The 233,402-nt window shown below is 39.1% G+C and overlaps 1 protein-coding gene across 1 annotated transcript; it reads left to right on the forward strand.

The window, feature by feature from the left end:
* The first annotated feature begins 108,300 nt into the window (after positions 1-108,300).
* On the forward strand, positions 108,301-229,247 carry LGR5 (leucine rich repeat containing G protein-coupled receptor 5). Its single transcript, XM_067697348.1, has 18 exons — positions 108,301-108,798; positions 166,282-166,353; positions 181,217-181,288; positions 188,886-188,957; positions 203,127-203,342; positions 205,124-205,195; positions 207,966-208,034; positions 209,415-209,486; positions 213,046-213,117; positions 213,266-213,334; positions 213,476-213,547; positions 216,931-216,996; positions 218,161-218,232; positions 221,397-221,468; positions 222,294-222,419; positions 223,457-223,602; positions 225,301-225,384; positions 226,601-229,247. Exons 1-18 carry the CDS (start codon positions 108,587-108,589, stop codon positions 227,686-227,688), a joined length of 2,724 nt encoding a protein of 907 aa, XP_067553449.1. The 5' UTR covers positions 108,301-108,586; the 3' UTR covers positions 227,689-229,247.
* Positions 229,248-233,402: the final 4,155 nt, after the last annotated feature.

The raw sequence follows: 233,402 nt of genomic DNA on the forward strand, positions 1-233,402 counted from the left end.
AAATTAGGAAGACAAAGTCACAATCAACTAATACTTATTTATATTATCATATTATTATATATTATATTATCCTTAAATTCTGTATCACAGTATATGCAAAATGATATGAAACTATAGAGAAGGGAGCACTAAATTTGAACCTTTTATTAAAGTCTTCTTGAGAAGTGCTCCTTAAAATAAGTCAATACACTGCTTCCTTCATCAGGAAAGCCTTATTACAGTAATAATAACTAGTGAATTAATTCTGTATGCTTAATGATGTACTTGATTTGCCTTCTGATGTAAGTGTCTTATCTTCTAATGGACACATAATAGTTTGTAGCCCAGGAATGGACCACTTATTTCATAAAATACAATAAAATCAAAAGTGAGACAAATGTCTGCCTTGAAAGTTTATCAATAACTTCTTACATACACACATTTACAAACTGGTTGACAATCTTTTTATACAATAATTCTAATGAGCTCCTATAATAAGACATGTGGCCACAAATGGTAGAAATTAATATGGCTCTTAATAGTCATTTTTCTCCCAACATTATTGCCCTTCAGGTAAGGGGAAAAAAGAACTCCATATTTGTGCAGTATAAAAGATTTTACCAATTGCTGGAAGTTCAATCCAAGAATGTAGTGACAGGAGAGGGGCACTGGCACACACACAGGAACAGCTCGAGAAGACTGTGATTCTTTTCACTTTAGCTTTATAGTCACTTGCTCTGGCATGCGTGTAGTTGTACCATAAATATCTCCATTGCCATAAAAATTTGACACCATCCTGTCTGGGTACCATCACCTTAAGGGAAATAAGCTCTAGTTTCTGGACTAGAGAAAAACTTTCATAAACTGTATCAGTCAGTGTCCAGTCAGGATAAGAGAAACCACTCTGTGCATTTCAAACAGAGAGAATTTAATACAGGAAACCAGTCACAAAAATGCTGGAAGAGCTCCATGAGCCAGAAGAGAGAAGTTCACTCCAAAATCAGTAACTGCAGGGAGCCACTAGGACCAGAGGAGTGAAAGAGGAAATGGTATTACCAGAACCCAGAGTGTGGGCATCTCAGGCTGCCGAGAACCCCTACTAGTGATGCTCCACTGGGGCTCCTGGTGCCAGTGCCTCTTCAAACCCCCACCGTAGCTGCCATTGAAGCAAGAATTCAGAGCCCACGCTGTCTAGTGACGTCTATCTACTGCCAGACGCAGCTGCCAGATGCCAGGAGGAAGAACATGGCTCCTGCCCTCTTCCCAACTCCTAATCACTTGCCAGTGTCTCCCATTAGCAGAACTTAATAGGAAGGCAACTGGCCAGGGAATCCAGGGAAAGTGGTGTGCAGGCTTTCGGCCCCCAAAATGGAGAGGAGGATAGAGAAGGGCAGGGGTGGAACTGAGAGGTCAGATACTCTCAGCAGCTAACTAAAGCATATCTTACATTTTCAAGAGGAGTTCAATTGCCTTCTCAGAAATGAAGAAAAGGAGCAATTAGTTCAAGACTATTGTCAATTTTTTAGGTTTTTTCTCCCAGAAATGTATTTTCCGACTTTACTGAGACATAATGGACACAAAGCATTGTGTAAGTTTAAGGTGTACAACATGTTCCTTTGATACATTTATAAATTGCAACATAAATTACACTTATAAATTTACAAGTTACCACCATAGTATTAACTATCACCTCCATTCTATCACATATCTCTCTCTCTTTTTTTTTGGTGAGAACATCTAAGATCTACTATCTTAGCAACATTCGTACAGTATTATTAGCTATAATCACTATCCTGTATATTAGATCCCCAAGCTTGTTAAGCTTATAGCTGGAAGTCTGTATCCTTTAACCAAATATCTCCCCATTTTCCCCACCCCATAACCCCTGATAACCAGCACTCTACTCTCTGTTTCCAGGACTTTGTTTTTTTTGAATTCCACACATAAATGAGATCATACGGTATTTGTCTTTCTCTTTCTGACTTATTCTACTTCGCATAATGCCCTCAAAGTCCATCCATGTTGTCACAAGTGGCAGGATTTCCTTCTTATGGTTGAATAATTCCATTGTGCATGCGTGTGCATGTGTCTGTGTGCATCGCATTATCTTGATTTGTTCCATCTGCTGACAGACACTTAGGTTGTTTCTATATCTTGGCTATCATGAGTAACACTGCAATGAACATGGGAGTGCAGATATCTCTACGAGATCCTGATTTCAATTTCGTTGGAGATATACACAGAAGTGGGATTGCTGGAACATACGGTAGGTCTGTTTTTAATCTTTCGAGGAACATCCATACTATTTTTCCTAGTGGCTGTATCAATTTAGATCCCCAAGAACAGTACAAAAGTGTTCCCTTTTCGCTACACCCTCACCAACACTTATTATCTCTTATCTTTTTGATGACAGAAATTCTAACTGGTGTGAGGTGATATCTCATTGCAGTTTTGATTTGCATTTCTCTGATGATTAGTGATGTTGAGCAATTTTTAATTACCAGTTAACATATGGTTTAGTTGAGAACTAGATTTTCTACTTTCCTCTACCTTCCACCTAATAATGGAACTAAAAAATATCAATATATGTGTATTTATCCACATATTCTCTTTTATCCAAGACTAAATCAGGGCCAGAGATAGTGTAATTTATTATCCTACTTACTACCCTGAATTCTCAAGGCCAGGCCAGAAAGTTGATGTATAGTGTCAAAATGTTTACTCTTACAAATAAATATTGCTTAAGTAATTATATGAACAACAAAGTATAAATATTTAAGAATGCTAAAGAAAATTTCCTGCAACTACGTAAATCATTAAAATAAGGTATTTCCAAATTTTAAAATCTTAGCTTTAGTAGAGACTTTTACAAATTTCTAACATTATTATTAAATGGCAGAAACTTTTTGAGACCTCTTGTTGACACTTTAATTTTTTTTTATTTTTATTTTTTGCAGTACGCGGGCCTCTCACTGTTGTGGCCTCTCCCGTTGCGGAGCACAGGCTCCGGACACACAGGCTCAGCAGCCATGGCTCACGGGCCCAGCCGCTCCGCGGCACGTGGGATCTTCCCGGTCCGGGGCACGAACCCGTGTCCCCTGCATTGGCAGGCGGACTCTCAACCACTGCGCCACCAGGGAAACCCCTGACACTTTAATTTTTTATTCAAGGGTGTTTTCATCAAGTCTGAACTGACATATGGCATTTTCTTCCTAAATAATTTTGGAAATTACATGTTTTATTTTCTCTTTTACTTGTAGTGAAGGCCTAAACTAGCCATAATGAGGGGTAATTAAGGAGTAACTCTTCAAAGACTTAGTCCCTTGCATTGAATACAGCCACGAAGTTGAAAAAGATAAAGATAAGGACTGAGAATTGTTAGATTTGGAAACAAATAGCCATTGGTGACCTGCCCAGTTTCAGTGGAATAGCAGATTGTGACAGTGAGAATGTAAATTCTGAGGTCAGGCTACCAGAGTTTGAAATGTCTTCAATTTTGTACAAGTTACTTGTTTCTCTGTGTCTCATTTTCCTTATGTAAAGAGATAATACTACCTAACTCAGGGTACATTAAATACAATAATACATTTAAAGTTCTCAGCACAAAATACGGCAAATAGTAAACAGTCATTTAATGTTTACTGTCATCAGTATTAATGCAGTGGGTTACGGAATAGTCATACACTGCTGTTGGAAGTCCCAAAATAGTAACACTCAGTGGAGGTCAATTTGGCATTCACTTGTTAATTTAGTAATCCTGAGTCTGGGAATCTGTCCAACAGATAAACCTGCTCACACACAGCATGGTGTGTACAATATTGGTAATTGCCTCATTGTTTGAAAAAGATAAAGATTAAAAAAAACACAGGGGATTAATTATATGCACCAGCCTATATCACCAAAGGAATACTAAGTTACTTACAAAAAACCTGAGGAGGTCTTCAGTGTTCTGAGATAGACAATCTCCAAGATATATGATGAAGTGTAAAAAGCAAGAGGCAAACAGCCATGTATCATATGCTTCCTTTTTGTTTAATAAAAGAGAAAAGGAAAACAAAAAAAGAATCATTCTTCAAGGGGTTTGTTATCCCATCATGGAAGTCATTCAATGATAGAATAAATTCTCCCATACCAGTGTTTAGAGGGATTAAACTATAGACCATGACATAGGCATCTGCCTGAGACAACAGTTAATTATTCCCACCATGAACTCAGCTTTCTTCTACCGGTCTCCTGTTACTCCATCAATCTCACTTCCTTCCAGGTCTCCCTTCCCTTTCCATCCTTTCCTTTTCTGCTCTGTTCTCTTATTTTCCTGCTTTTTCCTTTGCCCCCACTTGTTCCTCGTACCCACAGGCATTCCCAAGCCACACAGGCAGCACGCAGGACCAGATACCTAATTATCTGTACCTGAGCATCTCATCCTGTAAATATCACAACAACAAAACCCTGGTTTTAACTTTCCACATTTAATACTTTCACATCAAATCTCTAAACAACGCTTCAGCATTTTCATCTTAAAAGCCAAAACCTGGAAGATCATCTGGCCAACAGCAACACCATCTAGTTCAACATCATTTGAAGTTCAAGAACTGTGTTATAATTTTAGCTCCATTTCTTATCACCTCCAATTAGCTGAAAACTCACTAGGGAGATTAAGGGCCACAGGAAAAGGTGTTATTTGCACGTTATGCTCATTTCTATGCTGAACAGACTTCTCTGTTTCCAAAGTTGGTAGAGGAACTAGTTTCAAAGAACAGGTTTTACAGACGAAACGTAACAAATCTTGAAAGAAAAGCCACATTGCCCCTTAGCATTTGCCAAAACCTGTTAGTACACCCAGGGAATAATACAAGGCACAGACAATACCAGTACCCAACAGGATTTTTCTTAGCCCAGGTCCAGATAGACATTTACCAGAAACAATGTTTGCTCATCTCTATCTTATCAATTCAATTTTTCATGCTCTTTTTCTAGGGGATTATAGAAAGAATTATATTCAAATTAATGGGGAGACAGTCAAAGGTAGTGTCTGATAATATAGGTTTTGAAATCAGACTTACTGGCTGCATGATTATATGAAAGCTACATAACTTCCTTGAGATTCAGTTTCATCTCAAAATGGCGATGAAAATGATTTTCATATCCATAGGGTTGTTGTGAAGATTATATGAAAAATGGGTCAAGTACTTGGCACAGAACCTGAGACATAGTGGACACATAAAATTAGCTATTAATACTCTTACTACTTTTTACAACCCAGATTGGTGACTATGTCCTTATCACTGGTGATCTGCAATATGTACAATATTTACATGGTCCACCAAAACTCATCTCTAGGGTAGAACTGTATGCCCTGATGACTCAAAAGTGCTCATTTCACCACGGCTTACATCAGAATAGGTATCTTATTCTGTGTGCTCATCGGATGGCAAACGACTGCTAGAACCATCCAGGAAACAGAGCAGCCCTCCTCTCAAAATAAGTTTTTTAAAAAATATCAAACTTATAATATACAATTCTCATTTTAAAAAATACAATCGGGCTTCCCTGATGGCGCAGTGGTTGAGAGTCTGCCTGCCGATGCAGGGGACACGGGTTCGTGCCCCGGTCCGGGAGGATCCCGCATGCCGCGGAGCGGCTGGGCCCGTGAGCCACGGCCGCTGACCCTGCGCGTCCGGAGCCTGTGCTCCACAACGGGAGAGGCCACAGCTGTGAGAGGCCCGCTTACCGCAAAAAATACAATCATCCCTGATGTCATCATTAAGTCTTGTTTCTCACTGTCAGACTAGCTCTTCTGTTAATATTTAAATGATAACGTAACAATTTTTTAAAAGAGCAAAACAAAATAGTGGGGGGGGAGGGGAAGCAAAGCCAAAGAGGACTAAAGAGCAAGAGAATGAGAACAAGAGCGTAAATCAATTTAAAATGTCAAAACTGGGAAATAAAAGGAAAAGCAGCTCTGCTGAATATAGTCCAGACCTGTAAGAGCATTATAGGAAGGAGGAAAAAGATAAACCCCTCAATCAAGCCCCAATCATGCTCTAGCCCTGGCCAGATGCTATGGTCCAGGATGTGTTTACAAGAAATGTACAAGTCTGCGTTAGTTCCTAATTAGGTTAGGAGGGCTGCCAAAGAAAGTAGTAGTGTTTTTAAATGTAAGGTTATGGTTACAAATGGATATCAAAAGCCTTGACACTTAAGTGGCCATGACAATAGCCACCAACTGAATCTACATAATTGGTCCTCCAAGGTTGAGCCAGCGACTTGTGTTTCATTCTCATGGGGGCCCGTCCCTCAAAGAATCACAGCATCTAGAAAGTGGTACAATGTTGACTCATTAAATTAACTGACATTATTAACTTGGGTTAGGATAAAAGGCAAAAAGTAATTGATTTAAAATAATTGTAGGTTTTATTATGCTATTTACCTCTACCACTCACCTGGTAAGAGGGTCCTTTGACAGTAGTTTCTTTAAAAATCTCTGAGGTGGATTCAGGAACAACAACAAAAAAATTAACTATTTCTATACAAAATGTGGACCATTTTTCGTTCCACACAAACCACTCTAAGACGTAAAATAATTGACTGAATTCTCCAAATCAAGTTAAACTATTCTTTCAGTTTAATCTGCTTTTATTAGCCAGGGAAATAAATAATAAAAGTAGACCATTTGGAATCATCATCAGTGGCACTGTCTCCAGTGAATGGTACAGATGGAATTCTTGCAGATCACAAATCTAAATGCAATATGTCTTAGCATCTAAAAAAATGTCATCGAGAGGCTCACAGAATCCAATTTTATACTGCACTGCCAAGGAAAAAATGGGCAAAGTTCAAAGTGTCTGGAGAGCAGAGAAGTCCTGTTGAACCACTCTTGCCAATTAGCACATTTATTTTACGTGAATAATACTTTTCTGCCATCTCCTTTTCTTAGTTCAGTGTTTTACCTTTAATGAGTCCTAAAAATATTTATTGAAAACGGCATTTATTGTTAATAAAAATTTCTTCTTTCCTCCTGCAGAATTCAGTGCTGGATCAAAAGCAGCAAGTGAAATAACCTGAAAATGCAATGCGCTGTTATTCTCCACTCCAGAATTATACCAGGAAGCCCACTGGAGTGGTACATGTGTGTCAGACAGGTACATTGTCAGCAATATGAAAACATGAATATTATTTCTAAAGAACACACCTAATGAAATGTTACAGAGATCCACTCCGCCAAAGCCAAACTTAATTTCACAGCTCTCAGGAAAGACAATGGGAACTATGGGATCCTACAGCTGAAGAAAGTGACTTTTGATCATTCTTTACCTAGAACAGTGGTTCTCAGCCAGGGACTATTTGTCTCTCAAAGGACATTTTGGCAATGTCAGAAAACATTTTTGGTTGTCACACTGGGGGTGGGGTGCAACTGGCACCTAGTGGGTAGAGACCAGGAATTCTGGTAAACATTCTACAAGGCACACCATAGCACCAACACCCCCAAAGGAAAAAAAAGAGAAAATCATCTGGTCCGACATATCAATACTAGTTCAGAGAACGAAATCCCTGAGACAATGTTAGAAATATCCTAGAACTATCGTACTCTACTTATGGGAATCCAATAATTTCACTTTAATTTTTTCAGTTGCATCATCCAGATCTTCAAAGCATCATCTTAAGATCAACAACAAAATAGCTCACATTTACTGAGCAGTCTCTTTATACCATGTGCCTTCCTAAGCATTTTCACATCTTGTTTAATCTTCCCGACAGCCCAATGAGCGATAAACTCTTGTCACCATTTCACGGTCAAGAAAATTGAGGCACAGGGAGGATGTGACCCACCCAGGACACACAGCTACAAAGGAATGAGATGCAAACTGAGGTCCATCTGACTCCAGAAGCAAATCCTTAATCCACAACACCCCACAAAATAGCCACAGAAATAGAAACCAGAGGAGAGAATTTAAAGACAATTCCCTGAAAGAGAAAAAAACAAGATTTTTTTAATGAGCTGCTGGATGAAATTAAATTGTACTTAATCAGCTCTATCTCCCCCACCCACCATTACCAGCACTCAATCCAAAGGAGCCCAGCACCTCCCCGCCCTTTTTTTACACATGGGAATGACTAGAAATGGCCCAAGTTACAAATACTGAATTAGTCCAGTTTCCATCTGGGTGGTTCTCCAAATCTCTCTAGCTTCATTTTATGCTTAAAAGAAAACAAACAAAAAAAACGATTTCTAAACTAATTCAGAGCTGACTTGTATATATAAAAATAACTAATATTTTCCATGGACTCTTGAGGCAAGGTTTTTGGCTTGAATGATGTTGAGTGGGTGGGGAGCAGGGAGCTAACTGTTCCTCTTAACTATTTTGCTTTGTGTGGGAGACCCGATTAGAAGCACTCTAAAGCTGCGTTGGCATTCTACCCCAACTTAGGTTAAACAAGACTAGAGCAACTATCATTTAAATACAAACACAAGTGTAACTGGAAATGGAAAACAGCTAATTGTTGCCATCTGTGACTAAGTGAAGTCACCTTAGTCATGGGTATGGGGCAGAATCGGGGGTGGGGGGAGCATAGATAAGTTATGTAAAAGGAAAAGGGTCAAAAATAGTCTTCACGAGAGAGCAGTAAGTGGTTGTTCTCATCTATCTGGTAAAGAGCATCCAGCCAAGATGAAGAGTTCAGTACCACACCATCGCTGGGCCTTCAGCCTAATGGCCAATAAACCCACAATGGTGGTCATTTTTTAAATGTTGCATAACAGTGACGAAAAGGGTTCATAAGATTGGAACTACCTGAGACAAGTGTTTCTAAACTATGTAGGTCTACTTGACCCCAAATGGATTTTCATCATTCCATGCTTATTCTACTCAAGTCCTGATTCTACCTGTGTATTTCGTGTATCCTTCTAGTGTTGATTTGTCTGTTAATGTGTTAGTCTTCTTCCTTAGGCTGTGAGCCTCTTGATAGCAGGGATAAGCAGTTCATAATTTATCCTTAGGACATAATGTGTCATTTGGTATATCATAGGTACCTAAGAGAATATTGCCAAGTGCAGCAATGTCATCTAGAAGGGAGATCCTAGGGAAATGCACAAGTCTATTACTGTCAAATATTTTCTATTAGTGACTTGGATGAGGGTATAGAAAGCTTGGTAATATTTTTAAATGGCACAAGGATGGCAGGGTTAGCTAAATATATTGTATAACAGAAATAAAATTTAAAAATACCTCTAGAGGCATGACTATTGGGCCAAAACTAACAAGAAGCAATTTAGCAGAGATAAATGTAAAATCCTGCACTTGGGTTCAAGCACTCAATTGCACAACTACAAGCCAAATTTGTCTTAGTTTAGTAGTACTTTATGTGACAAAAAACTTCAGGGATTTCACTGACAGAATTTTTCATATGAGCCAAGTGCATGCTTTGGCGGCTAGAAAAGCTAGTACAAGTGTAGGCTGCCTTAGCAGAAGTGAGTTATTTATGATATAAGCCCATTTAATTAGGAAATAGTTTGGTGTGGCCATTAGTGAGGGTGTAACACATCAAATAAGGGAATTAGAGGGCCTGTTGCACTTAGTATGGTCATGCCACATCAGTGCCCTGTGTTCAGCTCTGAGTACCACATTTTAAGAGGGATATTGACAAACCCAAGTGTCTGAAGATGCTGCCAGTTGGAAAGGGCTCCAGAAAACAGATCCTATGCTCCAATGCTGGACAGCAGAAAAAACTCAGAATTTTTTAAGCTGGAGAAGGAAAGGCTTCCCTTGAATATTTTGATGATCGAAATGTGCCCTGTTCTCTGTCTTGCGATCTCCACAAGATCTCCACCTGGCACCATTTTTATTCACTCATTAAATACCTCTAATGTGCACTATGTGGAAACATGAATCCTGTCTCTACTAAGGGAAAACTTAAAGAAGCCTGATTTAGCAACTCACTTGTTTCAGAGTCAAGTAAAATTATTGGTGACTCCACAATGAGTTTATGCACTCTTATCCTGTGACCAAGCTATAACCCCATTCTCCATTTCAGCATCTGAGTCCTTGGTGTTCTGTATGCTTTGATCATCTTCCCGATGATGCTATCACCTGTCTGCCTCCCCACCTGGATTTCTGCACACGTTCCCTGTCACTGTGCTGGGATAGACATCACCTTGAGGACATCCTCCTTATGGAACTGTTGACTCTGGAGACTGTTCCACCTGTCAGACTTGTAAACATATCTAATCCCCATGTCCCATATGCTCCCACAATGGCTTTCCCATTGCCTTCCTCGCCGATAATCTTCGTGACTCAGAAGACTGAATAGGTCAGATGTAGAGAGAGTAAGGTGAAGATGTTTTTCATTCAATTACAAAGATGATGTTTCTAATAATCCAAGCCTTTTTCAAAACAAGTTGGGCTTCCTTTTGTGAGAGGAAGCTCGCCATCCTCAGGAACTCCCAAGAAGCCTGGAAATGATTGGAGTAATGCCATGAAAGGATTTCTGCATCGTTAGCAAACTGGGCTGGATTCATTCTAAGGTAGAGTCTCCCAAGCTTTGGTGTATTAAAAATCAGCCAAGAAGCATGTTTTTAAAAGGTAGAATTCCCAGAATCCAGCAGGTCCAGATTGGAGTCCAAGAATCAGCATTTCTGACAAACCTACCCCCCACCCCAGGTGATTTCAATACATGTGAACGTGGGTCACATTTTTAAAAACACTCTTCAAAGGAGAGTAGTCAACATTTATTGAAAATCCACTCTGTGTTAATGGCTTTGTGTGTTTTTTCTTAATTAAACCTCAACATAGTTCTCTGGGAGCTATGGCATAATTATTAAGGACTTGGTTTCAAGAACAAAGCTATTAAGGTTCAAATTCTAACTTCTCCACTTCCTAAAATTTTCCCCATCTCAATTTCCTTTTCTGCAAAATGGGGTTCATATTAGTAATGACCTCATAGAGTTATAAAGATTAAATCATTCAGTTCATACAAAGTGCTTAGAACAGTGCTGGGCACATAGTAAGCACTTAACATTACGATTCCTTTGAGGTAGTATGATACTTCCCCCATTTACATATAAGGAAATTGAGACTCAAGGAAATGAAGTCAGTTGCCTCAGATCCTTCAGCTAGTAGTGACTTCAGTCTATCTGTTTTCAAAGATTATCTATTATATTGCTCCTCCCAACTCTAAGAGTCTATGATCCTACCAGCCAAAGCCAAAGACATAGGACTGGGTGGGAAACATTCTAAAGACGGCCCTATTCCTATAGAGAATAGACAGACACCTATCTTAAACTCCACCACGAATGATTTTACAAATGAAGAAACTGAGGCTAAGACAGTGAAGTGATGTTGACAAGGGCTCACTCAAGAAAGTGGCAGAGTCTAAATCTGAACCCATGTTTCTTCTGCCACCTACCCTGTGATTCTAACCTACAGTGAGTCACTGCCTGGAAAATTCTCATCCTAGTAAACACAAATGCTTTAAAAACAAAGGTAGGAAACAAAAGTGGAATTTAGGGTGAAGCTAGTTCTTGTGTAAAGACACTGCCACCCACAAACATGGAAACAGCATACTTCCAGAAAAATATTTATTTTCTATCCCATAGCCACAGCCTAGAAAACTTAGCTAAGAACTGACATCTCAAAAGTAGCCTCAAAAGACAGCACTGCAGGGAGAGAATCTGTCTTAAAAACAAGGCAAACTTAGTAAACTGGCACAGAAAGAACTGGTTCTTGGAAACACGCAACCTTGTTTGAAGCCTTGCCTCTGCCACTTACTAGCGGTTTACTTGACTTTACTGAAATTCTGTTTCCTCGTTTACAAGGAGGTGATCATGCCTACCTTACAGCATGTGAGATTTCAAAAGGCATCATTTAAGCAAAGCCCCTGGCCACAAATCTGGACCTCTAAAACTGTCATGATAGGGAAGCACAGTGCTCATCTCCAGAGAGCAGGGAACTTGGGTAACCATGTGGGAAGAGAAAAGGAGGTTCAGGATGCTGGCATGGAGGGTGGAGAGAAAAGTTCACAGTCTGCACGCATTGCATCAAACCTTGGGATAGAGCTCTTCTTAGGAAAGAATTCGGAGGACCTAAAGTTACTATAGTTCTCTGCCCAATTCGGTGTTGTTTTGTAAAAATTTTTAGTATGACTGTCTAAATAACATGCAATCGTTTCATATCATCTTCTCTAGGACAAAGAACTTGTCCTACACATCTCTCTACTCCTACTCCTGGTTCAGCATCAGTACTCAATAAAGGTTTAATTGAATGAAAGAATAAAAGAATAAATGAATGAATTAATGTCATTCAGGCTTCTACAAAAGAAACAAAACATAAACAAGTCCTCACAGCAAATACACTAAGGAATTTTCTAATCCAGAGGACAGCAAACTTTCTCTGTAAAGGACCATACCATAACTATTGTAAACTTTGATGAACATACAGTCTCTGTCATATATACTCAACTTTCCCATTGTAGCATAAAAGCAACCATAGACAATGCAAAAACAAATGGGTCTGTGTGATTTATGGATACTGAAATTTAAATTTCCTATCATTTTCATGTGTCATAACATATTCTTTTTAAAAATATTTTTCAATCAATCATTTTAAATGTAAGGACCATTCTCAGCTCGTGGTCAGTACAAAAACAGGCAGGCTGTCCTAGACTCTAGTCATTTCCACAAGCATCGGTAAATGTTTCCACGCAAAGCTGTTTCCAATTAGGAAAAAGGGGCTGAATTTAAAGCCATTTCTCCAACGTGCCTAAGTATTTTTTTATATAGGACCAAACTCAAAATACGTACAAACGGTAACTTTATTTCAGTTTTCAACCTCGAATGGTTGACCTGATATGCCTGCATCATGCTATAGACACATGAGGGTCTTTACTATAAATATACGTAGAAAAAATATACTCTGTTAAGAGATATATTCCCTTAAATGTAAACATTTCTTCTTCTAAATGATCATTTATAGGGAAAATCAAAGGTTGTTCCATGAATATAAGGGTACCCATTAGGACCTTCTTGAGGGCCTAAGCTTCATTATATATTTTTTGTTCACTATAAACTCATGCACAGAATCTAAATGAATTAACCATATATGTTTACAGAGTTCAGATAAGCATCCACATCGTTACTTATACTGCATTTCTGTTATCTCTGGCTCTATCTCCTCTAAAATGTCACCGCAGGAAAAACACAGGAACAGGATATCTGTGAGATTTAAATCTCTACTAATCTAGTCAGTTTATATATTGCCTATAGAAAGCAAACTGAAAACCAAAACTATGAATAATGAGACAACCTTTAGGTATTTCAAAAATCAAGCAAGTACAGTCTTATCACATGTGTTCATTTTTATGTTAAAGCAGCATTATTTATGGCTTGCTGGGGGGAAAGGCATAATCTTACAAGGGCTTATCTTAGTACCTAAAATTCAGAAGGAGAGGGAGAATTTTATTTAAAATGATTGGGGCCCATCTCAACTTCTCCACTGACTCACCTGAACATTGGCAAGTTAGAACCTCCTGAATCACAATTTCCTCATTGTTAACTTCTCGTGATAATTATTTTGGTTAACTTATTGTGATTCAGAGAATACTTTATTTATTTTTAATAAATTAATTTATTTACTTTTGGCTGAGTTGGATCTTCACTGCTGCACGCGGGCTTTCTCTAGTTGCGGCGAGCAGGGGCTACTCTTCGTTGTGGGGCACAGGCTTCTCATTGCGGTGGCTTCTCTTTGCTGCAGAGCACGGGCTCTAGGCATGCAGGCTTCAGTAGTTGTGGCACGTGGGCTCAGAAGTTGTGGTGCACGGGCTGAGTTGCTCCGCGGCATGTGGTATCTTCCCAGACCAGGGCTCGAACCCGTGGCCCCTGCATTGGCAGGGAGATTCTTAACCACTGCACCACGAGGGGAGTCCTCAGAGAATACTTTAAATACCATATCTGTATATGGACGGCAAAGCTGGATGAGAACCAAGAGAACCAGTGGTTGTGTTTTTGACGCAAGACTCAGGACTGATAATTCCAGATCCCCACCACGAGATAAACCTCCAGCAGTCAGTCTTCAAGGTTCTTGCTTGCCTGTTGCTTGCTTTTTTATATACACTAGTTCAAGTGGGTCATGAATACACAGATGTAGGATATGATAACTAATACCTAACAACTAGTTATCTAGTGTTATAACAATGTTAGAGCTATGGTTTATAGGAAGTCCAAAAATACATAGGATTTTTATCACCTCTCTTCATTCCCTTGGTTCCTGAAACGCCTTTAGTGTACCTGTTTCGTTTGTATGATTTATTCTTTGACTTAGGTTTCCTAACTTTCTAAGAGGTCTAACATCTTAAAATGCTTTCATGATCTATTTGTCTATGAATAAATATTCATTTTGATTGTCTTTTACTATTCTAACTATTTGAAGTAGTATGTGCTCATTTTAAAAAGTAAACAATAGAGAGGTAGTAAAAAGAAAAATTAATAATCTCCATTAACCGCAATCAATCCCATCTCAAGAGATTACCAGTGTCATCTGTGTGGTAGCTAATCTTGTCTCTATACTCATTAAGGTATATACCAACATATATATACATATATTGAATTTTGCTTACTTCATATTTTTAAAAATTCAGATTGTTCTTTATATATTACTCTGCAACTTGTTTTATTTCACTTAAAAATGTATCTTGGACATGCCTGTAGATGAATATACATATTATATACACATATATATAATTGAGTTGACTTGCATCATATTCTACAAAGTGGATTTATTAAATTAAATATTTTCAGTAATTCTCTAAACTGATAGACGTTCAGGGTTTGTTTCCAGGTGTTTCTACTACAAACATCCATATACAGTTGACCCTTAAACAACACAGGGTTTGGGGCGCTGACCCACCTCGCAGAAGAAAATCTACATATAACTTATAGTTGGTCCTCTATATACGTGTTTCCTCCCTATTCTCAGCCACTGGTGGATAGTGCAGTACTGTAGTATTTACTTTTTTTTTTTACTATATAATATTCTAAATTTTTTTTAAGTTTTATTTTATATTGGAGTATAGTTGATTAACAATGTTGTGTTAGTTTCAGGTGTACAGCAGAGTGATTCAACTATACATATACATGTATCTATTCTTTTTCAAATTCTTTTCCCATTGAGGTTATTACAAAGCACTGAGCTGAGTTCCCCCATGTTAAAGTGGACCCACGCAGTTCAAACCTGTAGTGTTCAAGGGTCAACTGTACATGTTTCCTTATGCAGTTGGGCAAGTATTTCTCTTGGACATAGTCCCAAAAGAGGAATTTGCTGACAAATCACTTTCCTGAAGATTAAATGAGCTCACTCCAGGTAAATATGAATATTAATGTTATCAAGCTGTTTAATGTTTTCCAATATAATGGGTGAAAATTATGTTTCATTATTGCTTTATGATGTATTTTCTTGACTACTAGTAAGTTTGATCACATTTTCAAATATTTATTGGACATCTGACTTTATTTTTTTTCTACTAGGCTTTTTGTCTTTTTGCTAATCAACGTGTAACAATACTTTAAATGTTTGCAACAGTAACCCTTTATTTGTTATTAGTGTTGAAAACATTTTCTCCGAATTTGTCATTTGACTTTTTTAACGATGTAGTTCCACATATAGAGAAATTTGTTTTCTATAGTCATCCATCTATTTATTTCTTTGTGTTCCTTCTGTCTTAGTTTTTCTTTTCCTTTTTTTTCACTTTTATTTTCTTCCAGTTTTATTGAGATATAACTGACATACAGTACTGTGTAAGTTGAAGGTGTACAGCATAATGATTTCACTTACATTCATCATGAAATGATGATTACAATAAGTTTAGTGAACATCCATCATCACATATAGATATAAAATTTTTTAAAATAGAAAAAAATTGTTTTCTTGTGATGAAAACTCTTAGGATTTATTCTCAACAACTTTCATATATAACATACAGCAGTGTTAACTATACTTATATTTTGTACATTACTAGTACTTATTTATCTTATAACTGGAATTTTGTACCTTTTGACTGCCTTCATTGACTGACTTATTTTAATATATGACAACAGATAAGAATCTAACTTTGTGTTTCCCAACTAAATTGTCTTTCTGCCAGCACCATTTACTAAACATATCATTTTTCCCACTGAACTGAAATGTCATCTTCATAATATATTAGGCTCTACTATACACATGTACTCTCTATTTGGCTCTACTCATCTACTCATCTACTTCTGTGCCAAACTGTACAGGTTTGATTATAGATAACAGCTTTATGATAAGCTTTGATATCTGGTAATGAAAGAATCCCACCACTAATATTGTCCCAAGAACTGTTGGCAATTCTGTAACATATATTCTTCCAGGTGAATTTAAAATTATTTTTCCTATTTTAAAAATTACATGTGAAAACTCTGATTGAACATATATAACTCGATTTTATATATTCATTTTTGAGTAACTGATAGTTTCATAATATTAACTCATTCAGTTCAGGAACAGGGCGTGTCTCTTCATTTATTTAGAACCTTCAATAATGTCTTATAGTTTTGTCCACACAAATTCTTAAATGTTCTTTTAAATGCATTCCTTCCATTCTAGCTGTTTACTAATATGAAGAAGAACAATCAACTTGTTTTTACAGTAATCTCATATCCAGCCACTCTACCAAACTCTAATACCTTTAGTAGAATCACTTGAATTACATGCAATTAAGGATATATGTCTCTTTTGGGACTTCCCTGGTGGCGCAGTGGTTAAGAATCCAGCTGCCATTGCAGGGGACACAGGTTCGATCCCTGGTCCAGGAAGATCTCACATGCCATGGAGCAACTAGCCCACGTGCCACAACTACTGAACCTGCACTCTAGAGCCCGCGAGCCACAACTACTGAGCCCATGCACCACAACTACTGAAGCCCACACACCACAACTACTGAAGCCTGTGTGCCCTAGAGCCTGGGCATCACAACTACTGAGCCCACACGCCACAATTACTGAAGCCCGTGCGCTCTAGGGCCCATGTGCTGCAACTACTGAGCTCACATGCTGCAACTACTGAAGCCCACATGCCTAAAGCCTGTGCTCTGCAACAAGAGAAGCCACCGTGATGAGAAAGCTGCACACCGCAATGGAGAGTAGCCCCTGCTCACAGCAACTAGAGAAAGCCTGAGTGTAGCAATGAGGACCCAACACAGCCAGTAAATAAATAAATAAGGATATTTGTCCCTTTTAATATTTTTACCACTCCTTTGTTCTCTTGTCTCATTGCTTTATCTAGAACCTCCAAAACAGCACTTAATAGTGAAGAAAACAGAGAGTATCCTAGCATTAGTCTTACTTTAAATGAGAATAACGCTAATATTTTATTGTTTACTTTGAGGCTTGCTGTCAAACTTTTTGATAAGTGGTTTTATTGTGTTGTGATAATTTCCTCTGTCACTATTTTTCTTAGCATTATTTATTATAAATGCAGTTAATTTTAAATTTAATTTAATCCGCTTTTTAAAGACTATTGGTAGAATGATATTGGTTATTTTTTCTTCTTTCATATGATAATGAAATGAGTTATGTTGCTCGCCTTTTTTAATTGAACCATCTTTGCATTCCTGGAACAAAATTTACTAGATGTATTATTCTTTTAATACACTGCTAAATGTTATTTGCCTATACATTTCTAGATCTATAATTTTTATACTGTCAGTATTGAGTTTGATATTAAGGTTATGCTAGCTTTGTAAATGGTATTTGTAGTTTTTCTGTGATCCTGAATTATTGTATTATGCATGAATTATTTCTTTTCGAATGTTACTTAGAACACAGTTGTAAAACCACCCGGGCCTCATATGTTTAAAAATACTGAGTGTTCTGTAACATTTTATAACAACATTTCTAATTTCTTTTACAGCAACTAGTCTACTTAGGTTTTTTATCTTTTTTAGGGAAAAATCTGGTATTTATATTTTGCTTGTTAAATTACCTAATAAACTATGTGATAAAATTTCCAATTTATACCAGACAGTTCCATATAACGTTCATAAAATTTTATTAATCTTATTAATATTTAGAGTTATATTTCCTTTACCATACTTAATATTATATAATTTTTCTTGTTTTGTTCTTAACTCAGACCTTCCATGAAATTGTCTATTTTATTTTTTAATAAACACAGCAGAAAATGACTGGGGAAATAAGTAATAACTCTCCTAAAGATGAGCTAGATAGCTTGGTGTAGTCATCAAAAATATTTGTTTCCTCACTAACAAATCAGCTCAGGCAATGAGGGCACAATAAGCCAATTTAATTCCTTAATCCAATACAATAGCCTTGGATTTTCTTTATTTGTGTGTGTATTTGTTTGTTTGTTTACTTATTATTTATTTACTTTGGTCAACTAGGAGGATTCTACACCATTGTTTCCACTTCATATTATACCTGGATTAACGCTACAGGTGAGATGGAATGATATATATTTAAGCTAAAAGAAAAAGTATTCTTTCTAAATTAGACTCCAGGAATTCTTATTTTCCTGACCAGGCCTGAGAAATCTTGAGTCATGGTTCCAGAGTGTCTTCTAGGCCCTTTTTGTAACACTTCTAGTTATACTTGTTTGTGCCACAGTTATTCAACATTTGTTATTCGTTGTCTTAAATGATTCTGCACAGCCACCGTCCAAACAGATGATTTAACAAATAATTAAAAAATGAAAACATGTTGGTCAAAGATGAAATCTCATCTTCCTGAGAATAAACAACAGTAGTATATATCTTGGCAATCTTCCTGCAGCTTCATCTGGATAAGGACCAAAATGGGAGAGTGCAAACAAAGATACTCTCACAATCTTAGGACAGAGAATGATTGTTCTATAGCTGCGGTAGCAAGTAGCCATCAGAACCACTTTTACATTTATTCAATTGATCAATGACAATTTTGCTTCAATTAACATGCTTTTGCAAGCCAATCAATCAATAACAGGTCTTCGCTTCAAAAAGTCAGCCAATGAGAAACAAACTCACTCTAAGAAAAATGCCTCTGAACGCCAACCAATCAGCAACAATCTCACTTGAGTAATCATGCTTAAACAGATGATGTCAACCTACTTATGCCTTTCAAAGTAGGCCAATCCCTGAACCCCATGCGGTTCAAAAACCCTATGTAACATCAGCAGTCTACTCTTCTCAGGGAGACTTCTCAGGCATAGTTCTCCCTTATAAACAAATTCAGTGCTGTCTTTTTATTTCAAATATTAAGTAGTGATCTCACCACCCTCTGACATCAGTAAAGATTTATTTAATGCTAACTATGGGATTAAAGGAAAAGACAGTAAGGCAAGTTGGCTGCTCCTCTGTGAATTCAGAATGAAATGTACACTATTTCCAAATGTGTTAATGTCTCTAAACATCCTGAAAAGCAGTGAGGAAAGGCATAAGAAAGATACAGAAAATTCTCTGAATTGATGCATAGCTGAAATAATTCTAGTTTACCATCCATACAAATTACTTATCTCTCATAATACCTATGATTCTAATAATGCTGACTTCTAGTACACCTTTAAATCCATTTGGGAACTAGGCATATGAGGAAGAAACGGAAGGGAGAAAGAGGACATAAAAGTGAAAAATTAGTAAAGGAGAAAGAATAAAAGGAAGAGAAAATAAGTTCTGAAAAATTATTTATAAGAAAGACAAACCTCAGTGAATCTGTGAACTGAACAAAGGGTTTCCTTTGTGCTTTCTTTCATATCCCATATCCTCACTCCTGGCTTCTGAGATACTCTCTATTTGCTCCCAGTCTTAACTGAGGACCTAACTTACTCTCACTTAGCTGTCAACTAATCCCCATAAGAAGGTAATAAAAATTCCATTTAAAAACATTTATTGGGCATTCACTGTGTGTCAGACCCAATACTGGGTGTTATTTCTCCCAGAAAGATTCTCAATGACCCAAAGGCACTTGAAACCCAAAATAATAAATCCACTGGTGAAATTTTAAGCACTAGGATATCTCGTAGTGCTTGTATTTGGGAGCAGGGAACCACACAAAGAGCCATGATAGTATTTGTGAACTTTGGTAAATTCTGGAAGCCTTATTTTTTTTAATTTTTATTTTATATTGGAGTATAGTTGATTAACAATGTTGTGTTAGTTTCAGGTGTACAGCAAAGTGATTCACTTATATACATATACATGTATCCATTCTTTTTCAAATTCTTTTCCCATTTAGGGTATTACAGAATATTGAGTAGAGTTCCCTGTGCTATACAGGAGGCCCTTGTTGAGGATCTATTTTAAATATACCAGTGTATACATGTCAATCCCAAACTCCCAATCTACCCCTCCCCCCCTTCCCTGCTGGTAACCATAAATTCATTCTCTAAGCCTTATTAAATTTCAACTTATTTCCACCTTTCCCATCTTCAGGATGAGGCAAGTTATGCCTTTCATATTTCTGTGTCTGTATATGGAGGGAGAGGTTAGGGAGAAGGGGGGCTTTCATTTAAAAGTTTACCATAGCCATTGCAGAAAGCAATGGATTTGGTTAATCTATCTCTTGGTCACTATCAGAAACAGAAGCATAGGCAGAATGGATCTCTGTGGTCTCATATTATTTTGTGTTTTATGACTGTCATAATTCTCAGTGTAGCAGAAGAGGTATGGCAGTTATATCCATTTTGACTTCAACTTTCTTTGCATAAAGATTTAAAAATTCATGATTATGTTAATACTGGCACAGTTTTCTAATTCTATTTGCTAAGCTACTGCTGAATTTATTATCTATATGATGGTAAAGCTTTCTTCACCATGAAAATGTCAGTTGCCATTGAATTTAGTACTAAACCAGCCCTAAAATTTGTTTATCTCTTAAACTAGAAATCATTCAAAACTGTATGGGATAGAATTAAATTTGTTTAAATATATTTAACATCTTCTGAGTAGTTAAAATTGATCTCCTTGTTAAAAAACGTTTGTTTTCTTAGACTATATTTACTAAGTAAATGAATTTTTTATGTTTTCCCCTAATCATTCAGCAAAATAGGATGTATAATTTCTTAAAAGAGAAAGTGATCTCCTGAATTCCAAATCTTCCAGCAGTTTTGCCCCTACTTCTTAAGTTTTCATAGGCCAGAAATTAAGTTCCAAAAAGAATCTCAGGCATTGCCTGGCATCCTTTTTTTTCCCTTTAATTCTCTCCTTTTCTTTATTTTTGAAGCACTGAAAGAACGGGTATAATTTCTCCTCTTAAAAAACTGAACCACAGAAAACACTTGTGTGTGTTGTTTATTTACATATTTTTATTACTATTTTTTAATGGAGATAATTTCACTGTAATGTTTATCTAAAACTAGAAGTTGCCATCTCACCAAGTAAATAAGCTGTTTACATGATGAGGTTGTTTCAAGAGGAACCAAGTTGGAGTATTTTTTGACAATTCATTATCCTGTGCTCTCATTAGTGATATGGCTCTAGGCAATCACTGAGGTTCCACTTGTCTCAAGTTTCTTCATCTGTAAAAAGGAGATAATAATTCCTCTATGCAAAGTGTAATTCTTAGGAACAAATGGGATCCAACACAACAATGTAGCAAAAGCACTTTGTAGATGTTAAAAAAAATTAAACACAAATATTCTTTTCCAGCACACATATGGCAAGCTTTGGCACAGAGAAGGGGGATTAAAAAAAAAAATTTAAGACTAAATAAATGCACAGTAGCTTCTCTCCTAGGCAGCCTGGAAAATTAGCTATACAGCTACTACTTTGTGAATGGTATTAGTGAGGAAGAATTCAGACAAGAATCCTATCAACAACAATTTTCATCAGGTCAATTTGTTACTCCAGACAGTTACGCACTGAGAATTTCAGGAAATACACATCCTGTATTCTTGGATTTCTGATTAAGAGACATTATAACTCATTTTACACATCCTTCTCACCAGTAAGTATTTTCTTATTTTTACTTCATTTTACTTCTGTTTCAAATTTATCCTCATACCAAATGCACCTTTATCAAACTCTTCCTGCAAAATTCCATGATGTCTGTCTCAGCTTCCACCGCATGTTTTTACAGTTAAGTCGATGTCGACATCAGCTCTTCTACTGTGCATTTGTTTTTTAGGAGTTTAAACTCATCCATAAAAATTAACTAAGGCTGAAACTTGGCAGAGAGTTTAGAAGCACATTTTGTTTCTACCAACGTTCAAGAAAATCCATATGGCTGTTTCTAAATTCCTGTATATCAGGCTCAAATAAAATATATCCTGGCCAACACAAAACACTTATTTAAACTAATTCACATCAAAAACAGGTTTGTTTTTTTTTAATGCAACTATTCCATGCCTAGCTCTCATCTCTTCTCCAAGCCCTTCATCCAACACCCTGGATGGATGCCTGGTCACCCTGGTGGCTGGCGTGGCTGACACCTGCAGCCCAACCTTCTAATCATGAGATGCATAGTTAATGTTTCATGTTGTCATAGGACTGTTGGAAGCTGCCAACTGAACTGACACATCAGAGGTTTCCTTGGCTCAGCCCTGTTCCTCCTCTGTCCCACCCAAAGACATGCCCTTTTTAGTACTGTGGTCACATCCAAAAGTCCCAGGAGGCAGCATCTGAAAAAACTGCTTTTCACCCCTATAAGCAGAGCTGTCTCTAATCTGATGAATCAGCCCATGGCTTTGAACTGTTGGAAAAGAATTCTCCACAGGTCTCTCTTGTTTCTGCACGTCTTGCAAATGAGGCACTGAGAGCTTTTTGTTCCAGACCACCTTTTTCAGGATGTTTATATAGTGAACAGCTTTGGAAGGCAGAGACAGGGTCTCCCTCTAGGGAAAAGGGCAGGCATGCTTACTTTCCAGCATAATAAAAGATAATGTCTCTCTCCAAAATAAAGGCCAGGCGTGCTTACTGCCCATTATTGTGGATTCAGGCTCCTAAACTGCTAAACAGGAGCGGTCCTCTCCTGCCCTTGCAGGTATCATCTGGCCCTCTTCACATGCACCCTGCGGGAAGTGGGCTTTGAGGAACTTGCACATAAATGCTGACTCTCCAGCAACTGCTATTACTCTGAGTAATAAAATGACCTTTATCTCTGATCCAGGTGCCTCATCTCTTCTAACAGCATTCGTGAAACCCCAGCGGCTAACTTGTTAGCTTGCAAATAGGATGAAACTCAGACTCTTGCAAGGAGGATAAAACTGAGAACATATAGGTTGTCTCTGTCACTAGAATGTAAGCTCCTTCTAAGATGAGACGATGTCTACTTTACTTATCACTGTATCCCCAGCACTTAGTCCAGTACCTAGCAAATAGACGGTGCTGGATAAATATTTGTGGAACAAGTGTTTGGTGGAGATCTAAATTCAAAAGTGAGGGGGAGCGATCCCTGGGGACTCCTTGGTGACAAAGGTTTAATGAAGGAAGTGACATTTAAGGTGTGAACTCTGATTACTCCTCTAGTCTCCTCTCTACTCTGCTGTGAGAATTTGAAAATATCATTCAGAGACAAAGCCCCCCCCCAGAAACACTTTTGTCTTTTAGATTGCCAGTAGAAACACATCTTATATCTTTACTTCTTTGCCTCTAGTGGGTCAAGGAATGTAGCCTCAGAGATTCTGTGTCCTCTGTGGGTTCTTTCCTCTTGAATCTCAGCTTCTTAAAAGTTTCTGCCCTCCCTCCCCAAATGGCAGAATTGGAGCAGCAAAGTGAATGACAGATCATTTACAGCTTATCTTACAAACAGATCTGTCAAGGGACAATCAGGGTGTATCCCCTTAAAATACTGAAATTAATTTTTCCTGAATCTCTTTTGTCCCAAAATTTTAAAAAGATTCCTCCCTGTTGGTTCTTTGATCTGACTTCATGACAATGTGTAATTTTATTTTCAGAGAAAGTTTTTAAAATCCTAGTAAGAACTTAGGAGGTTTGAGGCTAATTCGGAGACAATTTTAAAACTGAACGGGCCAGCATGCTTATGTTCAGGTGCAGCGGCCAAGCTGGGCAGAGACAAGAGAGGGTGGAGGGGTGGATGCCGTCCACGAAAGAAAAGAACAGAAAGTGAGGATCTGCCTGGGCTGGAGCAGGGGCCCTGGTGTGGTGCAGCAGAAAAGCAGATGAGGAAACTTTGTATCTCAAATATAAAACCTTGGAGATTCCTATTGTCATTGGATCAAGATAGTCCTTAGGATTCATGGTGCAGAAAGAGCAGAATTTGTCAGTATCTTCCCACCCTATAGCACTGATAATCCTTTGTTTCCCTTAAAGCTGTTTCAAAAGGCATAGCACAGGGAGATCGGCTCCGTGCTTTGTGACCACCTAGAGGGGTGGGATAGGGAGGGTGGGAGGGAGGGAGACGCAAGAGGGAGGATGGGGATATATGTGTATGTATAGCTGATTCACTTTGTTATAAAGCAGAAACTAACACACCATTGTAAAGCAATTATACTCCAATAAAGATGTTAAAAAAAAAAAAAGGCTTCCACTCTTCCCATTATTTTTACAGTCTCAGATGGAAAACCTTAAACACACCTTACTTCCAATCCACAAAAAAAAAAAAAAGCGAAAAAAAACCAACTGTAACACACGAATGGCTAGGGAGTACCCTGGTGAGATAAAAACAAAATGTTTTCAAAAATAGGACCCCATGGCAGTTAACAGTTTTACTTACAATCGGTCTCAGGTTTTAACCCTTTGCCAATTCCAACTTCAGAAGAGCAAATACCTAATGAAGTGGTTTTAAGATAAAAAACAGTTTGACATGGATTTCATGTTCATGACAGAGAAGGATTAATAGCGCTTGGCCTGAAGCAAGCACACGTCCAGGCAGGTGGCAGGCAGAGCCAGCACACCTCAGCCGGGTCCTGTTTACCCAACCCCTGGCCTCCCCTTCAACAGACACTGCCAGTTGGAGCAAACCAAGCCAGATGATGTGGTGGTTTTCTAATAAGGCTAAGCAGGGAGAGAATGAACCAAGTACGTTATTTCTTGTGGCCAAAGCAAGGCTGAGTTATAAACTCAGACCTCCAGAGGTGAGAGGCTTGTGTACTCACCAGCTGCCACTTCTGCCTTTCAGACGAAGCCTCGCAGTGTGGCCATGCACGCCGTTCTCTTAAAACGGATGCCAGGAGTTCCCTTGAAAATGGCTTTTCATTCCCGGCAGTGAAGCAACCCCTGGGTGTGAAGTCACATCTGAGATTTACAAGCTATTACTGACATCGATAAAATGCAACACTTGTTATTCTCCTTTCAGTGTCCTGTAAGCTATTGGCACTCATTAAATGCTTCCTAAAAATATCATTTGGCAAACATTCTTGTTTTGTTCATAAAGGCTTATGTACATCACTGAGAGCGTCATCTTAGAAAGCTGCTGTAAAAATGCACGTGCATTCATTAAATCAAGCTTGTTTCATCTTAATTAACATGCAGAATTCTTTCTCTCTGCCCAAAAACGCACCTTGTGTTCCAAAGAACTGCTTTTGGAGCCTCCCTGTACTTCTAGGGGACTCCGTACCTCTTTCAAATGGAGCCAAGTTTGCAGGTCTTGGTGTCAGGTTTCCTCAAATAATGTTTGAAATCATAAAGGGCAAACCATTTAAGAATTCTTCAGCAGGATGCTTCACCAATTAATGTGTCAGTTAGATGTGCTTGCCTACACATGCCCATCTGGTCTCAGGAGGCTCCAAAACTGTCTTCTCCGGGTATAAGTAGAAAATGAGAATTGACCAGACATGCTATTTCAACCAGGCTGAAAGCAAAGCTAGTGACCACCTTGTTTAACTGGGGCCAAAAATACACTAAGGAACATTGCATTACAAGCCTAGGGACCCTCAAGAGAAAACATCAGTGGAATAGAAGAATTCCTCATCGCGGAGCTCTATTTTCAGCCCTGTCCTAACCCAGACAGCCGATAGAGAGCAGAAGTAGGAATAAACAGAGAGTGAGAGTAAGAAGAAAGAAGGAGAGAAAACAGGGCAATGGGTTGAAGAACTGTTTGCAGTACGCCTGCATTGAGTGGCTGTCCCACTCCTTCCTGTGCAGCAGGGTCATATGCACCCAAGCTGCAGCAGAAAATTATGCTGTGAAGAAACGGAGCTATCTGCCTTAAAAGAATTAAGGCTTCCAAGTCAGGGACTGGAGACACATAGCAGAGCCCTCAGTATTTTGGCAAGTCTTAGGGGGTTAGGGTGGAGAATTTTGCTTTCCTGTTCCAAGCCTATACAGCCTGGAGTGAGATCAACAGTCAACAAGCTGTTCACGTTACCCAAAGCTCAGTCACCTCTCTCATTCAGGAGACAGGTTAGTAAAGTCAGGTGGACAGCAAAGCACTTATCTGTATGAGTCAAACCTCACTCTTCATTCACAAATATAAACAGAAAACCGAGGTCATCAGACACATGGGGAAGACCAGCAAAGCCAAGGAAAAGGATCAAGCTGAATAAATAGAACTGACCCAAGAGGAAACAAAAATAATTCAGATTCAATCAAGAGAATTTTTAATTAATGTTGTCAATGACATCAAGGAAGGTTTTAACAACACATAAAGAAAAGGCTCAAAAAGGAGTAATAAGAAAGAAAAAGCTATTGGAAAATAATAATCTGATAGCCAAGATAAATTTTCACTAGAAATCTGGAAGAAAAAGTTAAGGTAATGCACAAGTAAAGAAAAAAGATGTAATTATTTAAAATATGAGAGGGCTTCCCTGGTGGCGCAGTGGTTGAGAGTCCGCTTGCTGATGCAGGGGACGCAGGTTCGTGCCCTGGTTCGGGAAGATCCCACATGCCGCGGAGCGGCTGGGCCCGTGAGCCATGGCCACTGAGCCTGTGCGTCCAGAGCCTGTGCTCCGCAACGGGAGAGGCCACAGCAGTGAGAGGCCCGCGTACCGCAAAATAAATAAATAAATAAATAAAAATAAAATATGAGAGAAAAATGACAAAAAGATAATCAATCAAGGATATCTAATTTCCACTTAATAAGAGTTCCAGAGACAAACACAAAATCAAGAGAAAGAAATAATAAAAGAAATAATAGAATAAAACTTGTCAGAACCAAAAACAGAAGTCTTCAAATTAAACTGTCTCACTGGAGGCAGAGCAGGATAAACGAAATCACACCCATACCTAAGGGCACACTTAAAAAACTTCAGCATAGCAAGACAAACAAAATGACCAAAAAGTATCCACAGGAAGAAAGAAGTTACCTACAAGGAAGAAAAAACAGATTAGTATCACATTTCTCATCAGACACACTGACTCTTGGAAACTAAGGAAACAATGCCTTCACAGATAAAACAGGAAATTATTTTCAACTTAGAATTCTGTACCTAGCCAAAGTTTCAATCAAACTGTAAAGAGGTTATAAAAACATTTTTGTACCTACAGATAATCAGTAGGTGTATTTCCCTTTCTGTGAAAAAAACATTACTTGAAGATACACTACAGTTAAATTAAGAAGGAAACCAAAAAAAAAGGAAGAAATAAGATCCAAGAGAACCCATAATAATGCCTCTACAGCAGGCCTAGGACACATATTGGTGTATATTAACAAATAGCGTAATTAAGAAACTGAATTATCTTAGGAATATAGTTTTTTAAGGCACAAGTTTTTTTTCTGAAAAAAACAAAAACCACAAAAGGCATTTAGAAACTAAAAAGAATTTAAAACTGTAGAAGAAATTTACGATCCAAGTAGGAAGCATATTAAAATGTCACTTTGGGAATTTCCTGGCAGTCCAGTGGTTAGGACTCTGCATTTTCACTGCCGGGAACCTAGGTTTGATCCCTGGTTGGGGAATTAGGATCCCACAAGCCACGTGGCCAAAAAAAAAAAAAGTCATTGTTTGGGGCAATAGACATCTGAGAAAGACAACATGCTTGACTTTTATGCTTAGAGCATCTTCTTCCAAACTGTACAGATTTAGGGATGTAAGATTCTGTTTCTTTTTCTTTTTTTTTTTTAACCATTTATAAAATGTATTTGTATTTTTAAATTACTCAAGTAATACATGAATATAAACATTACAAGCATTCATAAACATTGCAAATACAGGGCTTCCCTGGTGGCGCAGTGGTTGAGAGTCCCCCTACCGATGCAGGGGACACAGGTTCGTGCCCCGGTCCGGGAAGATCCCACATGCCGCGGAGTGGCTGGGCCTGTGAGCCATGGCCGCTGAGCCTGCGTGTCTGAAGCCTGTGCTCCGCAACAGGAGAGGCCACAACAGTGAGAGGCTCGCGTACCGCAAAAAAAAGAAAAAAAAAAAAAAAAACATTGCAAATACAGAAATAAATATTTTTTTTAAAAAGCGATAGTGCTTCTCACCCACCACATAAATGCCACCTCTTCTGATTCTGTTTCTTTTTCCATGGATTTTTACACATGGATTTTTACAAATATTTACATAATCATCATATTTTAAATGCTTATTAGTTTCCATTTCAAATTCAATTTACAGAAATGACATGAAAGCTCTGTTTATAACAATGGCAAAGAATTCAAGCTATAAAACTTGACCATGTAAAGTACTGGTACATGTAAAGTCCTAACAGTTGGCAGATTTTGAAAAGAGAAAGGAAAAGAAGAAACGGAGGAGGGGGACCAAAAGGTTCATCTTATATAATTGGAAGGAAAGAGAAGTGTCTAACAATTATCAGGAGACAATTTAAGGAGGGGGAGCGATCAGATACAAATTTAACTAAAAAGTAAACAACTAGAGGTGTAAGCATAATATGTAACATTAATACTTAATAATCAGAAAAGACAAATCCAGAAATGGTCCAAAATAGTTTTGTTGGAGAAAGTGATTCTCCAAATATAGCCCAGGACCAAGTGAGTCCACAGACCCTTTTCAGGGGATCCACGGGTCAAAACTGTTTTCCTGATAATACCAAAATGTTATTTTCCTTTTTCAATCTTACTTTGACATCATTGTACAGTGGAGTTCTCTAGAGGCTACATGATGAATAATATTACAACAGATTGAACACAGAAGCAGAGATGAGAATCGTCTTGCCTTGTATTAATCCAGACATTAAAGAGATGTACAAAAACAAACAATACTATTCTTCTCACTATCATAGAAAATCTTTTTCATTATTTTTTCCTTAAATGGCATTTTTTAATGTTAATATGCAATGGGTTTATCATTATCATTTTTAAATGGATTAATAAATAAATATTTTATAATTTTCTCAGTTTCTAATGTGATAAATATTGATAGATTAGCAAACGCTCTTTGGGGTCTTTAATAATTTCTAAGAGTCTAAAAGGGTCCTGAGATCAAAAAGTTTTCTCTGAGGAGTAAGACAAGGGTGAGGAAAGGGAAAATTTCCTGTTCCCATGTGCACACCTCTATCCTGTTTTAACTATTTGCATGCACATACATTACTATTTTTTATCGAGATATAATTGCCATATAACATTATATGAGTTTCAGGTGTACAACATAATGATTCAAAATATGTATATATTGTGAAATGATCACTACAGTAAGTCTAGTCACTCTTTAATAGCAATTTTTAAGTGCACATGCAAATAAGACAGTTGTGTTCAGATAAGAGAGGCACAAAAATAGTAGCCTCACACCAATGATGACTAGATTTTCAGGAAATGGAAGCATTTTTCCCAGGAAAGATTATTACACATTGAGATCAACCAACAGGTTTTACCTGTGGAAAGCCTTTAGATGAACCCAGAGAAGCCATTTCCTTGTAGACCTTAAGTATATTTCTGGGCAGAGGAGAGGACTTGGCTAGACAACTCTGGGGATTCCTTAGAGATTCCAGGATACAGTGCTCCTTGGAGTGCTAACCTGATAACCTTCATGTTCAATAACGTCAATTTAATATCTCTTTCTAAATTCTTTTACAGCATATAGATAGATGCCACATAAACACATATGCAGATCATAACTCTGTGTTTGTAATGCCAGTTTTCTTTCACGAAGCTTAAACTGCCTTACAAACACCACCTCAGCCCAATTTCTTGTCCAAAAAGTATACTTGTCCAGAGCCAGAATATATACTTCTCTCATGATTACTTCTCTCTCTCTCTCTCCCTCTTTCTCTCCTTCTCTTTCTTCCTAGGTTTAAATATAGTCTTTTAGAGACTGTTAAAAAAAAACCATGATTCTTTTGGAAATGTCAAAATTTCCTAAGTAAAATCTATTATACTATTTATTGCCAAAGTCAGGGAAGCCAATTAAACTGCAATTTTACTTTTGGCTTTAAGATGCCAGAAACTGTAGCCAAGATTATATTTCAGCAATCTAAATTAATTTAGCTTTCAATGGCTGTTCAAAAGGAAAGTAAAAAGGACAATCTTGGTGACTCCAGTGTGCTATCCTTGTAATCCATATCAGGTTACAATTGTTTTGTTTTCATATCATTGATGAGCATTGTTTATGCCATGAATAATGTTTATACTTATTTGTCTTGCTTTCTCAAAAGACCATAGACAAAAGACAAGAATGACAAGAAGCATATCAAGAAATTATACCATCAAAGACGTTGTATCATGAGACACATCTATTATTTCCGAAGACATAAAGGAGTTACATGGGAAGTGTGCTCTCCAGCTAACATACGATATGAAGATATCTTTGGACTGGACATAACTATTTAGAAGCTTGAAATAATAAGTCGTTTTTATTGAAAACCTACTATGTGCTAGACAGTGTGCTAAGTACTTTATATTAGTATTTCATCAGTCCTAACAACCACCCTACATTAGATATTCTTATCTAATATTACTATGCCCCATTTGTATGTAAATAAATTGAAGTTTACAAGAGGTTAGTAATTTGCCCAAGGCTTCAGAACTAGTATATGGCAAAGCCAGGACTCAACCCCAGATCTGCTTCATTCTATAGTCCACGTCTTAACCACTTTGCCAAACGTGAAGAGCTTATGAATGGCATCCTACAAGTATGAGACAATGAATCTTCAATAGTTTATCAGCCATCACTTAGAATGGGCACTTTACTATGAGCCCAAGACATACAACAGAGGTCATCTTAAGGAACATTTATTGAATGTCTACTATAGTCAAGACACTATACTAGAAGATGCTAAGAAGGGAATCAGAGAGACAGGTCAGGCAGCTGATCTGAATGGGGACTGCAGTCTAGTGAGGGAGAAAGCCATCCTAACACAAGGTAGAATTAAATAAATGGAGAGACATGAACTCTCAAAGTGCAAAGGGAGGCTTCATAGTAGACGTTTAAACAGCATCTCAAAGAGTGAATGGGATTTTTTTATATGTAAAGAATCAAGGAAAGGAACATAAACTGAGACCAGGGTGCGCTTAAAGGCACAGAGGAGATAGACCTGGGGACACCCAAGGGGCACAAACGATCTAGTGTGGCTGGGTGTGTTGAGACTGAGCATGTGAAGCTAGAAAGATATTTGGGACCAGATTTCAGGAGAATTTCTACGCCTTCATAAAGAAATTGGAAATCTCTTCTGGGGGTAAAAAAAAAAAAAAGCAAGGAGTTTCCAGGAAAGGTAAATGATGATATCAGAAGCCATGTTGGTTACTATATTAGTCAACATAGGAAATGATGAAAGTCTAAGCTTCAGAGTGACTGAGAAAAAGATGAGGAGAAAAACAAAAGACAGCAAGTGAGATGTGGGATAAGAAGTAGATAGCTCCTTAGTTGACTAGAAAATATCCATAACATGGTATAGAAAAACCGAAGGAACTTTTTGGCCAATCCAATAAAATGAGAAAAGTAGAAGAAACGATATAACATACTTGGTTTGACACATCATAATCTTGAGGTACCGAAAGGAAAATCTATGCAAAGATATCAAGTAACAGTTGGAAATTCGAGCCTGGGAACCAAAAGAAATGTTGATGCTAGAGGCATATGTTAAGGAATTATCATCAGCATGAAGATGACAGGGGAGGCTATTAGGCAGGATTTGAATGAGGGCAGAGGGCAGAATTCTAGTGAACTCCAATTTTTAAGGGGTAGACGAAGGAAGAGGAGCTGGTTAAGATAACAGGGCAGTAGACAGACATCAGGAAACTATCTTCATAGAAGGCAAGAGGGAGGAATATTTTCAAGAAGTAGTGAGTGATCAGTGCCATATGCTCCTGGGTGATTAACTAAAATGAGGCTGGGAAGAGACTTAGAGCCAATATGGCCCCATAATCTTTACGCCCCTTCTCATGCTCGTTCTCATTTGCAGTCACCACCTGCTTCTTCCTTGCTGCCTATAGGTATCGTCAGAAGAGAGGCAGGTAACAGTTTCACTGGTCAAAATGCATGTGTTCCTGGCGGATGATGATGATGCTGATTGCCTGCAGAGGAAGCATATCCAGGATCTTCTTCTGATTTCGATCTTAAGAGTCATTTTTTTTCCCAGTCGGACCTTTGTTCCAATACAACTCACCATCTAGTGTCTATTATAATTTACAATTTCTCACCTGATCTTGGCATATGTTAAAGCCAGAAACAGATTCTTTGTGCTTCTTACTTGAAAAATTAGTATTTCCTCCTTACGGTAAAAGAGTTAATATATGACATTTTCTATTTTACCCTAAATCCAATCACTCATTCACCAACAAGCATTTATCAAGCACCTGAAGTATATATGGCTGGGGGTGCAGTCATAAGCTAGACAAACCTCCAGCCCATGTGGAACTTACATTCTAGTGGCTGAGACAGATACTAAATGAGTGAGTGAATACAGCTGTGCAGTCTCAGACTCCCTGTCATAAGTGTTCTAGTGGAAACAGTAAAGCAGATAGTGTGGTCTACAAGGCAAGGCCTCCCTGAGAAGACACTCGAGCTGAGACTGGAATGAGGAGGGTGAAAGATCCACTCTGAGATTTGGAGAAGGAGCATTCCTGGCAGAGAGAACAGCAAATGCAAAGTCTCTGAGGCTTAGCATGGGATCTTGGCAAGTTCAAAGAATAGTATTTCCTGGGCTTCCCTGGTGGCGCAGTGTTTGAGAATCCGCCTGCCGATGCAGGGAACACGGGTTCGTGCCCCGGTCCGGGAGGATCCCACATGTCGCGGAGCGGCTGGGCCCGTGAGCCATGGCCACTGAGCCTGCATGTCCAGAGCCTGTGCTCTGCAACGGGAGAGGCCACAACAGTGAGAAGCCCAGGTACCACAAAAAAAAAAAGAATAGTATTTCCTTTGGATATGTACCCAGCAGTGGAATGGCTGGATCATATGGTAGTTCTATTTTTATTTTTTGGAGGACCCTCCATAATGTTTTCCATAGTGACTGCGCTAATCTTCATTCCCATCAATAGTGCACAAGGGTTCCCTTTTCTCCACATCCTCGCCAGTGTGTGTTATCTCTAGTCTTCTTGATGACAGCCATTCTAACAGGTGTGCGGTGATATCTCATTGTGTTTTGATTTGCATTTTCCTCATAATTAGTGATGTTGAACCAGTTGGCCATTTGTATGTCATCTTTGAAAAATACCTATACAGGTCCTTTGGCCATTTTTCAATCAAATTATTTGGGGTTTTTTGTTTGTTTGTTTTGTTTTTGCTATTTGAGTTGTATGAGTTCCTTATATATTTTGGATATTAACCCCTTATCAGATATATGTTTTGCAAATATTTTCTCCCATTCTGTAGATGAGTGTAGTTAATAATACTGTATTGTGTATTTGGAATTTGCTAAGACAGTAGATCCTAAGAAATTTGAAATTGTGTATTTGAAATTTGTTAAGACTCTACACACATACACACACACATGCACACAAATGGTAACTGTGTGAGTTAATGGATGTGTTAATTACCTTCACTGTGGCAATTATTTTACAGTGTATACATATATTAAATCATCACATTGTTCACCTCAAAAAATCATGTTGTACAACCTAAATACATACAATTTTTATTTGCCAGAGAACAGCAGGTTCTTCTGCAACCTCAGTAAAAAGTTGAGAAGACATGAAAGACTCAGAACTTATCAGGTCCCACTTCCTCCAGCATTGCTCTCGTGGACTTCACTAGCTCTCCTTTCACCAAGATGTCAAATTCCTCAGATTTTCTTCCCCAATAGAAATTCTGAAAGACAGAGATTCCTAGAGATCTCTCATGTCTAATTCATTTATCTAAACAAAGTAAGGGAGAAAGACTCAGAAGACTTTTCTTTGGGTCCCACGAGTATAGGATGGTTAATTTGCTTCAGTATTAAAGTCTGGTGAAGAACTATTACCCTTTCCTTGGAAACAGTATGCCTGACAAAAGATGCCATCAGAAGGAAATGCCATGTTTATTTACTTCCTTTTTAACCCCTCAGCTTACTTTTGCACAGCCCTGATGCCTAATTACTTCTGGCACTCTGCCCTCGTTCATGGGTACTTAGCTACACATACTTATATTTATGACTGTCCAGAGAACAGCTAACCATTGACCACTTCAGGCTTCCTCCATGGCTCCATTTGAGAAACTGCTGACAGGGAATGAATAATTTAGTACATGTGGTTAAAGAACAATTTGCTGGAGAGGAAAACCCAGAAGATGTTCTAATTCTGAATAAAGATAATGTATGATTTACATTTCTTAGGATGTAGATAGCTTGCTATACATTGCTTAGGACTATAAGGAAGACTATTAACCATTAAAAAAAAGAATGACCTGGAAACAAAATCTTAAGGGTGGTCATTAGGGGTTAAAATTCACATTTCCTGGTTTTCCCATTACTACCCAAAGAGAGAAACACAAATTTACTCTTCAAAAGTCAAAAACAAGGGACTTCCCTGGTGGCGCAGTGGTTAAGCATCCACCTGTCAATGCAGGGGACCCGGGTTCAATCCCTGGCCCAGGAAGATCCCACATGCCACGGAGCAACTAAGCCTGTGTGCCACAGCTACTGAAGCCCACGCTCTAGAGCCCTCGAGCCACAACTACTGAAGCCCACGTGCCTAGAGCCTGTGCTCTGCAACAAGAGAAGCCACCGTGACGAGAACCCCATGCACCACAACAAAGAGTCGCGTCCGCTCACCACAACTAAAGAAACCCCGCGTGCAGCAACGAAGACCCAATTCAGCCAAAAATAAATAAATTAATTAATTTTTTAAAATAAATAATAAAAAAAAGTCAAAAACAAGTAACGTTTCTTGTGCAACTGTCAGGTAGAAATCCTGAATAGGCGACTGAATTACTGCAGTAGGAAAAGGCATCGTGAAATACTGCTGAGTTAGTATGCAGCTTTATTCCCTTACAGAAGATTACCTATCTATCTGTTTATCTATCCATCTATCTTTCTACCTATCTGTCTATATCTATTTTAGACTCAAGGAATATATCTACAGCCAGATCTGTAGGTATAAATCAGTGTCGTGAAAAGCTACTTGTGAGGTGATACCTCATTGTAGTTTTGATCTGCATTTCTCTAAGAATTAGTGATGTTGAGCATCTTTTCATGTGCCTCTTGGCCATCTGTATGTCTTCTTTGGAGAAATGTCTATTTAGGTCTTCCACCCATTTTTTGATTGGGTTGTTTGTTTTTTTGATATTGAGCTGCATGAGCTGTTTATATATTTTGGAGATTAATCCCTTGTCAGTTGCTTCGTTGGCAAATATTTTCTCCCATTCTGAGGGTTGTCTTTTGTCTTGTTTATGGTTTTCCTTGCTGTGCAAAAGCTTTTAAGTTTAATTAGGTCTCATTTGTTTATTTTTGGTTTTATTTTCATTACTCTAGGACGTGGGTCAAAAAAGATCTTGCTGTGATTTATGTCAAACAGTGTTCTGCCTATGTTTTCCTCTAAGAGTTTTAGAGTGTCTAGAGTCTGTCATACAGAGTGAAATGTCAGAAAAAGAAAAACAAATGTCATATATTAATGCATATATGTGGAATCTAGAACAAATGGTACAGATGAACCTATTTGTAGGGCAAGAATAGAGACACAGACATAGAAAAGAGATGTGTGGACACAGAGGGGGAAGAGGGGGTGGGATAAACTGGGAGATTGGGATTGACATAAATACACTACCATGTGTAAAACAGATATCTAGTGGGAGCCTGCTGTATAGCACAGGGAGCTCAGCTCAGTTCTCTGTGGTGACCTAGATGGGTGGGATGGGGGGAGCTGAGAGGGAGGTCCAAGAGGGAGGGGATATGTGTACACATAGAGCTGATTCACTTCGCTGTAAAGCAGAAACTAACATAACATTGTAAAGCAATTATACACCAATTTTTTTAAAAAAGCTATTTGTGATATAATTAAAATCTGTCTTTTATCATTGGAAAAATATATAATATGAATATTAAAAATATTAAATATACTAAAAACTAAAATATTTAAAATATAATTAAGTAACATTAAAATATTTAAAGTATAATTTTATATAATTATATCATTAAAATATAATTATAAAATATATATATACTGAGAGATTGATCCTACGTAGGACCTACAAAGGAAATGATACTAGTTCTTCCTGAAAGCGGGATTTCACCTGACACTAGGTATGGCATGCAGTTCAAATCTTTGCCCCTATTTTTTTTTTTTTTAGTAATTATATCTCTTCCATTTTTATTGCCTTTGCCCTTTTTTGTATTAGGGTCTGCTCACTGTTACAGAATGAAGAGAAGAAGACCACAGAGGGCAGTTGAGGCCTTGATCATGTGCAGTATGGCAAAACAGCCCATGAACTACAAAAGAAAGGAAAACGTGGTTACAACTAATTCTATCATGTAATACAGCCATCTCCTGACATATAATATTAGAACATCTATTTCCATAAGTTCCTAAAGAAGGGGACCTTCTATTTCCTCTCACTTTCTTTGTTGACCAAAACAAACAAAAGAAACCCACAAAAAACAAAAATAAAACAAAACAAAAACACACAGAAGCCTGCAAATAAGAAAAGAGTCTTATTTGGAGTCTTAAGAATTGCAATTTGGGAAACACGGATATGGGTAAAACTGAAAGAATGTTCTGGGGAAAAGAAAGAGTCAGGTGCTTATAAAGGGAAAGCCATGAGGCTGTACTCTGACACAAGAAAAGAAATACTTGTCCTTAAGGAATAGGCTGTCATGAGTTATTTAGGGTAAGCGTTTGATAAGTATCTTGCATTTCTGGAACTTTGGACAGATGTTCTGGAGGCCTATGTTAAGACAGTAAGTGGTCAAAGGTCAGATTTCATCTGGGCTGAGATGTGCATAAGTCACACTTCCTCAGAGGCCCCCTGGCTCCATTTTAGAGAGCTCTTTTAGTACCAACTCCATTTTTATTTTCCTTTCACACCTTCAGGAATGAAATGGGCATTCAACGCATTTGTCATTCCATGTCCAATCAGCAGGAGTAGACGGACCAGATAGGTGTGCCCATACAATGCAACTATTAGTTATAACCAGAGTGAATTAATGAGCTTTTGTAACCTTTTATGTTCAATATTATGACCCACTTTACTCCTGCAGGTTAAAATTGATTCTTTGCAACTCTGAAAGAAGGAAAGCCCTTCAGATTAACGTTTAAGAAAGGAGAGTCTTTTTTTCTAAGATGGTTCCTCCAAGCTCAAAGTCTCCAGGAATCTGCTAGGTATTCTTTGTCTCATATTCTATGTCTCACTGAAATAAATCTTAAAATATTCAATATTTGGGATAATTCAAGCTCTTTGGAGTTTTGGATTACAGCATTTCACGAGAGGGAGCAGAGTTATCTATAAGAGAAAGCCAACACACATCAAGCCTGTTTCGCAAACCAGAGCTCTGGGAAAAGAAAAAGGAGTAAGGAGTGTTGACAAGAGATTTATTTTTCAGACATGTAAAACCTGAGTGTCTGATTCTCAGCAAAAACAGTACATGGGGAACTTCATAATTACTCTGCTCAGACTACAAAGAAGTAGAAATATGTTTAGTGACCTCTAAAAGTAAATATCTCAACACAGAAAATAAGCAACTGGAAAAGAAATTAATAAAAAATATTTCTTAATGAGGTTCTTGGTCAGTAATCTCTTATGTCTTATTGAATGAAAACTAAGAAATAATGTAAAAGGTTTACAGCAAATTCTGTATTTTTAACATAGTAAAATCTGGGCTAAATATAGGTATCTATAAATAACTAAATTTTATTTTTTTAAAAGTCAGAAATATCCAATTATCTCCTTGTTAAGATGATCAGTAATTAAATAAGTAATATTTCAAAGAATTAGTTAAATCCTAACGTCAATCCCCCCAAAAGTGAAGACCTGCTTGGCATATACATTTCACAATTAATGTTATGCTATCGAGTTAGGTATTTTTCATATAATTTTTAATGTATATTATTAATACACTAGGATGACTGTTCAAGTTTTCAGAGAACTGTCCCATGTCCCAGGAAACTCCTCAGTCCTGGGCAAACAGGGATGGCTGTTTACCTATCACTAAAATCTGTATTATAGCATCTCTATATGATCTCAACAATAACTTTTATAAGGCTCCATCAGAAAACTAGGTTAAGCAAATATTTGGGGCCTGCATCCCTCTCATGGTAAATATGTAGGCTATAGCTATGATTGGATAACAGAACTAATTTAGGTTGACAGGAGTTTAAGGTAAACTAGGAGAAGAAGAAGATAGATAATGTAGACTAAGGAAAACAAATGAATTTCCACAGTAACATTCTTTCCATCAGTATTCATAAACTATACTTTAAACTGAGAAAATGTCAGTCCCAGATTCTTTAGCATGGGAATCACTAATCTTAATAATATGGAAAGAGCAATGAAAGCATGGAAATTTCCATAGGAATATCAAATTTTCCTCAATCATATTGATTTATTGAAATGCTTAACAATGGACTTCTAGAATATATTCTTACCACAGGAGATTCCCTAAAGGGAATTACTTAGAGATCAAGGTTATTCATTTTAAGTGAATTTGACAATAATAAACTGTTTAGTAGTTTTATGGTTAACATAGACAATAATTTCCAGAGAATTTTTGGACCCCCAGCTAAGAAGCATAGCCAATTTTTTGAGAAGTCTAAATAATGTGCAATTTCTTCAGTACCTGATGCCAGGGAATCTATTATTTCTCAGTTTAAAGCCTTTGTTGTATCTGCTTTTCATTTAAGCTCAGGAGAAAACATTTTGTTTCTGGAATTGTTTCTTGGAAAAGGGAGTAAGCCATTCAGTGCATTACCAAAACCTAAAGCTTTATTGCCTTCTCTTGCTTCAGCACCATATATTGCTGCCTGAAAATACCCCTCACATGTGGTCCTGTCATTTGGCAATAAAAACATCGGATCCAGCAGTGACGAAAGATTCATGTTTGAAGGAAAGCAATCCAAGATAATTTCACTGCTAGCACTTAGAGAGGGTCCAAATAAACTCGACAACACATCCAATATACAAGGTACATTAACAAGGAGAATACTCAGTACCACAGGGCACATTCCAACCAAGCACATTTCAAAATGAGAAGCTTATGCCAATGAAAGTAATGAGCCCTTTCTTACACAGAACCGAAGGGAAATCAGACATTGATGGGAAGGACACTTACTCAGACACTAATCTGCTTTTGATTATTAATGTGTTGCTCCTTCTAAGGCAGATACAGCAACATTCAGAAAGGAAGAAAAAAGACTTCCAAACTTGAATTCTGTTTTTCTCAAATAAATTATCTAAAAGATTATTCATTATGTGGTTTTTAACTTTTTCTGGTCCTTCTGTTGTTCTTTATATCCTTCTTTTAAGTACTTGCTGAATGCATTTCCATGTGACTCTGTGACATGCTCAGAAAACAGGATAACTCTGGGACCTAAGCAAGGATGAGCACACAAGTTTTACTGAGGTTCAACTTCCCTCATGTTCCGAGGGGAAAAGACATATGATACAGTTTTATCACCCATATGTAATATGAAGTCTGTACTAAAGCCAAACAGTTGTGGGAAAATATATGTTTTAAATACAGTCTCCTGAACTCTACACATTTAATTCCAGTAGTGGTACTAGTATCTTACGTTACAGTTTCACAAAGCACTCATGTATATATTATTTCATTCGATCATCATAGAATCTTCTTAAGTAAATGGAATAATAGTATTCTTATTTTATAAAGGAGGAAAATTGAGACTCACAGATTCCATACTAGGGACACATTTTAACACTTAATTCAACATCCCTTCCACTACCCCATGCTACCCCTTTAACCAGAGTAGCATATATTTTCTGAGTGTCTACCATGCACTAGATACTGTGCCAGGAAGCTGTGAGTACAGTGGTAAATAAGAAAACCTCAGACCCTGTCCTCAAAAGAATTTTAATAAAAATTATTATTTGATAATTTACACAAAATCAGTTTTATAGTAACTAAGGTCACTGAATGGATAGAAAATTTACTGACTAGGCTGGAAAATGTAACACCAGAAAATCATTAAGATTAGAGAAGTTTCTATATAAGTATAATTTGAAACGTATTTACAAGGCTCCATTAATCCCCAAATTTCAGTTTTTTAACACACTGTTTTTCTCTCATGCATGTAAAGCCAGTCTGTAGACTAAAGAACATGGGGGAGGGAAGGCAGCTCTGTTCCATGCAGTCATTCATGAGCTGTATTGGCAGAAGTTTAGCTGTCTTCAACAGGGGGCTCCCACGGTTGCCTTGGACATTGGTATCCAACTGGCTGACTAGGAAAGAGTGGAGAAAATCAAGTGGTTTCTGTGGGTCCAGTTATCCATCTATGTTCCATTGTCCAGAATTGTGTCTCATGCCTAACTTAACTGCAAGAGAGGTTGTAAAATGTAGATCAACTGTGCCCAGGATGAAAAAGAAACTGATTTTCTCAACAGCTATCCATTACCTGTCACAACCAATCTCCAGTTGGGTAACCTAAAAGAAATTATTTAATCTCTACAGTTGCCTCTGAAAAATGGAGATACTGTATCTCATTGCATCCAAAACACCATCTTTTTTTAAGCTGTGCTATTATTTTATGTGCCACTGAGTAAAAGAAAAAACAGTACCACCAACTAAACTAGATTCGTACATACCATCAATTCCAAAAGACATTCTGACTTACCAATATTAAAATATGAGGGGAAGGGAGGATGCAATGAATTGAGGAAATATAGTAATAATATCTGCTTCCTTGGATTATTGGAAAATTAAATAAAGCAGTGTGCCAAAAAAATAGGTCATGTTGCAGAATCACCACAGAGTTCTAAGTTATTAGCTAAAACAACAGTCACATACAACCAAATCAAACAAAACCTACACAAAAACAAATCTTGGCTTGGAAATACACAGCAGGTATTGAGGCATTCTTGCAACTGTCAAGCAGAGTCACTACAGGGCAAACCCTGAGTGCCGTCCACCCCCTTTCCAATCTTTCCTATGACCATTACTCCCTGTTGAACCTCCTAGGCTCAGAGAGAGGAAAGAAAAGCAACAGCCAGAAGCAGACAGCAGTTTCCCTTCTTGGAATGTTCCCTGGTATTGATACAGATGTTTCAAAGTCCTTCTTTGAGGCAGAACAACGTAATGACTGAGACATGCTTCTCACGTCAAATGATTCAGATTTGAACTGCAGATCCTCCAAATTAACTAACTTCCCTAAACCTCTGCTCTCCTCATGCATGGTATGGGGATAATGACAGTATACATCTCTGGCTGTTAAATGAGATCATCCGTGTGAAGTCCTTAGCACTGCACACGGCTTATAGTAAGTACTTAATAAGCATAGCCGTTATTTGAACCTATGATTTTTACCCTACCCTCTTGTGCCTTTTGTGAGTCATTACCCATCAGAAACTACACGAGGAGCTTGCAAGGAGCCATAAAAAAACAAAACCCTATCCTCATTTTTCTCCACTCCTTCTTCCTGAACCCAGCAACTAGAATAACAGTACTGCTTTCTCTGTAGTACTGGGTCCACCATAACTTTATACCCCTATAGCCTTTTCTCAGAACTGCTGGGAAGGAGATCCTATGTTCCTGTATTTCGTTTCATCAGCATCCTAAATCATGACAATATTGCCTCATTCCTCAGACCAAAGTAAAGACCTTGAAAATAACCACTAAGTAAAAAAACACCCTAGAAATTATAGATCAGTCACTATAATTTTTGCTTTTGTTTGTTTGTTTTCCACTTTAAAACCATTACTGACACCATTTACAAACGGAGGATACAAAGAGATCTAGATCTGGATCTAGACATAGATATGATGTCATGCAAGGTCACCACAAAGTTCTAAGCAGTCACTCAACCTAAAAAGATAAAGTCATCCAACAACTAAAATCATGCATATACATGCACATTCTATATGTATAGAGTAATAATATACAACCTAATGATGTAGAATGAAGAAGGAACACAAGGGAATGTAGTTCTGTTGACCAATATCATCCATGTTGATCAGCAGAAACATCATTTCACAGAATATAGTGTAGCAAGATTAGATCATTTCCCTGAGCAAATAAATTCCATCTCATAATTGTTGATGACATAAGTCATCATAAGTAGTTTACTAACTAGTTTATTAGTGCTTTTATTAGTAACTAACCTCACAAAGAAACTAATCCACCTCTTAATTAATCTAAGGTGTGAATCCTGCTTCAGGTAAGGAAAAATATTACGTGAAAATCAGGTGATCATTGCTAATTCATATCCATTTTAATGGATCAGTGTTTGATCTTATCTGACACAACCAACATAATGCTATAAGTAGACAGTCACATCCCCTGGTGAACTATCTGGATATCTTTTCTGCACAGGGCTAATTCACAAACTATTGCTGCCAGTACTTCATTACTAGTGAACCTACCACAGAAGAAGTATTTCTTTAAAACACAGTACTGTTCTATTACAAATATTCTACCTTAACTTTTCTTACTTCATTACTAGTGAGCCTACCACAAAAGAAGTATTTCTTTAAAACACAGTACTGTTCTATTACAAGCATTCTATCTCAATTTTTCTGATGATTAAAGGGGATTTTAATTATACAATCAATGAGAAAATAGAAACCATCTGGACATTGTTCTGTTTGCTGCCAAATAATTTTCTTTTGTTTTACATCTCAATGACTTAAGCTAACAAAGGAATTTCAGTGCCAGTCATTTGTCCTTGGCAGGGCTAGATCTTTTTTATGTTATGAAAGATCTTTTAAATTTACTGATTGAGAGTCAAATTATCCCACACGGTCAGTGAATTAACCTCAACATTTTCCTACACATAAAACTAAGAACAAAGGGTATTTTTTAATTACTTGATCTTTAAAGCATACAAACTTTAAATCATTTTGTGCTTCAATGTTTTTACTAATCAGGGTGGTCAAAACTCAAAACACTTTCTCTTTTTTGAGATGCTGATGGAAAATGCTTAACCAGTAGGGTACTTAAAAAAAAAAAAGTACTATTGGTTTTAAATGAAATAAAAGAATGGAGAAGGACATGGCATGAAAGAAACAGAGAGACTTCCAAAAGTTATATTGCTATAATACTGGGCGGCCAGTCTGCACCAAGTAAACCTTTAGGAAACTCTAGCCGAGAAGGCTCCTGGGGACAGACTGCCCAGGAGTCTAGCTGCAAGTATGAGGACCTAGAGGGGTGGGATAGGGAGGGTGGGAGGGAGACACAAGAGGGAGGAGATATGGGGATATAGGTATATGTATAGCTGATTCACTTTGTTATACAGCAGAAACTAACACACCATTGTAAAGCAATTATACTCCAATAAAGATGTTTAAAAAAAAAAAGAACAAAGGGGAAGGGAGTAGGGATAAATTAGGAGGTTGGGATTAACATATACATACTACTATATATAAAATAGATAATCAACAAGGACCTACTGTATAGCACAGGGAATTCTATTTAATACTCTGTAATAACCTATATGGGAAAACAACCTGAAAAAGAATAGATATATGTATGTGTATAACTGAATCACTTTGCTGTACACCTGAAACTGACACAACTTTGCAAATCAACTATACTCCAATATAAAATAAAAAATTAAAAAAAAAAAGTGAACTACCTGAAAAAGCAAATCAACTATTAGGTCAGAAACTAAAATTCACTTCTGCCATTGCTCCTAGAATGGAAGAAAAAGTGGCATGTTGGCCATGGACTTTGCCACATTTCTCTGGTAAGCACCATGATTTTGACTTTGAAAGGTGAGTTTTGTTTCTTAAATCTACTCTTTGTAGGGAATTGCACAAAACAGAAGGTAGCTCCTTCCACGGAGCAAAGAAGCAATAAGATTTTTTTCAGCATTCTCTAGAGGCATCTCTGTAATAAGCAGGATTTGTTGATTTGATAGGTGGGTATAAAAAACCAGTAGCGTCTGGGACTTGGAAATTTAGTGTCCAAAGACTACTAAAGAATTACATTACCATTTACAGTAGGGAAAAGAAGGTACTGATTTGAAAGTCTGATTCACAGCTATATATTTTAGAGATAATCTGTGGGACTAACACACAAAAGTTTTTCAAAGATATCTTAAAGATTTCTTTGGAGGAAAGGAAAGAACCGGAAATTGTTATAAGATTTATTAAACTGTCAACAGTTCTGAAAGGAAAGAATTTGACCAAGAAACATTTTTCTCCCTTGGACACCTCTTTAAAACAACAACGATGATCTGTTTGGGGTTAGGAAGTACTATGAAAATTCACAGAGAAAAAAAATCAAGGAGAGAAAATTACCTTTTATCTGTTACTAAGCTGACATTAGTTTACTATCCTCATTTTTTGAAAAAATTCACAATTTATTATAGTCAGATGAACTTCTTTGATTGTTATTACTTTCAAGAGGTGATTCTCCAAGGTGATTCTCTTAACTCCATTACTGAAAGTTAGGGGAAGACAGAATTTAATGACTCAGTACGTGAGGTCCAAAAACTGATCCCAACCTAAAGATAAATCTTTATCACACTGTAAGGATTTTTGATGAAAAAATTTTAAATTAAATTAGTGAGCTTCCAACAAACATAATGAAATTATTTTGTCTTCACCTTAATATTTATAGATCCTTGATGATTACCAGACTTTAACTTGTATAACTCCCTGTAAATTAAATACAGTATATTAAAAGGGATGATGTAGGTATTTTTAAATAAAATAAACACATTTTCAAAAAGCTACGTGGTAAGGTGTATTTTAGAGATATCTGCAGAGGGAACCTGAGAAATAGTCATATTGGAAACTGTAAATGGAATGGAGATGATGGGGGCAAAGAGGAGATATAGCAGTGTTGGGGGAGGGCCATGGCCTTTGGCCATAAACTGCTTGGCATTTGAAACATGGCCCTGGCTCTGGCTACCTTTAGCAAGTTACTCTATAAACTTCAGTTTCTTCCTACTTCTTAGAACTGTTTTGAGGATTGTGGGGGAGGAGGAAATTTTCCTCTACCCTTCTAGGCTCTGCTGGCTGGTCTAAGAATTAAATTGACATGAGACAGATTAACAGGAGAAAATTAAACGAAAGTTTAATAACACATATACGTGGAAGAGACCCAGGAAAACTGAATAACTCACCAAAATGGCTGAAATCTTCACTTTAAATATCACCTTCAGCTAAAGACAACAGAGGATGTTGGGAGTAGTGATTTGGAACTTCGAAGGGGAGTAAAGCAATTGACATGAAGATAGAAAAGCAAATGTTTGGTAAATAAATGTTTGCTGGGCCCTGCAGAGACAGTGGGACACAGAGAGGAATTTTAACAAGCAGACTTTGCTATACTCCTCCTTGTCTACTATACCTAGCTCATACTATAGTGAACTACGGTGATACCTCCCTTTCTGGAATGGTCCTCCATTTAAATTCCTTAGGCAACTAAGGGGGAAGTAAAAAGAAAGACTTCCTCACTCTTCTGTTCCTTAAAAATAATCAACTTAGGGCTTCCCTGGTGGCGCAGTGGTTGGGAGTCCGCCTGCCGATGCAGGGGACACGGGTTCGTGCCCCGGTCCGGGAAGATCCCACATGCCGCGGAACGGCTGGGCCCGTGAACCATGGCCACTGAGCCTGCGCGTCTGGAGCCTGTGCTCCGCAACGGTAGAGGCCACAACAGTGAGAGGCCCGTGTACTGCTAAAAAAAAAAAAAAAAAAAAAAAAAAAAGTCAACTTAATTGAAACCTCAGGCCAAAGAGACACATTTTGGGGTGACAAATTTTGCTCCCTCACAGGGTTAAATAAGATTGCATATGTTATATGCCTTACATAACATATATAACTATATATGTGCTACATACCACCACAGTACCAGGTACACAAAAGATAGTAAACATGAATGCTCTGTCCCCTAGACTGAAGGAGTGAGGTAGGAGAAGGAAGCAGTGAAGGGACAGTGAAGGATGCAAGTGGGTGATGAGCTAACCTGGGACAACAGAGATGCTGTGGTGTGCTGCCGGAGCCCCACTTCCTACGGCCACCAACAGGGTTGCCTGCTGACAGGTCACAGCAGAGTCCCTTTCAGGGAATGGCCTGAATAGAGGTGTCTCTCCCAAAGCCATACCCCGTCCCGCAGGCAGCTGCATTCAATGGCTGGAGGAAAAGGCATCCAAAGGCTCAACTCAGGACATCCATAAAGTGCCGTCCCAGCTTCAGAGTGCCGGATGGGATCCACTGGGACTTCTGCTGCAAATGCAGCACAGATCAACTTCTCCCACTGCCCAGTACAGCTTCCCTCCTCCCTTTACAGGTGCTATTCCTGCGAACACTCCCAAATAAATCTCCCGCCTGCAAATTTCCATCTCAGAGTCTATCTCCCTAGGATAAAAGGTAATATAAGTGGAGGAGAGGGTGGATTAGTTCAACGTGAAGAAGCAGGGATTTTCTGGGATTATGAATGATTAATATTATAACTATGCTAGATCATTCACATAGTTTTTCTCTTCAACTACATGTGTGATTATCCCCATTCGACAGATTAAGAGAGGTTAAGTGATTTGCCTAATATCACAGAGCCACCAATTAATTGAAAAACTTTCAGCCCAAGTTTATCCATCACTGAAGTCTGGACTCTTTCTACTGCATCATGCTGTCCCCCAACCACATCACTTTATTTATTTATTTTTTTAATATCTTTGTTGGAGTATAATTGCTTTACAATGTTGTGTTAGTTTCTGCTGTACAACAAAGTGCATCAGCTATAAGTATACATATATCCCCATATCTCTTCCCTCTTGCGTCTCCCTCCCACCCTCCCTATCCCACCCCTCTAGGTGGTCACAAAGCACTGAGCTGATCTCCCTGTGCTATGCGGCTGCTTCCACTAGCTATCTATTTTACATTTGGTAGTGTATGTATGTCCATGCCACTCTCTCACTTCGTCCCAGCTTCCCCTTTCCCCCACCATGTCCTCAAGTCCAGTCTCTACATCTGCATCTTTATTCCTGCCCTACCACTAGTTTCATCAGTACCGTTTTTTAAGATTCCATATATGTGCGTTAGCATACGGTATTTGGTTTTCTCTTTCTGACTTACTTCACTCTGTATGACAGACTCTAGGTCCATACACCTCATTACAAATAACTCAATTTTGTTCCTTTTTGTGGCTGAATAATATGCCACTATATATATGTGCCACATCTTCTTTATCCATTCGTCTGTCGATGGACACTTAGGTTGCTTCCATGTCCTGGCTATTGTAAATAGGGCTGCAATGAACATTGGGGTGCATGTATCTTTTTGAACTATGGTTTTCTCAGGGTATATGCCCAGTAGTGGGATTGCTGGGTCATATGGTAGTTCTATTTTTAGTTTTTTAAGGACCTCCATGCTGTTCTCCATAGTGGCTGTATCCGTTTACATTCCCACCAACAGTGCAGGAGGGTTCCCTTTTCTCCAGCCACATCACTCTAAATGAGAGGTGTGTGAGATGCAGTAAGAAGGGTTGAAGGCACAGTGGTTCAGATCAATTTCCCATTCACAAATCCCAACTTTTGTTAACACGGCTCAGCCTCTGTTTTCAATTTCTTGTGCCCTGAGCTTTTGGGTTTTCCTTTAAGGCTGTTTCTCAACCCCAAAACGCCAGATATTTAGTATATGAATTTTCTGTGTGTGTTTCTGTCTTTTTGTCCAAACATCCTATTTTAAAGGAACATCCTATTTTAACATCCTTTAACCTATAATTAAAAGTTAAAATAAAAGAACATGCACTTTAGAGTCTGAGAACTGAATTTTAATCCCAGCTCTGTTATTTACTCGCTATGCATCTCAGAAGAATGGATTCACCTCTTGTAGCCTCGTTTTTTATCATCTGTGTACGGGAGTAATAATAGCCATCTCATATGGTTGTTGTGCGGTTCCCATGAGATAACCCACATTAAGCACATAGCACAGTGGGCATTCTATATATCCTCAACCCAACAATCTCACTCTTTTCTAAAAAACTCCCTGATGCTTCTGCACAGTCAGGAAGTGAATAATTTGCCTTCCCAGACTGTGTCACATCTCCTTTACAATATACCTATTCTGACTCACAATACACATACACATTCCAGAAGCGATATCTAGCCTCTCTAGGTCTTTATCATCATGCCTCTTACCCGGGTCCTAGACATAATGTAAAACCCATCTTGAATGGTTAGAACATCTAAGTCACACTCTCTTTTCCTGGGAAGATGAGGGCTCCTCACTTCCCCTTTGTTCAGCCCTGATGCTCAGGACAAAGCATCCCATCACACCCAAAGGATCTGGGTCTTCCGAGGAACAGAAATTATTCCTGCTCAGAAAAATAGGCTGGATTCTCCTGAATTAAATATTTAGAATCCCATATTGAGACTTAAACCCACAAACTCTGATTTCCAGCAAGGGACACACCCCCTCAATCACAATCACTGTTTGGGTAGGGAAATGTTTGCCACATTTTATTTTGGACTTTGAAATACAATAATTAATATCTATTTAACACTTACTATGTGCCAGACACTCTGCTAAGTGTTTTTCTGCATTGTGTTATTAAGCCTCATGAGAAACCTAGTTAGTTATTATAATCATCCCAATTTTATAAAAGAAGGAAAACAGTGTCAAAGAAAGTATCCTTGCCCCTGATTCTAGGAGGAATGGAAAGCTGGGGCCACCCTAGTTATCAGCTCAACCAGACTGAACAGGGAGCTGAAGGACATAAGAACTAGAGAGAACCACCAATAAGAATAAGCTTATAAGAAGAGGAAGGAGAAAAAAAAAACCTTTTCATATTGTGAAAGGAAAATCCAAATGGAGCTGGTATTACTAAGAGAGCTCTCTAAAAAGGAACCCGGAGGCCATAGAGGAAGTGTGACGTATGCACATCTCAGCCTGGATGGAATCTGAATTTTTGAGCACTTATCGTCCTAACGAAGACATCCAGAACATCAGCCAGAAACCCAAGATACTTATCAGACCCTCACCCTAAAATAACTTGTGATAGCCTATCTATTATCAGACCCTTTACCTAAAACAACTCATAACAGCCTATCCCTTAAGGAGAAGTATTTCCTTTCTTGTGTCAGGATACAGCCTTGTGGCCTTTGCCTTTATAAGCTCCTGACTCTTTCTCTTCCCCGGAACACTCTTTCAGTTTTATCCAAATCTGTGTCTCCCAAATCGCAATTCTTAAGACCCCAAATAAAGCTGTTTGTTCTTTGCAGCCTCTATATTGATTATGGTTCAACAGTGCTTATATTCATCAGCTTATATTTGCACTTTCCAACTACCTATTAAGCAGCATTGATTTTACTATGGAGATACTTTCTAGGAAAGTAACTGAGTTTCCCCAAATTCCAGTTCCGTTTTTAAGCAGAAGAAGAAAATGGAGAGAGCAGGAGCATTTAGTCAATCGGGATGTTTGATCTTGTTAAAAACAAAAACAAAACAAAAAACCTCTGAAGACAAAGCAGAGGCAGGAAACTAACTTAAAGGGACACAGCAAGGAATTCACTAGGCCAAGATTAAAGGCAAAAGTGCTGAAACCAGATAGTCTGCCTAATTCACCAAGCTTGATCTTTTTAAATAAATTTACTCTGCTGGGATGTTATTCCTTTCTCTCTCTAGGGCTTCTACTGAGTATTGACTAGATTTTTCCTGGATCAAGTGAAGTCATTTGCTTGAATTTGTCACCCCTATTTACTAAAAATCAGACAATTTATATGTTTCACCAAGTTTGATATCTTAAGTCAAATTATGAACAAGTAAAGCTACTTTAATTGAAGAAAATGAGATCTTGCATTCTTTGATTGCAAGATTGCATGATTGCAAGATTTGCATGATTCAGTGAAGTTGAGTTGTTCATTATCTCACTTTCTCTCCCAACCCAAAGCATCGCATTGAGGTCATTTATCCAAGCCACTTTAAAATCAATTGTTAGGCTTTTTTTTAACATCTTTATTGGAGTATAATTGCTTTACAATGGTGTGTTAGTTTCTGCTTTATAACAAAGTGAATCAGCTATACATACACATATATCCCCATATCTCTTCCCTCTTGCGTCTCCCTCCCTCCCACCCTCCCTATCCCACCCCAGGCATTCTGCATATACAGTAAGCTTAGCCTCTATCTGTGACATAAGGAAGTCAGGAATATCTTTAGCCCGAATTTCCCAGAGCTGGGAGAAGCCCAGTGTTCCTCCTCTAGTAGAGCAATGCAGCGAAAAGCTAGTCGCTTCCTCTGTACCCTTGCAGGGTTGTCAGGCTTCAATAGATGCAGTCATGGCAGCATGGAGTTGGTGGTGGATTCACCTTCATAGGCAGACAAGAAATTCAGTAATGTCCACATTCTCCCTGGTGACCCTTCTACTTTACAGCCCAAAATTAGAAGCAGGCTTTCTCCATGTGGTTCAAGGTTACAGGGGCAATACTGGAGATTCTTAAACTAGCAGTTTAGTGATACACAGGCAGCACTATGCCCCTGTCCCTTAATTTTGTCTTACAAAATGGGAATCTTGATTTTTCCCAACTAAAATATCTTCCAAGGGGATAGTGATCTGACTGTGACATCAGCCACTCCCATTGAGCAGAAAGGCTATCTTAGAAGTGCTAAGACTGGTTGCGGTCTCTTTTCTATCTGCCATTACTCTTCCTCAACACTTCCTTCTCAGTTTAACCTGCAAAGACACTATAAGCCCTTCACTGGAAAGGGATATGCTTTAAGTTATTTGTTCTGCCATGTTGGAAATTTTGCATTGATTAAGTCACACGCTTTCAACCTCTCACCCTTATAAACAGCACCGTTAACGTGCAGCACAGTTCACTGGCATTGATAGTTAAGTCTGTGTTCATAGTCTAGATGGTAATACCTAGAGGGAAGATAACTGTCCCTTATTAGGATCAATAATATGGTCTTGGACTTGTTAACATGCTGTTATAACTATTTGAGCTAGCCAGGAAAAGATATTTCTTATCCAATTAAAGACTTTTTTAGTACCTATGTACTATATGTATGGCACAGTGATTTTTAAAAAATATATAGCCCTGGTGTTTTTGTGTCTTGTCTTTACTTTCCCCATCCTAGATTTACTGCTTTAGAAAGAACCTAGTCCTGGGTCAGCAAACATTTTCTGAGAAAGTCAGATAGTAAGTATTTTAGGAAAGGACCATACAGTCCCTCTGTCACCACTACTCACTCTGCCATTGTAACGTGAAAGCAGTCCTGATCAATATGTAAACAAATGAATGTGTCTGTGTCTCAATAAAACTTTATTTACCAAAACAGGTGACAGGCCAGATGTAGCCATAGTTTGATGATCATGATCTAAACCAAAAGGTTGATGAGGGCAAGAAATGATCTTTTCTTGTGTCCCTAGCACCTAGCACACTGTGGATATTCAAATCTGTTAACTAAATGAATAAAAACAAATTTTAAAGGACCAAGAAACTATCCTAGATCAATATTAATAGCAAATGTATAGTGTTTCACACCTGTCAGTGTGGAACAAAGTAACCTGTCAGTAAAGAAACATTTGCTGAATAACTGAAACTCCATTTTATTTCGCACCCATGATTAATCTCTTTTATTCTTTTTTTTTTTTTTTTTTTTGCGGTACGCGGGCCTCTCACTGTTGTGGCCTCTCCTGTTGCGGAGCACAGGCTCCGGACGCACAGGCTCAGCGGCCATGGATCACGGGCCCAGCCACTCCACGGCATGTGGGATCTTCCTGGACCGGAGCACGAACCTGTGTCCCCTGCATCAGTAGGTGGACTCTCAACCATTGCGCCACCAGGGAAGCCCTGTCTTTTATTCTTGACTTATGCACTGGATTATCTTTTGGGAATTTATTCTTGGTTCAAAACATCATTAAAAGATGCATTAGGGCTTCCCTGGTGGCAAAGTGGTTAAGAGTCTGCCTGCCAGTGCAGCGGACACGGGTTCGAGCCCTGTTCTGGGAAGATCCCACGTGCCACAGAGCAACTAAGCCTGTGCGCCACAACTACTGAGCCCATGCGCCTAGAGCCCGAGCTCCACAACAAGAGAAGCCAACGCAATGAGAAGCCCACGCACCACAACGAAGAGTAGCACCTGCTTGCCAGAACTAGAGAAAGCCTGTGCACAGCAACTAAGACCCAATGCAGCCAAAAATAAATAAAAATAATAAATTAATTTTTTAAAAAAAGATGCATTAAACGTGGTCTGTGGCCTTGTATATATTTGCTCCTTTAAAAAGTGCTCCAGGTAGGCTTCCCTGGTGGCACAGTTGTTGAGAGTCTGCCTGCCGATGCAGAGGATGCGGGTTGGTGCCCCGGTCTGGGAAGATCCCACATGCTGCGGAGCGGCTGGGCCCATGAGCCATGGCCGCTGAGCCCACGCGTCCGGATGCTCCGCAACAGGAGAGGCCACAACAGTGAGAGGCCCGCCTACCGCAAAAAAAAAAAAAAAAAAAAAAAGTGCTCCAAGTAGAAACAGACAAATTGAAGAGCTGCTTCTTTTTCGTGTGTTCCCATTCACATGTTGTTTTAATTTTTCAGCTTCATCAGGCAGGTAGGCTGCCATCGGGTTGATTCTTGACAGTTCTCAGTGGTTTTAGCTAAAACTTTGGCAGTTGATTTTTTTTTTTTTTTTTTGTAATGAAGGCAGCCAATGTTTTGATAAAATTCAACCCTCTGTCCCTAGAGAAATTATTCAGTTTTTAAAACTTGTTTTCAGACCAACTTTTCCCAGAAAGGCTTCGTATCTTCCTTCTCTTTCAGGAATTCTCTCTTTTTGCAGTCAACTGTCACAGTTGATAGCTTACTGGCTATAAAAAGAGTTTTTAACTTTCAGTACAAAATAAACAAGGTGACATTGCAAATACGCCTTATGAATCAATAAGCATACTATTTTTTAAGGCATTTGCACAATATCCCCTATCATAAGATGCTCAGGTGGCAAAATAAAGGAAATTAGAATTATAATCACCCAAAATAAATGATTTGTCCTCTGGTTAAATAGAGAAATGTCAGTATTAAGGTTTGTAACAAAAATTCATCATAAGAAGAGACCTGTATAGTTTCTTTTTTTTCTGCTTAGCTTTTTTTTTTAATGTTTTTCTTCAAGCTCTATTGAGTTAGGGTTGACAAATAAAAATTGCATATATTTAAGGTCTACAACATGATAATTTGATATACGTATACACTGTGAAATGACTACCACTATCAAGCTAATTAACATATCCATCAACTCACATAGTTGCCCTATTTTTGTGTGTGGTGAGGACCCTTAAGGCTTACTCTCAGCAAAATTCATGTATATAATACATTATTATTTACTATAGCCACCATGCTGTACATTAGAGCTCCAGAACTTATTCTTTTTTTTTTTCACGGAAAGGCATTTTATTTTAAATATATTGTAGTAGTGTGTACGTGTCAATCCCAAACTCCCAATCTATCCCTCCCCCGCCCCACTCTTCCCCACTGGTAACCGTAAGTTCCTTCTCTAAGTCTGTGAGTCTATTTCTGGAGAACTTATTCATCTTATAACTGGAAGTTTGAACACTTGACCAACATCTCCCCATTTCCTCTACCCCCAGCTCCTGGTAACCACTATTCTGCTGTGTCTATGAGTTCAACATTTTTAGGTTCCACTGGCAGAGGCCTATATAGTTTCTCAACCAAAAAAAAAATCTCAATATTCAGGATAGAAAAAAAATCTACCTGACTTCCATTCCTTTTTCTGATCTATTTTTTCAAAAAAGTCTTACTATAATGTCTTTCTTTTCTCCAAAAAATTGTATCTAGAGGCTTCAGAAAATTAGCACTGGGAAAACTAGCACTGCCCTAAAAAAAAATAAAAAGTTTGTAGCTACCTTATCCTATACTGGAGCCCATATATGCCGGGTTACTGAAATTATCTGGTCAGTCTATAAAGCATACAGAGGACTGGGCCCCACTAAAGGGTCTGGCTGAGGACTCTGTTAGTTTTGATTGGGGTACTCTTCAGATGGTCCTCATGGCATTTCAGATTCGGGAACCCCTGCACCAGAAGACTCTCCCAGCAAGACTGCTGCATCTAGTCCACACTTTAATGATGATTCAAGAGGCCCCAGATTCCTTTTCTCAGCAGTGAGTACATTTTATTTTCACCCTTTTGATCTTCACCAAAAATTAGGTGCCAGCCACAAAATCCTATTTACTCTTACTGTAAGCCCAGCATCTGTCTTAACAACCACAGACCCTCTTTCATTTTGTAGCTATTCCAATCTTTGAAAACAGAGGCTGATGTTCACACACAGAAGTGTACTTTTCATAAAGCCACAAAATAAAGTGACTGTTTCTAGTTCTGACTGAAGAAAAACCATGTGTCAGTTTAAATATCTTCTGCCCTGATTACACACGTCAGTGTGTGAAAATATTTACAGAACCTAAGTATGGAATTCAATGCAACAATGTGAAATTCCACCCATCACACTTGTGAAATTCAGACACACAGCACCAATGATTAAAATAAAGAAAAACAACAACAACAAATATTTGCCGAGTGTCTATATGTGTCAGGCAATGGACAGATAAACAAAAACTTTCATTAAAAAAAATAGCGTTTTAGTGATTTCAGTGCCATGATTGATGAATTCCTTCATTAATATTTCCCAGCAAGTATTTAAGTTTCCCCAAAGAAATGATGTTTCAGCAAAGAAAATTACTTAGATGTGGTAACAATTGGTTTTTCTTTCCTGTATTGCTGAGATTTTAAAGATTTTTTTTTTTGGCAGATTCAACAAAACTGTTGACTTGGGTTCAGAGTGTATATAGCTGATCTTATATTCTTTTGATAGTTTGATCAAGTGTCCAAAAATGATACATTTCTTTTCTCTATGGAAAGTTTAGCATGGGCTCTTGTCTTTCAGAGCCTCCAGGCTTAGCTTATGGGAGAATTTATATATTAAGAGAGCTCAGTTAGAAACTTAATGCAACTTTTCTGAAGCAAAGTTAAGGCTGAAACTAAGACAGCAGCAGTAAAAGGAGCAGCGAGGCAGGGGAGAAAAGAAAGAGTATTAAGTGTGTCTCCAGGACTGTTTCTAGTTGGCAACCTGGAAGAATTGTGATACTATATCTACTAAGATGGGAGATACATAAGGAGCAGCTCTGGTGTGATGCAGAGGGGGAGAAATGATGACATCAATCATAAATACATTGCATGTGCAATGCCCACAGGACCAAGTACTTTCAGGTAAGCTATTGGATTGGTAGAAGAAAATAACACCCCTAGCTGAATTCTCAAGAGTAAGGGCCAAACAAGGTATGCACAATGCTCTAAAGGATTATGTAGCAGCTATCTATTGGCCACAAGGATGCTGCACAACATAACAAACAACTACATAATTCAATGGCTTTAAATAATAAGCAATGATTTAGTTCTAGATTCTGCTGGTGATTGAATGGTTCTTCTGGTCCCAGCTAGACTCAGTCATGCTTTTGTAGTCAGGTACCAGCTGTCTTGGCTGGGTTTAAAGTTTTGGCTGTGACAACTGGGCTGACTCAGCACTGCCCAGCATAATCTCTCATCCTCCAACAGGCTCATTCTCAAGACAGTGGCAAGGTTCAGCCAGGGAGCATGAAAGCTTTCACAAGGCCTATTGAGGCCTGGCTCGGAACTGGCCACAGCTTCACCTCTGCACATTCTACCAGCCAGAGCAAGTCAAAGGCCAACTCAGATTCGAGGAGTAGAGAAATAGACTCTACCTTCAAACAGGAAGAAATTCAAAGTCACATGGCAATGGGTACAAATCAGGGAGGGGTGGAAAATTGGGGCCATTTCTGCAATCAATGTATCATAGATCAGAATCAGATTTTTCTGATACAATCTGTTTCCTCACCTTAGGAAAGGAGAATCAGAGGTGTATAGAATTTTAGAGCTGAAAGGGAATTGAGTGATTACGCTCTCAAATCCTTTCATTTACTCTATGTGGAAGCACAAGGAGGTTTGCTCACTTATAATCAAATAGCTAAAGAGTTACAAAGCCAAGATAAAAAGATAGACTTGCTGGATCTGTGCCCTTCCATCGCACCATGCCCTTAGTTCCCTGGAGTGTTCAGACTCTTTAAATAATGTCGTAGTAGAAATTTTTCATCAGGATGCACTTTTTTTTTCAGAACAATATTTGGAAATGTGTAGTGTTTTAATACAAACAGTGAAAATCTTCATTTGCAGAAAATATTATGAACACAAAGCAACTTTGTACAAATGACTCCATTATCCATCATTAAGAAATATAATAGTGATTAAATACAATGCCTAAATACTATTGAAAGAAAATTATATAAATGGGTTTATTGTGATTTATAAGTTTGACTCTGTGCCACTTGAATTAATAATTTCTTAAAAGAGTAGAACATAAACCATGCTAATCACTTATTTAAGGTTTCTCGAAACACTTCCTGATCCATAAAAGGTATTCTCATGCTATTTGGTTTTTCCAGGTTTTTTTCCTTTACTAGTAATTAAGGAATTCTTAGTTAAGAGTAAAATGTAAGTTGATAGATGGCTGACTTCTCGTGCATAGAAAACTAACTTAAGAATATAGAATTTTAGTCTTTTCTATTTGAAGTACACTTTACTATATTTCAAAATCAGCTTTGATAAACAGGGCTTGATGTGAATGAAATACGTTTAGAGTAGCTTATTTTAAACTAAAAATGTGAAAATGACTAAATAATTAAACAGTAAATTCAGGGAAATGGTTAAATAAATTCTGGATCTTCCATACCAAAAAAAAAATCAAATCAGTGACAAGTGAAAATGCTTTAAAGATAATGTTACAATCAAAAAGAAAGAAAGAGAGAGAGAAAATGTTTTACATAGAACACAATTCCAATTTTTAAAATATGTACAATAAAAATACTGAAAAGACCTATAACAAAATATGAAGTGCTTTCTTCCTTTTGGTGAAAACACTCTAAGTGATTTATACTTTTTTCTTTATACTTTTATGTATTTTTAAATCAAATCAAAATAATTAAAAAATTACATTATTTAAAAGGTTAGTAATTGATAAACAAGAAAAGAAACTAAGCCACAAGATTAAAGTGATTGCAAATATTTAAAATGCAACCTTTTGAAGATAATATATATGAGAATAAATACTAGACAAAACATTTTAAATGAATATCATATTTTTTAATCATCCTGCATTCATAATGAGTCTTGAAACCATAAAATTAGAATGCACAGTCTAACAATCCCATCTCACAGATAAGAACTTGATTCATGCCCAGAAAGGTTAAGTGACTGATTTATCCAATAATATATAGCCAGTCCACTTTAGAATCAAGACTCACAATATAGCCATCCTCTATTTTATCATTTTACCTCTCTAAAAATACTAAAAAACTTAATAAATTAAAATGCTGAGATTTAACACATAGTGTAGTACCATGTTTTTCAAATATGTGATTTGTCTTGTTCATCTTCTCTCATTTATGAGTTCATCTCTAGAAAGAGTAGTAACTGTTTTATCTTAAAACATTCTCACATTTTCAGGTTTGCATATGGGTAAGACTTTTGATATATTTTAAATTTTTATTATTATCTTGATCTCATTTCAGATATTTCTGCTCTTGATAACAAATTACAATTTTCTTCAGTGATCTTAGTTTAAGAAGAGAAAGCAATACAGAAAGTAAAAATTGAAACATCTATTCCTTACTTACTAGTAAGTAAAAGCCAGTGAGCACCACAGGCCAAGTCTTGTCATTAGTGAATTTCTAGCCTATTGAGATAAAAAGATGCATATGACATGGTGCCTGATTTCAAAGAGCTTATAGTAGAGTAGAGACGGACAGATACACAAGCAACTAAGCAATACAGGGTTGTAGTTACCATAGAAATGTCTTTACAAGTTTAAAAGAGGGATAATTATTTCTACCTTGGGGCATATGAGGTAAGGTTGTCAGGAAATGCTCTGTAAAGTCAAACTTGAGCTGAAAATTCTTCAATAAATTTCAAGTTATTAAAAAAAAAAAACTAGCAACCAAGTTTAATGACTTTACCATTCAAATAACTGCCCTATGTATTAAGAAGACAGCAAGAGATATTTCGTAGAAGATGGTTTCCCTCAAAACAACGTTCAATCATCTTATCTGATATACACAATTTTATGAACATATATGCTTATGAATTGAAAAGAATGTGATCAGCCCTAGATTAAGTGTTATGGTAGGTACAGAAATTTATGAGACACATTGCCAGCCTGTGAAGGACATGCAATATTATTATAGAGTCAGTATATGAATACATGGGAATCAGACAGTGTATTAGTTAGAGGAATACTAGCATATATAATACACACAAATACCAGCAATACTATAATGAATATACCCCAAAATTCTGCTGGCCTAACCCAATAAAAGTCTATTTCGTATTCATGTAAGAGTCTATTGTGCATGTTCCTTGTTTGAAAGTGGCTTCCCTCCATTTGATGATTATATAATATCGCTGTATTGGCATATGTTTTGTGTGGCTAAGTAGCCTGTGGGGGGCCTTAAACTGCCACTTGCCCCACCCTCAAGCACATGCATTAGATAACAGCCCATAGAGTTGCAAGTAGATGTAAGTTCCTGATATGTTCCCCCAGCCAACTTGTGATAAGCGTTCTCACCCACTCTTGGTTTGAACCGACCAATCTGGTCTTAGCCAAGGAATGCCAAACTACTCTACTCAGAGACCCTAATAAAGGCATGAGTCCCAAGTTCTGCTGTCTCTCTTCCTGTACTCTTTCTTGGCCTCCCCACAAGGTCCTTGAGGCATACCATGTACCTCCTCCAGGACCTCTGAGTCACAAGCTTCTCTATTTCAATTCCCTTGTGGCCTTTTGTTGAATCAGAGCTCATCATCCAACACCCCAGACTCTATGTAACAAAGGTTAATTCTTAAAAATCACAACAACAACGATGCAGTGATACAGGCTCTTTCCACCTTGTTTCTCTGTCACTTGCTGGAAGTCTTGTAGTCCTCTGATGCTAGCTGGCAGATGGGGAAAGATAGAATAAAGAAGGTACGCCACTTCTTAACCTCCTTAGTCCAGAAGTGAAATAACTCACCTTCCCTATTACCCACTGGTGGGAACAATGACATAGCCCCACCGACACCTGGAGGGCTGGCTAGGCAGCTGCTTCCCAGCAACAACTCAACACTAGAGAGGGTGGAGCATAAATCTCTGGTGGACACCTGGCCATTCCTGCCATAGATTTCATTTATGGGAGGGGAACTGGCTTTTTTTTTCCTACCACATTTAAAAAATATCTGATTGCGGATCTCATCTATGATTCTGAGTGTTAAATAAACTTGGTCTTCACAAATACTTCTCTTCAAATCTTAGATTTCCTACCAAAATGTGTATGCTTTTGAAACTAGAATCTCTTCAAGCCATCAATTCAAATAATTTATGTTTACATTTTGTTTCTTAGAACTACTTCATAGTTGACACCTCCTTGTGTGAAACCATTTTGGCACATGAATAAATTGACACTCTTTGGGGGGCTTATTCATTCATTCAACAAACATTCATGGAACATCTACCATGTTCTAGGACACACAATACTCAGGAAACAAAGACAGGAGAAGATCTCCAGGATGGCTAGAGAGAGAAGCTGAATACTGTAATTAAACTGAGATTCTAGGGAGTAACTAAAACAATATATTTTTAAAAACCTGTTGCAAATTTTTAGATTTGAGGCCCCAAACCAGGAAATTACTTAGACTATCCAACATGGACAAGCAAAAGCTGTGGGACAAAGAGGGACAGAGGGTGAGGCTGGCCCTGGGAAAGAAAAAGGCAGACTTCACAGTCATTCCAGATGTAGATTTAACAAGATTCTATGATCAAAATGATGACTCAAAGGTATCAAGATGGAAAACTGGGTGGGTGACGGTGCTCTTAATGGAACTAGAGGAGCCCCACAAATGACAGAGTTTTAAAAGAGAATATAAGTTTCATTAGAGTGTGTTGAGTTTGAAATAACTGTAGATATCTATGTAAAAATTCATCTGGATGTGAGGGAAGTTATCCATGCACAAGCAAGTAAATGCAGTCTAAATTCAGGTCTTACTCTATTTTTTGAGTTTTCTTAAATTAGTGTGCAGGGGAAAAAAAGAAAAGAAAGAAAAGGGAAAAAGAAAAGACAAACAAAGGTAGATAATATCATTGTGTCTTTATGATATTAGATTTGGCACGATTTAGGTCTCCTTTTCAGAGGTCTTAACTGCATTTTGCAAATCAACACAATTTTTTTAATGACAAAATCACCTGGCCTGGTCTTAGTTCAAACTTTGAAGCTTCATCAGACATTTTGAAACACTTACCAAAAGCCATACTGTCTTTTAGGAACAACCTACTCTTTAAAACCAAACCAAACAAAACAAAGGTGCCAGCTTAAAGCAAACCTGGATTCATTTTAGCTTTGGTATGAAAACTGTAATGCAGGGGTTCTGCTATATTTCATCTCCTGGAATTTTCACTCTGACTTCAACTGTGCATTGTTTTCAGTTATTCAAACCCATATACCAGGATCAAAATTCAAGGTGGGGAAGGAAGTAGCCTATATTAATGACATTTTTTTAAAGAGCATAATTTAAACTTTTCTTAACGTAGGCAGTCACGTTTGCATTGGTTTATTTTGTAATCATTCATAACAGCAATAATCACCCATGTGGAGCTTACAATGTTGGGCACTGTTCTAACGCTTCACACATATTAACTCATGGAAACTTCACAACAGCCCCTGAGGTGAGGACTCTAATAATCACCAGGTTAAAGATGAAGAAACTGAGGCACAGAAAGGTTAAGTAATTTGCAAAGCGTTCCACAGCAGGCAAGTGGCAGAGGTGGAATTTAAAGCCCGGCGGTCTGGCTTTGCAACCCCTTCTCACAACTCCTCTGCTGTATTGTCTGTCCACTTTACAAATAGTATTTCTCTTTTACCATCTCTTGTATTTGAAGATTTGCTCTGAGACCCCTGGGGCGTAGGTACAAAACCCTTTATTCACGTTGTTTGTTCATCCAAACTGCCCTTGCCAACTAATCCAGATGCCAGCCAGTAGTCTCCATGATCCCTTTCCTTTTCCAATCATCTAATTAAAAGAGAGTGACTGCTGAGAGTTAATAGAACTCTGCTGGGGAGGAAGTGTGGAAGATAATGGAGAGCAGGGAAGACTCCACCTCACAGCTGTTTCCTTCCTTCTTTCCTGTAGCGCTAAGGAGTTAATGACTGCCTGTCAGAGCAAGGTAAAGAGGAGAGGAAGGCTGGGCAGTCACCATGCTGGCAGCTTCATGCTAAGAATATATAATTATCACCTTTCACAGAGAGAAATCTGGCTCAGAGTGGATAAATAACTTGCCCACGATAAAGGAGTCAGAATTTAAACCCAGCTCTAACTCCAAAGCCCAGGCATGTTCCTTCCACACTGTGAAGAAGCAAGCTCAGACGGGAGAGGACAATTCCCCTGATGATATCTGTACATTTCACTGGGTCTTAACATTTCTTCTATAAAAATGACAGATTGAGTAATTTTCAACATTGGTTCCTGGGTTGGTATTGTAACCGAAAGTGGGGTCCGGCGGCTCGCCGCTCAAAAGCCAATATAGAGGCAAGGTTAGTGGAAAGGAAAGTTCGCTTCATTTTGTATGCCAGCAACCGGTGCGGGGCGGAGGGGGACGTCTGTCCAGAGGCCGACTCCCCCCCACTGACAGTCAGTGGGTAAGAGCTGTTATAGGTGGAGGGAGGGGCTACGTGCAGAAACGATAGTCTCTGACAGTCATCTTGATATTGGTCATCGGTGGTCTGACCAGCGTCATCTTGATTATTTTAAGGACAGTTAATCTTCAGCTCCAGGTCGGTTTTTTCCCATTTCCTTGAGGCCAGTTCTCAGAATTGTGGCATCTTATGACAGTCTGGTCATCACGTAATTAACTTCTTCCCCCTGGTGGGGATTTCAGTGTCTATAAGACAGCTCATAGGATATGGCTCAGAATATTACCTATAGCCCTTGAGAAGGAACTAAAGGTCCTCGATTATGCTTACTGACCAAACTATTATTGTTTTGTCCTGTTTGACTGCTTTTGTTTGCTTCTGCATTTTCTCACTTCTCTGATTAAACTTATTCTTTGGCTAAAGTTTTTCCACAGAAAAAAGGCAGACTGAGGACATGGGGGGCAAGGACCATAGGGTCCTGCTCCGTTTCAGTATTACTACTAAGTACTTAGTATGCATTATTGCAATTCATAGCTTGCAAAATATTGAGAAGTGGCTTTATGAAGTAATCTCTAGGGAACATAAAGTAAGCAAAAATTAGGATAGTGATATAGCAATAATAGTCATGTTTTATTAACTGCCTATATTGACCTGGCATTCTTTTTTTTAATTGTCTCTCAATTAAATGAATCTATGTACTTGTTTGACCGATATTTTCATTTCAAATAGTTACTTAAAATTTGAAATACCTATGCTTATTTTCTCCAGATTAATATAAATGGGTCTTTCCAACTCTTTGTTGGAAACACTTCCTAAGAAAAAACAAGCAAATAAAAAGCATCAATTTTTAAATTTAGCAAAAGGTCTGCATAGGGTTGTTGTGAAAGTAAATGGAATAATATGTTTAAAGAGCATTTAGGTGATGCCTCATGGGTTGTAAATGACCAATAAGTGGTAGAGATTTTTATTAGAAAACACCACAAAATTAAAATATTAAAAAATTCAGAGCTCTACTGACCACCAGATTTATTGCTTCTTAAAATGTTTTCATAATATTTTAACCAATTTAAATTATGTTTTAACTACTTTATGTAAATAGCACACCAACAGTACTTTTCCATTTATACACAAGTACATATTTTTCAAATATTTTTATTGAATATATAAAATAAATGTTTTCTATTTGTTATTGGTACACAAAAGTGATAGCAAAAAATTCCAACTGGTCTTCTTCAGAATAATATATCCTCACTTTCTGCATTTTGAAAAAACATTTGCAGAGATTCCAAAGACATCTTTCTATTGCTTTCTCCTGTTCTCCAAGGCTATTAATATTTAGAAAATGCTGGTTTTAAAAGTAAGGTTCTGAACATATTTGTAAGCAAACTTATCCTTGTAATGCAATCATTAGAATCACAAGAATTACAGTGACCACACACATGCATCAAAACCATTGTGGTTTGTGGGCTGTCAAAATCACTCTTGAAGAGAAGAGAAGGAAACAAGATTCTGTTGCATTTGTGACCTCTAGAGGCCAACATGAATGTGATATATTTTATTCATTCAACAGTGCCTCAAAGTACAATCTGCAAGACTTTAAGATTTATAGGCTTTAGAAAATAGAGCAAATTCAAGAGAAGAGAGGTTCCATTTTAGGTGGATATATTGCCTTGAACTAACAACCACAAACCACAAATTGAAGTTTTAAATAATAATTTGAAAAAGCCTCAGACTTTTGGAGACCCTTCATGGAAAATGAAAACCTTGCCTACTTCATGGTGGAGCTGTCCAGACTAATTACTTACTGTGAGTAATCATCATACTGAGGATGAACATGGTAAAATGCACCCATTGGACTTTGGAGGCAAAACTGGATTCTAGTATTTGCTAGTTATATGATCTGGAAAAATCATTAACCTCTGAGTCTCAATGTCCTTATTTGTAAATTAAGTAGTCATAATAAAACCTGCCTTACAGTGATGCTTCTAGATTAAACGAGGGAACATATATTTGGAATATATCTTGAAAACTGCCAGGTACTAAATCTGTAACACAAATTTCATCATGATTTTATCACTATTTGTTCAGATGCTTCCTTTTGTCTCTAAATGATAATACTTTTTTCACCACAGTGATAAAACCGAAACAAAATAGTAGTCTGATAAAGACTTCTTTACAGGGCTTCCCTGGTGGCACAGTGGTTAAGAATCTGCCTGCCATTGCAGGGAACACGGGTTCAAGCCCTGGTCCGGGAAGATCCCATATGCCGCGGAGCAACTAAGCCCGTGTGCCACAACTACCGAGCCTGTGCTCTACCTCCTGCGAGTCACAACTACTGAGCCCATGTGCCACAACTACTGAAGCCCGCGTGCCTAGAGCCCGTGCTCCACAGCAAGAGAAGCCACCACAATGAAAAGCCCGTGCAGCACAACAAAAAGTAGCCCCCACTCGCCTCAACTAGAGAAAGCCCGTGCACAGCAATGAAGACCCAGCGCAGACAAAAATAAATAAATTTTTTGAAAAGACTTCTTTACATTAAAAAAAAGTTTGAAGTAGGGCTTGCTGCATTCTCCATACGTTGTGTTACTTGTACAAAAGTCCTAATAACTCTGAATAGAATTAAGCATGGAGCAGCAGTGAGTTACCTGCCCTGGTAGATTTATTTGCCTTTGTCTTAAAGATGGTAATAATGGTATAAACTATGAAACGTTAGGGCATTTCTTCACTTCTCAACATGTTCAGAAGTGGTACCCACCCATTTCCCCACACACTCTGCCGTTGTGTCCAAGAGCTTTCTTCAAGGGCCAAATCTTCCAAGCTGGTTCCTTTCACAGTTGGAGAAAAGTCTGAATTGTTGCATTTTGGCATGTTTGTGTAGTCCACCTACCATATAGAAAATGTCGAATTGACAGTAGCTAAGTCCCCTGGTCCCTTATTTATTCCCATAAAGCATAAGTCTAGTCGTTGATCCTTTACTGCGAACCTTCTTCCATCCCACAGAACACTACAAGAGGAATTCACTTGACCATTATAATTATGTAGTCTCTAATCTCAATGCCACTCCCAAACCCTTACTTATTATCTCTCTCTCATGCCTCACAACTTTTTGTTAAATCTTCACTATCTACCTTAAACCTCAAACCTGCTCTACTAAAATCTCTCTTCTGCTGTTCTCAACAACTAATTTCTACATTTAACTTACAGAGAAAATCAGTGCCTTGAGATAGGAACTCCTAAACTTCCTACCATCTACTTAGCAGTGCATCTATATTCACATCCATTATTCCATCCTTCCCTCCCATTTCAGTGAATTAGGTTATCTTCTGCTTGAACTGAACCTAATCTTCACACCATGCTCTAGATCTATCTATGTTCAATCACAATTAAGTTCAACTACAAGGGAAGGAAATACACAAAATGTATTTCCCTTTTGTAAAAATTAAGACCTTACATAAGCAAATCAGGGCTAATATAATATCTCCACAATCATCAGAGATAGGGTTCCTTTGACATGTGTCTCCATTATTCTCAACACACGGCTTCCCCCTCATGGTCCAAGATAACTACTGAGCTCCAGCCAATGTGTATGCATTCCAGTCAACAAACAATGCATCGGCTTCCCTCTTGTTGGCCAGAACTTAATCATAAGGCCCACATAGTGGCAAAAGAAGCTAGGACATTTATTCTTAATATGAACAATTAAGTGAACATAGCTAAAACTCAAGGGAAGCAGAGACAGGAAGAATGGATACTGAGGGAGAAGTAACAGTGCCAACCACAGTCCTCTCCTGCCTTCTCGTGTTCTTCAGTATATTTATGTTTTCTCTCTCCTGGATCTTTTCATTTTCCCTCTACTGCATCTTCCTCTTAGCCCTTCACACATCTCTCTAAACCCTGTCTCTCTCTCTAACTACCGCTCTACTTCTCTCCTTCTCTTCACTACCAAGATTTTTGAAGATTTTATTGTCTTTACTTACTTGCAGCATTCACTCCTCAGCCCCCTGCAACCTGACTTTGGCCCCCATTGTGGGTTAATTGTGTCCCCCAAAAAAGATATGTCGAAATCCTAACCCCCCAGTACCTGTAAATATGACCTCATTTGGACATAGGGTTTTTGCAGATGAGATTAATTTAAGATGTGGTCATACTGGATTAGAGTGGGCCCTAAATCCAATAACTGGTGTCCTTATAAGAAGGCCATATGGAAGCATAGCAACACTGAGGCACACCTAAAGAACACCATGTGAGAATGGAAGCAGGGATTGGAGTGATATATCAACAAGCCAAGGAACACCAAGGATTGCTGGCAACCACCAACAGCTAGGAAGAGGCAAGGAAGGATCCTCTGCTCCAGTCTGCATGGCCCTGCTGACACTCTGATTTCAGACCTCTAGCTTCCAGACTTCTGATTTATTCTTTACAGTGAGAGAATGAAGTTCCCTTTATTTAAGTCACTTTATTTAAGTCACTGAGTTTGTGGTACTTTGTGATGGCAGCCCTAGCAAATTAATACAGCTCCCAGCCACTGCACTGAAACAATGTCATAATGGGCTCTTTGTAATCCAGGGGGCAATTTTTAAGACTTTTTAAGTTTGATGTCTCGCTATAGCATTTGGCAAAATTTTTTACTCCCTGCCATTGAAATCCTGCTCTTGACTTTTGGGCACCACTGTCTATGGGTTTCTTCATAGCTCTTAGCCTCCTCTATCTGAACCTTCCCTTCTAAATTTTCTTTGTTTCATACCCTAAATATTCCTGTTACCTACTTCCAATTTAATATGTTAACTGAGCCAAGATACATTTAATTCCCCCCATCCTGCTCCCAAATTCCCAGTGAAATGAGTAGATCAATATAACATTTTAAAAATCTATTTCCTTTATGTATTCAGCAAATATCACGTTTCAAACACTGTGCAAGGATGGGAGATACAGAGATAGATGAAGAGGCAGACTAAGTATCTGACCTCACGGAGGTTTCATCCTTGTGGGGATGGATAATAAATAACCGAAGAAATACATAAGACAATTACAAGTGTGATACACAGCATAAAGGAGACAAACAGGATGATGAGATAGAGCAGGTGTAAGAGAATTTTTTCTGTTGAAGGGCCACACAGTAAATGTTTTAGGCTTTGCAGACCAAATGGCCTCTGTTGCAACGACTCAACTCTACTGTCGCAGCACAAAAGGAGCTACAGGCGAAACATACATGAATGGGTGTGACTCTGTTCCAATAAAATGTCATTTACAAAACCAGGCAGTGTGCCAGAGTTAGCCTGTGGACTGTAGTCTGCCAACCCTTGAGAGGGAGAAAAATTGCGATAGATCATTTTTGATAAAAGGGTCAATGATGGTCTCTCTGAAGAGGTGGCATTACAATTGAAACCTGAAAGGGAAAAGGCGCCAAACCTCCTTTCCTCCACTCACCAGCCTCTGAACTAGTAACGACAACAAACAAGTGTTTTATTCTTTTGTTAGCATCTAAAGGATTTGAATGGCAATCCACATAATCTACAAAATTCATAACTCCAAATGGTGGGGAAACATCAACCCCTGCATCCCCAGTGTGGGAATTTTCAAAAAAGAGAAAGACCACTCAACTTAAGACATTATTTAGTAGTTTGAAAGAGGGTTAGGGATCTGAAGCACTAGGTAAACAATTCCCTCTAAACAGCCTTTTCTGAAAGAAATGGGAGACAGCATTACAAATGTTTTACCTGTATTCCAAGCAAGAGTTGAAAATACACTGTATCTATGAAAAAGGAATAACCTAAAGTATATAAATATTGTTTTATTCAAAATCATTATTACCACAAGATATCAATTTTTATGAGGTTACTATAGAAAATTGAATCTGTAAATTTGTTTTCTTTAACGATGCAAAAATAAGAGATATGGAGAACAAATCCACAAAGCAGAATTTGCTTATAATAGGAACTCTGTGTAGAAGTAGAACATATAAAGTAAATCATTACTTTATCATAGAAATTAGAAATTATGGAACAACTTTTCCTTATGAGAAGGTTTGTTTCTTCAGCCCAAATGGATTAATGAATGACAGGTCAAATTTACGTAGAAAGAAATAAACCTAGATATTTACTGATAAAATTAATGAATTTGAGGTCTTTAGGAAAAGAAAACTACATATACCCAGACCAGACAGGGAATGGGAGGTGAGAAGAGAAACTGCATGAAGAGAAAAACGTTTAGAAACAGACATCTCCTCTACAACACTACATGCTTTGGATGCTTTTAAAGACAAAAACTGTGATCCAAGGATTCTGAATTCATTCACATCTAAGGACTAAAAGTTTTATAAAGATTCAGGAAGTATATCAGTTCTGTGAAATAATTACACTAAGAAGTATTCTAACCGAGACTTGAATCAAAAGTATTTTAAGGATGGAAAAAGCATAACAAAAAAATAAATGAACAACTGTGATAAGTTTTGAAAGACAGCTGCAACATTATCTCCCTTCCCACAAACTCTTCAGTGTTGTGGCTTGCTGCTCCCCGGCGATGAGGTAGAATCTATTTCTCCACGATCATGGCTCTGGGTTAGACCTGTGACTGTTGTGGCTAGTAGAAAGCTATAAACACGACACTATGCTCGGTCCAGACAAAGCCCTTAACTGACCTGGCAGCTTCTGCTTCCTTCTTCTCGGAGCTCTGAGCTCCCTGTAAGAAGGACCAGCAGTTCTGCTAGAGAGAGAGGCCGCATAGAGGGCCATGAAGCGCCCCAGACATCTAGCCCAGTTGAGCCTTCAAATGACTCCAATCTCAGCCTCTATCTAACTGTAAACACATGAGAGACTTCAAGCGAGAACCACCCAAATAAGCCCCATCAGCCCAGAAAACTCTGAGAGGTAATAACAAATTGCCGTTTTTTAAGACACTAACTTTTGGAGTGGTTTGTTACATAGCAATAGATCCTGAAATGGAACATAATGTATTACCTAATTGTTGTTAATATTGCCATAAAACTGTTCAAAAGTAAAAAGTATATATCTTAAAAGATACGATACAGGATGCTAAAAAACATTAGTAATAATATTCTGGATCTAAAAATCCCAGATTCTTTTGATGGAACTCAAAAGTGGGATGAGATAGGAGAAGGAATTGAAAGTGTAATACATTCCTCAACTTATATGGAGGATGAAAATAGTTACTATTTCATTCTTTACATTGTTAGAGAAATTAATACGCAATTTATTTTCAAAAGGAAAAAGGTTTATTGTGTTTCTGATTAAAAATCAGTAAATACTAGTTATAAAAGATTTACTTGATACAGAAAGGTATAAAGAAAAAAATAAACATTAGCAATCTCATTTTCCAGAGATACAAGCCGTATCCATTTGGTCCATAATCTTAATTTGTATACATATATTAGCTAAGATCCTGTTTAACATGTTAGATGGTATATTTAAAAATGGCTCCACAAATACTCCATTTCTATTTAAAGAAATTCTCAACTTGGTAGTATCTTTCTAAAGCATAATCATCCCCATAATTGCTACAGCTCTCAGAACTAAATGGTCTCTTCACTCTCCACCTTAGATAATCGGAGAGAGAGATGGCAAACTCTGTTACTATGTTTGAGAGTTTAGCAAACTCTCAAACTATGATAAATTACATTTGGTATGGTTTAAATGCGGCACAAGTCTAGAGCACTTTTACTGAGTACAATTCTATTTTGTACTAAATAGATCATTTTATGCCAGACAAGCTGATCTTGTTTGATAGTGATGTAGAAATGTACTTACCCTCACTGACATTCTAATTGGGCACGACCTTAAATTTAAGAACTACTCACTAGAACCATATGGAGATTCCTTAAAAAACTAAAAATAGAACTATCATATGACCCAGCAATCCCACTACTGGGCATATATCCAGAGAAAACCATAATTCAAAAAGACACATGCACCCCAATGTTCATTGCAGCACTATTTACAACAGCCAGGACATGGAAGCAACCTAAATGTCCATCAACAGAGGAATGGATAAAAGAGATGTGTTACATATATACAATGGTCTATTACTCAGCCATAAAAAGGAACAAAATTGGGTCATTTGTAGAGACATGGATGGACCTAGAGACTGTCATACAGAGTGAAGTCAGAAAGAGAAAAACAAATTAATGCATATATGTGGAATCTGAAAAAATTGGTATAGACGATCTTATTTACAAAGCAGAAATAGAGACACAGACACAGAGAACAAATGTATGGAATACCAAGGAGGAAAGGGGGGGTGGGATGAATTGGGAGATTGGGATTGACATATATACACTATTGGTACTATAAAATAGATAACTAATGAGAACCTACTGTATAGCACAGGGAGCTCTACTCAGTGCTCTGTGGTGACCTAAATGAGAAGGAAATCCAAAAAAGAGGGGATATATGTATACATATAGCTGATTCACTTTGCTGTACAGTATAAACTAACATAATATTGTAAAGCAGCTATACTCCAATAAAAAGTTTTTAAAAATTTAAAAAAAAAAAGAACTATTCACTAAAATCACTGTTTCCCTACTGTTTGCTACAGAATTCCAGTCCAATTAGATGTTCTAAGAGTAAAAGAAGTAGGTATTCAATAAGTTTAGAAAATTCTATCACAAACAATACTGATAAGATTATTCTCATCCATGTCTCCTTGTTCCCCTGTGCAAGATTTCCTCTGGGGGGTATATCCAGTCACAGAAGTGTTATGGCAGTGGGTTTGTGCACATGCCATGTCCCTAAATCCTCCTTCTGTCCCTAAATCTTCAGAATGGCTGCACAAACGTATACCCATCCAGCAGTGATGAAGGGTTCTTGATTCCCACAGCCTTGGCAGTACTTGATATTATCCAACTCTCTTTATCATTGCCATTCTCGTGTGCAAAGTTTTAATTTGCAGTTATCCAATCGAGCTTCTTTTCATTTGCTTTTTAGGTATTTTAGTTTTCCCCTTCTGTGAATTGTCACTTTATATTATGCTTTAATCCTTTATTGGTTGTTCACATCCCAAACATCTTCTACCATTGTGTTGATAGTTTCTTACACAAAACATGAAATCGTTAATTTTCATGTCATCAATTACACCATTTTTTTTATGGTCTGTGCTTTTTTTTTTCACCTCATTTAAGAAATCCTTTCCCACTGTTTTTACAAAGACTTTCTCCAACATTACCTTATAATAGCTTTATAGTTTTGTCTTTTACCATTCGATCTTTATTCCAATGGGAGATTATTTTTGTATGATGTTGTGGTGTGAGTTTTGGGGCTGTTTTTTCTCCAAATATTTTGTCAGTTTTCAAAATCCTGTTTCTCCCATTTCCTCAATGATCTACCAACAACTTATCAAGTTCCCATACACACATGGATTTGTCTTAGATCATATCCTATTCTTTGTCTATTTGGCATTTCTAGAACCAGTATCACACTGAATTACCATAGCTTGATAACATGTATGAATATCTGGTAAGATATTCTCCACATTGTTCTTCTTTCTAAGAATTAGTTTGGCTATGTGTGGATTTGTATGTGCCCAATTCACTGCTGATGGGGTTTTTTATTTTTATGCGTTTTTTTGTTTTTGTTTTTGTTTCATTGAGATACAATTGACATACAACATTAGTTTTTCCTACTCCAGTCTACTTTTGTGTCCTTTAAAAAAGTTTTTAAATATTATCCATAACAACTTTTGCATCTTTAAGTCAGTTCCTATATATTTTATTTATTTCATTTTGACAATTGTAAATATCATACTATGGTCTACCACTTTTGCTAATCGGCTATTGGTGTAAAAGGATTCTATTGGTTTTTGCTTATTGATTTGTGCTCAAGCAACCATGCTGAACTCTCTTTTTAGCGTTAATAGCTTGTCTGTTGATTCTCTTGAGTTTTCTATATAAATAATTAAATCATCTACACATATTGACAGTTTTGTCTCTTCCTTTCTAGTCTTAACCCTTATTTCTCTTACTTCTCATCTTTCATTGGCCAGGACATGCAGTCCTTTGTTGAACAGAAAGGGTCATAGCAGGCGTCCTTGTTTGTTACTGACCTTAAAGGGAAGGCTTCTAAGGTTTCTCTGTTAAGTGTGATGTTTGAACATTTCTACCAGATCTGCTACTTAGGCAACACAATGTCTAATGGTGCTTTTATTAATAAAGAAATCGAAAACTTTATTTTGGGAGATAGAATTTCTTGCCAATATAACACTAAGCTCCAAACTAAACTAAAAATTTGAACACATTTTCCAACTTAAAATGGTTTTAATTGTGCTTTTACCTCCTGGGTTTTCTCATTTCCCTTGGCCAAATTTTGACCATGGGGATAGAGAAACAGTATTATAGTCATCTGAAAAAGGGCTAAAATAATTTATGCTTTGAACTATAGATACACAAGTTCTATACCACTGTATACGAGGTGTGTAACTAGTGGAACTGGTTTTTACTATCATATATTAAGTTTTCACATTCATATTTTCAAGGAAGATCCACAACGACTGATCCCACGAGCCACAACTACTGAAGCCCGTGTGCCTAGAGCCTGTGCTCCGCAACGAGAAGCCACTGCAATGAGAAGCCCGTGCACCACAACAAAGAGTAGCCCCCGCTCACCGCAACTAGAGAAAGCCCACGCGCAGCAACGAAGACCCAACACAGCCAAAAATAAATAAATTAAATAAATAAATTAAAATAAATAAATAAAAATTCTGTATACATCATTTTTAAAGAGTTTTTAACAGGTAAATAAAGATAAATAAATGTTCACAGGTGGCCCTGAGCTTACCATTTGGGGTTCAAAAATCTGTGAGCTTGGAACTTATAAACCTGGAACTCAGAATATCTCTTCCAGTTGTAATAATTTTCTGCTTTATTTTTCTGGTTCCTTGCATATATATCATCTCCCACTTGAAATTATAAACCCTTAGAAATCAAGGTCAATGTCAAATTCCTTATATTTCCTCACAAGACCTAGCACACTCAACTATACTATAAAATACAGTATATTTTATAGTTGATGTCAGGTATCAACTATAAAAATAAGTGCATAGGTGAATTAATTAATAAACTAGCAAAAGAAACTGATTAATGATGATGAGATTTCTAGCCCAGCCCAACTTAATTCCCCAGTTAAATTCAATGAGTATTTACTGATCAACTGCTCTGAGCCAGGCAGTTAAACCTTATAAAAATACAAGACCTACAGTGTAAAACCAAATAATCTAATCAGCATTGACTATGGGTTTTTTTTTTTTAATACATTTTGAGTCCCCACATCTTTGGAGTGGAAAAACATGCTTGTCAATTCCATATTTGATATTCAATATTTGCATAAAAGAAAGCAACTTTCCACATCTTCAGAACACACATCCCTCTCTCTCTCTGTCTCTCTCTGTCTCTCTGTCTCTCTGTCTCTCTCTCTCTCACACACACATACACACATACACACACACACACACACACAGAAAACTAAGCAAAAAGATAACAATACAAAAAGGCATCTATTGGTCAATCATACCTAAATTTGATGCTGATTAGTTCACTGCTCAGATCTTTGTTTATCTGGCCATGACTTCACTCTCAATAAAAAAAAAATAGTTTCCAATCGTATTTAAAACAGGAGGGAAAGCTCTTCCAGGGAATTTAATGCCCTTTTCACCTACCTCCAAAAGCCAGTTTAAAAAAGCAGGCATTTGCCAACCAAGCCAACCAGGAACTGTAACAGAGACCACAGCACCATGTGGTCAGACATCTGACATGCTGCTGACAGCTCTTCCATTAGGACAGGTTACACTGCCATCATTAGCAAGTCATCAGTCAATCTGCTGAGAGTCATTTTCTATATCATTTCCTCTCTGAAGGCATGAAGGTCACATAGCACCATTGTGTTAAACAGCTCTGGGAGATCTGAAAAATGTTTAGGATGGAGAATATGACTTGGTGTATAATTTCCCACTTACAGTTTTATGCTATCAGACTAGCACACATGGTATTCTCATCACTAGCATCAAAAGTTTCATAAACGTATCGTAAGTAATATAAGGCTCTATGGTTGTGATTTGCTTACAATCACATCAAAAACAAAATTTAATGGTAGCTACCTAGTTCCAGGAGTCATTTATTCTCATTAGAAAACCAAAGCCAGCAATGATATAAGCAGAGCTGACAATCACTGCTTGGGAGAAACTCAGAACAATTGGGATGTCATTTGGCTGACTGTTAGTGGATATTGGGGTGGAAATTAGCCCAGACTTAGCTTATCCAGGTGCATCGTTTAAGTTTATTCCAGCTAAATCCTAACTTTTAGGGTGAGATTTAAAGAGAAACTCCCTACTCTCTCTAAAAGTTGAGGGATGTCTAAACACACGGCCTGTTCATTCGTGTGGAATTACAAGACTTTTTTAAAACCTCTATTTGATGCTGTATGGATTTCAGATATTTTTCTTGGGTCTCTAGTTCTATAATCTGTTTCCTGAGAAGCTTACCACGGCCAATTTTCTCATGAGAGAAGCTCAGTTTCAGGGACTAACAAAGCCCAAGTATCAAATTGAGGTCCAAAGTAAGCAGTCACCATAAAAGAATATTGATTAATAGATCCTTAGTCATTTCAAAATTATTAGTGATAGAATTTGTTGACCACTTTTGTAATAGCCACCAGTTCCCTAGTTGTAGTCCTGGAAAAACAGTATTAATGCAGTTGTTTATAAACTTTTTAAGAAACTTAAAAGTGATTTTATGTTAAAATAAATTAAACACAAAATAAATATTTAGCATTGTTATAATGCCTCATCGGACTCTAACATGGCTTTCAGGGTAGCAATGCTACTGCTTTTCCTCTTACTTCATAGATTCCTCCTTCGCCATTACCTTTGCAGGTTCCTCCTCAACTTCCTGATCTCTTAACACTTAACTGGAATATTGAAGCACTTGTTCTTCAGTCGTCTCTCTATACATAGATCACTTCAACTTTCAGGGCTTCAAAGACCATCAAAAAGCCAGGGATGCCGAAATTTATAACACTAGTTCTAAACTCCAGACTCATACACCCAACTGCTTACTCAACATCTCCATTAGACTGAGTGCCTGACAGTTTAAACTCCCTGCCCTCCCACCCACTCCCCTCACAGTTTTCCTCATCTCTGTGAATAGCAACTTCTAGTTTCTCAGGCCAGGAACCTTGGGATCATCTTGATTCTCCTCTTTTCCTCACATCCTACATCCAATCCAACAGAAATTTTTCTTGGCTTCCCTCTCCCAAGTTAGCCAATAGAAAACTACTTGGCAATGAAAAAGGGCACACAAACGCATGCACACACACACACACTGCAAGCACACAGGGATGAGTTTCAAAAATATTACTTGAGCCAAAGAAGTGAGACACGAAAGAGTATATACAGTGGAGTTCATTTACGTGAAATTCAAGAACTAGCCAACCTAATCTATGGTGATAGAGATCAGAATAATCATTGCCTCTGGGAAGTTGCTGAAGGAATTGCTGAAACAACACCAAAGAATGTTAGGAAAATTAAAATGTTCTATAGTGTGATCTGGGCATTACAAGGATGCATACACATGCTAAAATCCATCAAACTGTTTACTTAGAATTTATAAGTTTTATTGAATATTAATCATACCTCAAATAAGTATTCATATGTGTGTAATATGTATTGCTATTTCCTTAGAAGGGTCAAAATGTTGGAGTATTTTGAAAAATTTAAATATGTAGTTCATAGATCCTCCCCAGCCAGCTCAACAAAAGCCAAAAGTAAGGATGGGATTATCTAGGAAAGACCTGTGGAAGAACCTCTTGTTTCATGGAATAATTTCCAACACATACACGAGAGACCCACAAGATTCTTGAGAATTTTACACAAACAGAACCAATCTGGACAAGCAGAATCAGTTTGGACAGAGAGAGGATGAATGAAAGGTTTTCCACAAGCAGAAAACAGACTGACAAAACTGTTCAGTTCCAAGTACATGCTACCCTTCATGAAAAAAATGACAACTCCAGAGGTGGAGGCCCAAGTCCAGAGGGTGGAACCAGAAACCACACTGGATTGTTCCAAGGCCTTAGAACATAATGTCACCTGCCCTCCTGGATTCAAAATTGCTTGGGACTGGTGACCCCTTCTCTTCTTCCATTTTTCTCCCTTTTTGAGTGAGAAGATCTATAACTTTTATCCCATGCCTGTCTCACAACTTTATTTTAGCACCAGCTAATTGTTTCTTGAGTTTCACAGGGTCATAAATAGAGAGAAATTGTGCCTCAGGATGGATTAGAGATGAGCATCTCACATATCTGGTTAGATTATGAGATCTGGGACTCTGAGCTAATGAGAGTTAGATGAGATTAGATTATTTGGACTTCAAGTTGCTGCTATAATACATTGAGACTTTGGGGAATGTTGGGATTGGGTGAATGAATCTCTGTGCCCATTAAACACTAACTCCCCTTCCTCACCCCTGCAGCCCCTGGGAACCACCATTCTACTTTCTGTCTCTACGAATTTGACTACTCTAGGTACCTCATATAAGTGAAGTCGAACAATGTTTATCCTTTTGTAACTGGCTTATTTCACTTAGCATAATGTCCTCAAGGTTCATCCATGTTGTCACATGTGTCAGAATTTCCCTCTCTTTTTTTTGTGTGTGTGTGTGTGTGTGTGTGTGTGTGTTGCACGGGCCTCTCACTGTTGTGGCCTCTCCCGTTGCAGAGCACAGGCTCCAGACGCGCAGGCTCAGCGGCCATGGCTCACGGGCCCAGCCGCTCCGCGGCATGTGGGATCCTCCCGGACCGGGGCACGAACACGTGTCCCCTGCATCGGCAGGCAGACTCTCAACCACTGCGCCACCAGGGAAGTCCTTCCCTCTCTTTTAATGCTGAATAATATTCCATCTTATGTATGTGTCCTATTCTGCTTCTCCATTCAACCATCAGTGGCCACTCGGGTTGCTTCCACCTTTTGGCTATTGTGAATAATGCTGCTATAAAAATGGGTGTACAAATATCTGTTCCACTCTCTGCTTTCATTTCTTTTGTGTGTATACACAGAAGTGGAATTCTAGATCATATAGTAATTCTATGTTTAATTTTTTGAGGAATTTCCGTACTGTTTTCTACAGCAGCTATACCATTTTATATTCTCACCCATAACACACAAAGGTTCTAATTTCTCCATACCCTTGTCAACACTTATTATTTCTGTTTGGTTGGTTCTTTCAATAATAGTCATCTTAATGTGTGTAAAGTGGCATTTCACTGTGGTTTTGATTTGCATTTCCCTAGTGATTAGTGATGTTGAACATCTTTTCATGTGCTATTGGCCATTTGTATATCTTCCTTGGAGAGATGTCTATTCAAGTCCTTTGACCTTTTTTTTTAATTATTCAAACAGAAAGTCACAAAAATTATAATCATCCTCACTTTGACCATTTTTTAATTGGGTTATTTTGCTGTTGTTGAACTGTAGAAGATCTTCACATATTCAGGATATTAATCCCTCATCAGATATATGATTTGCAAAAATTTCTCCCATTCCAAGCATTGCCTTTTCACTCTGTTGATAATTTCCTTGGATGCACAAAACTTTTTCATTTTGATGAAGTCCAACTTATTACTTTTTCTTTCATCTCCTATGGCTTTGATGTCATATCCAAGAAATTATTGCCAAATCCAATGTCATGAGGTTTTGCCCTATGTTTTCTTCTAAGAATTTTAGAGTTTTAGCTCTCACATTTAGGTCCATTGATCACATTTAGGTCCACTTGATCCATTTCAAGTTATTTTTATATACGGTGTAAGGTAAGGGTTCAATTTTATTATTTCACATGTGAATATACAGTTTTCCCAACATCATTTGATGAAAAGACTGTCCTTTTCCCATTGGATGGCCTTAGCATGCTATTTATGTCATTTTAATTAACTCACCTCGTAATAAATTCTATTATAATTATTGAATAATAAAACTGCAGTCTATTACCTGGAATAATAAATTCACTTCTTCTTTTGAGTGGATACAGGCCATACCCACTTCTATCAACAGAGCAGAAAATCATTATACTATGCTGCTTCATGGATTTACTTTTCTAATTATTCGACTCTAAAAGGCACAATGCACTTTGTTATAGATCACCTATACTCAATTAATATAGAAAAATTTTGAATATTATAATAAAATAGAACAAATGTTTAAAGAAATGTCCTTAAGTTTCATAAGGAGAAATAAAATCTACCTAAAATAGGGAGAATAAAAAGTATTACAAATCAGTTGTCTGGATTCCTAGAGGAGTTAGACTCATTTCCTCAAGGTCAGCCGAAGAGTTATCCTGATTTTGTGTTTTCCTTCTTAAATTTTCCTTGCTCTACCATCCACCCCCATACTTTACCCTTACTATCCTCAGAGATCTCACTAACCTTATCAATCATAATTCAATATGTTTTAGTCACTAAGTTATCTAAAGGGAAGTAGAGGGCCTTATTGTGCTCATAAAAATAAAGCTATAGTGATGAAAGTAGATCCCTATTATTTGTAATTTTTAAAATCTGTATATGATTTGACCAAAAATACAGATAAAAGTAATGGTGGTAACAGAAATAGTAGTAGAAGTAGAGGAAGCTGACACCCTTTGACTTACAATGTGCTAAGAACTTAATATTAAATGTCATTTAATCCTCAAAATAACCCTATGATATAGGTACTGTTATCAACCCATTCTAGAGTTGAGGAAACCAGGCCTCAGAGAGAATTTCATGCCCACATACCCCACGGATGAAATGGAAGAGACAGTATTCAAGTCTAAAGGCTGTGCCCTTACACAATTACATCAATGTTTCACAAGCTTTTATCAGTCAGATATGAGTTTCACGTGGTTGAAATATTTGTAGACAATCTGTATTTCTGTATTATTATTTACTTATATTTTTCTTTAAAATCAACTCTTAAAAAAAAAACCTTTATTTTTAAAGGTTTAAAAAAGAACAAAAAGAAGTCTTTAGTGCTACATAAATACCTGCAAAGACTGAGTGTGAGACCTAGTCCCCCTCTTCAAATAAGAGATTCAAAGTGTCAGATGTTGTAAGTGTGATTAATGCCAAACTAAGCCTTTCTTTTGAACTAATTAGAAGAATCGAAAGAAAACTCAAAAGGGATGATTTACTAACTATCTGTTTTTAAGTTCATTATAGCTGATGATCATATAAAACAGACTGAGGAGTCCTGTACGTGTACTTCTTCATGGTACCTGCCCCTCACCTTGGGAGACGATCCATTACCCTCTGTTGTGCTTGGATGTGCCATTATACCAGCAGCAAGTTAACTCTCCTACCAAACAACTAGTGAGGTGTTTGTAACAGGAAGCTTCTCCAAACCCTCTTGTCTACTAAAGACAACAACAGTTAAGGAAAGAGTCTGGTGGAGGAAAGAGACAAGTTGACTTGCAAAGCCATGTAATAAGTGGTGGTAAATAGGTGTAACAGAAGACCTAGGCCTTTAAAAACAAATGGAATTAAGAATTAAGGTATAATAATGTCCCACTTCATGCCTGAATTTAAAAGAAAAATATATAAGATCTATTGTAATAGGTTCCTATATATTTCATAAATTATAAATATATTAAAAATTTATACTTTTATCTCCACAAAGTATCCCAATTAATAATTTCATAGACACCATATCTTCAAGCACTCTAAGTATAAATCTATGCTACAATTTTTAACAAAGGGAAGGTAGTTCATTTTAAAAACCTAGCTCAGTACTGACATCAATAGCTGAGAATTTCCTTCCTCCAGGCTGACCCAGCTGCAAGGCTAGAAGAGCACGGCTGCTCTCCAACCTGCCCCCGGGTCTCCTCACATCTTCACCCAACTGAAGTGACACAGCAGGACTTCTATTGTCACGCTGTCCTCTCTACCCTATGACTGTGTGGCAAGCATATTTAAGAACCTGTAAATTAAATTGTCTATTATCCAGAAGAACTTTGTATTTCTGGTTTAAATTTGTCCTGTTGAATTTTAACTATGAATAATTCATCAACTTCATCATTTAATGGCATTTTAAGCACCCATATGTGTTGAAGACTTTGTTTTAAAAAAAAAAGGATTTTTTACAAATTATACTAATATCGATATGAACAAACCTAAACTCACTTATTAAAAAAAAGGAACAATAAAACAAACACTAGCCGATGCTAGAATTTTTTTTCTAATAGTTGTTATTATGATTACTCAAGAGCAGAGGAATGAGTGAAAACCATAATTCATTTTAACTAAATGTAGAACACAGGCAGTGGTTACCTGAAGCAGATGTGCCAATGGGAAGACGGGGACATTTAGCCTAACTAGAAAGTACAATATTGGAGCATTACCTGCAGAATAGGTACCTTGGGTGAAAAGGGGAAGGCCATAAAGGGCTGAGGGAGCCCATACTGAGATTTGGAAGACAACTCCGACATGCGGGCTGCCCTGAAACAAAGATAAGACCCCAACATGGCCTCTAGGAGTTTACGGCACAGAACTGGAGCGGTAGCCAGATGTAAAAGTAGCGTCTTTTCTGAGGCCATAAAACATGGTGCTGCCTGAAGACTTAAGCTCATAGTCTGCAAAGTGTCCTCTAGTGTCCAAAAGCGCTCACTGCATGTAAAAATAGAAACCTTTCTCCAGTCACAAGATCAAGGATCGCTCTCCCTGCCCACAGCCTGCTACTTGGTAGTCAATCTGGTGACTATTTTTCAAGGTTCCACATGGTTTTCCACTTAATCTTGATAATCAGTCAACAAAGCAAACAATGTAATTTAAAGCATCCTGATTTAACGGCCAAAAGGAGGCGACAGAGCATCTAAGAATATGGTCTGGAGTCTGACGGCCTGGGAGGGTAAAACCTTGCACTGCCACTTGCTGGCTTTGTGACCATGGATGAATGAATTAATTTTCTTGCTTTCAGCTGACACATCTGTAAAGTAGGGATAATAACATTATCACCTCATAGAATAACCATAATAATCCTAGGAGGTAATAAATATTATTAACCAAACCTGGAGCCAACCTACCTCAGAATCTTTTTCTTATGTTATAGTAAATTTCCCCTATTCTTAAAGCTACTTTCAGTGTGTGCTTTCCACTATTATTTGCAGCTATTGCCAACCCACTGATAACACTGACTATTGTAAATGAGTATTTCAAATTACATTCTATAGTCTTCCCGTGGGCTGGATTTTAGCGCACTACAGACTGTTCAATTATATAGATCATCTAACTCACTAGTTATACACATGAGAAAACCAAGGCCCAAAGATATTAAGTGTCTTATCCCAGGTCACACAGCTGCCAGAGCTGGGACTGTCTAAAACTCAATATGCCTGGCTCCCAGTCCAGTGCCCTTTTATCACATAATTCATTTCATTCCTCTTCTCCATCCATAAAAGTCAACACAAATCACACTCCAAATCAGAGGCAGCAGAGGAAGCAACTATTTCTGCAACACAAGATGTGACAACAACTAACCACTTTTTAAAGGCAGATAATGGATTAACATGATATTATAATGAAAAGATATCGGAAGAACTACTGTGAAAGCAAAAGATCAGTCAGCTCAATAATGTTTGAAATATCACTGATCAGACCTTGATATACAGAAAAATATAAACAAATGGAGGAACCATTTTAATGTGCTTACTTACAACCAACCCATGATACTGCCTCTACCGGCTTCCCTGCCCTTGGTCCAGCCCTGTGGTTAAACTCACTAGCCCTATTACTAGTTCTTTAATTAGAACCTGGCTATCATTCTGCCTTCCCTCCAGTTTACATCCTGCTATCTCTTCTTCTTGAGTCTGGGGGAGTGAGGAATAGAAAGATGATATTTACATTTGCTACTGCTCTGGAACTATCTTTACACAGACCTTCACATGGAAAGTTCACTGTCATTCAGGTCTCAGCTGAAATGTCACCTCCTCCTCAGATGGGTCCTTTCTCATGATAGCCTAAAGCAGCCCACTCTTATCTCCTTATCACATTACCCAGTTTTATTTTATCACAGTACTAGTTACTACCTGCTGTTTTCTTTTTTTCCATTAATTTTTGTATTTATTTCTTCTCATTTCCTCCAGCTAAAATGCGTACTATTAGATACCCTGACTGTCAGCAGCATTGTAACTCCAGGAGGTAAAGCAGTGACTGAGAATAAGTCCTCAATAAATGTTAGCTGAGCATTGCCTAAGTTTACACTGTTAGTTCCAGAGCCAAGATTAAAATTCAGATGTCTAGCCACCAATTCTTTTCACTGCATTCTGACTTCTACATGACTTTATCTTGGAACATAATAAATTTTTTTAAACATCTTTATTGGAGTATAATTGCTTTACAATGCTGTATTAGTTTCTGCTTTACAACAAAGTCAATCAGCTATACATATACATATATCCCCATATCCCCTCCCTCTTGCGTCTCCCTCCCACCCTCCCTATCCCACCCCTCTAGGTGGTCACAAAGCACTGAGCTGATCTCCCTGTGCTATGCGGCTGCTTCCCACTAGCTATCTATTTTACATTTGGTAGTGTATATATGTCCATGCCACTCTCTCACTTCGTCCCAGCTTACCCTTCCCCCCGCCGTGTCCTCAAGTCCATTCTCTACATCTGCATCATTATTCCTGTCCTGCCCCTAGGTTCTTCATAACCTTTTTTTTTTTAGCTTCCATATATATGTGTTAGCATACGGTATTTGTTTTTCTCTTTCTGACTTACTTCACTCTGTATGACAGACTCTAGGTCCATCCACCTCATTACAAATAACTCAATTTCATTTCTTTTAATGGCTGAGTAATATTCCATTGTATATATGTGCCACATCTTCTTTATCCATTCATCTGTTGATGGACACTTAGGCTGTTTCCCTGTCCTGGCTATTGTAAATAGAGCTGCAATGAACATTGTGGTACATGACTCTTTTTGAATTATGGTTTTCTCAGGGTATATGCCCAGGAGTGGGACTGCTGGGTCGTATGGTAGTTCTATTTGTAGTATTTTAAGGAACCTCCATACTGTTCTCCATAGTGGCTGTATAAATTTACATTCCCACCGAATATAATAAATTTTAACATGTGCTACTTACTTTACCTATATTGACCTCTACCTACCACCTCCTTTAAATTAAAAGTATACTTACCTTTTAAGGCCTATTTTATTTTCACCATGGTGCTTTTTTTTTAAATCACACAATCAAATTTAATCAATCCTTTCTCAGTGTTAGTATAACATCTTTATTATATTTCATTTTGGAAACTTAACTTACCTTGTTTTTCATCTGGCTCTCCTGACTCTTAGCTTATCTTCTTTTTTATCTAGACTATAAACTGTCTGAAGATAGTGATGGTGTCTAATTCTTTTTCATTTCTCCCTATGCCTATCAGACTGTCTTAAATATAGAAGTTATTCAATAAATTCTTGCTGAATTAAATTATTTTCTCTACACAAAGATCTTGTTGATTTCCAGAGATGTTGGGTGGTCAAGATACAATAAAAAGCACTCAAGGAGGCAGAACAACCTGTTTGTTGACAATAATGATATTTCCAGGGAATATATCGGAACAACTAAGGTTCAAGGCAATATTCCACACATTCTAGAATGAATTCCATGGAGGAATAAATTGCATCTCACTGACTCAGAACCTATAAATATTTTTCAAGTAATATCTACACAGGATATTGAATTCCAAACAACTTTTGAAAACCACTAATCATTCACATTCTTCCCCAAATGTCACACAGTGTAAAACTGATGGATCTTTTGTGACCTGATGACATTTGTCTCCATTTCTGAAGGCATTATAATGGAAATGTGGTCTTCTATCATCCTGCTACAGTTGGTATAAATCCACTAGATACTTTTTAAAAATATTTTGGGAACACACAGTCATGCAAACCAATGTCTGCCTGTCCCAGCAGGGGATAGTAAAAGACTTTACAAACACCAGATGGGATTTAACAGCATTAGTAAAACATAAAATGCTCCAAGAGTGCTAAGTCACTTCACGAACAACTCAAAGCAAATATATTTAATTTCCATTATACATACTTTTCTTTCTTAAGAAATTCTAAAATTTTCCAATAAAAGTTTTATCATAGTCCTCTGACACTTAATTTCTCTTAAAATTAAATTATAATTATTTACCCTTTGGACACTATGCACAGATTATTTGTGGATATATTAACAACTTTCTAATTTTACCACAAGTATAGAACATATGGAGTTCTAAATAAGCAGTCACCTGATTTCAATATTTAAATGCTTGCTTCACCAGAAATCCAACAGTCTAACGTGCCTTTTTATTCTTGTCATATCTAACTTTAACCTTGTAACTATGCAGGAGTTGATATTTTGACAAATATTTTACAAAATAGTAATTGCAAATCATTTAACAAAATATGACCTAGAAAGACGTTACTACCTAATTTTTTTTAAATATGATTTTCTTGGACTCTTCAGGGAATATAATATTGTCATAAAATGGAGTCAATTTTCTATTCAAGGCGAGCAGAAGCACAGATAACCCTCCCCACTCCAAAAGAAATTACTCAGGCAATTGGATTTTATTGTGTGTTTTACTCAAATAACAAGCAGCCAGGTTGAGGGTAAGAAGAGACAGGATGTCTACAAATGTTCTTTACTATTGTTTTACTTAGATTAACATTAGAAAATGATTCTCTTTGCCTAACCACCTCTCAGAAATGGTTGCAATCCAGAAGAAAGCAGTTGAAAGTCAATCTGAGATTAAATTTTAGCTGCATATAATATAGTAAGTATATAATCCACAAACAAGGCAACTCAAGAAAAAAAGGGGAATTCCCTGGCAGTCCAGTGGTCAGGACTCTGCGCTCTCACTGCCAGGGGCCCGGGGTTCAATCCCTGGTCGGGGAACTAAGATCCCACATGCGGCACAGTCAAAAAAAGAAAAAAAAAGAAAAAAAATGTATTCGGGCGGTCCACCCCATGGACCACAGCCATGCCTACGAGCAGAGATGCAGCCTTCCATCTTCTGAACCACCACACTTATCTCAGATAAGAAACAAGTCAAAGCAATAAAATGCTATAACAGCAGCCAGAGCAGCGCGAGTCAAACACCTGCTAGCTCACTTGATGACAGTCCCCAAACCAGAGGTCAAGGTTATGAATTTGCTCAAACATGAGGTCAAGAAAGGGTCTCTGTTCACAGACAGTATCTTTTTTTTTTTTTTTTTTTTTGACCGCACTGCACCACACGTAGGATCTTAGTTCCCCAACCAGGGATCAAACCCATGCCTCCTGCATTGGAAGCGTGGAGTCCTAACCACTGGACCTCCAGGGAAGTCCTGACAGACAGTATCTTTAATCTCAAAGAGAATGAACTTCACAGAAAAGCAAATCTAATTATGTCAATCTCCTATTTCAAACTCTTCAACGGCTACCCTCTGACCTCAGGAGAAAGTTCGAACTCCCTAGCACGCCATCCAAAGCCTTCAGGACCTGGGTCAGCTTATTTCTCTGGCTTGTCTCTCAGCCTTTCCCCTCCCTGCATCAAGGCTGCTCAGCAACAGACAATTCCCCACAAACATGCTAATCCTTCAACCTAGCACACCCTTCCCTCAGCTTCTCCTGACTTATTTCCATCCATAGCCCAGGGGTCCACTTAGAGGGCAGCTTCTCCAGGAGTCCTGCATCCCCAAAGTCTTGGGAGAGCAGAAAATCCTCCCGCAAGCTGCTCCCAGTGCTTTAATCCATATCCCATGGATCTCACTGTATTCAAATTGTAAGGCAGTTTGTTTGTCTCCACGGCTGGCCTGTGTTATTTAATCCTTCTGAAAACCAATGAGGTAGGCCTTACTGTGCCATTGTACAGATTAAGAAACAAAGACTCAGAGATAACTTACTTGAGGTCACTTATTTCATGGTGGGAGAAGAACTAAAACCCTGTACCTTCCCTTACTATGAGGCCACCCAGGGTAGAGCCTTAATCCAAGCATTATGAATTGTTATTATATTAAACAAGATTGTAGAGAGAGAAAATGCTTAGCATAGGACCTGTGACATATACTATGTGCTCAATAAATATGAGCCATCATCATCGCCATCATAATCATTATTAGCATTAGCTTTATCACTGTTTGGTCAAAGTTCATCTCTTTCAACGCAAAACTCCAGGAATCCTGCCAAACCCAGGATCTTTCCAAACAATGAGATCAATCATTAAGTGATGGTTTTCTCAAACTACTTCCCCTGCTTTTCTTCCTTAGGAGTCTTTAAAACCAACCTGTATTATGCTTCTAAAAAAGACAAAAAGAGGTTGCTCTCAAATGAAATCCCTTTTCACTTCCTTCCACCAGCACTCATTCCTTGGTTATTGAGGGTTACATTAAAGAGTCTAAAAAAGTATGTGTTTCACATCTTTGGTGTCGTTATTCTATCACTGTTTTAGCGTGATATCCATCTTGATCCTTTTGGCTTGACCTAAGCCCATTATATGTGAGGCCAAGCTAGAGTGAATTTTTACAAAACTCTTTATTTCTTTAGGGATGTGAAACTGAACCTTGTCCCAATGGCAGCAGCATCTATTTAAAGACAATCTGATTTTGTAGGAACTTAGATGGAAAACAATGAAAACAGGAACTGTCTGCTATTAAATATGTTTCCTGTAACCCAAGCTCAGTAAATTGAGTCTCTTGGTTTTGCTGTTGTTCCACCTCTGGGAGTCCTGTTTAAATCAACAGGGTTTTGTGAGTACAGATCAATGGCAGGATTTTCAGTTTCACAGAGAAACAAAGCTTTCCAGGAGAAAGAATCGGCCAGTGCACAGCAAGTACAGTGTCTTAATTGAAAATGCTCTTTCAAGCTCTGAAAACTTGTGTTAGTTCATTGAATCTGGGATTTGTTCCTCCACACTGAAAGCTAAGTGCACAATTTAACATACTTGGCATTTTCTTTTTTAAGGGCGATCCAAACTTTGAAATGCCTCTTGCATTACAGGTCCAAAGAGCCCTCATGAAAAAATAAAATAAAACCTTTGGTTATCAACTTATTCACAGTAGCAGATTGGAGCTGCAGTTTATAACTTTCAATTTCCTGAGAGCAAATGTAAGATATTTAGCCAAAAATATTCCCATTTATAAGTGATCATACAACTTTTTCTATCAGCTCCCATACTGGAGATTCAGCTTCTTGATTTAGAATTCAGAGTTTTATTTTAAATTTATGGGTAAAAGAGTGAAGAGTGAAAACTTGGCCACATCTCCGGACACTAGACAGTGGATCCAACGAGAGCTCCTGGGTATAGGAAGGGTAAGTCCTGCATTGTGCACACAGGGCTGGGAACTGGGCAGGACAAAAGCAAGCAGAGAAGAATTGAGGAGGTAATAGAATGGCAGTCGAAGAGGAGGGTAGAACAGAGGAGAAATCTTGAGGTACCATCTTCATCTACCAGCATCTATGTAAAGATGAAAAAAGTGTTTCGTTCCATATCTAATCTCAACCCTATATTGCAAGTTCTAGAGATAAAGTGGGAACTTCTCAGCCATCAAGGGACGAATCCCAAAGCACTAGGCACTGTCCACCCCCTCTGTCTCTGAGAAGCTGACAGAGCTCCAAGATCTGGGAGATGATTTTGGACTATTCCCAGATCTCCAGGCCTCTGGAAACCTCAGAAGGGACCACAGAGTCCCACTCAGTGCTGCCTTCCCGTCCATCCCAATGTGGAGAAAAGACATCACATTCTCCATTCTACTCTCTTGCCTTCATGTGCAAAATGCTCAAGGCTCTCATAACACAGCCTTAGTATCCCAGAGTTGAGCTCAAAAATCTTTACATACATGGAAGCCATGCATTTTTCTCTGAGTATCATTTTTGTCTCTATTGTACCAAGAACTTAAGATTCATAGTATCTTTCCCTAAATCCCATGAGTATAATTTTTCAAAGTATGGGTGGGAAACGGATTGACCATTTTAATGGTGTAAGCACGGGATTTACATGCATTTTTCCAGGTTTTCTGAGAAGAATGGGAATAAAATTTTTTCAAAGAAAAAAGAATTTCAGGAAGCTACATAAATAAATAATCTTTTATGTCTAATGCAGTGCTTATTAACATGGACTCCTATGGCCTTCAATGCTTCAATACACAACTACCCGGAAAGTTTATGCAAATTTAGGGTGCATACACATTTTAGTATTTTATGTAGACGGGGCTCATTGCTTTTATAAAATTTTAAATATGGTAGATGGCCCCCCAAAACAAGTTTTAGAGGAGTTAAATTAACAAGAAGTGCAAATTTTCTATTTCATACTATCTTTCAGTCCTTCAATGCCACAAAATTTTTGCCATGGTTGAGCACTTTGCATCTGAAGACAGAGCTATAGATTGAAGATTCCGCTGATTGAAGACATTGATAAAATAGCAGCCGTCTTGATTGTTTATCCTGTTCTCTTCCTGCTTTCTACAGGAGCCCCAAGTTAATGAAATACCCATTCCAGGAGCAATCTCTACACCTACAGACCTATTTGTAGTTCCAGTGCCAGGTTCAGAGAGCTGAGAGTAAGATAGACTCAATAATAGCCAGTATTTACTGAGAGCTCCTGATCTACGTACCAGGCACTCTGTGAAGCATTTTTTCTCACTCGGTCTCCATAACAATCCCATTAGATTACTACTGTTAGTATTCCCATTTCACGCATGAGAGTTAGAAAATTAAGTCTTTGCCCAAGGTTATGCAATGAGAAAGTGGTAAGACCAAAAATCTAAACCCAGATGGTCTGACTCCAGAATCAACAATCTAAGCCATCGTGATATGCTTCTCCAGAAGTTTTCCAGGAATATCATTGAGGAAGCAGGCAATCGAGACAGCACTTCCGTTTTTCATCCTGACCTAATATTTCTGAGCTGAGCAAGAATTTGGACATCATCTCATCACCCATCTTTACAGGGGAGAAAACCAGAGAGATTTCACAGTATAATGAAGAAGAGATAAATGGAGCAGCAATAAAAAAGCAAATGGGGACAATGCAAAAATACACACGTATAATAGAAGAAAGTGTAATTGATAAAGCACATTTATTAAATGGAAGTTATCTTTATCTGAAGTACTACTTTTTTAAAATGGAAGTTATCTTTATCTGAAGTACTACTTTTTTTTAGCGGTACGCGGGCCTCTCACTGTCGCGGCTTCTCTCGTTGCGGAGCACAGGCTTCGGACGCGCAGCCTCAGCGGCCACGGCCCCACGGGCCCACGGGCCCACGGGCCCAGCCGCTTCGCGGCATGTGGGATCTTTCTTGGCCGGGGTACGAACCCGTGTCCCCTGCATCGGCAGGCAGACTCTCAATCACTGCGCCACCAGGGAAGCCCTGAAGTACTACTTTTAAAATCTATCCAAGAGAGCATTGTGTAAGAAGGTAAAAAGGTACACCCATTTTGGAAAACAATTTGACAGTCCCTCAAAATGTTAAACAGATATGACCCAACAATTCTATTGAAGTATACACCCAAGAGAATTGAAAACACATGTCCACATAAAAACGTGTACACTAATGTCTAATGTTCATAGCAGCATTGTTCATATGCCAAAAAAATAGAAACAATAATCCAAATGTCCAGCAATTAATAAAGAGATAAATGAAGTGTGGTGTATCTATACGGTGGGAGACTAACTGCCAACAAAAAGCAATGAAACTTTGGTATGTGCTACAATATGGGTGAACCTCAAAAACATTATGCTCAGTGAAGTAAGGCAATCACAAAAGACCACATATTGTATGATCCCATTTACACAAAATGTCCAAAATAGGTAAGTGACAAGAGACAGAAAGATTAGTTAGTGGTTGCCAGGCGCTAAGGGCAGGGGAGAATGGAGTGAGAAATAAGGAATTATAGCTAATGGATAGAAGTTTTATTTGTAGGGTGATGAAAATGTTCTATAATTAGATTATGGTGATGGTTGCACAGCTCTGTAAATATACTAAAAACTATTGAACTGTAGGGCTTCCCTGGTGGCGCAGGGGTTGAGAGTCCGCCCCCCTATGCAGGAGATGCGGGTTCGTGCCCCAGTCCAGGAAAGTCCCACATGCCGCGGAGCGGTTAGGCCCGTGAGCCATGGAGCGGTTAGGCCCGTGAGCCACGGCCGCTGAGCCTGCGCGTCCGGAGCCTGTGCTCCACAAGGGGAGACGCCGCAACAGTGAGAGGCCCGCGTACCGCAAAAGCAAACAAACAAAAAAACTATTGAACTGTAAATTTTAAGAGGGTGAACTTTATGGCATGTAAATTATATCTCAACATGGCTGTTAAAAATTGTTTTAAAATTAGCATGTGTGCTTCCTACCTTTACCATGGGGAGTGTAACAGCAACGGTAAAGTTGTTTCATCCCCACCTTTCAGCCATACTGCTTGCACTCTCTTCATCTGTCTTCCGGTAAAAGCATCACTCACGACCAGCAGGGGGAGCTCAAACGATAGCTTTATCCGTTCTCTGCTCCCAATCACAAACAGCTGTGAGGGCAGAAAGACTATTTTCAAATTTAGAGAAAATGAAAGATAGTTGAGTTTTATCCTTACTTATCCCCACCAAAAGGATTGAAAAGTTGATATGAGCATTCATCTCTTTAAAACAAACCCACATCGATCCTCTTACACATCTCAGCTTTTCAATTACATTGTATTCTCCATAACACAAGAATATCTAGATTATAATAGGATAGACTATGATGTTTGACCGAATACTTCTGTGCTCTTTCCCTATAAATTGCTTTTAAAACAGTCAGTGAAATCCAGCAGAAGAACAAAAAGTTAGCATCCTATGTATAGAATGTCTTTATCATTACACGCTACCTAGTTGCACCTCCCACCTTTGCTCCAGCTCTGGGATCAACTGATTTGTAATATTATCACAGTGCTTAGGATTTTAGTGCAAAATAAATGTTAGCTATTTTTGTTGCATTCCAGGCTGAGAAACAGCTTTTGAAAGGGCATTTATTTATTCAAGAAAGTTTATTGAATATCTACTATAAGCTAGTCAGTGGTGGGGAAAAAACAGGTATAGAAACTGTCCTCATGGCTTGTACTCAGGTGGGGGAAAGATGATATTAAACAAACATATAAATAAGATGTAATCCTAAGTTATAATAAGTACATTGAAGGAAAAGCACAAGGTAATTAGAGAAATGATAACAGGAGTATCTAATTTAGATTGGGCAGTCAGGGAAAGTCTCTGAGGAGTTAGCAATTACACTGACAATGGAAGGCAGAACGTTCTAGGTGGAGGAAATACTACTGTGTGCATCTTGAGTCAGGAAAAGACTTCAAGAAGGCTTGGGCTGGAGCCTAATGAGGAGAGGGAACACGGTGCTAGAAGAGGTTAGAGGGTAGGGTAAGTGCCAGGTCATGTAAGGCCCTGTGGGCTCTAGGAAGGGGGTTGTATTTTACTTTAAATGTAACGGGGAGCCACTGAAGAATTGTAAGCATGCAAGTGGGTTGTCAGAGTTGCATTTTTATTAGACCAATCTGGTCATAAAGTGGAAACTTGATTAAAGAGTCTCAAAGCAAAAAAAAAAAAAAGAGTCTCAAAGCAGAAGTGGGAAGGGCATGCCAGTTGAAAGAAACCATCCATTTTGTTGTGAATGAAATGTGAGGTTCAGGGGCGGTGGGAAGTTATAAGAGTCATTCTAGAAAGACAATGACATACTCCCAGGCCCATTTCATGGCAGGCTCCAGAATCCATGGCATAATCTGTGTTTACCCTAGTTCTCTACCAACACCAATCCTAGCCACATCTTCAAAAAGAATCAGCAACTATGAAAAGCATACCCAAGCAAACAGTAACGCTGCTTTTCCCTCTCTGAAGTTATGTAGAGCCATTCTTAATACAGGGGAAAAAAATCAATGTACACACGTTTCCCAGAGAAAACATGTTTAATTTTAAAAAGTATACATGCTTCCTAAAATTGTGACCCCTCGTTGCACCAGCTGTTAGAATTACAATGGTGCATCAAATGAGGGTAATCAATTTTACACAGATGAGGAAAGATATAATATTTCAAGCCAAGCTTTGGAATTAACTAAATTTACATGCATGTTGTAGTGGAAAGAGCATGGACTATAATTTCAGAGGACGTGGGGTCAATCCTTACTCCACCACTTACAAGTCGTATCTTTGGGCAATTTACTTGACTTCCCCAAACATCTGGTTCCATGAGTGTAAAATGTAGATAATAATAATGTCCACCTCACAGAGAGGTCGTGAACATGAAATGAGCATGTTCAATGCTCAGTGGCTTTCCATATCATTACTTTAAGAATGTATAAACTATTCGGTGTAAAATAAGCTACAAGGATATATTGTACAACACAGGTAATATAGGAAATATTTTATAATAACTGTAAATGGAATATAACCTTTAAAATTGTGAATCTTTATATTGTACACCTGTAGCTTATATAATATTGTATATCAACTATCCTTCAATCAAAAAAAAAGAATGTACTTCCAAAAATTTAATCAAGTTCCTCAAAATAAAACTTCTGTACGAAAAATAGAAAATTACATTCTCTTCAATAACATTTTTTTGGCTTGTTTTACTTATTTTTTTTAAGTTTTTTATTGGAGTATAGTTATTTACCATGTTGTGTTAATTTCAGGTGTACAGCAAAGTGAATCATTTATACTTATACACATATCCACTCTTTTTTTAGATTCTTTTCCCATATAGGTCTTTGATAACATTTTAACATGATTGGCCACCTCAATCAAATTCTATAAATTGAAACATTTTGACGTTCAATTCTCTGCATCAAAAAAAAATCAAACTATCAAAGAAACTGGTTATAAATTTTCAATATTGCAGAAGTGCTAGATATTGGGAAAATAAAGATACATGAAATAAATGGAATGAACAAAATGAAAGAATAATAGTTTCTAAAGAATGAGGTTGTTAGTTTCCAAAATCAATAGATATAACTTAGAAACAAAATCATTGGTCAGTTTAAGGGTATTATGAAAATATTTCCAACACCTCAGCTCTATCACTTACTCGTTACATGACTTTAGCAAAGCCCCTTAAACTTGGCAAACTTGAATTTCCTCAATTATAAAATGAAGATAATAGCACCTAATTCATAGATTTATTGTGAAAGATAAAATCGTGCCTCTACAGCACTTTTGCATAGTACCTGGCACAAGTAGGTGCTGAATAAATGTCCGTTGTTATTTTTTGTTTCAATATCTGAAAGCCTGTTTCAGGTCTTTTGAACATAGAATATTTTCGACTGTTTTATTTATCTCAGACATTCTCAAATAGATTAGGTAACTTCTATTTCTGTTTCAAACAGGTTAAATGAATGTACTCCAAGTAGACTGACTGTTCCCATCACTCCATCAGAATTGCTCTTGCTAAGATTTATTAATGACCTGCACTACGCTAAACCCAATAGACAATTCTCCCTTTTCATCTTAAATCTGTTAGGAGCATATTTCACTGTTGATCACTCATTCCCACTTGAAGTATTTCCTTCCCATGGCCTCCAGAACACCGTTTTCTCCTGATTTTCCTCCTCCCACACTGGCCATTCTCCTTCCTAACCTTTGCTGGTAATGCTTCAGTGCCTCAACCTCTACTGTAGACTTTTTATAGGGTAGTTTCAGAGTATTTCAGGCTTGGTCTTCAGATCTCTTCTCTTTTCTATCTGCACTCACTCCCTTAATGATCTCAGAAAGTCTTGTTGCTTTTATTCTATTTTATTTATTTATTTATTCTTTTTTTGGAAAAGGTGGTCTTTTTAATAACTGCTTTTGTCACCAGGTTAAGTCATGCAGTTACAAAGTAGTTAGAAATTTCTGAAAGGATCTTATTGTTAAAAAAAGAAAAGCTCATTTTTAATGCCTCCTGTGTTCCGACAATTATCAACTTTAAATTGCCAGCCTGGTGTTCTCCTCTGAATGCCAGACATACATATTCAACTACAAACTCAGTGTTTCCATTCAGACATACAATATGCTCTCAAAATGAACATGTCCAATTCCAACCTTCTTTTCTTTCCCCCAGACCTTTCCTTCCTGCAGTCTTCCCCATCTCAATTAATGGCAACTTCAATTCTTCCAGTTGCTCAGGTCAAAAACTTTGAATTCTTCCTTGATTCCTCCCTCCCTCTCACAAACCCCACATCCAATCCATCAGTAAATTCTGTCAGCTCTATTTTCAGAACATCTCCAGACTCTAACCCCTAAACCAGCCACTTGTCATCACTTCCACTGCTACTACCCTGGCCCAAACCATTACCCGGATTACAGTAGCCTTGCCTTCTGTCTTCAGGGCACTCAAGCTGCACTGGTCTCCTCTCTGTCCTTCAAACATGGCAGTCCTGCCCCAGCCACTCAGAGGCCTTGCATTTGCTATTTCTTCTTCACAGAAAGGTCCTCTCCACCGACACCTGCACGACCCACTCTCTTACTTCCTTCAGGTCTTATCCAGATGTCACCTCTCTTTGAACCCTACTCTGGTCATTCTACTTAAAACTGCAATTCACCCTCCCTACCTCCCCATTCCTGCTTTACTTTTGCTAATTACCACCTGACGTTCTATGTATTTTAATTATCAGTTGGTTCATTGTGTGCCTGTCTAGAATGTACACTCGCTCTGGAATGTAAAGGGCAAGAATTTGTGTCTATTTTGTTTGGTGGCTGTTTCTCCAGAACCAAGAACGCCATCTTGCCATAGCAAGTACTCAATAAATACTTGTTGAACAAGTGAAAATGATGACGGGCTAGTTTTCCTAGGCCAAGAATAGAATGTTAATTAACCTCCTAAATATAATTAAAGCCTTAAGGCTTTTGGCATTTAAGTTAATCAATTTTAAATTTTAACTTGCTTATGAAACAAATTCTATTATATAGCATGTAAAATAGTTGGTCCCTTAACATCCTCTGTTTGTGTATATACTCTGTGTATATATATATATATATATGTATGTATGTATATTTACTCATAGATAAATATAAACTACAGGCAAACACATTCCTTTTATAGCACCACACTAAGTGTAGTTTATACATCAAACCAGAACTTAAACCTCAGTCATATGCTGCTCTTTTCCCTCTAAGGATTTCCATTCTTGTTTCTCTTTGGGGGTAACTACCTAATATGTGTTTTGCAAAACAGCACTTTGGGGGAATTATAGTTAATATACGTAAGAATTTAAATTAGAAGTCAGGAAGCAGTTCCCCTTTTTCCTAAGAGATTTCAATAACATGAAAAGAATCCATTTCTTCATCCTAGAACCTGGAACCTTAAGTGAAACATCCAACAGGGGAAGAAATCACAGGACATGTGAAATTCCATCACAAATTTTTGTTAACCACATTTTTGGGGTTTTAGTGTTTGGTTTTTGTTTTTACTATCCTCTAGTATGTCAAGAAATCCTGATTCTTATAAAAAGCCATCCTAGAGCTATGGCCAGTAAATTGACATAAGAACTGAAGTTCTACCAGCCAGAGATAGTAACTAAATATTATTATTAGAACAAATGTTTTCCTTTACTATTCTAACTTTACCATCTAAGGAATTACTCTTTTTAATACTCTTCCATCATAGACTTTTTATAACTTTTTAAAATTCCCTTTGTCTTACCCACATTATGTAAAATAAACAAAAACTCTACTTTTAAAGGACTTTTAGTGAAAAAGAGTTGCCTATCTTGACAATTTCTAAAGAAAGACAAGTTAATTTTAGAAATCATATTATATTTTCCATTTATACCTCAGAATAAGCTGTATTTTATTTTCAAGATGGCCTCTTCTTTTAGCTTTTCTCCATTTCCAAAGTCTGTGATATTCACTTTTTCTTTCTTTGTAACTAATACATCTCTTCCTCTGAAAAAGGTCTGCCAGATTTTTGCCACATGTTCTGTCCTGGGCTATGAGTACAAGCTCAGTGTGAAGGTTGAAAAGCATTTGGAAATGAAATGAAAAGCACATTCTCAAAGGTTTTGAATTTCCTGGAAAAACAACACCTCTTCTGACATTTCATATACAGACAAACCAACGGCTCAAGCCAACATTGGAAGTCAACATTAATGTCGATCAACAATTGACTGTCCACAGTGACTTGGCACTGAAGTGGTCACGCAAGAAATTTTTTAACACCGTAGAAAACATTGATCTCTCTTTTTAAGAGATTTCAACCAAGTATGTATCTGAGGAAGTTCAGCTACTTAGTATAGCCACCTGTCCCCTTGCTGGAGACAACACACACACCTTTACAACACTCAAAACAGCCTCAAAATTGAAGTGTTAAAACTCTCATTAATATGATTCCTCCTCCATCGTCCTCGTTTGCCTGCCACTAGCATGAACCTACAGACCAATGAGCTGCCACCACAATTATACAGTTTTACAAGCAAAGGAAAAAGAGAGAGAGAGAAACAATGCCTACAGGAAAAGGGTGAATGAAAGTAAAATTGTAAAACTCAACTGAGTAAAACTCAATTACTCATACTAATTGAGAAGGATAATAATTTTATGAGTGTTCGGAATAGTGTTTACTTCATCTATCTATTAAAAGAGAGATTACTAAACAAATTAATGGTATAAACATCATTCTAGGCAATGCCACTCATTTTTGCATGTCATTTTATTTTATTCTCTCATTGGTAAATCTTGTTTCCCAAAAAGGTCATTCATGGCACTCAGATCAGTTTGTAAACGAGTACTTATTTGTGGTGTGTCTGGTTTTAATCAATGTCTATCACTCCCACTAGACCAGAAGCTCCAGGAGATCAGGGACCATTTCCATTTTACTCACCATTCTAGCCTCAGTACCAAACACAATGCCAAACCAAGTAAGTTCTCAGTAAATATTTATTCCATAAGTAAGTAAATATCCCTTTTAGGGCACTCTTTGTGCCTGGCACAGCTTAACTCTGTAAGAGTGGGCAATAAATTCTTATTGAATTAAATTAAGAGGATAGCCTTAAGGAAGGTGGTTCTGGAACTACACATGTACTCATAAAACCACTGAAATAATAATTGTAAGTCACTTGTAACTTTCCTTCAGGCATGTGTTTAATTTGACACAATTTTGTTAAACCCAATTCCAGGAGTAGTTTTCTCTTTTGTTCGTACTTTAAATTAGTAAACATATTTCTTTTCAGCAAAAAGCATATGAGTCAGACTTTTCTCTCCCTCAAATGAGTTATTCCCCCAGCTATTCAAAATTATTAGTGGGTGAGGTTATGTCAGATTTCCATTAATAAGTGATTAGTCCTGGTATTGAAAACTAAGAATATGTAAATGTAGATAGAGACCATGATCAACCAACCAGGTACCAGTTGCTTAATAACCATACTTCTTCTGAATATTCTTCCTGGCTAAGTAACTGAACAAAAACCTTGTTTCAAACCACAAAGATGCAGCCTTAGTGTTTCACTGACACCTGCTTCATACCCACAATGATGTGCCTTTCAACAGATGCGCCTATAGTGTTTGACACCGTGCCTACCCATCCTCCTGGTGACAGCCTCTCTGGGCTTCCTTCTAATGCCCTTTTGTAACTGTTCCTTTCTGGTCTCTGCTGACTCCTCTTCCTGATTTCTCCTCGAAGTGTTGAGATTTCTCAGATTTGTCTTCTCTCTCTCTTCTCCTTGGGAAGCAGAAAGGAGAGCCTGACAACATAGGTTTAGAGTCAGCCCGCTTGAGGTCAAATCCCAGATCTAACATTCTCCAGCTGTGTGATCCTGGGCCTCAGTCTCCTCGTCTATACAGTCATATCTTGTATTGCACTTTGCAGATACTGCATTTTTTACAACTGAAGGTTTGTGGCAACCCTGTGTCAAGCAAGTGTATCAGCGCCATTTTTCCAACGGCATTTGCTCACTTTGTGTCTCTGTGTCACATTTTGGTAATTCTTGCAACATTTCAAACTTTCTCATTATTATTATATTTGTTACGGCGACCTTTAACTAGAGACCTTTGATGTTACTACTCTAATTGTTTTGGGTGCATGAACTGTACCCATATGAGAAGGTGAATTTAATCGATTGTTAACAAAGGATTTAGAATATTACATAAATCTAGGTGTCGAAGCAGCAGCAGGATTTGAGAAGACTGACTCCAATTTTGAAAGAAGTTCTGCTTGTAGGTAAATGCTCTCAAACAGCATTAAATGCTACAGAGAAATTGTTCATGACAGGAAGAGTCAACCAATGCAGCAAACTTCATTGTTGTCTTAATTTAAAAAACGTCCACAGCCACTCCAACCTTTAGCAACCACCACCCTGAAAAGTCAGCAGCCATCAGCATCAGGGCAAGACCCTCCACTTGCAAAAAGATTATGAATCACTTAAGTTTCAAATGATGGGTACCATTTTTAGCAACAAAGTATTTTTTAAGATATGTACATCGGCTTCTTAGACGTACAGCTATTGCACACTTAACAGACTACAGCATAGTATAAACATAATTTTTACATAGTGGGAAACCAAAAAATTTGTGTGGCTTGCTATATTGCAATCGTCTGGAAGCAAACCCATATCGCTAGGTAAAATGGGGGTATCTACAAAGTGGGGAAGTAAATAGTAACTACCTCATAGGGTTGTTTTGAGGATTAAATGAGATAATACCTGCAAAATGCTTAGAACAGTGCCTGATGAATAGTCAGTAAATGTAAGATATTTATCTACAATCCCTTCCTCCACAACTCCACCAGTTCCCACACTTACATCCATCACCTCTCAATATCAGTATCAACCATGACCACCTCATCAGCTAGAATTCCCAAACATATGGACGTCTATCCCTCCCCTCTCTCTGAAGAACCAGCCTGAATATCCAGTTGAGTCCTGGGCCACCCAAACTCAACGTACCCAAATCTGGACTTTTCTTTCCCTCATCTGCTCATTTTTTAATAGCACCACCTTTCTCTCAACCAGCCAGCTTGGAAACTTTGTCTGTTGTATTGTTCTAGCTGGTATACCCAGAATATAATAGTGCCCAATAAGTATACACTGAATCAGTAGTCTTTCTGCCACCTTCTCCCTTCAATCAGCCCCAGGCCCCAATGCCAAAGTTAGGCTCCTAAGACATAATTCCTTTCCTACCCATCCATCTATCTGAAATTAATTCAATCTTCTCCTAACTTTCAATTTTATAGCTTTGCACGCAAAAACTTTTTAAAAGCCCAAAAGTCAACCAAGTTTGAATTAAACACAATTTCCCAAATAGGTTCCAAGCTTTCCTGCCATCATCCCTTTGTTCATACTGTTCCCTGCTCTTAAATATCTTTCTCCAATGTCAAATCACTGCCTTTGCCTTAAGACGCATCTCAGACGCAGGCTGCTCCATAAAGCCTTCCCTAATTCTACCAGCAGGACATACTCCCTTCTGCCTCCAAACTCCTGTAACCTCTGAATTTCTCCTAACGAACTTCCCATACCCTCCATTCTAGTCTGGTCATTTCTCTCAATCGTGAATCCTCCTTGCTAAATTGAGAGGTCACATAGTATATAGAACGGGGTCAAATCTGCTTCATACTTAGGGAAGTTTTTCAAGTTCTTTGAGCACCAATTCCCTCATCTGTGGGATAGGGAGAATAAACCATCATGAAGACATTAAAAAAAACTGGTATTTACAAATATTATTAATGAGGGATAATATTTTCCCATTATAAGTGGAAAACTACCACAATTGGGTAAAATATATATATATATGTACTAAGAACACTGAAATGAAATAGGTAAAATGTTAACAGCTCTTATGTTCAAGTGGAGGGGTTGCACATGATTTGAATTGTGTTCTATAATTGTTTATGTTCAATATTTCTACAACTAGCTTGTATTCGTTCCTCTTGTAACTGACTTATCAAAGAAACATTTATAAAATGCCTTCAGAAACTACATTATGGCCTGATGAAACAGAAAGATGAAGAAAAATGACAGTTTATAAGGGGAAAAAAGTTTTAATTACTTGGGTAATATCATTCATAAAAGGGGGAAAAGTCTTTTATGTCTTCAAAATGCATTAAATTTCAGCCATTATGTGACTGGAAAAAGCTCAAGTAGAATAAAGAACCTTAGAAATCACCTGCCAAAAATATTTGCCACCGTAATTGGTTAGGACATTGTCACAGCTCCTGAATTTTGGGTTTTCTGAGCCCTGCATGTGATCGACCATTGGGAGAGAGCAACACAAACACAGAGGCCATTGCATCAAGCCTGAGATCAAGAATTTATGTCTGGCTTAAATCAAAGAGTCCACAAGAAAGATTTGAAGCTGTAAAATTCCATGTTATAGTCAGCACCCTAAGTGATTTTTGAAAACTTTTTTCAACTGCAAACTTGACGTATCCAAAGTTAAATTTACTATCTTTTTTTCAAAGCCTGATCCTCTTCCGGGGCTTAAAAGTGTGGTTTTGGAGTCCTATTGGACCACAGATTCAATGTCAACTTCGCCACTTAACGGAAAAGAAACTTTGGAAAGTTATTTAATTTCTCTGAGCCTCACTTTCCTTATTTGTTTAAAAGAGGATAATTATATTTCCCCTACAAGTTGTTGACAGGGATAAATTTTTTAAAAGATGCATTTAAGTCACCTAGCACAGCACCTGGCACAAATAAGGACTCAAAAATGGTAACAACATGTTTCAGGAAATAATCATCATCTACCCAGCCTCCCAGGCTAAAGGCAACAAAGACATTACAACCATTCTGTCCCTTGTAGGTATCATAGGCAGGAAGTTGTGCCAATTCCACCCCTGAAATATCTCAGAAATCTAACACCTACTACCTCGCCATGTCCAGTGCTACATACTGATTGTGGTATTTCTCACCTCTTGCCCAAATATGCATATACTGAAATCAGTGATAACTCCTGACTCCTGCTCTCACAGTGCCCCATGCTGACACTAAAGTTCTCTTTTCCCAAAGATAAAATGTGACATCATTCCCCTGCTTAAAGATGCCCTGACCCCCTATTGCACCCAGGATCAAGCCCAAGCTTAATAAGATGGCATATAACACCCTTTTCACAATCCCTCTGCCTTAGTGTATCTCTCCAGCTTCTCCTTATGCCAGTTTCCCAAGATTCACACATGTTCACCCTGAGCTAGCACCATGCTAATCATCGTCTAAAAAATTACCTTTGTCCTCATCACACTCGCAGGGATGACCTTCCACTTCTCTTCATTTAACAAACTCATGCTGAGCCTTGAAGAACTTGCTCCACATATCACCTTTTCTGTGAAGCCTTTCTCTGAGGCAGAGTTAGTTCCTCCCTCCTTTTTACCCTAGCAGCATTTTTTTTATCCCTGTTATTATCCTGCATTTTAATTTTCTGCTTTTCATGTCTGTCTTCTCAACTCAGTGGTGAATTACTTGAAAGCAGGCGCCATATGTATTTATCCCCACGTTTCCAGTGCTTGGTATCTATTGAATGTGCAATATATGTCTTTGGATAGATACATTTTAATTAAAACTGGGAATTGAGGCTTTACTAAAACTGGAAACCGAGGCCTGATAAATGTAACTCAGACTGTTTCACTGGCAAATGTTCCCGACCAAGGTGATCTCAAAATTTTGTGAAACACTCTACTTTCATGGGAAACCACAGTAAATGTTCAAAGTGCCATGTCATTAGCAAAAGAAAAAAGTGAAAGGCTCTATAGAGTTCAATAGACTTTCTCAAGGAAAAAGTTCAAGAAAAGAATGGAAGGTCCTTTATTACTACCATATATTAAGCGCTAACTGCATGGAAGTCCCTGTAACACATTAAGTCTTGTTCTGCTAATGGCTCTACAAAGTTGGTACAATTGTCCTCATCGTGCACATGAGGAAATTGGGCCTCACAGATGAAGTTCCTCCAAGTCCCACAACTTGTAAATGACGGAGCAGAGATTTGAACCCTGGTCTGTGAGAACCCAAAACCTGTACTGTGCTGCTATGTTATGCTGCCCTTCTCCTGGGTGACCAAGCCAATGACCCTCACACCATTCCACCCTCTCCCAGCCATCCCCATGGGAAGTTAGGGGGAAAATGGGAGGGGGAAAAACAGAGAGAATGTGAACAAAGGAGACTGAAGGATGAGAAGAAAAGGAGAGGGATCGCCTCTTAGAAAATGTATTTAGAATATCTATATATTTTTAAAGCTGCAATGAGATTTCTTCCTACAAAATACAATCTAAAATCTATGCAAAAGAAGAAAAATCTATGAAACTTAAAATCAAAATGTTAGTCCTTGTTAAAGAAGCATTAAAACAAACAGGCTCACTTTATTAATCCACAAACCTAACAACACTCAACAAAAAGCTTCTGTAAATTTTAATTGCAGCAATCTGGACAATGTTTTATTATGACTCACTGACTTGAGCCACAATGTTTGCGCAATATATTTTGCCCTGCATTATGAGACTGTACTTGCAGTGAAATGCTACTATGCATACTCAATTAAAATATACCAGACTTATCAAAATAAAGCATTTGGGGAAATAGCGTGCTCTGTATTTGTTTACTTTCCTTTATAAATCCTGCATGTCCATGGAATAAAATCCATAAATTTGTTCTTCTAAGTGAGCTGTACAATTCCTTCCCCTTACTTTTACTATTACTATCTGCTCAACACCTCTTGTTTTTCTTTCATGAAATATGCTTATCAATGGTTATTTATTCTCTAGTGTTTGAGATAGAGCTCGTTCCTAACATATAGAATGGTTTCTACTAGCTACTCTACAGATATGTCCCCAGAAGAAGAGACAGGAAGTTCTGCCCTGTACTCTGCAAAGGAGAATGTGTCCAGTGATGGCCGCTCACTCACCTGAGCTAACCACTTCCTTTCTCCTCTCTCTGGGTTGTGCTTTCGAAGGTACTTCCCTCTCTTTCCTCATCCAACAAGTTCTAATGCTCCTTTTTTCTGTCTTTCTTCTGAAAATTGTTTATGAGATGAATATTCCGAAGTTTGCTAATGTTTATAGGTTCATAATCCCTTTGTCAAAAATGTCAAGGTCACAGATGCTGCAAAGGCAGAATTTTGGAGGATTTGAAAGATAGACTACATTGGAAATGATATCCCATATATTACATAAAACCCCCAGTGGAATCTGAGGAAGCACCCTGCAATCAAACACATCAACATTTCTCTGGCAAACTGAGCGAATATTAACACGAAACGAGAAAAAGACTATAAGCAGATTCATGTCCGTTCAGTTCACATCATGCCACCAAGTTTGTTTCAGAAACCTTTCCTTTTTCAGACCTCTTACGATTTCAGAATTGCAGTTGAGAGATTGTAGATCTGAATATACTCTAGCAATGGGCCTTGGGAGAAGCATCTCTGCCAATGGGAACCTGTTAGCCTCTCATCATTTTGGAGCAAGGTGTGTGGTCTGTCTGAACCCTGACATTTAAATATGAGCATGTGGACACGAGAGATGGTTAAAAATCCTAAAAGCGTAGTTCTAAAGAAACCATAAGAAGATCCACCACAATGGGCACATGGAACAGTTTGTCTGGATACTAAGGCGATATTTGGCAGAATTTAAAAAACATGGGAATGAGCAGGAAGATCATTTAATTTTAAGTGTTTTATTATTTTTCTTCTCATTAATCGTATTCTTAGTTTGAAAAGAAAACCTCTCCCTGCTTTACATGTGAATTTGACTGGACACATGTTCCCAGGAAGCAGGCTGCCTACCAGTAGAATCATGTTCATTATCATACATGAAATAAAACAAGGAGATCAAAATGAGCTAAAGAATTAATAATATCATGTACCACTGTTCTTTCTTTTAGCGTGTTGTGAACATGTGGATATATTTAAAGGTTTCCTTTGTGTTGGATAATATCAAAGACAGATCCGATTGATATTACATAATAAGCTATTTCAAAGTAATGAATTAGCTGAACTAATGCTTTCTTGCTAAAAAAATAATTCTGAAAGAAAATAGATCTTTATTCTTAAATCCTCCTCCTTTCTCAATTAATTAGACTTTGTTGGTAAAAGGAAGTTAAGAAATTCAGCATAAGCCTGATTATATCATGAATGTAAAATGAGCAGGGCAAATAATGGGCTCTATACTCTTTCAAACAAGTTAAATAAGTCCGTAATAGCCCACCAGTTGTGTAAACACTATTTCACTATACCTGTAAAAGAACTATTGACTTACCTGTTAACTTAAATTATCCTGGCATGCTTCAACTAAGCTTATTAGTAATTCATGCGGTGTACACAAATGTTTTTAGTTGTGGACTTTTAGCAAAGATTAAAGAATTAGGAAAGCATCCGTTTAGCAAGCCCAGAAACACAAACTACACAAACTGTTCTTTACCAGAACTGATTTTAGGAACTTGCAAAGAGTCTAAGAAGTAAAAAGGGATTTCAGTCCTGGCGTGAGATATTCCCATTAACAGTCAGCTCATTAACAGGCAGATACCTTCCAAAACCATAAATAATATGAACATCTCACCCAGACATAATACCAAATGAATCTACTTTAGCCTACTAACCTTACTATCACATGTAAGGGGTGGAGTCGTTTTTCTCTGGCATCTCACTGCTATGTATTCCTGTGGGTAACTGGTTGTCGAAAGAAACTAGAAATATATATATTTAAGGGGGAAAATGTTGAATATATACTTGTCCTTTCTGTCACAGGAAAAAACCACCATTCTCTGCTCCAAATGGTTCCACTGCAGTCCAAAAAGACTACACTTTTATTTTTCTTTACCAAAATATGTGAATTTCTTTCTCAATAAAACAATAGCAAACCCAAGACACTATTCAGTTTAACCCTCTGTATGTCTAGAATTCCCAAGGGATTTGGGAAAGGGTAAAGAACTTAAAGTCAAAAGACTCAGGTTAGAATTTGGTTGCATCACTGACTTGTTAGTCACCATTAGGAAAATGACTTCCATTTCTTATCCTTAAATTTGGGGTAAGAATAATGCTGACTTCATAAGGTTGGTATGAGGTGAGGACTGAGTGGGAACATGTAAATGTATAGAGCTGAGTCAATGCTTATGGTCCTTATCATGCAATTTGATAACTTGATCTTATAAATTAAATGTTATTTGCCATAAAACAGAGAGACCACTACTCAGAGCCCTTACTAGAGCTTGCTTTCTTTTCTTTTTTTTTTTCTTTGTAGTACACAAGGAATCTGGTTTGCTGTATTTTCTTCTTTATTAGCTAAGATAAAGTAATTAACATATATGCATTCAGACAATAAAATCACTATTAGAAGAACCATTCTTATTTTCAACCCATATGATTTTCTATGTTTTAAGGTCTACACGACCTTGAATTTCATCAGGTCTCACTCACGTATTCATGCTTCCTGGACTTGCAGGTTTTTCCTGAGCATCTTTGATTGCAAGTGATCACAGATAAATCCTTCCTCATTACCTGAAGCAACAAGACAAAACAAAATTGATTGGTTCACCCAGTTGGGAAGTGATGGAGTAGAAACAGCTTTAGATCCAGATGTTTAAAAGAGGACCTTAGGATTTTGCTTTTCTCCTCACTAATGCTTATGTTCAGTTCCTGGTGAGCTCTCTCCACAAGGGAGAATGACAGCTCCCTTGAGTTCCAGGCTTCCTTGTCCTTAGAACTCATGAAGCCAGAAAACAGCCTCTCACCCCAGAGTAAATGACAATCCCCCAGATGGATTCCGATCGCTCTGCTTCGGTTATATACTTACCCCAGGGGCAGGAAAGTGGGGCTACATGATTGACAGCTCTACCAGAATCATCTAAGGTTTGGGAGGTAGTTTCCCAAAGGAAAAGTGTGGAGTGCTCTTACCAAAAAGAAAGAGGAGAAATGTTGGGCATGTGAAAAATAAACAAATAAATAAGTAACAGATGTTCATTACACCTGGCTTCATCCAGCATAGCTGTCTTTCTTCCTTGTAATTGAATCAGAAATCCCTCTGCTTTACATGAATTTGTGAACAAGCTTCAATTCCTGAACAGAAGAGGAAAGGCACTAACACAGGTTGAAAATTTACTCTGCTCTAAGGCAAGTTCCAGAGATTTTCACATTTAGAACTATCTAGGTAAATAATAATCCTCCTTTACAGAGACTTAGACAGGCTCATTCTGGGCTTCTGATCAAATGCCTAAAACTGTCAGAACCTAGATTCAAATCCAGTTCTGCCTGATTCATTCCACAACCAAAGTGCTATGCTCTTTCTGGAACCCTGAAATCATAGAAACTGTTGACAAAAGCCCTCAGTAAGATGATGGACACAACCATATCTGGATGCCTGTGTTGATAAATCAGTCAGTCAATAAATATTTGTTAAGTGTCCACTACCATGAGTCCATTGTATGAGTCCTACAGGTAAAGACAAGTGGCCTACTCCCTGTCTCCAAAGCTATCACAATAAAGTTGGGAAAACAAAACAGATCAGCATTCAAGAAAACTTTAGGGCTCAATTATGTGGTATTTATAACATACACTTTCATTGAGATTCCTGGGATTCCTGTGCAGAGTCTGCTCCTCTTAGATTGCAAGCTCCATGAAGAGAGGTAACTTGCCTCCCTAGGTCATTGCTGTATCATGATTGTAGCTATTCTGCAAAGATTTGTTGCTTGATGATTAATTAGACTATAGTTACAGGAGGTTTTACAGAAAGAGTAAGTCTTGAACTGCTTACTTACAAAATAAGTAATCTGGGGATAGGTTTTTTAAAAAAAGGGTAGGAAAATAGGTAATCAGTAGGCATTCTATAAATGTGGAAGGAATGGCTGGGAGAAGCAAGAATAACGTGAGAATAAGCAAAGGGATGGTAGCGGACGCGATGTGCAAAGGGGCAAGTGAAGGACCAGGACAGAATTAGGCACTGCACTGATATCCAGAAATCAAGGTTAACTCACAGTTTTCAGCAGCCACTGTCAAATTTTCCAAAATCTCTGGGCTGCAGGATCTTTATTTGCAAAATGAAGAGAATGGAGTATATAAAGCTTAGCCACTTTCTCCTTCCATCCAGTCCAAAGAATCACAAGCTTGCTAATGATGGGATTCACCATAGAAAGGAGCATGTTCAGAATACTGATTTAGGTCCAGGAATCTATATATTTTTTCAAGTTCCACAGGTGGTTAGCCAGCTTTGGGGATCACTTCTTAAATGAAGGAAAGTAAATACACGCGAAGAAAAAAATCTTCCCAACTGTAAACTTCAGAAATTTATATGGGAAACTCAGCAGGATGGAAGAAGATTAAGAGAGGCCTTAAAAGCCATAAGGGTTCTCCACCTTCATGAAGCAAGGAGACATTGTGCCTGGAGTGAAAACTGTACATTTTTGTGAGTTGAAGTGGCAGGCTTGGGCCTTAACTTCTTTCAGCCACTCACTCAGGTCTGCAGACGTCGACTGGCTCCTCACCGAGGCCTTTTCTCCAAGAAAGCCCTGAGTCCTTTTCCTCCTTTCCCCTGCGGGTTCCCTGCAGGACACTTTTGAAGAGTGTGAGAACACGCATTTTGCACTGGCAATGGTTCTCACACCTGGGTGGGACTGCACTTACTTAGAAAACCCTGGGACACTTAGGATGAAAAGGCCGCCGAACAAAAGCAAACACCCATCTATCTGTCTGTCCCGCATTGCTTTACTAAAGGTGACTGACTTCCAGAGGATCCTAAATCACTTAAAAAAAACAGTCCCTTCGACTTCTTACCCCGTGGATTAGACAGAATTGGAGTGCTTGCTCACAAGCTGTATTTACTTAGCGATTAGCCCAGCGTTTCGATTTTAGGGCAAAAGCGAGCCAGACAGGGCGGCTTGAGGTAAGGATCAAAAAGGCCACCCATCCTTCGCCTGGGGACGCCTGCCTCCTTACCCTGTTAGTGTAACTGTTTTTCTGGATTGAATTGTAGTCTTTTTTTTTTTTTTTAAGCACTCCATGTAGTCCCTCCATTATTTGAAGTGTTCTTAGAGGAAGCGTGCCGCATCCCTCGGCCCCTGCGCGTCTGTCTGCGTCCGTCTGAAGCAGGTCCCTTTCGGCTCTCTGATCTGGGTCGCCAGGACGCGGGAGGGAGTGGGGGTGGGGATGGGGGTCCCCTGCCCCTCCTGAGGTGCTGAGCGCCGGAATCCGCGCCCCGGAGGCAAAGCTCGAGCGCTGAGAACTCGCCTGCACCTCGCGCCGCCAGCCGCCTCCAAGCCGCGGAGTCGGGAAAAGAGGGAGGGGGTCGGAGGAGGGAAAGTGGGGCCAGGCGGGGGGTGCCTGGGAAGCCGGGCTGCGCTGACGTCACTGGGCGCGCGATTCGGGCTGGAGCGCTTTAAAAAACGAGCGTGCGAGCGGAGATGCTGCTCCACACCGAGCAGGCCGCCTGCAGCAGCAGCGCGCACGGCCCCCGCAGCGGCTGCAGCCAGGGCGCTCCCGAGGCCCGCGTGGCGGCAGGGGCACGGCCGGGCCCCGCAGCGCTTCTCCTCGGCGCCCCCGCCGGGGGCCAGGAGCGCTGCGCCCCGCGCTGTAGGCGCCCGCGGAGCCGCAGAAGCCCGCCGAGCTGCGCCTGGCGCGCCACCGTCCGCCGCAAGCCCGACGCTGCCCTCCCGCCGCGCCCCGCTCGCGGCCCCCTGCCCGGGCACCATGGACACCTCCTCGGTCGGCTTGCTCCTGGCCTTGCCCGTCCTGCTCCAGCTGGCGGCCGGGGGCGGCTCGCCGAGGCCGGGCGCGCTGCTGCGGGGGTGCCCCGCGCACTGTCAGTGCGAGCCGGACGGCAGGATGCTACTCAGGGTGGACTGCTCCGACCTGGGGCTTTCGGAGCTGCCCTCCAACCTCAGTGTCTTCACCTCCTACCTGTAAGTGCGCCTCCACTCCGCTCCGGAAAGGGGACAGAGGGAGGAAAGGAGGCGGGCCCTAGGCCAGGCTGGGGGCTCCTCGGCTCCCGCCTGCTCTGGAGGGGGCGGGCGAGTTTGCAAAGGGCGTCTTGGCCAGGCGTGTTTGGGCCCCTGGGAAATGCACGTGTCTCGGGGTAGCACGCCCGCACTTTCTGGGCCCGCAGAGAAGCGTCTTCAAGTGCAACCCGGGAAAGCGCTAGTGCGCTGCAGCTTTGCGGTCCAGCTCTAGGCAGGTCGCCGCGCGAATTCCTCCGACTGGAGGCATTTGCCTGCAGTGTGGGCATTTGTGCCCCTGAGCCTGGAACCCAAGGGCAGGCTTCCCAGTTGGTCCCTGCCCCAACCTCCCCTCCTTGTCCTGTCGCGTTCCACGAAGAGATGGGCTGTAAAAATTTCCCCAAAGGAGAACTCCAACTCGTCCAGCTCCAAAGGAATTTACTCTGCATCTCTTGCACAGTCGCGTGATGTAACCTTTTTCTTTTCTTTTTCTTTCTCTCCCACCGCCCCCCCCCACTTTTTTTTAAATGAAGTGATTATAATGTGGCAACCACAAACCCGATAAGAGCTGCCAGAACGTTATCTTTACCTTTGGCTGCCCGAGCCGCCCTTTGAAGTGCCCGCGGCCACGGTGTAATCTTTAACCATCTCCTCCTCCGGGGGAGGAAAGGGAAGTGGGCTGAAGGCGGCGGGGCGGGTAAACAGCGGCGCAGACACCCAAGTGGAGACCTGAAGCTCTCTGTCATCCCTCGGGGATCCTCCCAGCCCGTCGTCCCCCCACCACAGACTCCAAACCCCAACTACGGAGACGAGGCAGCGGCTCATTTCATAATCTGGTCTCTGGAAAATCCAGGCCCGGAGGGTAACAGGTGGTCGGGTGGATGTGGTGACACAGGAGGAACCCGATTCTTGGGAACCAAGGCGACAACTCTCCATCGCCCTGTGGAGAGTTTGGGGCTCGCTTCCTTCGCGCAGAGAGACCAGGGGTCGGGACCACTCGGGAAAAGGGGCACTCGTGGCCACAAGGTTACATGTTTAGGTTTGAACTCGAGGCACTGCGGTGAGCCCACCCCAAACCCTGGCAATCCCAGTTTCGGCTTCTCTGATGTACCTTGGCAGGAGTGAGTTGGGATGTTTGTGAACTCGGTCTTTCCTCTGTTTAGTTGTTTTCTGGAGGGAAGAAACATGAAGAGGCTTGCACAACGCTTTACACTAGATAGTGATTCTTTTTCTAGAGACAGAGTGAGGAAGGAAAAAAAAACATTCTTTTTTACTTGCTTTGATTTTGCGTTGAAAGGGAGGGATTATCCTGCTAGATTTTAGTGTTAGTAGACGGCAGTCCCTTCCTCACCTACCATAAAACTATTTTGGCTGCTTTCCCTATCTGAAAAGTTTATAAACTTACTCTATTTCCCCACCAGGTTTCCCTTCAGTGGCACTTAATTGCATGGTGTAGTGATATTTTTACAGTGATGGAAATCTGCTCGCCTAAGTGATCATTCTCTAAGAATTCACATTTCCTCCTCCTAAACAACTATCTGTACTATGAAATGTCTGTACTATTCATCTCCAGTCTCTGGGTTTAACTGCTAAACTCAGTGTTTCAAGAATCACATATTCTCCTGTATCGTGAATTTCTGAGAGCAGATGGCAGTTGCACTGAAGAGCCTAGAACTATTCTTCCCTATCACCCTGAAGAAACTGGCCATACATGAGGGAGTTGTGCATTCCCCCCAATCATTTACCTATTTAAATAATACACTTGTTAGAAAACTTGTTTAAGGATACAGAAAATAAATGTCATGACTTTTTTTCTCTCACTCATTTGTTAGGCTTCTGTTACTAAAAGTTGGTGTAAGTAAAATACTGCTTCAAATCATTTCCCACATACCTCAAATGCAGTTAACTGCATCCTCCATGTGCTGGGGAGATCTGACTGCCACTGTTCCCTATCTATCATTATGGATAACCCCTTGGAGTTAAGATACCATTAGGAAGTTAATTGTCAGCTTTTTCTCGTGCTATTTGATGACAGCCTGTATCCTGGCCTAAGGGGAAATGTTCTCATTGTCATATAAAATATTAAACTCAGAGTGTCTGTGGAAAGTGTCACAGTGAAATGTCAAATACTTGCATCTAATGGTTAACATTTCAGGGAATATGAGTGCTAAGTGTAGAAATCAGTCCTGAAGTAAATAACCAAACTGATGTTCTTCGTGATGGGCAATTTCAGAATTGGTCTCCTTATAGAGTACAAAATGCCAGAGGCCATCGGATGCCCTGCCTTGGTGGGTTGAAGGGTTTGAGGTTGGGGGGTTTGTTTTGACAACCTCAGGAACTCTGTGCCGACATTAAGGGTAGATGGTGCCCTCTTTTGGTTACACCTAGAATTAAGTGACCATTTCTCCTTCACTTGTGCACTCACGACCTGAAAGAGAAATCTTTATTTACTCATATTCAAATAAATAAGCATGTGCTTTACTGGTTGTATTATTTTAAGAGATAACTTCATTTTGCTCTTAAATGGGAACACGAAGTTATAGACCCGCTCCGCTGGGGCCCAGTGGTAATTAAGCTTTGATGAGAAAGTTGCAGTGTGCAAAGACTGATGTGGGTGAAAGACCAGACTACTACCTTTTATTGTTTGTAATAAGTTACCACCATTTCTTTGAGTGAAAATGTTATCTCTTAATCTTCCTCCTCTCCCCAGAAAAGAACAAGCATTTCATTTTCTTCAGACTGATGGTAGCAACTTCCAGCTGTACACGTTTGGCAAATACATCTGCCACAATCTGATAATGGGCTAGTCCAACTCGTAGGTAAAGAAAGTTTCTTCAGTCTCTTCATAGAAGGTTAGAGCTGTTTATGTACAGCTTTAGAATCTTTCTTCCCCAGAAAAGCTAAGTCTTAAGCCAGTCCAAACATTAACTCTCTTTTCTTACTGAACTGCATTCTCCAGTGGATCTGTAATTGGACCACTGAACATGCGTGGTATAAACACTGGAAATTTTCAATCTTAATCTCTCTCTCTCTCTCTCTCTCTCTCTCTCTGTTTCTCTCTTCCAGTGATTATGGGCTCTGATTTTACAACAGGGGCTAATAAAGCTCACTCAGCAGAAAACAAGGAACACACCAAGGTTAAGACATAAAAGCAGACAATAATTATTTCCAACGTTTAGTGCATCTCAACCTAGCAGTAGTGATCTGTCAGAAAGAAAGTAGTGCTAGCATCTAATCTTACTATAGGTAAGTTATTTTAATGCATCAAATGTGGACATTTTTGCTAATAAGGTCTTAAAAGTAAGCTCCCTATACTACTTTGATGTATCTTTCATCCAGTTACTGTGGCATCCAAATAGAAAACTAAATCCTAATGAATATCTTACTATAGTAAATATACTTTTCTTTATTGATCTAGAACAGCCATTTTATTTTTAAACGAAAACTGAGTTTTTCCCTGCTATTGCTTAAAGACATGAACGTTTCATCCACAGGCAAATTTATGTCACATAAACTAAAGGAACCAAGAGAAAGATTTTTTTTTATTTAGTTTGGTTACTTTTCCATATGTAACTTTGTAACAAAATTTAATTTTACACGTAATTGGTAAAACTAGTTTTAATTTAAAAAACCAATCAAAAATCTCAATTATAACTAATTAAGGATGCCCTGGTGTCATACATGTGTTCTAAGCACTTAAGATACGGTTTCAAAATTAAAGAAACTTTTCAGACTCTTCCTTGAAAATTATTTAATATATTTCTACTTCTCTTCAAGCAAAGAAAATTATTTTAAATGAAGGAAAATTTTGTACTTTAGAGATGGTTACAAAAGCCTTAATTGTTACAACAGTTTAGGTCAGTTGCAAAATTCATAGTTTGCTCTACAACCTACGTGCAAAATTCGTTAAAAACATAATAATATCAGTGACTTTTCTGCGTTTTAATGAAGTTCTTTCTTTTTCTTCAGGATGCCCGGGTTTTCTTAGTAGTGTTTTTGTTATGGGGGCAATTATTGAAACTAAGTGACTGAGTTAGTCTGAGTGATTTCTTTTTTAAGTAGTGGCTCTGATTCAAACAATTTTGTGGTGTAGATTTAGAATAAATATTTTACTGAATATGTTCAACATGTGCATGGCAGAGTTTTTGTGACAATAATGAATTTTTACATACAGTAAGCATGATCCTCAATCAGATCTTCGATCTTTTTTCCCGTTACACATTTGCTTCGAAGTAAAGGCAGAGTTCTGATCTGCAACGAAAGGTGGCAGTCACAAATGAGTTAGAAGATTGGAATAAAAAAATAACCTTTGTAATTAAATAAAATTATACTTTAATAATGAAACCATTCCCACTTGGATGTGCTTTAAAAGGTTCAGAAACACAAAACTAGTCTATAATTTCTCAAAGTTTTTAACTGAACTGTTTGTTTTTAATTTCCAAAACATGTAACTGTCAAAAGCATAGACATAATAACCAAGTAAACAATTAACTATCATAAAATTAGAGACATTGCGGAATATTTATAGTTTTACAACTGATACCTAATATCTACTTACCTTAATAAAGCATTTTATATATTTCTTCTATTGAATGTATACATTTAAGTCATTTTAGCTATAAATTTAAGTATGTTTCCAATTAAACCAAATCATATGCCATAACATAGAAATGAAAAACAGTAGTGAGTGCTGCACTGAGCAATTTTGTGAAGTAATTCTTTTGGTTTTGTTCAGTTATTTATATAAATTTAGAATAATGCTAAATGGCACATTTCCTTGTAAACACCCACAAGTGGATATTTCTGGTAAATTGAATTCTTCATGAGAAGGCAAATTCCTTCCTATGAGATTCAACCTCCTCACTCCTGGGGCAGTGTTTTCCTTTATACAGTCTCATTTTGTAGTAGAAAAATGAATCAGACTGGCGTTAGAGCCACCACTGATATATTACTTACCAAGCTGATAATTTAGTCCTATTGCCATTTTTGATGTACTGTAGGATTTCATTTGTTAAACTACCCATGAGTTCCAACCTACTACAACTCTTTTATTCCCAGATCTGTCAGCTTTGATATACAGTTTTATTCAGTCATTATAGACGCCAACTACATGCTCAGTTTCACCCATGGAACTCCTTAGCTCTGGGAAAAGGAGACATTGCATAGGCTGTGTGGTGGAATTTTTTATAAAAATTTTCATAATTCAAAATTAATTTGGTTCTCCATAGGTGACATGGTAGGAAACAGGCTCATTCTTGAAATCTCTGGCATTTTCTCCCACCTCTTCAAGTTAATTTTTTTTTTTTTTACACTGATTGAGCCCAGTGGAAATGCCTTATTTGAAAGTGGTAGGTAGAAGAACGTTGATCATTTGATTTCACGATATGGAATAATGTTATCTAGTAGTAATGCTAAAAGACTGTTAACAGGGTGTTCAAATTAGTAGGTTAACTTTTTTTTCCTTTTTTTAATTAAAAAATCTTTACTTTTAATTGAGATATAATTGATGTATAACATTAGTGTCAGGTGTACACATAAAGATACAATATTTGTATTGAAAATGATAGCCACGATAAGTCTAGTTAACATCCATTAACCACACATTGGGTTAACTATTTTTAAAATGCTTCGTAAGCAGGAGTACTTCCTCATACCCTCATTCTCAGTGTTTAAATCTGGGATTGGAAAAGCTGGAATTTACTTTAAAAGTATGCAAAAGAACCAACCATTGTCCATGAAACCATATTCCTTAAAATTAGATGGAATAATTCTCTGGGAGGTAATGATGGGCTGTCTTTCCTTCAGGGTTTATCTTCCTCACTAGACTGTGAGCTCCGCCAGGCTAGGAAATCTTCTACTTTATTTCCCAAGTGCCCACACCAGTGCCTGGCACAGAAGAGATGTTCAGTAAATACTTGTAATGTTGAATTGAATAGAATTGGCTGAACCAGCTGCTGAAATCCCAGTGGCTAAAAGAGCCCAGAGAAAGACAGATGAGAACTACTCGTCTGCAAGTAAGAGAACAACACAAGGCTACTGGTATCCCACAATTATGGCTCAGCCCCATTGGAAATACAATTAAATTGTATTTTGCTTAAATGATGCCGTGACTTGTTTAACAAACACACCAGAATTTACATGTCTAAATTACTTTATGATTGTAATGACACTAATTATAACAGCTGACGTTTATACTGTTCTTCCTGAGTGCCAGGCCTTATGCTGCTACTTTACTCAATCCCACATCCCACAACAACCTTTTGACACAGGTACTATTATCATCCCTATCTTGGGGGGCCCGTTAGCTTATTGCAAGGCTATTTCCATTGCTCAAAATGTTTGGGGGGCCTCTTTGAAATTATCTTCAGGGCCAGTTTACCAGAAACACAAGAAAACCAGCCTTCTAATGTTTAGCTATGCCTCATAGTAATTGTAATTGGTGCTGAAATACTTCTTCTTAGGAACACAGTTTATGAAGCTCTAATACCACAAATATTTCTTCAAGGAATCCTGGGAAATGCAGTTTTTAGTTTTCAGTAAAATGAGAATAATATTATATAGCTTAGGGCCAATCTTTTAAGTTTAGTATAGTTAAGTTTAAGTTTACCTTTTCACATATCCATTTTCTTACTACCACAAAAACGATTTCTCTTGTCTCCAAGTCGAAGATAAATTGTGGTAGTGCCCAAGTATTATAAAGAGTGATCAGCTGACTAATAACTTCCAAGTTAAAAATGAAACTTCTTTTTTCTTCTATGACCAGATCTATGTGTCAAATAAAGTAGCTGAATTCTTTGGGACTATTTGTCAATTCAGAGAGACATGAACCTTCTTAATAGGCCAATTTTATTTAAGTTTGTATTTACCTTTAAAACTGATGAGATAAGATGAAGTGACACATCATTTATTTGATTGAGAATGGAGAATTATTTCAAAGTTTTATCTACTTATCGATCACTCTGTAAGCTCTGCACAGTTTAACAATTAAGCCAGTGATACAGACGTCTGTGTAAATAAGAAATCTGGATAAGTCAGAGAAAAGTCCCTTCCTTCAAACAAAGAAGAACTTTTCCTGAACTATCCATTTAGTTTCTTCAGTCCTTCAGTTCATTTGCTGCTGTAAACCTATGTGTTAATCATTTATTGTATTACAAAGTCAACATGAAAAATCAATAGCCGACCAATTAATTATAAAGCATATTCAATGTAAAGAACACCTCCTCAAGGAAGAACTGATGTTTAGAAAATTTAGGTTACATTGGGATATAATCTCTAAAAGCTCTTGCAACAGTACACTCAACTGTAGTTTTCTGTGAACATTAATCACTTAAAATTATAGCAGATACAAACTATTCAGTACTATATATAAAATAGATAAACAACAAGGTCCTACTGTATAGCACAGGGAATTATATTCAGTATCTTGTAATAAACCATAATGGAAAAGAATATGAAAAGGAATATATATGTAAAAAAATTATTCAGCAATCCCTAACTTTCAGGGTCTCATTTTTAACATATGCACATTTTTTCCATGTTCATTTTGCCCTTCTTGGCTTCAGAAGGAGTTTGATTTCATCTCCTAACGAAGACTGTGATGGTCAAGGGGAAAGAAAGCCATCTCTCATGCACACATTAACACACACACAGCAACACACCAATAAGAAACAGTTTCCTTTGTGCCACTTGCTCGGTGGAAATGATACATAACATTGACATGGCATGGCAGTGGAGAGCCAACCCTTTTAAGGGGAGACACCGAGGAACTGGCTGTGAAGGCACCTTCAGTTAGCTTCAGAAGCTGCAATGCAGAAGACAATTGCTCTGGCAATGGGAGCCCAACTCCAGCTGGGAACGCGTGCACCGAGCTGACCTTCCTCGTCAGCCTGCCAGCTGAGATTAAGCTTTCCTCAAGTGGTCCCTTGTTAGCCCAAACTTTTCCCCATTGTTGCTCATCTTTCACAACTGGAAGCCAAGTGTTTCAAACTGTTACTCAATTTGGCAGCCAAATTCCTTTATTTCCTCCTTCCACCTCCTTTTCTGCCTCTCTCTCTCTGTCTCTCTGTCTGTCTGTCTGTCTGTCTGTCTCTCTCTCTCTCTCTCTCTCTCTCTCTCACACACACACACACACACACAGTGATGACGAACCTTACATGCACGCCTTCCTTTCCAAAGTCCACACTAAGAAGAGAATCTAAGAATTTTTATGTTTTGCTAAAAAAACTAGTAAACACTCTTGTGCTCCTTTTTTTCTTGAAACCTTGATTAAGTAGAACAGGGACCTCTACAAAAGATGTCTCTTTGCAAAAATAACCTTCCTTTGATCAAAAAAGCCACAAAAGTGTACTTCTCGGGAAAATAGAAAACCACACATGATCTCAAGTGGAAAAAATATAAAGAATTTGCTGATTTTTTAACCTTAGCACGTAACAAAGATATTATTTTAAAGTTGGTTGGTTAATGTGGGCTGTGTTAGAACTTTCATTGTGTTGTGTTTGGGTTTACCCAATGTTATTTTAATGAGTTTATTGGTTCGACACACAAAATACCACATGGCGCTTGAAGTTTTTAGGTTATAAATTTTCTTGTGAGGCACTTATTTGAAGGAACTCTGTTACATAATCAATTGGTCTTTAAATCTATCAGCACAAAAATAACCTTTCACTTTTTGTATACATATACGGTGAAGATTATTTGATTATAAAAATTTCCATGGAAGGAGCTACATTCCTTAATCGTCTATTATGTGTATATATTAAGATGTTCACAATAAACATTTATTTCACAATGTTTGTTGAATGAATCTACAGAATGAGTTTGGAGTCTTCTAGTAAAGACTGAAATAAGAAATCCTCCTCTTTATTTTCTCTTCATACTTCTTGTCCTGAAGGGACCCTTAGCAGACCTGCTTGCATTTAGCCATAGATGTACTCTATAATTAGTAGTGTTGTCTGCCCAATAGAGTAAAGCCTAGAAAAATATGGCATGAGAGATGGAAAGGGTGTGTGGAAATCTGCCACCCAAGAAATAGCACAGGCAGAACAGAGAGACAGTGAGACCTCCGCTAGGCATTCAGCCCCGGTTGGTACATTTCTCCTGAGTCTGTCCTTATCCTTCTCCATCCCTCTCTTCCAGAGAGTATCAGAGGAGGACTGGAAGGATGCATTTTCCTTATCTCAGACACTCTACCTCCCAGGGCTTCAATCTACAAGACGAAGGGAAGTTTAGAAAGAAGAGTCTTGGGGATTAAAGTTATCAACTCTTAAACGCACTGAAATCGGGGTCTTTGATTTTAACTTGGGGAAGCCACCATCCCTGTGGTGGGAGACCTGAACTCACTGAAGCCCCCATCCCCCAGCAGCTGTTATTCTCCGGGGCTCAGTGCAGCGGAGTACAGGAGGAAGTTCAAGATCTTTTTTCATTGAGTCTTCAAGCTCGGCTAGCAAAAGGAAATCCTAGTTAAACCAGATTCTCCCAGGGTGTAAGCCTATCTCATTTGAAGATCTCAGAAGTTTTAGCAGCATGATTAACTGAGAGCAAGGATCCACCTTCCAACTTACAGCTGCTGGCTTGAGCATAAAGTCCACTGCCCCAGGGTCTTGTAATCCTGAGAAGTGTTAGGTGGATATGGTCTGGTCCTGAATGACTATTACCGAGTAATTTGAAGCCCCCTTTGCCTTAGCTGTAGAAACTCCTCAGAACATAGTTAATTGTATAATGGGAAGAGAAAGGCTAATTTTGGTAGATTTATGTTAATTACAGTAAAACCAATTCAGAGCTCGCACTAATAGCTAACTACATTTAGAGTAAGCTCTACTGTAAAGAACTAAAAGGATAATCTTTTATCCACAAATTACCAGAATGACTAAGCTGTATACCTAAGGTCACGTTACACAGTGCAAAACTGAAATTTAATCATGATTGCTAGAGCATTACCCTAATTGTGCAAATAAGTGGAATTAAAATCACTTAGATGGGTTGCAGAGGTTTTTGATGAGTCAAAAGCTATGTCTACCCATAGGCTTTAGAATAGAAAAAACCTTGGAGATGACCTAATCCAACACCTTCATTTTCACAGATGATGAAATTCATGCTTAATAAGAGGTAAACAACATACCCAAAAATCACATAACTGACAAGGATGGAATTGGAACCCAAGTCTCCCAAAACCCCCGGTTGAATGCTCCTTCTTTCCACCTTTTCGCTCCAATGCCAGATACTCAAGTGAATTCTAAAACTCCCAGTTACTTTTCTAGATGTTACCAAGTATCCTGTTGCTTATGCATATTATATGTTCATATCTAGGTATGTGCCTGAATCTCAACCTGATAAGATTTTGGCCCACTGTAGATACAGATAAAGTGTCTCTGTTATCACCTAAAAAATCCGTAAGGCAGAAAGAAGCAATCAGATTTCGTTTGAGGAATAAATAACTTCCCAAATTTCAGTTCATAGTCTTTAAACATGTCTTTACTGTAACTTAAACTTCACTTGGGACTTTAATTTGACCAAATTCAGGTAGCCTTCTTGTCTCTTGTATCTGTTCCCTTTCTCCCCTAGCACTGAAATTGCATTAATTCTGGCTCTCCTCCCTTTTTGCCTGGATAACTGTGGCAGTCTCCTATCTTGGTTTGCATAGACCCCCAAGACACACACACTCCCTGCCACCCCACGAGTTTGTCCAAGATGAAATTCTGCTCACGTCTCCCATACATTCAATCCTTCAGTGGTTTCCTGTGGCTTTCACAGTAGAGTTTAACTCCTTAGTTTAACCCACAAAATCAACTTGTCTTGCCTCATCCCCCACTCACAAACCCTGTTGCCAGTCCCCCCTCCCCAACCCCCCACGTTCTCTCCTCTCCAGCCATATCAAACCACATCCTGCAGTTTCCATGTCTCAGGCCTCCCCAGGTGTTCACATGTGTTGGTCTCTGCTTGGAATGCCTTTCTTCTTTTTCATCTTTCCAACTTCTATGAGTCTTTCCATACTCAGTTCAAACATCACCTCCTCCAGAAAGCTTTCTGTGACCCACCATTTTCGAAACCTGTCTGATGCTCCCACATCGTCCTGAGCTCAGGCTGTCCCAGCACTCACCACCTGTGATCACCATACTTGATCTGCTTGTCTGTTTTCACTACTGGACTCTATACTCCCCTTGAATTGTAGATTTTCTTGGACCAAAGAAGAAAGGAGTCTCACTGGATTAGAACACAGAATCCCTAGGTACCAATCATGGTTTTCATTTTCTGTACTTTATGATGCTTTGCTATCTTGGGGCCTTGCTTACCCAGGAGGGACTGCCTCGTCCAGGGCTATCCCTGGAGATAGCAGCGACTCCCCCTGCAAGTGCGCCTTTCATGTGCAAACCAAGCAACCCAAAGCCCACACCCCCAACCTCCTTCTTTATCAGGCTCTTGCAGGACTCTTACACACTAGGTCAATATTTCCTGCCCTAATCACCCCAGGGCCAGGTACCAGATAACTCAGGGCAACACCTACACCCTGAGCCTGATGACATTATTCAAACTAGCCAATTCTAAGTCTGCCTGTCCCACCCATTCCTTCCCACGGAAACCACAGTAAAGGCTCCTGCCCCTGCTTTCTTCCCTCTCCTTCTTCTACCCACCATGTGGTCCTGCATGGCCGATGTGCCCCCCTGCTCTTGGCAACTGTGAATGACAAACCGCCTTTTCAGTAGCAGTCATCGTGTGCTCTATAGGCAATACTCTACCTGAATAACTTTAACACCTACATCTTCAAACACCCTTTGCCCCTGCATGCCTGTGCCTGGGCAACTTCAAAAGCCGTTACGGCCGGGGCACACCTAAGGGACAGTCAACACCATTTTCCCTCTCTAGGGGACACTCTCTGTTCCCCTAAACTCTACGTAAGGCTCGCACATCATCCACGCCTAAGATACAAGGTGCCGCCAAACGTATAACAGAGAGTGAGATAAGCTGATTGACTCTCCGGGATAATCTTATAATGTGGTGACCAAGAGGCCCTTCCCTCTGAACTTGGCGGACTGCATTCTTTGTAAACTCCCAAAACAGAAAAAAAAAAAATCAAAAAGTGCTTTTTAACAGTTTTACCCCTAATTTCTCATTTGAGTCTCATAAAGTAGTTATGAGTACCCCTACTTTCTTTTCACAAAGCTCACAGCCCTGTCTTGAATAACCTTAGCAGGTTATTCTGCATCTCGGTTTTCTCATCAGTAAAATGGCCATAATAATGACATTTACCTCGCTGGATTGTTGTGAAGATTGGTAAGATAACGTATGTAAAGAACTTTGCGTAGTACCTCATACGTGGAGCATGCATGAAATGTTAAATGTTATTGGTTTTGTCGGCCACGGTGTTACAGTCGTTATAACACTAAACCCATGTTTTTCAAATACACAGTGTTGCCTCTTGTTGTTATCCCCCCAAAATAGTTAAATCAATTGCCCTAAAGTTTTACAAGTGTAAATGCAATTTTCATTAAACAAGATTTTTTAATGTTAAAAATGAGAGGAGAACAAGATGCCTACTGGGTACAAGAGTAGGGGAAGGAAGAAGGGGAAGTTTGAAGTGCGTAAGGCATCACCCAGTACCTGTTCAAGGAAAGTAAAATTTAGCCTTCATCCCTGATCCTCGGTACCAAACAGATAAAAGATTCTGTGTATTGAATGAAGTTCCACATTTTCACGTGTGTGTATAGCGTTGGGTAGACACTGCACGAATCTCCAGGGTGGCTGACACTGAGTGAAGCCTTTGTCACAGATTGTGGGCTGGTGGCCCAATGTTAGGAGTACAGTCCTCAGACGTGATTTCATGAATGGCCCACAATTTGTGGTCCTGGGCTTGAATTGCTTTTATCCTCTCGTTTTTCACCTTAACCATCCCCACGATTTTTCCTGAGTATGTGGGGTAAATTCAGCTTGGTAACCTCTTGGGCTCTTAGAAGCTTCCGTCCCAGCAGTTGACTTGCTATAGCAGCAGGCGAGAAATGATGGATTTAGGGGGACTAAGAGGGAGATAGGGAACCCAACCTTTCCTCAGAGCCAAAGATGCACTCAGGGAAAAAAAACAAAATTTCAGCAAAATAAAAATGTGGGGCTTCCCTGGTGGCGCAGTGGTTGGGAGTCCGCCTGCCGATGCAGGGGACACGGGTCCGTGCCCCGGTCCAGGAGGATCCCACATGCCGCGGAGCGGCTGGGCCCGTGAGCCATGGCCGCTGAGCCTGCGCATCCGGAGCCTGTGGGAGAGGCCACAACACTGAGAGGCCCGCGTACCACACACACACACAAAAAATGTGTTTTCTTTTTATATTAACAACTGAAAAAATAATTATACTCTAAGGAAAAAAACTGATTTAAGGAATAGGCTTATGTCTATCTGAAAATACATTCAAAAGAGTTGAACTTTCATGAGGAATTTCAGTAGCTGTTTTCAGTAAATAAGCAGTTCTATGCAATTACTGGAAGGATGTTTGCAGTCAGTGATGACAACGAGGCTAAAATTATTTCCTGGGGAATCATAGATACCAGTGACTTGAATCTGGGATTGGGGGCGGGATTCAAAGTTAAACAGGAGATCAGAGTACCACTCTGCTTATATTTAAGCACGAGGCCTCTGGAATTAGGTCCAGTGGACCCCCAGCAGAGAGGGGAGATGCATGGGTGGTTATTGGACTGGACAGTCTTTTAACTCTGCTGGATAAGCCCATGTCACCATCTCTACAGATTCTCGGCACCCCTCTGCAGGAGAAGCAAGCCACTTTACCCATGACCAACAGAATCAAGAGAGCAGGTCTGCAAAGGACAAGGGAAATCTCCCCCATAGGAACACTTTTCTCTCTTACTAAATGTGAAAAGATGATTCTGGAATTCTCAAGTGCCTACTGAATTACTAAAGTAGGAAGCTGATCTATTTTGAAGCCCTAAAGCCAGAATTAAAAGAAACTTTCAGACAGACATTATGTGTTATCCAGCACCACAGATTGGAGAAATGGGATCGATCAGCCTGGCTTTAGAAAGCAGTCTAAATAATCACTAAACCAAGGGGGATCGAAGGCAGCAAAAGTTGAACAACTTCAAATGAAGAGTCAGAAGGGTCTGTCTCTCAGGCAAAGCAAAGTTCTTTAGGTGGAAGGGGAGTAAGAGGAAAGTGACTCTCCCGAGGAGACTGTGACATATAAGGAAGGGATTTCAAAAGTGTCAAGAGACTCAAAGGTGAGGTGAACTGAAGGATCAGAAGAAGAGTGAGGCTATAGGACAAGCTGTCAAGTGTAGCACAGACCCTGGCTACTGTCTCTGCTGTGGGGTTGGCTCACCCAAAGGATGGAGTTCAGTCCTTCAAAGATCTACACACACACACACACACACACAGGCACACACACAGGCACATCTCTGCATTTACACAATGGAAACTCCTTTTGGAAACAACCTCAACATCCCGAAATACATGTATCCACTCTATCCACAAGGCAACTGGCACACTGCTAAGAGTTGGGAAATCATTACTATTATGGTGCAGCAAAACCAAAGAACACCAAAACATGCAAAGGAGCAGTGCTCTAGATTAGAAGTCCAGATCCACGGTTCTCAAGCTTGTCAGCATCTCAGCTCCATGTGAGACCTAATGTGAACCATCTCCAGGACCAGATCACACACCAAACCAACTAAATCAGAACCTCTGGGGGAAGAAGCTAGGCATCAGAATGATTTTTCACTCCCCAAGGCAAATGCAATGTGCAGTCAAGTTTTGAGAACCCCTGAACTAGGTCTAGCTACCCCACTGATATCAGCCGATGCAGAGCCTCCCTGCCTGAATTTCACATCTGTAAAGTGAGAGAAGTGAGCACATGCTCCGAGATAGCTCCTAAATCGATCATTCTATGAGTCCATCAGCTTGACATGTGTGGGTATTGGCCTAGGGCAGGTGTGGCAGGATTGTAGAAAATGGGAGGTTTCCACACACCCACAGTCAAACCCATTTTGTGCGGCAGTTCTGGGAGCATTGTTTACCCTCCTGCAGTGAGCGTCACTTAAAATGACTTTATTTGTTTTACAGTTTAGAGGGCCTCTGTAGGTAGCCTCTGGAGCCCATTCATTTCATTAACATTAAATCAACAAGCAGACCTTCTTTCTGCCTCTCTCAAGCAGGATTAATGGATTTTGGCATGATTTGTGCATCTAGCAGCAAAACCTCGTGCTGAGAAAGCTAGCAGGCTTGACTAATTCCCAGCAGTGCTAACTTCATAAACTTACTTTAGGCTTTTAACTTTGACTGAAGATGAAAGGTAATGACTTCACGCTGTTACATTTGAATGCATGATACTCAAGATGCATTAAAGAAACGATACAAAATGACAAACTATTTGATAAATTAACATTATATATGTTTGCATGTGTGTGTATATGTATAAATATGTGGTTTATATGCTTATGAAAATACTCAATTTTGTGATGGAAAAAATGGATCCTCTAAAACACTGAGATTCACCTAATAAGTAATCATTACACTAGATATGGTATTGGCAGATGCGTATGTAAAGTGTAAGCATGAGAACCTATAGTCTGAATATTGTAAACACGCTAATAGGAGGCCCAGTGTTGCGGGAAGCTGTAACATGATGAACTGTTGAATATGAATAATTTTCTAAGAAGCAAAATGATTCTACTCTCTGAGACCAGTTAGCACCTATAAAGAATCCCCCATATGACCATGCTAGCCCTTTTTTCTTCCAGACAGTCTTAAATTAAATTCAAAATTCAGAGGAGTCTGCATGAAGAAGAGAGAGAAAAGGGAAAAATACAATATTTCCAGCCCATCTGACAAGACTGAATAAAAACCTTTTGATCAAAGGGTCTTAAGTACACTTTACTGGTGTGACAAACAACATTTTTATCCCTTTATTACATTTATTTTCTTCTGAAAACTGCAGTGACCAGGGTATCGTTTGTGAAAGAAAGCTGGCAGGGTTGTGTTCTTTGATTCCTAATTAACACCTTCAGTCTCAAAAGAGAACCAACAGAAATACCATAAAATGTTGCAGCTGCATTGTGATTCCGCTTGGTTGGTTTGCTAAAAGTCGGCTGGGCATTGGCAGCTGCAATAAAGAGAAAGCTCAATGGATGTTTTGTATTGTGCCCACTGAAGTGAAAGAAGGCAACCATTTTAATTTTCAAATGGGCAGCTGCAGAGGGAGGTTTAAATGGAGCTAAATACAAGATTTACTGTTAATTTATAGTAAATAAACAAAGAAAATAAAACCTAACTTTCAAGTTTTTACGGTCACGTAGAAATTTTAGTGAGAAATTATGAAGGACAATAATTTGGGAGCCCTTTAGCTACTGATTGGAGGAATTTGGCAGCAAGGAATCACATTCAGTATTAAAGTCAAAATGGGCTTTTGGAAAGAGCTGAGTAAGCCAAAGCTTTAGAAGTTGACATTTCCACTTTGAGAGGTAAAGGTCTATCTTTCCTGTCTTTGGTAATATAACTCCCTCATCCCACTTTATTGAAACCCTAAAATTCATTCAGATCAGAATTGAGTAAGATTCCCTACACACACAGCCCCACCTCACTTTTTTTAAGAGCATGGAGTTGAATTTTGCCTTGAGTAGGGGAATAAAGAAGGCATTTAACTCTGGTCAGATAAATCTCACTCACATTCAAAAATGCAATTAAGGAAATATGTAAATCTAGATGTTTCATCAAATGCTAGCTAAGGGGTGACTAGTTCTTTTCGAACACAATGACTGAACTAAAGAACTTTAGTGTGTGTGTAAGAACCATTGTCCAAGCTGCAGTCCCTGTTGGAAACAGAGTCCGGCCTGGCCGTGGGAAATACCTACATATTTGACACAGGCCTTATTTCTGAGAGAAAGGGGATGGGAGAGAAAGTATGGCGATTTTACTGTTGCATTCTAATCAGCCATGATCTGCCTAATTTGCTTTGATCAGGAAGATAAACTAATTTTTCTATGGGCTGGATAAAAGTAATTAGCAAGCCAAAGCTTTCATGTTATTTCAAAAGAGCTAAAGTAAAGAGGATCAGAAATTGTAATGGTGGGAGCTAAATACATCTTTTCGGCTCATCTGAGAGCATTGTTAGTTCAAAATAGAATACTGACACAGAAGAGGAGCTCCAGCTAAAGATAGTTTCCTGGGCTGCACAGCCATTGTAAATCCTGGGACCTACAATGCTATGTAACTAAATAGAATTACAAAGGGTGATTTATAATTGGTATCTGTCATATAGCCCTGTCCTTTTGTGGGGAGACCTTTACCTTCATGTGAAAAGGTATGATTATTGCCTCGTCCTAGAAACACTGTTGGTTTTTCCAAAAGCTCTGCATTTAAGTTGTTTAAGTGGTTGGAGTAGTTGGATGTGTTTTTTTGAATCCTGAAGCACGACTCCTCTAAAGCACACAGGCACAGCCAGCTTGGGATTCTACAATCTTAGATATACTAGAGTGAGATCTGAGATCAAACTGAAAAGGCTAATCAGGAACCTGACTCCCCAGATGCTTAAATTTCACAGGCTGGTTCACCGGTTTTTGTGCCAGTTACCAACTTCACGAATGCCACATCCTCCTCTCCTGTTTTTTTTTCTAAACACCCAAACACATGTAGTTATTAGATGAGAAGGAAAGATTTTGAAATATAGGATTTTGTTTCTTTAAAAAATCCACTATTTAGTGTACCTTTTTTTCTTGTTGATATGACCTTCGCATTACTTCCTTTTCCAAGCTGTTGTACTAGATATGGTATCTGTAACCCTACTGTAAACTTAATTGCTTTTTTGACTACTAATCTCCTTTGCTAGGGTTCTTAGTTACCAAAGTGTGCATTTCATGTCAGACTCATTGTGTCTTATAAAATAAGTAGATCTTTTAAAAGGATCTCTCCGTGAGGTTGGAGCTCACCAAGTTTCCAAGTTATATAGAAACTATTGTTGCAGAATACCGTAATTCCAAAGGAAACTAGAAAATAAGAGCGCTCTTCTACCTTGTTTTTAAAATTCCTCAAAATCATTTGATTTACTTTTTCTCATATCTTCCCCTTAGTTTGGACAACTACAGTCAACAAACATTTTAACTCTTAAAAGTTCTTAGTAATAGAAGTGTTTAAAAATGCAAATAAGTCTGTTTTCACTTTGTGGCTAAGTATCATAAGGTCTAGAAAAGGTGCCAGCTATAAGGACCAAGAAGCCAATCTGTGGCCGTGGAGGAGATCTTAACAGTGTTCAGCTTCACGTTCTCCACATCCATTCACAAAATTTATATTCATCGATTGCCCATTTTGTGCTAGATGATAAGAGTACTGCAGTGCCCAAGATGGACACAATCCCTGCCTTTGCAGAGGAAACAGACATTAAGAAAAGGCTTATTTAAATGAATATTATTAAGATTATGAAATAGCTGTGATGGAGAATGCGAGTGCACGAAAAGAGAACCTGCCGGTCTTGGTGGTCAGGGAAGATTTCCATTAGGAAGTGACATTTAATCTGAGACTTGGAGGACGACTTGGAGTTGGCCAGAAGAAAGAGAGGGAAAGACCATTCTAGACAGACTTTCCTGTTTAAGTCTGAGCACTGGCTGAGTTCTTCTCTATGCTTTGTGCAACTGCAACATAAAGTATGATGCCAAGGACCAGTAAGTACCTTGTACTTCGGGAGGTCTTCACTCCTAGGGAACAGGGTCCTCCTGTGAGATCTGACCTATCATTACTAGGAACCCTCTCCTAGGAATATATTACAAACAGCTGTATGGCAAGGGGCTCTATAGTTGTCCTCTGGTTTCATAAGTATACTTTCTGCTTTACTAGCGTTTAGTTTACTGGGCATACAAATTCATTTTCAGTCCTGCTGAAACACAATTATGAACTCATTTATTTGCACCCCTAATAATAACCTGAAGAGAAGAGGTGGTAACGCGTTGAATGTTACCATATATGTGTTGTATGCAGGTGGTAACCTGTATGTTTTTCCTGGATTCAATGGGAAGCCAAGAAGTAGAAGGCAAGATTTGCCCTCTGTCCTTCTCTCATTCGCAGTAAACTCTTCCAACTTTTGTTCACAAGGGGGAACTGGTCAGACCTAAGCGTGCACATTTATTCGTTCTTTCAATTATTCATCTAACATTTACTGGGCACTTCCTGTCAGGCAGTTCTAGACTAAGCCTAAGAAACAGATGAATTAGGGAGCAGCCTCTGCTCGCTAGAGTTTACAATTTGCTTGAGGACGACAGACAAGTAAACCAAAGCAGTAGAGTCGCTAAGAGCCTCATTCTGGGGTCAGAGGCTCTATGTTGGAATCCTGGCACTATCACGTATGACCTTGAGCAAATCATTCAATTCCTGCGGCTTCAGTTTCCTCATCTGTGAAACAGAACATTTCTCCTAGGGTTGTTCATGAGGGTTATTATTTGCAGAGCACTTAGAACAGTGCCTGGTAGGTAGTAAATACAAGGTAAGGTTCGTTATCAATAAATATTACAGAAGTCAGTATAAAGTCCCATGGAAACATAGAGAAGGAAACCCCTCATTCCACCAGGAGTTGAAAATACTTCACAGAGAGGGTCATGTTTGCCCTGCCCTTAAAGGATGGAGAGGATTTTCCCACATGGATGGGGCATGTCCTTCAGAATGTGGGAGCCCCATCAGCAGAGGCACAGGAGCGGGAAAGCACACGGAAGGACATTTTCCGGTTTGCTGGATGTGAGGCAACAGCATCTGGGATTGAGAAGAGCTTTGAAGAGAGAGAGCGAGTACAGAAAGTATCTGAGTGGCCCCAAGAAGTCGCAAGAAGAGACTGCGTTTAGCATAGAGAAACTTGGTAAAGTACAGTTCTAATCATGACTGATGCCTGCCAAGTAAGGTCTTGGGTCTACACATGACTGGGCCCTCCACAGGAGACCAGACCTCTAAGGCCTGGGGTTGTAATCTCGCCCTACAATTGATTAATCATATGACTGAGGGCTACCCTTTACCCTTTCTGATCTGTGTGTCATCTGCTAAATGAGAGAATCCATCCAGTGTCCATTTTAGTGCAAATATTACCCTGGATTAACTTTATGTAGAGCCTGGAATACTTGACTTGCAAATTAATGCCCCCATCCATGCACAGGCATTGCAAGTCCACAGACCCGTGGAAAAGTAGAAGTGAAATAAGACTGGGGGCTTTCTCCACAGCAGCTTCTTTTCTCAGGAGTCATCCTCCTTGCTTACATAGTGGCTTTCATTCCAAGCTGCCTTAGACTCCACTTCCATTTCCAACTGTAAAAGAAGGTTAATTTTCGTCCTTCTCCACATCTTTTCCCACCCTCTGAAATAAGAATAGAGGAATGAATGATTTCTGGATGGCGCTCTCAACTCTGCTGTATCTTGAAACTCAATCCCACCCACTTCTGAGGCCATTGTTGCCTCTGCTGAAAACAGGATGATGACAGATCTGCCCCAGGAAGTGCCCCTTATCAATTCTCATTTGGGGGGCTGTAATCTCAACTCATGCAGCTTTTCTGGCCCTGAGCACTGCAGCTGGAATCCACAGTTTAGCTTTATCTAGACCTCCAGGCTTCTGGTGACCTACGAGTCCTCTGCACCCCACCTCCCTCTCCCTCATGTCTCAGAAGGGACATGTCCTGTCTCTTTTCCAAAGCTACCCCCAACTTGGATTTCCCTCTTATCTCCTGGGACCCATGGGTTATTTACTGAGCAGACATTTATTGAGAGTGTGCCACGCAAGGTGCTTTGGGAGGACACAAAGATAAAGACAATACCAGGTCCTTTTCTTCTGGAAGCTTGAAATCAAAAAGGTTGGTCTTCGCCTGGAGGGGTGGGATAGGGAGGGTGGGAGGGAGGGAGACGCAAGAGGGAAGAGATATGGGGACATATGTATATGTATAGCTGATTCACTTTGTTATAAAGCAGAAACTAACGCACCATTGTAAAGCAATTATACTCCAATAAAGATGTTAAAAAAAAAAAAAAAAAGAAAAGGTTGGTCTTATATTCCATACTATATTAAATTTGGTAACCTGGCATGTTACCCCATAGGATTTCCACTTAAAGGTAGTTATTATGATAACGTCCTCTATTGCTCCCTCTATAGGATATTTATCATCGTGTTCCCCACGGCCTAGCACAGTGCCTGGCACCTATACGTGTTCTATAAATATTTTCTATGGGTGGAATGAGGGGCTCCTCCCTCTGTTCTGCTATTTCCTCAAATTATTTTCCCTTCTTTCTGCTTCCTCTCACTGCCAGAATTCTTGAATGAGGAGGCTATATTCACTGCCACCATTTCATTACCACCCACTCACCCTTTCATTCCTTTTGAAATCACCCTCTTAGACACCACCACGGACCTCCTACTGCCAAATCCAAATGGTCTTCTCTCAGCCCTCCGTCTTCCCAACCACTCAGCTGGAGTGGACTCTGCCAACCATCCCCTGCTCCCTCCCTCAGCGGGGTAAGTCCTCCACAGTTCCAGCCTCCGAATGCACACACGTTCTGGAACCCGCCAGGCCTGGGTTTGGCCACAGTCCAAAGCTCAATTTCCTTATCTGTGAAATGGGGCTAATAACGCCTATTATCTATGTCTGGCCCACACACGGACAGCCTCCTAATTGTTCTCCTTACTTCCCCGCATCTCACACATGCAACTGCTGCCAAATGCATCTTCCTAAACTTCCCGGTTCAGAAAAGCTCCAGCCACACCCAGAGACTGGGAAGCTCCCGTTCCATCGCCCCCCGCGCAAGGTCTCCGCGACCAGCTCAGATCATGCCCAGCTGTGCTCCAACAACAGCAGGCACACTGCAGGACCGAGACTCACTTGGAGAGGGGTCCCTGGTGTCACATTGGCCTCCTTCTACTTGTCATTTAATATTTCTTTGTCGCTGGTGTCTTCATTAGCAAATTGAGATATTAGATTAATTGAAAGCTAAAGCTCCTCTTAGCGCTGTCATTCTATGATTTTACCTTTTCGGCCTTGATTTTCCACACCTTCCCATCATTTCCAGGCAAATTGGACCAGACCCCGTTTTCCTAACTTGCTCCTTTGCTTTCCTGCCTCTGTACTTCTGTTCATACACTCTCTCTGGCTGGACTGGCTGTTTTTCCATCTCCATGTGTGAAAATCCTTCCTTCAGGCTCTTCTTAAGCGCCACGTCCAGTTCCACGGCCAGGAGTAATTGTGCCGCCCTATGGATGCCAGTCCAGTCATTCTCTTTTATGATGCATTCGTGTTAAGTCCCATTTGGACCGCTGCAGTTGCCTCCTCACACTTTCCCCTGCCCCACCGGCTCACCTTTGCACTTCGGGTAATCCTGTCTTCCTCTTGCCAGCTTTGGCTGTGCCACTTCTTACTTTAAAGATCCACCTTGTCTTAACATTGTCCAGTGCCTCAAACCTAACATCTTTATCCGAGGCTTCAAAACACTTCACTAAAATGTCCCAGATAACTTTAATTCTCTCATCTGTCAACCACTCTTCAGGGCAAACTTAAGCCAATGTAGCTGAGGTCGTATGTGGGGGCCAACGTGCTGTAAGGGGCTTGAATTTTTAATGTTAATTGTGTCATGGACTAGGATTATGCATTTACACATCAGTATAAAATAAGCAAATAAAACTGTACTTAAAAAGACATCAACTGTGGTGATATTCTATTAAAAATCTGGTCACAGTATTATAGTGGTAGTGCACTTAATTTAGCCACTTAACAACAGATGAGATAAAATTCCATAAATATTTGAATGCGTTTATACTCTAGTTCAATAGTTCACATCTGGGGCAAAAATTAGAATCAGTCATGGAGATTTTTTTAAGTCCACATTCCTGGTACCACCCCAGAGACTGTGATTTGGTAGATCTGGAAATGAACCTGGGCATCTTTTTTGAACAGTGCCACAGGTGATCAAAATCACTGGATCACACAACTCCGGGAATTGTGCAGTGCACGGCTGCACAGCGCTAGGCAGCAACCTAGAGTAGTTCTGACTGCATATTCTCTTAGCCTCCGTCAAGAGTTTTATCCAGACTTTAACATCAAAAACATTTAGGTTAGGGATAAATTAGGAGTTTGGGATTAACAGATACACACTACTATATATAAAATAGATAAACAACAAGGACCTACTGTATAGCACAGGGAACTGTATTCAATATCTTGTAATAACCTATAATGGAAAAGAATCTGAAAAAGAATATACATATATATTGCACACACACACACACACACACACACAGACACACACACACACACCATTGTAAATCAACTATACTTCAACTAAAAGAAAGAGAGAAAAAATTTTCGGTTAAGATCTTAGCTTTGTCACTTAGATGTGTGCCTGAGCAAATTACTTTATCTCAAAACCTCAGTTTCTACATCTGTATACAATGCTGGTTGTCACTCTAGAGGAAGATAAAAAATAGACTGAGTCAACAAAGCACTCAGGACAGCACCTAACTTATGGACAGCAGTCAATAAATGTCAACTGTGATGATGACAATGATGATTTTTAAGTCTCTGTCTTCAAATCTCTAATTGGCTGGGTAGCTTCAAGACTAATTCACATCGTACTGAAGGAACTATTAACACAAGTTAATTGATTATTCAACTTGAAAAGATTACTATCTTTCTTGCATTTCTTATTATTTCTCTGTAGGTTATTAGAATACATTTTAGCATATATGAATTGTATTTTGTGTATGTAATATACACGCGTGTGTGTGTGCATGTGTATGTGTGTGTGTGTATGTAATCTCCAGTATATCATGTAACCATATAAAATGTGGGGCCTTGTCTGGCTTTTAAGCCAAAGGCGTTTGGAGGCCTTTGTTGGCATAGGTAAAAACAAAGCGCTGTGTCAGAGGTTACTTGATGGCCCTTTGATGTGTGAATCTTTGGCCAAAGTGATAGAGAAGCCTCTGCCAGGATATAGTACTATATAGCGGACTTAAATACTAGTTTTAAAAAGATTATTCGTATCATGCTTTTGTGTCAAAATATCTTATTTTGCTTCACATTTACAATTGTGATTAAATATTATTTGCATTATGATTAGTTTAATGTCTGTTTCCATGACAAATATCTCAATGTCAGACTCTAGAAAGACAGGAACTCTGTCTGCGTTGTTTACTGTAGAATCCTGTGAGCCTAGTACAGTACCTGCCACATAGAAAGTGCCAGTACGGTCTTGTTGAGTGAGAGGAAGGAAGGAAGACGGGAGAAAGGGAGAGGTGAATCTATATACTCCCGCATAGAGTGCTTATTACAGAACCAGGAGCAGTGCACGGAATAAACTTTGAACTGCTTGTGAAGTACAAAAAAAGACTAAGACAACCTCAGCCCACCAAAGTTTACAGTCTAGCTAGGGGCATCTGACATATTCAGAAATATGTGCCATCCAGTACTCTTAATAAATGTTTTAGGAAGAAGATGATGAATGTCCAGAAGGGTTAACATAAATAGAGGAGAGATAGGACTCCGGAGTGAAAGGGACAGAAAAATGAACAACCAAATTAAGAAAAATCAGAATTATATCACATAAGCTACAATTATAGCCCTCAAGTAGATGGGCAGAAAATTGTCCTAAGTCCTATTAAAGTGAGTTTCAACAGGCTAGACAGCGTGAGGATATGTATGTTGTTTAAGTACATTCAATATCATAATTGTTTTGGTTTAGTCTAGTAGTGATATTTAATTTGAAATTCTCTGAGCATGAAAAATTGGCATGAGTTTTGGTTTCTTTTTTGTTTGTTTTTTTTTGGCTGCATTGTGTCTTCTTTACTGCACGCAGGCTTTCTCTAGTTGTGGCGAGCGAGGGCTACTCTTCATTGTGGTATGCGGGTTTCTCATTGCAATGGCTTCTCTTGTTGCAGAGCACGGGCTCTAAGGGCATGGGCTTCAGGAGATGTGGTGCTCGGGCTTCAGTAGTTGTGGCTCACGGGCTTCAGTCGTGTGGCTCATGGGCTTCAGTAGTTGTGGCTTGTGGGCTCTAGAGCGCAGGCTCAGTAGTTGTGGCGCACAGGCTTAGTTGCTCCGCGGCATGAGGGATCTTCCCGGATCTCCCCGGGCTCGAACGCGTGTCCCCCTGCATTGGCAGGCAGATTCTTAACAACTGCACCACCAGGGAAGCCCGGCATGAGACTTTCATGTTCAGAAAACAGGAGTGTAGGTTAGAAAACAAAAGACTTCCTGGGAAGCAGGCTCAGAGTTGGAGATTTGAGTACAGAAAGTTTCCTGGGGCATGCCCTTAGGATCACACCTGCAGGGAGAGAGGGAAGTGAAGGAGGCAGGATTGGGCAGAGGAAGAAGCTGAACTGGGATGAGGTTGCAGCAAAGTCCTCAGCCAAGCCTCCAGGGAGCTCTACCATTGGGGTGGCCCTTCTGAAGTGTCCCTTCATACCTCACACTGACCAGTTATCAGATGTAGGTTTCTCCCTTCCACACCCTCCCCGCCCCCTCATCCCCCCATCCAGACTGTGACCTTGAGCAAGGAGGCTCACTTTAATTTCTCAGTAGGGCGACTCAGCTGGAGCTCTAGCTGGCTGGAGGAGCAGCTCAGTCCTGAAGGGGGCCATCTGAGAGGCATACCATAACATCCGCTACAACTGGTCAAGAAAGATTTAGTCTGGAAGAGGGAGGGAACCGGCCAGAGTGCCATGTTTCTTGGGAAAGTAATCAGAGTTGACTTACCACAGTGAGGCAGTGCCACTCTGAGAGTGACCAGACCTCAACAGGATCTTGGAAATTATTTCAGACTTTAATTCTCCTCCTCCTTCTCCATTTTCTTTCTCTTCTCTTCCACAGATTCCTTTAACTTTCTAGCGAGTTCCTTTCCTGCCTTAATCATGTGTATATATGTTTGTGAGTTTCTCCTGTCCCAAAGAATGTTTATGCTCTTTGGCTTTGTTCCACCTGTCTTTTAAACAAAACTCTGTCTCCTAGGATTCCTCGGAGAGTTACAAAAGAGTCTCAAAATACTACCAGACTAGCCCAACTTCATCTCCCAACCAGCTGCATAAACTTCCTCTCTTCCTACATTTCTATTCTCCTGGTCCATTGGGTAAGCCTCCTGCCACTTAACACCTGACAAAAGTATGTTTCTCAGTTCCTCTATTAGAAACTTACCTCGGAACCCCCTTTTCAGGTAACATAAACTGATTAACTGGAAATGAGAAAACAAGCAGTCTCTCATTATCCACAGCACAGAGGTTATCAAATGGCCACTTCCTAACCTCTCAGAAAAATCTAAATAAAAATAATTCAGTGAAACAACAGCAGCAAAGACGTTTTGTTGGTCTTCAACTCTGAACTCTTGAAAGGCAGTAATTACACCTGTTCCGTGCTCCTTTTCATCGCACAATGTCTAGCACACTGTTAGAACTCAATAGAATGAGATAATTTTTTATCCAACACTGCACCTGGGAACGCTGGCAGGCTGCCACCAACTAGATGGCTGGTGTACTTGAGTCATTCCTACGCCTTTATGTAGAAGAAGAAAGTCATGAATTACAGTACCTAGACAGACTGCTATAAGGATTATCCATTGAACAGAACAGTTTTTTGTTTGTATTTTTTTAATGAGAACAAAATATACTGGTATAATCCTTCTTTATGAATCAAGGGGAGAATTGAAGGAGCAAGGAGGATTATGAAATTATGTTACTTCTGTATCATCAACCCTGAAAGGGCTTAACTTCATTTATTTCATTTTAGCCACGTTTTTCTTTTATGAAATAGAGTTTTAAAAAGTTTAAGTGTTCTTACTAAGTTTGCAGTAATTCAGGACTTCTTGCTTGGTAAAGTATTAGATGGTGTGGAATTGAGGGTATCATGCAAAGAAAAAGCATCTTGCACTGACACCTTTAAAGTAAAAGGGAAGATGTAGAACTTGCTGTATAAAAAAATAAATTAATTAAATTAAAATTTAAAAATAAAAAGGGAAGATGATGAAGACATGGAAAGTAAATGTAGCAGATTAAAATTTTAAATCATCATTTGTTTTGGGGATAAAAGGAAAGTAATACAAAAGATGTTCTGCATCTATGATTCTTCATCATGATACTATTTTACATTTGGGTTACCTGCCAAGAAAAAACAAAATAGATTCTACATATGATTAATAGTTTCCTCTCTCTGCCCTGGCCTTTTATGGGTAGTATCTGAGGAAGATTTGGCAAATGATAAGGAATTGAAAAATTAAAAGACTTTCTTGGGTATCTAAGATCTGGTTGTCATTTTCAGATTTTCCAAATTTAAGGAAACTGAGGAGTTAGGAACATAACTATGGCTCTTTGGGGAGCTATTATTTAGTGAAATTGGAAATCTGTCCTCCTTGGAATTAAGGAGAATGCAACTGAGTTTAACATTGCAGTGAATCTTGAGTGATAATGAGAGTTACCAAAATAGTTATTTGAGGCAGGGTCTGAATACTTGGAGGATGAGGAAAGAGAAAAGGAAAATAATGTAGACCAGATTTTTTTTTAACAAAAATAGCCACCATTTATGATATGCCAGACTGCCCATATGTTATCTTAATTACTCGTGATATTAAACCAGTGAGATTTGTTATTTCTATTCCATAAGTAAAGAAATCAAAATAGTTAAAGAATTTTCTGAGGTCACAAGCCTAATAAATAGTGGAGAGAGGGAACTTGAAAAGAAGGCTGTATGATTCCAAAGCTTATGCTTTCCCCAGGACTCCAAGAAGAATTTCCAAATATGAATTTTGCCTTAGTAAGATCATCTGTGATGAAGATTTTAACTTGCTTTCAGAAGGCTGAAGTTTTAAGTAACAAAAGTTACTTTAAAAGGTGGTGAACGTAATTGTATATTTGAGAGGGAACTGTTCAAGGTTTCACTGGTGTGACAGTACCTTTGGAGTGAGTTTGGCCTGAGGAAATGGTGGCACAATAAATGCCAGGGGACTCAGTACGGAAGATACTGTACACTCCCCATTTGCTGTCATTTTTAACATCTACATCAGGAATGGCTAGTTGTCATTTCACATGTGTCTCCAATTATCGTGATCTTTCCTGAGGTAATCAAAGTGGTTTTGTTTGTTTGTTTGCCAGTTAATGGTGCTGTTTCCTAAGGAGAGTGTCATCTGCATGTAACTTCAGTGTAATTAGTAATATCAAAAAATATTTGGAATGACGATAGAGATCAGAGCTGATTTTTCTGTTGGACCTGAAAGAATAGAATAATTGACACTAATTTGGCAGGTTGCGTGAAAATGATGTGGACAGAAATTGTAGTTGCCCTAATTCTGAATATTGTGCCTATAAACTACTTATTCTGTTCATGCCATTTCCACGACAATGCTGTAAGTTCTAGAGATGAACCTCAGGTGAAATCCCTAATTAGGTGTACTTTAACCTCATGAAAATCCAAAGAAGTATTTTATTGTTTAAACTTGTATAGCACCACTGCATCCAAACATCTCCCAGAGCCTTATCTGAATTCTTATTAATTCTCACAGTATTTCTATAAAACTGAGATACTTGTAAAAATATTATATAGACTAAGGGACATTATGTAATAGTAATGTGTGATAAGTAGATTAATTTTCACTAGACATTATTAATTTTTTAAAATGATAATCAAATATTGTTCATGCTTTAGCCTTCATCTATTTTAATTTGTTTCCATGTTTGCTTGCCAGAAGCTGTGCTATAAATGATGAACTCGTAAGTAAGGCAGTACCGAGACAGGTACATGAAGTTTGAGCAGGACCACGGGTGCACGTGGAAAAAAGAACAAAACGTTGTCTGTTTTAAATAGTAACAATTGTAAAGTTGTCAGTCTGAGGCTCCTATTTGAACTCATTGCACTTGATAAAAAATAACAAGCTGTGATAAACAGAAGGGCAAGATTTCAGTAATTCACTAAAGAATGTCTCTACTCAAAGCTTTGTGGCAAAAATGTCTTGTTTGGGGCACAATTGCAGAGTTGCAATAACAACGCATGAATACCCTGGAGAAATGACTATGTACCCAAGGTGAATGCTGAAGCCTTCCGTCCTGAATGAACCTTTTAATCAAGGCATTATCTAGGCTCTGAAAAAGTCTTCAGTGGTCCCACCTAAAGATTAATGGGAAAAGCCGAAACTGAGTTGGCCTATTTGCAGAAACAATTTTAAAGATTTACTGATGGTTGACAAATGCCATTTAAGCTTTCAAAGCCAGCCATATGCTTTTGAAAAGGATTTAAAGGAAATCCTCCCACTATAGAAGACGACTTTGAAGGATCTCTGTGGTAGCCTCTGGTTTTTAGGTGTGTGGACACGCCGTTGAGTTTTCTCTTTCCTGCCTTTTTTTTTTCTACATCTTTGCTGAATTCCTACATGTGGCCCAGAAAAAGAAGACAGTAAGCCTTCCTCTAATATATTCCTGTGCTCAGAAGATAACTATATATATATTTTTTGCCAGTGAGTATTAGACAAACTCTTACCAGGCCATTGTTCATATAGAGTATCTTTCTCAGTTACCTTTCTATTAATATAGGGCCGTGAATAGCACCCCAGTATTGAAAGTTTAGTGCAACATTGTTCAAATACACAATTAAAGGTTTTGAAAGGTGTTTAGATTTTTTTTTTTTTAGTTTTTATGTCGATATATAGATTACTTTAGACTTCTAGAATGTCACAGACACATACACATTACAAATCAGGTTTTAACGAATATGGGCATCATTGTTTTTTCCACCTTCATTCTTCTGTGCATCTAGCCATTGGTTTTATGGCCCAGGTAAAATTTATGGAGCCGAAAGAGTAACCCGTTGCCGAGGAGATTATATTCAAAACGTTCGTCTATAGGGTAAAATCCTGCGTGCAATTTTAAAGTATGAGCCAGTCACAATGTGGATGAGAACTGGCCCCACTTTATACTTTGTCGTCCTTCTTGTACTCACTTCAGTGAGATCTCGAGGCGATTTCACAGGCAGGAAGGCTCCTCCTATCTTTTGACGCGTCCCCAGAGAGCTGGATGAGTCACTTTACGGCGGGGTGCGGCCGCTCGCTCTGGGGCCTCCCCGGGCGCCAGCGGGTTCAGGGGCAGCACGCTCTGGCCTTGTTTGCCCATTTCCCCAGGTCGCTGACAGTGATCTGACAGAAAGCGACACTGACACAAAGAAGCTGAGAGGGGCAGGAGATGGGGGTGAGGTCAAAGCGGAGAAACAGAAAATCCAGTGAAGTAGAAGCTGAAAGGATAAACACATGAAGGCTTAGAGCGGTTTGTCGGCTCACTTCAGTGGGCCCCGCCCGCCCCCAGCCCAGGGAGAAACGCTGCCACTTAACTGCCTTGGCAACAATTAAAGGCCGAGTGCCGTGAAGGATGGGTTTGGACACATGAGCCTCAAATCCCTCCCTGCAATAGCTAGAAAGCCTAGTAGTCAGCTTCCTGCTCTTTCTTTTAAAAGCTAGAACCTAAAAAAGGCTCACACATAACCAGGGTAGCATCGCAGGACACACATACCAGCTTTTCTTACCTGGACTCTTGGAATGGCCCCCTCTGACCTGACCGTCCTCCAATTCATTCTGTAGGCCACCACCAGAGCAATCTTTCCAGAAGTGTCATCTTAATACCGTAAGTGTTTCTGCCAAAAATCCTTCAGTGACTTCCCAGGGGTATCCATACCACCAGCAGTACTTGAGTAGTGGTACTTGGTCTCATCATATAGTGGGAGAGTTACTCCCTTTTCATTCCCTTTCAACCCTTCTGGCTTCATCAACAAGAAAGTCTCAATGAGGGCTAGTTTGTCTTCAACTCCTCTCTTACACCCACTAAACTCCCATCTTATCACAGGGAAGACAGGCTTCAGGCTTAGCTTGACTTGGCAAATCTAACTAAGAATCTATCTAGGATTTAATAACATTATTTTGTTTTCACTGTGTATACTTTAACAATGGCCTTCTATTTATGACAGGTGATACTGGTTTTCTATTTATAGGTAGTAAGAGAAATTTTTCATTTTTATTAAATTTACCTAGGTAATCTGAGTCAATATATATCTATACATCTATAGGTACATCTCTATATACATATATATACACAACATATAGATATATAAAAGAAGATTCGAAAAAATAAAATAATAGTTCAGTTACTGCCCTTATATGGCAAAATAACGCCTGCGTAGTTTGGGAGAAACACAGAGTTATGAAATAAAGCCCAAACCCCTTGTATGACCTATAAGTCCCAATACAGTCTTACTCTCACCCCTGTTTCCAGGCGGGCTTAGCTCCCTCCGCAGCCTTATGTGCACCTAGTAACAACCATAATAAGCATGTGTAGTATGCGCTGGGCTTCCTGTAGAGCATATGCTGTCCCTGTTGCCTAGATGGTCTTCCACGCTCTTCTCCACCTAGATAATCGCTACTCACCCCTCAAGACTCAGCACTAGGCCGCCCTCCAGGAAGGCTTCCTGCACCATGATCTCACCCACCCTGCCTGTGCTCCCCTTGGCTGAACAGGTCCCTTCCACTGAGTCCCACAGCGTCTTGGTTACATCTTCATTAAAACACTTATCACTTCTGTAACTCTTTAATTATTTCTCTCTCCTCTTATTCTATAAACCCCATGAGGACAGCAATTTTGTTTCAGTCCCTGACATACCCATCTGGAATAAAATATTTGTTTAATAAATGTTTTATGAATTAACAAATTCTTTTTACCTGGAAGGCAAACAAACAGAATATCTAATAACCAAAACTTTAATAATAGTAAACAATTTCAAAATAATGGAGCCTACCTTACCTGGTAAGAATGTGGGCTTTACTAAAAATTAGGAACAACCCAAATGTCCATCAACTGCGGGATGGATAAATACACTGTGGTATATCCATACAATGAAACAGTATTCAACAATAAACAGGAATGAAGTAGTGATAAATGACATAGCATGAATAAACCTTGTGTATGATTCCATTTATAGGAAATGTCCAGAATAGGCAGATCTATAGAGACAGAAAATAGAATGGTTAGTGACTGCTAATGGATACAGAATTTCTTTTCTAGGTGAGGAAATTGTTCTAAAATTAGATTTTGGTGATGATTGCACAACTCTCTGGATATAATAAAACTCACTGAATTTTAGATGGGAGAATTGTATGGTATTATATCTCAACACAGTTGTGGGGTTTTTTAAGTGAGAGCTCTAAATCAGATTGCCTAGCTTTGAATCCTTCACAATTTACCAGCTAGTGATCACGGGCAAGGTATTTAGTTTCTCTGTAACTCAGTCTCTTTTCTATCAACAGTGCGTACCACAAAAGATCATTGTGAAGACTGCATATGCCTAGCCCAGCGTCTGTGAAATAGTAGCACTCAATAAATATTAGCTACTATTATTTTTTTAAAGGAAATTTATGTATTTATTTATTTATTTATTGGCCACGCCACATGCGGGATCTTAGTTCCCTGACCAGGGATTGAACCCGTGCCCCCTGCAGTGGAAGTGCAGAGTCTTAACTACTGGACCACCAGGGAAGTCCATAGCTACCATTATTGCTAAAGGATTACTTAGTGGATTCTGAATCGGGGGGAAAATATGACATATGTTAACGTACTTGTAATATTAACTGTCTTAGTTCTTTCACAAATGGTGATATGCCTATAACATATATAATATTCTTGGTTGATAAGCCATCCTATGTATATTATGAACAATTCATAATAAAATGCATGCATATACACACATTATGTTGCAGTTTAATCCACAGAACAACCCTATGAGATAACCGTTATTATCCCCATTTTATAGACAAAGAAAGGGATACAGAGAGAGGGTAAGTTGCTTTTTTTTTTTTAATTTTTATTAGAGTATAGTTGATCTACAATGTTTGTTGGTTTCAGGTGTACAGCAAAGTGAATCAGTTATACATATACATATATCCACTCTTTCTTAGATTCTTTTCCCATTTAGTTCATTACAGAGTACTGAGTAGAGTTCCCTGTGCTATACAGTAGGTCCTTATTAGTTATCTATTTTATATATAGTAGTGTGTATACGTCAATCCCAATCTTCCAATTTACCTCTCCCCCCTTATCCCCTGGTAGCCATAAGTTTGTTTTCTACATCTGTGACTCTCTGTTTTGTAGATAAGTTCATTTGTACCCTTTTTGTAGATTCCACATATAAGCGATATCATATGATATTTGTCTTTCTCTGTCTGACTTACTTCGTTCAGTATGACAATCTCTAGGTCCATCCATGTTGCTGCAAATGGCATTATTTTGTTCTTTTTTATGGCTGAGGATAACTTGCTTATTAGTGGCAGAATGGGAGGCATCTGACCCCCAGGTCAGTGCCCTTTCTGGTACGCCAGGCTCTCCTGCAAGTGTGCCCACATATACATACCCCACAAGTAGGGTAATGGGCCATAGAGAGAACTGCCTGAATGGATATGACAGGCTCCACAATGCTTTCCTTATTTAAACACATCTCCCACATCAAACTGCCACAACAAGCCCTCCTGTCTTGTCTGATATTTTACAATAAGAAATATTCTTTTGAAATGGAAAATAGGCAGAGCTTTTGTCTCAAGAATGCTGCTAAACAAATATAACCTGAGAAAGGATAGGCCTGGCGGGTCTGTACCACACAGGCGAGATCCTTGTCTCTCAACACCAGCATTATGACACTATTAAGAATACTGGCTAAACGAGTGCTTATAACATCTGACTTCAATCATTGTAGTCAGTAGCAAAAAATGTGTTACACATGGCATATGCATACCGCAGCATGAGTTGATTGTATGAAGCACATCCTATGATCAAAAAGGATAATGCAAAACTAATCTTAAGTGGATAGCAGAATTCAACTTTATGACTTCGGGTTAAATTCTCTCTCTCACTGAGTATTCAACGAATCCATTGGTCGAGGCTTCAGCCCAAATATACTATATTATAAATAATTCATATGTGAGCATAATCATATTTTAGTATTTAATTCTCACTAAATCGCTGCTTTCAAAGAGATTAACAATCCAGGTGGGAAAATTTTAACAGTGTCCATGTCTTACTGCATTCCCAGCACTTTTCATGGGCCTGGCACATAAAAGGTTCTCAATAAATGTTGGTTGAGTCAATAAATGAATGCATGAGTGAATGAATTATGACTTGGGGGGAAATTACATAATGTGTTTATATATTAACGTTTATTCAACGCTTTTTTTAAATGTTCGTTATTAATTTGTTGAATGATAAATGAATGAACTTCAAATGAATTAATATGACAAGCTGAGTTTTCAGAAAAGTCAATAATGTTTCCATTAATTTCCACTGTCCTGTCTAATTCACTTTGAAATGTTTTTAATATATGATTAAAAAGAAGAGTAAATTTAGGATAATAACCTACGTCACCCTTAATTTTCAGAGTATGATGATTATTCACTTTATCAGATTACTGGTGTTATTGTATGCAACAAATGAATTATAAAATAGTTATGTATGTCTTCAGACCCCAAAGTGATACACTTTGTGTTCATCTGCACCCATTAAAGAAATCGGAGTCATACCAGCCGGAGGAATAAGGCCTCCCTTTCCCAGAGGTCAGCCTTCTAGCAACTTCAGCCTCTTAAAACAGAGCCAAGAAATGTAACTGGACTCTGAGTGTCAAATATTACTGTATAAATCCCATACACTAAAGCCTCTTTTAAAAAGGAGCCTTTGACTCTCTTTCATATCCTGTTTGTTTTCTTTTACATATAATCTTGATAAGCTTGATTATTTAGCTCCTGAATGCATGCTGAGTATAAATTACAATTACATAAAAGCTAAACACCAAGACATTTTCCGCTTTTCACTGGTAACTGCAAGACTTATCAACTGATAATCCAATCAATAGCAGAAAGTAGACCCCCAAATTAGGCCCAGATTAGACCCCCAAAATAAAACCAACCTATCTGCCATCATTTGCTATCCAGACAAGGAATCCTACAGACCTCACTCGATAGTCAAAAGATATTCCAGCACAGGTACTGCCATTAAGGTGGCAACCATGAATATCAAGAAACATTTTAATTCTTCTTAAGAAGGCATTATAGAATTTTAAAAATTCAAGATTTATATGTGAAATTTTAACGTTTAAAAAAGTTAGGCATTTTAAAGGGTAAGATTCAATTTAGGTGGGAAACTCACATCTATGAAATATATATTCTAGAACACATCCAGTAAGTGGGGAGAAATTGCTCGTGTTTGCATTGAAGGCTTATAAATGAGTGGTTTACTTCCAAGATCTTTTAAAATAGTGAATTAGGGCTTCCCTGGTGGCGCAGTGGTTGAGAGTCCGCCTGCCGATGCAGGGGACACGGGTTCATGCCCCGGTCTGGGAAGATCCCACATGCCGCGGAGCGGCTGGGCCAGTGAGCCATGGCCGCTGAGCCTGCGCATCAGGAGCCTGTGCTCCGCAACGGGAGAGGCCACAACAGTGAGAGGCCCGCGTACCGCAAAAAAAAAAAAAAAAAAAATAGTGAATTAATAGAAATATTACAAAGCAACATGTTAATACACTCTAGATTATGTCCTTGACTATGCTCAGTTCTACATGACAATATGTGGAAAAATCAATTTACTTAACTTTAAGCTTTTCTTTTAGATGATGTTAAAACTATAAACAATGTAGCAACTGACCATCTACAAGAATAAGGCTGTTAAAAAGTGAATTATATAATACTTGAACTTGGAAAAGGAGGAAAAATACATCATAGCATAGAGTTACTTTAAAGCTTTAATGTTGGCCAAGGGAGATTAAATTGCCTTTGGGGTGTGCAGATGCAGAAGATTCCGTTGGTGTGATTTTCAAAGCAAAGACAGATGATATTAGGAAATAAAGCATGAGGGCTTCTGCTTTAATCTGTCCACGTTAATGTTTTGATCTATGACTAATTGGAATTGCAATTAAGGTTCAAGAAGATTCTTACAGCCTGTCTGAGGCTAGCAGACATGTAAGGCTTTTAAAAATGCATCTAGGAAGATTTCTTGACCACAAAAGAAAGAACGTGTGAAGAATTGTTCTAATTGAAGCCTGTTAGTGTGTCTAATTCGAAATTAATATGGAATATGCACAAAAAATGACAAAATATTCAATGCTCGCTATCAAGAAACAGAGAAAATATACTACACAATCTCTGAAAACAAAACATGACTCCCCTTTTAAAGTCTTTAAATAAAAGAAAAAGAACTACCACCCAAGAGAATTACTAAATCCAAAGATGATGTCATTCCTCTGCTTAAAATCCTGCAGTGGCTCTCAGAGCCTCCAGGATACTCTGAGCTTCTCAACATGACATAGGCGGCCGGCTTGGTCTGGTTCTGGCCCTTAACGCTTTTCAGGTCTTATGTTGAGTCATGTTGCAACACAAGCACTTCCACTCAACTATGCCAGCCTATTTGTAATTTCTGGAGAGCAGCCTGCTCTCTTATGCCCTGGTGTTTGCGTGCATGCTGTCCTCCCTGAGAACCCTCTTCCCTCTCACACTTCCCTTTATCTCAGCCAACACATCTCTCTAAGACTCAGTTTAAGTGTAGGATACCTCTTAGGATTGTGATAGTAGAAACATAATTACTTGTTTAAAGTAAGTAAAAAGAAAGTCCTTTGAGAGTTTGGTGAAGGAAGAGATTAATTCCCAACCAGTTAAGATCTGGGAGGGATTTTATGAGGAGATTGGTCTTAGATCCATAGGACTATGAAACTTCTACCATTTTTATTTTACTTAAAAAAAAAAAGACTTTTATTCTGTACATCTCATGTCCCCCTTGGTCATTTTACTCCTACCTTGGGACTTTGAGAGTTAGCTTGGCGATGCTTATAGGATAGAAAAAAATCACCAGTATGTCGATGATTGAAACATAGGATTCCTCTATTTAGGAAGGTTGTTTTCTTTGAGCAGTCAGATGGGACTCACATATTAATGAGGGAAGAATAGGACACCGTCCAGCCACCCAGATCAGTAGGTGGACTGCAAAGTTACACAGACCCACCCATTGGAACTCCAACCACTGCCTCTGAATGCCCACCTTACCTTACTATTCTTCTAACACTAAAAAAAAGCTACTGAAACTTCATCTCCTTCAAGAAGCCCTCCCAACTAATGGAAAATGTGTTGACAGCTTTCTGGACAGGCAGTAAGTAAAGACATGTTCTTTAGAGGCATACAGACTTTTAAGTGGGATCACCCTGGGAAGGTTACTTAACTTGCACTCAAGCTGTATCTATTCTGGGATTCAAGAATAACTGAGGAAGGGTTTATTTACATGGAGGACCCAAGACCCTTGTAGGAAGGATGTAAAAGGAGTTGTGCCCACCTGCAAAAGTCAAGAGCGGTGGCATCAGCGGTGGTGGTGGCATTGGTGATGATGGTACCAATAGCGCCCCACATACTTTTTAGTCTCAGGTAGAAAATGCATCTGGAGCCCAGCTGACTGATCATTGACAGCATTTTCACACATCACCATAGCAAGCCAGGGCAGAAGAAGGGGTAAACATAGATACCACGCTGTGGTCAAAAGAACTAGTTCTTGTCATCGCAGCCAAGGCTGGAACTTCCAGAACGATTTGGGAAGAAAATGTGCTGGGGACTAAAGTTCCTTAGTATGACTAGGAGAAAAGCCATGTATATCATGACTATTTTTAATCAGGCTGTTATGGATTGGAAAAGTAAAACATTATACCTGAAACAAGTAATATTTGAATAATTGGCATGTGGTTTCAGCTTAAGAAAAATGTCAGAAACACAAAGCAGATTAAACAGATGTTTATCTCAGTGGCAGAAAAGTAATTTAAAAAGCATAAACCTACAAAAACTAAGAGAACAGGAGAGAAAATTATAAGAGGCAGGATGTGTTAACAAATTCGTGAAATGACTTAGCAGAGAAATGGCATGGGCTAAGTCAAGAAGCAAGCCAATTCTTGGGTAAAATCCTAGAAGAGGATTCTTTTGAAGGTCAAGGATTATTGAAAATAGGGAGATTCACTGAAAAGTTTAATGATAAGCAGCTAAATATCTCCTTAGCTCACACAGTCAGACAACTGTCTCCTCACCATCCAAACTCCCACCACAAACAATAACCCTGATAGAAGACTGGAAAGTTACAGTCTGAAGAGAGTGACCCTTGAGACATTCTGGAGTATGAGGTGCAAATGGTTGCCTCTGAGAAGTGGGAATCAGGGATGGAAAGGGTCACAGGGGCCTGGTGACTTTGTTTTTGTGTTTGTTTTTTCATTATAAGGCTTGTAGTTGTTTGATATACATATATGTACGTAGGTAGGTACAAATGTGTGTGTGTGTGTGTGTGTGTGTGTGTGTGTGTGTGTGTATAATCACTTTGACCTAAAATAAAATTTAAATTTAATTATAATTTAAAGAAGTAAAATAAAAGAATAAAAAGTATCATATTCATGAGAACACATTTAAAACTACACACTATTGTATTAATTCTTAAAATCCTTATCTTGTTACTGATCATTTATTCCACCAACAGCCCTGGGGATTCTTCTTTTTAATAATGGCCTCCTTTCATGACACTGAACCGCCAGGGACCTAGTAAGTAGGCTTGCCACACACCGTCACACAAGCTGTGTATGCCCCAACTCCAGGGCAACTGGAATTGGCAGTGTGACAACTAATGGTAAGTTTCCATCAGTGTTAGAACTCTACTTCTTACTGTTTAATTTGTAGTGAGATTTGTAAACTCACTTCCTCGTGCTTAGTACAATTCCTTACCTGTGTTGCTCTTTTAGCTTCATCATCAATACGCAGTCATTGAGTTCCCACATCTGACTCAGTTCCCTTAACAAGGTTCATTGTAAAAATACAAGCACAGGTTTTACCTTTTTAAGGTTTCCCTGGTTTTTTTCTCTTCCATTTTTTTCTCAGTTAATAACTGTACATTTGATATAGCTTACACTGACATTTTGAATTTCTGATTGTATATGTAGTCAGACTTGGTCTAAAAGGCTCTAAATGTTTCACTTATTTTTACATTTTCTCGAGCTTTGCAACTCATTAACCAATAACAATGAATGATTACACCTTTGGTTGATTTCAAAAGTTCATCAGTGACTTATTGGCTCTTGCGGCACTTAGAAGCATATAAATGAATGTTCCATGGCAGTAGTTAAGGAAAGGCAGACAATTGCTTTTCATGACCACAGTACTTCAGAAGGTAGATAGATAAGCCAAGTTATTGGTAGCTAAAATTGTCTTATGTATTTCTCAAATTAATTCAGCCCTTGGTCTTTTCCTTGTTGAGTGTCTGAACTCTGAAAGTCTCTCTTCTCTAATTGTTGACTCTGCTCCCTCTACTGGAATCTTGGTTAAATTAAATGGAAAAACAGTTTATCTGAAAGTGAATAGTATCTCTTTAGAGTTGGTCTATCAGCCCCAGATTGAAATGAAGACTAACATTAAGCTAGGATATTACTCCCATAGCATAATTGAAAAGTTCCACTGCAACACGGAGAAACTTTTGTCTCTCATCTTTCTAATGCAAGTCAGTATTTAGGAACACCTTAGAAAAGGAATGCGTAAATCAAACTCTTGGGTAGTTTAATTTAATTCAAATATTGTAGCATTTTGGCTTTTTTGGGAATTACATTTCTGTTTTTACTAATTTGTTTTGAGTTTTAAATGCCTTAAAGCATTGCAGAAATAACAAGAGTTCATTAAATATATGATAGGCTTCAAAGGATCTCAGAATACATTTTATAAACATTGAATTCACATTCTCCATACCACTGAGGTAAGAACAGTAAAGACTGTTCCGTTTAATGGGAGAAAAAAATTTATTTTAGAGAAAAGTGTATGTGTCTACGCAGGCTCATAAAATGTTCAAAAGCAAAATAGGTATAGAATGTATGCCCGATTTGATTTTGAAATAAAATCATGTTTCTACATCTTTCATATTCAACCAGAAGCTAACTCAAAATTTAGTGAGATTTATAGGGTTTCTTTTTCTTTTTTAATCTATTTTTCATCAATACGTTTTTGATAAATAGATTAGCACTTATAGTAGAGTTATTTTTTTAAAGTACACTTTAGCCAGCTGTCTAAAGGAAAAACAAGGTATTCTTTAATCTGCATGCTATGCTATCCTCTGAGACTCAAAACATCCTTAGTAAAAATAATCCTCCTAGAAATAAGAAAGGAAGGGAATAAAGCCAGAGAATGTGACATGCATTCAGCTCATCAGTCGCTCAACAAGCGTGTTTATTGATTGTCAACCATGTGCCAGACACTGCGCTAAAAGCTGGTGATTTAGCAGCCCCCTGCCCTCATGGCATTCAAGAAAGGAGGACAGGAAAGTAAATACACTACCAAATGTAAAATAGATAGCTAGTGGGAAGCAGCCACATAGCACAGGGAGATCAGCTCGGTGCTTTGTGACCACCTAGAGGGGTGGGATTGGGAGGGTGGGAGGGAGACACAAGAGGGGAGAGATATGGGGATATATCTATATGTATAGCTGATTCACCTTGTTATCCAGCAGAAACTAACACACCATTGTAAAGCAATTATACTCCAATAAGATGTTAAAAAAATAAAAAACAAAGATGTGACCAAAAACTATTCTTAAGGGAAAAGAATGATGGTGGGAGGTGGCGGGGTGGGTGGGAGGGGAATAGAGGGAGGCAGGAAGAAGAGCAAGGCGATAAGGGAAAGGACCTATTCTAGATTAGAAGGTCAGGAAGACTTATCTGAAAAAGCGATATTTAAGAACAAAGAGGAACAGCCTTTGGAAGGGAGGGTGAGGTGCAGATGAGTGTCATGGGAGAAGACCTGAGAAGGGAAAGCACTCGGGATCTAGGAGGAACCACCCAGGGGCAGGTATAACCTGAGTGGGTGAGTGAAGGGACGGTGAGTCTGTATGAGGATGAGGAGACCTTCTCAAGGAAGTGAATATCCAGAGATTCCTGCCCAGTTTAATACTGTTGATGGTGCAAGGGAGTAGTCAAACTATTCTCAGAAGACACCTCATAACCAGTTCTGATAATTTGGAAGAACTGTCTGTTGCTGGCAGGCTGCCTTAGAGCCAACCAGCCAGGGCACTTTGAACGAGACCTTTGTTAAAGTGGGTCCTTTTTTTTTTTTTTTAAACAGGACCTTTCTGACCAAGTGGATCACAGACTAGACCTTTCTTGTCCTCCTGGTAGATTTTTTTTGACTTAAGACTGTAGGTCTCAGGCAATGAGCCCATGCATCAGATCCTTCAGTACTTTGGTGAAAGTCTCCCAGGCTAGTAGGTTTTCTGTCTGAAAGAGTGGAATCATGTTTCCAGTGAGACAGTTTAATGACCTCATCCTTTTTTAATTTCTCATCTGCCAATTGTGCGCTGTGGATGGTTTTCAGACGCAGATGGCCGGACACAGCTTCTGCTCTTACTGACTCAGAAGCTTATCCATTTGTATCAGAGCTTGGATGCTATAGTACTAGTGGTGATGTCACCACTACCTGCTTAGGAGATAATGAAACCAATCTTGGATGCTGTTTTTACTAGGTGTGCTGTCTCAGAGAGGAGAAATAGCGTGGGTCTTGGGTCTAAGGTCTTGGGTTCAAAGATAAGCAGCTTATGGTAGGCAGGTTCTCAAATTTCACATCCAGCTATACCGTTGTCCTTTTAAGTATCATCTGCACCCAGCTGGGATTCACAGCAGACCATCTGGGCTTCCTCAGGGTCCCCACTCATGCACTGGGCTCAGTTGAGTTTGATGGAATGTCCTCTGCTGGCCTCACATCCACAGTATGTTGGCGTGGAACTTAAACTCTGCTTGTTCTGAGGTTTCACTTCCATTTGTTTCATTGGCGCAGAATGGACCTCTTAGCTGGCCACCGAAAGGTAATATCTGCGTTGGTATTTTGGGTCACTCTAGAACCTTTCTTCACATTGTTTTTTACAGGACCCATGACTGATTAGCCTCTGTCTTCTATTGTAGAAGGAGTTAGGGGTAAAAAGATCTTTGTGGTAAATAAAAATTTCAAGGTGAACTTGAAACCAAAGATACTGTTACTTACAGAAAAAGGCACACTCAGTAAACTCAAATGTAAAATAATTTTTTATTAACAGTTATGGTAAATTTATATTGTACACAAATAGACTGTTAGAATGGTTCTTAAAAATTATAAGGGAAATGCACATACAGTACAAAAATTTTATAATTGCCATACTTCTTTTTGGGGACTGGGAAATTATTTTTACGTTGTTTATAGCCAATCATTTTTGTATTTAATAATTCTAAATCCTGTGCGTCTTTTATATCTCTCTCAATGTCAAATTTTGTCGTCGTCTTTTTAAATAAACACACTTTATTGTTCACACACACACACAAAATGCCATGCTAAGGCATTTGGATTTAACCTAAGAGCAAACAGGAATCCACTGGGGGAATTTCAGGCCATGCCAGGGAATGAGCTAATTCGGTTTTGGAGGGCTACCTTTGGCCGCCACGTGGGGCATCTGCAGAGGAGCCAGGAGTAGAAGCAGGAAGTGCAAGAGCGCTTCGGAACGAAGACTGAGTGGGACACAGGTGGGCAGATGTGACCACAGGAGATGACGGCTGCTCCCTCAGGATGGAGCCTTGTGCCAGGCGCTTGACATGCAGCTTCTCTAGTCTGTGTGACTCCAACAGAGCCTGGGCACAGAAAGCCACAGGATAAGATGCTCCAAATCCCTTCCCTTGAACACAAGCTTCACAGGAAATATATCTTGTGTCCATCTAAAGGGTAAAACCTCAGGACACCTTGGGAGAATAAAAGGCAATCTGGTGTGACTGGAATATAGACTGTTTGGAAGAGTTTAGATGGAGGTAAACCTAATCTAGTAGATCAGGACTGGACCATGGAGAATTCAGCCAACAACCAGTAAAGCCCTTTCAAGTGCCAGATGCTGAGCTAAGGGCATGCACCTACAGTATCTCATTTAATCCTCACCATGGCAGCATGAAATACCTACTAGGAAGTTAAGACCAGAAAAGCATAAAACTGACAATAAGCAAGTTGGTGGTGGAACCATCTTTTGAGACCCTGACCTCTTTTTCAAAACTGTAACCCATTTTGCTATCCTCATACCACAGCTAGAGAACAACATGGGATCCATTTTGCAGATGATGGGCAACCAGTAAAGGCCTTTTGAACCCATGGGATGAGGTAGGATGATGGGTCAGATCTGCCTTTTTAAATAATAACTCAGAGCCTGTGTGTGTGCTTCAGGATATTAGAAGGAATGTGGATGGGAGAGAAAGATTTCGTCCTGTTGGCATGGAAGGGTCCCATGGTCACACCATGTTAACTGCAAGATATTTCAGTGTCTTACTTATTGCACAGGGCAGGGAAAACAATGGGCATTTCTGCCTGGGTGAAATAAAATAGATCTAGCTCCTTTCATGAAAGCTTTTGGAAGATTTTCTTTGAAATATTGCCTTGGGAGTCTTTTCTGGGTAATTATTATGGAAACATTCAGTGCAGCCACAGCTCCAGAATTGTTTAAAAGACCCAATGACACAGCCTCAGAGTCACTCCTTGGGTTATACATGAACCATATCTTATAGTCTTTGGCTCTGCTCTTTGTTTTATATTTTCATTGTTCAATAATAAAGTAACGAAATTTTCTGCTATAAGGAATTTATGATGTGAAAGAGGAGTAGGGAGGGAAGGTTTTTCTAAATTCCCTCTTTCAAAGAAAAAAGGTCATTGGAAACTTACTTTTTCTGTCATCACAAAAGGCAAAATTAATAGTTTTTTCTTCTGTGTAATTCATGTGTACTGGTTAACTGATTCTCAACCAGGGGCAATTTGACCTTAGGGGACATTTATTTGGCAATGTCTGTGCATTCGTTTCTTAGGGCTGCCGTAACAAAGTACCACAGGCTGTGGCTTAAAAAACAGCAATTTATTTTCTCATGGTTCTGGAGACTGGAAGTCCCAAGACCCAGGTGTCAGCAGGGCTGGTTTCTTCTGAGGCCTCTCTCCTTGGCTTGTTGATGGCCATCTTCTCTCTGTGTCTTCACGTGGTCTTCCCTCTGTATCTGTCTACGTCCAAATTTCCTCTTCTGATAGTAACACCAATCATATCAGAATAGGGTCCACCCTAATGACCTCATTTTAACTCAGTGACCTCTTTAAAATACCTATTTCTAAATGCAATCACATTCTGAGTTACTGAGGGTTAGGACTTCAACATAAGAATTTGGGGGGAAGGGAGAATAGAATTTAGCCCATAACAGTCAAGTTCTTGGTTGTCACCACTGGGGGAGGGGTGCTCCTGGTATCTAGCGGGTACAGCCAGGGATGCTACTCAACACCCTCCAATGCACAGGACAGCCCCCCACTACAAAGTATTATCAAGCCCCAAAGGTCAATAGAGTCAAGACTGAGAAACCCTGTTCTAGTTCCAAAGCCAGTTGCTTGATTTTTTTTTCAAGCATAAAGAAAATCAATATATTCCTCAAGTGAACATTAGTATTGTGAATTATAGTACAGTCTTAGTTTGGACTCTGCAAATACTCATGTTCAAATACCTCATACAAAGACAAATTTGTGGGCATGAAAGAGCTTTGTAAACTGTACAGTTCTAGACAAATAAATGGAGTTATTGTTAAAAGAAAAAAATGAAACACAGTATAAAATATTAGCTCCTTTATCCTTCAGGGAAAAAATTCAGATAATTCCAGATGGACTGGGAAGGAGGGAAGAATGAAGGTAGAGAGGACCATTAAGATCCCATTGAAATTGCTTGAACTCCCCCCCACCCCCGCAGATGAGTGTGAAACCCAGAGTTATGACTGGAATTCTGGGATCTGGGGATGGAAGAGAGATGGACCAGGGGCTACAGACCAGGAAGCCAAGAAAGACCCAAAAGAGGGTGTATAAAGGCTAAGTGGAAGCAGAGTCGGTAGTACAGAGAGGTCTGAATAGTCACTCCAAAAGTGCTGGCCAAGAGGTAAAAGCAGCCAGAAATTCCACCAACCTGTGACCAGGTTCAGAAAAGTGCGGAGCAAACTTTCCCTGAGCTATCTCCTTACATGCGTGGTAATTCTTAAGAGTGAGAAAGGTGATGCAATATTAGGACCAGAACTTAAGCTATGGCAGCCAAAAATTGAAATGAGAACTTGGATTCTAGTATATAGTGTAGCTGAAAAGGGCCGATCCCAAAAGCTTTGGAGTCAGACAGATCAGGTTCAGACCGTGGCTCTGCCACTTACTGCCAGTGTCATCTTGGGAAAGCTAAAGTTCTGTGTGTCCCTGTTTCTTCATCTATAAAATGGGTTGTTATCTGAAGATTCATTAGACTGTGTGTGTGTATGTGTCAGCTAAATGTTAGTTATTATTCCAGAAACATTTCAGAGATATAATCAATAGGGTTAATGGCCATTTGGACGATGAATGATAGGATGACGTAAAAAAAAACAATAAACCTGAGGTTTCCAGCTTGGTTGCTTGAGAGAACAGTGATGCATTACTCAAGATGAGGAAACACAAGGAGAAAAGCTGGTCTGGGAAAAAGAGAGAAAACAGTGAGTCCAATTTGAAATGTGTTGGGCTGTAGGTGACTGGTCAATTAACCACATGGAGAAGGCCAAATATAAAACTGTTAGAAATAAATATCTGGGGCTTCCCTGGTGGCGCAGTGGTTGAGGGTCCGCCTGCCGATGCAGGTGACACGGGTTCGTGCCCCGGTCCGGGAAGATCCCACATGCCGCAGAGTGGCTAGGCCCGTGAGCCATGACTGCTGAGCCTGCGCCTCCGGAGCCTGTGCTCCGCAACGGGAGAGGCCACAACAGTGAGAGGCCTGCGTACTGCAAAAATAAAAAAGAAAGAAAGAAAGAAAGATCTGTAGTGCAGGTGCAAGTTCAAGTCTGGAAATTGTTCACAGAGAATAGAGAGAAGTAGAAAAGATAGAACCTTAGTGTATTCTTAGATTCTTAAACTTTTCTGATGATTTTTGATGATTATTCCATCCTTTAGAACATATAAAGATCTATACTATCTTGTGGGAGGTGCAGAGAAATTGGTTCCAAATTGGGTGGGAAGCTTTTGGTATATCTAGAACTATTACACTAGATGGATAAAGATCTATGTGTTTGATGATAATGATGATGATGATTTTAGTTCTTAAATCTGCTTTCCCACATCATTGCCAACTTTGTTGAGTCTGCCTCCCATGAGTAATTTGCCACCATGGATTTCAAAACCAAACCAAACAAACAACAAGATTGCCCAAATAAAGAATACTTCCTTTCTGATTGGGACGTTTTCCTCTGAGAAAAGTACATAAACATTCACGACTGGCTCTGTGGGCTTCTTATTCTGACTGTTCAAAGAAGGTTTGGTTTGCTATTGTTATTTTTTCCTTTGGTCATTTGTTTTGTTTTGTTTTGTTGTCTGCTTGCTTCGTTTTCTATTTTGGGGTGTGTTCTGAGAACATGAGGTTTTTAGATAAATGATCTCACAAAAACTGTATCTATCTCTTCTCCTGTTATTGACAGAGCTTTGAGGCTCTGTCTTTTCAAAGCTTCCATTAAAAATTAATATTAATAAAGCAAAGGGACCAGTAGAACATAAGCCTACTGTCTCTAAACATTTTTAAAGTTATCCTGTAACTTTAAAGAGATTTTTTTCAGGATAACCATAAATATCAGTAAGCTAACATTTCTCTGCTCTTGATACATCTGTATAGGTAAGAGTTTTAATTTGTAAAAACATAAAAGAGATTCTATTTTATAATAATAATGATAGCAAATATGTAGTGCTTATAACGTGCCAGATACTGTTTTAAGTACTTTACATACATTAGCTCAATTATTTCTCACAACAATTCTATAAAGCAGATACTATTATTAAGTCCATTTCACCGATTAGGTAACTGAGGCACAGAGCTATTAAATAACTTGCTCAAGGTTACTCAGTTTAGAAATAGCAAAGCCAGGACTTGAACTAAGGCAAAATAGCTCCAGAATACATGCTCCTAACTATTACACCTCAACTATCTCAAAAAACAACTTTGAAACCTCAGAAAGAAAATACTATTAGAAGAGGAGTAAGGAGATTATTAGCTTTTTCTTTACATATCAATGTATAGCTTCACTTTTTACAACAAGTAAGTTTTAATTTGAAGGTCATCAAATAAAATATTCTTCTGGCACTTCAAGAAAAAGGGTATCCTGCTGGTCAAAGTCATATGAAAAGGCACTCAACTCTCCTAGACATGAGAGAAATGCAAATTAAAACCATAGTGAGATACCATTGGGCATACATTTAGCCAAAACAACTAAGATTTAAAGAAGAATAATATCAATTTTGGCTATAACAAATGGAAACCAGTGGAATGCTAATACACTACTGGTGGGAGTATGAATCAATATAGCCACTTTAGCAAATTATTTGGCAGGGTTTATTAAAGCTGAACATATGATACATATATACCTAGACCCAGCCATTCCACTCCTAGATATATACCCAACAGATATGCACTTATATATATGTTCAAGGAAGGGCATATTTAAGAATGTTGATAGCAGCATCATTCATAATAGCCCCAAACTGAAAAGAACTCAAATGTTCATCAATAGTTCAGCAGATAAATAAATTGTAGTATAACAACAAAATGAGACACATATTGCATTGAGAAGGAATTAACTATTGCTACGTGCAACACATGGATAAATCTCATAAATGAGGGAAAGAAGCTAGAAAAACACAAAAGGCTATTCTCTGTACTACTAAGTGAAAGAAGCCAATCTGAAAAGGCTACATACTGTATGAGTCTAACTATATGACATTCTGGAAAATGCAAAACTATGGAGACAGCAAAAAGATCAGTGATTGTGCGGGCCAGGGGTGGAGGGAAGAATAGACAGGGCGCAGAGGATTTTGGGGGGCTGTGAAAATACTCTGTATGATACTATAATGCTGGATACATGTCATTATACATTTGTCCAAACCTATAGAATGTACAACACCAAGAGTGAACCCTAATGTAAACTACAGACTTTGGGTGATTATGGTGTATCAGTAGGTTCATCAGTTGTAACAAATGTACCACTCTGGTGGGGAATGATGATAAGGCAGGAGACTATACATGTGGGGAGGGGGAAGGGGTATATAGGGAATATCTGTACTTTCAATTTTGCTGTGAACCTAAAAATGCTCTTAAAAATAGTCTTTAAAAAAAAAACATGCACTTTATGATTCCATTTATAGAAAGATCAAAATCAAGCAAAATTAATAAAAATGTTAGAAGTCAGCAGACTGGTTCCTTTTGGGGGGAGCAGTGAGTTAGGAAGCTTCTGAGGTGGTAGCAGTGATCTGTGCTGGTTTACAAGGGTGAGTTCACATTGTGAAAATGCAGTGGATTTATTAGTTAGGATTTATTCCTTTTCCCATATATGTTATACTTCAGTAAAAAGTATTTTTCAAAGATACATTGTTTTGGAGTTAAAAACAATAACATGAGAAAAGTATCCGGACATACATTGTTCATACTGTCATAAAATGCTACTCAAGCCTGCACCTTTCCTTTTGAAGTTCACAGGAGGGCTTATCTCTAGAAATGTATTTAAAAAGTGATCAATTAAAAAGTGCTGGAATGTCTCCATCCTGGATCCATTCATTGTTAACAAAGGTGTCTGGCAAAAAGCTAAATGCTATTGGATCTCCCAAGACAAATTTAACATGATTATACTTAGAAGAAATAGGAATTGCGTGGTGCTGCTAAAGAAGAAAATATTTGTCTTCAACTGTGGCAGAGATTAAAGAACCTTTGTTGTTGTTGCCTTCTTTGTTTAATAAGCACACTATAAGGAATGGCCTCTCTGTTCACTGATTCACATATCAAGTCTCAAATACAGACAGTATAGCCGGATTTTAAGATGGTGGACTAAATACTTACTGCAGTCAGGCCTCTCCCACAACAAATCCATAGAAATGATAAGAAGGGTAGATATTTTTGCAGGAGAGGAGGAGAAAAGGGAAAGTAGAAGGAAAGAAGAAGAGGGAAAATTGGGAGCTTGGGATTGACATATATGCACTACTATATATAAAATAGATAACTAATAAGGCCCTACTGTGTAGCACAGGGAACTCTACTCACTACTCTGTAATGACCTATATGGGAAAAGAGTCTTAAAAAGAGTGGATATATTTATATGTATAACGGATTCACTTTACTGTACACCTGAAACTAACACAACATTGTAAATCAACTACACTCCAGTAAAAATTTTTTAAAAAAAGAAGAAGAAGGGGGAAGGAGGAACAGGAATAAAAAGAAGGAGGAAGAATAGGAGGGGGGATATAGGCAGGAGCAGAAGCGTAGAAGGAGTGGGGGAGGGGAGGAGAAACATAAGCATAAATGTACTTGGGCAATGGGGGTAGAAGGGGACTTTCAATGGATGAGAATCTCTGAGGAATCCCTAGGACAGAAAACAAATAGGATTGACTGAAAAGAGAAACCACAACGCTAATTGTGAGCAAAAGCCATTGTGGAAGGTGGGCACAACACAAAGTGTGTTTTGTTCCCAAAAGTGTTTTATACCAAAAGGATTACATGCCTCACAGTTAGGATTATGTAGCCATTTGATGAGAAACCTGATTTTTTTTAATGGATTGGGTAAGATCATCTGCTCACTCATAGGACAGAGGCAGTAGAAGAGGGTTCAATTCAACATTCATTGAGTATCTTCTGTATGCAAACATGCGTTTAGATACTAGGAGTACTGTGATGAAAAAATGGCCACTGATCATGAGGAATACACCCTACTGCAGGAGACAGACACATGAACACATCATTTCAATATGATGTCATTAAAGGTATGGGGTGATACAGGAGGACGGAGAGCAAATCACTTACACAAATGTGATAAGGCTTCCTGGAGGAGATGACACCCACCCAACCCGAGTCTTGAAGGATGAATTAGAATCAATATGCCAGAGTGACAAAGGGTTGGTGTGCTCCCCAGTGGAGCTTGTATGCAATACTAACAAATGGGGATTTCATCTGGGAGGTGATAGGAATTGAAAAGTTTTAAGTAGGGTGGCTAATTCTGCATTTTTGGATAGATCACTCTAGTTGCCATTCAGAGGGTGGGCCTCAAAGGATAAGAAGCAGGAAGCTTCTGGAAGCAGGCAGCCACAGAGTTGGGAGGCAGTTTCAGATGATTGGGTCAGAGAGAGTGAGAGCAGAGTTAGGAGAGAGAAAAGGGGATAGACAGAGAGGATAAAAAAAGAAAAATAGGAAGAGTTGAATAGTATCTAAGATTTGAGCTTTTTGACAGGAAGATGGTGGTGGCATTAACTAGAAACTGGCCCCACAGAAAAAGAAATGAGTTCGGAATAGAAAATAATTATTTCCACTTTAGACACAGTGCATTCCTGCAATATTGGTAAACGGACATATCCAGAAGGAAATTAGATAAATGATTCTGAAGGAGAAACATTAAGACTAGGAATATGGCTTTGGGGGGTAATGGGCATCTAAGTGATACTTAAACCCGTGAGAGTAAGTAACAGTCACCAAGAAGAAAGGGCAGAGGTTGCAGAACACTAGGCCAAGGGTAGAGCTCCAGAGAATACTGCCGTATAAGGGGTAGATAGAAGACGATCCCACAAAGAGTCTATAGAAAGTTGGGAAAGAATCCTGAGAGAATGATGCCTTGGAAACTATAAAGTATAGTGCTTCCAGAAAGAGAGAGTCTGGTGTAGGAGAGAGGTCCAGTAAGTCATGTGTTCATTAGATTTGACAACATGGAGGTCATTGTTTCTATGGCAAGAGCAGTTTCATTGGCGTGTAGGGCTGGAAGCCTGTGTGTTATGGGCTGAGAAGGGAATAGGAGGTGGAGACTACAACTGGAGACTTAGAAACAACCCCAAAGGGAATGAGAAAGATTAGGTAGCAGGTAGAGGAAGACATGAGATCGTAAGATCTGGTTTTTTGTTTGTTTTACTCATGGAAAAGACTTGACTACATTTATACATTGAAAGGGAAGAGAAAGAAATTGAAAATGCAGGAAACAGAAGGAATTGTTCATGAAATCATGTGCTGTAGCATCCTGGGGGTGGGGAGATAGGACCCATGAGCAAGAGAAAATTGTGGGTATCTTGAGCAAGGGACAAAAGAGAACAAAAATTTGGCCTATGTCGTGTTTGATCTAAAGAGTCCCAGTTAATTCCACGAAGTCAGAGGGAAGGTGACCATGATGGGAGTGGCTGTCCATTAAGGGGTCTGAGGCAAGCGGTGAAGGTTGGCAGCAGTCCCTGCAGGAGTAAACTGAGCCATAACAAATAACAGGACTGTGCAGCAGTGTAGAGAGCCCACAAAGACCATGAATTTATAGTAACTAATCTGCACATTTGTGAGTTTTTCTTTTCTAGTGGCACTCAGTCCACTGAGATAGTAAAAGAGAAGATGAATTAGGTTTTCTCCCAGAGCTGGGGTTTTGCCAGTAGTGGGAAACAAAAGACAGTTCAGGGTGCTGGTGAGATGGTGATCCAGGAGATCAATGTATGATCTTAGGCTAAGACAAGTCTTTGATCCTGGAAGTATCCAAGGACTAGAGGTGGAAATAGAGAACAACTAAGCTGGAAAGAGAAGAGTTTGTGTCTGAAACCTGGGGGTCTGTTAAGCACTGGAGTAGTCATTTGGAAATAGAGAGGATAATGCACTCTAGGGAAAGAGAATCACATGGGTAAAGACAGATGCAAAGAGGAACAGAAAGAATTTCAGTGTAACTGGAACACATGTTGCAGAGAGGAAGGTGGCGTAAGATCAAGGTGGAAACATGCTTTAGGCCAGGTTGTGAAGAGCCTACGAAGGTAGGGACATTGGTTCCTCTAAGAGGCCTGAAGTCCACCCAAGTTCTCAGGCAGGGGAGTCCCAGCTGGGTGTGGTTGTGCAGGCTGTGCCTGGTATCGGAGCTCTCCATGGGGGGCTGAACTCCAAGCCAAGCTCTCTTTGCCACCCCACTCACTCTGCTCCCTGGCTGCTTCTGCAGGAGGCAAATGACCTTTTCTTTAATTTACCACCCTCCCCTCCCAGAGGGGAAGCGCTTCTCCAAATCATGCGAGGGGATGCCTTTCTCATTGGCCAGCAATGTCTCTTGAGTGGAGTGACATGATCGGATGGACTTTTCAGGGTGACCTCTCTGGCCATGGTGTAGAAGATGACCTAGAATGAGGAGGCACGGTAAACAGGAGAGTAGAACAGTTATCAACAGAGCAGGGACCTGACCAAAAGCAGCAGCCAGGAAGGAAGAAGTGAGGCCAGATGCAGGAGCAAGCTTTGTAGCAGAATTAACACTGGGTGCCTTAGGGACATAGGCACAGCAGGAAAGGGAAAAGTTGAAGATGACTCAGATTTCTCCTCCACTGTCTTCCTAGACCTGACCACAATTAATGCTCAATTAATATTTTGTCACATGAAGAAAAATAAATAATAGAGTTGCAAGCAACAAAGACACTTTCAAGAGAAAGATACTGTCTGCTTGAGTGGAACTCTCTACCCAGAGGAAACAATATCTTTAGTTAGCCTCCTAAATTTTGAGTGAGTTGTAGAACTCAGAGCACCCATCTAGAAATTTAGAAAGAGTTCTTCCTAAGCACTGTTCACAGCCTTGGCTGAACATTCAAATAACCTGAGAAGTTTTTAAAAATCCCAATGCCTATACCGGACCAACTGACTCAGAAACTCTGGGGATGGGACCCAGGCATCTATATTTTTTAAAGCTCTGGCAATGGTTCCAGTAGATAGTCAGCTGCTCCCATGGAACTTTGCAAATCCTATTCCAGATTTCTAGATGTGGTCATTAACACAGTGTAGACAAGAGCTGGGTCAGAGACAGGGAAGAATGGTTTAACATATTTGACCATCTTGTCACAATGAATCCTCCATTTCTGATGAAATCCTTTTACCTAGTGACCAGTTCTTCAAAATTAATTTCAACATCTTGGCAAAAGATGAAAAAACTTAAAGAAGTGCATTACATTGCTTCACTGATTTTAGGAAACTGAACCATGGGTCAAATGTGGTGCAAAATAGGGACTTTTTTTAAATGATAGTTTAAAAAGTAAGTAATGCACAGATTTGGAAACTATTTTAAGATCCCTTTATTCTGCTAAAGTTATATGTGTTCCAGGGGTCAGAAAGACCAAATACTACAGAAGAAAAAACAGAAAAGTTTAAAAAATAATTTAAGAGTGAGAATGAGGATGTTTTCATACAGAGTGGAAAATTTGTTGGAAAAAAGGAAAAGCAAAAAACCAAGGGCAAGTAGAGCTCTAGGCTCCAGCCCAGGGGCTTTCCCATTAAATTCTGCACTGTGACTTGGAGACCTCTCAACTCCGTGAATCTCATTTTCTTCCCTTTTAAGTGGGCGACCTCACCCTGCTGAGTGCCAGTCCTCTCTAGCAGCCAAACATTCTCATTCTATCATGTTTTACTCAAAGTTGAACTGGCTAAAAGTAATTTAAGTCTTGCCCTTCTTGACACGAAGGCAAGAACAGCATTGCTCACCAAAAGGCAAGGTCTGAGGACCCCTCCCAGGCCAGGGTTATTTTTTACTAATCCACAACAGATAAGGATTTGAGAGTAAAGGTTTAGAAACTTTCATAGAAATTGAATAATCTGTCAAGTCACATAACAAAATATTGAGGCTTGTATTTTGCATATCTTTGTGTTATTTCACTTTTCTATTAATTAATTTTATAAAAATATAAGTCCACAGCAAAGTAGAACTTGTTTTTCATTGGTCTTTTACCATGGACAGCTTGGGAAGCGCTAAGCTAGACCAGTGTTACATTTGAACATCAATGCAAAAGGTGCACACAGAAGAGAAAAGGTGAATGCGGCTAATTTTTACCTTACCCACTTTGGATTCATGTTTTAAAAGTCTATTTCATTTTACTTTAGATTGTTATTATTAAGTTATTTTGTGCCATAGGTTTATCTGCATTGTTAGCAGCTCTTTAAAAGAAAACCGCCTTCACAACATTGTAAATTAACAATACTTCAATAAAAAAAAAAGAAAAGAAAAAGAAAGTAAACAGTCTATATTAGAAAACAAGTCGTAAAGGGTCGGTTTAGCAATACAGCCGTCCCTCGGTGTGACTGGGGGATTGGTCCCAGGAGCCCCCGCGCATACCAAAGTCTGAGGATGCCCAAGTCCCTTATGTAAAATGGTGTAGTTCAACGAATACAATCAGCTCTCTGAATCTGGGATGCGAAACCCACGGATATGGAGGGCCGAATGTACGAGCTCATTTTCTGGGAGGAACCACAATGTCAGGTAACAGGGAGAAGTGATTAATTTCCTGTTGGGAAAGGGAGGTACTCTCCTTTTCAAGAAGCAAATTAAGTCTCTCCCTCCTGACTGGAAACGGCTATCATAGGGTATGAAACTATTAATGTAGGACCACCCTTGTTTAAATACGAGGAAGCCTGAACAGGGAGGTTCATTTTCCCAAGATCGTGCAGCTAGCACATGGAGAGGCCAGAATTCAAACCCAAGACACTGTACACTAACAATGCCTGTATTCTTTCTGCTGCTCCACCATAAAAATGCTCCAGGGGGAACCCTGAGAGTGAATGCTGATGTAAGCTTCACTTCCAGGTGCCTGAAATCGGGTAATAAATAGTAAAATAATGTGGAGTGCTTATGAATCTCCTTAAACATAAATTTCCTTGTTCTATTTAGAGCTTTCTGCAATAGACAAGATCAGTGTTTGTCCCAGACTGATTTGCACATCACACAGGGAAATACGAGAGGAGAGGAATGTCAGTGCTATCCACACCAGCTGTCTTGAGACTGGTTTGATCTAAGTTACTAATAAACATGCTCTAGAAGCAAACCACCCGGTCCTTTTAGGAAATAAGTGGGATATCAGTTAAAAGTAAGTGAATATGCTTTAGAAATATCAGGTCTTTGCAGAGATTATATAGACACTGTAAGGAATCCAGAGACTGTATTGTTTAGTTTAATATATGCCTGTTCAGTGAACTAAACAACCTTGCTACTTCAGAGAAACATCTGCACAGGGAACTAAAATTGTGAATCAATTATCTGGCTCTCTTATCTAAACAGTGCCAGGAAAAAAAAATCAGATTTTGAATATATGGACAATACACATTTTTTTAGTCTATATTTTTAGCATTGTTTAGTTTTAGCTTGAGAACATAGCATTTTATTCAGCTACATCATTGTTTACCAACAATGATATTAAAATTAATAATTAAAATTAATAAATATTAAAATTAATAACTCTGGGGGTTTGCCATACTCTAAAACATTTAGCAAAATATTTTATCTTCCCTGTACATGCTCGTGACTTTTTAAAGGCACAGAGTGAATGATCCCTTAGTTCTTGGCACCACTGATTAAAAGTTAATATTTGATAAAGGTATCAAGCTATCAACACTGAAATCTGCTGGTTAGGTGCAATGGTTGTGGCCACTTCAATAACAAGAATAATCCGGATTTTTTTTAAAGCTCCTGGGTGACACTACTTGGCATATACACTGAGAAAACCATAATTCAAAAAGAGTCATGCACCACAATGTTCACTGCAGCTCTATTTACAATAGCCAGGACAGGGAAGCAACCTAAGTGTCCATCAACAGACGAATGGATAAAGAAGATGTGGCACATACATACAATGGAATATTATTCAGCCATAAAAAGAAATGAAATTGAGCTATTTGTAGTGAGGTGGACGGACCTAGAGTCTGTGATACAGAGTGAAGTAAGTCAGAAAGAGAAAAACAAATACCGTATGCTAACACATATATATGGAATCTAAAAAAAAGAAAGAAAGAAAGAAAATGGTTCTGATGAACCTAGGGGCAGGACAGGAATAAAGACGCAGACATAGAGAATGGACTTGAGGACACGGGGAGGGGGAAGGGTAAGCTGTGACGAAGTGAGAGAGTGGCATGGACATATATACACTACCAAATGTTAAATAGATAGCTAGTGGGAAGCAGCTGCATAGCACAGGGAGATCAGCTCGGTGCTTTGTGACCACCTAGAGGGGTGGGATAGGGAGGGTGGGATAGGGAGATGCAAGAGGGAGGGGATAAGGGTATATGTATATGTATGGCTGATTCACTTTGTTATACAGCAGAAACTAACACAAGAATGTAAAGCAATTATACTGCAATAAAGATGTTAAAAAAATAAAATAAAAGCTCCTGGGTGAAATTGGCATAGGTGGTCAAAAGACACAAATTTCCAGTTATGCAAGAAATAAGTCTTGGGGATGTAATGTACAGCATAGTGACTGCAGTTATAATACAATATTGTAAATTTGAAAGTTGCTAAAGAGAGTAAATATTAAAAATTCTCATCACAAGAAAACAAATTTTGTAACTCTGTGGTGATGAATGTCAACTAAACTTACTGTGGTAATCATTTCACAATATGTACATATATCATTATGTTGTACACCTAAAACTAATACCATGTTATATGTCAACTGAATCATTTTTTAAAAATAATAAATAAAAATAAGCTCCTTATCTTATCTCAAGATAAATTTTAAGTATGTAGACCCGCTCTGAGATTATAATGGCATTAGCTCTGAGTCTTGGCGTTTGAGCATGTCATTTTTCAAGTCAACCTTCAGCTGACTGTTATGCGGTCTTAGTTGGTCTTGAGTAGACTCTGCCTATCATTTGGTCTTTTGGCCTCTGAGATACAGACAGCATATACCAGTGATGCTGTAGGATTATGTGGGAGACAGTAAAGAAATAGAAAATTAAAAACAATAAAATCTAATTACACGGAGTTTCGCTTAAAACAAAAATTGATTGAGTTCTGCCCAAAGTGGCTTGTTGTTTCCTGTGCCAGGAACTACTGTGCAGGCCCAGCAGGAAGTGTGCTACAGAGCAGGATCGCATTACACCCTTGTTTTATGGTTCATTTCACTTATTTAATGCAATCCGAGAACCTGCAAAAGGAACATGTTCGGAGGAGGGAATAGGCTTTTTGTCTTGTTTTGTTTTGTTTTTTTAAGTTTCTTTGAATCAAAACATTTGTTTTTACAAGGTGCTTATAGTCCCAGAGAAAGAGGACTTCCAGAATTGCATGGTGAAGACATTTCTCTTTGCCACAAAATTTAAAGCAGGACCCGACGCTGAGTTATGTCTAGGGTGGTTGAGTTATGTCTGTTCCCTTTGCTGGTCTACTCAGGTCATTTTAAACATGAAGAATTACAACCATGCCCATGAATGGTCTATCATTTTGAATTCCGTATCAGCTCCTCCTAGGGTCTCTGATTTGACTGAGAGCCCATGATGTTGGGGGGGACATGGGAGGAAAGGAATATATTTAACGTGCAAAAGAGCGATTCATTTGTCAAGCAACACAACGAGTTCCTTTGGCTGTATTGCTTGCAAATGTGTGAACTGAACAGCTGGACTGCCTTGTGGTGGCAGACGCCGCTCCTCACACACTGCCTCTCTTCCTCTCCAGAGACCTGAGTATGAACAACATCAGTCAGCTTCCCCCGAATCCTCTGCACGGTCTCCGCTTCCTGGAGGAGCTGTAAGTATCAGCGGAGTCGTGCCGCATCTAGTCAACACTGGACACGTTCTTGTATTTGTCTCTCGTCCTTACTGTGAGAACCAGATAAAACAAGGCAGGAAAGCTGTCAGCACCAGCGATCTGGGCACATGAGGAAACACTTAGCTGGGAGGGGGAAAGAAAGAATCGCTTAGGATTCTGGAAATCAACTTATAAAAGGGTTTACCATGAAGCTACAACTTTCTAAGGTGAGGCTGAGCCAAACAAATTAAAAGTTTAAAACAAAAGCTGTTTAAAAGAGCTGGAGAGCTCTTTGGAAATAGTTAAGCAGCAGGATATTAGAAGTTTGAATACTGGTTCATGTTTATTAAAATTGCAAGTAAAGCCATAATCAAAACCAAAAATTGCCTCTCGGTTTGGCTTATGACGGGGAGAATTGCATCCTCATTTCATAGCACCAAAACTCCTTGTCCTAATCATTTTTAATTACTGTTTTCCTACTTTTCAATTGAGCTTCCCTGAAGGCTTGAACTGAAAACCATGAAATCCACAGAGGACTTAAAACTGGTCTCCCCCAAACTCACTGTAAAAAAATAAAATTCAATTTTTTTAAAAAGGAGGAAGCTAAAATTAGCTAATGATACACAGAGGAATCTTGATTAAGTCTGGTAATCACTTTCCAGAAGATGAAAAAGAACTCTATAAACCAAAATCTGCATTTAAAAATTCATTTGATCCTCTTAGTCTTTTGAGGGACGGGGACTTAGGGGAGGGATGCACCGTCGTCATAGGCTTCATGAAGAAGGTTTGGCACCATTAGCTAAATAAATCCTCTGACTGTTGATTAAAGGAATTGTTTAGGCAATGACCTCTTTTGAAAATACCCCTTTTGTAATTCCTAGAGTCCGGGTCCAATCTGGGGAGTAATTTAAATTGTTGATGCACCACACGATCCACCTTGGGAGGTGGAAAGAACCATCCATCACAACCAAATTACACTACACTGATCATTTTTTTTCAAGAGGATAATATTCTCAAATTTCTCCCCTTTCGAGTTGGATCTATATTTATTTTTGATGGCGTTAGCTTTCTCACAAATGTTATTATTTTACTACTGAAATCAGCTGAACATGCCCAGATTGTTATCGAGGAGTATGGTAAAAAAGCTTAGATTACTAGATTATACAGCAAGTTTTTATTATTCAAAAAATGGATTTTCACTTTGGGTTGTCCAGGCTCCTCTTCTCTTTTCTCTCTGGCCATTTCTGTTGCTAAAAATTTAACCCTCATCAGGACTGGGACCATGTCTGTCCTGGTCTTGGCTGGTGTGTAATGAATAATCAATACATTTTTGATGAATGAATGAATGAACTAATGAGAAAGCAAAACATGTAAAAGGAGCTTCTTATACTTGTTCACCGCCTTAGAAAAAAGTAACAGATTTAGTTGACATGAGCCAATATTTTTAGATTATTTTTAGTAAATTTCAAACATCAGCATTTTTTTCTTGTTTACATTCTTCTCATCTGCCCTCTCTCACCATAATTAATATACAATACTTAGTCCTGTTTACCCCCATATTTCTAAAATATGCATTCCCACTGCCTTTCTCTTTAATTTCCTTATAATATGCAATGGCAAAAGGCTTCCATTCTCCTTCAACATACACCTCAGCTTTCGACCACAAACCAAATCAATAAATAATTCACTTCCGCAAGGACTTTGTTTAATAGAGTTCCTCCTTTGGTGACCCAATTCATTCAGAATAACTCCTCTTTCTTCATGAGGTGAATGTTAATTTTCATCCAAGACCAGTTCTTCAAAAGATAATCGAGAGAAAAAATAGGGGAAAGAAGGTGAGGGAACTACCATTTGAAAAGCCTATTTTTACAAATTACGTTATTTTTATGTCTCTGGAAACTCCATCAAGTATCTTGACCATGGAATCATAGAATTTCAGAAGTAGATGGGACCCTTTAAAGACTATTCGTTCCATTTCCTCCTTCTGTTCTGAAATTCCCTCTGCTGAGCTGGCCAACTTGCTGAATTTAAAAGCAAGACCACTTTCCCATATATAATTCTGTGCTGCATCTAACTGATGTTTTGAAGACATCATTATTCATTTAGTGGCAAAAGGGGATAATATTTATAGAACCTGGAAAAATGATCAACTCTGCTTGGTCTATTCCTTTCTTCCCAAGGCTAAATTTAGGGTGTTGTGGGTTTAAACACACACATCCACTTAGCAGAGCATTTTGATCATGCCTTTGTTATGTGCTGATTGTTTCCGTTAGACTCAGCTATGTTTAAGTCTGTATTCTCTTCTGGAGTGTAAGATCTTCGAAATAATAATATAATTATACTGACAACAGTAATAGCTTACTCTGTGACGGCACTGTTCAAAATGTTTTGCACACATTATCCCACTGAATCCTCTTAACAACCCCATAAAAGTAGATATTATTATTCTCACTTCAAGATTATAAAAAAAAAAAAAAAAAACAAGTACAGAGAAAACAAGGAACTTACCCAAGATAATGGAGTACATAAGTGTCAGAACTAAGATTCAAATTCACTTTCAAAGCCATACTCAGAAAGCAGAAGGAGGCTTTGGAATTGTTCTTCATTCATCTGTGCTTTTCTTTTCCCCGATAGTACCTAGTATAGTGGTCTGCACAGCTGAACACTTTAAACTCTTGTTAAACTGAGCTTCGTAATGATAGGTGTGTTCATCTGTCTGTGTCTGGGTATATGTGAGGGAATGAAAAAGAGTGAGACAGAAAGCAAGAAAGAGCTGTCTACCCAGCAGGGAGAGATTGGATATGCAGGTTATTTGTTCACTACCCTCATATATTGGCTCTGAGAAAAGTATCATCATAATTTTCAGGTGCAGAATTTCACATTACTCAACAGGAACAAAACCTTAGTTATTATTTTTACATATGCATAAATATACTTAAGCAGCATGTTTTATATAGTATTCTATTGGGTTGGCCAAAAAATTCGTCCAGGTTTTTCCATAAGATATTATAGTAAATAAATGACCTAATAATAAATGAACTAATAGATGACCATCCATACAGCTAGAAACAGACATTTAGATATCTGTTATTGTATGTGTTACATCTGTTGTTGTATCTGTTATTGTGTGTGTGTATCTTTTGTTATGACAAACTGTTCAAATGTTAAACTGTTCTGAAAGTATTCTTTTGTTCAGTTTACTCAGCTCATCTCTATGCTTTATTGTTTATCCATTCAGAAACTGGTACTGATATTCTCAATGATATTAATAAAATTCCCACCACAAAACTCAATTTTTAAAAAACACTATTAATAAAGCCAAGTTACCACTCTTCCCCTTAGCTCTAATTGCCCAATTATCATCTCCCTAGTTTAATCCATCTATGTCATAAGCTGTGTAGACAGTCATGATTCATCTCTCATCCATCACTGGTCCCGTATTTCAAAATCCTCTAAGAATCAATGAAGTCCTAGAGGTATCCCTAACGTATTTTTTAAATATATTGTAACCCTGGAGAAAGTGGCTATGTGGAGCAAATATTTAAGAAGAATTAAAGCCATCACGATTAATGGTCTTCTTCTCTTCCTCCTGACCTTCTGGAACACTTACTACCTGTGCTACATGTCTCGGTACATTCAAGTCTTGTTTGTTATTTGTTATTTTTGTTTTATGACTCTGCAAGGTGACCAGGCATGCACAGGCCAAACGCCCTGCTGGTGCAATGTGATATCACAAGGAAGAGAGAGAGCCTTTTTCCTAAAAAAAAAAAAAAAAAAAAAAAAATCTGAGTGTGGTTAGGCTGTGTGCTGTGTAGAGAGGAGAACACAGTACGTAGAAGCAGAAGCAAGCCCAGGACTCCTGTCCTGACTCTGCCACTTACTAGGGGATAATCCACTTGACCTCGCTGGGCCTCAGGGCATGATGGTGAAAGCCGCCCTTGCCTGTTTTGAGATTCTGAGGATCAAATGAAATGATGATGAAAGAACTTCGGTAAACTATAATTTACATATTGAGTTGTGTTAGCGAAATGAAAACACTTTCAAGAGGATTCTCACTTCCTTCTTTCCTATTTCATGAGCTTGATTTTGGAGTAATCCCAGGGATCCAGGATTTGTGAAGGAAAAACTGTTTCCAACCATGAGGTTTAACGGATATAGGCAACCAGTGCAGATAGTTTTTACCAAGTTTGAACATCCTGAGCAATAATTGCATTTCTCTCCAACAGTATCTCTCCCAGTTCTATTTCTTCAGTTCTACTAAGGACTTCATGTTGATGTTTGCTATTTGGACAAATAATAAATCCCACATTTGGTCCATCAGAGTGTGGTTCAGATGTTAGGAACTAAAAGATCGTGCCTAATGCTGACATGTACAAGTTCCTTTAAACTTAGATTGGTAGCTTGATTAAACCAGAGGGAAAAATGAATTGTTACCATTTTAAACAGTCTAAGCTAAAGGCCTTTGTTTCCCAGCACTATTTTAAAATCTTCCCAGATTCTAATGCTATTGGAATCAAATACTCGATTTAGGAAGGAAACCTGAGATGCTCTAGGGAGGTTTGTTTTTAAGTTACTATTGTTCCCTGGAACTGTTTGCTCATATTATGGTTGGCCTTAAAGAATCTCTGTATAAATAGTAGATATCTATTATTTCAGATGAAATTAGTAATGAGAAATACCACCAAACTTCCTGAAAGTACAGTCTATGCTTGTTACTTCTACTTCCTCATCATGTTGCTAAAAATAGTGAGAGCTGTCCTGCCTGTCTTTTGAGATTTTTGTCTGAAGATCAAATGAATTGATGATGAAAGAACTTTGGTAAACTCTAATTCACCTATTGGATTGTGTTAGTGAAATGAAAACACCTTCTTGCCCATAAATAATCTTCCTGACCCTTGGCCTTGTCAGAGTGCTCAGTCTCTCCTTTTCATAGAACTGGTAATGGATTATAAATGCTGCCTCTGGGCTTCCCTGGTGGCGCAGTGGTTGAGAGTCCGCCTGCTGATGCAGGGAACACGGGTTCGTGCCTCGGTCCGGGAAGATCCCACATGCCGCGGAGCGGCTGGGCCCGTGAGCCATGGCCGCTGAGCCTGCGCTTCCGGAGCCTGTGCTCCACAACGGGAGAGGCCACAACAGTGAGAGGCCCACGTACCGCAAAAAAAAAAAAAAAAAAAATGCTGCCTCTTTACCTTTAAAATTTGTATTAAAATTTTTTAAAGAATTAATTTAAAATATAAGAAAAGAAAAAATGCTGCCTCTTTGAAACTTTTTTTTCTCTAGTGTTATTTTATGTTCTCTTCCAAATGTCTATTCATACAGCTGGATATAGAGATTTAGATATCTGCCCTTGTGTATGTATGTGTATCTACATATATGTGTGTATGTATATATATGTGTGTGTATCTACATATATGTGTGTGTATATGTGTGTGTATGTATATGTGTGTGTGCATGTGTGTGTATGTGTGTGTATATATTATATATATATATATACATATAATATATACAATTGTAATGGCGATTAGGGCACTGTTCTTAAAGGGCCCTACCTTTCTGCCTCCTCTTTTTCTCCTTAGCCTTCTTTTCTCCTCTACCCCTAACATACAGACATTCCCTAGATTGCCTCCTTTCTCACTTCTCTTCAGTTCATTCATTCAGCATGTATTTATTTAGCCAGTGGGGACATAAGAATGAATATGACTTTCTACGTTTCATTCGTTCAGTCAAGAAGTCCCCACTCCAGGGAAACTTACAATCTAGACGGGGAGACAGATGATAAGCAAGGAAACAAACACGGATGATATTTGCTGATTATGACAAGAGTGATAAAGAACACAAACATGGTTAAGTAGAGAATAAATAACAAGGGATGACAAGGAGGGAAAGTGTCTCAAAGAAGGTGACATCTGAACTGAGCTCAGGAGGATGAGGGGAGTTGGTGGTCTGCAGAGCTAGGGTAGAGCATATCTAGTAGGAGAATAGTGTGAGCAGAGGCCCTCAGGTAGGAAAGAAAGTGATATGTTTGTGGATCTGAAAGAAGATCAGGGTGGCCAGAGCAGAGTGAGAGGGAGGGGAGGTGACAGGGGATGGGGCTGGAGAGAAAGGTAGGGGCCAAATCATGCAGGAACGATCAGGCTACGTATAGAATTCAAATAAGAGCAATGGGAAGCCGTGGAGGATTGTATGCAGCTAGTGCAATAAATAGGATTATGATTTATAAAGATTTCTCTGATTTTTGTATGCAAAATAGCTTGGGGTATTACGGAAGCAGAGAGACCTGTTAGGAGGCTACAAACTCATTAGGAGACAACAACCGTTGTCTGGGAAAGAGAGTCAAGATTTGAACGACCTCTGTTATGTAGATGACCCCCAAATCCATATTTCTAGCTGAGATCTCTTTTGTCTTTGACTGCTAGACCAGTGGTTCTCAAAGTGTGGTCCCTGGACCAGCAGCATCGGCACCACACGTGAGCTTGTGGGAAACGCAAACCCCAACCCATGTGCCCCACCCCAACCTAATGAATCAGAAACCCTGAACTCAGGACACTGCCTTTAACAAGCTCTCCTGGTGATTCTGATGCATGATGAAGTTTAAGGACTGCTACTCTAGGCCAGTTGTTCTCGAATTTTAGTGACATCAGAATCACCTACAGTGCTTGTGAAACCGCACATTGCTGGACCCTGCCACAGAGTTTCTTCAGCAGGTTGAAGGTGGAAGGGGAGGATGTCAAGAATTTGCACTTATAACAAATTCTCTGGTGATACCAATACTGCAAATCTAGGGACCACACTTTGAGAATCCTCCACTACTCAAGTGACACCTCCACCTACCCCACCAATACTTTAAAACTCAGCAAGTGCAGAACCAGATCCATTCATGAACACACAAACCATCCTCCGCAACAAGATTTTACTCCTGCCTTTGCTTCTCACCATCAGCATTCTTATTATCCAAACTTATGGTCACTGTGTCTGTCACTGCCTTTGCATCTGTCATTCTTTCTCACCTCCTGTATCAGCCAGTTTCCAAGTCTTAAAGCTCATAATTCCGCATTGTCTTTCCCATTTGTTCACTCTATTTCATCATCACCTAGTTCAGGTTCTTACTGTCTCCTCTGGATAACTGTTCAAATTTGTTGACTAATCACCTCTCCTGATTCTCCCAATAATTAACAATTGAATCATTGTCTCCGGGGATGGAGACCATGAAGGTCTCTAGGTGATCTTATCAGTATGAAACCGTGAGGACTGCTTCAGAGTTTCCCACCTTGCAGAGGCATTAGAATCACCCAGAGAATTTTTAAAACTACTAATTACCACGGCCCATTTCCAGAGATTCTGATTTAATGGGTCTCAGTGGAGACCCAGACATCATTCTTTTAAAGCTCTACTGGGGGCTGGGACCCACTGGGATATATGGAAGCTTTACAGCAGAGGAAGAGAGTCAGGCACTCATCGTTGACTGGACCTAGGGACTGAAAGGAAGTCTGAAGGTGCAAGATGACTCTGAGTAAGGTTATAACATTAGGTGCTAGGAGACAGGTGAGGCACTGTCAATAGAAACAGGGCATTCAAGGGGAATAACTGATAATTTGGAGGCAAGAGGATGTCTGGTTCTGGGTTTACTAAGCGCAAGGTGCCAGCAGGACATCCAAATGGGAATGTCACTAACAAAGTTGGAATGTGAGTCTGCAGTGTGATGATTCTGTTCTAGAGAGAATGATTGGAAAGTTGTTTACAAAGAGGTGATTGCGGAAGGTGCCGGAGCAGATGAGGACTTTGAGAGAGGGTAGAGGCTCTGTTTCCCAGTATGGGTCTCTATCCATATTAAACTCACCTGGGCTGCTTATTAAAATGCAGATTCCTGAGTCATTTCCCCCAGAAACTCTAAGTCACTAAACCTGAGTTGGGGCCTGCCTGGGGATCTGAATTTTTGATGACTCCTAAGACAATGGCAATGCACACTAAACTTTGAGTGCCACTAGATAAAAGGAAGAAAGACAGGTGTGAGGACAGAAACTTGAAGAACATCTATGTTTGGAGGATGAGCATTAAAAGAGGGGTGAACACAGAGAAAGACAGATATCATATAGTATCACTTATATGTGGAACCTTAAAAAAACGATACAAATGAACTTATATACAAAACAGAAATAGACTCACAGACAAGAAAACAAACTTATGGTTACCACAGGGGAAAGTGGGGAGAGGGATAAATTAGGAGTTTGGGATTAACAGATACACATTACTATATATAAAATAGATAACCAATAAGGACCTACTGTATAGCACAGGGAACTATAGTCAATATTTTGTAATAACCTATAAGGGAAAAGAACCTGAAAAGAATGTATATATGATATATATGCATGTATACGTATAACTGAATCACTTTGCTGTACATCTGAAACTAACACAATATTGTAAATCAACTATACTCAAAAAAAAAAATGAGGGGCTAGAAAGAAGAGAGGGAAACAACCAGCCATAGTCATGAGAGCAGAAAGATTGTACAGGATCCGGAAGGCAATGGGAGGACTTTGAATAAGAGACAGGGAGCAGGGCTTCCCTGATGGCACAGTGGTTAAGGATCCACCTGCCAATGCAGGGGACACAGGTTCAAGCCCTGGTCCGGGAAGATCCCACATGCCGCGGAGCAACTAAGCCCTGCACCGCAACTACTGAGCCTACGCTCTAGGGCCCGCAAGCCACACTACTGAGCCCACGTGCCACAACTACTGAAGCCTGCGCACCTAGAGCCTGCGCACTGCAACGAAGAGTAGCCCCCGCTCGCTGCAACTAGAGAAAGCCCACATGCAGCAACAAAGACCCAATGCGGCCAAAAATATAAATAAATAAATAAATAAAAATAAAAAGTAGATTGTAAAATAATATTTTAAAAAAAAAGAGGCAGTGAACAACGGTTTTCTTATGGCCAGTACCTCAAGTGATGCAGTCACTTGCATCCTTGGGTTTTTCCTGTTTCAGATTGGTTGCTCCTGATCAACCCAAGCTCCAGACCAACCTACTTTTGACCAAAGTTATGTTTAAAACCTCAAATATTGGAGCCCAAATGCTATGGCTGAACCAAATTCTCTTGTGTAAACTTTTCTACGTAAGCATGAGCAAATAGGCCCAGTTTCCTTGTAAAAGGGGAATGAATAATCATGTCCCTTGTTTAATGTGATTTTTAAAATCACTAGATAACACAATGTATATAAAGTACTTTACATTGTGCCTAGAACTTGTAAGTTGTTTTACAAAAAGTACATACTATTTTTGTGACCCAAAGGACTGTACGTGGCATATTGAAAGTGCTCAAATAAATTGCTGAGTTTAAATTTGATGCATAATGAAGAAGGAATATTCTTCAGCTGTTTCTGATCTGTTTATGTAGTGGCTAGCCAGCGATCTTGCAATAGTTAGGCCAGACCTGAAGTAACTCTAGCACTATGGCCAACTGTCTTTGGAAACAAGATCAAATGATCCATCAGTACATATTAATTCAGCTCCCTGCTCTAGGCAGGCAATAAGATTCTTGACCTTAGGAGCCTATAATCAAATCAAGTAGACTACATATAAAATGGTAGAAAATGAACCTTTATAGACAGCATTGTATAGAATATAACCTACAGGAAAGTTGACTGTGGACTGAGGTAATTAGGAATACTTCACAAAGGAGTTGAAAATTGAACTTCATTAGTCTGTGGTTAAAGAAACCATAGGGCCGTATAACCACTAAAGGATCTCCCTGTTGACCTGAAGAGTTCACTTATTCAGGCCAGTGGTCTTAGCCCTTAAACATTGAAATCTGATGTTTTTGATCTTATGTAATAAGGAAAACAAAATGGACAGTTCATAAATACACAGTTTAAGAGGAATGATTTGGGGCTGGACCTGACCAATTAGATATGCTTAACTTATTGGGGGAGAAAGGGTTTTTTTAAATCTCAATTTCTTGCGTATTAAGAAAGACACTTTTTTCTACCCTGAGAAGATCCGTGGTTTGTCATAATCCTTGTATTCAAGCCTGCTGAATAGGCTTCAGCAAACCTTACCAAAGATGAATGTCAGAGGGTTAATGCAAAGTACCTGGGCCCTTCCAACTGGCACAGGCATCTTATGAAAGCAAACCTAACCATGGCGAACTTAGTCGGTTACAGTGATGATGCATTACTGCCAGTGGAGGCAAGATTAAGAGATTACATCAGACTACGAGTTTCATCCTATTTGTGTCTAACACTTCACTGACCCAGACTCTTGGCTCCTGTATGCAGGAACCCAGAGCCCAGCTTTAGTCAATCGAATTGAATTATGAATAGTCAATCTGAATGGACTAGTGTATTTGCTCACATCACTTTGTCTTTTGAAAGTCACTAATTACAATATTAGTATGGTTTATGCTAACTTTATTTTAGGAGAATTTTTCTTCAAGTGGGAACATTTTGACATTTCAGAAATTTTATGTTTAAGTGATAGTTTAACTACAATTATTCAGGTAATTATAAATCAGAAGAGTAAAAAGAAATTCAGAAATAGGAACAGAGCCACTGAAGTTAATATTGGAAACCACGAGACAGAAAATAGTACCAGAAAACTGGAAACAGGCAGATCTTAAGAATGGGAAAAGGGGAAAAACTACTACCGTTAAGCCTGACGTTAGCCCTTACCAAATTTCTGATACAAATTAATTTAGCATGTATAGAATGTGTGCCCTGTAGATCTCATGTACTTTGTAAGAGTTGGAAAATAAAGCAGTAATTACTAGGAGCCAGCATGAAATTGCTAAGTAGTCTGAAATGTCTTCTTTTAAATCATAGGGGCTTCATATTCAAGTTCATTTTGCTCTGATTATTTAAGTAGCACCACTGTTAGATAGCTTCCGTGCTCCATAAGGAAGGACTAGATTACACTTACACGAAATCAGGAAAGAGATGATGTTTTTCATTTTACATAAAGCTTTTCTGAACTTTGGTGTCTGTATCTTCAAAATATGGGCATAATAACCTCTGATCTACCTCCTGATATAAAGTATGAGAAAGTGATTTTAAAATGTTGGTGACGTGTAATGAAGAAATCTTAATAAACAAGAAGAAAAAGATGGGTGGAGGGAGGATAAGGGAGAAAAGAATGAAGGTAAGGAGGAAATCCATGTGTGACAAAAATAATTGTAGGGCAGAAAAAGACTTTAGTGGAAGAACCCTATCATTTTTTAAAAGTAAGTGAAATAAGGGAGTTCCCTGGCAGTCCAGTGGTTAGGACTCAGCACCTTCACTGTGGTGGCCCGGGGTCAATCCCTGGTTGGGGAACTAAGATCCCGCAAGCTGCACAGCGTGGCCAAAAATAATAATAATAAGTGAAATAAGGTCCAGAGAAGTTAAATGACTTGTGTGAAGTCTTGCAGCAAGTTAATAGTGAGAAAAAAGTAAGCCAAAAAGGGAAAGAAAAAAAAAACTGAGTGTTAAAAGACAAATGGATATGGGAACATATGTATATGTATAACTGATTCACTTTGTTACAAAGCAGAAACTAACACACCATTGTAAAGCAATTATACCCCAATAAAGATGTTAAAAAAAAAAGACAAATGGGTTCTTGGAAGACATGACCTGGAAAGCCTATTAAAACTCACCAGGCCCTTTCACTTACCTCTGAAAATACTACTCAGTCAAGGGGACCGATGTTGGACCGTGGTTCCCCGCACAGTCATCTTCCCGAGGGTCCCAATCAGAGAACAGGGTCAAGTACCTCTTCCACTCTCAGTGCTCATCCCATTTTGTTCACTCACCTCTCTCCCTCCAGACCAATGTCCAGAGAGGAGAAATCAGGGCCCACACTTGAGTGCTTTGCTCTCATCCCACCATTTTACAAAACAAAGCTACCAAAAACAAACAAAAAAACCCTTGGATTCCTTTAGAGATTCAAATTACTGTGGAGATTCAAAGAAACATACATTCTCAAAAATATTTTAGTTGGTCGTGACAACAGCCAAACCTCTGCTTATTTGATTTATCTGAAGAGGAATGTGTCTACTGTAACTTACTGATTTTTTTTTTTTTTTTTTACTTTTTATGGCAGTTAAGTCAGCCAAACTAACAATGATAGGACGATTTGAGTCTTCTATATGGAGAGGTATCTTTAAGGATAAAAAAATTTAATGTGATATAAAAAGATATAAAAGTTTTTCCTATTAAGTTGTATCTTGTTATAGAAATGAAGATGATGAAAGAGACATTTCTGTGAAATAATTTTAGAAACAGAGAGAAAAACAAAAAACAAAACCTTCCAGCCAAATGGTGTGTGGGTCTCAAGGGTTGGAACGTAGTTGCCCAGAGATTTGTTAGTTCAGATCTTCACAGGAAAGATTTGTGTGCAGTTCTCACTATTTGTGTACTCATTTATATAGAAGTCTTTTTTTCCCTATAGTTTATATGTATTTAATTTTTTAACTGCTAAAACCATCCCACGTGGTAAAGAAATGAGGGGAAGGATGCAGTGATTTCCTTAAATTGTGCTTTTGGACAATGAGATATATCTTCCACCAACACAACGAATAACTAATAGCCCGTCATAAATTCCTTTGTTTTAAGACAAATTCCCCTGATAACACAGGTCAGTGGTTATACAGATTAGTTCTGAATATAGTCTGCGGCTCTCAAAGTCCTTGCCCAGAAAAGAAAAACAATTCATGTGAAGTGAGCTATGATTCAGGAAATGTAACAGAAAGGTATTTACCCTAACAATAATTTAAACTAATAAAATAAATAAATAGAACGTTTTTACTTTCTCCTTTTCATTTCCAAAGTCAGTGACCCAGAAACCATCAAGCTACTCGATCACATAGCAGCAGTAAGCCCCCATTTTCAGGCTAGGTTTTAGAACTCAAAAAATGTACTGTTGAAATCATGACTATGAACAGGATAGTTAAGGACATTTTGGCTGAAATAACAGTTCCTGGTCAGTTTAGTCTGATCAGTTAAGCCACCTGTGATCGTCAACCAAGTCTGAGTCTGCCTTAATTCAATAAGCAACTCTTTTATAGCACGGTCCTATGCAAACCATGTCCTTCAGTTTACGTATAGTACTTTGGATAACTAATCAAATGCATGTAGGTTATATAGAATATAACCATAAATATGAAATGTTGGCTACCTACGTTTCACCTTGACACAAATGGTTTGCCAGGTGGGATTTTTCTTTCTTCTCCACCGTATTCCACCACTTACCTCCTCCACCACAGCTGTGTTACACGAGCAGCTCCTGTTTGAACTGCTCTAGTCGCCTCCTGTGCTTCCACTTTTGCCCCCAAAGTCTATTCCCCCTTTAAAAGGGTCCTGTCATGGACTTCCCTGGTGGCACAGTGGTTAAGAATCCGCCTGCCAACTCAGGGGACACAGGTTTGAGCCCTGGTCCAGGAAGATCCCACATGCCACGGAGCAATGAAGCTTGTGCACCACAACTACTGAGCCCGCACGCCACAACTACTGAAGCCCGTGCACCTAGAGCCCGTGCTCCACAAGAGAAGCTACCACAATGAGAAGCCCACACACCACAACGAAGAGTAGCCCCTGCTCACCGCAACTAAAGAAAGCCCACGCACAGCAATGAAGACCCAACGCAGCCAAAAATAAATAAATGAATAGATAAATAAATAAATTTATTAAAAAAAAAGAAAAGGGTCCTGTCAGAAGGACCCTTTTAAAACACAGAACTGATCACATCACTCCCCTGCTCGAAGTCCCTACTGTGGCCTCCAGAGCCCTGTGTGGAGTGACTCTGGACACTGCTCCAACCTCACCTGCTGTCACTCTCCCCTTGGTCATTCCACTCCAGCCATGCTGTTCTTCTTGCAGTTTCTGGACCACGCCAGGCACACTCCCTCCTCAGGCCTTTTGTACCACTGTTCCTTTCACATAGGTCCCTGCATGGCTCAGTCCTCTGCTCAAACGCCCTCTCAGAAGAGGGGTTTCCCCGACCATCAACCGTCGTACCTGTAAATAATAGCCCATTGCCCTCACAATCACCGCCCATGGCTCCCTCTCTATTCCCTTGCCTACTTTTTGTATAAAAAAAATTTTTAAAGGAGAGTTTTATTTTTTTAATTTTTTTTTTAATATTGGAGTATAGCTGATTTACAATGTTGTGTTAGTTTCAGGTGTATAGCAAAATGATTCAGTTATACATATACGTATATCCATTCTTTTTCAGATTCTTTTCCCCTATAGGTTATTACAGAATATTGAGTAGAGTTCCCTGTGCTATATAGTAGATCCGTGTTGGTTATCTATTTCATATATAGTAGTGTGTATGTGTTAATCCCAAATTCCTCATTTATCCCTCCCCCCCACCTTTCCCTTTTGGTAACCATAAGTTTGTTTTCTATGTCTGTGAGTCTGTTTCTGTTTTGAACAGTATGGAGTTTCCTTAAAAAACTGAAAATAGAACTACCACATGATCCAGCAATTCTACTCCTTGGCATATATCCGGAGAAAACCATAATTCGAAAAGATACATGCACCCCAGTGTTCATTACAGCACTATATACAATAGCCAAGACATGAAAGCAACCTAAATGTCCATCAACAGATGAACGGATAGAGAGTTTTATATACATAGTGTAAGCTATTAAGTGATTTATTGTAAAATAGGTAATTTATTATATTTCTTCTTAGGCCCTTCTTTTGCCAGCTTTTTGATTAGAGATTTAAAGAAACTTTTTGCAAAATATAACAAAACAAGGTTCTTTAGAGTTACTTTTGGCATTCGTGGTCTGCACATAATTGTATTGCATTTTTAACAACTAAATGAATTCCACATGAAGAGAGCTATGCTTACTCTCCCTCCTCTCCCTTGAAACCCGCAGACGTCTTGCCGGAAACGCTTTGACATACATTCCCAAGGGAGCATTTGCTGGCCTTTACAGTCTTAAAGTTCTGTAAGTAAACCGAGTATTGCTTGTTATAATTCTGATTTTAGTGTCAAGTGGATGCTAATTAACTTGTAAAGATTGAGTTCCTCCAATAAACTATTTAGAATCATGAGATAATTCGTCTAAATTCCAGTCTGCCTTCCTTGATACCATAGAAACATGTGATACCTGGCTAGATTTGTGTGTGAAAAAACTTCATCTCTCCTTTTCTAACCTTAATGTCAAAACTTTGCCCCTAATTAACCAACTTATCAACTCAAACTTGTGAAAGCGTATTTCCCTTTCCTTTTGTGCTATGAAGTTGGGGGGAGTTTTTTGAGTCATTTTGATTCAAGTGAATAAATCACTATTATGCTGACATAATGAGATCACAGCCTCAAACCATTTGCAGAATTTGTTTCCTTGTGATGCGCTGAATAAGGCTCAGGTAAAAAAAAAAAAAAATCAAGTTTATGTTCCACTTATGAATAGATGTAGAAAAGCCTAGTGCATAGTAGATACAATGAGTAGTTGTTTAATTGAGAAATGTTAATCCCTTGAGACTTGTAAAAAATGGGCTTTCTTACTATTTAATGTCCAACTTCCTAATTTTCTATCAGAAAACTCATTATCACTGATACCTCCTTCTTCTAGTACCCATTGTTTAATTTTCTTTCAGTTTATTCTTTGTAGAAAAGAAAGGGACCTTGGTAGAGAAAATAGATAACACAAGTTGAAATTCATACCAGGAAAGTTTTATCTCAGGGAAAACAACCTGATTTTATCTCCTTTGAGATAAAAGTTATAAACTCTAAAAAGGCATTTGATGTATTTCTGCTTAATAGAAATTGCATTTCATTGACCTGAGGGATACATAGGCTATTTGAAAAAGCAATTTTATTTAAATTTAATATTTTGTTAAAAGGTAAATTCAAAAGCAGAACTGTTATTTGGTCTTGGTCTACTTAGGTGATTGGGTTTGATCTCCCTACCCTTGAGTTATTTTTACTATTAGGTAGCAATATTTTTAAGTTGTCATACTTCCAAATCCTAAGGTTAATGCATTATGTGGTGAAATTCTAGGCTGTAACACCAATTCTAATGTGCCTATATTTCCACAAATCCAGCAAAATATTTGGAACCATTCAAAATGCATCACATAAATCAAGTTTAGATGAGACACCTAAGATGTTTTCCCTGTGTCGAAATAGGTACCACTAAGTATTTTGGAAACTTGTTAAATAAATTATATTGGAATGAATTATTTTAATTCATTGACAAAATGTATATTGGATGTACCGAACTAGATTGTGTGTGTGTGTGTGTGTGTGTGCACGTGTGCATGTATGCACACACACCGCTCAAAGTGGCATTGAACAAATTATTGCTGGAAAGACAAAGATCAATAAGTATGGCCATGCCCTTGAAGAGTTTATAATCTAGTGGTAGATTGTGGGATCAAGATACTGTGACCAAGACAGATGAACAGATCACTCTGATTCTGTGGAACTACAGAGGTTGGGAAGGACTCTGTCCAGTCTGATGGTTCAAATTCGACTTCCTAGGAGAGATGTTTCTCCAAAGAGTTGACCTAGAAGCCAAACCTTGAACCAACCATCCACATAAGGTAGCCGACTGAGGGGACACTATACATAGAGACACAGAGGCAGGAGGAACCTGGGAGGAACAGACAGCCCTACGCAGGTGGTACTTAAGCATTCAGGAGAAGGTATCTGGAGAAGAGCCTGGAGAGAGAGAAAAGGTCCTGGTCACCGGGATCCTGTATGTCATGTCAAAAAAGCATAGACATTATTATGTCCTAAGCATGATGAGAAGCCAAGAAAAAGATGTGAGCAAGAAAATGACACTTTCAGACTTTGCACTTCAGCTGGATCATGATCAGTGTGAGGGGGATTCAAAAGGAGCAAGACCCCTGCCAGGAATAGTATTCACTCTTCTCTTTATTTTGCTGACTTAAAGACTAGTATTCAATGAGCAAATGAATTGTCAAATATTTGGAAAGTATTTAGTGTTAGAGCAATGCTTCTCAATCATGGTCATCACCCCTGCCACAGGAAGTTCTGGAAATTTGTGGAAGCATCTTTGGTTTTCCAGGTGATAGGCATGTAGTAACTTGTCCTGTGATGAGCTGCTCAGCCCAGCATAAAGAATCCCCCTGCATCCCTCTTGACTTCTGACTCTACCTCCACACCAAACTTCAATCAATAATACTTTCATACGTAATCATACTGAAAGGTTTTACATGAAGTTCTGCATACGCCTAATAATCTGTACAGGAAAAATTAAATGGTATAAATATAATCTCTCAAAATCATTGACTAGTTAACACAGATCGTGCATCCTGTGATTTCTACCCACATATTTATTTGAAAATGATATTAGTGCAGTAGAAGAATTACCTCAGAAACCACAAAACAAATTAAAGCTATGTAACTGTGAAGTTGTAAAACGTCTTCTTAAAAATAACTATCATTAAATTAGCAGAGAAACATGAAACACAGGGCTCTCATTGAATCTCATTAACAAAGTCTGCTTTATAAATATTTCGCATATGGCCTTTTAAAATGTTGGGAGCACAATCATACAAAATCTGTGCAGAGATAACTATATAATGATTTATTTATTTGGGGGTAGCCTGTTGCATTTTTAATATTACTCTTCCACTATCCGGCAGGGTCTACCAACCAACTTCTATGCAGGTGGTATCATGACTATTTCTTTTTCCAGTTTAGCCTCAATTCCTTCTTACCTATGGCGGGGTGTGCTCCCAAGGGCCTCTTGAAGTACTGGAGAACAGATGCTCACCTCAGCGTGCAATGGATTTGAGATAGGATGGATGTTCTCTGTGGTATTTCAGTCCTATCTCGTAAAAGAGAGAGAATTATTTTGATATCACTCTTATCTATAAGGAACACTCATTTGTGAGAATGTAACACTTTCTTATTTTCTCCACTGCAACATCTATAATATGTCTTGGTATGTTATCTTTGTTTTAATAAAAGTTATTTCCTTCTTTCCTATAAAGCATTACATAAAATAAGTATAATCTGTTATATGTCTTAACTGTAGATCTTATTCTAGTATCCATTTAGACCTCTACTCTCATCTCCCTGTTCTTGCACAGAATAACTTCTGATCATGTTACTTTTCTCATACCCAACCTTATTCATTAAAAGTGGAGGCAAACATCTGACTCTTTCATAGAAATACCTCCTAGGATAGTCATATCTGAGCATCACATATACAATAATACATATAATCCCTTTATTATAAATTACTTTTATTTCTCCTTTATCATACAGTTAAGGCAGTACATTATGTTGATATTTTTTCTTTAAAATGATGTGTGTAAATGGCTATATCTTTATGAATTTTGTCTTAATATAATGGATGAAGCATTACAAAATATTTGGTATTAAAGGGAGAATTAGGTCCAATAGGGTTGAGAACCACAGTGCTAGAGGTAAAATGCTGAACAAGACAGGCCTGGTCCTACCATTGTGGAAAGTGACTCAAATGTTTTATAAAGTCCAAAAGTCATTGGAAGAGAGAAATAACTGATTATATTGTAGCATGGTGAGAAAGATAATATACAAGTAATATTCATCTGGGGCCCTGATCATATAAGGAGAGTAAGAAAGGATCTGGAAAAGAAGAGAAAGATAAGAGTAATCCAATCCTAGAAGATAGGAAATGAAGATAACAACAGCCCTCCTTGGTGAGGACTGTTTTATATCAGAAATTTTGCTACTGTGAGCTCTGGAAGATCACTAAAATTTAAGATGATTATCCCTATAAATATTGGCCTCATAAAAGGTTACTGGCTTAGTATTGCAAAATACCCAGTCCCATGGAATTCTGAACCAGGCTATCCTCAACAAAGGTTCATTTTCTTGTGTAGGCCATTCAGTCGAGGAATGGCTTATCCTCTTGCCACCAGCACCAGAACCAAAGCCACATGGAGGTGATGGATAAAACTAACCGTAGGAAAGTCACAACTAAAATTCTCTCCTTCCCAGAAAAGAGCCTGGATAGCTACTTGATATCTAAACATAGGACAAGTAGGCAGAAGAAATACCTAAGGATCAAGCCATTGTTACAGAGTCCTCTTTCAACGTATAATTTCCTCTCACCTGCTTCACAGTACCTGTACTTGACCTTATTTAGTCCTGTTGGCCAAAAAAAAAAAAAAACAAAAAATTTATTGTTAAAGTAGCTTGGGGACACTGTATGTAATTGAGAATATTTTACAGTTTTAAAGCTCCTCAGGGAAAGAGATTAAGAAAATATGAAGTCATCCTTTGCCCCTAGAGATAATGTTTCATTTTCTTTTCTCACCCATATGTGAATGATAAAAATGAAGTTGTAAGTGCCTAAACCCATATTCAGTTCGTGGTACATTCTGCTTGTACTTGCTGCATTGAATAAAGGATTATTTATAAAAGAATTCTGCAACCATGTTGTGAATGCTCTGTTCTAATTGCACTCCATAGTGCTATGAATCCTTTAATTGTTTTGTTTCCCACTGGAATATCTTAAACAAAAACAGGATTTTCTAATTAACTCACTGAAGACCTATAAGGTTATAATGGAGATAATTTGCTCTTGTTTTGTCATTTGAAAGTAATTAAACAAAAGTTCTTTATTCAAGGAGCAATCAGGACTTAAGTGATTTTCTGTAATTATATTTTTGGTATTTAACTGGTAGAAGTGGTTGAAAATTAAATTGCTGGGAGGTAGCTCAGGGGTAGCTTTAAAAGGTATCATTAGTAAAGCTTGTTTAAGTTCCATTTTCTGAAGGTAGATATATAGAGCTACTGAGAAACCTTGCAACTATTCAATGAAGAAAAGCCATTTAAATATCTCTTATCCTCTACTCCAGTTTTCCAATATTCTAGAAAGACCACATTATAAGAGTTTCACTGTCTGGTTAGCAAAGCATAGGAGGACAGTTCGGTACACACTTTGAGCCAGTAATATATTACCTACAAAGTTTACACATCAATTAAGTCTATTATCTGTATCTTATCACTTAAATTTATCACACAATTAGTGAGTGACTTTGAAAACATTTCTGTCAAGTTAAAATTATATCATATATTCAAACTGCTTGGAAAGGTATAAAATAACATATAAACGTAAACTTTTAATATTTAGGTAAATTATGCAAAATATGGCATTCAAGCTACAATTTTCCCAATTCCTTAACCGGTAATTGAAGTGTGAAGTCTCTCTAAATCTTGACTTTGTTCATAAGGAACCAACATATTTTGAGACTTTTGATTTATGAAATGTTAATTGAATCCAAGTTTAAAATAATGAAATTACCTGTTTAAAACTGTTGGATTGGGCTTCCCTAGTGGCGCAGTGGTTGAGAGTCCGCCTGCCGATGCAGGGGACACAGGTTCGTGCCCCGGTCCGGGAGGATCCCACATGCCGCGGAGCGGCTGGGCCCGTGAGCCATGGCCGCTGAGCCTGCGCGTCCGGAGCCTGTGCTCTGCAACGGGAGGGGCCACAGCAGTGAGAGGCCCGCGTACCGCAAAAAAAAAAAAACTGTTGGATTACAAGTGACAGAATTATGATCCTTAGAAAACAGAATCTCAGCCATGGTGAGAAGAGCATAAATTTTATGATCTCCAAATATTTTACACGTCTTATTTGATATGAGCTCATATTTGCATATATTAAAGTATAATAAATGCCTTCATATTGTAATCCGCAAACAACTTATCAATCAGATGGTATTATTCTATTCCCATCACACAGATAAAAGTCCAACGGTCAAGAAGGGTAAATGGTTTGCTTGCCAAGACTCAAAACTTAGACCTTAACTCCAATCTCAATGTAGCCTCAAGTTCAGGTGAAAATATTCTTAGAAATACTTAGCAGAATAGGGTGGTTCTCAGTGTGTGGTGCCTTGCCCAGCAGCACCAAGATCACCTGAGAGTTTGTTAAAAATGCAAATTCTCTGGCCCATACCCAGATCTACTGAACCAGGAACTTTGAGGGTGGAACACAGAAAACAGTGTTCTAACAAGCCTTCCAGTGAATTCTGATGACCCCTAAAGTTTGAGAACCACTGGCATAGAGATTTTTTTTTTTTGGCCAATTTTATTTTCTCATTAATTAAAATGTCACTATATCATTAGTTTTGAGAAGAATATTTATCAATTTATACAGAAAGGGCCAACATTTATTGAATGCTTACCAGGCAGCAGGTATTGTTCTATGTACTTTTGCTCATTAGATCATCACAATAAGCCCTGGGGGTGTATATTATTACTGATCACTGAGACCTGGAGAGATTGAATGATTTCCCTGAGGCCACGGGGCTACTGGCAGGGAAGAGGTAGTCAGATCCGAGAACCCACGCTCTTAATCATACTGTGAAAGGCGTACAACCTGAGAATTTGTACGATTATTCCTCAAGAGAATGCTGCAAGGGACAGTGGAAAAAGCACATCAAGCTTTGGAGTCAGACATACCTGGCGTTGAATCCCAGGTAGTCATCTGATGAAAAGAGACTTCAATTGTGGAGATGAGAGAACCAGGCAAATTATTTCTGAAAATCCAAGTATAAATTTGTGACCTAATAAGTAGAAATATTTATTTAAAATGTCTTTTAAAAATGCTTTCCTAAAATAGTTTCCTGCCTCTGGCTTACGTAGACCATGGAATACTGGCTGGGGGTTGGGCGGAGTGGCTGCGAAATTATTGCGCTATAAACATTTATGAATGAGGTAGCAAAGTATAAGAAATCTAGTGGGAATTTTTCCATACTATTTCCCACCAGCAATGATATATTTTATTTCACTGTTGCCAGGTGTCTCCATTCTGTAGTCCCCATGTTCTGATCAGAACTGTTGAACCTAGGTGAGCAAAAGTGTAATTGTTCACAAGAAGCATTAATTTATATCAAAATATGATCATGCACAAGGAGGGAGAAGATCTTTAATATCCTCCTACTCTTATCCTTATTTCCATTTTGTCTAATCTAATTGTCATCACAGTGATCCTTTTAAAACATAAATAAGATCACATCATTCCCCCCCACTTAAACCCTTCAACAAGAGTTTATCACCACATTTAAAATAAAGCCTGCAAGTCCTTCATGAGCTGTCCTTAGGTTGTCTCCCAATCTCTTGCTCTCAGTTACTCCTCCTCAGTCACAATGACCCTTTGCTCCTCCTTTAGCAAGTCAAGCAAGCTCCGGCCTCAGGGCCTTTGCACTTGTTCTTCCCTCTTCCTCAGTAACTTTCCAGATGTTCCCATGTTTTGTTCCATGACGCCATTCTGGTCTCTACTCAAATATCACCTCCTAAGAGAGAGCTTCTGTGACCACCTTTAGAATAAAATTCTCACCCCTTGTTACCACCTATCCCAAATCCATGTTTTGTTTTCTGTTCATAGTACCTATCACTTGTCTCAAGTTATATACTCATTTGTTAATTTTAAATTATCTGTCACTCCTCACAGGCCAAGGCTGTGCCTGATGCTCAGCTGTTTCCCTGACACCTAGAACAGTGCCTGACACTGCTATGCCAGTTATTGTTCATTATTGCTGTCTTTAATGGTTTTTTTTTTCATTTGTTTCAATGTGCAGCATGCTGCAGAATAATCATCTAAGACAGGTACCCACAGAAGCTCTACAGAATTTGCGAAGCCTTCAATCACTGTAAGTACAGCTGAAATTCCAACATGTTCTCAGTTTGGGAAGGAGCATTGAAATGTCCAAATGACCATTTTAGTAAGTTCCTTGGGTGGGGACCATACCTAAATAAGTTGCCAGTGAGAGTTTCTATTAGAGCAACAATTCTTTGCATCCTCATTAAACAATATGTATGAGAGAGACCAGTGTTGGGGTTTGAGGTTTCAGGGCAGAGACTTAATCAGAAAACATGCAATGAAAAGCCTCTTGTATATGTTGGTATCACAGGACAAAAATCCAGGATCTTGTCCTATACTCCCCTATACAGTATTTTAGCTCCTGAATTCAAATCAGGAATAATACTTTCTCCTTTTATCTAGAAAAATGAGAGTCAAAATCTAGACCTCTTGGCATCTTCAGTTTCTTCTGTTTTTAGATTATCTGAGCTGCCCTGTAATGCAATTTTGCTGAGTCAAATAAAGGCTTAATTTTTTGAGTTCTGTATGTATACCAGGGGTCCTCAATTCAGGAAGCTAAGATCTAATGGTATCTCTTAAAGTCATACTGGGCAAGTCTACTAACCAGGAGCTTCCTCACCGCCACACACAGACGTACAAACATATTCACAAACAGTCCCACAGATATACACACACATACCTCAGATTCACACACCACACACAGACACACAAACACACACAGCAATGGTGTTGGTGTTCCTTTACTCTGAATCCACTACTTTTCCATCAGGAGTTTCCACCCTCCTCTGATTTAAAACCTCTGAATGAATAAAAAGTAGTTATTCCTCACACAAAGAACTTTCTCACCAGCTAGATGTTTTGGAGCTTGGGTTGTAAGCAGTGGTTCACAGTGATTATTTGGCAACACTATGCCATGAGTTCTTGATCAGTATCTGCATCTCATCAGAATGTATAAGTATATTGGAAATGTTGCATGATTTCCAGTATCCACACGTGTGATATATGTTTTCATCTTACTTACACTGGAGGTCCTCATCTGTCAAACAAAATAGTGGTTTCTGGTCTAGAATGATGAGGGAGATAAATGCATAAAAAAGGCAAATAAATATTGCAGACTCGTTGAACATCATTGTAAAGAATACATCGGTTAACAATTACACATAGTTTGCTTAATGTCTTTTACTGAAGTGATACAAGAGAAGGAGGAACGTGAGATCTGGAGATGCTACTTTCTTCCTTTGATCTTTTTTCTTCTTTTTAATGAAAGCAAATCTGTACTTGAGACCATTTTAAGCTTTTTATTCCAGTCGAACAAAGTGACTTCCTAGGTTCTCACCAGCCTAGAGATAAACAAGCCCACAAGAGCCCCTTTGTGGCAGGGGGTAGGTCTGCTGCATTTTCAGGAACTCTGTAATGACATCACAGTATCACTCCCCCTTTGTGGCACAAGCCTTTTCCTGAAGGAAAAAACCAGCCAGAACAGCAAAACACCCTGGAGGTGGGTTATCTGTGTCAGGGCACGGGGTCTAATGGCTGAATTGAAAAACGAGATAATAGCAGTGGCCAATAGGATCTTTAAACAGCTGTGAGGCAGGCAGAAGATAGAAGGATAAGAGTTGGTAACCAAAAGCCACTATCAGCTGAAAGAAGATCACAAACAGAACACCCACAGAAGTGAACCCTTTGAGAAAGCGAAAACCATGAATCTTTTGTTCGCTCGAACTGGGTGGTGCCTCTCTGATCAAGGTGTTCAGATTTAGTTTCTTACCGTCTAGATATTTATTGTTCACCAGGTGTCTCTTGCATTTGGTGTCTGGTTCACAAAAACAATGACTTTTGAAACCTTATAAATATGTGTTCCCTGTGAAAAAGCCAAGGGTTAACTTTCTAGCAGGATACTTATCGCATCCAAACTGAGGCATCGAGATAGATCTTCAGCCCCCAGTGCACACCGGATTGTATCGGCCAGTTACGTAATGTTTGTCCGGGGTCCCTTCGCCCAGAGCACGGCAGACCATGTGAGGTGCTGAATGTTGGCAGTGTGTGCAGCTATGACACTTTGTCTCACTTACATTTTTTGTGCTACTTTGGTACAAGCATGAAGATATGACTCAAAAAAACATACACTTAACCACCAACCCCACAGAAACTGCATTGTACCAACCAAAGGAGTCCCCTACCCACTCTGGAGGTTTGGGCTACTGTGAGCCCTTTTAAAGTTTTACTGTTGTCCCAGATGCAAGGTGTTTAATAGTACTTCTCCCACTTCCTTCAAGCAGTTCCAAAAATAAAAACAGCTTTGAGTCTAATGGTCATTGCAAACGTGCATTCCTTATCCATTGTGCATTCATTTTGCATGCGTACTTCAGCCTCCGTGCTACTTTCATATCAATACGAATAACAAAGAGGGTGAAACCCGTCTCATCCATGACACCTGGGAGGCTTCCGTTCAGCTACCTATCCAGCTCTTCTTGGACTACAGTCAACCCTTAGACCTTCACTTAGCCCTTTTTTTAATGGTTCCTCTTTTCTCTTTCTTGAATTCACTCTATTTTTCTCCACTTTATTCTTTTCCTTGTATTATTCATTCACTCTCTAAGAAGCACTCTGCATTCCCCAGGGGCTGGGAGTGCATCACCCATATGCCTTCCTGGCTTTGCAACTTCTAAAGGGGGGCTTCTCAATTCCGGCTGCAAAGAAGAATCATCTGGAGAGTCCGGAAGCCTAGGCTGCACCCCAGACCAATGAAAATCAGAACCTCTGAGTAGGAGACCCAAACATCAGTGTTTTCTAACTGGTTTAATGATATAGGTAAGTGCTTCCTAAATGAAGATTGGGAAAATGAGTGTCCTAAGATGATTTGCAAATATCCTCCTGAACTCTTCAAACTTGATATAATAACAAAGTCCATATTTTGCATTCCAGTATAAACTAATATGAAATAAAAGTAATGGGCCTTTTATTCAAAAAGTCGCCTTGTTTGTGCTTAATTGAAATAGCTCACATCTACCTATTAGTTCTACTGACAGTCTGGGGCAGATAAAGTTAGGAGGCCACATGCGGTATTATTCTGCTATTCGAATGTGTCCATGGACCGACAACATCAACACCTCCCGAGACATGCAGAACCTTGGGCCCCATCTCTGTCTAGCTTGATCAAAAGCTTCATTTTAACAAAATCCTCAGGGGATTTCTATACATGGTGCATTTGAGAATTAAAATTTTTAGCATCTATGACATGAACAAAGCAGTCTACAAACCAGAAATGGTTGAGAACTACTGAAATAGATCATGGGTATACTTTGCCCCACCCATACAGACTTGGCTTCATTGAATAAACTTTAAGAAACTTGATTTATATTGAACTTGGTAACCTTGCTCTGAGTAAGAAACAAATTATACTTATATTTCAAGGGATGTAATTTTCATTGATTCCATGTAAACAGCAAATATTTGGCTTTGTTCATAATGAAAACACATAGGTACATTTGTGTTCTTTGAACTCTCTGCTGTTGCTTACAAACTGCTCAGCTAAAGAATAAGAGGGCTTGTCCATGTGCCAGAGCCCGGTAGCCCAGAGCCTGCCCCTGTACAATATGTACGTTAGGCTTCTGACAAGGCAATGACAGCCCAGACACCAGTTGGCCTTTTGTAATGTAATCAAATATAACTTAATTTCCTTTCTGTTTTTTGGAAAAGAATAGGAAATGTAATCAGAATTCACAGTGAATTGGATTTCACAAAAAAACTCTGGGCATTATAGTCATTTACGGACTGGGATCAGATTACAGTGATTTGATGGAAACTCAAAACTTAACCCTCCCATAACCTCACACCTTTGTATTAATAGTTAAGAAATCGGGCTTCCCTGGTGGTGCAGTGGTTGAGAGTCCGCCTGCCGATGCAGGGAACACGGGTTCGTGCCTCGGTCCGGGAAGATCCCACATGCCGCGGAGCGGCTGGGCCCGTGAGCCGTGGCCGCTGGGCCTGCGCATCCGGAGCCTGTGCTCCACAACGGAGAGGCCACAGCAGTGAGAGGCCCGCATACCGAAAAAAATATATAATAATAATAGTTAAGAAATCGATCTATGAAAAAAAATCGTTGCTTCACTTATTGATTGTCATTAATGATGTTCAAGCACCTCACTGTCATTAGTGGAAGTTCAAGGTGATCAAAGAGAATGACACATTCATGTTTGTCCAGTTAACCAGGATATTACTTAATACATGTTGATTTTCATGCCAAGTCTGCACTAGCAAAACTAACTGTGGAAAATGCACAATCACAAAAATAATGAGTTGGTAAGTAGAAAATGAAGGGAGAATTAGACATGTCTTTAGCATTCTCTCTATTCTCCAATTAGCTAATAATCTTCTTTAGAGTACAAGACATTATTTTAAAAGCCGAGAAGAATATATAACTCCTGCCTGGAACAAGATCTGCCTGAGCATCTTATTGTGACGTCAGCTTAAGGGCTACAGACACCCCCCTCCTTGGACCCTGTGAAATGTCAATAACTTCACCTCAACTCTTCATAGTAGGGTTTTGCTACTAATAATCCAGAAAGAGAATAAGCAGGAAGAGGAGGTGAGGAGGAAGAGGCAGGGCTCGCAGTGCCGAGCAGAAAGTAAGGCAAGCCTGGAATCAGCAGCAGTTCTCCACTGCTAATGTCCAGGAGCCTATTGGGTTTCAGACCCAGGCTAAACAGTGGGAAGGAAGTAACAGAAGACAAGGAGCAGAAGAAAAGAAAGCAACGGGAGGTAACCGAGAGGATAAGATTAAAAGATCAAAAGGGGGGCTTCCCTGGTGGCGCAGTGGTTGAGAGTCCGCCTGCCGATTCAGGGGATACGGGTTCGTGCCCCGGTCTGGGAGGATCCCACATGCCGCGGAGCGGCTGGGCCCGTGAGCCATGGCCGCTGAGCCTGCGCGTCCGGAGCCTGTGCTCCGCAACGGGAGAGGCCACAGCAGTGAGAGGCCCATGTACCGCAAAAAAAAAAAAAAAAAAAAAAAAAAAAGAAGAAGCAAAGTATAGGAACAGGACAAGGACAAAATCAAAAACACCCACGGTTATAAAAGCAGGAGCCGTCGATATTTATTAAAACTCTTACCTGCATCATCTCACTTCACCCTCGAAGAAACCTCATGAGGTGGGAGCCAAGATTATCCCTTCCTTAGTGATGAGGAAGGAGAAAACTCAGAAAGCTTAATTGATCTTCTCAAGGTCATTTGGCTTTAATAGAGTCAGGCTAGAGGTAAGTCTGGGATAAAAATTCTGGTCTTTCTGGCTCCAAAACCTGTCAATTTTAGTACTACGCTATCGTGCTTCCCTGAGCGAATCCACTACAGAGAATGGGCACGCAACAGAATGCACTAATGTGAGGGGAAGGAACTTGACAGAAATGAATAGTACCTCTAGGTATATGGTTATGGAGGTTTACAAAAAGGAGGAAAACTAGTAATGCTTCAGAACAGAAATAAAGAAATTGAGGAAGGGACGAGAGCAATATTTATTCATGTGTTGACCAGTCAAACTTTTTTAGTGTTTCCCTATGCATTTGGTTGTCTATTCCCTCGTTACCTGGGAGATGGAACTTGTCTCCACTTTCCTGATGAGGAAACTATAGGTGAGAAAAGGGTATCTTGTTCATATTGCAAAGGTAAGAGTTGATTAGACAAAGAGAAGAGGGAAGAACTTTCCAGACAAAGGGAACTACATGTGCAAAACCTTGCAGTGATGGTGCGGGGAGAGGGGAGCTGGTACATCAAGGATCAGAAACAAGATCAGTGTGGCCAAAGCAGGAAGCATGTGGCGGGAAAAGTGCAAGAAGAGCCTAGTGAGGCGGGTGGGGTCCAGACCCCTTGAAAGCTCTTTCGGACATGTCACGAATTTTAGTCTTTATTGTAAAAGCAGTGAGAATCCACTGGAAGATTTTGAATAGGAAAGGGCGTGATTGGATCTGTGTTACTGAAATAGTCTAGGAGAGAAAGGAGACCTTTGTCAGGATGGGGGCAGTGGAGATGGAGAATGGGAAATGGATTTGAGAAATTTTTAGATGAAATTAGCAGTATTTGGTAATGAATTGGCTACAAAGAATGAAGGAGAAAGAGGTGTGGAGGATGATTCCTAAGTTCCTGGTTTATATAATCACATATTTACTGAGACCCATCACTGAGATAAGAAATGCTGGTAGAGCATGACATTTGGGGAGATAATGAGTTTGGTCTTGAACATTTTCAAAACCAAATGTCTTGTTTAAGGAAGAACAACTCAGTAGAGATGTCACATAGGCAGTTTGAAATCCAGATCTAGATCTCAAAGAAAACTGAAACTTAGGTTAGGTCCTTCTACCATGCATCTCCTGTTACCTAACACTTCATTGTAATGATTTGACTGACTACCCTTTAGCAAACATGCTCTATAAACCATGTCTGCCTGGTTTACTGCTAGATCTCCAGCACCAGGTACTGTACCTGCAAAGAAAGCACCCAAGAAATACTTGTTGAACTGAACCAAAGCATCAAACTCTAAATGATGTTCTAAACAGCTGCTCAAGATCAGCTAATCTCCCCCGCTTTGACTGTAGCCTGCGTTCACTGATCTCCCTGGCTCCCAACTCTTATCTCTGTACCCTGGTTTTTCCTCCCTGCCCTCCCTGAGCTAAGAGTTGGGTCCCAGTGTTTCCTTGAGGGATTTTGAAGTTGATCCGTCTACAAGATTTAGCTTTCCCATTGGCTTAGCTGAGGACTCCCCACTTCAAGAGTAGGGTTGAGAGAGGAACCCTAATATTGTCTCAGGTTGATGAGATTCAGATTAGGCAGGAATGAGAGGATGTTCCTGAACACAAGGCTCAGAGATACAGTGGGAAGAAGCTACAAAAGGGACTTGACTTGGTCACAGAAATAAGAGAAAAGTTTAGCTAGATAAGGTGAATGAGCTTTGAATATAAGAATGGAAAATTTGGGTTTAAAAGGAATGGTAACATGGGAGAACTGTGGATTCCTAACGGGGCGACATAGAGCCCAGTTGTAGGGAGACTCGTCTGGCAGCAGCCTGCAGGATTAATTGAAGAGATAAGAGATCAAAAGCAAAAGGACCAGCTAGAGGCTGTTGCAGTGACGCAGGTGTGAAGAGATAAGAGACTTAATAGGCAGTGGAAGTCGACACTCTTGGAGATGAAGATAAATGGAGAGACCTTGGTGAATGTTAGTCTGGACAGCAATGGAAGATGCAAAAATGACCCCCGGATTTCAAACCCTGGTGGTAGCTGGGAGACTAACGGTGCTCCTGACAAAAAGGAGGTCTTTGTTTTCTATGGAGAAAAATGAAGCTAAAAAAGTCAACGCTCATGTTACTTTGGCTGTAGATCATCTCCCTGTTAAAAAATTCACAGCCATGGTGACCTCGGAGAAACTGAGCAACTCCATGTAAATTGACTTTAAAATATATTTCTCATTGGAGTCTTGTACTTCCCAGTGATGCCAGAGAGGCAGAGGTTTGGTTCTATTAGACACTTCATCTGGCTACTAGTCGAGCCAGCTGACTAGTCTCTACATTATTTTTTTTTTTTGTAACTAAATATATTTTTTAATCCTGCAAAAACTCCTGGTAATCATCCGAGAGAAAGAATAAATGATATGACTATTAGTTCTGACAGGAGCATATCTGCCCCTTCCCAAGAAAAGTTATAATTAGAACTCCAGGGTTTGTTTTTTGGTGAAAGAAGTTGACCTCAATCACCATTAGTGGATTTGTCCATCTGTAGGTAATTACAGAAACTAGAGTTGGGACTAGTCTCTAAGTTACTACACTTCAATGAACCTCTAGAGTTTCCCTCTCCCCAAGCTGCAAAGATGGAAAAAACTTTTTTATCTTTTCAGAGACAAGTCTAAAGCAATAATTTTTCTTCCTGGTTTTACATTAAGTTTACCAGTAAATAAGATGGAGAATAGAAAGATGAAAGAAAAAATTCCCATATAAGCAATCATGGTGTTTATATGCTTAGTATCTTCCTAGATTATAGATGGGAAATTTCATTAGAAGGTGGAATTCCACATTGTCATGATTTCATAAATATTAAAAAACAATACTAACAATAAAAATGACTCATATTATTAGGAAGAATTCATATAAATCAATACGAATTCAATCCGTAAGAGTTCATATAGATAAAATTCTATCCAGATAGTATTATTATAGTGATCTGACAAATTCAATTCCAATGATCCACTGGTTTCAGTGCAATAAAATTCAGTAAAATTTCACCATAGCAAAGACTTTAGGGAATTGGTCAAATTGTGTTATATACAAGCTTGGAACTACATGCTTTTCATTTCATAGTAAAAGTTAGATAATAATGGAAACAGTTTTTATTTCTTAAAATTTTATAAATGAACTAAATCACTGTGTTCATTTGGCTCTTCAGGAATTGTTCAAAATGGTCTCATGAAATGTACAAATGTGTGTACAAGAGACTTGATCGTTTAAAACTTATGAAGAAAAATGCTCATCCAAATGTAAAATAGCTGTGTCAAATGCTGTGCTTCATAGCTCTGTTTATTGTAAGAGTCCCCATAAGCTGTATTATACCTGCAGCTGCAGCATTCTTCACACCTTTGCCTTTTTTTTCCTCCAGTCATCCATGTTAATAATTGACAATATTACAGTCATCAGAGATGGGAATTAGCCAATATCAATGGGTTATCTTTTGACTAACGCTTTCTTCTTTGTAGTTAATGGCTCATCAAAGACATTCTCAAACAAAGGTATAAGTTTGTGTGATACATTGGCAAGGTAGCATATACAAGATATATGTAAAGGGCTATTTTCTGGAGAAACAATAGCAAGAGTGACCTCATAGATTCTCTAATCCCTACTAGAATGCCATCTATAAAGCAAAAATTCCTTTCAGGAGCGTGGAGCAGGTAGGCAAAATGTTTCTTTTAAAAGAGAAAATTTGTAAAATTAAGCTTTTATGCATGAAAACATTAGGGAAAAACTTCAGAGAGAGAAGTTAAGAAAATAAGCACTTTTTTTTTTTTTTTTTGCCTGTTACGTTCCAGCTCCTCCTCACATAAGATACACTGATATTACAGAACTGTATTCACAGTGAACATGCAGTTCTGTTTTATCTTTATTTTGTATAATACTGGGTAACGTTCATCCCTGCATGGTTCCCTCCACCCAGTTGCCCAGAACACTAAACCACCATAGCTTCTTTGTCTTCCCTTCTGGTCACATCTAGCAAATCACCATGTTTGGTCAGACCAACTTATTTAGCATCCTTCATACCAGGCCTTCCTCCACATTCCCATACTTCTTTAAAGCACTCCTCCTTTCTCACCCTGATGACTGCAACTGCCTTGATCACTTCCTGTCCCCCCAGCCCCTCTTGCACACAGCTATCAGACTGACCTTTCCACAGCACATCCATTATTAGGGTGTTCACTCTGGAGACAACACGACACCCCCATCCCAGAGAAATAGTTTTATGCAGATCTTGAAGATCACTTGGGGGAAGGTGAGACGTTTCTCATAGGTTTAGTAATCCAGAAACTTTCTGGGAGTGAAGTTATTCAGACTCCAAACGCTTACCTTGGATACGCAAAGTTGTTGAAGCCTGTCAGGGTGAAATGGATGGTCCTGACCAGGTGCCAGTGGTGAGGAGAGACAACCCAGAGTCCCTGAGAAACAGCCGCCTTGGCCCAGCAGTTTGTGCAGTAGAATCCCTTTTGGCAATGTAGAGCCCTCCGACCTCCAGGCTTCCCTCCAGAGAAGGAGTTTCAACGTATGCCCAAAAGGCATGACGAATCCATTTCTCATCACTTGTGGTCCTCTAAGTGGCACTGCAGAGGCTCATAGTTAATAAAAATTCTGTTCTTGCACTAGATGATATCATATTTTTCCTCAGCCATTTTCTCCTTTGGGGACTTTTTGGACCTTTGCTGGAGAAACACAAAAGATGTGTGCATCTCCTTTTCTCTGTGAAGGAAGCCTTCCTATAACACCAATCAAAACATGCAGTGCTGGACATAGGTGTTAAGGATGTAGAGTGAGTAGAAAATCAGCCATCCTGCCAGTCCATATGACCAAAAAAAAAAAAATGGCAATCTCCAATAGAGAGATTTGAAATTACAAAGGATTAAGATGCTTCAGAGCAAACAAAAGAAACTTCAAGGCAGGGGGAATGATACTACTTCCTAAATGTGAAGATTTTTCTCCAGTAATAAGCCTATCATTTGTAGAGTGCTTTACTGTTTGCAAAACCCTTCTGCATATATTTTTCTCATTTAATTCCCATAGCAATTGTGTGACATGTTGTGATTCTGCTTTACACATATGAAAATTGACCCTCAGAGAAATTAATCAGAATGCCCCTAATCTCAGAATTTAATAAGTGACAGAGTCTTGACTTAAATTTGTGTCTTAATTCTCCTAACTCAGTGCACTTTCCAGTCTACCATATGCTCATTATGTAGGTGGTTGCATGTGACATAGGAAGTAGGGTAACGTTTTATTTTATCTATCATTTTCTGTAACTTATAAGTAACATACAGAGCATAAGATGGGTGCCATTTCCTACATAGTGATTACTTTTCAGATTGCATTTCAAGATCATAGTTAAGAGGTTTGTTTGTCCAGAAGAAGGTGAGGCCACTCCCTTTGTTAAAGTGTTTCATTTTGCTACACCTAACTGCACTGCAGGCTTTATGCTGCCTCTGCCCCATTACTGATGGATACTTAAATGCCAAGATCACTGCTAGGAACTTTCTCTGAGAATATGCCATCTATCCCATGTCACCACTTTTTCTTTGCCTTCAGAGTGAAGATGTGCTCTTCAGTAATGTATCAGGAACACAACTATTTGCCCTTTGTGATACTGAGATACAGATAGATAGGTAGATAGGTAGATAGATATAGATACACACACACACGTACGTATAATGATAATACTGAAGGCTGAAAAGTAAGGGTGTCTGATCGCAGACACCTCTTCATCATTTCTGTTATGAGGGATGAAAGAAGTAGTCTGCATGTCTCAGAACTGAAATTCACTGACAAGCTAGCACTCATGTTAACCAACTTTTGACTAAGGGAAAATTTTAATTGACTTCTTTTTTTCTGACTGGTTTTATGGTCAAAAGACAAAAATGCAAACTGTTAACCCACTTCAAGCAGTAATGATTTAAAAATCGTTAAGGTGCTTTATAGTTTTCAAAGTCTTGTTGTGTTCTTTTCTTTAGTAAGATAGAGTTACCCCCAATTTACAGATGTGAACGCTGAAGTCTGTTGACTTGGCCATCGTCATACAGCTGTTATCTGATTTGGACCCCAAATTTCTCATCCCAAACCTCTGCACTGATTCACAGATTCTGAGCTGACTGCGCGCGCACACACAACTTTGTGACTTGCAGGAAATAGAAATGAAAACCAAAAAACCCTTATAAAGTGCAGCCGTATAATGTAGTTATTCTTGTTGCTCCTGATAATATTATAGAACCACATTTCTACGTGTGTTTTCATGTACTGTGTTCTCGCGTTTTACTTACACTCCAGTGCTTAACAATTGCATTTTCAAGCATATGAATAGAAAACGCCCAGCTGCCCCACCAGACCAGGTTGACATAATATGAGCTTTCTGTTTACTCACTGAATAGGCACAACTCGTGCCCTGCCAGCTGCTTTGTCCACAGTCTTAACCTTGCTCTGTAAGAACCACCTGTATGAGTGGCTGGATGATGAATTCTATACTCTGGTTTGCCTTGGGATCTTCTGTTAAGATTGACTCAGATAATACCTCTGAGCGTGAACAATATACCACTTTCTGAAATAGGTTTGGACCACTGCAGCCAGGTGGACGTGGACTTCAAAAACACCGCATTGAGAAGGAATACCATTTATGGGGAGCTTCTTGGATGAAGAAACTGTTGAGAAAGAGAAAAGCTTAATGCTGCACTCAGGATACCTGAGTACTGGGTCAGGGTGTATTAGTATTTGGAGTATTAAGACTGTGAAGAATTGCCCTGTCCTACTCATTTTAGATAGCACATTGCTCTAAGATCACGGTGTAGAAGCCAGATTACATCCTTTTTACTGGAGGTGGGAGATGATTCATAAAAGACACCTATCCAGAGAAATGGACTTTTTAACAGTGGAAACTGATACCAGGGTCACTTTAAGATCCAGCAGAAACTTTGGTAGTAACTTGAATAGCGAAAAAGACAAGCCTGTGACTCAATGCAGAGAAAGCCTTTTCCGTACATGTAACCTGATGGCTACACTGAACCTGAATGTCAGTCCTTTTCAGGACTTAGAAGCACTTGTAGTTTCAACGCATAAGCAACTAGCAATCATCAGTACGTCAACTAAAACTCGGAACTTCATATTATTTAAATAAAATCATCATGCTTTAATCAGTGCAGTCATTAAGGAGAGTTACATATGTGCTTTACTCTTAGTCAAACAAAATCAAGCACCTCCTCATGCCCCGATGACATTATACCTTATTTGAACACAGGCCGAGCATGTTGTTGCTGGAATACGGGGAAGAGATGGTGTTGAGTTCGTCTAAACCTTTCCAGTTCCATTTGTAGACAGAACCTTGAGATATTTGGAAGCTGTGTTTCTGCTGCCTGCAATGATAGTTGTTCTACTGGAGATGTAATTGTGAGTGGGCTGTGACACCGGACTTGTTTGTTCCAAGTGACCTTATCTCAGTATCAAAACTTGGCCCAGGGCTTCCCTGGTGGCGCAGTGGTTGAGAGTACGCCTGCCGATGCAGGGGACACGGGTTCGTGCCCTGGTCCGGGAAGATCCCACATGCCGCGGAGCGGCTGGGCCCGTGAGCCATGGCTGCTGAGCCTGCGCGTCCGGAGCCTGTGCTCCACGTCGGGAGAAGCCACAGCAGTGAGAGGCCCGCGTACCGCAAAAAAAAAAAAAAAACTTGGCCCAGGACCTTGAGGGCATCCCTCCCCATTCAGTCAGGAGAAGCAGGAGCGAGGGCATGGGTGGAGTGAAATGTGTGAACAAAAGTGAGGAGCTGCTTCCCATTGAGATTAACTCCCTACCACAGAGAACTCGATTTCTAAACTGTTTAAACTTGGTCTGCAGGGGATTATTTTGTGATCCTTGTGTGCTTCCTGCATCTGTTTAGTCTTAAGTGCTTCCTAAAACATTTTTCAAAATCCACTCGTGATTTTCTAATCCTTCCTAATACATGCGCTGCTTAAAACGCAACTCTTCTCTTTCTTTAATCCTAGCTTTGAAAATGCAAACCAATGTGTGGGCCTTGAGAACAGACTGGAAAAAATGAATGAGGGCTGTTGGATGTATAGCTGAATGTTGATGGTTCTGTTCATGCACCTTACAGAAAATTTCAATTTGTGTCTGCCTGGTCACTTCAATATGAAAAGTTAAGGCATTGTCATTCCAGCCATTGTTTATGTTGGATTAGGGTGAAATAAATGTATTGCACTCCCTCTGCTGGCTCTGAAGCTGTAACAGCTTATTAACTAGACCTATTTTTAGATGTATTTCCCCATTTTTTTAAAAAAAGCAGTGTGTAGAAAAAGCAAGCAAAAACTGGGAAAGCTGTTAATTTTATTGTTCATTTAAAATGTCAAGAAAAACAAACATCTGCTCAATGTCTTTGGTTCGGATGAGCAAGAAAGCCTGCAGGTTTAGGCTTTTCAGCACAATAGTAAGAAAAAGGGGGGGGGCACCTCCCTTCTCCCTGAGGCATGCCTCTGACAGCCTTGTAAAAATTACTTGGTCCCTTTCAAATACTGAAATAATCTTTTCCCAGGGCTAGTCAATAAGTATGTTTTGTATGTTCAAAACAGTCCAGGAAAGTAACAGCATTTGTTTTTCTTGGGGTGGGAAGGAGGAGAGAAGTTGTCTTTCTCCTGGTGTCAGAAAGGGAAGCTAAAAGATCACGCTGAAACGTTATACCCCAGGGAAGGCCACTCCCTTGCCGGAAAGCGTGTTATCCACAAGGCTGGAAGAGAATCACGGCACTGTGGAATTTTACAGCAATGGTTCTACTCGTGAGTGAGAAGAGGCTACCAGGAGAGCAGAATGCTCCAGGTGTCAGGGGGTCCTGAGGACCCCGAGCCCTGTTTTTCTCCTATGAATCAGCAGATTGAGGTTTTCCTGCAAAGGCGCGTCCTGTGCCTGGGCTCCGCTCTCTTCTTCTGCTCTTGCTTTGCTCTCTTCCCCAGGCGTCTGGATGCCAACCACATCAGCTCCGTGCCCCCCAGCTGTTTCAGTGGCCTGTATTCTCTGAGGCACCTGTGGCTGGATGACAACTCTCTGACAGAAATCCCTGTCCAGGCTTTCAGAAGTTTATCAGCGCTGCAGGCCGTGACCTTGGCCCTGAACAAAATACACCACATACCAGACTACGCCTTTGGAAACCTCTCCAGCTTGGTGGTTCTGTAAGTTTCATTGATTTTTTTTTCCTCTCTCTTTTAACAGTTTCTAAATTCACTGTAACACCTTTTCATTCACTGTAAGGCCTTGACCTTAAACAGATAGCCCTTCAGACTTTGAATAGGGACATTTTAAGGGAGGGGAAACCCCCCAAAATGACTCATAAATGTTCTAATTGTGTAAAAGAATTAAACAGCATTTATCGAGCACCTGCCAAGGGCCAAGCACTGCTAGGCATTCAAAGATAACAAAGTATGACCTCTGTCTTAGGGAAGCCATTGTGTATTGTACAGGTAATCACCACGCTGTATGGTTAGTCCTGCGACCGAAGTTAATAAAAAAAATCCCTTATTTCTGATTATAATTTATAATGCAGGTCAAATTGAAATATGCCCTTCTTATTATTTAATAAGAACTTCTTGACCCCCTTCCAAGGGAACAGAAGCGAGGAATGAACCCTTGACAGCGAGCTATGCATTTGTATGGCTTTTTTCCTTTGAGGTCCAGATTTCACTATTTCAAGTAGATCAAAAAGATTCTCAAGTAATAGTTTGAAAACTAATCAGTTCAAGAGTGTAGAAGGATGTCCCACGTGTATAACTATGTCGATCAATCCTGATATAGGACAACAGTAGCTGCTTGACAGCCTCTAAGAGCAGTGTGCATGGAGACTTCGTGGAAGGCGTCTTCTGCACTATTTCTGGCTTTGCTCCATGCCCCCCACCAGCCCATCGCTCTCTTCAATCACTCCACTTTTCCTGATGACACGTCAGTCTCTTGCACTGCAGTATATACTCCTCTGACGGCTGGCCAGCATCTCATCCATCTTTTTAGGCTCCCCTCAACCCTCTTTCCTCATGTGTTGCATGTAAAAAATCCTCAATAAATGTCACAAAGATGTCACATGAAACCAACATATATTTATTAGAATGAAAACCTTAGTCTGAAAGGATAGGACATGTGGGGTAATAGTAACGAATTTCTATACTGAATTTCACATACAAAGGTGACGCTTCTATCCCACCAGAAGCTGGGTAGGTGCTTTAATTTTTCCCTCCACTAGAGCGAATGGATTTACAGAGATCCAGCTATTCTTTTTCCCCCTGTCCTTAAGCCCATTTTCCAAAAACCCCTTTGGGACTTGGTCCGGTTTTCAGTTATGCACACAGCTGTTCTCACTGGCCCGCCCTGACCTAACCAATTTAACCATTGAGCCAAAGATGATAATTAGAGCCATTTATACTATGTCAAGATAACTACTCTCCTTGGGCAGCCAAAACATCTGATCGCCATTCTCTGTGGCTGACATTGTTGTTTCCTCTTAACCTGTAGCCCCACCCTGGGAATGTAGCCATGATAAGCCATCAGCTTTAATAGAAAATGTGCTTAGTACACCTAGGACCTTCCTTCCATCCTCCATTTGTCAGTGTTGGTCAGAATCTCTAGTTAGTATCCTACATCCCAAAGCCACACTGAACAACCTGAATTTACTTTTATCAGTCTCGTTGCTCACTCCATGATTATTATACACTCCATGCTATCTCAAACCCAAAAGGTAAAACTGTGACTGCCTATTAAATTCTGGGGTATAGAATCATCTGTGGTAAGAGTGAACGGGGCGGATAGCCTTTAAAACAAACAAACAAAAACGTTAAACAAAGCATGTCTTATATATAATCAGTGCATTCTTTAGCATAAGTTTCTTTGGATTTCAGCAATCAGAATGTTGTGCGTAAGTTTCCATGTGCAGTGTGCCTTCCTGACAGTCAGTAATGTTCTCCTGCAGGCATCTCCATAACAATAGAATCCACTCCCTGGGAAAGAAATGCTTTGATGGGCTCCATAGCCTGGAGACTCTGTGAGTTGACCTTTTATTTGTTTCCCTTTTTTCAGTGTTTTCAGCACTATTCTGAAGGAATCGAAATAGCCTTCAAGTCAGACTTGCTATTTGGTTTGGTTAATTGCCTGAGCTTTAAACAGATATTTACAGTGGCTTCATCTTACCCACCCACACACACCCTACAGAGCTGAACAATAAAACAGATTTTGTTTTAATCTATCAAGAGTGATAAATTAGTTAGAATCCTTATAAGCTAAATGAGATGTCCTCTACTGAGCAGTGACTGTTTGCTTAGGAATGTGTTCTGTCAAGGATCAGTTCCATATTGTCACTCAGGATCACTATTCATGAGTCTGGTCCAACCCCCCCGAATGAGAGGATGCGGAGTAGCAAATGCCAAACTCTGTCCAATCCAGAAGGAACAGGCGTCTCATTAGCAAATGGTGAAGCTTCCTGCTGAAGCAACTCGGAAGTCTACAAAGTAGTAACAGTAGTACATTTATTGAGTGTATCTCTAACCAATATTGTACTGAGCACTCAGCATACATTGTTTCAGTCACTCCTACAAACATCCCATGAGAGCAGGTGCTACCATACCATTTTAGGCTCCAGTAAGGTTAAGTTACTTTATCAACACGACATAGCCAGTCAGTGCATAACTGGGATTTGCTTCCTTCCCTGGTTTGACTCCAAAATCCATGCTTACCACTATACCCTACTTCCAAAGAGTGGGTCAAAACCTCAGTTCTGAGTTGGTCTGTAATAAAAATACATAGAGTCCAGCCAGCTGACCACCCAGAGCCACAGCGAGAACAGTTCTTACGGGCCTCCCCAGGGCTGAGCCGTTTCCTAGGGGAGGGGCTGCTCTTCATCGCCCTGTTGAGTAAGAGGCCTAATGAGGGTGCTCACAGGCAGTGAGATCACCTTGCGTGCTGGGAGAGGAAGTGGTTCCAGCTGCGCCCTCCTCACGTCCATGTTTCTAACACTCCAGTGTAATAAGCCACACAGCGCCGCTGAATCTGCAACACTGGCTCTGACCAGGACTGCGGAAGGACATGACCAAAGACCACATCTCGTATGGCTTTGGAGCCCTTGTTCATTTGCATGCAGAGCTCAGCACTTTGTACCTGGTCAATTTAGCTTCTAACCAGATCTGGGTCCACTCATTTCCTGCGGGACCTAACAGCTGTCCTTCCAGGGTTACTTAAGTCACTCTGTGCTTCCTCTTAGAAAGGAGGAATCATCCTCATAAGGAGATGCCAAAGGTGAACTTGTCCAGGCAGGACTTTGAAGTCGACTTAAAGGCACAGGCAAGCTGTTCCCATCAGCGGCTTGGAAAAATTAGAACATCTCCCTTATTTACACAAAGGCTGGCCTGGGGAATATTAGCAATGGATAGCACCTTCCAGTCCTTTTCAACACAACAGGAACAGAAAAACAAGATGGGCTTTGATAGGTATTTCCATAAATAGTCTTCCTCACCGCCCCCCCCCACCACCACAGGGCGCTTGAGGCAAGGACCCAGGATTGCAAATTCATGCAGTACATGCATTCAGGGCAAATTCATGTGAGTCTCAATGTCCCCTCTTCCCTCGCCTTGCCCAGGGCTACAGAGGCTCAGTAGATTGGTTATTCCCAACCTCTTCCTTTCCCTCACTAGAAATCTAAGTAATTTATAAGGACCCAATCCTCGTTTAATCAAAACAGAGCATCTGGAGAGATTTACAAACAGGAAGAAAATTTATGTCCACAAAAGACACAAGTTTCCTGCCTGCTGTATAGCTTAAGGATGGTTTGTGCCAGACAAGTAGGAATCTTGATTCATGTTTAACTTGGTCAAATTATCTCTCTCTTAAAGTTAAATAGGAATTCTTCCCCACAGAGGAAGATCTAACCACATCTGATTGCCTGACCGAAAGGTTTTTCTGCGTCATCTGGGAAATCTGCCCTTCCCAGAGACAAGGAGGAAATTACTTTTTCATATGGAGATGTAGATAAACGGTGGAGTTAAGTCTAGAAAGCGCTTGTGAGTAATGGAACTGAAAAGCCATTTGTGTCATAACAGAGAAACGAATGATTTGAGATTGTTTGGCCATTCCGTCTCTATGCAGGAAGGATGATAGAGAGCTTTGCCTCACAGACGTCACCCTTCGGATCTGAATCTTTATTTGTGACCATGTGGAAATTCTAGACCTGAGGTTCTTCCTGAGAGTACCCTGTACCACATAAGCCTCTCCAAAAGTAGGCTACCATCCTGGACCTCAGGCTGGGAGAAAGACAGGAACTGTACCAGAGTCAGGAACAAAGCCACTCTCCTAGATGTCCTCTAGGACATCTGAAAAGCAGTGGGACAAAGTCAGAGAATGGAGGAGGGGACTGGAAAGCGAATGTGGTTCAGGAGCCCCGAGGAGGGTACAGACTAGCTGGCAGCTTGGTGAGCGGGGTTCGGGTGAAGAGCTACAGCGGCCAGCCGCCAACACCTGGCCAAGCGTCCCTCCCGCTTGGACATTCACGCTGCTGTATGTCCCCTCCCTTCTTTTAATGCCCAGTGCCATTGAGCCGTGACTTTCTGAAATTTCTCATGACCAGTCTAATGACCATTTTAATGCAGATACTTGTGGAATGATGGTGGTCAGACAACCAACACAATCTCTCTTCATTAAGAAAAGGAATGAGAATTGTTATCGATGATACTGGTCCATGGGAAGAGCATGTTAACGTTCCTTGTAAATGTAATATATATGAATTTTTAAGTGAAAAACTGAACATATTATTTACTTATTTTCAGAGATTTAAATTATAATAATCTTGATGAATTCCCCACTGCAATCAGGACACTGTCCAACCTTAAAGAACTGTAAGTAGGACAAATTTAGTGGGAGAACTATTCTTTGTGAATTTATATTAAAGTATGTTTGACGATTGCACCTAATACGACTTACTAGAAAAATTTAAAAGGTCATGTAAATAATGATTAACTACATCCAAAATACATTTAATTTGCTTCTATCACCAACAAACGGCAGATAATCATTTTTTAATTTATAATGGATTTCTCTAATATATATATATATTAGAAAAAAGGATACATATTTCTTTAAGCCATACTGTTTTTCTAAGCCACATTTTCCCAACATTTATATACGTTATAGGTTTGTAGAGAACTCTATCGGAATTCAGTGATTTGCTGAGCATTTCAAAAAGACAAACTTTCCTAGGTTGCATAGGACTGGAGGAACACAATATATGTGCCTAGTGTAGTGCTAGATGCCTTCATATACATTATTTCATATTTTTTAATGTTTCATAAATCTTATCTAATTCTTAAAGAAACTCACCATTTTACTACAGTAAAGCGAACTTTCAGCTATTAGGTTGCATATATTGTCTTTTATATATTATAATTACTTTTCTTTGTACCTAAAAATGTGAATAACCTATGTAATGTTCTAACACTTGGAAAGGAAAATAAACAGAGAGCCTATTCTCTTGGCAGAGAGAAATAAGACACACAGCTAAAGGAGGTAGACAGCAGGGCTTGTTTATAAGAAAAAACCTCTATGTGGTTCTGCCTCAGGAAACCCCACACGGGGCTTAACTGGGAAGTCATCATTGTCCGAGTCAGGCAGCCCCAAGACTGCCATTCACCTCATTCAGCCACAGGCCCACATAGACCAAAGACCATTGACTCTACCCCTCTGCCAGTCAGACAACATTAGCACTGACAGATGAGAATCAATTTGTTATTACAGACTCACTGAGCTGGGGCACCTTTCTTCAGCTCAGGAAATTTTGTCCTCATAAGGAGATTACTTAACTCTCTACTTCACTGCAGCTTAAGTCAATTTTCTCTTCTCCTGGCTTTAAATGGGGTAAAGAGGAGCGATCATAATCCTCTCTCCAAAGATGGTTTCCTCGGTCTCAAGTTGTTATACCATGATACTCTATTGGATATTAACAGATGGATTTTCTTTTTATAGCATTAGGTTGTAAGTTTCCATAAAGCACAGTTATTATTTTCAGATTCTTTATTCCTCTTTCCAGATGACAGCTTGTGATATCTTTTTCTCCTAGAGAGTACGTGAGGGCACAAACATTTCAAAATGCATAGAGGAATTTAACCTTATCCTCTAGTTACTAAAATTGCTGATTATTGCCACGGGTTTGGTGAGGGGACTATTAAATGATTTTACCCCACAGGTTATTTTCTATAAATTATCTTTTCCTCTCTTTCTAGAGGATTTCATAGCAACAATATCAAGTTGATACCTGAGAAAGCCTTTGTAGGCAACCCTTCTCTTATTACAATGTAAGTAGCCATGGTTCTTTTCGATTTTTCTATCCTGCGATATAGCATGAATTGCACTTTTAAGCATACTATATTTGCCCAAGCTTTGTCTCGGTCACTGTAGTGTATATGGAGATGTTTTGCTAAGTTTTAGCCAAATGCTGAAGCAATATTAGAGATTCTTTTTCTTAGGACCTACAATGTGCATTGCCTTATGTTTGGTATCTTCAAATGCCTTGTGTCACTGCACAATAATCTTACGAAATGCTTTTTTGCTTATCTCTATCTCCTAAGGAATAAAACTGATTTTTACAGCATCCATGTCAAGGTCACCTAGTCATTCAGAACTTGAACCCAAGTATAGTAGAAACATAAATTATTATGTTCTCACCCCCAAAAAGATAAATATATGATAAATAGTTAATTATCTAGGTTGGGGGAATCCATTCACCATGTATACATATATCCAACCAACACACTGTAAGCTTTAAATGTACAATTTTATATGTCAATTATACCTCAATAAAGCTGAAATAGAAATACATACATACATACATTATTATATATGATAGAGGTCCTTTACCGCAAGGAGGGGGAGATGAGGAGACTACTGCTTTACGCTAAGTAGCCATTCGATACCCATTCATTCTCGAGTCCAAACACTGAGTTACATTTATACAAACTAGGATGTAATTCTGGAAAGGTGCATATGTTCTAGGAAGGTGTATATGAGGATCTGTATGCCATAATGGCATAAGATAGAGTTACAACTTCAAAGTAGGATTAATTCTATGTTTCATAGTTAGCACAAACAGAAAATTGATCCTGTGTAGGTACATATAGGAAGGTGAAAATACGTAAGTAATAGGCTGGCTCTTAATTAAAAGACAACTGGCAGGTTTGGGACATAGTATTGGCCTAAGGTCATGGGTGGGGGGTCTGAAATATGGAGGAGAGTAAGGACGGCTTCTGAAAAGGACTCTAGAGCACTTCCTGGCAGATATCCGGCATCCTGTGCCAACTTGATAGAGAGGCTTTCTGGAGCCGTGTAGCATTTGTCACAAATGCTCTGGAATCCCAATTAGCCCTGACAACTGAGAAAAAAAAATACCATTCATCATTTCTGAAACGTTCTGACAGTATGTTGGCAAACTAAGGGGGTTAAAGTTTGTTGCCAGTAAACATTAGTTCTCATTAGAGAGTATTTACGTACTGAGAAGCTGGCAGATTGCATTGCCTTTCTTTGCCCCTTCTTTCCTTGAAGCCACAGGACTGGTTTTCTTAATCACCCTTTTGATATGTTAATACCCCTTGAAGAGGACTAACAGCCCCCCAATACTTATTAGCACTTCTCTCCACTCTTTGCTGGCCTTGACTGTTTTCTCCCGGAAGCTCTTCTGTCCTTGCTTCTGCCTCCATGTCTATCTCTGTCACTACCGTCCCCGCCCATACTCCCCCCAGCCCAGATTTCTTTGCTTTCCTTGTCCATTGGCTACCCAGGCCTCATTTCTTCCTCTGTGGTCCCCATCCTATCCATAACTTCTTTCCATCCCCTCTGCCACCAGCCCCTCTGCTAGCCATTACCTCTAGATTTCTACCAGTCTAAGGCTCACCCCCCTGCCTCTACCACCAGCACAGTGCTCACCCTGGAAGCACAGCATCCATGTTGTCATTCTCTTGCTGTGAAACATACAGTCAGTGTTGTCTGTTTACATTAAACGCCAACTCCTTTCCCTGACAGTCTCAGCTTTCCACATGGCCCCAGCCAACCCTCCTGACCCATTCCTCAGTTACCTTACGCCATAACCCAGACCAACTAAGCTACATTCATAGGACAGATCCCCTCCTTTATTTCCTTTGCTCCTATGATTCCGTCCCCTAACTATGCTTGTCGAAATTCTGTTTTCCAGGGTCTATTTCAAATGGCATTTTCATGAAGTTTTTCTTGACCTCATGAGAGAACTCCCTCCTGAGAACCCTATAGCTCCGCCTTGTGTTTGTGATACTTATGCCTTATGTACATAAGCATGTGTATTCATAGCTGCCCATTGTACTTACATGCACGCAGGTATATGAACCTAATTACATACAAACAAGCACATAGTGTAGATAAGGGATAATGTAATATTCTGAGGACAGCTCCATTTCTAAATTGTAAGATGTATAGTCCTCCTATAATCGAAGAGAATGAAAAAAAAGAATATGTGTGTATATATATATATTCCTGAACCACTTTGCTGTACACCTGAAACTAACACGACGTTGTAAATCAACTATATTTCAATAAAAATATTTTAGAAAAAGATTTATAATAAAAAGATGTACAAGAGAAAACAAACAAAAAAGACCTATAGTCCAGCTCTAGCCCTTTCTCTTACCAGTTGTCTAATCGAAGGGAAAAGAAGAAGTCAGAGGGTGGGAGTGCGGACGGGGATTTGGCATGTTGAGTGACAACTATATCCCAGGCCCTGTGCCAGATGTTACATGTGCATTAGCTCTTTTAATGTGTACACACACCCTCCTACTAAGTATTATTACCTTAGTTTAACAGATTAGAAAGTTGAAGCTCTGGGAGATAATGAGCTTACCAAAATATCTGAGCCTCAGCTTCTTCCTCCAAAAATGAGGGAAATAGTACCTAAGTGTCTATGCCGTGGATCTTATAAAGTTGGCAGGTGGATTAATTGAGCTCTAGATGTGAAAATGCTTTGTCAACCAGAGAGTCATATCCCCTTATTTGTTTGTTTTATCCCAACTGATTCCAAGCTTCTTCAGGGCAGGAACACCTTATCATTCTTATTCACATCCCCAGCATCTAGCATAATGCCAGGCACATAGTAGATAGCTAATGACAGCCTCCTTAATAAATCAGTCTTTAACGGCAAGCAGTACCTACCCTCATGCTTTGAGCATAAGAGACACCAATAAATATTTGTTGAATTTAATTGAACTGGAAGGATGTCTCAGCCAAGAACTGTTTGTGGGACTCCATTGACCAGGCGGTTCAAATACCTTTACATTGAAAACATCTGTAAAACAAAATATTTCTGAAGTTCTAATAATGTCTTACCTTTTAGAGCAATCATTGATTTTTTAAAATCTAATGTTACAAAAACCCAGAGTAGCAAATTTCCTCTCAAATAATTTGAAGGATCCTTTGTGTGTGTGTCATAAGATTTGACCAGAGGATATGACCCTCATGTGACTATATAGAACTTCATCTTTCTTTAGCTAATGATATAACCGCCAGCACCTTGAACTACCTTTTGCCACTCAATGGATAGGCCACAGATATTGGAGGCAGAGGAAGAGCTTTAAGTATAACTGTAGTCAGTTCACTTGCTTTTCTCCATAGGAGCTGACATTCATATCTGCCTTGCTGTCAGAGATTTTCAATTTTATGTAGTATGGATTTCTCAGCAAAAGTCTCATAATACGAATGAAAATACTTTTGAGGTTTACCTGAAACCAAGTAATCAAAATTACACAAGTACATTGAAGGCATTTGTTGAAATTCTGAACAGGTGTTCATTTGTCATTCAAGTTTTATACTAAGACGTTGGTCTTTGGATTTTTTCAGACATTTCTATGACAACCCTATCCAGGTTGTTGGGAGATCTGCTTTTCAACATTTACCTGAACTAAGAATACTGTAAGTGTTTATTTCTCTTACAGAACATTTTCCCTTTGCAAGGTTGCTGTGAAGACCAAATGAACATTTCAAGTGCTTTGAAATGGCCATAAAAATGACCCCTTCCTAGAATCTTCTCCCAGTAATACTCATGTACTCCTCCTTCTAGGACTTTGAATGGTGCCTCACAAATAACTGAATTTCCTGATCTAACTGGTACCGCGAGCCTGGAGAGTCTGTAAGTACTTGAGTAGGCTCTTGACTTTGCCCAGAACTTGCACTGCCCTTCAAGCCTGACCAGTCTTAACATCAGTGCATCAAAATATGTCACTGTGTGATGCCTAAATACAAGAATGATGTCTGGTTTGTGTTTCCACAGGACTTTAACTGGAGCACAGATCTCATCTCTTCCTCAAACTGTCTGCGATCAGTTACCGAATCTCCAAGTGCTGTGCGTGTCAGTAAAGCAATAATGTTGTGTAAACGGGGGTGAAATGACCAACATTATTTCAATAATCCTTTAAAAGAGGAGAAAGTTCTTTCCTCGCAGGTTTTCAGGAGGTCAGGCCTCCTTTGCCTACTTGGGGCCAGGGAGGTGGCTCTCAGATGTGACCCTGGTAATAATGGCAATGACGTACCCCTTGTTTCCAAGTCCCAAACAGTCTCCCATTAGAGTTTCAACTAGCACACATTTCCCTTCAGAAAATGGATATGAACAAGCCAAAATAACTTCATTGCCCCCAGCCCCAAATCCTCTGCAGAGCAGGAAAAAAAAAAAAAAAGAAAATCATGGATCAAAAACCCAATATGGATGCCAAAATAAAATTATCAGACCCACACAGACCTTGATAAAGGCAAGCAAACATTCTTCCGGTATAGTTGCTGGTGCCACGTTCTAATGTTTCATCTAATGGCTAAACAGCTTGCATATGTTATTTCTGTTGACTTGGGGCTTTTTTCCTCTGCCCTTCCCACATCTTACAAAAAGTAGTTTATAGGAATTGGGAGAGCCTTGTTCTGACCTTCCATGTTCAGCCTCCCCCCTCAACGCCCTGTGATCTCCTTCTCAAGCAGTGCTGGGATGTAGTGAAAGCACCCTTAGTCTCTCGCATGGCTCTGTTCTCACATGGCAGACTTCTGCGGCAGTCGAACGCCTGTGATTCCAGCACAAGCTTTCCGGAGTAACAGAACTACAAGCAGCTCTACAAATGTCAAGTGGAAGAATGGGAACGTTCTTCAGTGATTCTGCCTTCCCCTCTCCCCAGCCCACTACGTCACTTTCAGGCCGCAGTTGCTCAGTGATAGGAGTTGCAATAAACCACATAACAGCCTTAAAGTGAGTCGTTCATGTATAAAGGAAGGGGATTAAGAACAAGTCTCCTCTTCCTCACCTCGTATCTCCCTAGAAGGTATAGATACAGGTGAGGAAAGAGAGAATTAGGGAAGTAAAGTACATCTGTCAAAATCACACTGCAAGAAAGTAGCAGAGTTCGAATTCAAATGCAGATGGTTTGATTGAATAACTGGGAGAACAAGTATAGACACCAGGTGGTGGAAATCTCAGTAGCCGTCTTCGAATTCTGCCCACCACACCAAGAATAAGCATAATTATCCTCCTTTCTTCAGGAAGCTGGCTCAGTAACATGACCAGGATTTCACATACTGTAACTAATAAATAGGGAGCCAGTATTTATATCACATCTGTCTCCAGTATGTCACACAGCGAACGGTAAACCACCTGGGTCTAAAGCTGCATACACCGAGGCTGACTGGCGAACTGATTAAGAGCAGAAGCTCTGGGGTCTATTTTTCTGGTTCAAATCCGGCCTCTATGCTATCACAGTATCTTGAGCGAGTTATTTATCCCTTCCGGGGCTCCATTTCCCAGCCTATAAAATAAGAGATGTAGCCACTTCCTTCAGGGGATCGTCATGAGGACGCAATAAGTTACTACACGTCCAACACTTATACCAGCACCTGGAGCACTGCAAACTCTTCGACCATGTTAGCTCTTATCATCGTCTTTCTCGCTTCCTTTACACCATTATTCTTTCCTGGAGTGGAAACCTAGAAAGGCCTGAAAGACAGCAACTGCATTAATGGCAGTATCCGGCCATTTTCAAAGCACATCAACCTGTAGCGTTGATTTGCTCTTCACAACAACCCTGCAAGATCAGCAAAGCAAGTATCTTCTCATTAAAGAAGAGAATTGAAAAAGACATCAGTGCTTCATCCAGCATATCAACGAAGTAGAATTAAAGTTGATAGTAGAACCCGGGGTCATGAGTCATGACATTTACTCCACTCTGCTTTCTGTTCTGGAAGTACAGGTCTGAGAGCTCTCTTCCTTTGGCTGCGTCATCCACTGAGTAGCTGTTACATGAGGCAATGTCACTGTACATGACTGATTTTGCCTCCGAGTTGCTTCTTCTCCATGGGAATGACTTGACTGTGTGTGGCTTTCCCCACTTACTAGCTGGTGATCTTAGTCTTTGCTTTGTATGGGAATCAACACAGATGTTTCCTTCATAAGGTGACCACAAAGATTAAATGAAATAATTCAGGTCAAGCTGTAAACACAGTGTCTATATATAAGAAGTGCTTGATCAATGCTAGCCATGAAAATCATTAGGTAATAGGTAGGAAGGTGGTGACACTGTGTCTTTATGTAGAAGAAGGTTTCATGTACCCTCTACTAAGAATTACACAGGAAGGATTGTTCCCCTTGCTGTCTGTGGAAATGAGTGAACCAGATTATTATCAGCTTTGATAATATGTGTGTCCATTTTATCACATTCACTACTTTCCAAAAATACACACCATATTGTTAATCGGCTGTATTTGTGCATAGGTGTGGGGCATTTTTGTTTTGGTTTGGTTTGGTTTGGTTTGGTCTTTCAAATCTCTAGTGTAAACTACAAATTTGTGTTTGCACACAGCTTTATCTGAATTATTCATGTGTAGTAAATTGAACTGTATTTCTACTTAAGTTCTATTTATTCAATAAATGTAAGATAAAGTGATCAATTTCAAAAATAAAGTAATTTAAAACCCTCTCAGAAAACAATATGGATTTTTCAGTTGCATAGTGGTGATCTGGTTTTAAGAATTAGAATCAGGCATGAAAGTGAGTTAGTTGATTAACTGATAACTTTTAAAACATGAGGCAAGATTTTTTTTTATATATATATATATATATATATGTATATATATATATATCTGTTACTTTATCTACCAGCTTTCTTTTTTTAAGCTTTCTGCAAATTACCATGGCTTGTTTCAGATTAGTTATATTATACTATAAATATGTCCAGATGTTTTTGTTATTCTGTAATTTGTTGAGTTTGGGCTGAAGACTTTCTTAGATTCTTTTTCCCCCCTTGTAATGATTGATTTCAAAGTTAGTGCTATGTTTTGAATTGTTGTTGGGATTCTTTTTCTGTTGATTAGAAAAGAACCAACAATGATTCTCTCAACTGCACAGATACAGCAGCTCTTAGAAACAGAGGCACAATTATTTAATTTAATTTGTACTCATTTCTGTAAGATAATAGCTAGAACATTGTAGATCATCACTAACAAAACATAAATAAATTCATTAAGTAAATTATTTAAATCAATTAAAGAAGTATAACAGTTACATTTCAGTTGACATCTGAATCTACTGCTTAATCTAATAATGCCTATGACTACCTGCTGCACATCAGGGCTGGGGAAAAGTTCATAGTCTGCCTTTGGGAGCTAGATCATGGTGGAGGGGAAAAGAGAGCAAAGCATGTTTCCTTACAATTAATATGTAACAGATTTTTCCCTTTTGTACCTTCTGTTTTTCAGAGATCTATCTTATAACCTGCTAGAAGATTTACCCAGTTTTTCAGTCTGCCGAAAGCTTCAGAAAATGTATGTCTGTAAGAGTCTCTAAGTCACCAAGCGCAAACCAAGAGCCAAAACTCACATTTCCAGGGGTCATTGGTTTGCTTACCCTGTGGTTCACTGGGGAGACATGTGATGCTTTCCCTTCTTACACACAGGAGCTGTGACTGTATAGGATGTCTGTAAAGTTGGGAGACATAGACGATATTATTTTACCATGCATTATACTATAAGTAAGGCATTTAGTATGTTGTGGGTTTTTTTTTTTTCCTAACCTGTTATAGTAATGAACTGGGTTTATTTGAGCTTTGGAACTTTTTTGAACTTACACCTCCAATGAGTGGCATTATTTTTGTTTTGTTTTGTTTTTTTTCCTGAACACAAGTGAGGCTCATATGCATGGCATTACGTTTTAATATGGGGGTACTTTTGTTGGTATGTTTGCTTCACAATAGTAACCTTCATGGGAGTTCCCTGGCGGTCCAGTGGTTAGGACTTGGCACTTTCACTGCGGGGGCCCAGGTTTGATCCCTGGTCTGGGAACTAAGATCCAGCAAGCCGTGCGTGCGGCCAAAAAAAAAAAAAAATTTCTATTCTAAATCACAATAGTAAGCTTCAGAAGAGGTGCCGTATTAGTCGTATTTCAGGTGCCATTGATGCTACTTATGCATGAAACATTTTAGAATTCCTCTCTGAAAATTGCCTCCTCCATAAAACATCAGCGTTGTTGCTTTATAGTCATGCTTTGGTTTTGGTCAAAACAATACTAACCATCTATCCTTTTCTGCTTAATTTTTCTCCGAATGCCTTTGGGCGAGGAAGGGAGGGGAAAAAAAATCCACCTTGAAAGGTAACGACTTGACACTCCTGAAGACCCTCCAAGGATATAAGAAAGACTCAGAGGGCAGAGAGAGGCGTCCTCAAGGTGTTTGAATGATGTTGGCATTTAGAATATAGCTTCAGATTCACCCAAAGGGAAGAGCGGCTTTGAAAGAGAGGCAATACTTTTTTATGTGGATACACTGCAGTGTTCTTTTTTAAACAAAAAGAAATTTTTCTCAGTGTCACTCGGTAGTCGTAGTTCATGTGTTCCTGTGACTGAGGGCAGGTGACCCCTCTGTAAAAGTTCTCTGAAGACTAATCTTTGAAACCTGTGGCTCTGAAATGAATCTTTGGAACCTGTCATTTCAGAGACCTGCGACATAATGAAATGTGTGAAATTCGAGCCAACACCTTCCAGCAGTTGTTTAGCCTCCGCTCTCTGTGAGTACTCCCTCTCGGCAGCTTCCCCAACATCGAGCACTTTTTATCTCTTTTGGGTCTTCCCCTAATATTTTCTTTTCACTCTATACTTGTACTGTTGGGCCTTTGTGCATGTATCTGCTAGGAGAAGGCAAATATTTTGCTCATGATCATTTCCAGGAACAGGTTCAAAAGCAGTAAATTTGCAATCTGCCCTCTGCCAGTCAGCAGACGTGAAACTCTGATAAAGGGGAAGGAGGCCAAGCTATTGAACTGCCTACAAAATGTGTTTCTGTTCCTAGCTGGGAATTGGCGGAGATTGTTCTGCCTGCAAAACCGGGGTGACCACACAGTTCTTCCTGCCTGTTTTTCTCTCCTGGTCAAACAGTTTTTCAATGTGAGTCTCTCTAAGTGCTTAAGAATCACCTGGAGGTGACTGTAAAAAAATGCAGAGTTCAGGTTCTCACTTGCCTCATGAGTTAGACCCTCTGGAGTAGGGCCTGAGAATCGGTATTTTAACAAGTACACTAAGGTTTAAGCACAACTGTCCTGGAAAATGCTTCTGTTGCTCAGATGACTAAGATTTCTAAATATTAAATTCCATTTTATGATTGAAAATACCATATATTTGACATATATTATAGATATTAATATATTATGTAAATGTATAATATATTTTAATATATACTATAATAGATTATTATATATATTAATATATATTGAAAATACCATAACTACTGCTCCACTCTGATGTGCTTTGCACATTCTGTGCTACAGGACTCAACACTCAGCACTGACATCAGGTAGACCACACACTACCTGAAAATACCATATATTAACCATAAGTTTAAAAAAAACGGTAACAGGTTTTTTGTGCATGACAGATTTTTTCCATCCCGAAACTGGATTTCAGTGTAATTTTGGTGAACGATGACAATATGTAATGTTTAAACTGCAGGATGTTGTTAAAAACCCTTTCTTTCCTAAAGTTTTTCTTAACATTTAAGAGACTATACCTTCATAAAATAATACCATTCCTCAAAACATTTTAAATTCACCTTGGAGAATCAGTTTCTCCCAGAAATTCACTTTGAAAATCATCTTGCTCTGAATTTAATTGTGTTGCCCTTTCCTTACTTTTGGTCTAAAATCGGCTTGTGAAGTTCTTTAACTTTTTAAAATAAATGTGAAACAAAGATATTGTACATTACCTACTTTTATTACCTGCCTTGTTCACCAGGTTGGAGTTCTGGCTCTTTCCAAAAGTTAGTTCTTTTTCAAATATATCAAAGATTGATATATTTGATAATACTGTGTTGTACAATTGAAATTTGCTAAGAGAGTAGAACTTAAATATTCTTCACCAAAGACCCATGAATCACTCTCCTAGATCACTGTCATCACCCTCCTTACTGGACTTTCCACCATCAGTCTTTACCCATTCATCTCATTCTCCAAAGAGAATTTTTCTTAAGTAGAAATTGAATCATGTTACTTCCCTGCTTCAAAAATCTTCTGTTATTCCCCTATTGTCTTCAATACCAAAACCAAACTTCCAAGCACCATCCTTCAGAATCTGATTCCAACCCCCTGGAACACCTTTATCTCTCACCCACCAGTTCCCAGTCCCTTGACACATGGACCATTGTTTCTCCTGGTCCTGTCGCCCATTGGATTCCTCCCCACTCTTAACTTGCCCCTGTCCATCCCATAAGAACAACATCTCCTGTCTCTGAGCCCTCTCCACTCTGATGTGCTTTGCACATTCTCTGCTACAGGACTCAGCACTCAGCACCGCCATCAGGTACACCACGCCCTACCTGAAAACGACAAGAATTTTTTCATCTTCTTATCCCCAGCATCTAGTGCAGATGGCAGGGCTTGCAACCCTCACTGGACACGTATTTGATGAGCAGCTCAACAGAAGACAGTCTCCTGCCCAATTCCCATTTGTAGCTTTCCCACTCCTTCCATGCCATTCTTTCCCCTCGTTAGCTGGAATTTTCTTTTGTTCTGCCATCGATGAAAGGAGAAAACTAAAAAGGCTTCCAGTTTTCCCCAGTTCAGGGGCCTTTCAAATGAGAATGTAAATGTTCTGTGAATACCATTTATCCTAAGTAACTCAGGGGGCCCAACACCATGAATAAATTACTTTTCTGTGCTAGAGAAAAGTTGACAGTGATCACTTTCAGTTTCCTCAAATGTCTACACTTTAGTTCCCTTCTGAGTTATGAATTTTAAAAATACGAATTTTAAGTTCATTGCTCTTTTTCTAAAATGTGAAATTTCTTATTCCTGTAAAATTATCTACATTTCATTACATATATGTCTGTGGAGGGAAGGGGTGAGTGAATTTTATTTCTCAATAAATTGTAGATTTTGTTATCAAAGGCTTTTATTTCTAACATATGCTAGCCCCTCTCTTCTTCATTTCCCAGTTAAGAAATAAATGTCCAGGGGCTTCCCTGGTGGCGCAATGGTTGAGAGTCCACCTGCCGATGCAGGAGACACGAGACCGTGCCCCGGTCCGGGAAGATCCCACATGCCGCGGAGCGGCTGGGCCTGTGAGCCGTGGCCGCCGCGCCTGCGCGTCCGGAGCCTGTGCTCCGCAACGGGAGAGGCCACAACAGTGAGAGGCCCGCGTACCACAAAAAAAAAAAAAAAAAAAAGAATTAAATGTCCATTCTCTTTATTGGGAATTTTTTTTTAAAGTATCTCTGTGTTTCTCTTAAGGCCTGACATACATGGACAATGTACACAAATTTTTGTTGAGTTTCATTACATATCCGGGGACATTTTATAACTTAAAATTTACTTGCCTGTCAGAGGAAGAGACTCAGAAGTTCCTGTCTCTTCCAATTCCCTGACCCCTACTCATGTTAGAAATGCCCTAATAAAATTTTACAACCATGTTAAAGTCAACTTTTTAGCAAGAAGAGAGTAAAATCTGAAGTATCCACCTGAAGGATTTTCCTGGATTGATTTAAACAAGGTTGCTTTAAAATTCTCTTTCATCATTTTATACTATTAATATCTGCCTCTGAAAGATGATTTGATAAGTTAATTGCTCCTGTCCTGAATGGAAATTACATTTTGTTAGAAGAATGAATATATATGGTAAAACTTCACACAGTCTTCTTTCACATAATCCTCTCACTTGCCTTTTTTTTTTTTTTTTTTAATAGGAATTTAGCTTGGAACAAAATTGCCATTATTCACCCCAATGCATTTTCCACTTTGCCATCTCTAAGAAAGCTGTGAGTATTTCATGACTTGTTTATGGCATGTCTTTTAATAATTGGGCCCCATCTGATTAATCAAAAATGTTGGTTTTGCTGAAAAAGCCCGAGTGCACAGAACGCCCAGCCCTCAGTGTCTCCTGCACTGGAGCTGGATCACACCAGAAAGGAACACCCCACTTCCCACCCCCCACCCCTCCAAGGCCATGTGCGTCCTTATGTGGATAAATGACCATCTGGGTGACAGCTGGTTCTGGTGATTGAGGTGAAATTTTCCAATTTTGCTGAGCCATCAGGTGGAATGGACTAAGTAATCAGTTCAGTTCTAAAGGTCTTTCATTTTACAGTTTGCCATCCTGACTAACAGAAAATCTTCCTGTCCATTTTTTCCCTCCCTTTCCATCTCTTGCTCTTTCCTCTCCCTCTCTCCTGTGTCTCAGAGACAAAGAAGGAACTGGTCAGACAGAAGTTATGGCGAGAAGGAAGAAAATAAACCCCCAACAATGTTTTCCCCCTCACCCCTAACTTGATCTAGTCAGCACCACTTTTCAAATTATGTGTAGCACCCTCCACTTGATTTTCGATGTCCCCATCTGGCAGAATTAAGCTGAATGTAGAAATTACAATTTGGATGTGATTAAAACATTTTTTTCCTGCAATTCTGATGGTAAATAGAAGAGTTGTTCAGGAGCTAAAACCAAAATGGTTCCTTTTACCATTAAGAGGAAGGACCCTGCTTAGAAGTTTTTATGGAGCAGTTTAATCATCTTTAGGTTGCTTTTTTAACATAATCATTTTATGCTAACACAGACTAAAAGCCAATTGTTGTTTGATGTTTTGCAGGGACCTATCATCCAACCGCCTGTCGTCTTTTCCTGTAACTGGGTTACATGGTTTAACTCACTTAAAATTAACAGGAAATCATGCCTTACAGAGCTTGATATCATCTGAAAACTTTCCAGAACTCAAGTGAGTTTGTCATTAAAACTAATAAGATACATTTGTGGTCATGTGAAACAATAGACGTGTTATAGTGGTTTTCAAAATTTATGGGACTCTTTTGAATTGCATTTCATGCCTTCAAGTCCCCCACCCCTGGGGCATTGTTAGGACAAGCCCTGGAGTGGGAGAACGTGTCTTCCTGACCACACTTCCTTCCTTCTTCAAAGATGCCTCCTGGAACCACAGAGTTCATGGAAAGAGTTTGAAAACCATTGATCCGTGAGATACAAACTAGGACATGTAATTAAATAACATTATAACATAATTGTACTCCTGTTGACATGTTTAAATTCGTCTTGCTTATGTATATGTTCTAATAAAATGTACTAAATTAATATTTGTTTAAGTAATGCTCTTTAAAACCTGTTACACTTATTAGCGATAAAGTCCCTTGAAAGATTATATATATATATATGTATATACACATATATATATGTATATACACATATATATATTCTGTATATATATTAAACCACAGTACTTTTTACATACTTTAAAACCATAACCCCAAAAGAGAGTTTAGAAAATGAAAGAGAGGAAAAAATGTCTACAAATACCCTTAAACAAAGTTTTATGTTATTTCCTTCCAGATTTTGTTTCCAATGTATTTTTAATTGTTAGAATCACAGTACGTATACAAACTTATATCACCTTTTTGTCACTTTACGTTATGTCATACCATAAGCACTTTTTAATGGTGTTACAATTTTCCTAACAGTCATTTTTTAGTGTTTTTATTATGGAAATCTTCAAACTCAAAAGTAGAGAAAATAATATATCCATCACTCGGCCTCAGCAACTGTCAACATTTCATGGCAATAATTTTTAATAACTCCGTTGTTATGAATAGCACTGTAATCAACATCTTTATCACATAGTTAATATTTTAGATTACTTATTAAAGCTAAGATCCACAGGCAGAATTATTAAGTGAAAGATGAGCACTGTATTTAACAATCTATTTCTTTAAGTGTGTGTTTTTGTTTGGTTTTGTTCATTCAAAGGGTTATAGAAATGCCTTATGCATATCAGTGCTGTGCATTTGGAGTATGTGAAAATGTCTATAAAATTTCTAATCAATGGAATAAAGGCGACAACAGCAGTGCAGATGACCTTCATAAGAAAGATGCTGGAATGTTTCAAGTTCAAGGTAAGAGCTGCTATGTCACTGTGATGAAATTGTGTCTGAACGGGGCTTGAAAAGTCATCGAGCAGATCATCTGAACTCCAAACAAGTCCCTATGTGATCACCCCAGCAAGTTGAGGATCAATCCCACTTTTTAAAGATTCTTAGAGAAAGAGAAAACTCCTTTAGGATTCATTCTAAAAAGTCATCTTTTCTCTAAGGGATTTCTTAATACTTATATTTACAATTAGATCCCTTTTAGCACATATTGTCCTCAGGGGTAAATATTAAAACTGATTATCAATATTTTCATAAACTTTTTTGAGGGCCTTATCCCTGTGGATAACTTTTTCAAACATGCTTCTGCGCTTTTTTCTCCAGAAAATACAATCTATTTTTATTCTTAAACCCCAGTGGGGAATGGAGGATATAGACATTTTAGATGCCTCCATATTTCAGCAGAAGGGCTTAAGAATCCAACTTCTTATCCAACTAATCCTAAAACATTCTTCCCCACCTACCCCCCACAAAGGCTAGCTGTCAGGAAAGTGAAATGAAATAATGTCTGTAAAGCACTTGGCTTTCCTTGAAGCAAGACCTGACTTAAATAGACAACAATGTACCTCAAACCACACCTGTGGTAATGAGACAGTGCTCTGGGCAGCCCCCAATTTCCTTTCCCTGCCAACCTTGCAAGTTTGCACAGAGTCTAAATAGACTGGCTTTTCTTCCTTTGGGTCTTAATGATTTGTTGATTCCCAAGCAAGTACGATTCAGTCTGTCTGCACATTATCTTAACTTTTCTTCCTGCACACAGACCTGATTAAGGAGCTGATATTATAGCCCTTGGCTTTTTTATTTTAGGCTACAGCACATGTCTTGCTCTTGTTCTTGCTTTCATTTTTGCTTTTTCTGCCTCACCCACCCTAATTTCTACTATATTTATTCAACCCTCCCCCCCAAAAAATAAACAATTAGAGTGTCTACTGTGTGCCAGGCACTGTTCTATGCCCTAGAGGCACACAATGAACGAGAGAGACAAGGTTCTTCGTGGAGTTTATTTTCAAGGACAACGATTTAAAACCCTGGTCCATATATTGTAATCACACAGAAGCTTTTAAAAAACACTGGTGCCCAAACCTCACCCCAGACCAATTAAATCAGTAAGTGTGTTAGATCACAAAACTCCTGTTTCATGGATAGCTAATCCAAGCACCAGTTACTTGATTTGTCCTCTGTTAAGCAGAATTCCCCAGAAAGATTGAAACTTACTAATTCTCCCTCTTGTACTCAGAGAACACAGCTCAGAACATTTGCACTATAGCTATCTAAGTGTTAGAAAATTGGATAAAGTGGTTCTTCCACTGAATGGAGAGGCCCACGCTCTCTCTCTAATTTAGGTCAGTGCAATTTGGGGCCATCGTGAGCTCCAGGGAACAAGAACAGAATGAGAGAGCTTCGACGTTATGACAGGGAGTCCAGGGTTACTGTCCCTTGCCCCCAGTTCTGCTGAAATTCTGTCATATAGTAGCTTGAGTAGAACATCCCAAAGCAATTTTATAATAGACTTGCAAGAAAGCCCAGGGAAAAGTGGGATGTCTGACCCTCAGTTCCCTTTGTGACATTTCATGTCTCTAGGGCAATCCAGGACTCTCCTCCCTGGAAGTTGGCCCCTGAAAAGAGAGACAGAACTAATCATTCCAGAACTTCTCATTCCTGCAGATGAGCGTGATCTTGAAGATTTCCTGCTTGATTTTGAGGAAGACCTGAAAGCCCTTCATTCGGTGCAATGCTCACCTTCCCCAGGTGAGAAAGGCATCAGAACTGCTCAACAGCAGTACCCACCCTTAATTCTGAGGCCCTCAGGGACATTTGGCTACACTTCAAGGCAAAATCTGTGCCATCTTTGCAGCTCATCAATATCCCACCCCATGGGGACCTTTAAAATACAAATGTTCGTTCCCTGGAGTTGGTCTCCATTCATAAATAGGATCTTTGTAGGAGACTTTTGATTCAGATTAATGGAAATGAAAGAAACAATCTTATAGTTAGAAGTATATGTAATTTTTAAAATAATATTAGCTATTTAGTCTGGTATGCAACAGTCTTGCTTCATGTAATCACTGATTTTTGACAGTGATTTCTTGTAAGTCTTCTCTAAATAGCTATTTGGTTAAAGCAAATAATAGTTTTAGAGATAAGTAAAAACTATATATATTATTCACTTAATTGTTTGTCCCATTCCCTGAAATAGGATAGGCCAGTTGAAAAAAAAAAAAAAAGACAGCTGGGGAGGGTTGATATTTCATTTTCAACAATTTGATGGTTCCTTGCACCTAAACGTCAAACGTCAATGTAAACCTAAGATGACATTCTCATGAAATGCACCTTCATACTTCCTCTTCTAACATCACTGAGTATTTCCCTAGGATTCTCCTTCCCTGTTTACAGAACCTTTCTTGAAGCATTCTGGACAAATATCATAAAACGCCCAGGAGGGACTTCCCTGGTGGTCCAGTGGTTAAGACTTCGCCTTCCAATGCAGGGGGTGCGGCTTCGATCCCTGGTCGGGGAGAAAAGATCCCACATGCCTCCAGACCAAAACAACAAAACAAAAAAAAACAGAAGCAATATTGTAACAAACTCGAAAAAGACTTTAAATATGGTCCACATCAAACAAACAAACAAAAAAAAAACTTTATTAAAAAAAAAACAAAAACCAGAGATCTGACTTGTTACCTGGCCCTCACACTGCTGTATTTGGGGGACCTGAATCCAGTGATTTAAACTCCCCGGCTCCATTTCTCTGGGCATAGCTTGAAAATCTGGGCACCCGGTATATTCACCTTTATGTTAAATAGTGGTTTAATAAAGTGGAGTATGCCATAAGGGAACTGTGTGTTACCATGGCTGTTACTGGTCTCTATCTCTTGGTGTCCTAACAAGAGAAACAAAGAGGTAATTTGGCAAAGGTTGTGAACCCTAATTTGATACCCAGTCTTTTTCTTCCTTGGACCTCTAGGCCCTTTCAAACTCTGCGAATACCTGTTCGGTAGCTGGCTGATCCGCATTGGAGTGTGGACCATAGCAGTTTTGGCCCTGACGTGTAATGCCCTGGTGACTTCAACCGTGTTCAGAGCCCCTCTGTACATTTCCTCCGTAAAACTGTTAATTGGGTTAATAGCCGTGGTGAACATGCTCACGGGGGTCTCCAGTGCTGTGCTGGCTGGCGTGGATGCCTTTACTTTTGGCAGCTTTGCGCAGCACGGTGCGTGGTGGGAGCAGGGGGTCGGCTGCCAGGTCGTCGGGTTTTTGTCCATTTTTGCTTCGGAATCCTCGGTTTTCCTGCTTACCCTGGCAGCCCTGGAGCGTGGGTTCTCTGTGAAATGCTCTGCAAAATTCGAAACGAAAACTCCTTTTTCCAGTCTGAAAGCAATCGTTGCGCTCTGCGCCATGCTGGCGGCGACCATCGCCGCGGTTCCTCTGCTGGGCGGCAGCGAGTACAGCGCCTCCCCGCTCTGCCTGCCGCTGCCCTTTGGGGAGCCCAGCGCCACAGGCTACATGGTGGCCCTCGTCTTGCTCAATTCCCTTTGCTTCCTCGTGATGACCATTGCCTACACCAAGCTCTACTGCAATTTGGAAAAGGGAGACCTGGAGAATATTTGGGACTGTTCTATGGTGAAGCACATTGCTCTGTTGCTCTTCACCAACTGTATCCTTTACTGCCCGGTGGCTTTCTTGTCCTTCTCCTCTTTACTGAACCTCACATTCATCAGCCCTGAAGTAATTAAGTTTATCCTTCTGGTGATTGTCCCCCTTCCTGCATGTCTCAATCCCCTTCTCTACATCCTCTTCAATCCTCATTTTAAGGAGGATCTGGGGAGCCTGGGAAAGCAAACCCACTTCTGGACAAGATCGAAACACACAAGCCTGATGTCTGTTAACTCTGATGATGTTGAGAAACAGTCCTGTGACTCAACCCAGGCCTTGGTAACCTTCACCAGTGCCAGCAGACCCTATGACCTGCCTTCCAATTCTGGGTCACCACCAGCTTATCCGATGACCGAAAGCTGTCATCTTTCATCTGTGGCATTTGTCCCATGTCTCTAATTAATATGTGAGAGAAAGTTTTCAAAAATTGAAAACCCAAAAATGTGAGGTTGAGTATATCAGAGCAGTAACTAAAAAGAGCTGAGTGGAAACTTGATTTTAAAAAAAAAAAAAAACCTCTCAGTGTCAAAAAGCTGATAATTATTGATACAAGAGAGTGAAAAATAAGTCTAAATGCTGCTTATATAACTCGTTCAAGCTATATAACTCAGTCACACTCTTCAGGTAAGCCTAAAATATATATAAATATTTTAAAAACAGATTGAAATGTTCAAAAAATTCTCCATGATTTCAATTTAATTCTTTTTCAACTCACTTGCTTACGAAAGGGGTTTTAAACCAGAAAACCCCTTCATATATGGTTGGAGGTATTAGGAAAATAAAAGTTTTTAAATGGCCTACATTACTAAGTAATGGTTGTGACCAGTAGGATTTCATTTTAATGACCATGTGGAGATGTTTTAGTACTGCATCACCTTTCCTCAGAAAGGATCCTTCCAGGTCACCAATACCGCTGTGAATGGATAACATAAGGCACTATTAATTCATTCATAGTCACATCATTTTTAGAGATGCTAGATTTTAGGTATCAGCACTAGATGGTTCCACCCTCAGTGGAATAAAACTGCTTACAAATACTTTGAAAGGAAAATGAACTTAAATTCATAAATTGCCATGAAGGCAATGATGTACAGATGAGGTCTTGTCTAATTCATTTTTAACTCCTTGGTGCCCAGAGGTTCGAAGAAAACTCCATTGCCGGCAATGGACATTCGCAGAAAAGACGGTAAGCAACCTGGGATTATTTTCCCGCTGGGTGAGTGCACGTTTTTCACAGGAGGTTTTATCACTTGATTCAAACTGATGTGCATCATAAGGTAACAATCAAATGCAGACACAGCATAAACTAAATCCACTGACATAACTTCTCACAGGTACCTCTAGTAGCTTTAGCAACAATGTCTGAAACCACTTTTGACTCAACAGGAACTTGGTAATATATTATCCTGTTTATTTAGCTTGGTTTTAGCTATGTTGTCTTTGGATCAACCTACCTGATGTCAAGAACATGACTTCTCTGCTTATTCCATATTTAATACATGTGTTAGGTATTATACAAGGCAAAATTATTAAATACTAAAGGTCAAAGGATGAATTAATTTCTATTATACTACATTAGCTTCACTACATCCAAACCAAAAGACTGTTAGGTAGATTTATTTTTATATAAGCATGTTTATTTTGATCAGATGTTTTAACTTGGAATTGAAAAAAATACATTTATGAGATGTTTTATAAGATGTGTAAATATAGAACTGTATTTATTACTATAGTAAAGATTCAGTAATACTAAGGACCATGATAATAAACCATGTACAGTGGCATATTCTTCCATATATATTGTGTTTCTCTGCCCATTTTCTTTAAATTCATTAACTGTATGTAATATATGTAAATGTATATAGTACTTGTAAATAGACTCCAAACTTGCTTTTCTATTAGGTACAAAATAAAAGAAATTTGTAATAAAATGTGTGACTATAAAACAAAATATTTTCAAGTGCTTTATTGATCCCATAGGCAAATACATGGTCTCCTAAATGTTTTTGAGTTTTGAGGTTTAAATACATTTGCTATCTAAGTATTTGCACTTCAGTATTTTAAGTATTCTGGACTTGTCTTAAGAAGTAAATCTTTCACAAGAACAAATCAAAATATCTTTACCAACTCCTAGATTGTTTTAACTATGACTGATAAGCCATTTTTGTCATGACAAATGACTTGGTGAAGTTCATTTTCCCCAGTGATAGTTTGGACTTCATAGCCAGAGTCTACTTCTTTTGCAATGTAAAAAGAAAGAAACACAATTAGAAAGAAATGCATAAATAACAAATCAACCCTAAAATCATTCAACATGAATATGAGTTTTCCGTAAATTTTTCCTTTAAAGAAAACATATTTTATGACCATGTCAAGGCCAAAAGATAAATACACGCGATTCTCGGGGCACAAAGAAATACACTAGTCCCCTTTAGTTCTCATCCCCCAAAACATAAGGAATGAAATGATTTTTCTAAACACCTAGTGCTAGACCCTCCCAGCTTCGATGATGATTCCTGCTCTGCCTGTACAAATTGTAAAATGAAACCATCAAGTAGTAGTTGAAGCCTCAGCATTATTGCTAAGATGAACCCATATTGACTGAGCACCTCCAGGGTACCTGGCACTGAGTTTCCCACCCATCCATCAGATATAATCACGTGCTTCAACCTAACCTACTTAACAGGCATCCAGTGGGATCCTACTATGCAGTCTACACTTTGTCTTCAGCTGAAACAAGGGCCATAACATAATCTCACTGCTCTTAATCTCATACCTCTTAGCCCAGGCAGCTGATACGAAAGTTGCCTCAGAAGCAGTGGATCTCAGTCTCTCTTCTCCACATACTTGCTTTTGGGTACCCAAAGTTAGGAACGTCCCGGCAGCCCACCCCTCCCTTTCTCTCCCACTCAAGAAAAGTCAGTGGTGTGACTTTTTTAAAGGAAAAAAAAATCCACTCTGACTTATTTCTTTAAAAATCCACAAACTCTGGCTTCCCTAGTGGCGCAGTGGTTGAGAGGACGCCTGCCAATGCAGGGTACACAGGTTCGTGCCCCGGTCCGGGAAGATCCCACATGCCGCGGAGCGGCTGGGCCCGTGAGCCATAGCCGCTGAGCCTGTGCGTCCGGAGACTGCGCTCCGCAGCGGGAAAGGCCACAGCAATGAGAGGCCCACGTACCGCAAAAAAAAAAAAAAAAAAAAGATGTTGAACTCAGATTCTACACTGATTCATTCATTTCAGACGCAAGTTCCAGCATGTTTGACCCTTGCAGCCTATTGAGGAGGATGATAACAAAGCTTTAGCTTGTCTGGGTTCAGAAACAGGTAGAACATACATGTTATGAGCTGGAGAAGCATTGTGGAATATTGTTCCTAACTCTAGCCACATTAGGACATCACTTACCATTCTAGCTGGGATATATTAAGTGGGAACCTTAAAAACATGCTACTCCATGAGGACAGTGAATCTAATGATATGGGCTGGGGAAATGATAGTTCTTCAAGGAATAACTGAAAAAAAATGAGAATGTTTCACCTGGAGAAAAGGCTAAAGGAAATCATTTGAAATATTTGAATAATTGAAATTTATGAAGTACTTTCTTTCATAGCAGGCCAAAGAGTAAAATGATTAAGTCCAGGAATTTGCTGCCAGACAGAACTGTGTTCAAATCCTAGTCCTATGACTCTGTAGTAGTTGGCCAAGTTATTTAATTTTTCTCAGCCTCAACTTTCTCCTCAGTAAAATGGGAATAATACCATCAGCCTCATAGGATTAGAAGTATTAATAACTCAGTGTATAAAGTTCTCATTAATACCTAGAACATAGTAAATATTTAAGAAATGGTTACTGTTACTTTCCCAACAACCCTATGACATGAACAAAGTAGGACTTGCCATTTTGCAGTTGAAGAAACAGTGAGTCAAAGTATTTAAGTGACTCCCTAAGGTCAAAGATGAGGACCTAGTATTAAAACTTGCATTTTTATTTAATAGCACTTGAAAGGCAGTCATAGAGTAAGCTGAACTACTCTTTCAGAGAACAAGAACCAATTGGTGAGTAATTCAGGGAGAAAGAGTTGGGTTTAATCTAAGTACGATTCATTTATCAGAAGTCTTGGATACCAAAGAAAATCCATTATATTGAAGGAGACGTTAGATCAAATAATGGCTAACTTTTCAATTCTCAATGTTTTAGCTGAATTCTTGTGTTAGTCTTCTTAGAAGGTGTGATATTGTGATTTATAATAAGAAATATATAGTTGGTCTTGTTACCCATTCCTGGCACATAGCTTCTAAAACTCTTGGAATTTCCTGAGGAGAGCCCTGAAGGTGTCTTTTGTTACGTTAATGAGGTGACTTTGGGGAAGTCCCTACTGATCTAAGGATGGGGGCCAGTTGCTGTGGGAACCAACCCTGAGATTAGAGAGTTGGAACTTTCAGTCCCACTCCCACCTCACCCCCAGTCACCCCCTTACCCTATCCCCAACCTCCTGGGAAGGGAGAGAGGCTAGAGATTGAGTTCAATCACCAATGGCCAGTGATTTAATCAATCAGTCTGTGTAATGAAGCTTCCATAAAAATCCAAAAGGTTGGGGTTCAGAGAGCTTCCAGGTTGGTGAACATGTGCAGATCTGGGGAGAGGGTCTGGAGAGGGCATGCAAGCTCAGAGCCCTTTCCACATACCTTGCCCTATGCATCTCTTTCACCTGGCTGTTTCTGAGTTATAAACTTTTATAGTAAACCAGTCATCTAGTAAGTAAAATGTTTCTCTGGGTTCTGTTAGTCACTCTAGCAAATGTATTGAACTCCAGGAGGGGGTCTTTGGAACATTCCACCCATAGCCAATTTGTCAGAAGCACAGGTAACAACTTGCATATGTACCACATCTTCTTTATCCATTCATCTGTTGATGGGCTCTTAGATTGTCTTCATATCTTGGCTATTGTAATTAATGCTGCAATGAACATAAGGGTGTATATATCTTTTCAAATTAGTGTTTTTGTTTTCTTTGAATAAATACCCAGAAGTGGAATTGCTGGATTATATAGTAGTTCTATTTTTAACATTTTGAGGAACTTTCACAGTGGCTGCACCAATTTACATTCCCACCAACAGCGCATGAGTGTTCCCTTTTGTCCACATCCTCTCCAACACTTATTTCTTGTTTATTCTAAAGGTGTGATGTGATATCTCATTGTGGTTTTAATTTGCATTTCCCTGATGATTAGTGATGTTGATGATTAGTGATGTATTCAGAGTTTTTCCTCTGAATATCTCTGTAATGAAGAAGAAAAATTTAAAAGAAAAAAAATTTTTTTTTTTGGCCATGCCACATGGTATGCAGATCTTAGATCCCTGGTCGAACCCAAGCCCCTTGCAGTAGAAGCGCAAAGTCTTAACCACTGGACTGCCAGGGAAGTCCCTAAATACTTTTTATATAGGAACTGGAGGTATCTATCCCAGCCAAAATTCCATGGAGATGGGCAACGATAGCTCTTCTACACAATTTTTTTCAGTTTTAATAGTTTATATAGACAATGGGAGGTAAAGTGGGTTGGGTTCATCATATGCCCGGTTCAGTGTGAGAGATTGCATAAAGATGCACAGAGCTGACCAAGAAGCATATGGCATCACCTGAAGCAGAATCTGCAGGCCTGTTGATAAGAGGAGTTGCAAAAGTTTTCCCAACATTTGGTTACATTCATCATTCATTGTGGCCAACCTTTGATGTAGGAAGGTTAGTACGCGGGCAAGTATGGCCTGTTTAGAGGAGTCGGTTTGACTATTTTCAAGTAAAACATCCCTTCCCCACTTTTGAGGCAATTATGAATTAAAGAACTGCTGAGAGTGTTCTGCATCCAATTTTTTGGAATATAAAGGCAATCTCAAGTGAATAGGTGTTCTTTGCTTCCATATTCCCCTCTTTCCCCCACCAATTAGGACTAAAATCCATTTCTGCTTGGATCAGTAGCTCTTGAAGTTTAAATATGGGTATGAGATCTGCAAGCCAAACATCGTTTCAGTACCCTCCTCTCCATAGAGACTGAAGACACTCCCAGCTATACAAGCTGCACCTGGAGTAGCCAGGGTCCAAGATGGCCTATCAATGACCT

Source organism: Pseudorca crassidens, chromosome 11 (assembly GCF_039906515.1).
Source record: "Pseudorca crassidens isolate mPseCra1 chromosome 11, mPseCra1.hap1, whole genome shotgun sequence".
Lineage (NCBI taxonomy): Eukaryota > Metazoa > Chordata > Mammalia > Artiodactyla > Delphinidae > Pseudorca > Pseudorca crassidens.

What these genes read in the sequence shown, in the direction of transcription:
- LGR5 (XM_067697348.1), top strand. Translation starts at nt 108,587, where the DNA reads ATGGACACCTCCTCGGTCGGCTTGCTCCTGGCCTTGCCCGTCCTGCTC. An exon ending in TTGCGAAGCCTTCAATCACT is followed by an intron (nt 188,958 to 203,126) that starts GTAAGTACAGCT and finishes TCTCTTCCCCAG; the next exon opens with GCGTCTGGATGCCAACCACA. An exon ending in CTCTCCAGCTTGGTGGTTCT is followed by an intron (nt 203,343 to 205,123) that starts GTAAGTTTCATT and finishes GTTCTCCTGCAG; the next exon opens with GCATCTCCATAACAATAGAA.